This window comes from Choloepus didactylus, chromosome 27 (genome assembly GCF_015220235.1).
Source record: "Choloepus didactylus isolate mChoDid1 chromosome 27, mChoDid1.pri, whole genome shotgun sequence".
In the NCBI taxonomy this organism is placed as follows: Eukaryota; Metazoa; Chordata; class Mammalia; order Pilosa; family Megalonychidae; genus Choloepus; species Choloepus didactylus.
Window position 1 is genome coordinate 16,888,684 of NC_051333.1, and position 265,237 is coordinate 17,153,920.

General features: G+C 37.9%; 3 protein-coding genes and 3 pseudogenes across 21 annotated transcripts; 2 read left to right on the plus strand and 4 right to left on the minus strand.

The window, feature by feature from the left end:
- The first annotated feature begins 7,250 nt into the window (after nucleotides 1-7,250).
- LOC119521664 (zinc finger protein 30 homolog) lies at nucleotides 7,251-210,845 on the plus strand. 17 transcript variants are annotated; one of them, XM_037820196.1, is made up of 7 exons: nucleotides 70,719-71,148; nucleotides 71,584-71,780; nucleotides 71,863-71,930; nucleotides 86,969-87,053; nucleotides 88,894-89,020; nucleotides 89,311-89,409; nucleotides 94,420-98,791. In XM_037820196.1, the coding sequence occupies exons 4-7, from the start codon at nucleotides 87,045-87,047 to the stop codon at nucleotides 96,111-96,113; spliced, it is 1,929 nt and encodes a 642-aa protein (XP_037676124.1). In that variant the 5' UTR covers nucleotides 70,719-71,148; nucleotides 71,584-71,780; nucleotides 71,863-71,930; nucleotides 86,969-87,044; the 3' UTR covers nucleotides 96,114-98,791. The 17 variants fall into 17 exon arrangements, with proteins under 17 accessions (XP_037676135.1, XP_037676134.1, XP_037676124.1 ...); XM_037820198.1 differs by having other exon boundaries at nucleotides 70,719-70,901; XM_037820208.1 differs by lacking the exon at nucleotides 70,719-71,148 and adding an exon at nucleotides 169,546-171,210 and having other exon boundaries at nucleotides 71,167-71,780; nucleotides 94,420-96,100.
- LOC119521181 lies at nucleotides 11,389-12,730 on the plus strand (annotated as a pseudogene).
- LOC119521702 lies at nucleotides 21,041-22,282 on the minus strand (annotated as a pseudogene).
- Nucleotides 148,220-148,740, minus strand: LOC119521703 (40S ribosomal protein S24-like). Its single transcript, XM_037820286.1, has one exon. The coding sequence runs from the start codon at nucleotides 148,723-148,725 to the stop codon at nucleotides 148,333-148,335; it is 393 nt and encodes a 130-aa protein (XP_037676214.1). The 5' UTR covers nucleotides 148,726-148,740; the 3' UTR covers nucleotides 148,220-148,332.
- On the minus strand, nucleotides 193,695-194,598 carry LOC119521700 (annotated as a pseudogene).
- A 16,496-nt stretch (nucleotides 210,846-227,341) lies between the features above and the next one.
- On the minus strand, nucleotides 227,342-255,394 carry LOC119521674 (zinc finger protein 568-like). Of its 3 annotated transcripts, XM_037820221.1 has the most exons (7): nucleotides 255,229-255,394; nucleotides 244,951-245,004; nucleotides 242,027-242,068; nucleotides 236,303-236,429; nucleotides 235,930-236,022; nucleotides 230,703-232,188; nucleotides 227,342-228,147 (listed from the first exon to the last, which is right to left on the minus strand). In XM_037820221.1, the coding sequence occupies exons 2-7, from the start codon at nucleotides 244,963-244,965 to the stop codon at nucleotides 227,937-227,939; spliced, it is 1,974 nt and encodes a 657-aa protein (XP_037676149.1). In that variant the 5' UTR covers nucleotides 244,966-245,004; nucleotides 255,229-255,394; the 3' UTR covers nucleotides 227,342-227,936. The 3 variants fall into 3 exon arrangements, with proteins under 3 accessions (XP_037676149.1, XP_037676151.1, XP_037676150.1); XM_037820223.1 differs by lacking the exon at nucleotides 242,027-242,068; XM_037820222.1 differs by lacking the exon at nucleotides 242,027-242,068 and having other exon boundaries at nucleotides 255,325-255,391.
- Between the last annotated feature and the right edge of the window lie 9,843 nt (nucleotides 255,395-265,237).

The window sequence follows — 265,237 nt, forward strand, 5'->3', positions numbered from 1 at the left end:
CTGTAATGCTCCCTTTAGTATTTCCTGTATAGCAGATATCTTGTTCACAAACTTTCTCATTGTCTGTTTGTCAGAGAATATTTTAAACTCCCCCTCATATTTGAAGGACAGTTTTGCCAGATATAGGATTCTTGGTTAGCAGTTTTTCTCTGTCAGTATTTTAAACATATCACACCACTTTCTTCTTGCCTCCATGGTTTCTACTGAGAAATCCACACATAGTCTTATCAAGCTTCCTTTGTATGCGATGGATCACTTTTCTCTTACTGCTTTCAGGATTCTGTCTTTGTCTTTGACATTAGATAATCTGATTATTAAGTGTCTTGGTGTAGGCCTATTCAGATCTATACTGTTTGGCGTACACTGTGCTTCCTGGATCTGTAATTTTATGTCTTCATAAGAGATGGGAAATTTTCTTTATTTCCTCTATTGCTTCTGCCCCTTTTCCCTTCTGTTCTCCTTCTGGGACACCCATGACACATACATTCACACGTTTCATACTGTCATTGAATTTCTGAGATGTTGCTCATATTTTTCCATTCTTTTCCCTATCTATTGTTTTATGTGTAGGCTTTCAGGTGTCCTGAGTGTTTTCTTCTGCCTCTTGAGATCTACTGTTGCATGTCTCTATTGTGTCTTTCATCTCTTGTGTTGTACCTTTTGTTTCCATAGATTCTGCCAGTTGTTTTTTGAACTTTCAGTTTCTACCTTATATATGCCTAGTGTTTTCTTTATAGCCTTCATCTGCTTTGCCATATCTTCTCTAAACTTTTTGAATTGATTTATCATTAGTTGTTTCAATTCCTGTACCTCAGTTGAAGTGTAAGTGTGTTCCTTTGAATGGGCCATAACTTCATTTTTCTTAGTGTGTGTTGTAGCTTTCTGTTGTCTAGGCATCTTGTTTCTTTGATTAGCCCAATCAGGTTTTCCCAGACCAGAACAGGCTTAGGTCCCAGAAGGAGGAAATATTCAGTAACCAGTTTCCCTGAGTGTGTGTCTTAGAAGATCAACACACCCTGTGAGGCCTCAAGCCACTGTGCTTTTCCTAACCTGCCCAGCAGGTGGCACCTGTCAGCCTGTAGCCCCTGACTGGTGTAAGGAAGTGTGGCCCATGGCTGTTATCCCCCAGGCTCTGGGGTCTGGTTCTGAATGGAAGGCTGGTAGTAGAGCTGGGCACCACCCCTTTCCTCTTAGGGAAGATAACCCCCCTAGGGATATTTAATTTGCATTTAAATAGGTTCTTTGTTTCTCTGACTCTGCTATCTCCACCCTTGTCTGCTTCAGAGTGCTGAGAGCTGAAAATGGCTGAGTCTTTCTCCACTGCAGAGTGCTTGAAGCTGAAAATGCCTGAGGCTTTCTCCACTGAGCTGCTCAGGTTGAGAGAGAGAAAGCCCCCTTTCAGGGTCAGACCATGGCCCCCAGTTTCACCCATTAGCCAGAGACAGCACCTGGTCCTCTGGACTCCCCCTCCCAAGACAGAGAAGTCCCCTGGCCCTTTAAGGTGAGTCATCACTAAAAGCCTCTGTCTGCTTGTTGCGGATTTGCAGCTTGCATTGGCCAGTCCATGTTTGCCAATTAAAACCCCAGTTGGAGCTGGACTGAGGGATATTCGCTTGTTCAGAGAGTGCTGCTCTCTATCACAGTGAGGCTTTGCCATTCGGGCTGCATGGGGGAAGGAGGCTCCCAGCTCAGATCCACAGTTTCTACTCACAGATTCTACTCTGTGATCTCAGGCATTCCTCCCAGTTTAAGTTGATGCACGATGTGTGGACAGTCACGGTTGTCTCCCCAGTAGTTATTCCAGATCATTTACTAGTTGTTCCTGGTTGTTTATTAGTTGATCTGTGGGGACTAACTACCTTCCACTTCTCTCCATGCAGTCATCTTCTTCCCTGTCTCCAGTCCATATCTTCTTGCTTCTTCATGTGCTTTATAATTTTCTGTTGGCCTTGGGGCATGGCTTTTCTTGATAACATTATTTTGGGATATGCAAGATTATTTAAACATTTAGCTACTACTTTGCAGAGCTGCAGCTTACTGGAGTGCCCTTTCCCTTTCTTCCCAGCAGATGGCACACTTGAGCCACCTCTTAACCTCAATCCAGCTTTACCCCAACTTTGCTTGTATGCTGGGAGGGGTCCAAGCCAGGTGGCAATCCAATCAGCACACCTGTTCTCCATGTGCACTTGGGACTGCCTGCCCTGTGGATGAGGCTGGACCCTGAGAAGATCTGAAGGAAGTCCACTTGAGGGCATAGTGGATCTGGTGGTTCCCAGGGCTCTGATTGGACCTCTGAGGCTGTGGGGGTTGTGTGTTTCTCCCTCCATCTCAAATGCAGCACAGTCCCTCTCTGTCATGTGTCCATGAGCCTCCAGGGTTGTGGAGGGGCTCCTGGCACTTCTGTGTGGCTCCCCTGCCTCTCCATGTCTCTCCCATCTGTGCACACCACGGGCTTCCATGGTGGAAGAGTAAACGAGGTCACCACAAATCCACTGAATCCTGAGTTCCCTCACAAGAGTTCCCAGTTGTGGGCTCTTAAGGGTTATCTCCCCAGCCAACTGACTGAGATGGGTGCATGGGGCATGGAAAGCTGCACCCTCCCACACTTGGCAGCTGACTCCAGCCACCAGTCCCCATCAGTGGTCTTGGCCAAACACACACACCACATTCCTTCAGGTGCAAACTCTCCACCTCTCTATCTAAGCCCCTATTATGTGTCCCTGTTTGGCTGGCCATACCCTGCCAACTGCTGTTCTGTGGTGCTTTCTGCCTTTTATCTATTTTTTTCTGTGGAGGAGAAGTTTGCCTTGCCTCTCCTAATCCACCGTCTTCTCTGAAGTCCTCCATGCTACATTTTAAAGCACTACTTCAAAAATTATTTCTAAAACTAAAGAATTCTTTTACTTTCTCTACTGTTTTTTTTTTAAATTAAGTCTGCATAAAAAATGACAGCCATGTTATGCCATGAATCCTATTACTGAGCATCTTGAAAATATATACTTAAGAATTATCTGGATTGAAAACATAAAAATAATGGTACAGTACAAAATTTGTGGGAAGTATCTTAAGCAGTGATGGGAGGAAATTTTATGGTACTAAATACTTACACTGGAAAAAAAGAAAGGTCTCAATTCAATAACATAAGCTCCTACTGGTACAAACTAGAAAAAGATGAGCAGAAAAAAACAAAAACAAGCAGAAGAAAGGAATATTTAGATGTCTTAGTTTCCAGGCTGGTATGACAAATACCATAGAGTGTGTTGCCTTAAACAATTGAAATTTGTTGACAAAATACAGTAGTGTTTTTGCTAAAAACACTTAGAAAACGAGGAATAGAAGGAAATATCCTCAGCATGATAAAGGACATATATTGAAAACCCACAGCTAACATCCTACTTAATGTGAAAGACTAACAGCTTTCCCTCTAAGATTAGGAACAAGACACGGATACTCACTGTCACCATTTTTGTTCAACTATTCAAATTCTTCTTGCCAAAACAGTTAGCAAGAAAAAGAAATAAAAGACACCCAGATTGGAAGGAAAGAAGTAAAACTTTTCCTATTTACAGATGACATGATCCTATTTGCAGAAAATCCTGAAAAATCCACAATTTTGATCCACAATCAAAATTATCCTAGAGCTAATAAATAAATTCAGAAAATGGTGGGATACAAGATCAAAATCATTCCAAATCAGTGTTTCCATACACTAGAAATGAACAATCAGAAGAAGAAAACAAGAAAAAAGTTTCCACTTAGAAGGAAATATATAAATGAAGAATCAAATATGTAGGAATAAATTTAACCAATGATGTAAAGAATTTATACACTGAAAACTACAAACATTATTAAAAGAAATGAAGAAGACCTAAATAAGTGGAAGGACACTCCATGATCATGGATTGGAAGACCCAATTTTGTTAAAATGTCAATTCTACCTAAAGTGATTTACAGATTCAATGCAACAAAAGAAAGATAAATGAGAACTATTCAAAGGACTTTATCATGAAAATAAAATGACAATCTACACAATGAGAGAAAATACCTGGTAACCACATATCTGATAAGGGTATGATATCCAGCATATATAAAGAAGTCCTTCAAGGTAACAACAAAAAGACGAACAACCCAATTAATAGGGGGAAAAAGCTGTAAGTGACCCAAATATCCATTGAGCAGAATATATAAATAAAATTTGGCATGTACACAGAATAGAATACCACTCAACATTTAGAAATTGAACTTAACTATAAATATAAGGATGAATAAATCCAAAATCTAACATAGAGTGAAAAAAGGATCAAGTCACTGAATACTCAGAATTTCTTTTATTCCATTGAAGCTCAAAAAGCATGCAACTCTAAACAACATGTTATCTAAGAATACATTCCTATATGGTACATCTACAAAGGAAGGCAGAGAAATGACTAGAAGTAAATTTAGGATGATGGTTAACTGTATGAAGGAAGAGGAATGTGACTGGGTTGGAGCTAACAGGTGGTTTCAAAGGAACTGATGCTATTCTATTGCTTAACCCAGTTAGTAGTTTCATACGAGTTTATTTCAGTATTTTCATTCATCATATTCTCTTGGGTGTATATGCAATTTTTCAGAATTACTTTTTTAATTAGTAATTAGGCTAAAAAAAAAAACTGAAAATAATGAAACAGTTAGAGAACATATTAGTGAGCTGGAAGTTCAGACCAAGGAATTTTCTCAGAACAGAACCCCCAACATTAAAGCAATGAAAAACTGTAAATAGAAAACTAGAAAATAAAACCTGAAAAAAGAGTCAGAAGAAATGGATAAAAAGCAGAAATTAAGGAACTAGAAAATAAAAGTAATAACTACAAGAACAAAACTGATTTAAGAAATTAAAATAGAATGTGTTGCATCACAGTAAATGCAAAATCTTGTTATTTGGAAAGAGTAAGTGGAGCCTTCTTCAGAAGCAGGGTGAATGGATCATGCACATTTATTTCCCATTTCTCTTCTGCAAACAAATAAAAAACAAAAAAGATGAAAATGAATGCATTCAGTAAACGAATACAAAAAAAATTAGAATGTGAGAACAAAAGAAAATGAGAAGGGGAAGACTGCCATAAATGAGAAGTGTCAAAGAACTCTGGTATCAAAGAGCCTAAAGTGTCAGATATCTATTAGGCAATTTACTGCAGAAAACAAAACAAAACAAAACAAAACAAAACAAAACCCCTGAAAGCCCAAGCACCAAATGAGAGCACCCTGTAGAGAGGTGGATACGGAAACAGGAGATTATTTGAAATTTTATATCAAACTGCTTGTTCTCTCCTTTACTTTTCCTCCCTTTTGTAATCAAATACACTAGACGGGAGGTTTGATCTCTGGATATTTTGATCTCCAGAAGACAGTAGACCTGCACAAAGAAGGATAGGACTATGGTAAGAGCACAGGCAGACTGAGTGAAAAACCACACCTAAGGGTGTGGGCTTTCAGGACTCTTTCCCCATCCTGGCTCCAGACACCAACTACAGACTGGAGCAGCCCTCTAAGGAGAAACTAAAGAGCCAAGAACAGAACTTTGGGAGTTTCCCAGTGAAAAGGCTGGCTCTGATGTCCATGGGTTGAGAAGTTTAAGCCCATGACTGGTGGCAAGGATTATTACTCATTTGAGGAAATATTTTCAAAAGGGAGAGAACAATCCATACATTAAACAAAACATTAAACATTGAAAAAATTGGACACAAAAGACAAAAATAAAACACAAGAAAACTTTAAAACACTACAGTTACCTTCTGAGAGATCAGGGGTTATACTGCATCCATAAATAAATACAGAAAGTTTTGAAGGAAGAAAAATTAGAGAATATAAAGAGCTCTTAGAAAATAAAAATGATGATCAATTAAAAACAAATGGGATTGGAACATAAAGTCAATAAAATTTCCTAAAGTAGATTAAAAAAAAAGGAGAGAAAACGTATTTAGACCCACAACCCATAAAAAGTCCTTCCATCAAATATAAATTCCAGAAAGAAAGAACAAAAAAATCTGAAGTAGAGAAGACTATCAAAGAAAAAAAAAAATCCAAAAAAAATTCTCTGACCTGGAAGGTGCCCACTTAACACGAGGCACAGAAATAATGAAATGTCAGCACATTGGGGATATAGTGGCAATATTTGTGGGTGGGTAGAAAGGGAACACAAGGTTACAAAACAGAAGACAAATGGCATTAGACTTGACAACATGAGCTACTGGAAAACTGTGAAGTGATGCCTTCAGAGACGGCCATAATCATGCAACATTCTCTGTGGCACTGTCGCAGTCTACCATCCAAAGAATCACACACACGCAGGAAACAACCCCACGCACGAAACAACCGCATCTGCGGTCACACATGCACACCTATCCTTCAGCAAAAGCCACAGGGAGCACAAACCCTGTGTCGGACCTTGCTCCGTCGTCTTCACAGGCCGAAAACCCCGGACACCCTGGCTTTTGGGGAAGTAAAATTAAAAACAAATTCTTCTCCCAACCCAGAAAAACCTCTCCAATAAGGCAGAACAGAAAGCAAAACAAATTTATCATTGAATAAGCATTAAACCAGAATGTGTTGCATCACAGGCAATCTTCTAGAGGGAGATTTCTATGTAGCTAAGTGGACACAGCCCATTACAAAGATGTTCTCTAGATAGCTTTATGACCCAGGTAGGTTTGCAGTTTGGTGCCAAGCATCACCTGAAGATATGCTCATCTCCTCCCAAGAAACTGGGGAGATTAGGGCGCCAACTTCCTTGATTCCATCTGGAGAAAACGTTCTTGAGTTATCAAATTTGCAAGGGGCCTATTTAACAAAAGGATTCACATACATGTCAAAGGGACAGAGAAAAGTTACAAGGTTTCTAACGTAAATGCTGAAAGAAAAACGGAGGAATGGGGGAAGACGTTTCCTCCCTTATTTTCAACACGGAAAATTAAGCTTCTTATTTTAATTTGTATTTGCCCTTACACTCCCCAACCCGGGATGCTGGCGCGCACCACCACCCCTCCCTCAGCAGCTGAACCCTGAGGAGCCACGGGGCTCTCCCTTGACCTCGCGCTCATTGGCGCACCCAGGATGGAAACAGTAACTCCCAGGAGACCTGGCGTTTCGGGGCGGGGCGGTGCTCGCGCTTGGCACGGAGCCGAGAACCCACTGAGAAAAGCGGGTGTCTGCAGCTTCTCCGGCTTTGCACTACATTTCCCACAGGGCATTAGGCCTGGGCCATCCTCGACAGCACCGCTGTCTCACACGGTCACCCTCACAGGCTTGATGGACCAGACACCCCGGCACTTCAGGGCCTCCACTTCCCTTCTCGGCCTCCTCCGCCTACCGGCCGCAGATCCCGCCCAACCTGCCCCTGCGAACCCTGAGACGCCGCAGGACTCGCCCCAGGCCTCAGCTCCCCGCGCGCCTGCGCTGTCAGGACCGAGACAGGCCCGCTCCGGAATCCCAGCGCCACAGCCTTGGGGGCGGGGCGGTCCTCGGAGCCGGTGGAGGCCTGAGCCTGGTGAGCCTTCTCGGGTGCGGCTGTTCCATGTCTGGAAGAAACGAGCGTGGGGCGCGCTGGCCGCGGACAGGACCAGGGGTGGAGAGGGGGCGTCCAGGCCGGGGCCGCTCTGCATTTCCCCGGTGTGTCGGCCTGCAGGTCTGAGGCCGGGACGGCGTTTAGCTTGTGCGCCCCTAACTGGTTGCCAGGCCCGTTTGTGGGCGCGGCCTGTCGTGCGATGTGAGAGAGACCCGAGGCCCTGTGCACCTCTGTCCTCGCTTCAGCCACCTGAGCCTGGCTGCAGAAAAATGTCCGAAAGGGAAGTCGGAATTGTAAGGCCAAAATGAAGGTCCCCTAAGAAACGCCGGGACCTAGACTCGGGAGGGCCTCTGGGGGCTGGAAGGACCCGCAGGACAGTCCTGGGGAGAACGCGGTAGGAGACCCCCGGAGTGGGGGTAGGCAGCGGCGGTGGCAGTACCTAAAGCAGCACACCCCGAACTCGGGTGGCCGCGGACCTTCTTCCGCCTCCTCTCGTTTCCCTTTGTGTCTGCAGGTGGTGGTAGTGGGGATCGGGGGGAGTGGAGGGTAGGTTCTGACCGAGTCAAGAAATGCCTGGGGTGTCATGAACCCTGATTTTTCCCTCAGTCCTGCCATCCTTCACAGAAGTCCCCTGAGGAGGTGAAACGAATCGCTGCTGCCCCTCTGAAAACCAGGTTTCGTGTGAGTTTGTGCTGCTTGTTTTCGTGAAACGCATTTGATTTTCAGGACACGGAACCATTTGATTTCCTTTCTTGAAAGGTCCTGCTTAAGAACGATCTATTTATTGATAGGGGCCTTAGACTTTTCCTACCTTAATGACAGGTGACCTAATTATAATTAATTGATTCTCCGTTCTAGTGCCCACTTCGTGCCATTCTGTATTCACTTTTGCTGTGAGCAATTGTACTTCTAAGGATCCTGGTATTATAGAAATGCCCCTGCTGGAGGTTAATGTTTCATGCTTTATTTTTTTTTTTTTAAGTTCAGTTTTATTGAAATATATTCACGTACCATACAATCATCCATGGTCTACAATCAGCTGTTCACAGTATGATCATATAGTTATGCGTTCATCACCACAATCAATTTCTGAACATTTTCCTTACATCGGAAAGAATTAGAACAAGAATAAAAAATAAAAGTGAAAAAAGAACACCCAAACCGTCCCCCCATCCCACCCTATTTGTCATTTAGTTTTTATCCCCATTTTTCTACTCATCCATCCATACACTAGATAAAGGGGATGTGATCCACAAGGTTTTCACAATCACACTGTCACCCCTTGTAATCTACATTATTATATAATCATCTTCAGGAGTCCAGACTTCTGGGTTGGAGTTTGGTATTTTCAGGTATTTGCTTGTAATCATGCTTTATTTTTGATGTGGAGATTTAAGGAGTAGTTTATGATTTAGGTATCTTTAATGATTTCTGGGACGGGAGTGGGGATTTATTTCCTAGGGAATTCCTGAGTGAAAGTTTTTGGTACTAGCCAAATGTGGTTGGAGGTTTGGTGGCATGAGTTTCTTTTGGATGTATCTTCCGATGGACTGAGACAGATGTACTGTATTGTAGTGTAGTGGTTAAGCATTTTGAACCTAGATTAAGAGGGTTTGAATCCTGACTTCATTTACAGGCTGAGGGAACTTGGGCATTCTCTCTGTGCTGCACCTGTAAAATGAGAATTGTAGTGATATCTACCTCACTGGGTTGTTTTGAAGATTACCTGAGCTGATGTCTGTAGAGCTCTTAGAAGGGTGCTTGGCACACAGTGATTAATTCATATTAGCTATTGCTATATTGCTATTAAATGATGATTCTTAGTCATTCTCCATCAGCTTTCTGTATTTCCAAGGGCAGTGAAAATGTTTATTATGATAGATGCTTGCAAGCAGGAAAACAAACCAGATGCTCAAGTGGACCAGAACAGGGATTCTTAGCATTGCTTGTTTTTTTTTTTGTTGTTGTTGTTGCTGTTGTTTTTTTGTTTTGTTTTGTTTTGTTTTTTAATTTTTAGTCAGGTAACATATGTAACACAAAATTTCCTAATTTAACCACTTTCAGGTATAAATTTAGTGATATTCATTACGTTCACTATATGTGCTATCATCACCACCAACCATTACCAAAACCGTTTCATCACCCCACACTGAAACTCTCTACCAATTAAGCATTAACTCCCCATTCTCCCACTCCCACTCCTGCCTTTGGTAACCTGTATTCTAATTTCTGATCCATACATAATTATTTCATATACGTGAGGTCATACAATATTTGTCTGTTTGTGTCTGGCTTATTTCACTCCACAGGATATCTTCAAGGTTCATCCATGCTGTAGCATGCATCAGGACTTCATTCCTTTTTCCATGGCCAAATAATAATCCATTGTGTGTGTGTATATACGCACACACACACACATATATACATTTACCACATTTTGTTTATCCATTCATCTGTTTTTGGACACTTTGGGTTTCTGCCACCTTTTGTCAATTGTGAATAATGTTGCTACTAACATTGGTATGCAAATGTCTGTTTGAATGCCTGCTTTTAATTCTTTGGGGTATATACCTAGAAGTGGGATTGCAGGTCATATGATAATTCTGTTTAACTTTCTGAGGAACGGGCAAACTGTTTTCCCCAGTGGCTGCACCATTTTTACATTCCCACCAGCATTGCAAGAGAATTTCAATTTCTCCATGTCCTTACCAACACTTACTTTTTTTTGTTTTTAAAATAATAGCTATCCTAGTGAATGTGAGGTGGTATCTCATTTTGGTTTTGATTTGCATTCCCCTAATGACCACTGATGTTGAATATCTTTTCATGTGCTTTTTTGGCTATTTGTATATTCCAAGTCTATTTTCTAGCTTACTTTCTTCCCCCAACAATAAGCAGTGACCATCTCTCCCTGGCATCAAATAAGAATTTTACCTTCATTTTTAATGAGTGTTTAGTTTTCTATTGTGTGAATGCACGATAATTTATTTCACCTTGTTGAAGGATATTTAGGTTCTTTCCAGCTTTTTTTGTCCCAGTATAAACACTTTTTATCCACACATCATTTTAATCTTTCAACATCATGCCGTAAGTGTCCACTTCCCCACAAACTTATTAATAAGAGGTATCATTAGTTTTTCAAATCTGCTAATCCATTAACTTAAAATAGCATTTATTTACTTCTTTAATACAAATTTCCTTAATTACTAGTGGGCTTTATCATGTTTTGGTGGGTTGATGGGTTATTTCTACTTCCTAGAGGATTTTTCCTGCTTGATTTTCACAAATTCACTTCTGCCCAGCTTGGGTACCAAGAGAGATGGGGTGGTGAATGAGGCCATGAAGGCAGTATGGGTGATCCTGATTAGGGAAATAGAAGTGGTGAGCTCTGAGGATTCTGGGAATGGTAGTTTAGCCTTGGGGAAGGGATCCTAGTGTGCAAGTGCAGTTTTGCCATGGTAAAGACAGCTAAGCATGGTCTATACAAGTGATTCCAAAGTGGACCAGAAGTATCAGTCTCACCTGTGAACTTATTATAACTGTACATTCTCATGCTCCACCCAAACCTGCTGAATCTCAAGCTCTGGGAGTGGGGCCCAGCAATTTGTGTTTTAACAAACCTTCCAGGTGATTCAGATGCACACTAAAATTTGATTACCAGGCTTTACTTCTCATTAAAATCACATGGGAGAGGTTTTATAAAAACAGGTTGCACTTTATACTAATGAAATCTGAATATATGGGGGGCCATGCGTGGGTAATGGCTCAGATGCTGAGGAACTGGTGCCCACTTGCTGCTGCTTCTTCTGCCTCTTCTGCATGGCCCTGCAGACCCCATCTTGGCTATGATGATCCATGGCTTCCAGGGCAACCATGAGTACTTCTTCTTGGGCCTTAGAAGCCACCAAGACCCACATCATGAAGTCAGGGGTTGTGGAGAAGTTAGCTGATGAATCGCATATGCCATCTCTCTCTGAAATGATGTTTGGGGACAATGTTTTAAGCATCCAGCATGGCTCTGACTTTGGGATTGAGTTCAATGCTACAGATACCTTAAGATGGGTAAATGACTACCAAGGAGTGCTTAAAGTAGGAAAGGAGGATGGAGGGTTGGTGGGTGAAAATTTCAAAAAGACTATTAAACTATATGATTGGACCTCTACAACAGATTATAAGGGACCATAACTTGGAGAATCACTTAAGTTAAAGGTGGTACTTATAATAGATCATATAAGTACAAAGAAATTGAATGCCAGAGAACAGATTAAGTTTTTTGAAGAAGTACTCCTATTTGAGAGTGAGCTTCTTCATCACGGAGTTTTAAGCCTGTTCTGGTTTCCTAATGCTGCTGGAATGCAGAACACCAGAGATGGATTGGCTCTTACAAAGAGGGTTTATTTGGTTACACAGTTACAGTCTTAAGGCCATGAAGTGTCCAAGGTAATGCATTAACAATTGGGTACCTTCACTGGTGTCCAGAAAATCTCTGTTAGCTCAGAAGGCACGTGTCTGGTGTCCACTTGCTCCAAGGTGGTGTTTGAAAATGGCATTCTCCAAAATGTCAGTGTCAACCTCCAGTGGCCATCTTCAAAATGTGTCTCTCAGCTGCAGCTACTCTCTCAGCTCCTGTGCGTTCTTCAGAGTGTCCCTCTTGGCCATAGCAAGCTCGCTCCTTCTGTCTGAGCTTATATAGTGCTCTAGTAAACTAATCAAGGCCCAGCTGAATGGGCAGGGCCACACCTCCATGGAAATTACCCAGTTATCACCTACAATTGGGTGGGTCACATCTCCATGGAAACACTCAATTAAAGAATTACAATCTAATCAACACTATTACACCGACCTCACAAGATTACGTCAAAGATAATGGCATTTTGGGGGACATAATACATTCAAACTGGCACAAAGCCCGAGTGAAAATTAGAGTAATGCCTAGAGGTTTTTCCTGCTGTTGTGGTTTTCTTGAGAATTGATTGGGTGCTTATCGGAATGAATGTCAAGAGACTTTACCATGAGGCCGACAAGACCATATTACCAGAACATACACTGCCAGAAAGCAAAACTGCTTATTTAATATTTATTTCACCTTCCCTCCTCACGAAACCTAATGCAATGTAACAGTATTTACCAATAAAGGAGACCGTTTGTGAGAAGCTAATATTTTCAGAATCAGTCCTAACAGTGTAGACTCATAAGAGAGTATACTGTAGAATAGAGTGTGATGCAACATATCCTCACCATAGAATCTGACTGGAGACTTGGCTATTAGTGGGAGGGCAAGAGAGTATTTTTCTTACATGAATTAATTGCCTTATGTGCAGATTTTCTGTAGCCATTAGGAAAAATTATTTAATAAAAGATTGTGGCAGGCAGATACCATTCAAAGAAAAATCGAATGTTTAGGGGTGAGAGCCAGTCATTTGCATACATTATTTTATTCTGTTATTATTTTTTGATCTATTAAAAAGGAGTATTTTATTTTTTATTTTTACATTTTCTTATTAGAGCAGTTGTAGATGTACAGTTCTATTGTTTTTGTGTGTTTTTTTAAAGTTTTTTATCTGGTAACATTACAATCTGAAATTTTTAACCACTTTCAAGTATATAATTCAGAGGTGTTAATTACAGTCACAATGTTGTGCTACCATCACCACCATTCAATACCAAACTTTTTTCATCACCCCAAACAGAAAGTCTATACTAATTAAGCATTAACCCCCTATCCCCCACCACAACCCTTGCCCCTGGTAACCTGTATTCTAATTTCTAACTCTGTGGATTTGCTTATTCCAAATATTTCATATAAGAGAAATCATACAATATTTGTTATTTTGTATCTGGCTTATTTCACTCAACATGATGTATTCAAGGTTCTTCCATGTTGTAACATGTGCCAGCACATCACTTTTTTTTAAAATTAAATTTAGTTTTATTGAGATATATTCACATATGATACAGTCATCCATGGTATACAATCAACTGTTCGTAGTACCATCATATAGTTGTGCATTCATCATCCCAATCTATTTTTGAACATTTTCCTTACATCAGAAAGGATAAGAATAAGAATAAAAAATAAAAGTAAAAAAGAACACCCAAATCATCCCCCTCATCCCACCCTATTTTTCATTTAGTTTTTGTCCCCATTTTTCTACTCATCCATCCATACACTGGATAAAGGGAGTGCCATCCACAAGGTTTTCACAATCACACTGTCACTCCCTGTAAGCTACATTGTTATACAGTTGTCTTCGAGTCCAGGCTACTGGGTTGGAATTTGATAGTTTCAGGTATTTACTTCTAGCTATTCCAATACATTAAAACCTAAGAAGGTTAATCTATATAGTGCATAAAAATGACAACCAGAGTGACCTCTGACTCCATTTGAAATCACTCAGCCAGTGAAACTTTATTTTGTTGCATTTTGCATCCCCCTTTTGGTCAAGAAGATGTTCTCAATCACACAATGCTGGGTCCAGATTCATCCCTGGAAGTCACATCCTGCATTGCCAGAGAGATTTACACCCCTGGGAGTCAGGTCCCATGTAGCTGGAAGGGCAGTGAGTTCACCTGTGAGTTGGCTTAGCTAGAGCAAGAGGGTCACACCTGAGCAACAAAGAGGTAGTCGGGGAGACTCTTAGGCACCATTATAAGCAGGTTTAGCCTCTCCTTTGCAGTAACGAGCTTCATAAGGAAAAGCCCCAAGACAGACTGCTTATCACACCAAACCGTCAGTCCTCAGTGTTTGCAGCACATCACTTTTTAATGGCTGAACAATACTCCGTTGTATGGACATACCACATTTTCTTTATCAATTCATCTTGATAGACATTTGGATTGCATCCTCCTTTTGTCTACTGTGAATAATTGTGCAGTGAACATTTGTATACAAATTATCTATCTGAGTCCCTTGCTTTCACTTTTGGGTATGTATTCCTAGGAGTAGACTTGCCAGGTTATATGGTAATTCAATATTTAACTTTCTGAGGAACTGCCAAACTGTTTTCCACAGGGGCTGAACCATTTTACATTCCCAACAACAATGTACAAAGGTTCCTACATTTCTGTGTCCTTGCCAGTACTTGTTATTTTCATTTTTTTAAAAAATGAGAGCCATCCTAGTGGGTGTGAAGTGATATCTGCTAGTTTTAATTTGCATTCCTCTAATGGCTAAGGATGTTGAGCATCTTTTCATATACTCATTGGCCATTTGAATAACTTCTTTGGAGAATTATCTATTCAAGTCATTTGCCATTTTTTAATTGGAATGTTTGTCTTTTTGTTGAGTTCTTTATTTATTTTGGTTATCGAACCTTTATCAGATATAATATTTCTAAATATTTTCTCCCATTCTGTAGGCTGTCTTTTCACTTTCTTCATCATGGCCTTTGCACAGAAGTTTTATTTTTTAAAAATAAAAGTCCATTGCTTACTACCAGGTCCTGAAGATGTTTGCTTATGTTTTCTTGTAAGAGTTTTATAGTATTAACTTTTATATTTAGGTTTTGATCCATTTTGAATTAATTTTTGTATCCAGGGAGAGGTAAGGGTCCACGTTCACTCTTTGGCATGTGGATTTCCAGTTGTCCCAGCACCATTCTTACCTTGATTTCCTTTTCAGATTGTTCATTACTTGTAGATAGAAACCCCATTGACTTCCGCATGTTTATCTTGTATCTGCAATTTTGCTGAATTCATTTATTATTTTTGGTAGCTTTCTTATGGATTCTTTGGGATTTTCTATATCTAGAATCATGTCATTCATGAATGGGGATAATTTGAATTTTTCCTTTCCAATTTGGATACCTGTTATTGCTTTCTCTTGCCTGATTGCTCTGGCTAGAACTTGTAGTACAATGTTGAATAACAGTGGTGACAGCAGGCATCCTTGTCTTGTTCCTGATCTTAGGGGGAAAGCTTTCAATCTTCCACCATTGAGTGTGGGTTTTTCCTATATGCCCTTTATCATGTTGAGAAAGTTACTTTCTAGTCTTAGTTTTCTCGGTGTTTTTATCATGAAAGGATACTGGATTTTGTCAAATACTTTACTGTACTAATTGAAATGATAATGTAGTTTTTCTCCTTCATTCTAGTAATGTGCTATCTTGCATTGATTGATTTTCTTACACTGAACCATCCTTCCATTCTTGAAATAAATCCCACTTGGTCATGCTTTATAATCCTTTTAAGATACTGTTGGATTTGGTTTGCTGGTATTTTGTTGAGGATTTTTACATCTATATTCATAAGAGATATTGGTCTGTAATTTTTTTTCTCATGCTCATTTTAATATCAGGATAATAGAGTTAGGAAATAATTCCTTCTTTTCTATTCAATTTCATTGGGCTATATGTCTGTCCTTATGCCAGTACCATCCTGTTGTGGTTACCATGACTTTGTAATGAGTTTTGAGATGGGAAAGTGTGAGTCCTCCAACTTTGTTGTTCTTTTTCAAGAAGTTATCACTCTTCAGGGCCCCTTACCCTTCCATATAAATCTGATGAAAAGGTTGTTGAAATTTTGATTGAAATTGCATTGAATCTGTAAATCGCTTTGGATAGAATTGACATCTTAACAATATTTAGTCTTCAATCCATGAACATGGATTGTCCTTCCATTTATTTAGGTGTTCTTTGATTTCATTTAGCAATGTTTTGTGGTTTTCTCTTGTGCTGGTTTGAAGCTGTTATGGACCCCAGAAGAGCCGTGATCTTTTAATCCAGTCTTGTTGAGTAGAAACTTTTGAGTAGGTTGTTTCCATGGATATGTGACCCCTGCTCATTCAGGGTGGATTTTAAGTAGATCACTGGAGTCCTTTAAGAGAGCTCATGGAGAGAAGGAGCTCATAGAAGCTGTGAGAGACATTTGGAAAGAAACTAAGATATCTAATCCAGAGTTTGCCCCTGGGAGAAGCTAAGAGCTGACACAGACACAGACGTTTGGAGATGTATACAGAAAGACATTCAAAGATACTAAGCTAAGGGATGAAGCCCAGAGTTGGCTCCAGAGAAACTAAGAGAGGACCCCCAGACACAGAGAGAAATGCCCTGGGTGAACAAGCAAGGATGCCCCGGAGCTGAGAGAGAGATGCTAAGAGAGACAGAAGCCCAGAGACATTTTGGAGAAAGCCATTTTGAAACGAGAACCTAGGAGCAAAGGACCAGCAGACGCCAGCCCTGTGCTTTCCCAGCTGACAGAGGTGTTCTAGACACCATCAGCCTTTCTTCAGTGAAGGTATCCCTCTTGTTGATGCCACAGTTTGGACACTTTTATGGCCTTAGAACTGTAAATTTCTAACGGAATAAATCCCCTTTATAAAAGCCAATCCATTTTTGGTATTTTGCATAATGGCAGTTTTAGCAAACCAGAACATCTGTGTACAAAGATTTATTTGTAGATATGTGATTCTTTTAATTGCTATTGTAAATGGAATTTTTTTTCTTGATTTATTCTTCCGATTCTTCATTGCTAGTGCATAGAAACACTACTGACTTTTGGGTGTTGATCTTTTACCCTGCCACTTTGCTGAAATTTGTTGTGTATTTTTCAGGATTTTCCGTATACAGGATTATATCATCTGCAAATAGGAAAAGTTTTATTTCTTCCTTTCCAATTTGGATACCTTTTATTTCTGTTTGTTGCCTAATTGCTCTGGTTAGAACTTCCAGTTCAGTATTGAATGATAGTGGTAACAGTGAGTATCCTTTTCTAACTCATGATCGTAGAGAGAAAGTTTTCTGTCTTTCACCATTAAGTATGATGTTAGTTGTGGGTTTTCCATATATGCCCTTTATATTTTGAGGAAGCTTCCTTCTATTCCTAGTTTTCTTAAATGTTTTTATCAAGAAGGGAGGCTGGATTTTGTCAAATGCCATTTCTCCATCAACTGACATGATCATGTGTTTTTTTTCCCCCTCAATATGTTAATGTGGTTTATTACATTAATTGATTTTCTTATGTTGAACCACCCTTGCATACCAAGGATATATCCCACTTGCAACATGGTATATAATTATTTTAATGTGTTGTTGGATTTGGTTTGCCAGTATTTTGTTGAGGATTTTTGCATTCGTATTCAAAGGAGATTTTGGTCTGTAATTTTCTTTTCTTGTGGTACATTTGGCTTTGCTATGAGAGTGACGTTGGCCTCGAAGAATGAATTATGGAATGTTCCCTCTGCTCCAATTTTTTGGAATAGTTTGAAGAGGATTGGTGTTAACTTTTCTTGCAATCTTGGTCAAGTTCCCCTGTGAAGGTATCTGGTCCTGGGCTTCTTCTTTTTTTTTTTTTTTTTTTTCTGTAGGGATGTTTTTGATTACTGATTCAATCTCTTTACTAGTTATTGGTTTGTTGATGTCTCCTATTGCTTCTTGTATCAATGTAGTTACTTTGAATGTTTCTAGGAATTTGACCTTTTCATCTAGGTTATCTAATTTGTTAGTGTATGGTTGTACCCAGTTTCCTCTTATATTCCTTTCTATTTTATTTGGGTTGGTGGTAATATCTACAATTATATTTCTGATTTGTGTCCTCTCTTTTCTTCTTTGTCGATCTAGCTAAAGGTTTGTCAATTTTATTGGTCTTTTCACAAGACCAGCTTTTGGTTATATTGATTCTCTCTGTTGTTTTCTTTTTATTCTCTATTTTATTTATCTCCTCTCTAATCTTTGTTATATTATTTCCTCTGCTTGCTTTGGGTTTAGTTTGCTTTTCTTTTTCTAGTTCTTCCAGTTTTGAGGGCTCTGATTTGAGATCTCTCTTTTTTCCTTTCCTACTCTTTTTTTTGTTGTTGTTGTTAGCTCTGCATTTGCTTTTTTTTTATGAGAGAAATTGTGGGTTTACAGAACAATCATGCATAAAATACAGCATTCCCATACACCACCCAAGCACTAACACCTTGCATTAAAGTGGTACATTTGTTACAATTGATGGTAACATTTTTATAATTGTACTATTAACTAAAGTCCATTGTTTATATTAGGGTTTCTGGCTGCATTTTACATTTTTCATGGAGTGCACATTAGTGGTAGCATATATCTCTCCTTTTGTTTCTGGCTTATTTCATTCAGCATTATGTCTTCAGGGTTAATCCATGTTGCCATATGTTTCAAGACCTAGTTCCTTCTTATTGCTGCATAGTATTCCATTGTATGTATATACACCACATTTTATTTATCCACTCATCTGTTTAAGGACACTTGGATTGTTTCCATCTCTTGGCAATTGTGAACAATGCCGCTATGAACATCGGTGTGCAAATGTCTGTCCATGTCACTTTCAGATCTTCTGGATATACAGCAAGAACTGAAATTGCTGGATTGTAGGGTAACTTGATATCTAGTTTTCTGAGGAACCACCCAACTGTCTTCTACAGTGGCTGTACCATTGTACAATCCCACCAGCAATGAATAAGAGTTACAGTTTCTCCACATCTTCTCCAGCAGTTGTAGTTTCCTGTTTGTTTAATGGCAGCCATTCTTATTGGTGTGAGATGATATCTCATTGTGGTTTTGCTTCTTATTTCCCTAATAGCTAGTAAAGATGAACATTTTTTCATGTATTTTTTAGCCATTTGTATTTCCTCTTCAGAGAAATGTCTTTTCATATCTTTTGCCCATTTTATAATTGGGCTGTTTATACTATTGTTGAATTGTAGGATTCCTTTATATGTGGAAGATATCAGCCTCTTTTGTGTGTCTCAAAAATATTTTGTTTGATCAGCAGTATCTTTTATTTCTATAAGGTCTGCTGTTTTGTCATTTACTATTTCAAATTCTTCTTTATGCTCTTCTACCGTCTTCTTGATGTTCCTTGTATCCTTAGCCATCACACTGAGGTTGTTTTGGAGATTTGTATATACTCCTTTGATTAATTGCTCCAAGTTCTGTATCTCCTCTGGGTTTTTAATTTGGACTTTCGGGTTGTCCATATCTTTTGGTGTCATCATATGCTTTATATTTTCTATTGTTTTTGGCCTCTTGGCATTTGCTTATCTAGATAGGGTTATTTTAGGATATGCAGGATTAATTGAACATTCATCTGTAATTTGGCAGAGCTAAATCTTGGTGGAGTGCACTTTCCCTGTCCTATCAGCAGATGGTGCCCTGAAGCCACCTCTTACCCTCAAGGCAGTTCTCCCCTAACTTCGTCTGTGCACTGAGCAGGGTCCAGACTGTGTGAAAATCCAATCAGTACACCAGTTTTCCTGTGCACTGGGGACTGGCAGCCCTGTGAGTAGGTGGCATGCCCTGTGCAGTTTGGCAGGGATTCCGCTCCAGGACACAGTGGTCATGGCAGTTCTGGGGCTGCGGGTGGAGTACTCTGGGCTGCCGAGCTGCACATCTCACCTTCCAGCTCAAATGCCCCACAGTCCCTGTCTGTCATGCCCCCGCGAGTCCCTGGTTTTGGAGAGGGGCTCCTGCCACTTTCGTGCAGTGCCTTTGTCTCGGTTATGCACACTGCAGGCTTCCAAGGAGGAAGAGTGGAAGCTGCACAAGGCCACCGAATCCCCAGTTCCCTCAAGGGAGCTCTCAGCACGGGGCTGTGAAGGATTATCTCCCTAGTCAGCTGCTGAGATGGGCCTTAGAAAGCTGCTCTCTGTGCTTGGGGGCCAGTCGTCAGCTTGGCAGCTACAGGGCTGTGAAAGGTTATCTCTCCAGCCAACTGCTAGATGGCTGCACAGGGCGTGGAAAGCTGCCCCCTTCCACACTTGGCTGCCTGCTCCAACTGCCAGTCCCTGGCATGGGGGCTCTTGGTCATGGGTCCTCGAAGGGTTAGCACCCCAGCCAAGTGCTAAGAAGGGTAAATGGGGCATGGAAGGCTGCTCCCCTCTGTGCTTTTCAGCAGCTCCAACTGCCCGTTCCCCGGCAGCATTCCAGGCCAAACACCCACGGGTCCTATCCAGTCTCTTGGCTTCTCCGGCTATATACTCACTATGTGGTGTAGAAGTCCTGCCCTGATGGTGGAACCGTGCAACTGCTGTTCTTGAGCGCTTTTCTGTTCTTTATCTAGTGTTTTTTCACAAAGGAGAATTTTGCTCTTTCTCTCCTAATCCGCTATCTTCCCAGAAGTCTCTCTTTTTCTTTTAATGTAAGCATTTAGAGTTATAAATTTCCCTCTCAGTACTGCCTTTGCTGCATCCCATGAGTTGTGGTATGTTGTATTTTCATTTTCATTTGCCTGAAGATATTTCCTAATTTCCCTTATGATTTCCTCTTTAACCCATTAGTTTTTTTTTCCAGTTTTTATTCACAAAGAAAAAGCTCCAGTCCATCTTTTAATTTTTTTGAAAAATTCCTGACATTACAGAACTAAACTGTCTGTTTCCATGACAAACAGAAAAAAAAATTCATGAGCCAAAACAACAACAACAACAAAAAAAAAACAGGGAGAAGCTTATAAAACTAAATATGGATCTCAGCATTAACAGCTGAACAGAGAAAGGAATTAAAATGTTTTAATTAAAAAATCACGAGGGGATGATAAAGCGTCTAGAAACTGAAAATTTACAAACTATTTAAAACCTGGAATCGCTGACTGTTCAGAAACTAGACAGATGGATCGTGGGTGGTGATGAACAGCAGGAAGGGATTATGGATGAATCTGCATTGTTCTAGCTGCTCCCCATACCACTCGTCTCTGAGGAAAGCCTGACATTGATTAGATATTGAGCCAGGCTAATGCTGGCAGCAGATCCAGTGATGGTAACCTGCCTATCAGTAGATCCTTCCACTGGGTTCGCAATTTTGATCTGTGCCCCAGACATCTGACGGATCTCATTGATTTTGGCGCCTTGACGCCCAATTATCCAGCCAATCAAATCGTTTGGAATGGTGAGTTTATGAGAAGTAGTCTGAGCAGATGCATCCAAACCCCAATAGCCTTTCACCTCTGGAGAGCTGGATTCAATGCCACTGAATCCGGTGTTGCCATGCGTCATGGGAAAATGAGACTGTTGCATCGCCAACTGGTGCAGCTTGGTCAAATCTGGCTGTGGAATGGCATACTGTCCTTGAATGGTATAGGCCTCTAGAGGGGGTCCCTCCAGGTCAGGGTTGAGGCACATGGACGGGGTGGTGTGGGGAAAGCTCGCACTGTCGCTGCCTGTGCTGTACCTGTCCTGACCACCTGCAAAGATGACCAGAGAATTGGACAGCTTGGGCCGGTACGGGATGGTCACGTCCTTCGGGGGGCACTGGGAGAGAGTCTCCAACATGACCACGCAGATCTGTTTGACAGACTCAATGGTGGATTGCAGAATACCAGCAAGTGATGGCCCTCTCAATTGAGTTGGGGAACATATCCCCAGCCACCTGGACCTGAGCCCCTGTACTCTCTCGTATTTCCTTGATCTTGCAACCACCTTTCCCAATTGAGAGAGCCACACTGACCAGCAGGGACCACCAGCCTCAGGGTGACTGGGGGTCTACTGGCAGCTGTGCTTTTGGTCATAGAGCTGCTGATGCCCTCTTCCAGTTTGTCAATGACCATAGCGAAGGCTTTAAAGATGGCGTTAGTGGGTCCAGCCAAAGTGATAATTCTCTCAGGACAGTTCCCTTCTGAGATGTTGATACATGCACCACTCTCCTCGCGCATCTTCTTAACTGATTCTCCTTTCTTTCCGATGATACTGCCAACTTCCTTTCCATGCCTAAGTAGCCGGATGGTGACAGTGACATTTAATCCACCTTCAATCACACCAGTGGCCATGTCGAGCAGTGTTCTCGGGAGCTGGACCTTGAGTGGTCAAGTCTTTGGTCACTGGTGGGGGTGAAAGCCAAAAACTGCAGGCACGAGGCGACTGTGGGGAAAGGGGGAGCGGGCGGGAAGGGGAAGGGTGGGAGGCCGGGGCGGAACAATAGGGGCAGGCGGGAAGGCGATGGGGGCCCCCGCGGGCGGGCGGATGAGGAGGAGGAGGAAGGGGGAAAGAGACCCCGGGGCGGGAGGGCGGGAGAGGGCGTAGGCTGCGGCTGCTCCGGCTGCGGCCTCTGCTGGTCTGGCCCCATTAGTTTTTTTAATAGTGTGTTGTTTAATTTCATATATTTGTGAATTTTCCATTTTTCCTTGTGTCGATTTCTAGCTTCATTCGATTGAGGTTGGAAAAAATACTTTGTATGATTTCAGTATTTTTAATTTATTGCGACTTGTTTTGTGAGCTAAGATATTGTCTCTCCCAGAGAATAACACACATGCTCTAGAGAAGAGACATTCTGCTGCTGTTGGGTGATGGTTTAGAGTGCCATTCAAGTCTTGTATTTCCTTATTGAACTTCTGTCTAGTTTTTCTACCTATTATTGAAGGTGGCATTATAAGTCTCCTACTATTAATGTAGAACTATCAATTTCTCCTTTCAAATCAGTCAGTATTTGCTTCAAATATTTTGGGACTGTACAGTCAGGTTCATATATATTTATAATTTTTATGTCTTTTTGTTGAATTGATCCCTTTGTCAGTATATAATGATCATCTTTGTCCCTCATAACTGTTTTTGACTTATTGTCTGTTTATCTGATATTAGTATGGCTATCCAAGCACTCTTTTGGTTAGTACTTGCATTGTATATATTTTTTCCATCCTTTCACTTTTGACCTACTTATAACTTTGAATTTAAGGTGAATTCTTCTAGACAGTATTTAGTTGGCCATGCTTTTTTATCAACTCTGCCTTTTGATTGGACAGTTTAAGCCATTTACATTTAAAGTAAGCACTGATAATGCAGGGCTTTCTTCTGCCCTTTTGCTATTTTTACTTTGTAAGTCTTAAACTTTTTTTAACACTTAATTCTTCCATTAATGCCTACTTTCATATGTATTCGATTTTTGTGTTGTACCATGTGAAGTTCCTTCTCCTTTCTTTCTGAATGTGTTTTTTATGCATTTTCTTTGCATTTACCATGCGGTTAAAATGTAACATTGCAAATATATAACAATAATATTTGATTTAATACCAACTTATCTTGAATAACATACACATACAGTTTTCCTATACCCTCATTCTCCCCATGTTTTTATTGTTGTTTTAAAAATTATATCTTTGTTGTGTGTCCAGAACCATAGATTTTTCATTTCTTTTTTTGCATTTGCATTTTAGCACCTGTGGGAAGTAAGAGGTGGATTTACATAGAAAAAATATAGTACAATAGCACTGGCATTTATGATTATCCACATGGTTACCTTTACCAGAGGTGTTTCTTTCTTTATGCCTGTTTGAACCACTGTCTACTGTCCTCTGCTTTCAGTCTGAAGAGCTCCCTTTGGCATTGCTTGTAAGGCAGGTCTAGTGGTGATCAGCTCCCTCAGCTTGCATTTATCTGGAGCATCTTAATCCCTCCCTTATTCTTGAAAGAAAGTCTCACCAAATATAAAATTCTTTGTTGGCAATTGCTTTCTTTCAGCACTTAGGTATTTCAACCCACTGCCTTCTTGCCTCCAGGGTTTCTCATGAAAAATTGGCTCTTAATCTAATTCAGACTCACTTGTACATAACATACTGCTTGTCTTTTGCAGCTTTCAGAACTCTCTCCTTGTCTTTTGCATTAGACAGTTTGTTCAATATCTGATAAGGCACAGTTTTTTTCATGTTTATCCTGTTTGGTGTTCTCTAGGTTTCTTAGATGTGCATATTCACGTCTTATGCTAAATCATTATTTCTTTGAAAATTCCTTTTGCCCCTTTCTCTTTCTTCTCCTTCTGAGACTCCCCTAATGTGTATATTTGTACACTTGATGGTGTCACAGGGGTGTATGTGTATATTTGTACACTTGATGGTGTCACAGGGGTGTCTTAGGCTATTTTTCCTGTTTTTAATTGTTTTTTCTTTTTGCTCTTCAGTCTGACTCATTTCAGTTGTCTTGTCTTCAAGTTCACTGATTCTTTCTTCTGCCAGCTCCCATCTATTGTTGTAACCCTCCTGGGCATTTTTCATTTCAGTTATTGTGGACTTCAATTCCAGTGGTCCTATTTGGTTCCCTTCTAAAATTTTTGTCTCTTTATTAAGATTCTCATATTGTTCATACTTTGTTTTCCAGTTATTCTTTACCTCTTTCTCTGTATTTTCTTTCATCTCCTTGAGCAAACTGAAGATCATTTTTTAAAGTCTTTGTCCAGAATGTCCACAATCTGGTCCTCTTCATTGGTGTTTTCTAGATTTTTATCCTCTTCCTTTGCATGGTCTATCATTTCTGGTATGTATTTCTTCTGTTTGAAACCAACTTGCGATATGACAGAGATTTTGTTGAGTGTCAGTCCTCCTATCAGGAAAGTCCACCCAAGATGAATGCAGAATGAAGGTTCCTCTCAGTCTTTCCTGAGCCCCTTTCTTTTCCAGGGCTTGTGCTTGCTAGTGGCTTAGGAGTTTGAATGCCTTTTCTACTTCCCAGGTAACAGACCTTCTCCCTCTCCCTGGTTAAAGCAGGTAAGCCTTTGCTCCAGGCTGTCTGCCTCAGTTGTTTCTTAAACTGCTTTTGTTTTCTTAAGCTGTTTTACCTGGGGGCAAATTCTGGGAATGGGGGCATGCTAGAAAGGCTTTCCCAGTCAGTCTTAAGCCACTGGAATAAGGCCAGGTACTCACAAATGGAGTGCAAGTCAGTCCTAAACTGCCCTGGAGAGGGTGAGGGAGGGGCCTGGAAGGGCCCCAGGAACTTCTTCCATGACTCTCCAAAGCTGTGCTTTTTTAACCTGCCTGGCAGATACAGCTCTTCAACTGTTCTCTGCAGCTCTGAGGAAGGATACTGTCCCTAAATCTCCTCTGCCACCTTTTCTGGGGTGGGTTGAAACAATGAGCTCAGTCAAAGTCGGGGCCCCAGTGACCTGAAGCAGCTAATCAAAAGCCATGATCAGCAATGAGCCCCATGTCCACCCTGGTTCTTGAGGAAGTGGACTTTTATGTCCCTTTCTGGCACCAACAAACTACGCCAGGTGCTAGACCCCACTGTTGCCTGCTGTGAAAGTGTGGCCTTGGTGTCACTAATGCAGAGAGAGCAGTTTACTGGTATTTACTGCAATGTACCAGCTTCTTCCTCCTAAGGTTCCCTGGATGCTGTATGGTGTTCTACTGGACTCTGGAGTTTTGAAATATTTGATTCAGATAGTTCCTGCCTGTTTGATAATTGTTCTCATTGAGGGACTGATTCCTGGAACTTCATACTTCACCATCTTCCCACAATCTCTCTGGACTTTTCTTTGTTGGGAGGTTTTCAAATTACTTATTATAGGTGTAAATACTTGTTATAGGTTAATTGAAAGTTTCCTCTTTTTTTTTCTTTTGCATCAGATTAGGTAATTTGTATATTTCAAGGAATTTGTAGATATCCAGGTTTTCAAATTTTTTGGCCTGTAGTTCATTGAACAGGCTTATAATCCTTTTTACATTTACACCTGATTTTAGTTTCCTGAGTTCTCTGCCTCTTTTTCTTTGTCAATCTGGCTATTGTTCTTTTTAAAAAACCAACTTTTGGTTTTGTTGGTTCTATTGTTTTCAGTTCTTTATTTCATTAACTTTGCTCCAATCTTGACTATTTCTATGCTGTTACTTATTTTTGGTTTAGTTTGCTTTTCTTGTTCTAGTTTATTTAGGTATGAATTTAGGTTATTGATTTGTGATCTCTGCATCCCTTACGTTTTGGTATGTTGTGTTTTGTTTTCAAATCACTCCTGTGATTTCTTCCTTGACCTGTTGGTTGATTAATAGTCTGTTGTTTAATTTCCACTGTTCTGGTTTGCTAAAACTGCCAGAATGCAAAATACCAGAAATGGATTGACTTTTTTCTTTGAAATAATTTCAAACTTACAGGACAGTTGTAATAATAATACAAACTCCATACAGAGAACTCCATCATACCCCACCCCCTCAGATACCAGATCCACCAATACTAACATTTTGCAGCATATGCTGTATATTCTTTTTTTAACTTTATTTATTGTAAAATTAAAAAACAAACAAAAATACATTGCAAACAAAACAAAGCAAAGGATTAAGAAAAACAAATAACCTAAAATAATTACAATGCTTCCAACATGTTCCTACCATAGTCCAAGAAAATTAACAAACTTTAATCAAACAAAGGCATAAAAAAAACCAAATAACTTAAAATAACTACTTTGAAGCTAATTTTTTAATGCAATAGCTTTTTTTTTACTTTATCAAAAAATTAAAAACAAAACAAAACAAAGAAATAAGAAAAACAAATAATCTAAAATAACTTCAGTGCTTCCAACGTGTTCCTACCATACCTAAGAAAATTTGCAAACCATAATCATTCTTGAGCATTCTCATAACATTGAGATTACCCTCAATAGCTTATCTGTTCTTATTAGATTATCGTTCCCCCTTCACTAGTTGCTGTCTATTGCGAGGTCCCCTACATTCTATAGTATAAAATATTTATTTTACATTTTTCCCAGATTTCAGATTAGTGGTAACATACAATATCTCTCTTTTAGTGTCTGGCTTATTTCACTTGGCATTATGTCTTCAAGGTTCATCCATGTTATATTTTTCATGACCTTGTTCCTTCTTTCTGCCGCGTAGTATTCCATTGTGTGTATGTACCACATTTTGTTTACGCATTTGTTGAAGGACATTTGGATTGTTTCCATTTCTTGGCAATTGTGAATAATGTCGCTACAAACATTGGTGTGCAAACATCTGTTCGTATCACTGATTTCAGATCTTCTGGGTTTATAATGAGAAGTGAAATTGCTGGATTGAAGGGCAACTCGATATCTGATTTTCTAAGGCACCACCAGACTATCCTCCAGAGTGGCTGTACCATTATACAGTCCACCAGCAATGAATAAGAGTTCCAATTTCTCCACATCCCTTCCAGCATTTGTAGTTTCCTGTTTGTTTAATGGCAGTCATTCTAATTGGTGTGAGATAATGTCTCATTGTGGTCTTAATTTGCATCTCCCTAATAGCTAGTGAAGATGAATATTTTTCATGTGTTTTTTAGCCATTTGTATTTCCTCTTCAGTGAAATGTCTTTTCATATCTTTTGCTCATTTTATAATTGGGCTGTTTGTACTATTATCATTGAGTTGTAGGATTTCTTTATATATGCAAGATATCAGTCTTTTGTCAGATACATGGTTTCCAAATATTTTTCCCATTAAGATGGCTGCATTTTCACTTTTTTTGACAAATTCCTTTGAGGTACAGAAGCTTTTAATTTTGTGGAGTTACCATTTATCTATTTTTTTCTTCCATTGCTTGTGCTGTGGGTGTAAAGTCTAAGAAGTAACCTCCTAATACAAGGCCTTGAAGATGTTTCCCTACATTATCTTCTAGGAGTTTTATGGTACTGTCTCTTATATTGAAGTCTTTGATCCACCTTGAGTTAATTTTTTGTGAGGTAGGGGTCCTCTTTCATTCTTTTGGATATAGATATCCAGTTCTCCCAGCCTCATATGTTAAAGATACTGTTATGTCCCTGTTTAGTGGATTTGGGAGCCTTATCAAAGATCAGTCAGTCCTAGATCTGGGGGTCTATTTCCAAATTCTCAATTCAATTCCATTGATTGATATGTCTATCTTTGTGCCAATACCATGCTGTTTTGGCTACTGTGGCTTTATAGTAAGCTTCCAAGTCAGGAATTACAAGTCTTCCCACTTTGTTTTTCTTTTTTAGAATGTTTTTAGAAATTCAAGGCATCTTCCCCTTCCAAATAAATTTGATTACTAGCTTTTCCAAGTCTGCAAAGTAGGTTGTTGGAATTTTGATTGGAATTGCATTGAATCTGTAGATGAGTTTGGGTAAAATTGACATCTTAACAACATTTAGCCTTCCTGTCCATGAACACAGAGTATTTTTCCATCTGTTCAGGTCCCCTTCTATTTTGTTTAGTAAAGTTATGTAGTGTTCTATGTATAGGTCTTTTACATCCTTGGTTAAGTTTCTTCCTATGTACTTGATTTTTTTAGTTGCTATTGAGAATGGAATATTTTCTTGAGTGTCTCTTCAGTTAGGTCATTTATAGTGTATAGGAACATTACTAACTTATGTGCATTAATCTTTTATCCCACTACTTTGCTAAATTTATTAGGTCAAGTAGCTGTATCGCCTTTCTCTCAGGATTTTCCAAATGTAAGATCATATCATCTGCATATAATGACTGTTTTACTTCTTCCTTTCCAATTTGTATGCCTTTTATTTCTCTGTCTTGCAGGATCGCTCAGGCTAGCACTTCTAGCACAATGCTGAATAACAGTGGTGACAATGGGCATCCTTGTCAAGTTCCTGATCTTAGAGGGAAGGCTTTCAATCTCTCACCGTTGAGTACTATGCTGACTGTGGGTTTTTCATATATGTCTTTATTATTGGGGAAGTTTCCTTCAATTCCTACCTTTTGAGTGTTTTTATGAAAAAAGTATGCTGGATTTTGTCAAAAGCTTTTTCAGTAGCTATTGAGATGATCATTTGATTTTTATCTTTTGATTTGTTAATGTGTTGTATTACAATGATTTATTTTCTTATGTTAAACCATACTTGCATGCCTGGAATGAACCCCACTTGGTCATGGTGTATGATTTTTTTTAAGTGTCTGGATTCAGTTTGCAAGTCTTCTGTTGAGAATTTTTGCATCTATATTCATGAGGAAGATTGGCCTGTAGTTTTCCTTTCTTGTAGCATCTTTACCTGGTTTTGGTATTAGAGTGATGTTAATGTCATAAAATGAGTTAGTCAGTATTCCATTTTCTTCAGTTTTTTGAAAGAGTTTAAGTAAGACTGATGTCAGTTCTTTTTGGAAAGTTTGGTAGAATTCCCCTGTGAAGCCATCCAGTCCTGGGCATTTATTTGTGGGAAGCTTTTTGATGACTGATTGGATCTCTTTGCTTGTGATTGGTTTGTTGAGGTCTAGTTCTTCTCTCATCAGTCTAGGTTGTTTATGTGTTTCCAGGAAATTGTCCATTTTCTCTATATTATCTAGCTTGTTGGTTGACAGTTGTTCATTGTATCCTCTTACGATTTTTAAAATTTTTTCAGGATCTGCAGTAATGTCACCTCTCTCATTTATTATTTTATCTATTTGGGTTGTCTCTCTTTTTAATTTTGTCAGTCTAGCTAAGGGCTTGTCAATCTTTTTGATCTCAAAGAACCAACTTTTGGTTTTATTTATTCTCTCTCTTGTTTTTTTGTTCTCTGTGTCATCTGTTTCTGCTTTAATCCTTGTTATTTCTTTTCTTCTACTTGGTTTAGGATTAGTTTGCTAATTCTTTGTTGACAGTTTTTTTTTTTTTTTTTTTTTTTTTAAGGACTTTAAATATGTCATCCCACTGTCTCCTGGTCTCCATGGTTTCTGATGAGAAATGTGCTCTTAGTCTCTCTGGGAATACCTTTTCTGCTGCCCTCCCCTTGTCCTTCTGGGACTCCAGTGATGCCTCTGTTGGTGTACTTGATGATGTCCCACAGGTCCCTCAGGCTCTGTTCATTTTTATTTATTTATTTCCTTCTATTCCTCACACTGGATAGTTTAATTGTCTTGTCTTCAGGTTTGCTGATCTTTTCTTCTTCCTGTTCACATCTGCCGTTGAATCCCTCTAGGGAGTTTTTCATTTCATTTATTGTCCTTTGCCACTCCAAAATTTTTGATTGGCTTTTTTTTTAATATTCATTTTATTGAGATATATTCACATACCACGCAGTCATACAAAACAAATTGTACATTCGATTGTTCACAGTACCTTTACATAGTTGTACATTCATCACCTAAATCAATCCCTGACACCTTCATTACCCCACACACACAAAAAACAAGAATAATAATTAAAGTGAAAAAGAGCAATTAAAGTAAAAAAGAACACTGGGTGCCTTTGTCTGTTTGTTTGTTTGTTTCCTTCCCCTATTTTTCTACTCATCCATCCATAAACTAGACAAAGGGGAGTATGGTCCTTATGGCTTTCCCAATCCCATTGTCACCCCTCGTAAGCTACATTTTTATACAGTTGTCTTCAAGATTCATGGGTTCTGGGTTGTAGTTTGATAGTTTTAGGTATCTACCACCAGCTACCCCAATTCATTAGAACCTAAAAAGGGTTGTCTATATTGTGTGTAAGAGTGCCCACCAGAGTGACCTCTCGGCTCCTTTTGGAATCTCTCTGCCACTGAAGTTTATTTCATTTCCATTCACATCCCCTTTTTGGTCAAGAAGATGTTCTCCATCCCGTGAAGCCGGGTCTGCATTCCTCCCCAGGAGTCATATTCCACGTTGGATTGTCTTCTTTTTTATAATTTCTCTTTGTTTAAGCATCATTTTCCTAATATCCTTTAGTTCTTTGTATATGGATTCCTTTAGCACATTGAACATATTTAAGACAGTTGATTTAAGGTCTTTGACTAATAATTCCAAAGTATAGGTGTCCTCAGGGATGGTTTCTGGCAAATTGGTTTGTTTGTGTTTTGCTTTTGTTTTTGTTTTTTTCTGTGAATGGGCCATGCTTTCCTGTTTCTTTGTGTAATTTAAATTTTTTTTTTTTTTTGCACGTGGAGAACTGGACATTCTGAATATTATGTTGTTATAACTCTGGAAGTCAAGTTTTCCCACTTCTCTGGGATTGCTAGGTTTTTTGTTTTCCTTGTTGAGGGCTGGAGCCACGAACTTGTGATGTTTCCAAACTATTTTTGCTCCCAAATAGAGAATAGGAAAAGAGAAAGAAAAATAAAGAAGAAGAAGAAAATGAGGTAATGCTGCATTAAGACTCCCACACTGCTTTTGCCTGAGTGCATTTGAAACAGTGGCCCGCCTCGGTGCCATCCACCCAGCACTCTGAAATAGCTGGTCAGAAGCCGTGATCAGTGATCAGAATACACAGTCCTTGATATTTAAAGACTAGGTCCTTATAGGCCAACCTGGCATCACCAGTACCTGGAGTCTAGGTTGTAGTCCTCATAGCTGCCTGTCACATGGTTGAGGGATGGGGGATGGTAGATGCTACACAGAAGGTAAAATTTACTGATATTGCTGCAGTTTACCAGCCTCTTCATCCAGCTCTTCCCTGGATGCTCTAATATTCAACAGACTCCAGAGTTAAAAACTAACCGATTCATACAATTCCTGCCTGTTGAATAGTTATTTTAGTGGAAAGACCAATTTCTGAAGCTTCCTTCTGTGCTATATTCCTACGATCTCTATTAATCTCTCCCTCATTTTTGTAATATATTCTAGACTGGCATTTATTTTAAGTATTTTAAATATTTCCTCCCACCACCTGCTTACTTCCATGGTTTCTGATGAGAAATTGGTACTTAATCTTATTGGGGCTCCTTTGCACATGATGGCCTTGCTTCTCTCTTGGAGCCTTCAGTATTTTCTCTTTGTATTTGCATGTGACACTTTGTAGTACGTCTGAGTATGGATCTCTTCAAGTTTTTCTTTTTTGGGGTTCACTGGGCTCCTTGATGTGTATATTCTTCCTTTCTTTAAATTTGGGAAGTTTTCTGCTATCATGTCTTTGAATATTCTTTTTGCCTCTTTCTTTCTTCTCCTTCTGGGACTTCCATAATGTGTATATTGATATTCTTGATGTCCCACAGGTATTTTAGGCTTTGTTCAGATTTCTTCATTCTTTTTCTTTTCTGTTTCTTAGCCTAAATAATTTCATTTGTCTTCCCTTTGAGTTCATTGATTCTTTCTTCTGCCAGCTCCAATCTGCTGTTGAAGCTCTTCTAGGGAATGTTTTTTATTTCAGTTATTGTGGTCTTCAATACTAGTATGTGTGTTTGGTTCCTTTTTATAATTTCTGTCTCCTTATTGAGATTCTCACTTCGTCCCTGTCTTTCCTTAGGCTCTTTGAGCACATTTAATATCACTTTTTAAAAGTCTTTGATATATATTGAAATGCTGGCCTTCTTTGTTTACGGTTTCTGATGTTTTATCTGTTCCTTTGGGTGGGCCATCATTTCCTACTTGTTTGTCTTGTAATTCTTTGTTGCACACTATACATTTTAGTGTTTTAATGTGTACTGTGGAATTTAGTCCCTGAGCTGTCCCTTAAATTTGTATCCTGCTTGTGATATGACAGATTTCCTTGAGTGCCAGGAGCTAATAAAAACGAACAAATCAATGCCAAAAAAGCACCTTTCCCAATATTTGCACATTGGTTCTGTGTAGGCTAGTTCTCTTCTTCAGAACTTAGCTTTCTTAACAAGAAGATGAGACCAAGGCAAAAAGTACAGGATGCTGTCTGGCCTTTTTGAGCTTGAGTCTTGTCCTGGGCATGCACCTGTGGCCTTAGGAATTCCCTTTTTCTTTTTTTTTTTATAGGGATCAGAATGCCACCTGTTCTCACTATGAAATAGTTACCTTCCTTCTGGTTGCTCTGTTGTGCATCTTAAAGTTAATAATCCTTTGCCCCATGCTGACTTAAGTTGATTATTTCTTACACTGATATAGTCCTCTGCAAACTGCTTCTGCATACAGGGCCTGTTCTGGGTCAGAAGCCAGAATCAGGTATCCTGGTTCAGTCTTTCAGGCTCCCAGATAGATTACCACAGATATACATGCACCCCAGTGTGTGCATGGGGGTTACTCTGCTTGCTCCAGAACAGGGCCAGGGACCCACACTGAGAGTGCAGACTGACTCCACATTGAGCCAAGGAGAGGAAAGGGGAGGAGCCAGCAAGGGTTCCTTGAGTTTCTCAAGTATTGTTTTCTTGATTCAGCCTCACCCTGTAACTGCAACCCTTTATTTTCTGGAGCTCTGAGGAAGAAGGATCTGCCAAGTGTTGCTAGTTGTTCAAAGATTCTGTGGGGCAACAGAATGCTGTAGTGTCTCAAACTGCCGTCTTAGTTGACTAGAACAGAAAGGAGTGCTACCCATTAGTATAATTTAAAGATCCACATGTAATTCTAATATACAGCTAACTTTGGCAGATTCTTGTCTATTCTGTTTTCTATCTTCAGGTTTGGGGAGGCCAGTCAGATTCCTAAGGCCACCAAGGAAGTTCTGGTTTAGATGTCTGGCTGCTTCTCAGCTGAGAAGGTGGGAATGGAAGGAGCGTCTGCTCAGGGCAGGTCTGGGCAGCCTACTCTCAGGTCCAGATCAGGCTTCTTGGAGTTGGGGACTAACTGGAAATCTTCCTGCTGAAGTATCTGAGCCTGTGCTATACTATAGGAGAGCCTCTGCTCTTTGTCCATTTTTGTATAGCTGATTTCTCTGGTCTGGGGGAAGACATGTTTGTCTGAAGTATCTCTTACCTCTCATAAGTTATGTGTATGTTTGGGGTGATGCATGTTAGAATGGAAAAGTAGAAATAGATTTTTAAACTCATTTGAGGAGCTCTGAGGCAGTTCTGTTCTCATGACTTCATATTGTTTCCTCAGATCTGGCTTCTTGGACTCTGCTTCTTCATTAAAGAACCTTGAAGAAAATTTACCGATTCTTGCAGTTCTGAAATGGCTCATGTAAGTTGGTGTTTCTGTCTATTTGGAAGTCTGTCAATTTATCAAGTTATAGGAACAGTCTCATTTGTTATTCTGAAACTTCCTAAGAGAGCCGCATCCTACAGTTCTCTCTAGTCTCTCCCATTCCAGTGAGGGGCAGAGCCAGTCAACCCAGGTCCCTCCTATGTGCCCTTCTCTTCTCCAACCCACGTCCATGGGTGCACACTGGCCAAATCATTCAGCATCTCCTGTAGGCTCACTCTTTATCTAGAGCAGAGAGGTAGCAGAAATGAAGTCCCTAGAGCGAGGTATTTGATCCAGGACTCTCAGGACTGAAGTACACCTGAAAGTAGCACCTTGCAAAAGAAATATAACACAAGCCACATATGTGATCTTCAGTTTGCAGCCATATTTGAAAAGTATAGACAAATATGCAAGGCATACAGATTATTTGAAATTTGATAATAGTTATGTTAAAAAAATAAAGACAGAAGTGCAATTGATTTTAATATATTTTACTTAATCTAATACAGCCAAAATATTGTCATTTCAACATGTATATCAGTATAAAAATTATTGTGATATTTTACCTTCTTTTATTCTTTCTTAATTCTTTGATATCTGGTGTCTGTATTTTATACTTACAGCTCATCTGAATTTGGACTAGCCACAATTCAAATGCTCAAAAACCACATGTGGTTAAGCTATCATAGTGGACATGGTAGTTTTAGAGAGGTTGTATAACCTAAATCCTAAATATAAAATGATGATTAAGCCAAGGATATCCATGAAATGGGCTATTGTGTAGTAAATTAAAAATAATAAAGTATTTGTTATAACAAGGAAAAAATGCTAATGATGCAACATAATGATGACCTTAAGTTGAAAAGGATTTCTTTAATTGTGTTCAAACTCTACTTTTTAAATATAGAGACTTTATAATTCATTTGGGGGAAAAATTCTATCAATTAACTTTTCTAATCCTCACAGGATTAAATCATATTTATTGAGAATTTCTTCAGGAGCCCAATCGCAAGATGTGCTCTTGTGAACAGTATTCTACTTAATTAGGAAATTCTGATAATTACCTGTAAAAATCTGGAAATATATAAAATTAAGTATCCTATAGTATGTAAGAAGATTTGGCTGTAGCAGGGTGAGCAAACTACAATTCATGAGCCAAATTTAGCTCATGGTCTGTTTTTGTACAGCTTGCAAGCTAAGAATGGTTTTTACATTTTTAAAGAAGAATATATGACAGAGACCACATGTAGCAAGCCCTTTACAAAAAAAGTTTGCTGACCCCTGGTCTACATTAATAGGAATCTTCAAGAACATGTAAATAAATACTCTGCTTCAGTCACATTCCTTTTCTTACTGTCACCTACCCACATCACAGGCTTCTAGGCCCAGCCTATTTGTTTGATATATTCCCCCTTCAAAATATTTTCTTTAACTTTACAAATAATACATGGGGTTGTCATTTCAGGATATGGTGATGTTCAGAGATGTGGCTGTAGACTTTTCTCAGGAAGAGTGGGAATGCCTGGACTCATATCAGAGGAATTTGTACAGGGATGTGATATTAGAGATCTATAGCAACCTGGTATCACTGGGTAAGCTTACCTTTCTCAAATAATTTAGGAATTATTAGGACTGAATCTCAGGGCTGCCTTTCTAGAAATAAATTGAATATCTACTTTGTAGTTTGGGATTAGGCACCTCTGTTAAGTACCTTCATCTTCCCCCATAATTCAATGACCTTTATACCATCCTCTGTCCTTTTCTGTATTTGCCTCTCTTTAAGACAGCTGGATTTTAACTCTTGGACACTAACAGCAAAACCACTGTCAAATCTGGTTTCATACTGCTATAGATGGTCTGTGTTATTTGCTGACCTGCAAATGAGAATAGCAAGACAGGTGTCTGGTGCTATATTAAAAGAGTGTATATGATATATATGATTCTGGGTTGAATCAAGAGTTTGTAAAACTCAAGTGGACATATTCAATTTCCTACAACAGATATTTTATCTTTTAACTGCTTTGTGATTTAAAGTTTAAAATCCCAGAACTTCATATTTAACATTTCCTGGGAAGAAACTAAATATCTTCCTCTTAGCAAGTTGGATTTTAAAAATAGTAAAAATTGTAACCAATAAGCTTATATAGTGCATATTATATAATAGGCACTCATCTAAGCACTTTATGTATATTAAATCAAACCTCACAACAATCCTATGTGGTAGACATTGTTAATCCCTTTTTACAATTGAAAAAGTTGAAAAGAGACATTAAATTATTTGTCCTAGTGACCCAGGTGAAAAAGAGGCAGGTGTTGAAACTAGTGCTCTCAACCATTACTTCCTCCCAAAAGACAGAGCATGTTTGAGTTTACATTAAAGTAAGACCATATCCCTATCTCTCTGTTGTTATTACTTTAGATCCTAAAATGGCTCCAATTTGAATGTTGTACAGTCCTATCACCCTTCTTTGTTCTAAAGGCTTGATTAAGTAAATTCCTTATTTCTTTCTCATGTTCTATTCTTTCAAGCAGGATGTTCCATTTCTAAGCCAGGTGTAATTACCTTATTGGAGCAAGGGAAAGAACCCTGGATGGATATGAAGGATGAGGAAAGAAGATGGATCCTGGGTGAGTGCTAGGCAGTCAGCGATAAGCCGTCATGGTATGGCACAGCCCTGCTGGGCTGGGAGGAGACACACCCCTTAACTGTTCTTGGTGAAAAAAAGACCTGAAACCTGGGAAGAAAACTTGAATCTTCTCAGCCTGAGCCACCAAAGAAATTTCATCCATACTTAACACTTGTTCTTGTTTTCTCCTCTCTCACATTTCCCTCCCATTTCAATGGGGGAAAGCTTTCTTCCCTAATGACAATCTTTTTTGCCTGTATTTTGGATCTAATTCCTTTCTGGCTCATCTTTTGTTTTTCAACTTTTATGTATGCATTTCTTAATTGCACTTTTCTCATGGAGTTTATAGTGTAGTAGGAGAATCATATGGTAAATAAGTAAACAAATAAATTGATTACTAAATATCATGAAGTGATAACAGGAAATAGAATAAGAATATAGAGAATTATGATGAGTGAATGGGGTAATTTAGATAGGGTGGTCAGGTTAGAGGAGCCAGTTTGAAGAGGCTCCATATGGCCAAAGATAAAACCAGTTGAGCACCAATACATGTAACCACAGTGCATTGGAACATATATAATATGCTTAATTCCATAAATTCTTCAATGATTCTAAAAGTAAATCATACACCACTGGAAGATCCTAGGGAACGAACTTATTTAGAAAATGTAAATTTAAAGAAAAAGAAGCATTTTTCCTGCCTTTCCTATATGAACTGTACCAATGGGTAGTAGAGGGAGGAGGGATGTTTCTCTTAGTAAAGGTATTTAGTGAATAAATGAAGAAGGTATGGTAGAATTAGCATATAACTGTTTTAGAACCCATAATGAGTAGACCTAAGCATTGAACATCAGCGCCAATAGCATCACAGAAATGAAGAAAATCAGACATTTATGTTTCTTCTAAAGGAAGAACACACTATCACCTACGAAGTAAATTTGCAGATAAAATTGGTCTTAAATCTGATCAAGCATTAGAGCCAACTACCAGTTTATGGGAAGAAAATAGAGGAGCATGTTCTGCTAGCCCTTGGGAACCCAGTAAGCAAAATTCTGACTATGGGAAACTATAGACCAAAAATAGTTTTTTTCAACAATTAAATGTAAGGGAAATCAAAAGATAGTAGGAGAACATATAGTTGCCAGTTGTACTGTATGGACTTTATTTAGATCAATTTTTTTAAATTTGTTTAAATTTAATGTGTGAGACAGTTGTAAATTTGTAAACTTGTTTTTGATGATATTAAAGAATCACTGTTCATTTTTTTTTAAGTTTGAGTAATAGTATCTTGGTTATATTTTTAAAAAAAAATAGAGATAAGTACTGAAATAATACAAATGAAATGATATGCCATCAGGGATTTGCCTCAGAATAATGTGAGGAGGGGGGATTGAGGTCTCCATAGGCCAGGATTGCCCATGGATTGATGGTTGTTAGGGCTGGTTGATAGATTCATGGAGATTTATTATACTGTTCTGCCTACTTTTGTGTATATTAGAAATTCTCTGTAATTTTTTTTTTTAAGTTACTGGGAGATAAAAGAAAAATGGGAGGTGAGGCAATGATGAAAATAAATACACACAATTTTTGAGGAATTTTTCCAGAAAAGGGAAGGAAACATGGGAACAGGGAATTTAAGATTTGAGGTGTTAGAAGCATGTTTGTAGGCTAAAAGGAATGATTTCAAAGGAAGAAAATTGATGGAGTAAAGAGAAAAGGATAATTTTGTAAGCAATGACCTTCAGTAGTTGGGGGGTGGGGAGTAGGAGCCAATACATGAAGGAAACCATGTCTATGATATAGACACAGACACAGGGATTGGATAATGTGGTGAGGAGGAGAATACATATTTTTCTTGTAATTGCTTCTGATTCCTTGATGAAATAAGCAGTAAGATTATAAGCAGTATATGAGGATTATTCAGTGTTTCATTGGAATTCAGTATGGATTATTCAATATATGGTCATTTTTGATTCTCAGAAATACAATTCTGTGGTCTTAGGGTTTTAACATTTTCAATTCTCTTGATACAGTAACTCTGGTGTTAATTTAACTAGAATGTCCTTGGTCATAAATATTTTGTATCCCATATTGTCTTGTATCAGCAAAAGATAATAAAAGACATAATAACCTCAGGAAACAAAGTAATTTTATGATAAGGTAATTTACTCCTTATTTTCTCTTTCAAGTTGATGCCTGCAAAGGGCAATCACATTTCTCCTTTTATATTGATCTAATAAGATAGGCTAATATTTTGTTTCGCATTAGCACTTGTTCCAGTTTGCTAAAGCTGCCGTTACGCAAAACACCAGAAATGGATTGGCTTTTTTTTTTAAATTTTATTTTGAAATAAATTCAAAGTTACAGGAACAGTTGCAAAAACAATACAAACTCCATACACAGCATACCCTGACCCCCCTCCCCCAATACCCCGATCCATCAACTTTAACATGCTGTCACACCGCCATTTCTTTCTTTCCCTCCCTCCCTCCCTATCATCCATCATCTATTGCTCTGTCTTCTGAACATATGAGAGCAAGCTGCACACATCCTTGAACAAACACTATAATTCACATATACAATTCCCATGAACAAGAACATTCTTTTGTGCAGTCCCATTAAGCACAGCTAAGAAGTTCAAGAAATTCAACATTGATACAAAGCTTACATTCTATATTTCCTTTTTTTTTTTCCTTATGTCCCAACTGTGTCCCTTTGAGCCTCCTGTCCTCCATCCTCAGATCCCATCCAGGATCATCCTTGGCATTCAATTGTCATCTATTTAGACAGTCTTTTTTTTTTTTCTCCCCAACTGTGGAAACATATATATAGCCTAAATCTTCCCATTCCACCCCCTCCCTAGCATTCCATTAGTGGGATTAATCACATTTAGAATGTTGTAATGCTATCACCTTCCCACCATCCATTACTAGAAATTTCCCTTCACCTCAAACAGCAACCCTACACTCATTTCTTAACTCCCCATTGCCCCTTCCCCCACTTCTCATAACCCATACTCTACTTTTCACCTCTATGGTCATATTCTCTGATAATTTCTTTGTGTTTGCTGTGGGGCTTAAATTTAACCTCTTAAATCCATAACAATCTTGGTTTTCTTTGATACCAACTTAACTTCAATAGGACCCATAAACTATGTTTCTATACTCCTCCATTCCCCCGCCTTTATATAGTTCTTGTCAAAAATTACATATTTTACATTGAGTCCAAAACCACTGAGTTGTCATTAGAGTTTATGTATTTTATATTGTGTAGGAAGTAAACAGTGGAGTTACAAATAAAAAATTATTGACTTCTATTTGTATTCCATTGTGGTCAGAGAATGTGCTTTGAATATATTCAGTTGTTGTTTTTTTTAAATTTATTCAGGCTTGTTTTATGTCCCAGCATATGGTCTATTCTGGAGAAAGATCCGTGATCACTAGAGAAAAATGTGTGTCCTGGTGATTTGGGATGTAAGGCTCCATATATGTCTGTTAAAATTCTCTATATCTCTCTCTCCTTTCTTTGTCTGTCGGTAGGGCTCCCTTTAGTATCTGAAGTAGGGCAAGTCTTTTATTGGCAAAATTTCTCAGCATTTGTTTGTCTGTGAAAAATTTAAGCTCTCCCTCAAATTTGAAGGAGAATTTTCCTGGATAAAGTATTCTTGGTTGGAAATTTTTCTCTCTCAGAATTTTAAATATGCCATGCCACTGCCTTCTTGCCTCCATGGTGGCTGCTGAGTAGACACTACTTCGTCTTATGTTGTTTCCTTTGTATGTGATGAATTGCTTTTCTCTTGCTGCTTTCAGAACTTGCTCCTTCTCTTCAGTATTTGGCAGTCTGATCAGAATATGTCTTGGAGTGGGTTTATTTGGATTTATTCTATTTGGAGTTCGCTGGGCATTTATGCTTTGTGTATTTATATTGTGTAGAAGGTTTGGGAAGTTTTCCCCAACAATTTCTTTGAATACTCTTTCTAGACCTTTACCCTTCTCTTCCCCTTCTGGGACACCAATGAGTCTTAAATTTGGATGTTTTATTTTATCTATCATATCCCTGAGATCCATTTTGATTTTTTCGATTTTTTTCTCCATTCTTTCTTTTGTTCTTTCATTTTCTGTTCTGTGGTCCTCTAGGACACTTAGTCATTGTTCATCTTCCTCTAATCTTGTGTTCTGAGTATCCAGAGTCTTTTTAATTTGGCCAACAGTTTCTTTTATTTCCATAAGATCTTGTATTTTTTTATTTAGTCTTGCAATTTCTTCTTTATGCTCTTCTAGGGTCTTCTTCATGTCCTTTATATCCTGTGCCATGCTCTTCTTCATGTCCTTTATATCCTGTGCCATGCTCTCATTCTTTGACTGTAGTCCTTTGATTAATTGCGCCAAGTACTGTGTCTCTTCTGATTGTTTGATTTGGGTGTTTGGAATTGGGTTCTCCATATCATCTGGTTTTAGCAAATGCTTTAAGATTTTCTGTTGTTTTTGGCCTCTTGGCATTTGCTTTGCTTGATAGCTGTGATCTTCCAGGACCGCTGCTGAGGGAAGGCTGTGCTATGTCACAAGAGTGCGCCTTCCCTCAAGGGAAGCCCTGGGCCGCTGGGCCGTGCACTGGCGCTCCCAGCCTGATGCATAAATGGCTCAATGCGGCGTATCAACCCCCCTTTTCGCACAGCTCTGCCTTCCCAACTCCAGGAAAACTAGCTCTGGGTGCACCCAAGACCACTGTCCACGGCCGATATTGTGGCGTGTGCGCGGTGCCATGGGATACACTCCCCGTCAGACTGGGTTTCCTGGCGTGGCTCTGGGCTGCGGGTCCGGCCCCGGGCAGGAGTGTTGCCAGCACGCCAGGAAGCCAGCTGCAAGGGGCGTGGTTTCTTTCTCCTTTTGGCTCTCCCCTCTGTCCCTCTGTCTGCGGGACAATCAGCAGTGGGTGTGGGGAGGGCTATCCTCCACGCCAGACACCGAGGCGTTGGCTATAGCCAGCTCCTGCAGTGCCTCACTGTGCAGTTCTCACTGCCGTATCTGTAGCTGCTCCCGGGTTTTTGTTTTTTTTTAAAAAAGAACTAGTCCATTTCCAAACACCAACCCACAGTTTCCCTACACTGCAGCATGGCCGCGGGACTTTCAGCCGGCTTACTCACTTGTTTCACAATGCAGACTCCCAGTTTCACCAAGTGCACAGTCCCTATGGTTTTAGCAGACCTTGTCCAGCTGGTGCATCGCTGGAAGTGGTGTTCTGGGTCACTTTCTGGTTTTTATCTAGTATTTTTCACGGAGCTGTTTTTTCGCCCTGTCTCACCTAGCCGCCATCTAGGTTCTGGATTGGCTTTTATAAAGGGGATTTATTAGATTACAAATTTTCAGTTCTAAAGCCATAAAAGTGTCCCAACTAAGGCATCAACAAGAGTATACCTTCACCGAAGAATGGCCATTGGCAACCGTAACGCCTCTGTTAGCTGGGAAGGCATGTGACTGGCTTCTACTCATCCTTTGCTCCTGGGTTCTGGTTTCAAAATGGCTTTCTCCGAAATCTCTCTGGGCTTCTGTCTCTCTTAGCTTCTTCAGCTCCTGTGTATCTAAGCATCTGGTGGTCTTCTCTTAGCTTCTCCAGGCCAGACTGTGGGCTTCATCTCTTAACTATCATCTCCAAACATCTTTCTGTCTGGATCTCAAGCGTCTCCAAGCATCTTCAAGCGTCTGAGTTTGTGTCAGCTCTCAGCCACTCCTGGGAGCAAACTCTGGATTACGTATCTTAACTTCTCTCCAAATGTCCTTCTGTCTGCATCTCCCAGCATCTCCAAGCATCTGCGTTTGTGTGGGCTCTCAGCTCTCTTAAGGACTCCAGTGAGCTAATTAAGCTGAATGGGTGGGGTCATACCACCATGGAATGATCTAATCAAAATGTCTCACCTGCAGTTGGGTGGGTCACGTCTCCATGGAAACAACCTAATCAAAAAGTTCCACCCTAATCAAAAGACTAATAAGTCTGCCCCCACAAGATTACATTAAAGAACATGGCTTTTCTGGGGGACATAATGTGTCCAAACTGGCACAGCACTGTTTAATGGAATAAATTCTTTTTCTTCAGTAGAATCCAAACTAGTATTTGATTTATTAAAATTAAACAATTAAATGTTTTACCTGCATGTCTTAAAAGTTAGAACATTAAAATCTCCAACCAGAGGCCAGTCTTTTGAAGTTTGGCCAGACATTTCCTTTCAGGTAGCTCCAACATCATTCTTTCTTGATAAAATCACACATATTATAATGCATAAGCTATTATTTTCAGTTTCAGTTTCCTTAAAGTGGAACAAGAATCTAAAGATATTTTGAAGCAACCTGAGTGCAGAATGCTTGATACTTCTTAATGTTTCCCATCAGTCTTTTACTATTTTCTCACCCCTGCCTACTTTGACAACATAGTAATGTGCCTGAATAGCCAATACTTCCAAGGCTTTCAACCTAGTCTTCATAGAAGTGATTGTCTTTAAACATTATAATTTTATTTGCTTGCAGGGATAAGAGCCAGCATAAATAAATTTGGGAACAAACATGGCTAACTCTTTAGTTACCATACCAGCTCTTCAGAAAGCATACAGCTTAACTGCATATGCTGTAGAGGAGCCTCCCAGATGAGAATGTCCACCATGCCAAGATCTTTTTTTTTTAATCACATCAAGAAATAACTTTATCCAAAGAAATCCAAATGGAAGATACATTTAACATCAATTCATATATTAGTAACATATACTTATTATCAAGTTTGACAGTCATAAAAGCTCAAAATAGTCTATCAGAATTTCAGTCAAACTTATAGCTTACCTTATGCATCACTATCATGACTATCAACCACACATATAAGGAAACTAGGGGAGATTATTTGAAGATGACTTTTCCAAAAATTTACAAAATGAAAAAACAAAGTATGTCAAAAGATAGCAAAAGCAACAATGGGGCCTTGGATTTACTTTGGAAAGTTTGCCTAAGGTACTGCTGAAATGAACAGTTGTGAATCCCTGGTCTGACTTAAAATTTTTAGGCTCTTAACATTTCAATTCTGAATTCTAATCACAAGGTGATGTGACTAGGCTGGTTGGTATGCTATTTTTTCAGAGAATAACTCAGTACAGACATATGTGAGAAATATTACATCTATCCAGGGCACTTGTACTCCAAAGTACATTTGTAATTTACCTGATCATGTAAGATGTGACAGTCAACTTGATTATCTGTTTTCTTTAAATTATTTTGAAAACTCATGGCACTTGAATGACTGGTAGCACAGAGGGACTATTTTAATATAAAAAATATTAAATCAGCATGTGATGAGGTAGAGTGTTGAAACACGGGCATTTTATGGAATGATAATTTAGAAGTTATAAATAGTGTAATTCAAAACTGCAAAAAGGTACCAATTACCTTAATTTGCTATAATTACACTTATTCTGAATAACAGCATCTACTGATGAATCTGATCAATAAAAAATAAGAAAGAAACATTTAAAGACCATGCCAAGATCTTAATCTTGCATGCTACTTAAGTAGAAGAGTCTCAGTTTTATTATGTCCTCACTGGGAATGTGCATGTGTGTTTTGTGTTTTTTTAATGAAAATCTTCAAATTTTATAGGGTAAGTTTTATAACTTGCTGAAATTTGTTTATTAATGAATATGGATATTTTGCCCTAAGTTTTTTTATGCTTGTAGTTATTTAGTGCTTTCTCTCCTCACTTCCTTTACTCTTTCATTGTTAATAATTCTTTTGCCAAATTCTGTGGGCTTTTCTGTAGTGAAATATTAATTTTTTTTTCACTTTTCTTACAAATGTTTTAACCTTTTGTTTTGATTTTGATTGTGAGTTTCCTGTTAGTTTATTGGATTTTAATTTTTAATTTGCAAGTAACTCCTTTGAAATTATTATATCTCATAAGGCTTGTCAGAAATTTATAGCTACCTATTTATTTCTGTTATTATTTAGCTCATTGCTTGGCCATTTTACACATATCATTTATATCTTATTTGTCTTACTGAGGCCCTAAATTGATTCTTTCTAAAAAATTCTTATAAAATTGCTAGTTTTGTATTGCTCCTTGGGTAGAGAGACAGAGACTAAGGGAGAGGGAGAAGCAGAGAGAGGCTACATAGCAATATTTCTATGGCATTTCATAGCAGTATTTTCTATGCCATTTATTTAACTGTCTCTGCTCATACTTTATCCACACAATTTAAATTGTTGTTCTTGTTGTCCTTTTAGTATATCTTTTTTGTTAACTTATTAAAATATACTTACAAAAAATATTCAAATCAATAAGTGAATTGCCATATAGTGGCTATGCACACAGATTCAGAAATAGAGCTTTAACAGAATACCAGAAGCCCCCTCCTGACTTCTTCCAGTCATTCCTCCTCACCAAGGTTAGCCACTATCCTGACTTTTAACACCATAGGTTAGTTTCACCTTTTTTGAACTTTATGAAAATAGAAGCATACAGTAGTATTCTTATGTCTGGCTTTGTTGACTCACCATTATGTTTGTGATATTGATCCATGTTGTGTGTAGTTGTAGATTGTTCTTTCTCATTCCTGGACAGAATTGCATTGTACCAAGATGCCATAGTCATTCTTCTGTTGAGGAACACTTGAGCTCTTTCCATTTGGGTCTATTACAAATAATGTTGCTGTATTATAGTTTTTAAGAACAGCTTTTTCTTTTTTAAAAATATTGAACACATTGCAAAATATTTTAGAAAATAAACAATTGAGAAAAAACATACTTCTTTCATTCAGAATTTTATTAGCCTTTTAATATAGTATAAACCTGTTTTGCCTGAAAAGATCACTAAAATACTTTTTAAGGAAGTCCTTGATGGCATTGGTTGTGATAACTATTAGGGAGGACATGGGGAAGGGTATGCATAAACCAAACAGGTTAAATATTTATAACATAGATGGTGTATAGTTATGTAAATGCAAACAAAGATAAGTAGAGCCTCTCATCTTGATTATGAATGGGTAACAAGGGACAAAGTTCACTCATGTCTACACAGACTAGGAGATGAGCTGCAGTGGAGATATCCACAAGTGAAAATGGAGAGGCAATTGGAAGAATACTCATATATAAACAAATAATTATGTATATATTTGACTGAGATAGCTTCGTTGTGTTTTTTTTCCCCATCTCTATAGAAAGTGAGAAGAGAACACTTAAGTGATATGGTAAGGTTTAAGATTGGAGGCAAGGCAACATACTCAATAATTATTTAACTAATTATTGGAATTTATTGATTAACAGTATGTGCTATGGGTTTGTTATTCAATGATGTGTGAAAAAAATTGTTTCTGCCTCTGGGGAGGTTTGGGACAAGAAAATAAAGGAATGATAAATAGAAAAATTAATGCATATGTAATAACAAAATAGAGAAATGTGTTCAGAAATAAGGAATAACTTACCGGGATAGAAAATAAGGGACATTGTTATGAGTTGAATTGTGTTCCCCAAAAAGATATGTTGAAGTCCTAACCCTCAGTACCTCAGAATATGACTCTGTTTGGAAATAGGATCCTTGCAGATGTAATTAGTTAAGATGAGGTTATCCTGGAGTAGGCTGGGCTCTGAATCTAGTATCACCAGTGTTCTTATATGAAGAGGAGAAGACACAGGGAGAGATTGGAATGATGCATATACAAGCTAAGAATGTCAAGTATTGCCAGCAAACACCAGAAGCTAGAAGAGGCAAGGACGGATTCTTCCCTACAGGTTTAAGAGGGAGCATAGCCCTGCTGAAAGCAATTTTGGACTTGAAGCCTCCAGAATTGTGAGAGAATAATTCGCCCCCCCCCCCCAGTTTTGATACTTTGTTAACAGTAGCCCTAGGAAATTAATAGATCAAGACAGCAGGGAAGGGTTTTGTTTGTTTGTTTTTTTGTTTCGCTTTTAACAAGATATCTGGAGGATGAAAAGGAACACAGCCAGGGAGAGATCCCCAGTCAGAAGATTTTGGGGAGTACTAACAACCTATGAAAAGTTCCAAGAAATGGAGATTGTGATGTGGTCTAGTAGCTGAAAGTAGGCAAGTATGAGAGGGACATAGGGAGCAAAGGGGACTGTGACTTGGGATGGTTATCTTATGGTTAGCAGAAGCCATGTTATTGGTGTTAGTACTTTATTCAGTTAAAAAGAGAAATCATTAAAAAATTTAAGGAGAATTTCTCAAACTTTGACTTGCATCAAAATAATCTGATGTGAAAAATAAAGATGCTGAGTGTCCTGTAGAATGGTCTGGGTATGTGCCTGAGCAAGAAAATTTGTAGTAAGCTCACCAGATAATTCCAGTCCACACCTGTCTTTAAGAATTACTCTTCTAACCTAATCCCTAATCTCCAACCTTATGAATTCATCATTTTCTTTATTCCCCTTAGCTTTTTTTCAAATTACTTGATTGAGTTTTCTAGCACATTTACATCAACTGGGCTTTATTTTCTGGGTTTCTTATTTTCCTTTTATCAAATTTTTTATTTGCTTATATATTTTCTCTAGAGCAGAAAAATATCAGATGTTTTTCTTCTTGTTTCCTTTCAGATTTGGAGTCTAGTTATGACGCTAAGAAGTTACTTCAAGAAAAGGATATTTATGAAATGAATTTATCTCAGTGGGAGATACTGGAAATAATTAAAAGTCATGGTTTAGAAGACTCCTTTTGCAGAAAAGATTGTGAATATAAAAACAAATTTGAGGGACAAGAAGGTCCTCAAGAGGGCTATTTCAGGCAAGTGAAAACCGTTTCTGAGAAAATACCTACTTACAAAAATCGCACATCTCTTGTTCTGTATCAGAGAAGTCATAATAGAGAGAAACCCTATGAATGCGAGGAATGTGGAAAAGCTTTTAGAGTACGCCAACAACTTACTTTCCATCAGAGAATTCATACTGGCGAGAAACCCTATGAATGTAAAGAATGTGGAAAAGCTTTTCGACAGTGTGCACATCTTAGTCGACATCAAAGAATTCATACATCTGACAAACTATATGAATGTAAAAAATGTGATAAGATCTTTTCATGTGGTTCAGACCTTCGAGTACATCAGAGAATCCATGTTGGTGAAAAGCCCTATGAGTGTAAGGAGTGTGGGAAGGCCTTTAGAGTGCGAGGACAACTTAATCTCCATCAAAGGATTCATACTGGTGAAAAACCCTATGAATGTAAAGAATGTGGGAAGACCTTTAGGCAGTATGCACATCTTACTCGACACCAGAGACTTAATATTGCTGAGAAATGCTATGAATGTAAAGAATGTGGGCAGGCTTTCCTGTGTAGTACAGGTCTTAGAGTACATCACAAACTTCATACTGGTGAAAAACCCTATGAGTGTAAGGAATGTGGGAAGGCCTTTAGAGTACGCCAACAACTTACTCTCCATCAGAGAATTCACACTGGTGAAAAACCCTATGATTGTAAGGAATGTGGGAAGACCTTTAGTCGTGGCTACCACCTAACTCTGCATCAGAGAATTCATACTGGTGAGAAACCTTATGAATGTAAGGAGTGCCAGAAGTTCTTTCGTCGTTACTCAGAACTTATTTCACATCAGGGTATTCATATTGGGGAAAAACCCTATGGATGTAAGGAATGTGGGAAAGCCTTTAGACTGTTCTCACAACTTACTCAACATCAGAGTATTCATTTTGGTGAGAAACCTTATAAATGTAAGGAATGTGAGAAGACTTTTAGACTGCTCTCGCAACTTACTCAGCATCAGAGTATTCATACTGGTGAGAAACCATATGACTGTAAGGAATGTGGAAAGGCCTTTAGACTTCATTCTTCTCTTATTCAGCATCAGAGAATTCACTCTGGTGAGAAACCATATAAATGTAAGGAATGTAAGAAGGCATTTAGACAACATTCACACCTTACTTATCATCAGAGAATTCATAATATAATTTAATAACTAAGAAAGTCTTCCATTGTGAATTTTGTTAAGGAGCATTAGAAAATAAATTCTAGAGGAAAGTTTTTGAATGTATTAATCCCTTTTGCTTCATGTTCCCAACTAACTCATATAAGAGGTTTTATTCAAGGAAAAGAATATATTAATTTAATGAATGTACAGAAGTCTTTCATCACCATTCAAACCACATTAAACTTTAGGAAACTCATTCTAGAAAAGAACACTATATTAAAGGACTGACTGTGGAAAAGCTTTTAATCTTAACTATTACTTCTCTATTTTTCCATCTGTGCAGTATGCCTGTGGAGGTTGCCAGGGCATCAACTCATTCTGAAAATTGATAAATAAAATGAAAGAAACATTTAGTTTCCAATTCCTGTGTGAACTATATATCAGGGCAACCAGAAGTTGATGAGGGAAAGTTATTCTTTATTAGAGAATTCCAGCTAATGAATACAGAAAATTACAGAATTAGAAAAATCTCCATTTTTGCAATACATAGTGAAATAAAGGATCTAGGCATGATTCCCAGTGGATGTTAAGACCATTATGTGAAACATTGACAGGAGCTGACAAAATGACAACATTTGAACCCACTGATCAATCTTAACCTCACCAAAAGTAGGACAACAAAACATTATGTGTCTGGTAATGTGATACAATAAGACCTACATAGCTTGTCAAAAATACTGACCTTGACTCTAATTAAGCCTCAAGATCTAACTCTCAGTGTAAAGAAGAATCAGGGAATAAAAGTACAAATTATATGACAGAACAAGAAGCAATTAAATCCAGTATGTGTGTATTTCTACAAGAAAAATGACCAATTCTCAACCAATAACTGGCATTGAAAAAAAGAAACTCCCTTTTGCTCTTTTAAGAGAGACTTCAGCGACGAACCAACCAAACGCAGTGAATGAATGGTTCTTATTTAGATGGTGAATTGAACAAACAAATGTAAAGAAGAAATTTTTATGACAATTGGGAAAATCGGAATATTGACTGAATATTAGATGATATTAAGAAACTAAGTTAAGTTTGTTAATGACCTTGTAGTTATATAAATAATGTCTTCATCAGAAATAAATTCTGACATTTATACACATGAGATAAGATGTTTGAGATTGCCTTACAATGCTCCTGCAGAAAAATAGGATGGATAGTTTAAGTTTGGAAAAATAATGGTAAGCTGAGTCTTGGGTACATGTCTTTTTGTTGTTGTTGCTGATTTCCACTTTAATGTATTTGAAATTTTTCATGATGTTTTTAAAAAGTTAACTATGAAATTATAACCAGTTTGAAGTGAACGATAAAAAAGCCATATCATAGGTGTGGATTTTGCCAAAGGTCTACACATTGGGATATTAAATACACTGTAATGCATTCTGGAAACTACCACTGAGGGTCCAGACTTTGTCTAGTTTTACCCCTCTCTCCACATATGTTATAGTGCCTGAAACAAAGTAGGCACTTCATAATTTTGTTGAAAGAATGAGTAAAAGAAAGCAGGTACTACAAATAAACATGGAAATAAATGGAATAGACCTGCACAAGGGCTTGACTTATAAAGTACGGGTTTCCTAAGTTCACATAGCATATGTTATATCCATGATAATCCATCCATATCTCACATTATCATCACTTAGTTGTACAATCCTCATCACTCTCCATTTAAAATAATTCTCATGACCCAAAACATCTTGTAGCTCGTCAGCCCTTAATTATTTGTCCCTAGTATTTCTGTAATATTAGTATGGTATTCCTATTAATTATAGTCCCTAGTATGTAATGTGTAGATTTTTCTCAGGTACCCTTCTGTTGTCAACTCTGTGCTAGTGTCATACCTTAGAAGTATATCATGCAAGCACCTATCTATATTTGCGGTGCTGATCTGTGGGAAACATGCCTTTAAACAACCCTGTTCATTCCTGTTTGCTTCAATACAGCTCTGATATTTATCCAATTAACAATCATCATCCTTATCCATTACCATACCTTTGAATTCACCATCATTAACATATCTGAACATACTAGATTATCATTCCCCTCACTAGCTACTGTCTATCACTAGGTCCCCAATATTCTTATATTATAGGACATTGATTTTACATTGTTCAGGTAGTACATAGAAGTGGTAACATACAGTATCTCTCCTTTTGTGTCTGTCATGTCACTCTGAATTATATCTTCAAGGTTCATCCGTGTTGCCATGTTTCAAGACCCTGTTGCTTCTTACTGCCGCATAGTATTCCATCGTATGTATATATCACATTTTGTTTATCTTCTCATCTGTTGAAGGACCCTTGGATTGTGTCCATCTCTTGGCAATTGTGAACAATCTGCTCATGAACACTGGTGTACGAATGTCTGTTCGTATCACTGCTTTCAAATCTTCTGGGTATATACTACGAAGTTGAATTGCTGGTTCATATGGTAATTCAATATCTAGTTTTCTGAGAAACCACCAAACTGTCTTCCAGAGTGGCTGTACCATTATATAGTCCCATCAGCAATGAATAAGAGTTCCAATTTCCCCACATCCTCTCCAGCATTTTTAGTTTCTTGTTTGTTTGATGACACCCATTCTTATTGGTGTGAGATGATATCTCATTGCGGTTTTGATTTTGCATCTTTCTAATAGCTAGTGAGGATGAACATTTTTTTCATGTGTTTTTTAGCCATTTGTATTTCCTCTTCAGAGAAATGACTTTTCATAACTTTTACCCATTTTATAATTGGGTTGTTTGTGCTATTGTTGAGTTGTAGGATTTCTTTATATATGCAAGATACTAGTCTCTTATCAGATACATGGTTTCCAAATATTTTCTCCCATTGAATTGGCTTCCTCTTCACCTTTTTGACAAATTCCTTTGAGGTACAGAAGCTTTTGATTTTGAGGAGTTCCCATTTATCTATTTTTTCTTTTCAGTGCTTGTGCTTTGGGTGTAAGATCTAAGAAGCAACTTCCTAATACTAGGTCTTGAAGATGTTTCCCTACATTATCTTGTAGGAGTTTTTTGGTACTGTCTCATATCAAAAAGTGGTCTTTGATACACGTTGATTTAATTTTTTAATAGGGCATGAGGTAGAGATTCTCTTTCATTCTTTCTGTTATGGCTGTCCAGTTCTCCCAGCCCCATTTGTTGAAGAGACTGTTCTGTCCCAATTCAGTGGATTTGGAGGAGTTATCAAAAATCAGTCGAACATATATCAGGGGGACTATTTCCGAACTCTCAGTTCGATTCCATTGATCAATATGTCTTTTTATGCCAATACACGCTGCTTTGTCTACTGTAGCTTTATAGTAGACTTCAGTGTCTGGATGTGTAAGTCCTCCCACTTTGTTCTTCGTTTATGGGACATTTTTGGCAAATTGAGGCCCCTTTCTCTAAATTTGATAACTAGCTTTTCCAAGTCTGCAAAGTAGGTTGTTGGAATTTGGCTTGGGATCGCGTTGAATCTGTAGATCAGTTTGGGTAGAACTGACATCTTAACAGTATTTAGTCTTCCTATCCATGAGCGTGGACTATTTTTCTACCTATTTAGATCCTTTGTTATTTCTTTTAGTAAAATTTTGTAATTTTCTATGTAGAGGTCTTTTATGTCCTTGGTTAAGTTTATTCCTAGGTACTTGGTTTTTGTAGTTGCTATTGTGAATGGAAAAATTTTTCTGATTGCCTCTTCAGTTAGGTCATTACTAGTGTATAGGAACATTACCAACTTAGGTGCATTAGTCTTATATCCTGCTGCTCTGCTGAATTTGTTTATTAGCTCAAGTAGCTTTGTGGTCATATTCTCAGGATTTTTCAAATATATGATCATATCATCTGCAAATAATGACAGTTTTACTTCTTCTTTTCCAATTTGGATATCTTTTATATCTTTATCTTGGCAATTTCTCTGGCTAGAACTTCTAGCACAATGTTGAATAATAGAGGTGACAGTGGGCATCCTGGTCTTGTTCCCAATTTTAGGGGGAAGGGTTTCAGCCTCTCACTGTTGAGTACTATGCTCGCTATGGGATTTTCATCTATGCCGTTTATCATATTGAGGAAATTTCCTTCAATTCCAACCTTTTGAAGTGTTTTTATCATAAAGGGATGTTGAATTTTGTCGAATGCTTTTTCAGCATCTAATGAGATGATCATTTGATTTTTCTCTTTTGATTTGTTAATGTGTTGAATTACATTAATTGATTTTCTTATGCTGAACCACCCTTGCATGCCAGGAATGAACCCCACTTGGTTGTGGTATATAATTGTTTTAATGTGCCTTTGGATTTGATTTGCAAGTATTTTGTTTAGGATTTTTGCATCTATATTCATTAGGGAGATTGGCCTATAGTCTTCCTTTTTTTGTAGTGTCTTTAACTGGTTTTGGTATCAGAGTGATGTTAATTTCATAAAATGTTAGGTTGTGTTCCTTTTTCTTCAATTTTTTGGAAAGAGTTTGAGCAGGAATGGTGTCAATTCTTTTTGGAAAATTTGGTGAAGTTCTCTGTGAAGCCATCTGGCCCTGTGCTTCTATTTGTAGATAGATTTTTTTGATGACTGATTGGATCTCTGCTTGTGATTGGTTTGTTGGGGTCTTCTGTTTCTTCTTGGGTCAGTTTAGGTTGTCCATGTGTTTCCAGGAAATTGTGCATTGTCTCCAAATTGTTTAGCTTGTTGGCATACAGTTGTTCATAGTATCCTCTCATGACTTTTTAAAATGTCTTTGGGATCTGTTGTAATTATCCCCTTCTCATTTCTGATTGTATTTATTTGGGTCTTCTCTCTTTTTTACTTTGTCAGTCTAGCTAAGAGTCTGCCAATCTTGATCTCAAAAAATCAACTTTTGGTTTTATTTATTCTCTCTATTGCGTTTTTGTTCTCTAGCTCATTTATTTATGCTTTAATCTTTGTTATTTCTTTTTGTCTACTTGCTTTAGGGTTAAATTGCTGATCATTCTGTAGCCTCTTCAGTTGTTCAGTTAGGGCTTTAGTTTTAGCTCTTTCTTGCCTTTTGATATATGCTTTTGAGCTACAAACTTCCCTCTCACCACTGCCTTTTCTGCATCCCACAGGTTTTGATGTGTTCTCATTTTCATTCATCTCTAGATATTTACCAATATCTTTTGTAATTTCTTCTTTGACCCACTGGTTGTTTAGGACTGTGTTGTTTAACCTCCATATATTTGTGAAAGATCTGGTTCTTTGGTGGTTGTTGATTTCTAGTTGCATTCCATTGTGGTCAGAGATTGTGCTTTGAATAATTTCAGTCTTTTTAAATTTATTAAGACTTGTGCCCCAGCATGCGATCTATCCTGGAAAATGTTCCATGGGCACTAAAGAAGAATGTATATCCTGGTACTCTGGAATATAACGATCTGTTTATGCCTAGTAAGTCTAATTCATTTATCATATTGTTTAGGCTCTCAATTTCCTTATTGGTCCTCTGTCTAGTTGTCCTATCTAGAGAAGAGAGTGGTGTATTGAAGTCTCCCACTATTATTGTAGACATGTCTATTGTTCCCTTCACTTTAGCCAACGTTTGTCTCATGTATTTTGGGAGCATAAACATTTATAATTATTATTTCTTCTTGGCAAATTATCCCTTTTATTAATATATAGTGTCCTTCTTTATCTCTTATGACACCTTTGCATTTAAAGTCTATTTTGTCCAATATTAATATGGCTACCCCAGCTGTCTTTTGATTGCAGTTTATGTGGAATATTTTTTTCCATCCTTTCACTTTCATTCTCTTTGTGTCACAGGGTCTAAGATGAGCCTCTTACAGCATATCTCTGGGTCATATTTTTCAATGCATTCTACTAGTCTGTATATTTTAATTGGAGAGTTTAATCCATTCACATTCAAAGTTATTACGGTGAACGGAGTTCTTGAACTAGCCATCTTATCCTTTATTTTTAAGTATTAAATCTATTTTTCCCCTCTCTTTTTTTTTCCTTTAAGTTACCGTAACTAATAACTCTTCAGATCTGTGCTCTTCTCCATTCTTTTTTTTTCTCAGCTGGTAGAGCTCCCTTAGTATTTCTCCTTTAGTATTTCTTTCAGGGCAGGTCTCTTGTTGACAAATTCTCTCAGCATTTGTCTGTCTGTGAAAAGTTTAAACTCTGCCTCAATTTTGAAGGAGCGCTTTGCTGGATAAACAATTCTTGGCTGGCAATTTTTCTCTTTCAGAATCTGAAATCTGTCATTCCACTGCCTTCTTGCCTCCATGGTGCTCACTGAGTAGTCAGTACTTAGTCTTACACTGTTTCCCTTGCATGTGTGAATTGCTTCTCTCTTGCTGCTTTCAGAAATCTCACCTTCTCTTCAGCATTTGACAATCTAATAAGTATTTGTCTTGGAATTAGTTTATTTGGATTTATTCTTTTTGGAGTTCATTGGGAATCTTTTAATTTGCATATTTATGTCTTTTAGAAGGGTTGGGAAGTTTTCCCCAACAATTTCTTTGAATGCTCTTCCTAGCTCTCTACTCTTCTGTTCCCCTTCTGGAACACCAATGATTCTTATATTTGTTTGCATCATGTTGTCCATCATTTCCCTGAGATCTATTTCAAATTTTTTGAATTTTTTCACCATTCATTCTTTTGTGCTTTTACTTTCCATCAATCTATCATCAAGGTTGCTAATTCATTCTTCTACTTCTTCAAATCTTGTGCTATGTGTCGCAAGAATTTTTTAATTTGATCAACAGTATCTTTTATTTCCATAAGATCTGCTATTTTTTAAAATTTACTCTTGCAATTTCTTCTCTATGCTCTTCTAGGGTTTTCATTTCCTTTATATACTAAGCCATAATATTAATATTTGCATGCACTTCTTTGATTAATTGCTCCAAATTTTGTGTCTCTTCCAGCTTTTTTTGTTTGTTTTGCTTGTGCATATCTTCTGTATCCTTCAGGTGCTTTGTAATTGTCTGCTGGCTTCGGGGCATTTGCTTGTCTTGATAGTGGTATTTTGGGAACTGCAGGATTAATTAATTATAAATAATTTGGCATGCTGGAGTACAGTTTCCCAAACCTACCAGCAGGTGGTGCGCTCAAGTAGGTCTTCCTGTGCGGTAGGCTGAGTTGATACTGAGTCAGGAACCAATTAGTTTACTCATCTATATTAGTGTGCTCTGGGAAATCCTGGAGCCGCAATGTGGGACCCGAGCAGGTAGGTAGGGAGCCTGAATAATGGCACCCTGCAGGTGAGACATGGGCCCCGCCTGCCAGTTCTCTGCCTGTCCTGTGCCCATGAGTCTCTGGGGTGTGGGAGGGGCTCCCAATGACTGGTATGGTGCTCTCCCTTCCCCACTTCTCGTCACTGTACCACGCCCTTGGGATCCTTGTAGGGAGAGCTATCACAGCCCGCTGTGTTCCCTCACAGGAGCTTCCCACTGTTTGGCTGTGGAGGATCAGCCCCCAGCAAACTGTCAAGGTAGGTGGATAGGAGAGCCATTGCTCACTACCTTGCCTGGCGATGGTTTTGCTACTGCCAGCCTGGGGGGGCGGGGGGCGGGCGGTCCAGAAAGGGAACACACCACATCCCTCCAGCTGCCGTCTCTCCTCTGTGTTTGTCGGGTGTCCCCTCCACATACTGTGGGGGACCCTCTATGGCTGGTCACATCCCCAAACCGTGGTCCCTGGTGTCCTCCAGCTCCTTTCTAGTTGCTCTGATGGGGAAGAAGCCTGTTCTGCCTCACCTACTCTGCCATCTTCCTGGAAGTTCCTTTGTCTTTTATATGCCTTATTTCATTTTTGTCTTTTTACCCTTTCGGTTACCCTTAATAATAGTCTTCATTTCTATACTCTCCTCCAAGCCTCTCCCTCCTGTCTTTTCCTTTCAGCCTGCAGAATTCCTGTTAACATTTCTTGTAGTGTACGTGTCTTGTTAACAAACTTGGTTTCTGTTTACCTGTGAATATATTAAACTCTCATTTTTGAAGAAGAGTTTTGCTAGATAAAGAATTCTTGGCTGGCAGTTTTTCTATTTCAATGCCTTAAATTTATCATATGACTGCCTTCTCACCTCTGTAGCTTCTGATGAGAAATTGGGGCTTAGTTGTATTAAGCATCTCTTGCTGCTTTCCAAATTCTGTTTATTTTTGGCAGTTGACAGTCTGAGTAGTATGTGTCTTGGAATAGGTCTACTCTGATTTATTCTGTTAGGAATATGTTGTACTTCTTACACTTGTATCTTTACTTCTTTCATAAGAGTTGGGAAATTTTCAGCTATTATTTTTTTGAATATTCTCCCTGGCCCCTTTCCTTTTGCTTCTCCTTCCAGGATACCCCAACAGATGTTTGTGCTTCTCCTGTTGTCATTCAGCTCACTGAGACCCTGTTCATTTCCATTCTTTTCTCTGTCTTCTTCTGTCTTTGAGATTTTGGTTGTCCTGTCTTCTAACTCACTGATCCTTTCTTCTGTTTCGTCAAATCTGTTGTATGCCTCTGGTGTATTTTTAATCTCATGTATTGTACATTTCTTTCCCATCAAAATAAAAGTTCTCTTATTTTTCTTTGCATGCTTTTTAATTCTTTATGCTCACCCAGTGTCATCTTAATATCCTTTATCTCTTAGCCATATTTTCCTTCATGTCCTTGAGTTGATTTAGGAGATTTGTTTGAACATCTTTCATTATTTGTTCTAAATTCTGTATCTCCTCTGACTTTTTCATTTGTTTCTTTGTCTAGACAATATCTTCCTGCTTCTTAGTATGGCTTGTTGTTTTTTGCTGATATCTGGGCAACTGCTTATAATGACAGGATTATTTTGAAAGTTGGTTTCTCTCTCGTCTACTATTTTGTTTTTGACTGGGTTTGTGTTAAGTCTCTTTGACACTTGTTTTGTTATCATTTCCCAGCCTACACAGGGTAAGGGACCCAAGTAGGGGGCTCAGATCAGTTTCAAAGGGCTCTGAGTAGAGGATCAGGTAAGCAGATACCCAGGCTGCCCTTTCCTGGCCTGCCCAGCAGATGACACTCTTTGCCAAGAACCCTTTTTGATGGCTCCTCACAGGTGTGCTTTCCTGGTCTTCTCAGCAGGTGCTCTTCAGCAACCTATTCACTTCAACCCTATAAATGCAGAGTATTTTTAGCCCTCTGTGGGCTCTACCTCTCACGTGGGTGCAAATAATGGAATGGCAGCACCTCTCTGGGAGAGGCTAAGGCTGTGGAACCCTGTGGTCTAAATTTGCTGGCCAATAGCTGGATCAGTGCTGGTCCATGCCCCTCTCTTCTTCAGGAGTAGGACTCTTATGGCCCTCCTAGTTGAAAGCAGCATGGCAGGCAGGGATTGGACTGGCCTGAAGCTGCTTCCCTCAATTGTGGGTATATGTGCTGGGAGCCTTGGCTGAGCAAAATACTCCCAGTTTTTCACTGCTGTTTCTCACTCTCTTTGTCCCACTCTTCCTTGGATGCTTCACAATACTCCCCTGGTCTCCAGAGGCCCAGAACTGTTGTTTCAGACAGTTTCTGTCTATATACTAGGTATTTTTGGAACAGGAGTGAACCCTGCCACTCCTCATTTCACCATCTTCCGAAATTGATTTTCAACAATGGTGCAAAGCACATGCAATGGGGGAAAGAACAGATTCTTATGAAGTATGTCCTCCAAAAAGATATATTGTACTCCTAATCCTGTACTTCAAAATGTGACCTTATTTGGAAATAGGGTTGTTACTGATGTAATTAGGCAAGTTACAATGTGGTCATACTGGAGAAGGATGTTCCCTTAATCCAATATGACTGGTGTGCATATAAAAAGTAGAAATTTAGGTACATAAGGAGTGGAGAATGCCATTTGAAAACTGAGGCAGAAAACATGGTGGATTGCCAGCAAGTCAATTTCAGAAGCCTGGAGACAGTCATGGAACAGATTCTTCATTACAGACTTCAAAGGAAGCATGGCTTCGATTTCGGACTTTTAGCATCCAAAACTGTGTGTTCCAGGTTGCAAATGCTGCCAGAATGCAAAATACTAGAAATGGACTGGCTTTTATAAAGGGGGTTTATCTGGTTACAAATTTACAGTCTGAAGGCCATAAAAATGTCCAAATTAAGGCACCAACATGAGTATACCTTCACTGAAGGAAGGCCAATGGCGTCCAGAAAACCTCTGTTAGCTGGGAAGCCACGTGGCTGGCATCTGCTGATCCTGGGTTGTCTTCTAGCTCCTCTCTCAGCTTCTGTGCTTTCTTCAAAATGTTGCTCTTGGGGCATTTTGTCTCTCTTAACTTCTCTGCAGCAAACGCTGGGCTAACATCTCCAAAGTGTCAGCAAAAGTCTGTTACAATGGCTATCTTCAAAATGTCTCTCCTAGCTGCTTTCCAAAATGTCAGTCTCAGCTTCCCTGAGGTCTTTCTGTTTGTGAATTTTTTTATAGAACTCGAGTGATTTAATTAAGACCCATCCTGAATGGGTGGGATAACACCTCTATGGAAATTATCTAATCAAAGGTCTCACCCACAATTGATTGAGTTACATCTCCATGGAAACACTTGATCAAAGGATTCCAACCTAGTCAACACTAATATGTCTGCCCCCAAGATTGCATCAAAGAACATGGTGTTTTGGGGACATAATAGATCCAAACTGGCACACTGTGACACAATGAATTTCTATTGTTTTAAACTACCTGGTGTGGTTCATTTTTATGGTAGGTCTAGGAAACCTAGACACATATCAATAACTACATTAAGTATTAATTGGTCAAAATACACAAATTAACAGGTTGGCAGAATGGGTTAAAAAAACATCCATAAAATATAGGTAGCTTGAAAGGCAATGGATGGAAAACTATATCATATAAAGATTTTTTTAAAAAAAGCAGGAAAGTCTATGTTAATATCAGATAAAGCAGACTTCGGAGCAAAGAAATTACTAGAGGGGGATATTATATAATGAGAAATAATACACCACAAAGACACAGCAATTTCAAATGTGTATTCACCAAACATTGAGAACTGCAAAGAGCTGCAAAATATGTGAAGCAAAAATTGTTAGAAATGAAAGGAAAAAATAGACAAACCTACAATTATAGTTTAAGACTTCAATAATGATCTCTCAACATTTGATGGAACAAGTAGTCACAAAATCATCAAGGATACAGAAAAACTCAACAGCACTATCAGCCAACAGGATGTAATTAACATTTAAGTCAATGCTCCACACAACAACAGCAGAATACACATTCGTTTTAAGTGCCCACAAAATATACCCAAAGATAGAACATATGGGCTGTAAAACAAACTTCCACAAATCAAAAGGCAATAAGTCATATAGAGTTGTGATGGATTGAACTGTGTAGCCCAGTATGCACATGTTCTTGGTCTTCATCCTCACTCAGGTGGGTGTGGACCCATTGTAAATAAGATATTTTCAAGATGTTACTTGTAAGATAGGGCCCAAATGAACCAGGTTGGGTTTTAATCTAGATTATTGGAATTCTTTATTAGCAATGTGAAAGTCAAGAGAGAAGCTATGGGAAGGAGCCAGAAGTTAATGGAACACAGAAGAGAAAGGAGGAGATGCTGCCATGTGCATTACCTTGTTATGGAAAAGCCAGATAACTCCAAGGATTGCCAGTGAACCAGAAGATACCAACCCTGGAGGAAGCAAGCCTTCTAGCTTTTGAAATCATCACCCAGTAAATTCCTGCTGTCAATCCAACCCAATATATGGTATTTGTTTTAGCAACCAGGAAAGGAAAACACATGGTGTGTGCTCTGACCTAAATGAAATCAAACTAGAAATCAAACAGAAAAATAAAAGGAAAGTCAACAGTATACTTCTAAATAATCCATGGAAAGTCTCAGGGAAATAAAAATACATTGAACTCAATGAAAGTGAAAATCCAGCATATCAAAATTTGGTGGACATAGCTAGAGCAGTGATGAGAGGGAAATTTATAGCACTAAATGCATACATTAGAAAAGATAATGTCTTGAATCAGTAATCTAAGGTCCCACTCAAGAATCTAGAAAAGCAAAGCAAAATAAACTGAAAACAAGCAGAAGGAAGGAAATAGTAAAGAGCAGAAATAAATGAAATAGAAAACAGAAAAACAATAGAGAAAAATCAATGAAAAAAAGTAGTTATCTTAGGTTAGTTGTCTTTTTCTTACTCCCTTGTTATGGTCTCTTTGAAATGTTATTTTACTGTATGTTTTTTTTTTTTTTTTAAATTTTTTTTTCCCCATACAGTTGATTAAAAAAAAAAACAAAAAAAAAAAACAAGGAAAAAAATATGTAGAGCCCCCTTGAGGAGCCGGTGGAGAATGCAGGGGTATTGGCCTACCCCACCTCGATGGTTGCTAACATGACCACAGACATAGGGGACTAGTGGTTTGATGGGTTGAGCCCTCTACCATAGGTTTTACCCTTGGGAAGACGGTTGCTGCAAAGGAGAGGCTAGGCCTCCCTATAATTGTGCCTAAGAACCTCCTCCCGAATGCCTCTTTGTTGCTCAGATGTGGCCCTCTCTCTCTGGCTAAGCCACCCTGAAAGGTGAAATCACTGCCCTCCCCCCTACGTGGGATCAGACACCCAGGGGAGTGAATCTCCCTGGCAACATGGAATATGACTCCTGGGGAGGAATGTAGACCTGGCATCGTGGGACGGAGAACATCATCTTCACCAAAAGGGGGATGTGAAAGGAAATGAAATAAGCTTCAGTGGCAGAGAGATTCCAAAAGGAGCCGAGAGGTCACTCTGGTGGGCACTCTTACGCACAATACAGACAACCCTTTTTAGGTTCTAAAGAATTGGGGTAGTTGGTGGTGGATACCTGAAACTATCAAACTACAACCCAGAACCCATGAATCTCGAAGACAATTGTATAAAAATGTAGCTTATGGGGGGTGACAATGGGATTGGGAAAGCCATAAGGACCACATTCCACTTTCTCTAGTTTATGGATGGATGAGTAGAAAAATAGGGGAAGGAAACAAACAAACAAACAGACAAAGGTACCCAGTGTTCTTTTTTACTTCAATTGCTCTTTTTCACTTTAATTATTATTCTTGTTATTTTTGTGTGTGTGCTAATGAAGGTGTCAAGGATTGATTAGGTGATGAATGTACAACTATGTAATGGTATTGTGAACAATCGAATTTATGATTTGTTTTGTATGACTGTGTGGTATGTGAATATATCTCAATAAAATGAAGATTTAAAAAAAATCAATGAAAAAAAAGACTTGTGTTTTTTCTTGGGGGGGGGGGGCTAATAAAATTCACAAAACCCTAGGAGGAAAAAAGAGAAGACACAAATTGCCATATCCACAAGGAAACAGGCTATATAAGCTGCAGTCCTCAAAACGATAATAAGGAAAAACTAGGAACAACTCTACATGCTTAAATTTGCTAACTTAAGTGAAATGGACCAATTCCTCAAAAACCACAAACTACCACTACTCAGCCAATATGAAATAGATAATTTGAATAGCCCTATAATTATTAAGGAAATGAATTTATAATTTAAAACTCCCAAATAGAAGTCTCCAGGACAAGATGGTTTCAATGAAGAATTCTACCAATTTTATACAATCTCTTCCACAAAACAGAAAAAAGAACGCTTTCCAATTCATTTCATGAAACTAGTATTATTTTAACACTAAAACAAGACAAAGGCTATATGAATAAAAAGAAAAAACCACAACAAACATCCCTTATAAATATATTCAAAATGTTACCAAATACTTAACAAAATATTACCAAATAGAATACATAAAAAGAACTATACCACATGACGATGCAATTCTGGTTCAATATTGGAAAATCTAACTAATGTAATTGACTTCACATTAATAGGTTAAATAAGAAAATTATATGATGACATTAATCAATGCAGAAAAAGCATCTGACAAAATGTACCACCCATTTATGATTAGGAACTCAGTATAATAGGAAGACAAGGAAACTTTCTCAACTGGTAATGACCATCTACAAATACCTACAGCAAACATTATACTTAATGGTGAGAGACTGAATGTTTTCCTCCTAAGATTGAGACAAGGCAAGGATGTCCTTTCCCCCCATTCTTACTGAACACATTGCTGGAATTTCCAGCCAGTGCAGAAAGGCAAGAAAAGGAAATAAACAGAATATATACTGAAAAGGAAGAAATAAAAATTTCCCTATTTGTGGATAGCAGGATTGGCTATACAGAAAATCCCAAGAAGTATACAAATATAAAAACTTCTAGAAGTCTGCAGTGTACAAGATAAACATACACAAATCAATTGTATTTCTATATTCCAGTAATGTACATGTGGCCACTGAAATTAAAAATAGAATCTCATTCACCATCACCAAAAAAAAAAAAAAAAAAAAGAAATAAGTGTAAATCTAGCGAAACATGTACAGCACTTATATGCTGAAAACAATACAGCACTGATGAAAGAAATCAAAGATCTACATAAGTGAAGAGAAATACTGAGTTTGTGGATTGGAAGACTCATCTTCACAAGCATGTCAATTCTCCCCAAATTGATATACAAGTTTAATTATGTGCATAAGAGTAACCCTTATGTACACAATGGGGTGCCGTGTACATCCATGTCAGTCTATCAGGTGATAGCATAAGGACTGAACCAGGACACTCTTCTTGGCTCAGCATCTCAGAATTTGCCCTGTGGGTAGAAGCACCTTGTTGACAGCTAAAGTAGTATAAGAAATAAAGTGGCCTGGGGCAAAGAGTTATCAACTTCAAGACACACAATTGAGCACCACAGAGTGTGTGTGTCGGGGGATACTAGTCTATTTCAAAGGGAGTAGAGGGAGAATTTTGAGACCTATAAATGGAGAAATTGCTAAAACCATAAGCTCATGCACAGGAGAAGACCCATACTAAAAAGGCAGAGAGGACCCAACACTTTCACCTGGTGCTGATATTCTTGATGGGAGGGTTAAAGTTAGAAGGAGTGTGCCAGACAAAAAGAGCCAATTTGTAAACACTGGGAAAGATGTTTATTTTGTTGGTTTGTTAGTTTTTGTTATCTCCAGGCAATATAGTAAATCATACAAACTTAAGGAGCACACAACGCAGGGACTAAATTCCAGAGTTAGCACATTAAAATGTACAGTATGCAACAAAAGATTACAAGAAAAACAAAGGACAGATAATGATGGCCCATCCAGATGAATAAAGTAAAACTCGAGAAAGCATCAACAAAGAAAACCAGAACTGGGAGATAAGAGACAAAGACTTGAACAAAATGAAAACCTCAAAAAGAGATAACAAATTATGAAAAAGGAACCCAAAGGAAATTCTTGAGTTGAAGACCACAATAACTGAAATTAAAAAATTCTCTTAATGGTTTCAACAGCGGATTGGAGCTGTCAGAAGAAAGAATAATGAACTTGAAGATGAGACAACTGAAATGAATCAGGCTAAGGAGCAGAAAGAAAAAAGAATGAAGAAAAGCAAACAGAGCTTAAGAGACCTGTGGGGCTTCATCAAGTGTATGCACATGCATTATGGGAGTCCCAGAAGGAGTAAAAAAGAAAACAGCAGAAAGATTATTCAAATAAGTAATGGCAGAAGACTTCCCAAATGTAACAAAAGATATGCATATACACATTCAAAAATCACAATGAACCCCAACAGGATAAACTTGAAGAGAACCATGCCTAGACATGTTATAATCAAACTATTGAAAGCCAAAGATAATGAAAGAATTCTGAAAGCTGCAAGACAAAGGCAAAATGTCAGTTACACAGAGTCCCAGTAAGATTAAGTTCCGATTTCTCATCAGAAACCAAGGAGGCATGAAGGCTGTGTGATGAAATATTTAAACTGCTAGAAGACAATGGTTTCTAACCAAGAATCTTATATCAGGTGAGACTCTCTTTCAAAAATGAGGGAAAGATTAAACATTCCCAGATAAACAAAAGCTGAGGGAGTTCACCACCATTAGACCTGCCCTACAAGAAATGCTAAAGCGAGTTCTTCAGATTGAAAGGAAAGGACACTAGACAGAAGATGAAAGTGGCATAATGAAATAAAGATCTCTGGAAAGGGCAAATACCTGGGTAATTATAAAAGCCAGTACTATTAAATTGTATTTTTGGAATGTAACTCCATTTTTTCTTCTTACAGGTAACAAAATGCAAATGTATAAAAAGCAATGATAAATCTATGGTTTTGATATAAAATGTATAATTTGTAACAAGTGAAAGTAGGACAGAGGGGTTTAGAAACAATGTTTGTGTTTGCTGTTGAAGTTAATTTGGTATCACTCAAATGGGATTGTTACAGATTTAGTATTTTAAATTTAAGCCCCATGATAATGACAAACAAAATACAGGAAAAACACAGAAGGAAATGAGAAAGGATTCAAAATGGTTCCCTACAAAAGACAAAAAAAAAAAAAAAAAAAAAAAAAAAATTGGCATTAATGGAAGAAGTAAGGGACAAAAAAGATAATGGCTTACAAAATCAAACAGCAAGATGGCAGACAATAGTCCTGCATTATTGTAGGATTAAAATAGTATAGTATAGTAGTTACTGTAAATGTAAATAGACCAAACTCTCCAGTCAAAGGGCAGAAATTGGCAGAATGGATAGAAAAGCATGACCCCAGTATATGCTGTATACAAAAGATTCACCTTAAATTCAAAGACACTATTAGGTTAAGTGAAAGGATAGAAAAAATAATCCATACAAATAGTAACCAAGAGAGCTGGGGTAGCACTACTAATAACAGATAAAAATAGACTTTAAGTCAAAAACTGTTATGATGGACAAAGAAGGATACCATATACTGATAAAGGGGTCAATTCAACAGGAATATATAACAATTATAAGTATATATATGCCCAACAGCAGAGCTGCAAAATACATGAAGTAAATATCGACAGATCTGAAGTGAGAAATAGTTCTACATTAATAGTAGGAGACTTCAATTATACCACTTTCAGTAGCAGATAAAATATTTGTACAGATGATCAATAAGGAAATGGGAGACTTGAAAAATAATACAAAGCTTATAGACCAAACAGATATATATTGATCACTTCACACAACCACCTCAGAATACACATTCTTCACTAGTACACATGGATCATTCTCTAGAATAGACCATATTTTAGTCACAAAACAAGACTCTTTGCAGAAACTGAAAAGCCAATCATCAAATTCATATGAAAAGATAGGGGGTCCCCGAATACCCAAAATCATCTTGAAAAGGGAGAATGAAGTTGGATGATGTTTCGCTTTGCTAAAGCTGCCAGAATACAATATACCAGAAATGGGTTGGCTTTTACAATGGGGATTTATTAACTTAAAATTTATAGTTCTAAGGCCGTGATAATGTCAAACAGGACGATACCATCTCTGAAGAAAGGCTGCCAGCATCATGAACACTTCTGGGATATGGGAAGATGCATGGCTGGTGTCTGCTGGTCTTTCTCTTCTATTTGCTTTCAGCTTCTAGCTTCAGTGGCTTCCTCTCTCAGCACCTCTAGAGGCTTTTTCTCTCTATGCTTCTGGGCTTTTTCTGTCTTTTATCTTCTCATAAAGGACTCCAGTAAAAGGATTACGACCCACCTTGAATGGGCTGGGTCACATCTCAGTTGAAATAACCCAACCAACAGGTCTCATCCACAAGAGGTCTGCACCCACAGGGATGGATTAAAAGAAAATGGCCTTTTCTAGAGTACAAAACAGCTCTAAACTATCACAAATGACTAATACTTCCCAATTTTAAAACTTACTACAAAGCTACAGTAATTAATACAGCATGGTACTGGCACAAGGACAGGCATATAGACCAATGGAATCTAATTGAGAATGAGAAATAAACCCTTATGCCTGTGATTTTTACCAACTGATTTCTTACAAGGGTGCCAAGTCCATTCAATAGGGAAAGAATAGTCTCTTCAACAAATATTGCTGGGAATATTCCATATGCAAAAGATTGAAGATGGACTCTATCTCATACCATATACAAAAATTACCTCAAAGTGGAGACTTTACATAAATGCAAGAGTAACAAAAGAAAAAAATAGACAAATGGGGGTCCTCATCAGAATTTAAAACTTGTGAGTATCCAAGGACTTTATTAAGAAAGTGTAAAGATAACTTACAGAATGGGAGAAAAATATTTGGAAACCATATAGCTGGTAAGTGTTTAATAGAATATAAAAAACTCCTGCAACTCAAAAAAAAAAAAAAAAAAAAAAAAAGAATGCAATTTAAAAATGGGCAAAAGGGTTGAACAGATATTTCTCCCAAGGAGATATACAAATGTCCAAATAAGCACATGAAAATATGCTCAACATAATTAGCCATTAGGGAGATGCCAATCAAAGCCACAATGAGATATCATTTCATTCCCACTAACATGGGTACCATTAAAAAATTTGAAAATAACAAGGGTTGGTGGGCATTCGGAGAAATAGGAACCCTCGTACATTGGTGGTGGGAATGCAAAATGATGCTACTGCTGTGGAAAACAGTTTGGCGTTTTTTCCAACAGTTAAACATAGAATTACCATATGATCATAAGTAGTAGGTATTTACCCAAAAGAATTGAAAGCAGGGACTTGAACAGATATTTGCATACCAATGTTCATAGCAGCATTATTCATAATTGTTAAAGATGGAAGTAAATCATGTGTCCATCAACAGATGAATGGATAAACAAATGTGATTTATACTGTTCTGGTTTGCTAATACTGCCATTATGCAAAATACCAGAAATGGATTGGCTTTTATAAAGGGGGTTTATTTGGTTACAAATTTGCAGTCCAAAGGCAATGAAAATGTCCAAATTAAGGCATCAACACGAATATACATTCACTGAAGAAAGGCCGTTGGCATCTGCAAAACCTGGGAAGGCATATGGCTGGTGTCTGCTGATCCCGGGTTTTATTTCAGCTTCTCTCTCAATTCCTGTGCATTCTTGGTTCTTTCTCCCAGGACATTTCTTTCTAAGCACCTGGGGGTCCAGTCTTAGCATATCCTGGGGCAAACTCTGGGCTTCATCTCTTAGCTCAGCATCCTTCTGTCTGCATCTCCAAGCATGTCTAAGCATCAGCATCAGCAAGTGTCTGGGCCTGTGTGGCTCTTTTTAAAGGACTCCAGTAAACTAATCAAGACCCACACTGAATGGGTGGGGCCACAACTCCATGGAAATAATTCGATCAGGGTTAGCACCTGCAGCTGGGTGAGTCCTATCTCCATGGAAACAACCTAATCCAGATATCCCACAAGATTGGATTAAAAGATCATGGCTTTTTCTTGGGGGACATAATATATCCAAACCGGCACATATACATACAATGGAATATTACTCATCTGTAAAAAAGAATGAAGTTGTGATACATGCAACAACATGGATGAGCCATGAAGACATAATGATGAATGAAATAAGCCAGACACAAAAGGACATATATATGATCTTACTTATGTGAAATAATTAGAATATTCAATTTCAGAGTCACAAACTAGAATACAGGTTACCAGGGCCCAGGGTGGGGGTGGAGAAAGGGAAGTTAATGCTTAATTGGTATAAAGTTTCTGATTGGGGTGACAAAAAATTTTGGTAATGGAGGATAATGATTGTAGCACAACATTGTGAATGTAATTAACACCAATGAATATATATTTGAAAGTTGTTAAAATAGTAAATTTCAGGTTGTATATATATTACCAGAATAAACATTAAAAAAAAAAAACTCACCATAGACCTGCACAACACAAAGAGTGAATCGTTACGTAAACTACAGACTATAGTTAATAGTACAATTACAATGTAATTATAACAACATTGTTTCATCAGCTGTATCAAGGGTACCATACCAATTCAAAATATTAAGGAAAACTGTGTGTTTGAGGGGGAATATATGGGAACTCTGTGCTTTCTGCATGATTTTTCAGGAAACCTACAAGTGCTCTAATTTTAAAAAGTCAATGAAGAGAAAAAATCACATTTTGCAATATTGCAAAAATTGAAAAAACTGACAATAACAAATATGCAAGAGTGTATGACCAACTGGAAACCTTTTATATAATTGATAAAAGTGCAAATTGATACAACCATTTTGGAAAACTGGTACTAGCTATAAAGGTAAATATATTGCTTTCTGTAATCTAGCAATTACACCGTTGGGTGCCCAACAGAAATCAATGCTATGTCTATGTGCTTGTTTGAATCTGTTATGTACCCCAGAAAAGCCATGTTCTTTTAATCCAATCTTGTGGGTGCAGACCTATTGTGGGTGGTACCTTTTAATTAGGTTGTTTCCATGGAGATGTAACCCACCTGTGCAAGACAGAAGCCCAGAGACATTTTGGAGAAAACCATGGAAACCAGAAACTAAATTCGGAAGAGGACCAGCAGACTCTGGTCATGTGACTTCACATGTGACAGAGGAACCCTAGAGCCATCAGCCTTTCTTCAGAGAAGGTATTGTCCTGTTGATGCCTTAACTGAGATATTTTCAAGGACTTACAACTGTAAATTTGTGAACTAATAAACCCCCACTGTAAAAGCCAATCCATTTCTGATATACTGCATTTTGGCAGCTTTAGCAAACTGAAACAGTCTACTAAAAGATATTTGTAAGAATGTTCATAACAGCTTTATTATTAAGAGCCAAAAAACTGAAAACCACACAAATGTTTACCAACATAAAGTGAATATATCATGGCAAGGGTTGGAAAACTACAGTTCCCAGGCTAAATACAGACCACCATCTGTTTTTGTCAGGCCCATGAGCTAAGAATGGTTTTACATTTCTAAATAGTTGAAAAAATCAAAAGAGTAATAGTATTTTGTGACACATAAAAATCAGGTGAAATTTCAGTGTCTATAAATAAAGCTTTATGGGAACACAGTCACACTCTGTGGCTGCTTCCATGAGACAAGAGCAGAATCAGGTAGTTATGATAGAGATAATTTGGCCTACAAAGTAACATTTTTACTAGCTGACCCTTTACAGAAAAAGTTTGTCAGCCTGTTAATTATGGTATAGTCACACAATAGAAGACTACACAGCAATGAAAAACAAGGGATTCTTGCTACACATGGTAACAGGAACCCATCTCAGAGTCATAATGTTGAGGGAAACAAGCCAGACACATATGATTACATAGACTGCATTCCTGTGAAGTTCGAGAACAAACAAAACTAATCTATCTTGATAAAGTCCAAATAATGGTCACTTCTGGGTGGAGAATGAGATGGGGATGGGGATCGGGCACAAGGGAGCATTCTAGTGTCTTGGAAAGGTTCTTTATCTTGATCTATGTGTGACTGCCTGTATATGTAAAGATCCATTGAGCTGTATATATAATATTTGGGGGCTTTACAGTATGCAAATTTTGCCTCAATAAAAACACAAAGATTAAGACTGAATTTGCATTCCATATAAAACTCATTCTTCAAATTATTTGCTAGATTGAATTACTTAAGACTCCCCTCTCCCAAATTTTGAAGGCAAATTGATGTTTCAAGGCTGTGCTGTCCATAAAACTAGTCACATAAAGCTGTTTAAACTTAAACTAATTAAAATTAAGGACAATTTAAAATTCAGTTCCTCAGTCAGACTAACTACATTTTAAGTGCTCAATAGCCACATGTAGCCAGGGCTCCAGTACTGTACATTGCAGATATAGAACATGGAATACATTGTTGCAGAAAGTTCAATTGGACAGCACTGCTCCAAAGTGTTAATGACTGTTAACAGCATTTTCCAGGTGAGGAAACTGAAACTTAGAAAAGTCAGTATTACACAGAGCTGCATACAGTCGTGCCCATTGTCACAATACTAAGCTCGCACACTTTTCCCCCCTCATTCACTGCAACAAGTGAACGCTCAGTATATCATTCACTTAACAATTACATAATTTCATAGGAATCTGTTCTAACCTCATAACCATGCAAACAAGCAAAAAAGCGTTCTCTTACAAGTTGTAAGATATTTAATCGCAGACTAAATTTGATTAATTGCAGACATCACCCACAAAGCCATAAATCACACCGTACTCCCCAAGCCCTCTCGTACACAATTGCAAATGTCTCACCCGCTTATGCATTTACAAACTCTCTCACAGTCTCACGCAGTTTGATGCTCATCACAATCACCGGCACGGACAGTCTTCCTCCCTACCTCTTCCCGTAGAGGACACTCGGACACACGCGCGCGCACGCACGCCCGCAGAGTGGCGCAGTAAGCGTCATACTTTCAACACGGTTGTCGCGGTAACTGTGTCCAGTTCAGTGCTCTGGGAGAAACCTGCACGCTACCTCCCGACCTCCCGCAGCGTTTCCAGTCTTGGACTACATTTCCCTGCAGGGATCATGACAAGTGTCAACCTCTGGTGACCTCTCAGTGTGGGATTTTCTGGAACCTCTGGAGAACCACTGGAGTAAAACGAGGTAGGTGGGCTTGGACTGTGGCGGGTTTAGAGCCACACTCCGAACAAGGGAGCCGTCAGAAAGCCGCAAGGGCGAGACCGACTCTGGATCGCAGATTCAGTATTGGACACCGCCGCTGGGTCTAGATTGCGCTGGATCCAGCGGGTTTCTTGCTTTAGACTACATATCCCGGAGGCCACCGCGGCCCTGCGCCACTGCGTTCCCTTACGCCATTACATCTTGGTGCAAGGACCGAGTATGCAGCCAGGTGAGTGGACGGCCTCGCCGGGACCCGCACGCCACAACGGGGTTGGAACACTCACAAAGAAGTCCCGTATATGTGGCTGGGAATACCAGTTTGTCTGCCGGGGCTGGGTGCTGATAGGAATAAGGACCATCCGGGCTCTGAACAACATTCGTCCCAGGCCCCAGCGCTCCCGGCTATTTCCTTACGGAAGTCGGCCTTGCGAAAGCGGATTGGCGGCGTCCTTCTCCGCCGGCAAAATCAGCACCATCACTTTGGTTCCGGGAGGAAGCGAGTGGCGGGCCTGGTGCGAATTGGTTTGTCTTTCGGTGGGGGGAATGTGTGCATGTGCGTTTGTGTGGCCATTTCTGTGCCTGTGTCGTGGGATCGCTTGCTGCTTTCTAACGCTTGTAATCGCAGGGCCTTCCCAATCCTATGTGCTTTTCCCTCATGTGACAGGGACAGCGTCTGGCCTGCTGAGAGTCCCACGATTCCGTCTGCTGTTGTTCCTTCATCTTCCTGCACAGAGAACCAGGCTCTGATAATCACAATTTACACCTGGAAGGATCCTAGGAAAGGGGCGGAAGACCACCATAACAGGATGCCCCATTATGCCTTCAAAGCCTTGTGGAAACGCTGAAGTTCCTCTGGTTGAGGTGGTTGTGAGAGGTAGTCCTAAGTTATTTTGTAGTCTCTGAGAAAGGCTTGAAGTCTTATGATTCTTCTTTCTTTCTTCAGTTTAGCATTTCTTAAAGGAAGTACACAGAAAAAAGAAAAGAATATCACATCTAAAAGACTTGCCTAAAGTAAGTTGCCTAGTGGTAAGTTGCCATATATCTGTATATCTATATATTGCATTTTCTTTATCCAGTCACCTGTTGATTGACACTTGGGTTGTTGCCACCTTTTGGCTTTTGTGAATATTGCTTCTGTGAACACTGGCATATAAGAATCTGTTTTGAGTCCCTGCTTTCAGTTCTTTGGGATGTATACTTAGGAGAGGAATTGTCAGGTCATATAGTATTTTATGTATAACTTTTTGAGGAACTGCCAAACTTCTCCACAACACCTGCACCTTTTTACATTCTTACCAGCAATATACAAGTGTTCCAATTTGTCTACATGCTGGCCAATACTTGCTATTTACCTTTTAAAATTAATAGCCATCCTAGTGGGAGTGAAGTGTTATCACTGTTTTCATTTGCATTTCCCTAATGACTAGTGGTGTTGAGCATCTTTTAATTGGCTTATTGGCCATTTTTATGTATGTTTGGAGAAGTGTCTATTTAAATCCATTGCCCATTTTACAATTGGGTTGTTCACCTTTTTGTTGTTGAGTTTTAGGAGTTCTTTAATATTTTGAATATTAAACCCTTATCAGATAATATGATTTTGAAATATTTTCTCCCATTCTGTAGGCTGTGTTCTCACTTTTTTGAAACATTCTTAAATGCAAAAAAGTTTTGAATTTAGATGAAGTCCAGTTCATCTACTTTTTCTAATATTGCTGATGCTTTTGGTGTCATATCTAGGAATCCATTACTGAAAGCAAGATCTTGAAGATTTTCCCCTGTGTTTTCTTCTAATAGTTTTATGGTTTTAGTGCTTCTATTCTGGTCATTGATCCATTTCTAGGTAATTTTTGTATATAGTGTTAGTTAGTGGTACAGTTTCATTCTTTGGCATGCAAATATCCAGTTTTTCCAGCACCATTTGTTGAAGAGACTAATCACTCTCCTTTGAAGAAACTCGGAACAATTATCAAAAATCAGTTTGCCTTAGAAGTATGGGTTTATTTCTGGACTCTCAATTCTATTCCATTGTTCTGTATATCTACCCTTATTCCAGTATCACTCTGTTTTGATTACTGTAGCTTTCTGAAAAGTTTTGAAATTGGGAAGTGTGAGTCCTCCAATTTTGTTCATTTTCTAGATTGTTTTGGCTATTTGGGGCCCCTTGCAATTCAGTTAAATTCCAGAATTGGCTTCTCCATTTCTGCAAAAAAAATGGCAGTTGGGATTTAGAAGGGATTATGATCAATCTGTAGAAGACTTTGATTAATATTGATATCTTAATTATATGAAGTCTTCCAATCTATGAAAATAGGCTATTAGTCCAGCAGGATTTAATAACTCTTGTAATTGGAAGTCTTCTCAGTTTAATTTCAGTTTGGACTTCCTTACTTAAATAAGGTTGAAAATCTTTTCAAGTGTTTAATGGCCACTGATTTCTTTCTGTGAATTGTCTTTTTTTGTCCATTGTCTGTTTTTAATAGTAATTTCTTACGTTTTGCCTGATTGTCTTATATAAAGCCTTTTTTTAATCTCAGGAAGAGTCACCCTTAGTGATTCCAGTTGCGGGTCTTTCTCAATTTATCATTTGTCTGTGTTTGTGTTCTTTCTCTCCTGCATATTTTCAATGTAGTAAAATTTAAACATTTGTTGTTTTATTGCTGTTTGATTGTAAGACATGTCAGGCTTTTTCCCTTTCAAGTTAAAAAGGAACACAACAACTTTTTTTCTTCTATTGTTTTTATGATTTCATTTTCCTACAGTTTAGGTTTCTTATCCATTTAGAATTTATGTGAATATAATTTTACGATTTCCCAATAATATTTATTAAACAATTTATCTTTTCCCAGAGATCACAGATTCTATTCTGTTTCATTGGTCTGTATGTCTATATATGTGCCAGTAAAATGGTGTTTTAATGGTAGGGATTTTATAGTATTTTTAAAATCTCACCTACTATATTTGGCTGCTTAAAGTTGTGCCACAGCTCACTAATGCTGTTTTATAAAACATTAAAATATTTTTCTGTTTCAAAAACAATAACAACAAAAATCTCTGCTACCTCATTTACAGGCAGTCTGAGCTGATTTTTTTCCCTACAGTCAGAAAGTTATAGATTAGTTTTGTGTGTGTGTATGAACTTTAACCTATATACATAACATTGATAACTTTCGGAGTATGATTTCACAAGTAGAGAGCAAATCTCAAAGAATTTCATGGGTTACAAATCTACAACTTCAGCCATTTCCATTATTGTAAAATACGGCATACATACAGAAAGGTGTCATCTCTTGTTGTACAGCTCAACAAGCAGTCATATAGGTAATTTCAAAAATTGTTATGGGTTTATAGTTCCACAGTTTCAGTTCTTTCCTTGTTATGCAATACAAGTATATACAGAAATGTGAAGAATTTCAAGGAACAATTCAACAAGCAGCTATAGAGCAAATCCCAAAGGATGCTGTAGGCCACAGTTCCATCACGTCATTTACCTCCTTCCACCATTCCAACACCCCAGCATCCAAAAATAATTATATAAAGTTTCAGTATTCATATAACTTTGTTCAATCTGATCTTGTTTGCTGCTACCCCTTCCCCTCACTTAATCTCTTTATCCATCTTCAGAGATGGCTAGGCAGTGAGCATACTAACTTGTTGATATTGAAAGGGGGTGTTGATGGTGTGGGGAAGGGGGCTGCATATGATAGTTGATCTTAAAGAGGCTGTTGCCTCTGGGTTTTAGGACTTGTCAGGTATAGGAACACTCTGGTGGATTTAAGTATCTGAATGATAAAACTTAGTGAGTGCATCTTTTATAGAATCTCAGGTAAGGACCTAGGTATTTGGGGACTTCTTTTGGTATGGGCATGGCTTACTGTGGCCATTTGGGATGTTTAGCTGTAACTTGCATAAGAGAAATCTCCACGATAGCCTCTTAACTCTATTTGGGATCTCTTAGCCACTGTGACCTCAGCTTGTTACATTTCTTTTTTTCCCTGGCTTTGGTCAAGTAGGCATTTTCTATACCTCACTGGCGGTGCTAGGTTCATTCCTTGGAATCATGTCCACGTCACCAGGGAGATTCATTCCCCTGGGAGTCATGTCCCTGGTGGGGGAGGGGGGAGGTTAATGAATTTATTTGCCGAGTTGGGTTTCAGAGAGGGAAAGACCACCTCTAAGGAGCAAAGAGGTTCCTTGGAGGTGCCTGTTAGGCTTAATTATAGGAGGGCTCAGCCTCCTATTTACAACCCTAAATTTCACAAGAGCAAGCCTCAAGTCAAGGGCTTGATTTATTAGGTAGTGGGTTTCTAACTGACTTAATATATATTCTATCCCAAGCTAAATGGTCAGTTTCTTACGTTACTTCTCTTAGTTGTACAATCATCATCACTTTCAACTTTAAACAATTATCATAGCATAATACATCCCAGAGCTCTTATCAGCTAATAATTATTCATCCCTAGTATTAGTGTAGAGTTGGTGTTCCAGTTTGCTACTGCTGCCAGGATGCAAAACATCAGAAGTGGTTAAGCTTTTATAAAAGGGGGTTCATTTGGTTACACAGTTAATAGTCTTAAGGCCATAAAGTGTCCAAGGTAACGCATCAACAGTTGGGTACCTTCACTGGAGGATGGCCAGTGGCATCCAGCAAACCTCTGTTAGCTGGGAAGGCACATGGCTGGCATCTGCTCCAAAGTTCTGGTTTCAAAATGGCTTTCTCCCAGGACGTTCCTCTCTAGGCTGCAGCTTCTCTTTCACTCCTGTCCGTTCTTTAGAGTGTTCCTCTTGGCTGTAGCAAGCTCGCTCTTTCTGTCTGAGCTTATGTTGTGCTCTAGTAAACTAATCAAGGCCCATGCTGAATGGGTGAGGCCACACCTCCATGGAAACCATCCAACCAGAGTTATCATCTACAGTTGAGTGGGGCACATCTCCATGGAAACAACCCAATCCAAACATTCCAACCTAATAAACACCAATAGTCTGCCCCCACAGGACTGCACCAAAGAACATGGCTTTTTCTGGGGGACACAATACGTATAAACTGGCACAGTTGGTAAGATAGTCCTATTAAATAGAGTCATTAATATATAATAGGTAGTTTTTCCATACCACTCTGTTGTTAACCCTCTGCACCAGTGTTATCATGCTAACACTTAACTTAGGTTTGTGGTGCTACTCGATGGGTTACTTGCCTTTAAACAACCATTTACAAACATATTCACCTTCCATGTGTCACTGATGCTTATAATCCCATTAATGAACCATAGTCACTCCTGACCATTCCCATACCATCAAGATCACCCTCTATCACAACTGTACTTATTAGATTATTGTTTCCCCTTCACTAGGTTCTGACTATCTCTTGGTCCCCTATAATCTACATTATAAGACACTTATTTTACATTTTTCGCAGAGTTCACATTAGTGGTAACATACAGTATCTCTTTTTGTGTCTGGCTTATTTCACTCAGCATTATGTCTTTGAGGTTCATCCATGTTGTCCTGTATTTCACAGTCTTGTTCCTTCTTACTGCCATATAGCATTCCATCATGTGTATATACCACATATTGTGTATCCACTCATCTGTTGAAGGAAATTTGAATTGTTTCCATCTCTTGGCAATTGTGAACAAAGCCACTATGAATATTGGCGTGCAAATATCTGTTCTTGTCACTGCTTTCAGATCTTCTGGGTGTATACCAAGAAGTGAAATTGCTGGATCGTAGGGTAATTCGATAGATAGTTTTCTGAGGAGCTGCCAAACTGTCCTCCAGAGTGGCTGAACCATTATACTGTCCCACCAGCAATGAATAAGAGTTCCAATTTCTCCACATCCTCTCCAGCATTTGTAGTTTCCTGTTTATTTAATGGCAGCCATTCTAATTGGTGTGAGATGATATCTCATTGTGGCTTAATTTGCATTTCCCTAATAGCTGGTAAAGAGGAATATTTTTTCATGTATTTTTTAGCCATTTGTATTTCCTCTTCAGAGACTGTCTCTTCATATCTTTTGCCCACTTTATAATTGGGTTGTTTGTGCTATTGTTGTTGAGTTATAGGATTTCTTTTTAAATGCAAGATGCTAGTCTCTTATCAGATACACGGTTTCCAAATATTTTTTCCCATTGATTTGGCTGCCTCTTTACCTTTTTGACAAATTCCTTTGAGGTACAGAAGCTTATGATTTTGAGGAGTTCCCATTTATCTTTTTTCTTTTGTTGCTTGTGCTTTGGGTGTAAGGTCTAAGAAGTAACCACCTAATACTAGGTCTTGAGATGTTTCCTTACGTTATATTCTAGGAATTTTTTAATACTGTTATACTGAGGTCTTTGATCCACTTTGAGTTAATTTTTGTGTAGGGTGTGAGGTAGGGTCCTCTTTCATTCTTTTGGATATGGATATCCAGTTCTCCCATCCCCATTTGTTGATAACTGGCTTTTCCAAGTCTGCAAAGTAGGTTGAAATTTTGATTGGAATTTCCTTGAATCTGTAGATGAGTTTGTGTAGGATTGACATCTTAATGACATTTAGCCTTCCTATCCATTTTTCCATCTCTTTAGGTCTCCTATTTCTTTTAGTAAAGTTATGTAATTTTCTGTGTAGAGAACGTTTACGTTATAAAGTAGTTTTAAGGTAGTCAGGGTGGGAAGGGAATGGGTAGGTTCAGGGGCACAATCAGCAGCTTTGTCAAGTAAAAAGCCATCTTGGTCAATTCCTCCTCTTTTTCAAGGAAAATATCAAGTTTTTCATTGAATAACTTAGTTGGATGGCTTTTGTTTAGATGTTTTTTGTTGGTGAAGGAAAAATTGAGCCATTTATTGAGAACTGGCAAAATGGTCAGCATTTTGGCTTCCCTTTAGCTGATTGTAAGCACTTTGAGGGAAGCATCAGAGTAAACAAAGAACCATCTGTAGATGATAAAAAAAAAAAAAAAAGAAAAAAAAATTTCAAAATGGCTGTAGTTAGAGAGCTAACAAAAATGATGAATTACATCAAGGAAGTTTGATTGTTTTGTGGCTTTTAACAGTTTTTAAGAATAACTGAAATTATGGCCATTAACACTATACTATTGTTGTTTGATATCAGGTAAAGCAATGCTAAGATATATTATAGATTGTGAGAACATTGGAAAATCTCTAGGAATTTTATATAATTTTTTACATATTCACATTAAAACTATTTTATCCATACAAATTTTACCTATGGAAAGTTAAGCATCTCTTCTGATTTGACGGTGCTTTCCATATAACGCCTAACATATTAAATAAACTTAATTATTTTTAGCACCTATTAATACAAGGTAAAAGAACAAATCTTTTGTGTGTGTGTGTTTTTTTTTTTAGGGGCCCTCTGGGAAACCCCAAAGACAGTTTGAAATCAAGAAGATACCATTTAGGATTTGATTTGGGGAAGACAAAATGTTGAAAGTTGTCAGAGGGGTTGAAAATTTGGTTAAATAGGGTATGAATAATTGAGGAACAATACTTGGTTGCTTATTTAACCAAAGTGACAATAATAGATTTTAAGAGTAAATGTCAGTGGTAACATAATTATGAAAACTTAGTTATTTTTTTTAAATGGGGAGACTTGGTTCTCTTAAATAATTAAGGGCATGATAAAGTCAACATGAAGTACAGGAAATTATTCTGCTAAGACACAGAATCTTTACCTTTACCTTTATCTTTAAAGCAGATTATCCAGAAGACTAAGAAAAACTTTTATAACCCTGTATTAAGGGCAAACCAATAATCTAAAAATTTGTCATTTTAACAGAGAAAAACAAATTTAATTTTGCATTAGTATACTATGATATTAAATCTCTTTAAAAAGTACAGACAAACAGCATAATATTCTTCCATTAAGGCAATATATCAAAGCTAAATGTCAATAAGAGGGGGTTATAATGGATGGGTTTGGAATTCTTATTGTTGATATGGTTGTTTTTCTTTTTTATTTTTTGCTATTCTTTTTTTTTTTTTTTTTTTTTTTAAATTTTGTTCCTCCTTTTATTTCCTTGTGGAAGAAATGGAAATGGTCTCATATGGATTGTGGTGGTGAATGCATAACTATGTGATTATACCAGGAGCTATTGATTGTTCACTTAGGATGGATTATATGGTGTGTGAATAAAACTGTTTAAAAAATAAACAGAAAGATACAAGTGCTGGAGAAGATGTAGAGAGAGAGATATACCTATTCAGTGTTGACGGGGAAATAGAATGGTGCAACCCCTCTGGGGGACAGTGTGGTGGTTCCAAGGAGGCTAAGTATAGGGTTGCTGTATGATTCTGCAACTTGGTTTGTGGTATATACTTGTGTTCCAGTTAGCTAATGCTGCCATTTTGCAAAATACCAGAAATGGATTGGCTTTTATAAAGGGGGTTTATTAAGTTACAGATTTACAGTTCTAAGGCCATGAAAGTGTTCAAACTAAGGTACCAACAAGAGGATACCTTCACTGGAGAAAGGCTGATGGCATCCTGAAAACCTCTGTTAGCTGGGAAGGCATGTGGCTGGCACCTTTTGATCCCAGGTTGTGTTCCAGCTCCTCAGTCAGCTTCTGTGCATTCTTGGTTCTTTCTCCCACTGCGTTTCTCTCTAAGTGCCTGAGGGTCCTGTCTTAGCACATCTGGGGCAAACTCTGGGCTTCATCTCTTAACTAACGTCTTTCTGTCTGCATCTCCACACGTCTCCAAGTGTCAGTGTCAGCAAGTGTCTGGGCCTGTGTGGCTCTTTTTAAAGGACTCCAGTAAACTAATCAAGACCCACCCTGAATGGGTAGGGCCACAACTCCATGGAAATAATTCAGTCGGAGCTATCACCTACACTTGGGTGAGTCACATCTCCATGGAAACAATCAAAAGTTTCCATCCTAATCAACACTAATACATCTGCTCCCACAAAATTGCATTAAAGAACATGGCTTTTTCTGGGTGATATATCCAAATTGGCACAATTTGGAAGAACTGAAAGCAGGGAGACAAATAGACATCTGCACATTGATGTTTATGGTGGCATTGTTCACTATTTGCAACAGATATAAGTGGCCTCAGGCTACATTGAAGGGTGAACAGAGAGGAGAACTGTGGTGTATACATACAACAGAATATTGAGCAGCTGCAAGAAGGACTGAAGTCGTGAGGCATGCAACTAGATGAGTGAACCTTGAGTACATTATGGTGAGTGAAATAAGCCAAAAATGAAAGGACAAATATTGTAAGGCCTTACTAATATAAACTAACTGGAATAAACATTACTCCATACAGGTTCTGACAAAGAAGCTGAAAAAGAGATCACACTAAATTAGAAATATGAATGAAATGGACTTGGTTAGGACTAAGGTAAATTAGCATACAGGATAAAGGATGTTATTGACTGTATTTTAGAACTCCAACTTCTGTGTGCAACCACAGGAAAAGAGGATTGTTAGTTACAAATTTATAGGTTCTGTAGCACACTGTGCTGGTTTGGATGTATAATGTCCCCCAAAATGCCATGTCTTTTTGTTGCAGTCTTGTGGGGACCGACGTATGAGTATTGATTAGGTTTGAATCTTTGGATTAGGTTGTTTCCATGGAGATGTTACCCACCCAACTGTGGGTAATATCTTTGATTAGATTATTTCCATGGAGGTGCAGCCCTATCCAGCTTGGGTCATGATTAGTTTTCCTGAACCCTATAAAAGCTCAGACAGAAGGAACTCAGAGCAGTTGCTGCAACATAGAGAGACATTTTAAAGACCGCCGTTGAAAGCCAATATTGGCATTTTGGAGAATGCCATTTTGAAATGCAACCTGGGAGCAAGCAGATGCCAGCCACATGCCTTCCCAGCTAACAGTGTTTTCCAGATGCCAATGGCCTTTCTCCAGTGAAGGTGCCCCTATTGTTGATGCCTTACCTTGGAAAACATTGTGCTAGAAGTGGTACCCAGGGCAATCTGGCAAGACAAAGAAATAAAAGGCATCCAAGTTGGAAAGGAAGAAGTTAAACTGTCATTATTTGCAGATGATATGATCTTATATCTGGAAAACCCTGAGAAATCGATGATACAGCTACTAGAGCTAGTAAATTTAGCAAAGTAATGGGATACAAGATTAATGCATATAAGTCAGTAATGTTTCTATATGCTAGAAATGAAAGAGATACTCAAGAAAAAGATACCAGTTTTCAATAGCAACTAAAAAAATCAAGTAACTAGGAATAAACTTAACCAAAGATGTAAAAGACCTATGCAAACAAAACTGCATAAGTCGACTCAAAGAAATAGAAAGTGATCTTAAAAGATGGAAAAATATTGTGTGTTCATGGATAGGAAGGCTAAATGTCATTAAGATGTCAATTCTACCCAAACTCATCTACAGATTCAATGCAATCCCAATCAAAATTCTAACAACCTACTTTGCCGACTTGGAAAAGCTAGTTATCAAATTTATTTCGAAAGGGAAGATGCCTTGAATTGCTAAAAACACTCTAAAAAAGAAAAACAAAGTGGGAGGACTTAACACTCCCTGACTTTGAAGCTTATTATAAAGCCACAGTAGTCAAAACCGTGTGGTACTGGCACAAAGACAGATATATTGATCAACAGAATCAAATTGAGAATTCAGAGATAGACCCCCAGATTTATGGCTGACTGATCTTTGATAAGGCCCCCAAAGCCACTGAACTGGGACATAACAGTCTTTTCAACAAATGGGGATGGGAGAGTTGGATATTCATGTCCAAAATAATGAAAGAGGACCCCTACCTCACACCCTACACAAAAATTAACTCAAAATGGATCAAAGACCTCAATATAAAAGACAGTACCATAAAACTCCTAGAAGATAATGTAGGGAGACATCTTCAAGACCTTGTATTAGGAGGTCACTTCTAGACCTTACACCCAAAGCACAAGCAACAAAGGAAAAAATAGATAAATGGGAACTCCTCAAACTTAGAAGTTTCTGTACCTCAAAGGAATTTGTCAAAAAGGTGAAGAGGTAGCCAACCCAATGGGAAAAAAATTTTGGAAACCATGTGTGCTAGTTTGCTAATGCTGCCAGAATGCAAAACACCAGAAATGGATTGGCTTTTATAAAAGGGGGTTTATTTGGTTACACAGTTACAGTCTTAAGGCCATAAAATGTCCAAGGTAGCATCAGCAATTGGGTACCTTCACTGGAGGATGGCCAGTGTTTCCAGAAAACCTCTGTTAGCTGGGAAGGCACGTGGCTGGTGTCGGCTCCAAAGTTCTGGTTTCAAAATGGGTTTTTCCCAGGACATTCCTCTGTGGGCTGCAGTTCCTCAACAATGTCACTCTTAGTTGCTCTTGGGGTATTTGTCCTCTCTTAGCTTCTCCAGAGCAAGAGTCTGCTTTCAACGGCTGTTTTCAAACTGTCTCTCATCTGCAGCTCCTGTGCTTTCTTCAAAGTGTCCCTCTTGGCTGTAGCTCCTCTTCAAAATGCCACTCTCAGCTGCACTGAGTTCCTTCTGTGTGTCAGCTCATTTATATGGCCCCAGTGATTTATTTTAGACCACCCCGAATGGGCGGGCCAACACCTCCATGGAAATTATCCAATCAGAGTCATCACCCACAGTTGGGTGGGGCACATCTCCACAGAAACACTCAAAGAATTACAGTCTAATTAACACTGATAGGTCTGCCCACACAAGGTTACATCAAAGATAATGGTGTTTGGAGGGACATAATCCATTCAAACTGGCACACCATGTATCTGACAAAAGACTGATATCTTGCATATATAAAGAAATCCTACAGCTGTATGACAGTAGTACAGACAGCCCAATTATAAAATGGGCAAAAGATATGAAGAGACAGTTCTCTGAAGGGGAAATATAAATGGACAAGAAACATGAAAAAATGTTTAGCGTCACTAGCTATTAGAGAGATGCAAATTAAGACCAAAACGAGACACCGTCTCACACCAATTAAAATGGCTACCATTAAACAAACAGGAAATCACAAATGTTGGAGAGGATGCGGAGAAACTGGAACTCTTATTCATTGTTGGTGGGACTGTATAACGGTTTAGCCACTCTGGAAGTCAGTCTGGCAGTTCCTTAGAAAGCTAGATATAGAGTTACCCTTTGATCCGGCAGTTGCACTTCTTGGTATATACCTGGAAGATCTGAAAGCAGTGACATGAACAGATATATGCACACCAGTGTTCATAGCAGCATTATTCACAATTGCCAAGAGATGGAAACAACCCAAATGTCCTTCAACAGATGAGTGGATAAATAAAATGTGGTATATACACATGATGGAATACTACACGGCAATAAGAAGGAATGATGTTGTGAAACATACGATAACATGGATGAACCTTGAAGATGTAATGCTGAGCAAAATAAGCCAGGCACAAAAAGAGAAATATTATGTGCTACCACTAATCTGAACATTGAAAAATGTAAAATAAATGGTTTATAATATAGAATGTAGGGGACCTAGCTATAGAGAACAATTAGTGAAGGGGGAATGATAATCCAAAAAGAACAGATAAGGTATCATGGGTAAATTTAATGTTCTGGGAGTGCCCAGGAATGACTAAGGTTTGTTTATTTCTGGTGGATATGGTAGGACCAAGTTCACAGAAATGTTACTATATTAGGTTACTTTCTTAGGGTAGAGTAGGAACATGTTGGAAGTAAAGTAGTTAGGTTAGTTGTTTTTTTCTTATTCCCTTGGGATGACTGTTACTGCAAAGGAGAAGGTAGGCCCGCTTATAATTGTGCCTAAGTGTCTCCTCCCGAATGCCTCTTTGTTGCTCAGATGTGGCTCTCTCTCTCTAGATAAGCCAACTTGGCAGGTGAAAGCACCCCCCCCCCCATGTGGGATCTGACACCCAGGGGTGTAAGTCTCCCTGGCAATGTGGACTATGACTCCCGGGGAGGAATCCAGACCTGGCATTGTGGGATGGAGAACATCTTCTTGACTAACGGGGATGTGAAATGAAATAAGTTTCAGTGGCTGAGAGATTCCAAAAGGAGCTGAGAGGTCACTCTGGTGTGCACTCTCATGCACAATATAGACAACCCTTTTTAGGTTCTAATGAATTGGAATAGCTAACTGTAAATACCTGAAACTATCAAACTGCAACCCAGAACCCCTGAATCTTGAAGACAATTGTATAACAATGTAGCTTATGAGAGGTGACAGTGTGATTGGGAATGCCATGTGGATCACACTCCCCTTTGTCTAGTGTATGATGGATGAGTAGAAAAACGGAGGCAAAAAAAATAAAAGAATAAAAAATAAAAGTAAAAAAAGAACACCCAAACCATCCCCCCATCCCACCCTATTTGTCATTTAGTTTTTATCCCCATTTTTCTACTCATTTATCCATACACTAGATAAAGGGAGTATGATCTACAAGGTTTTCACAATCACAGTCACCCCTTGTAATCTACATTATTATATAATCGTCTTCAGGAGTCCAGACTACTGGGTTGGAGTTTGGTAGTTTCAGGTATTTACTTCTAGCTATTCCAATACATTAAAACCTTAGAGTTGTCATCTATATATTGCATAAGAATGTCTACCAGAGTGACCTCTCGACTCCACTTGAAATCTCTCAGCCACTGAAACTTTATTTTGTTTCATTTTGCATCCCCCTTTTGGTCAAGAAGATGTTCTCAATCCCACGATGCTGGGTCCAGATTCATCCCTGGGAGTCATATCCTGCGTTACCAGGGAGATTTACACCCCTGGGAGTCAGGTCCCATGTAGGGGGGAGGGCAGTGCTGAGGTGGCTTAGCTAGAGAGAGAGGGCCATGTCTGAGCAACAAAGAGGTATTCAGGGGGAGACTTTTAGGCACAATTATATGCATAACTTGTTCTTTTTAATTCTTTTATTTATGTTAGTAAATAGTTAAGAGTATGAACTTTACTTGGTATTTGGATTTTTACCATAGATTTTGTTATGTAGTATTTTCATTATCTTTAATTTTCTAAAAATTTTACAGTTTCAGTTCTGTTTTCCAAGTCAAAAGGCCTTTAATACTGTTTACTGACTTCAATTTTTATTGCATTGTGTAAAGTAATTTATGGAAATTACTAAGGTTTTCTTTGTGACCTAATATGGAGTCAGTACATTAGTGGATATTACATGTGTGGTTGAAGAGAAGCTATATTTGCTATTTTTGGCATAAAAATTAGATTTATATCCATAAGATCTATGTCACTGATTATGTTTTTTAGATCTTCTCAAGCCTTTCCTATTTTGGGATACATATAAATTCTGTTTTTGTTTTTGTTTTTTTTTTTCCTTTGCTTGCTTTTGGTTTGTGTGTATTAACTTTGTTGAGGTTTAATTATATATCATAAAATTCACCTGTTTTCTATAATTCAATGATTTTTTTAGTAAATATACAGAATTGTGCCACTTGCAGTTTTATTTGCTTAGTTAACTTTTTAATGAGGGACACAGCAGGACAGACAGAAATGGCTCCTGATTTCCATTGATATAAAAAAGGTGAGAGTGTATAATATATGTGTGAGTACCAAATGAAAGGAATCAAATTCCTAAGATAGATATCTATTGGATAATTTCATTACACCTTTAGGGTTACCTTTTCTACCTAGCTATAAAACTAACACCTTATCAATTTCTGGAGCTTACCCTCTAACATTACTGGGCTCTAAATTATCTACATTTTTATCTGTAATGGATTGGTAATTAGATATACTGTAAAAGCAAAAGTCCATTCTCAAAGTGTCAGATAAGGGTTAATTAAATATTAAGGATCTACTTTTTTCAATCATGCTTCATAGAAACTACTAATTCACAGCAAACTTTTTCTGTACAAGGCCACATAGTAAATATTTTTAACTTTATGGACCATCTGGTCTCTCTACAACTACTCATCTCTGCAGTAGCACACCTCAACCATAGACATGGAGTGAGCATGGTTGTTATTCAAAGCAAATTTTATTTACCAAAACAGGCAGTTTGCCAAAGGGCTATAGTTTGCTTGCTCTAGTATGCTACTTTAATTATCAACAATCACGTTTTTGCTATTTCCAGATTAGGATAATTAATTTGGTTCTCAGGACTGTGTCCCAGTTTCTAGGGACAACTGTTACCCTAAGGCAACTGTGAGAATCTCCCTGGATGAGAACTTAACCTGCTTTCTCCTAACTTTTCTCTTACAATCCTGCCCCAATCATTCCCCCACAACATCAGTTCAGAATTGCCTTCCATCTCCCCAGGGGGTTCTCTAGTGTTTGCTTCCAGTCTTCCATAATCAGTGTTTCCCTCTGTGGTTTCTCCAGGGTAGATTTCGGGGGGGTGGGTCAGCAGCCCAGGCTAATTCCTCATTGTGACAGAATTTAAAATTCACCTATGCCACTTCTAATTTTGAATTTAGGCAACTGACTTAACTTACTTGAGCTTGTTTCCTGGTCTGTTGAAATGGGATTACAGGCTTGTCCTAATAATTAAATATTAACATAAAGACCACATTCTTAGCACTTCTCTAACTCTCATTCTCACACTGCCAGGTAAGAAAATGGTCATGACTGGGAACTAAAGTATGTTGGACTGGATGATTCTGGGAGTCATAGATTGGAAGGAGGCTGTGACTCCATATACCCAGGCATTTGTGTTTTGTTAGAGGCTGTTCTGGGCCTGTTGACCTTGGCATGTCTGTCAGAGTTTCTGTGAGTCTGGCTAGTGTCCATGATATCTGAAAGAAGGCTGTGCTTTGGCCTCTGAAGCCCCTTCCTGGAGGCAAAGGTTGGGAGCAAAGTGCCTCACTTAGTAAGTGGAGTCTGGAGAAAGCTGTGCATCTGAGGACACCCCTGTTCTACTGTGGAGGAAAATATGTCCTGGGTAAGTAGCACCCTCCAAAGTTTTGTTCAGCATCATGGGGATTGAGGAAAGTTCTGGCTTAAAACCTTTCTGCTGTAGCTGATTTCCATTGGATTTGAGTGATGGCTGAGATTTGTCCAAACTCCCTGAAAGAGGGGGAGTAAAGGTAATTCTGAGTTGCTCATTTTGTGGGCTCTGAGGCAAGCCTGATCTCATAGCTTCTTTTTTTCCTCCAGTTCTGACTTCTTAGGACTCTGCACATCTCCAAGAAGGGAACCAGAAAATTGATCAGTACCGACAGTTGTAACAACCATGCCCCACGTGAGTTGCTGTTTGTTCTCTCCTTCTTGAAGTGCAATCATTTTGTTGTACAAAGTGAACCCAGGATTTACTTGTCTCAGAAATTTCTTGCCTTGCCTAGTCCCAAACAGAACTTCTCCCAAATTTCTCCCATTCCAGTGGGTAATAACAACAATGAGCCTCATTCTTTTTTAAGTGTTTTTCACCTCTCCAAAGTGTTTAGATGTTCATTCAGCAGATCATTCTACATTTCCTACATTCACAGTCTTCTGGCTGGAGCCTCAGGGAGTAGTACAACCCACTTGTGTCATGGTTTGATGAAGCAGAGGTGAGTGGTTCAATGGGGCACATGGAAAACCTTGATTTTCTCTTTAAACCTGGGTTTTCCTCTTGAAAGTGATAGCATATGAGACTGAGTTTCCTGTCTCAGTGTGTGGTAAGATTTTCTGTAAGATTTTAAGATATTATGGGAAACCAAGTACTGAGAAAGGAGAAATCTTGTTCCTTATATTAGTTTCCTACTGCTGCTATGACAAATGACCACAGTGGCTTAAAACAACACAAATTTATTATCACATGTTTCTGGAGGTCAGAAGTCTGAAATCACTTCTCACAGGGCTAAAATCAAGGTGTCGGTAGGGCTGTGTTTCTTGTGGAGGCTCTAAAGGAGAATGTTTCCTTGTCTTTTCCAGCTTCTAGAGGCTGCCTGCTTTCCTTGGCTTGTGATCTCCCTCCATTTTCAAAGCCTCATCATTCTGACCTCTGCTTCTGTTGTCACATCTCCTTCTTTGACTCTCTTGCCTCCCTCTGTCATTTAAGGACTTCTGTGATTACGTTAGGCCCACCTGGATAATCTAGGATAATCTTCCCATCTCGGTAGTCTTAATTGCATCACATATACAAAGTCCCTTTTGCCTTGGAAGGTAATATATTAATAGGTTCCAGAGATTAGGATGCAGAACTCTTGCGGAGGGGTGTGTGTGTGTGTGTGTGTGTGCATTATTCCAGCACCACACCTGTCTTGCTCAGGAACCAGTGAAAGAGGATCAGCAGGCAGGTTCACCTTGGAGTTGGCCAGGGCGGGCCACTCCTGAGTAATGTTTTTGTGCATCTGGCCTAGCATCCATTGGCTTGCTGTAGCCTGGAAACACAGAAAGCGAAAGCAGGTAAAAGCTGCCAGTGTATACTCTATTGAGAATTATAGGCTCTTAGAGCTCAAAGACATTAGAGAATTTTCCCAATTTAAATACTCACAAGCAAATCATTAGAGTGATAAAATGGGTATATCATACATCTGTTGTAGGCTTTGTTAAGGCAAGGAAAAATATTCAGTGACATAATATTGTGACATAATGATGAATCTGAGCGTTCAAAAACTAATGTCCAAATTCTATTTTCTAGCCTAGACATTTGGTAAAAGTTGTTTGGAAATAGTCCATCAATTTTGCTTATCTTTTTCTTTAAAGAAGGAGGAGAAGGGATGAAGTCATATTTATTGAGAATTTATTTATTATTTATTGAGTATTTGAAAACTTAATGTGCTGTATGACTGCATGCAATATTTACTTTAATTGGGAAATGGCAACTGCCCTTTTTATTCCTGGATCTTTCTGGGTGATGGAATTGTCCTACTCTTCATAGGAAGTTTTGTCTGTGGCAATAGGAGTGATCAAGGAGTATGTTGATACTATGGCTCAGGCACCCAATTTCCTTCAATGCTTACTAATGTTATAGGTTTTCAGTCACAGCCTGTTGTTTATTGTGTCACCCCCTTCATTCCATGCCCTCTTCCAACTTTTCTCCTGTCACCTCAAAATCATTACCATATATTCATGAATATTGAATGGATTTGTTGTTTCAGTGGTTGGTGACTTTCAGAGATGTAGCCGTAGACTTCTCTCAGGAGGAGTGGGAGTGCCTCAGCTGTGCTCAGAAGGACTTGTACAGAGATGTAATGTTGGAGAACTACAGCCACCTAATCTCACTGGGTAAAATCATTTTACACAGTATTCAGAATTTGTCTCCTACAATTTCTGCTTCCTTCATTGTGCATTTCTGAGTTCTATTCCCTGAGGAAAGGTTTGTGTTTAATAGAGGTAGAAATAACAGCTCTACTCTGTACTGTCTTATTCTCCATTCTTCAGACTTTCACACCTTCAAACTTCCATACTTTCCTCTGTCACTTCCTATCAATGTCTCTCTTCTTTCATGATCAATGTTTGAGATTTGAATCTAATATGCTGATAGTGTGACCATGTTCCATTTCTTTTCTCTTAAGCTGGATGTTCAGTCTCTAAGCCAAATGTCCTCTCCTTATTGGAGCAAGGGAAGGAGCCCTGGATGGTGGTGAAAGCCATGACAAGAAGACAAAGCTCAGGTGAATAAGGCCGGGTCACACAGGGGAGCTGTTGCTGGTAATAATGTAGGAGACCTGTGAGGAGACAGGATTGTTGAGATGTTTGTTTGAAGTTCCTCTCAAAGGCCTGTGGAAAGAAGGCTTAAGAGCAAGAGAGAGCAGGAAGGCTGTATCAATTTGAATTCCCAAAGGAACTTCCCTCCCACTTCCATTTACCACTCTTCCTCTCTCTTACGTTCTCCTTTTGTTTCAGTGGAGAACTACCTTGCTCTCTTTCAAGAACAGTCCTTTTAACTGTTTTTTTTTTTTTTTTGAATTGAGTTTTCCCCATTTGCTCTTTTGTCTTTAAACTTTGGTATGTATCTCTAGCCAGCAAATGTTTATAGAGAGCTTACTGTGTTCTTAGATTAGGATGGTCAGGGATGGCCTCTCAGGGGAGGTAATGTTTAAACTAAGGCCTGAATAAAGGTAGCTGTGCAACAGTCGGGGTAGTGTGGGTTCATGCAGAGGGAACAGAATGTAGAGGCCCTGAAGAGGGACTGAGCTTTCATTTGAGGGTCAGCAAGAAGGTTAGGGTGGCTAGAGTAGGTGACTGAAAGTAGAAATTAGAGATGAGGTCAGAGAAGTAGCCAGAGATCAGATCACTTAGAGCCTCATAGGCCATTGTAAGCAGTGAGATTTTATATTCTAAGTATGATAGAAAGATGTTGGAGGGTTTTATGCAGGTGAGTAAATGATCTTGGTTTAAAGATCACTACCATGTAAGAATGGGGGTAGGAATGGAAGCAGAAAGACCAGTTAGAGGACTAGCTCGGAGTCTGTATTAGAGATAATAGTATCTTGGAATGGGATGTAGATTCTGGTTATATTTTAAAGGTAGAATTAATAGAATTTGTAATGGATTAGAAATAGAAAAAGTGTCATGGTTTGGAAGACTGCAGAAGGAAACCTAGAGTAATTCATTTCACATCCCCATTAGGTATCCATGTTGAGAAGTTTGGTAAGTATTTGGAAACCTGGGGGAGTAGTCAGGACTGAAGAGATAAATAAGGAATTAATCTATGTTAATTAATCTATATTCTATGGGATGGGATGAAATCATGGAAAATGGAGTTGATTTACATGGAGAAGAGGTACAGTCCCAGGACTAAATTGGTAGGGCATTCCAGCATTTAGTTGGGAAGAGGAAAATGATCTAGCAAAAAAAACTGAAAGAGAGTAACCTGTGATCTGGGAAGTAATCAGGAATGCAGTGCACTGGGAGCCAAGTGACAAGTAAAAGTTTGGGAGTGGTTAACTGTGAAAGACGCTGCTGAGAAGTCAAATTAAGACGAAGACTAAGAATTGACTCTTGGATTTGGCAAGATGGTATTGGTGACTCAGACAAAGTAGATTTGGAAATGAGAGGAACAAAACCCTGATTTTGGGGACTTAAAAAGATAGGGGAAGAAATAAACCAACAGTAAAAAATAGAGTGAGACAGTGAGTTAACTCACCAGGTGTTTTGAAGGCCCATTTAAAGAGCTGTGAAAGGTACAAAGATAGTTTTAAAATGCTTTAGAAATTTTTAATAATAGTACCATAATATTTAGGGAAAGAAGTATGATTCAAGTTTTTATATGCAGTATTATTTCAACTGCATAAAAATATGTGGAAAAAAACCTGCATGGAAATATGGCCAGATGTTAATTGTGGACATGAGAGGGAAAGGAAAAAGAAGTATAGACAGGAAGTATGGACACATCTTTGGAAGAGTTTTATCAGGAACAAGTACAGAGAAATGGAATAGGGGCTGCAGGGTAAACCATAGGCTCAAAGGAGAGTTGTTTTGTTTTTGTTTGTTTTCAAAGGAGAGTTTTTAAGATGGAGATAAATGTTGGACAGGTGGTACAGGGGTAAGTAATCTGGAAATATGGGTGGTAGTGATAAGAAAGGATAGTTCAAAACTGAACTTTGTGGAGGAGGGTGGGTGTGGTGGGTGGGGGTGGGGGGAATAGTGCTTCAGGGGAAGCAGTGTGCTCAAGTTTTCAAATGGAGAAGGTGAAGAGAATAATCGGAGGGGAGGGTTGAGGCTATAGATGAATTTACAGAAAGTATACCATGAGTTCCAGAAGGCCTACTGGTCAGAGTACAGTAGGACATTGGTTCAGAATAGGGGATATCTAGACTTGTCATGGGATGAGAGTCCTAGGATGATAAAGGACCCAGGAAGGTGGGGATTCTCAGGGGTATCAGGATATCCAGAGTTGTCAGATATAATGAGATTGGTCCTAGATAGTCTCTTTGGAAAAGGAGTTGATTATTCCTATTATATAGCATTGTCACACTGAAGCTTATGAAAGTTTAGACTTCTCAGGGAAGGCAGTCTTAATAGCAGGATGTGAAGGTCTTATGAACACCCAGAGCTCTGGGGGTCTCCCTTGTAGACCGACAGTAGGTAGATGCTTTAACCAGAAGAGATAAATATAGGTGCTTCACTGCGAGGAGTCTGTGGGATTGGGGAAGGCTTCTCCAAAGCAAAGGTGTGTAAAGTTTCAGGTAAGCCTTGAAAGCAGGTAGGGGGGCCAGAGGTAGAGGGAAAAGCATTTCTGGCAGGGGTAATAGAGTACTGAAGGCTGTAGGAGGATGGAGCTTGGTATATCTGAGATCTTGAAGGAAGTGCTTGTAACTGGAGTCCAGTGAGGAATAGAAGCCAAATATGAGGTTGGAGAGATTCACAGGAGCCAAGATACACGGAGCCTTCTAGGAGTTTTGAAAACAGCTAAGTAGGTGGTAAGCAGCATTTGTTCCATATTTTTTTAAAAATAAAACAGAAGAGAAAATAAAGTATCAGAATACATCATGTATAGCAAAAATGATAACTATTTCATGGCATATTTTTGGTGTGTGTGTGTGTACTCAGTCACAATATAATATGTATTTCTTACTATAAGGTTGCGGTCAAAAGAAGTTTGAAAAATACTGCTGAGGAGTTTGGATTTTATCCCCAAAACATTGGCAAGCCATTGAAGAATCTTAAGCAGGACAGTGACAAAATGTGATTTTTGTGTATTTAATATATCACTCTGACTGCAAGATGCAGATTAGAACAAACGGTCTCATGACATTGGGAAGGTTATGTCATAGCTCAAATGAGATGTGATTTAGTCTTCCCCAGAGTGTTGGCACTGGGGTTAGGGAGAAGGAAACAGATTCAAGAGTCTTGTAGGTAATAGATTCAGCAGGACTTGATGGGGGCAAGAAAAAGATGGTCTCCCCAAAATGACAACTGCTTTTCAGACTCCCATTTTCTTGTCTTCAATCAACATCCCTTTTTACTTCTGAGTACTGTTCTCTCTTACATTCTACAGGCTATATATAGCATTATAGAAGTGCTTTCCTGGGAAAAAAGGGAACATTTGGCCTTGAGTATAAGATACTGTAAAGGAAGACCTGAAAAAAAGAGCGTGAAGGAGAAAAGAAAACACTGTATATATATATATATGCATACTGTGTGCTGAGGATTAGTTATATAATAAAACAAGCATTTTTTTTTTAATACTTGTAGAGCTTGAAGAGTAAAAAGATCAACAGAAATAAATGAATTATAATCCTAGAATTGCAAGAGTTGTAATAAAAATGAGGAATAAGGTAAGATATAGAGAATAAAGACATCAACCCAATTCGGGTTACTGGGGACAGGCTTTCTGACTCGGTAGGGCATTTCAGACAAGAAGGCGTTCGCCATACAGAGAGCATTCCTGGCGGATGGAACAGCATGTGGAAGAATTTGAATGGGGAAAAAATTTGATATGTTTCAGGACTTTAAATGAAACTAAGGGTAGAGCATTGTTTCTGAAGATAGGAATGACTCAAAATGAGATCAGAAAGATAAGCAGGGATTGGATCATGCAGGGTTTGTAGGCCATGAATAGGAATTTGGATTTTATTCTGTGTACAAGGGTAGGCCATTAAAAGATTTAAGCAGTATTCTCAAGCTTTGTTTTATATAAGAAACATCTGGGGAGACTGATGAATGAATGAACATTTGTGTTTTTTAAATTGCTAAATATTTAGTGTCATCAATGTGCAGTAATGGTTCTAGGCACTAGAGATAAAGCAGTGAATGAAACAAAGTCCTTGCTTTGATAAGTTAACATTATGCATGGAAGAGACAGACAATAGGCAGACTTTTCAAATAGTATATCCATTATTGATAGATGCAATATAGGTGCGATAATATATTAGATGTTTTGATAATGTGTTTGAGCAGAAAACTTAAGTGAGGGAACAAGCCATGCAGATATCTGGGAGAAGAACATTTCAGAAATGGAATAGTAAGCACAGAGACGTGTGCTTAGCACATTTGAACAATAAAGAAGCCATTGTGGCTGGAGAAAAATGAATAGGAGAATAATAAGAGATGACAACACAGAAGTGACCAAGGTAAAGCTCATGTAGAATCTTGTGAACCATAGTAACGATTTTGGATTTCATTCTAAAATGGTAAACTGCTAGAACATTTTTAACAGGAGAGTAATGTGATATGAATTACATTTTTAAGGACCCCTCTGACTGCTGTGTGACAAATAGATTGTGGAGGCAGGGATGAAAACAGGGAGACCAGTTAGGAAGTTATCATAGTGAGAGATGGGTACCTTGGTCTAGAGTGATAGTAGTGGAGGTGATCAGATCCTTGATAAATTTTGATGAGAGAGCTGATAAGATTTACTGATAGATTTATATCCTGGCCAAGCATCTGTTTGCTTGTTTGTTACAGGGGAAGAGGAGTGGTGGGAGAAAGTGTTTCTGTTATGTTATGAGCTTCCTTGTTGACTATAATCCACTCCAAAGTTTGAGAACCACTGATTTAAACTATTTTGCTAATTACCTTCCTCCCTGTAAGTTTTCCTCATTCTTTAAAATTGCACAAAATATTTGAGTGCTGTTTAATGGGAATTCTTTTAATTTCATCTATCATTTTTACCTTAAAAGTTTCATTTCTTTTGAAAAAACAAAACAGCAAGAATTTGCTTTCTTGTTGTCTTACAGTCTTGGAATCCAGGTGTGAGTCTAAAAAGTCATCTACAGAAAATGGAATTTATGAAATGGAGTCAGTCCATTGGGAGATAATGGGAAAATCTATCCACCATAACCTTGAGTACAGTGGTCTTGGAGGTAATGTAGAATGCAAAGGTCAGTTTGAGAGTCAGCAGAGAAATCAGGGACGACTTTTCATGCATGTGAAAATTACCTGTGAAGAAAAGGCCACTCAAAACCACTCCACATCCGCTACACTTCAAGACATAATTCCTACCAAGGAAAAATTACATAAATGTAAGGAATGTAAACAAGCCTTCAGCTACCCATCATGCCTTACTCAACATGAGAAAACTCATAATAAAGAAAAATACTCAGAAGTTAAGAAACGCAGGAAGACTTTTAGTAAAGTGCCAAGCTATTTCCAACATCAAAAGATTAAGATTGATGAGAAACCATATGATTGTATGGAATGTGGGAAGGCCTTCAGTCGTAGTTCTGATCTGATTCAGCATCAGAAAATTCATACTAATGAAAAACCCTATCATTGTAAAGTTTGTGGGAAGGCCTTTATTCGTGCCTCACAGCTAACTGAACATCAGAGAGTTCATACAGGAGAGAAACCCTATGAATGTAAGAAATGTGGAAAAGCCTTTAGTTATAGTTCACAATTTACTCTACATCAGAGAATTCATAGTGGTGAAAAACCCTATGAGTGTAAGGAATGTGGAAAGGCCTTTATTCTTGGCTCTCAACTTACTTACCATCAGAGAATTCATAGTGGAGAGAAACCCTATGAGTGTAAGGAATGTGGAAAGGCCTTTATTCTTGGCTCACACCTTACCTATCACCAGAGAGTTCATACTGGTGAAAAGCCTTACAGATGTAAAGAATGTGGGAAGGCTTTTTTATGTGCCTCCCAACTTAATGAACATCAGAGAATTCATACAGGTGAGAAACCCTATGAATGTAAACAGTGTGGGAAGGCCTTTATACGTGGGTCACAACTTACTTACCACTTAAGAGTTCATACAGGTGAGAAACCCTATAAATGTAAAGAATGTGGGAAAGCCTTTATTTGTAATTCTAATCTTATTCAACACCAGAGAATTCATACAGGTGAGAAACCCTACAAATGTAAGGAATGTGGGAAGGCCTTTATGTGTGGCAAACAACTTAGTGAGCATCAGAGAATTCATACAGGTGAGAAACCATTTGAATGTAAAGAATGTGGAAAGGCTTTTATTCGTGGTGCATATCTCACTCAACATCAGAAAATTCATGGTGAGAAACATTATGTATGTAAGGAATGTGGGAAGACCTTTTTTCGTGCCACACAACTTACCTACCATCAGAGAATTCATACAGGTGAAAAACCCTACAAATGTAAGGAATGTGACAAGGCCTTTATTTATGGCTCACAACTTAGTGAACACCAGAGAATTCATAGAGGTGAAAAACCCTATGAATGTAAGCAGTGTGGAAAGGCTTTTATTCGTGGCTCACACCTTACTGAACATCAGAGAACTCATACTGGCGAGAAACCTTATGAATGTAAGGAATGTGGGAAGGCCTTTAGTCGTGGATCAGAACTTACTCTACATCAAAGGATCCATACTGGTGAGAAACCCTATATGTGTGTCCAATGTGGGAAAGACTTTAGACGTCATTCACAACTTACTCAACATCTGAAGCTTCATAATTGAGAAAGACAATGAATGTGATTTAATGTAAGAAAACCTTCACCTGTCTCCAATTGCTCTGGAATATTAGAAAACTCATGATTGACTGTAATGAATGTAGTACAAATTTTGCTTCTGTTCAGAATCAAACCTATTTTTAGGAAGCTTAATGAATGCAGAAATGACTTTTGGAAGCACTTGAATATTTAAAAAAAAAATCTCCATATCCCTTGAATGTAATGCCAATACATATCCTTTATTAAGCACCATCTCCATTTCACCATGTCCTAATTGTGAAATTGGATACATTACTTAACCTGTCAGTTTATTTTTAAATACCGTAATGACATTATAATGATTAAGTGAGTTAATACATGTTTCTCTCTTTGAACAGTATCTAATACCCATTGTTGCTATCATTGCTGTCATCATCATTATTAAAAGCTACTAGAGAAGTCAAATGGTAGGACTGTTTTATGAGTGCAGTAAAATGATGTAAGCATTCTATTACCATCTTTCCCTTTTTGAACACCAGACAATTCATTCTGGAACAGAACTTTTAGAGTGTAATAAAAGTATGATGGCCTACATTCAGGTTCAGACATTTGGCCTCACTAGAAGATTCACACTGGAAAGAAATTCTGTAATAGAAATTATTTTAGGCTCATTGAGCTTTTTTAAAAAATCAAAGAGAGATGATTTTTCTACAACAAATTCCAAAAGCAGAAGTTATGTAGTCCACATTTTGTACTTACTACTTTATGAAAAAAGAATTTATCAACAAAATGATAGCTAAGAAATAGTCACTTTAAAAAAAAATGGTACAGATTATTGTCTCAATTAGGAAATCAAAACCAAATATACCATCTATGGTTATTTCTCATTATCTAAATGTATTCCATTCCTGAAAACTTGTTGAATAATGAATTTATCAGATGACATATTAAAGAACCTATATTCCATTATTTTAAATGGGAATAATAATCTGTTCCCGGCCCATTCAACAACCCTAACTAATTTTTCCAAATATAATTTAAATTCAACTTCAGCTACCTACATTACTTTTATCAAGGATTTATGAATATTGTAAAACATTTTAAATACCATTTAACAGTCAACAGTAGATGTGTTTATGGGCCTTTTGCAATGATTTTGAACAATATAAGGTATGAATTATGTTTTCCTTTCACACTTAAAGTTACTATAATGACTAAACAGTAAAATATGTTAGATACATAATGAATAAACATATAAAAATTGGCAAAATAAAAGAAACTTTTAAATGATGGAAACTTTCCAATTAAAAAGTTGTTGACTCAGATGTGGTGGTCAGAACAGAATGAGTGCCTTTGGTGTTCAGTGGGTCGAGAGTGAGAATGGGCAGGGAAGAAGTAAATGTGTGAGGTTCTTCCATGTCTGGTTCCAAGGATCTGATGGACAGTATTCTCCAAACTAAAGACTTGAATTGACTGGCTATGAACCACATTCAAAGTCATTGACAAATAACTGATATAAAATTTTCTCAAAACAATTCCTAATTTCTCTATATGTAATGCATTCTGCTTTTTTCTATTACATTACTTTAAATAAACACTGTATCCCAGTCATTTGTCATCACAATATAATACTGACCATGATTTCCACTTTGAATAACTCTAGTTTTAGACTCAGTTTTGCAAAACTATAATCCAATTGTAAATTCACCATTTTAAAAACTGCAAAAAAAAGAGATAAGAATGACTAAGAACCATTAGAACTCCATTAATAATCAGTGTAAGCAGTATGATGCCACTGTAGCCATGCATTTTTCGTCTCTGAAATATACTTTGCTCCTATTGGACAAACTGTGCCATCAACGCTCAGTCACTTGTGATTCAGGAGTTAATGTTGTTGCCAAACTTAAGTTTTAAAAATTTAGAGAAAATTTAAATAATCAAATGTAAGTAGACTCTTATGTGCTGTAATAAAAAAAGTCAATAAATAACATGTTTTGCATGTTAATAGCCGTTTGTAGCCAGCTTCTGATAAAATATGTTCAAAAAATAGTAATACCCAAAATGCTACTGGAGAGAGGGTTCTGCTTTACTGTATATGAGGCAGTGGATAACCAAATTCTCTTACTGCCACTGTGAAATACACTGGAAAAAGTCAAATAAAAAGCTTGTGATTCGACTGGCAATAAAGGAAAAAAAATTACGTTTAACCTATTGCTTGCCAGTATTGACCATCAATTCCTTGTCTTCCATAATAATTTTTTTTTTAAATTTGAAGCACACTTTAAGAAGTCCTTTTTAAAGCAAAATGAATGTTAGTGGAAATTTCAGACATTATGATAGCTAATTAAATTGGGGGGCTTCTGTGGTACTTTGTGTTCTTAAATCAGTCACTAAAAAAGAGAAAAATTTCTCTAGCTTGTTTTCACAATTCTTTTTCCCCATTCCTTCATCATTTAGTTCAATCTAATAAGGTTTTTGTTACGAGATTCTGAAATGGGAATGAATAAATATTATTTCAGCACTTACGTTTATTTCATAAATCAAGTTTTCAAAGTTGAAGTTTCCCTTTCAAGATGGTGGAAGATGGGATGTACACTAAGGAAAGAATTATTAATGACGGACAAACAAAAGAAGTTGTGGTTGCAATACCACTTTAATTTCTACTTTTAATTTTTTTTGAGTTGCAGTTTTAAGAACTGTTCTAAATTAAGCACTTTTCTTTATAAGCATATTTTTCTTTTCAAAAGTTACTACATTCCTCTTGCAAAATTACATAATAAAATTTACATAATAAAAATTACAATAAAATTGTAATGATTAAAACAAAAAGTTACTGTCGCTGCCCCATCTACTATTAAAACTTTGGTGATTACCTTCTGATATTTTTTCTATACTCAAGTATCGTCTGCATTTGAGTTTAATACTGATTGTTTTAATGGGATAACTTAATCATTAATCTGTAACTTGTTTTGTTTTTAAACTTTTAATTTAGAAACTTTCAAACATGTAAAGAATGTAGTAAAATTAACAGCCATATACCCATCACCTATTTTTAATAATCCTTTTTTTGCCTTGTTTCATCTTCAGTTTTATGCCAGAATATTTTAAAGCAAAACTATTTCATATCCTTTCTCCCCCTACGTATTTCAGTATGTATCCTGAACAGTTAAGGAATTAATATCCAGTCCATTCTAAAGCTTCTGTGATTATAGTTGGTTTCTTTGAATCAGGATTTAAATGAGGTCTACACATTGCATTTGTGTAGTATATTTCTTATACACCTTCCTTTTCTAAGTGCTGAAACATCATAATAGCAATGACATGACATACAACCCATTCCCCCAAGTTGTCGTCTTTTTTATTTTTCTGCTGCAAATTTATGTGATAAATGTCCTTATACAGTTATTCTTACATGTTGGTGTTTTTACTCCTACAAAATAGATTCCTGTGGATTAGCTTGCTGAGTGAAAGTATTTCAACAGATTATGTCCAATTACATTTGGAAAAATTAATTCACATTATGAATTAATGTTACGAGAGTGCTCATTCTGCATAACATCACTAGCCCCTGACAGATTTAAGGAGGGTGGAAAAAGACTTCCATTGGGACCACAATGGAGAAACAGGTTTGGACAGGGACTGATCCTTGACAAGATAAACAAGTGGGGTGAGCCCTTTGATCACACCAGCTTTCTACCTGGAAGCACATTCTAGAAGAAGGGTAGAGAAAGGTCATCCCAAACAGCACACAAGTCTTACTGTGTTGAGGAGATGGATACAGTGGTGGCTGGAAGTTGCAGAGCAGAGTTCCAGAGAGGAAGAAGCTATGCAGAAAACAGTCCCGAAAAGCAACACCAGCCATCTGGAGTCTGCTGAATATTAACTTATACAAGCATAGGGTGAAATTCCACAAATGCCCAGAGCTAACACAGGGCTAACACAGGACTTGTTAAAATTCTTTTCGTGATGATCACCTAGGGCACTCAGTAGAAACCCCAGAAGGGTCACAAATTAGTAGCAGAGTTAAACTATCTTTATAATGAATTCTCCAGATCTGCTTCAAGGAGCTTTTAAAAGCTTTAAAAGAATCAAGCCAATTTGCAAGTAACTTAACTGCCTGCCAGAAAAAAGTACAACACTTAAAAGAATGTAAAAATATCCACCAATCAACAATGTAAATTTTACAATGTGCAGTATCTGTGTAATGAAGCAGAAAAATGCAACACAAAACCAGGAAAAATCAATCAGTAGGACCAGAATCATATGACAAAGAAAATGAAAATGAAATCGGTGTGCAAGATCATTAAATAAACTATAAAGAATATGCTCCATATTTTGAAGGGTTTCTTTAAAAGCATGAACATGAAACAAATGGAAGATACACAAAGAACCAAATGGAACTTCTAGAAAAGTAAATCAAAATATCTAAAAAGAAAATTTCATTGGAGATTATAAACCATAGAAGATCAGTGAACTTGAAAACATACCAGGAAAAACTATGAAATGAAGCACAGAGGGAAAAAGATTGGGAAACAGCAGAGCCTCATTAACCTGTGGAAAAAAATTTAAAGCATTTATGATGTGTTTAAATGTGAGTCATGGAAGAAGTGGGCAGAGCATGGCAGAAAAAGATTTGAAGAAACAATGACGGGAAATAATCCAAATGTGATGGGGGCTATATAAACACAAATCCAGTCAAGAAGCTCATGGAATCACAAGGAGGGTAAACACAAAGAAAACCAAACTAATCATAAACAAACTCCTGAAGAAACAATGGTAAAAAAAATATCTTGAAAGCAGCTGGGGTGTGGTGGTGGTGGTGAGGGGGGAAGACACATTATATACATAGGAATAAAGATAGTAAGGTGCACAAACTTCTTACCGGAAAATATGCAAGCCAGAATTCAAAGGAATAACATCTTTATAATGATGAAAAAGCCTGTCAACCTGTAATTCTATACTTAGAATAATATCCTTCAATAAGTAAGATGAAACAAATTCTTTTATAAACAAAAGGCAAGAGAATTCATCACCAGCAGACCTACAAAAATATAAAATGAAAGTTTCCAGCTTAAAGAAAAACATCAGAAGTTTGAACCCACACAAAGAGAAGAAAGTGGCAAAATTAGAGTACGTATAACCAACAATTTTTCTCAGCTGCATCAATGTGGCCCAGATTCCAAAAGCAACTGGCTTGGGCCAGGGCAGGCAGTAGATGCATTATCCTCCAAAAGTCAGGGCTGAAGACAGGTTGGTTTGTGGAATCCCTGAGAAACCAGCATGGAAGCTGGCCTCAGTATTGGTCCTCTGGGCAGCAGATTTTTGCCTCACATCAGCCTTTACCAGGATTTAAAGAGCCAGTTCACATTGTTGTTGGTTTCCTTCTTTCTCTTCCTCATGAACTTTAGTCTGGTGAATCCCTGAGACCCAACATGAAATGAGTATACACTGGGACATAAAGATCCAGTGCACCTATTTTGTTTTTTGTTTGGTTTTTGTGGTTGGTTGCTTGATTCCTTTTGTGTGTGCTCTTTGGTCTGATGGATCCTTGAAGTGATGTTGGCATAGATTTCAGCCTTGACAGCAGCAGGTTCCAGCTTCCCACCAGCACAAAGTGACAGACTCAGAGAATCAGTACATCTTTTTCATTTGTGTGTGTGTGTGTGGGGGGGGTGTTCATTGTTAGTGTTTTTTCTTTCTCTCTCACTTTCTCTTTTCTTTCTTTCTTTGTTCTTGGTGCGGTGGAATGAGGAGTGGGAGCAAGATACTTCCAGAGTGGTCACAACAATAATTCTCAGAAAGTCCAGTTCTCCATATAAAATATGAAGTACAAGAAGATAGAAATATAGGGCCCCATCACAGGAAAAAAAAAGAATTCAGTGGAAACTATTTCAGAGGAACCTCTATCTCTGGAATTACTAATTGTTTTGGTTTGCTAATCCTTCTGTTATGCAAAATACCAGAAATGGATTGGCTTTTTTAAAGGAGATTTACATATTTACAGTTCTAAGGCCATAAAAGTGTCCAAATTAAGGCATCAACCGATGATACCTTCACTGAAGGATGGCCGATGGTGTCTGGAAAACCTGTTAGCTGGGAAGGCATGTGGTGGGTGTCTGTTGATCCTGGGTTATGTTCTAGCTCCTCTTGCAGCTCCTGTGTGTTCCTGGTTCTTTCTCCCAAGACATTTCTCTCTAAGCGCCTGGGAGTCCTTTCTTAGCATATCCCAGAGCAAACTCTGGGCTTTATCTTCTAGATAAATGCCTTCTGCTGCATCTCCAAGTATCTAAAGGCCAGTGTCAGCTCTTAGCTTCTCTCCAAAATGTCCCTCTCAGCTGCTTTGAGCACTTTCTGTTTGTGAGCTGTTTTATAGGCCACCAGCGATTAAATCAAGACCCACCCTGAATTGGTGGGGTCCAAATTTCCATTGAATTAATTTAATCAAATGTTTCACCCACAGTTGATTGAATCACATCTCCATGGAAACAATCAAAAGATTCCAACCTTATCAACACTAACATGTCTGCCCCCACAAGATTGCATTAAAGAATATGGCTTTTGGGGAGACATAATATATCCAAACTGGCACACTAATGAAAGATCTCAGGCCAACTGTCTTAAATAGGATCAATAAACTAAAAGAAAACATGGATAAAAACTACAGTAAATTAGGAAAACAATATATGAACAAAATGATAATTTCAAAATTATAATTTATAGAAATTATAAAGAAATTGAAATTCTGGAAATTTTCAGTGCAATAACATGAAAATTTCAATATAGGGGTTCAATTGCAGGTTGGAGGAGGCAGAAGAAAGGGTCAGTGAAAGTAAAGATAAGAAAATCAAAATTGTTTCCTTTGAGGAGCAAAAAGAAAAATAATGAAAAAAATAAATGGGGCCTAAGGAACCTATGGGACACCATCAAGCATAACAACTTACACAACATAGAAGTCCTAGGAGAAGAGAGTGATAAGGGTGCAGAAAAAAAATTTGAAGAAACAATGGCTGAAAACTTCAATCTGGATGAAAGATACAGATATACAAATCCAGGGTTCTCAACAAACACCAAGCAGGATGAATCCAAACATATCTATAATGAGTATTTTGGTTTGCTAAAGCTGCTGGAATGCAATATGCCAGAAATGTGTTGGCTTTTACAATGGGTATTTATTAAATTACAATTTACAGTTCCTAGGCCACGAAAATGTCCAACACAACGCATCGACAGGATTATACCTGGACTCTGAGGACAGGCTATGGCATCCAGGACCCCTCTTGTCACATGGGAAGGCACATGGTCAGTGTCTCCTGGTTCTTCATTCCTGGGTTTCATTTGCTTCCAACTTCTGGTTCCAGTGGCTTCCTCTCTGATCTTCTGTGGGTCCTCTCTTAGCTTTTCTGGGGCTTTTCTCTACAAGCTTCCCTTAATTTCATCTCTCAGCCTCTGTATATGTTTTGTCCTCTTATAAAGTACTCCAGTCAGATGATTAAGTCCCACCTTGAATGGGGTGGGTCACATCAAAATTGAAATAACTTAATCAAAGGTCCCAACTGCAATAGGTCTGGACACACAGGAGTGGGTTAAAAGAACATGGCCTTTTCTGGGGTACTTAACAGCTTCAAACTACCACACTGAGACGCATTATAATCAGATTGTCAAATGCCAAGGATAGAAACAATCTAAAAAACAGCAAGAGAAAAATTATGTCACATATAAGCAATCTTTAATAAGCCTAACATCCAATTTCTCAAAAGGAAACAGGGAAGCCAGAAGGTAGTGGAAGAGCATATTTAAAGTGCTGAAAGGAACAAAAAATAAAAATTGTCTACCTAGAATAATATGCCCAGCAAACTTCCTTCAAAAGGGGGAGAAATTAGAACATTTCTAGACAAACAAAAACTGGGAGTTCAATACCGTTAGAAATGCCTTATAGGAAATGCTGAAAGTTTTCCTTCATGTTGAAATGAAAGGACACTAGATAATAACTGAAGCTGTAAGAAGAAAGAGCTCCAGATAGGTAAATATAAATGCCAGTTTTATTGCATTTTTCACTTGTAACACTCTTTTACTTCTTATATGGTTTAAAATTTAAATGCATATAAAATAAGCATAAATCTTTATTACTAGGGACAGAATACATTGAGAAATAATATGTGACAATAACAACATAAAAGAGAAGGACAGAGAGATATAAGAATAGAATACTATAGGCTATTAAAATCAAGTTGGACTCAACACAAACTAAATGTAATCCCCATTGTAACTGTGCATTAAGTATCTAGAAAATTTACACAAAAGGAAACAAGTTATTTTAAATGGCTCATTAAAAATCATCTCTACAGTGAGGAAAACAACAATGGAGGAAAGGAAGGACCAAAAAAGGTAAAGACATAAAAAACAGTTATCAAAATGGCAGAAGAGAGTCTTGCCTTATCATAAATTACTTTACATTTGAATGAACTAAACACTCCAGCCAATAGGCAGAGATTGGCAGAATAGATAAAGAAACATGACCCAACTATATGCTGTTTACAAGAGACTCATCTTAGATCCAAAGACAAAAAGGTTGAAAGTAAAAGGACAGAAACATACGTTATGCAAATGGTTAAAAAAAAAAGAAGCTGGAGTGGTTATATTAAAATCAGATGAAATAAACTTTGATTCAGAAACCTGTTACGAGACAAAGAAGGGCATTATATTTCAATTAAAATGTCAACACCAGAAGATACAACAATTATAAACATACATGCATCTAACAATGGGCATCACAATGTATAATGCAGAAATAGTTCTACAATAATAATTGGAGTAAGTACACTGAACAAAGGTAACTATGAATACGGTTGAGAAAGAAAGATGGGGAGCATGTGAGATACCACAAGAAAGGAGGAAAGATAACGACTGGGACTGTGTAACTTGGTGAAATCTAGAGTATTCAACAATTGTGATAAAATGTACAAATATGTTCTTTTATGAGGGAGAGCAAGCAAATGTCAACCTTGCAAGGTGTTAAAAGTGGGGAGGCATTGGGGGAGGGATGCAATCAGCATAAACTAGAGACTGTAACTAATAGAATCATTGTATTATGCTTCCTTTAATGTAACAAAGGTGATATACCAAGGTGAATGCAGATAAGAGGGGGGGATAGGGGAGGCATGTTAGACACTTGACATTGGTGGTATTGTCTGATTCTTTATTCTAGTTTGATTTAAGGTTATTTTTCCTTTTGCTGCTTCCTAGCTGTCATTTTTTTTTGTTTCCTCTTTCTTTTGCCTCTCTACCTTCTTTGACTCTCCCTCCTGCCTTGTGGAAGAAATGTAGATGCTCTTGCTTAGTGTGAGCAGAATGTTCAATTAGGATGAACTTAAATGTTTGGAAATGAACAGGGGTGTTGGTAGCAAGATGTGAGAATAACTAACAGCGCCGAATGGTGTGTGAATGAGGTGGAAAGGGGAAGCTCAGAGTCATATATGTCACCAGAAGGAAAGTTGGAGGTCAAAAGATGGAAATGTATAAAACTGAATCCTATGGTGGGCAATGTCCATGATCAACTGTACAAATACTAGAAATCACTTCATGAACCAGAACAAATGTATGACAATACAATTAGAAGTTAATAATAGAGGGGCATATAGGGAAGAACTATATACCTATTACAAACTATATACTACAGTTAGTAGTATTTCAACATTTTTTCATAAACAGTAACAAACGTACTATATCAATACTAGGAGTCAACAATTGAGGTGGGTTGGTTAGGGATAGGGGAGGTTTAGAGTTTCCTTTTCTTTTTTTCTTTTTTCATCTTTCACTTTATTTCTTGTCTGGAGTAATGAAAAGTTTCTAAAAATTTAACAAAAATTAAGTGTGATGGATGCACAGCTGTATGAGGGTACCCAGGGGCAAGTGATTGTACACTTTGGATCTTTGGATAATTGTATGTTATCTGAACAATCTCAATAAAAATGAAAAAAAAAAGAAAAAATAATAATTGGAGACTTCAGTACGTCACTTGCACTAATGGACAGACCATTTAGAAAGATAATCAACAAGGAAACAGGACTTGAACAACACTATAAACAAACTAGTTGTAATTAACCTATATAGAACATTTCACCCAACAAGACCAGAATACACATTCTTTTCAAGTGCATATGGATCATTCTCTGGGATAGATGCCAGAAAATCGCAATGAATGTTAAAATACTGAAATCATACAAAGTATCTCCAAACACATTAGAAAGAAGCTGGAAATCAGCAACAGAAGGAAAACTGGAAAATATAAAAATATGTGGAAATCATACAGCACACACTTAAATGACCAATAGGTTAAATAAGAAAATACAAGGGAAATTAAGAAATACTTAGAGGTACCTTAAAGAATACCTGGATCCCTATCTGAGACTATAAAAGTTTCTCTCACTAAGTTTATTCTTCAGAGACTTAAATCCTCCAGAGAACTCCTATGCCAGCTAAGTCCCCAAACCCAAAGGCCTCTTCAAGTGTATCAACCAGATGCATCCCCTTTTCTCATAAAGTCAGTGCCCCTTTTTAACATGAACCAGTTAGAGTGGTCGCTGCCTAGACATCCCTGTAGATTGGGAAAGTGATTAAAGTAGAGGAAGGGGTAGCAACAGACAAGATGGAATTTAACAATGGATTATGAATATTGTATCTCTATATAATTTTCATAGCTACTACTGTATAAGAATAGCTGGAAGGAAAGAATTGAAATGGTGGAACTGTAACCCATAGGATCCTTTGAAATTTGCTAACTTGGAAAGTTATCACTTCTATGTCTATATGTTATATTCTACAAGAAAAAAATAAGATTAAAAAAAAAGAATACTTAGAGGTGAATGAAAATGAAGACTCAAGACACCAAAACTTGTGGGATTCAGCCAAGGCAGTTCTCAGAGGGAAATTTATAGCCATGAATAACTATATTTAAAAAGAAAAAAAGATCTTATGTTAACAACCTAACTTTATATCTTGAGGAAGCAGAAAAAGAGCAGAGTAAACACAAAGTGAGCAGAGGAAAGGAAATAATTGAGAATAGAGTGGAGATAATGAAATAGAGAATTTTTTAAAACGTGAGTTCTTTGGAAAAAAATCAATAAAATTGATGGACCTTTAATTCCACTCCAAAAAGAGAAAATATAAACATACCTAAAGTCATAAAACAAGATGGTGATATCACTAGTGATCTTCCAGAAATATGAAAGGTTTGTAAGAAAATTCTGTGAACAGTTGTATGCCACCAAACTAATCATAAAGAAATGGAAAAATTCCTGGAAATAAACCATTACCTATATTGACCCAAGAAGAAATAGAAAACATAACAAGTATAGAATTGAATTAAAAATCTTCCACCAAAGAAGATTTCAGGACCAGATGGCTTCACTAATGAATTTTACCAAACATCTAAAGACTTTTGAGTCTTTCTCAAACTCTTCCAAAGAATTCAAGAGGAGAAACACTGCCTAATTCATTGTATGAGGTCAGCATTATTCTGCTACCATAGCCTAAAAAGACAACAATAAAAATTACTGGCCATTTCCCCTTATGAATGTAGATGTAAAAATCCTTAACAAAATAGTTTCAAACTGAATTCAACAACGTATTAAAAAGATTATATATCATGACCAAGTTTGATTTATCCTAAGAATGCAAGGGTGGTTCAACATGTGAAAATAAATCACTGTAATGTATCACATAAGTAGGATAAAGGGGGAAAACATGACTGTTTCAACAGATCAGAAAAGATGTTTGGAGAGGGCAAGCCCATCCTGGCTATTCGAAGGGTTGGTGCCTTTGCCCCCCATGTTTTGGGAGAGCATGACTGCTATCCCACTGCTTGAAGAGGGTGATGCTGATGCTCCAACAGGACAGGAATATAAAATAGGAAGACATAGATTACTCTTAGGCCTTCAAATCTAATGAAATTTGCCCTGCAGGTTTTGTACTTGCTTGGGACCCATAACTTCTTTTTTCCTTCCAGTTTCTCCCTTCTGGAATGGAAATGTCTCTCCTGTGCTTGTCTCACCATTGTATTTTGTAAATAACTTCTTTTCTAGGTTCCATGTTTCCACAGATGGAGAAGAATTATACCCCAAGATGGACCACAACCATGACCGATTTAGATGAGATTTTGGTTTTAGAGTTGTTAGTGAAACGAGTTAAGGCTTTTGGGATGTTGGGATGGGGTGAATATATTTTGGGAAGGACATGGTTTTGGGGTCCAGATGGAGGACTGTTATTGATTGAATCATGTCCCCCACAAAAACATTTTCAAATCCTAACCCCCAGTAACATGGGTGTGAACCCATTTGTAAATATGTTCTTTAAAGATGTTATTTAAGGTGAGGCCAAACTGAATCAAGGTAGGCCGTAATCCAATATGACTGGCATCTAAATAAGCAGGGGGAATTTGAACATAGCAGTGGGAGATAGGAGACAGATGGCCATGTGATGGAGATAGAGATTGAGTTACGGACTTCCAGAAAGCCACCACCACAATGCCACAGATTTCAAAGAATGTATGATCCTGCTGACACTTTGATTTTGAACTTCTAGCCTCCAAAATTGTGAGACAAATTTCTTTTGTTTAAGCCAACCAGTTTGTGGTTCTTTGTTACAGCATAACTGGCAAACTAAGATAAGTACTACTTGGATTTGTTCTTGGAGTCCTTTTACAAAAATGGGCAAATGGAAAGTGGTTAAGGGCTCTGATCTACAAGGAAGATTCTAAGGTCATTTTTATGGCCCATTTCCAATAACTCTGGGAGTGTTCCTGAGGCAAAAACTTGCATCAACCAAAAAGTCAAATCATTCATGCAAAGGGTAGTATGCATTAGGATTTAATATTCTGGGGTATGGAGTTGAACAGGAATAAAGTAGAAGCTATTTCATCATTAGTACTTTCAAGTATGATACAGTGCATAAGAAGTCTTGCTTTGGGTTAGGCTTAGGATTTAATCCTGGCTCATATCTCCTACTTAATAGCCTATATCTTTAGAGTGTGTGCATGTGTGTGCTACTTGACCCTTCTGAGCTCCAGTTTATTTCTTTGTAAAATGGTAATAATATTGACAACAAAGAGCTGTTGTCAAGATTAAAAGTGTCATAGAAAGTCTTCTATTGCAGGTCTATCACATAGTAAACAAAATGAGTACCTTGCGCCAACCTCTGTTCTGATGAGTTAATTGATTCCTTACAATACTATGAGGTAAATTCTCTTATTATACTCATTTTATAATTGAGGAAGTTGAGGTTAAGATCAAGTGTGTTAGGGCTAGGATATAAACTCCAAATTCTGTCTTCAAATCCTATACTCCTAACTGCTGCTTTCAAAAAAACTTAGCTATTAGGTAGTTACCATTCTTGGCTTTTACTTTTATTTCTTTATACATATGGATAGCTATGGGTGATTCTGGGGTAATATATTTCTTATGACAAGGAGTTGACATCTGGGTCTCTTCTTATCTGCAAATTGTTTTGTTTTGTTTTGTTTTGTTTTTTTAACACAGCAGAGAGACCCTGAACCTAATTTGGCTTTTTCCTTTCCTAGACCTTATGTCTGAATAGGCCTGGAAGCAGCGAAGTGACTCAAATGCTTGAAGGAAGTGGTAGATTCTGTATCCACAGATTGCATACATAGATTCTGTTCTAATTGTATCTGTCCCTGGGTCAACTTGTATAACAGTTCAGAGCCAATATTTTACTGTCCTTTGTGTAAAAGACCATCTCTGAAACTGAGTATCATAGTTAGAGATATGATTAAGAAAGTCTCCAAAGTGAGTAGTTTTTATGCAGATTCATTAGGGGATAAACATAGATGTAACAATTTGAGGCTTCTCTTTAACATCTCTATTGAGGTATAATTTACATATCTTAAAATTCATCCATTGTACATGTATAATTCAGTGATTTTTAGTAAAATTATAGAGGTGTGCAATGATCATCACAGTCATTTTAAAACATTTCCTTCATGCCAAATATAAATAATTCAAGAGATAGAGACGAATGAAAATGAGAACACAACATACCAAAACCTATGGGATGCAGCAAAAGCAGTGCTAAGGGGGAAATTTATAGCACTAAACGCATATATTAAAAAGGAAGAAAGAGCCAAAATCAAAGAACTAATGGATCAACTGAAGCTAGAAAATGAACAGCAAACCAATCCTAAACCAAGTAGAAGAAAAGAAATAACAAGGATTAAAGCAGAAATAAATGACATAGAGAACAAAAAAACAATAGAGAGGATAAATATCACCAAAAGTTGGTTCTTTGAGAAGATCAACAAGATTGACAAGCCCCTAGCTAGACTGACAAAATCAAAAAGAGAGAAGACCCATATAAACAAAATAATGAATGAAAAAGGTGACATAACTGGAGATCCTGAAGAAATTAAAAAAATTATAAGAGGATATTATGAACAACTGTATGGCAACAAACTGGATAATGTAGAGAAAATGGACAATTTCCTGGAAACATATGAACAACCTAGACTGACCAGAGAAGAAACAGAAGACCTCAACCAACCCATCACAAGCAAAGAGATCCAATCAGTCATCAAAAATCTTCCCACAAATAAATGCCCAGGGCCAGATGGCTTCACAGGGGAATTCTACCAAACTTTCCAGAAAGAACTTACACCAATCTTACTCAAACTCTTTCAAAACATTGAAGAAAATGGAACACTACCTAACTCATTTTATGAAGCTAACATCAATCTAATACCAAAACCAGGCAAAGATGCTACAAAAAAGGAAAACTACCAGCCAATCTCCCTAATGAATATAGATGCAAAAATCCTCAACAAAATACTTGCAAATCAAATCCAAAGACACATTAAAAAAATCATACACCATGACCAAGTGGGGTTCATTCCAGGCATGCAAGGATGGTTCACCATAAGAAAAACAATCAATGTATTACAACACATTAAAAACTCGAAAGGGAAAAATCAATTGATCATCTCAATAGATGCTGAAAAAGCATTTGACAAAATCCAACATCCCATTTTGATAAAAACACTTCAAAAGGTAGGAATTGAAGGAAACTTCCTCAACATGATAAAGAGCATATATGAAAAACCCACAGCCAGCATAGTACTCAATGGTGAGAGACTGAAAGCCTTCCCTCTAAGATCAGGAACAAGACAAGGATGCCCGCTGTCACCACTGTTATTCAACATTGTGCTGGAAGTGCTAGCCAGGGCAATCCGGCAACACAAAGAAATAAAAGGCATCCAAATTGGAAAAGAAGAAGTAAAACTGTCATTGTTTGCAGATGATATGATCTTATATCTAGAAAACCCTGAGAAATCGACGATACAGCTACTAGAGCTAATAAACAAATTTAGCAAAGTAGCGGGATACAAGATTAATGCACATAAGTCAGTAATGTTTCTATATGCTAGAAATGAACAAACTGAAGAGACACTCAAGAAAAAGATACCATTTTCAATAGCAACTCAAAAAATCAAGTACCTAGGAATCAACTTAACCAAAGATGTAAAAGACCTATACAAAGAAAACTACATAACTCTACTAAAAGAAATAGAAGGGGACCTTAAAAGATGGAAAAATATTCCATGTTCATGGATAGGAAGACTAAATGTCATTAAGATGTCAATTCTACCCAAACTCATCTACAGATTCAATGCAATCCCAATCAAAATTCCAACAACCTACTTTGCAGACTTGGAAAAGCTAGTTATCAAATTAATTTGGAAAGGGAAGATGCCTCGAATTGCTAAAGACACTCTAAAAAAGAAAAACGAAGTGGGAGGACTTACACTCCCTGACTTTGAAGCTTATTATAAAGCCACAGTTGCCAAAACAGCATGGTACTGGCACAAAGATAGACATATAGATCAATGGAATCGAATTGAGAATTCAGAGATAGACCCTCAGATCTATGGCCGACTGATCTTTGATAAGGCCCCCAAAGTCACTGAACTGAGCCATAATGGTCTTTTCAACAAATGGGGCTGGGAGAGTTGGATATCCATATCCAAAAGAATGAAAGAGGACCCCTACCTCACCCCCTACACAAAAATTAACTCAAAATGGACCAAAGATCTCAATATAAAAGAAAGTACCATAAAACTCCTAGAAGACAATGTAGGAAAACATCTTCAAGACCTTGTAGTAGGCGGCCACTTCCTAGACTTTACACCCAAAGCACAAGCAACAAAAGAGAAAATAAATAAATGGGAACTCCTCAAGCTTAGAAGTTTCTGCACCTCAAAGGAATTTCTCAAAAAGGTAAAGAGGCAGCCAACTCAATGGGAAAAAAATTTTGGAAACCATGTATCTGACAAAAGACTGATATCTTGCATATACAAAGAAATCCTACAACTCAATGACAATAGTACAGACAGCCGAATTATAAAATGGGCAAAAGATATGAAAAGACAGTTCTCTGAAGAGGAAATACAAATGGCCAAGAAACACATGAAAAAATGTTCAGCTTCACTAGCTATTAGATGCAAATTAAGACCACAATGAGATACCATCTAACACCGGTTAGGATGGCTGCCATTAAACAAACAGGAAACTACAAATGCTGGAGGGGATGTGGAGAAATTGGAACTCTTATTCATTGTTGGTGGGACTGTATAATGGTTCAGCCACTCTGGAAGTCAGTCTGGCAGTTCCTTAGAAAACTAGATATAGAGCTACCATTCGATCCAGCGATTGCACTTCTCGGTATATACCCGGAAGATCGGAAAGCAGTGACACGAACAGATATCTGCACGCCAATGTTCATAGCAGCATTATTCACAATTGCCAAGAGATGGAAACAACCCAAATGTCCTTCAACAGATGAGTGGATAAATAAAATGTGGTATATACACACGATGGAATACTATGCGGCAGTAAGAAGGAACGATCTGGTGAAACATATGACAACATGGATGAACCTTGAAGACATAATGCTGAGTGAAATAAGCCAGGCACAAAAAGAGAAATATTATATGCTACCACTAATGTGAACTTTGAAAAATGTAAAACAAATGGTTTATAATGTAGAATGTAGGGGAACTAGCAGTAGAGAGCAATTAAGGAAGGGGGAACAATAATCCAAGAAGAACAGATAAGCTATTTAACGTTCTGGGGATGCCCAGAAATGACTATGGTCTGTTCATTTCTGATGGATATAGTAGGAACAAGTTCACAGAAATGTTGCTATATTATGTAACTTTCTTGGGGTAAAGTAGGAACATGTTGGAAGTTAAGCAGTTATCTTAGGTTAGTTGTCTTTTTCTTACCCCCTTGTTATGGTCTCTTTGAAATGTTCTTTTATTGTATGTTTGTTTTCTTTTTAACTTTTTTTTTTCATACAGTTGATTTAAAAAAGAAGGGAAAGTTAAAAAAAAAAAAAAGGAAAAAAAAAAAAGGAAAAAAAAAAAAGATGCAGTGCCCCCTTGAGGAGCCTGTGGAGAATGCAGGGGTATTCGCCTACCCCACCTCCATGGTTGCTAACATGACCACAGACATAGGGGACTGGTGGTTTGATGGGTTGAGCCCTCTACCACAGGTTTTACCCTTGGGAAGACGGTTGCTGCAAAGGAGAGGCTAGGCCTCCCTATGGTTGTGCCTAAGAGCCTCCTCCCGAATGCCTCTTTGTTGCTCAGATGTGGCCCTGTCTCTCTAGCTAAGCCAACTTGAAAGGTGAAATCACTGCCCTCCCCCCTACGTGGGATCAGACACCCAGGGGATGAATCTCCCTGGCAACGTGGAATAAGACTCCTGGGGAGGAATGTAGACCTGGCATCGTGGGACGGAGAACATCTTCTTGACCAAAAGGGGGGTGTGAAAGGAAATGAAATAAGCTTCAGTGGCAGAGAGAATCCAAAAGGAGCCGAGAGGTCACTCTGGTGGGCACTCTTACACACACTTTAGACAACCCTTTTTAGGTTCTAAAGAATTGGGGTAGCTGGTGGTGGATACCTGAAACTATCAAACTACAACCCAGAACCCATGAATCTCGAAGACAGTCGTATAGAAATGTAGCTTATGAGGGGTGACAAGGGGATTGGGAAAGCCATAAGGACCACACTCCACTTTGTCTAGTTTATGGATGGATGAGTAGAAAAATAGGGGAAGGAAACAAACAGACAAAGGTACCCAGTGTTCTTTTTTACTTCAATTGCTCCTTTTCACTCTAATTATTATTCTTGTTTTTCTTGTGAGTGTGCTAATGAAGGTGTCAGGGATTGATTTGGGTGATGAATGTACAACTATGTAATGGTAATGTGAACAATCGAAAATACGATTTGTTTTGTATGACTGCGTGGTATATGAATATATCTCAATAAAATGAAGATTAAAAAAAAAAAAAAAAAAAAAAAAAAAGACATAATGCTGAGCAAAATAAGCCAGGCACAAAAAGAGAGATATTGTATGTTACCACTAATGTGAATTCTGTGAAAAATGTACAATGTTTTATACTGTAGAATGTAGGGGACCTAGAGATACCAATTAGTGGAGGGGGAATGATAATCTAATAAGAACAGATAAACTATGGAGGGTAATCTCAATGTTATGGGAATGCTCAGGAATGATTATGGTTTGTAAACTTTCTTGGATATAGTAAGATCATGTTGGAAGCAATAGAGTTATTTTAGGTTTTTTTTTCTCTTATTCCTTTGTTTTCTTAGGGGTTGTTAATTTTCTTGGGGTATGGTAGGAACATGTTGGAAGCAATGTAGTTATTTTAGATTATTTGTTTTTCTTACTCCTCTGTTTGGACATGGTTTATTAATTTTCTTGGGGTATGGTAGGAACATATTGGAAGCAAAGTAGTTATTTTAGGTTATTTGTTTTCCTTACTCCATTGCTTTGATTGAAATGTTGTGGGGTTTTTTTGGTTGTTGTTTGCCTGTTTATTTTTAATTTTTTGATAAACAAAGTTAAAAAATTGAAAAAAAATCAGTAGAAAAATGGGAGTAAAAACTAAATGACAAATAGGGTGGGATGGGGGGGATGGTTTGGGTATTCTCTTTTCACTTTTATTTTTTATTCTTATTCTGATTCTTTCTGATGTAAGGAAAATGTTCAGAAATAGATTGTAGTGATGAACGCATAACTATATGATCATACTGTGAACAGTTGATTGTATACCATGGATGACTGTATGGTTTGTGAATATATTTCAATAAAACTGAATTAAAAAAAAAAAAGTTAGGAAAAAAAAAAACACTTCCAGTGTGTTTAAATTTAAGTACTTTTGGTTGTCAGCATTTCTTGGAGGAAGAGATGGTCATAAATCAATGCATGGGCAATAACTATTGGGTTAATTCTATGATCTGAAACCTAGAAGGGACAAGACTGGAGGGCTAGTGACAAGGAGATAGAGCTTTTATAAGCACAGAGCATAAGGATATTTGTGTTCAAATGAATACTCATTAAAAGGCATCCATTTTAGAGAAGCTTTGTGGTGGTTTGGAACTATATGTACCCCAGAAAATCAAGTTCTTAAAGCTAATCCATTCCTGTGAGTGTAAACCGATTGTAAGTAAGACATTTTGATAAGGTTACTTCAGTTAAGTGTGGCCCAGAGTGGGTCTTAATCCTCTTACTGGAGTCCTGTATGAGAGAATGAAATTCAGACAAAGGAAGATAAAACCTTGGAAGCAAGAAGCTGAAAGCAATGAAACCCAGAAGAGAAAGGAGAGACTGGCAGATACCATCATGTGCCTTGCCATGTAGCGGAGGAGCCCAGGATCACCGGCAGCCAGACTTTGGGAAGAAAACATCACCTTGATGATGCCTTGATTTGGACATTTTTCTCAGCCTCAAAACTGTAAGCTTTTAGCTAATAAATTTCCATTGTTAAAAGCCAACCCATTTTATGGTATCTGTTTTGAGCAGTTTAGCAAACTAAAGTAGGCTCTAAATAAAGAAATTGACAGAATGACACAAGTCTATGAATGTCAGCCAGTCTCTTTTCCAGGCTCCATCCCCATTTGTTCAGTGCTTTAGTGAGTAGCAGGAATAGAGGTCATACATAGGTCCAATAAGGATTTCCCTTCACTGAAGCTAATTTAGCTATTCTCACTTCTGAGTGCCCAACCTGCAAAAGCTAAAGCAAAGCCTAATGGCATCTTTCTCAGGAGGCCAGAACCTTTGTGCTAGCATATTGATTGCACTGGGAACTTTAATAATGGAGGGGGCCATGATGCCCATAATGGAGGGAAACAGGCAATCAAGATAAGATTTGCCATTACTTAAGTTCACCATTGAGGGACTTACTGAATGACTTATTACCATCATTATAATCCTTTGTAATGGTGCTTCTAAATAAATAACCTTAAAACAAATTAAATTAGGTAATGGCCTCACAACCCATGGGGTCTAATGATGGATCCCACCAACCAAAAATAGCTGGCTTTAATAGAATGGTAAAATAATCAATTGTAGACTTATGGTGCCAATTAACAAAAAACACCTTATGAAGTTTAGGTATTGTACAATGTTACTGTTTCTCTACTAACCAGAAGAGATGGATCTGGAAAACAAAAAAATGGTCCTTTCATTATTACATCTCATTGGGCCAAGCAGCAAACCCTCATACCCAATCACAAATTTTTTTTTGCTTTCTAGTTCCATAAATTGGGACTTTGCTATTTTTAAATTCTTAGTTCCATTGAAGGGAAACTTCCACTAGGGGATAGAATGATTCCAGTAACCTTGTAATTGAATTTGCTACTTTGCATAATTAGGAAAAAGAAGGCAGAAGGTAGTATGTTTGGAATTCAGAGGGATCATCAAAAATGCTTCCAGTATTTCCATGTCTACCAGTAAACATTAATAAATTACTACAGCAAACACAGGCAGGATGAAGAATAATTCAGACTTTTCAGAAATTAAGATCTATGTGTACCCAACTAGTAGAACTCCCAGGTGCAGGTAAGAGTAAAATGTTAATGGTATGGGCATATGAGTGTTGACTGTAATATTCTTTGAGCTTTCCTGTCTGCTTGCAAATTTTAGAATAAAATATTGGACCAAAAAAAAAAAAAGTAGGGGAAATCCAAGCTGAGACGGTATATGTGAGCACAGGGAACATGAAATAGGGATCAGGAGAAAAAACTATTAAATGCCACAGTCTTGTGATGAATTGCAAAAAGGAGAACTATAGCATTCTGCACACTTTCTTCCTGATTTGTAATGTCTTTATGTACATAAACTACTTTTGTCTCTTTCTTGACTCTGACTTATAATAAGTTGTTTTGATGCTGGTTAAAATCAAATTTATAATTGAGGGTAGAATAAGCAAGTGGAAATATGACTATAGAAAAGGAATCACATCCATTAATGACTGACAAAGCTTCACATCTTCACGTTTACTTTTTTGGAAAATAGGGACTATTTAAAAAAAAATTCTAATATTTTGTTATGGAAAATTTAAAACATGCGTTAAATTAGAGAAAACAGAACAAATAATGCATCACACAGCTTTAAGAATTGGGCATTCTTTTTTATTTATTCTCTACTCACCTATTTTTCACTGGAGTAACTAAAAGTAAGTACCATTTTACTCACAAATACTATAATGTATGACTCTGATAAAAGAGAATATTCATTTTGAATGAAACTGCAATTTCCTTATAAGATCCAACCAAAATTAACAAACATCTTTAATATATAATAGCAAACACATTATAATTTTCCATGATTTCCTCACAAATATCTTTTTATGGTTACCTGTTCAAATCTGGACCTAAGAATATTCCACACTTTACATCTGTTAGTTGTTTCTTTCTTTCTTTTTTTTTTTTTTGGTGCTCACATGGTGATTTATTTATCTATTTTTTTTTTTTACAAAACAAATTGTACATTCGATTGTTCACAGTACCATTACATAGTTGTACATTCATCACCAAAATCAATCCCTGACACCTTCATTAGCACACACACAAAAATAACAATAATAATAATTAAAGTGAAAAAGAGCAATTAAAGTAAAAAAGAACACTGGGTGCCTTTGTCTGTTTGTTTGTTTGTTTCCTTCCCCTATTCTTCTACTCATCCATCCATAAACTAGACAAAGGGGAGTGTGGTCCTTATGGCTTTCCCAATCCTATTGTCACCCCTCATAAGCTACATTTTTATACAATTGTCTTCAAGATTCATGGGTTCTGGGTTGTAGTTTGATAGTTTCAGGTATCCACCAGCAGCTACCCCAATTCATTAGAACCTAAAAAGGGTTGTCTATATTGTCCGTAAGAATGCCCACCAGAGTGACCTCTCGGCTCCTTTTGGAATCTCTCTGCCACTGAAATTTATTTCATTTCCATTCACATCCCCCTTTTGGTCAAGAAGATGTTCTCCATCCCACGATGCCAGGTCTACATTCCTCCCCGGGAGTCATATTCCATGTTGCCAGGGAGATTCACTCCCCTGGGTGTCAAATCCCATGTAGAGGGGAGGGCAGTGATTTCACCTTTCAAGTTGGCTTAGCCAGAGAGAGAGGGCCACATCTGAGCAACAAAGAGGCATTCGGGAGGAGGCTCTTAGGCACAATTACAGGGAGGCCTAGCCTCTTCTTTGCCGCAACAGTCTTCCCAAGGGCAAATCCTGTGGTAGAGGGCTCAACCCATCAAACCACCAGTCCCCTATGTCTGTGCGCATGTTAGCAACCATTGCGGTGGGGCAGGCCAATACCCCTGCATTCTCCACCAGCTCCTCAAGGGGGCTCTGCATATTTTTTTCCTTGTTTTTTTTCTTTTTAACTTTTTTTTTTAAATCAACTGTAGGAAAAATAAAAAAAAATTTTAAAAAACATACAATAAAAGAACATTTCAAAGAGACCATAACAAGGGAGTAAGAAAAAGACAACTAACCTAAGCTAACTACTTTACTTCCAACATGTTCTTATTCTGCCCCAAGAAAGTAACCTAATATAGCAACATCTCTGTGAACTTGTTTCTACTATACCCATCAGAAATTAACAGAGCATAGTCATTCCTGGGCATTCCCAGAACGTTAAATTTACCCACGATAGCTTATCTGTTCCTATTGGATTATTGTTCCCCCTTCCTTAATTACTCTCTATCGCTAGTTCCCCTATATTCTACATTATAAACCATTTGTTTTACATTTTTCAAAGTTCACATTAGTGGTAGCATATAATATTTGTCTTTTTATGCCTGGCTTATTTCACTCAGCATCATGTCTTCAAGGTTCATCCACTGTCACTTAAAAAAAAAAAAAAAGGGAAACAAAAGCTGAGGGATTCTGTCACCACTAGACCTGCCCTACAAGTAATATTGAGAGTGCTACAGACTGGAAAAAAAAAAAAAAAAAAAAAAAAGACAGTGAATCAAAGCAGTATGAAGGAAAAAGATCTCCAGTAAAATAACCACATGAGTTATAAATGCCAGGACTATGTTTTGTTTGGTATGTAGTCCCACTTTTTACTTCTTACAAGTTCTAAAATACAAATGCATAAAAAGTAATGATAGATCTAGAGTTATGGATATACAATGTATAAAGAATTAATCTGTAACCAGTACAACAAAAAAGTTGCAGGAATGGAAAGGTATAGGAACAGTGTTTGTATATGCTATTCAAGTTGAGTTGGCACAAAAGAAAATGAAATTATTATAGATTTGTAGCTCTAAATGCTTACATTAAAAAAGATCTCAAATAAGAGAATTAACTTCAAAAAATGGAGGAACTTGAAATAGAAGAGCAAACTAAACACAAAGAGAACAGAACAAAAGAAATAACAGAGATTAGAGCAGAGGTAAAAGAGATAGAGGGGGAAAAAACAATCAACAAAACCAAAAGTTGAATCTTTGAAAAGATCAATAAAATTCACGTAAAAACATTTGCTAAATTGAAAAAGAAAAAAAGAGAAAAGATGCAAATAACTAAGATCAGAAATGAAAGTGGGACACCCAGAAATAAAAGAGGATTATAAGGGGATACTATGAACAATTGGATAACCTAGGTGATATGGACAAATTCCAAGTACACAAACTACCTACAAATTCAAATGAAATAGAAGACGTCAACAGAACACTATCAAGTAAAGAGACTGAATCAGTAATCAAACCTCCCAACAAAGAAACACACAGGATCAGATGGCTTCACTGGTGAATTTTACCAAACATTCAAAGAATTAACACCAATCCTACTCAAACTCTTCCAAAAAACTGAAGAGGAGGGAACATGTCCTAACTCATTCTATGAGGCCAGCATCATGCTAATATCCAAGCCAGCTAAATATACCACAAGAGAAGAAAATTACACATCGAAATCTCTCATGACCGTAGATGCAAAAATCAATACAACACGTGGAAACTGAATCCTCAGGCATCTTAAAAAAATTATATACTGTGATCAAGTAGCATTCATCACAGGTATGCAATGGTAACTCAAAATAAGAAAATCAACTAATATAATAAACCACATTAATAGAATGAAGGAAAAAAAACCCACATGATCATTTCTATTGATGTAAAAAAGGCATGTGACAAAATCTAGCACCCTTCTTATTAAAAACACGTAGAAAACTAAGAATTGAAGGAAACATCATCAACATGATAAAAAGCATATATGAAAGACCAACAACTAACATCATACTCAACTGGTGAAAGGCCAAAATCTTTCTCCCTAAGATGTTGCCCACCATCACCTCTGTTATTCAACATTGAACTGGAAGTTCTAGCCAGAGAAATTATGAAAGAAAAGGAAATAAAAGGCACCCATATTAGAAAGAAAGAAGTAAAACTCTCCCTATTTACAAATGATGTGATCCTAAAATACCCACAACAAAATGACTAGAGCTAAAAACAAATTAAGCAAAGTGGTGAAGTAAAAATCAACATGCAAAAATCAGTAGTCCTTCCTGGGGATAAGCCTGGACCTGCCATTGTGGGACTGAGAAAGCTTTCTTAACCAAAAGGGGGAAGAGAAATGAAACAAAATAAAGTTTCAGTGGCTGAAAGATTTTAAATGGAGTCAAGAGGTCTTTCTGGAGGTTATTCTTATGTGTTAAATAGATAACCCTTTTTAGTTTTTAGCATACTGGAATAGCTAGAAGGAAATACCTGAAACTGTTGAACTGCAACCCAGTAGCCTTGCTTCCTGAGGATGACTGTGTAACTATGTAGCTTACTCGGTGTAATCGTGTGACTGTGAAAACCTTCTGGCTCACACTCCCTTTATCCAGTGTATGGAGAGATGAATAGAAAAATGATTTCAAAAATTAAATGAATAGTAGTGAGTACGGGGGGATGGGATGTTTTAGGTGGTCTTTGTTACTAGTATTTTTATTTTACGTTGTTTTTTGGAATAATGAAAATGTTCAAAAATTGTGGTGATGAATGCACAACTGTAAGATGGTGCTGTGAACAACTGACTGAACACTGTGGATGACTGTATGGAATGTGACTATATCTCAAAAAAATGAATTTTAAAAATCAGTGGTCTTTCTATACATTACCCATGAACAATCTTCAGAGCAAATAAAAAATAAACTCTGAGGGCGGGGCAAGATGGTGGACTGGTGAGCTGTATGCTTTAGTTACTCCTCCAGGGAAGTAGGTAGAAAGCCAGGAACTGCATGGACTGGACACCACAGAGCAATATGACTTTGGGCATACTTCATGCAACACTCATGAAAACGTGGAACTCCTGAGATCAGCGAAATCTGTAAGTTTTTGCGGCCAGGGGACCCGCGCCCCTCCCTGCCAGGCTCACTCCCGTGGGAGGAGGGGCTGTCAGCTCCGGGAAGGAGAAGGGAGAACTGCAGTGGCAGCCCTTATCGGAAACTCATTCTACTGATCCAAACTCCAACCATAGATAGACTGAGACCAGACACCAGAGAATCTGAGAGCAGCCAGCCCAGCAGAGAGGAGACAGGCATAGAAAAAAACAACATGAAAAACTCCAAAATAAAAGCGGAGGATTTTTGGAGTTCTGGTGAACATAGAAAGGGGAAGGGCAGAGCTCAGGCCCTCAGGCTCATATGCAAATCCCGAAGAAAAGCTGATCTCTCTGCCCTGTGGAACTTTCCTTAATGGCCCTAATTGCTTTGTCTCTTAGCATTTCAATAACCCATTAGATCTGTGAGGAGGGCCCTTTTTTTTTTTTTTTAATCCTTTTTTTGTTTTTGTAAAACAATTACTCTAAGAAGCCCAATACAGAAAGCTTCAAAGACTTGCAATTTGGGCAGGTCAAGGCAAGAGCAGAACTAAGAGAGCTCTGAGACAAAAGGCAATAATCCAGTGGCTGAGAAATTTCACTAAACACCACAACTTCCCAAGAAAAGGGGGGTGTCCGCTGACAGCCATCATCCTGGTGGACAGGAAACACTCCTGCCCATCGCCAGCCCCACAGCCCAGAGCTGCCCCACAAAACCCAGTGTGACGGAAGTGCTTCAAATAGCAGGCACACTCCACAAAACTGGGCGTGGACATTAGCCTTCCCTGCAACCTCAGCAGATTGTCCCAGAGTTAGGAAGGTGGAGCAGTGTGAATTAACAAAGCCCCATTCAGCCATCATTTCAGCAGACTGGGAGCCTCCCTACATAGCCCAGCAGACCAGAACGGCCCTGGGGGGACGGCACTCACCTGTGACATAGCACAGTCATCCCTCAACAGAGGACCCGGGGTGCACGGCCTGGAAGAGGGGCCCACTCGCAAGTCTCAGGAGCCATACGCCAATACCAAGGACTTGTGGGTCAGTGGCAAAGACAAACTGTGGCAGGACTGAACTGAAGGATTAGACTATCGCAGCAGCTTGAAAACTCCAGGATCACCAGGGAGATTTGATTGTTAGAGCCACCCCCCCTCCCTGACTGCCCAGAAACACGCCCCATATACAAAGCGGGCAATACCAACTACACACGCAAGCTTGGTACACCAATTGGACCCCACAAGACTCACTCCCCCACTCACCACAAAGGCAAAGCAGGGGAGAACTGGCTTGTGGAGAACAGGTGGCTCGTGGATGCCACCTGCTGGTTAGTTAGAGAAAGTGTACTCCACTAGCTGCAGATCTGATAAATTAGAGATAAGGACTTCAATTGGTCTACACATCCTAAAAGAACCCTATCAAGTTCAGCAAATGCCAAGAGGCCAAAAACAACAGAAAATTCTAAAGCATATGAAAAAAACAGACGATATGGATAACCCAAGCCCAAGCACCCAAATCAAAAGATCAGAAGAGACACAGCACCTGGAGCAGCTACTCAAAGAACTAAAGATGAACAATGAGACCATAGTACAGAATACAAAGGATATCAAGAAGACCTTAGAAGAGCATAAAGAAGACATTGCAAGACTAAATAAAAAAAATAGATGATCTTATGGAAATTAAACAAACTGTTGACCAAATTAAAAAGATTCTGGACACTCATACTACAAGACCAGAGGTAGTTGAACAACGAATCAGTGACCTGGAAGATGACAGAATGGAAAATGAAAGCATAAAAGAAAGAATGGGGAAAAAAATTGAAACGGACCTCAGGGATATGATAGATAATATAAAACGTTCTAATATAAGACTCATTGGTGTTCCAGAAGGGGAAGAAAAGGGTAAAGGTCTAGAAAGAGTATTCAAAGAAATTGTTGGGGAAAACTTCCCAAATCTTCTAAACAACATAAATACACAAATCATAAATGCTCAGCGAACTCCAAATAGAATAAATCCAAATAAACCCACTCCGAGACATATTCTGATCACACTGTCAAACACGGAAGAGAAGGAGCAAGTTCTGAAAGCAGCAAGAGAAAAGCAATTCAACACATACAAAGGAAACAACATAAGACTAAGTAGTGACTACTCAGCAGCCACTATGGAGGCAAGAAGGCAGTGGCATGATATATTTAAAATTCTGAGTTAGAAAAATTTCCAACCAAGAATACTTTATCCAGCAAAGCTCTCCTTCAAATTTGAGGGAGAGCTTAAATTTTTCACAGAGAAACAAATGCTGAGAGAATTCGCTAACAAGAGACCTGCCCTACTGGAGATACTAAAGGGAGCCCTACAGACAGAGAAACAAAGAAAGGACAGAGAGACCTGGAGAAAGGTTCAGTACTAAAGAGATTCGGTATGGGTACAATAAAGGATATTAATAGAGAGGTGAAAAATATATATGACAAACATAAACCAAAGGATAAGATGGCTGATTCAAGAAATGCCTTCACAGTTATAACATTGAATGTAAATGGATTAAACTCCCCAATTAAAAGATACAGAGTCGCAGAATGGATCAAAAAAAATGAACCATCAATATGTTGCACACAAGAGACTCATCTTAGACACAGGGACACAAAGAAATTGAAAGTGAAAGGATGGAAAAAAATATATCATGCAAGCTACAGCCAAAAGAAAGGAGGTGTAGCAATATTAATCTCAGATAAAATAGACTTTAAATGCAGGGATATTTTGAGAGACAAAGAAGGCCACTACATATTAATAAAAGGGGCAATTCAACAAGAAGAAATAACAATCATAAATGTCTATGCACCCAATCAAAATACATGAGAGAAACACTGGCAAAACTAAAGGAAGCAATTGATGTTTCCACAATAATTGTGGGAGACTTCAACACCTCACTCTCTCCTATAGATAGATCAACCAGACAGAGGACCAATAAGGAAATTGAAAACCTAAACAATGTGATAAATAAATTAGATTTAACAGACATATACAGAACATTACATCCCAAATCACCAGGATACACATACTTTTCTAGTGCTCACGGAACTTTCTCCAGAATAGATCATATGCTGGGACATAAAACAAGCCTCAGTAAATTTAAAAAGATTGAAATTATTCAAAGCACATTCTCTGACCACAATGGAATACAATTAGAAGTCAATAACCATCAGAGACTTAGAAAATTCACAAATACCTGGAGGTTAAACAACACACTCCTAAACAATCAGTGGGTTAAAGAAGAAATAGCAAGAGAAATTGCTAAATATATAGAGACGAATGAAAATGAGAACACAACATACCAAAACCTATGGGATGCAGCAAAAGCAGTGCTGAGGGGGAAATTTATAGCACTAAATGCATATATTAAAAAAGGAAGAAAGAGCCAAAATCAAAGAACTAATGGATCAACTGAAGAAGCTAGAAAATGAACAGCAAACCAATCCTAAACCAAGTAGAAGAAAAGAAATAACAAGGATTAAAGCAGAAATAAATGACATAGAGAACAAAAAAACAATAGAGAGGATAAATATCACGAAAAGTTGGTTCTTTGAGAAGATCAACAAGATTGACAAGCCCCTAGCTAGACTGACAAAATCAAAAAGAGAGAAGACCCATATAAACAAAATAATGAATGAAAAAGGTGACATAACTGCAGATCCTGAAGAAATTAAAAAAATTATAAGAGGATACTATGAACAACTGTATGGCAACAAACTGGATAATGCAGAGGAAATGGACAATTTCCTGGAAACATATGAACAACCTAGACTGACCAGAGAAGAAATAGAAGACCTCAACCAACCCATCACAAGCAAAGAGATCCAATCAGTCATCAAAAATCTTCCCACAAATAAATGCCCAGGGCCAGATGGCTTCACAGGGGAATTTTACCAAACTTTCCAGAAAGAACTGACACCAGTCTTACTCAAACTCTTTCAAAACATTGAAGAAAATGGAACACTACCTAACTCATTTTATGAAGCTAACATCAATCTAATACCAAAACCAGGCAAAGATGCTACAAAAAAGGAAAACTACCGGCCAATCTCCCTAATGAATATAGATGCAAAAATCCTCAACAAAATACTTGCAAATCGAATCCAAAGACACATTAAAAAAATCATACACCATGACCAAGTGGGGTTCATTCCAGGCATGCAAGGATGGTTCACCATAAGAAATACAATCAATGTATTACAACACATTAAAAACTCGAAAGGGAAAAATCACAAGACAATAGGAAATAAAGATTTTCATAGATGTAGGAGACAAGCAGTTCAAAGTAGCTCAAACCAAAACTAGTCTGGGAAAGCTTTCTATAGGAGATCATGCTTGAGCTGAACCTTGGAGGGCTAACCAAGGGCTACCAAAGGAGACGGGGCAAGGGGGAAGGATTCCCCGGCAGAGGAAATAACATGTGCAAATCAAGCAGACATCTTTGTATATTCAAGGAGGATAAAGTGGGAGGGAGGGCCAGTGAAAAACAGAAATGGACAAAGCAGGGATCCCATAATGAAAAGCCTTAAATAATAGGCTACAGAGTTTGGGCCTTATTTCAAAAGTGATGATAAATCATTCTGCAATTTTCAGGTAAGGTTAAAAAAATGTTTCTAACTAGAGATAGAAGAAAATTTGTGTGGGAGGCTAGAAGGTAGGTTGATATATTCATTGTGAAGAGTTCGCAAAAATTTAAAGCATGTAGTACGATTTGAGGCTTAGTGGTCTGATGAGGCTTTAAGTGCTTTCTAAGAGTGAATAGCTGGAGAACAGACCATGGACTGAAATATACTTTTGTGTTTGGGAAGGAGAAAGGACTTGACTGTAACTGTTACATTGTTCTTAGGAAGATCTAGTTCCAATCCTGACATTTCTCCTCTGGAAAAAACATGTTCAGAGAAACAAAGGAAAATAAAAGAAAATCCTGACCACTAGGAAATAGAGAAAACTGATAAACCCCAAACTATTTGGAAATATTGCCAAAAACAACTGAAAGAACACAACCTGTGTGGAAAGACATGGTGTGCTTTAGGCCAGACCATGCCTATAACTGATTTGGATGGGATCTTGTACTTACATATTGCTACTGAAATTATTTAAGTTTTTGTGATATTGTGATGTGCTGAATGTATTTTGTATATGGAAAGATCATGTCATTTTGGGGTCCAGGGGATAGAATGTGCTGGTTTGGATGTATTATGGCTCCCAGAACGCCATTATCTTTGATGCAATCTTGTGGGGGCAGATTGATTAATCTTTTTGATTAGGGTGTGACCTTTTGATTGGATATTTCCATGGAGATATGACCCACCCAACTGTGGATGATGACTTTGACTGGATAATTTCCACCGAGGTGTTACCCCACCCTTTCAGGGTGGATCTGAGTTAAATCATTGGAGCCATATAAATGAGGTGACAAACAGAAGGAACTCAGTGCAGGTGTGAGTGACATTTTGGAGAGCAACTGAGAGTGACATTTTGAAAAGGAGCTACATCTAAGAGAGGACAAAATGCCCCAAGAGCAACATTTTGGAGAATACCATTTTGAAATGCAACCTGGGAGCAAGCAGACGCCAGCCACGTGCCTTTCGAGCTAACAGAGGTTTTCCGGATACCAATGGCCACCCTTCAGTGAAGGTACCCTATTGATGCCTTACCTTGGACACTTCATGGCCTTAAGACTGTAACTGTGTAACCAAATAAACCCCCTTTATAAAAGCCAATCCATTTCCAGTATTTTGCATAACGGCAGCATTAGCAAACCAGAACACATGGTGATGCTGCAAAAGAATGAGAAACGTGGAGATTTCAGAATTGTCCAGCAAACATTCACTCCCTTGTGGAGTGCAGCACACCCTCTATGGGTATTTCTGTGAGCAGGAATGATATGAAAAGGATGTGACTGATGGCGGCAGTAGTAAAAGGAGGCTTGGAGATGCCAGGGGACTCAAGGTTGTAAAATACCTTGGTTGTATTCTTTAGTTGCAGCAGCCAGAGAAGACACTGAGGGAATGCAGAACCGACTGTAGGAGTTCTCCTCAACCAGGAAGCTCTGAACAACAAAGGTTAGGTTCTAAACGAGAAAAAAGGCCTGGCTACTCAGAGAGGCCATATTTCAAAGTTGTCTTCTACTGCAGTAACAGAGGAGAGAACCCTGCAGCAGAGAGGCCTAAAAAACTACCCCTGCCGCATTCACCTTTCAGTAAAAATGTACAAATGTCAGCTATTCTAGGAAAATCCATCACATCCAAAAAATAACAGAAAGCTAGAAACACTGCATCCAAAGATATTATATAAAAGTTTGAAAAGAGTGCAAAAATTCTCTTCCACACAAAAAAATTATGTCAGAGACGATGAAAATTATTACCCAACATTCCAATATGAATAAAAAAAAATTAATTTAAGATTCAATTGCAGCTCAGAAGTCAGACTATATGCACAGATGCAAGATCTCAGGAAAGGGCAGGAGGTGATGGATAAACAATGGAGAGGGGTGAAATGGAAGCTAGGAGAATTCAAAAAGAAAAAAGAAACAGGCAAAATCCTTTCAGAAATGAAATTAACTACAAGGAGCACAAGTATGACAAATCCACAGAAAATATATTATGGAATAAATAATACGGAAATTAGTAAACTGAACAAAATGAAACAGATAAAAACAGATGAAAATTATTAGAAAATGACCCAAATCATCAGTACCAAAACATCTCCTAAATTAGAAATCTGGGAAATCAAGATAAAAATATCAAGTTACTTATAAGAAAAAGGAAATACTGTTGTCATTTGATTTCTCCACTGCAAAATTCAGTGCTCCAAAATAGTGGGTGGTTTAGTTTCCTAGATGCTAAAACAAAAAATATACAATGTGCTGGCTTAACAACAGAGGCTAGAGGGCTTGCTTCTTCCCCAGGTCAGTATCTTCCAGCTGGCTGGCATCTGTGGGGTTTTTTGGCTTTTCCATCACATGGCAATGTGCATAGTGGCATTTTCTCCTTTCTCTTCTGGGTTCTGTTGACTTCCAGCTTCTGGATACTCCCCATGGCATCTCTCTCCATCTGACTTTCACTCTGCTTATAAAAGGCTCCAGTAATCTGGATTAAAGCCCAACGTGATTCAATTGTGCCATTCCTTAATGAAGCAATGTCTTGGAGAGATCTCATTTTCAATGGGTACACACACACCAGAAGGCAGACCAAGACCAAAAACATGTCCAAACTGGGGTACTCAATTTAATCCACCACAGCTGTCCTCTGGACCCCAAAGACATGTTCTCACATGCAAAATACATTAATTCCATAACAACATCCCAAAAGCTTTAATCCATTTCAGAACAATGCTAAATCCAAAGTCTCATCAAAATCAGTTATGGGTGTGGTCCATTCCAGGGCAAAATTCCTCTGACTGCAGGATCTATGAAACCTAGAAAACAAGTTATATGCTTCCATCAATGGAAGGACAGGCATAGAATAAACATTCCTATTCTAGAAGGGAAAAAGTGCAAGGAAAATAGAGGCCACAGGTTCCAAACAGTCCAAAACCCAGCAGGGCAAACTCCTTTAGATTTCAAGGTCTGAGAGTCATCTATGGATTCATTTTTTTGTCCTCTGGGGATGGTGGAGTAGCATTGCCACCCCTGCCAAGCACTTGTGCAGTGGCCATGCTCTTCCTGAACAGGGCAGTGTAGGCCCCACCATCTCCAAGTCCTGGAATGGTGGCACTCTCCCTGAGCAACAGGGCACAAGGCCCACCCACACCAAGTGCTGGAGCAGCAGGAGCCAACTTCCCTTTCCATGCATGTGGGCAGGCCCTCTCTCATGTTTAAAAGAGATCTTTTCAGTCCAGACCTTTGTTTCCATGGTTCTGACTTCAAAGTCATTCTTCCTTCAATTAGTTCCTTCTCTGTCCCCCAGGATGGCAGTGGTTCTGCTGATATAAATTTTGCAAAAACTTTGTCAGCTGTGCACCCAGTTCAAGGGGGTCCATCAAACACAAAACTTTTCACAGAGCCTTTCTGGAAAACTGCATTTCCCATCCTGACTTCCTCTGAAATGGCTGACTGGATCCATTTCAGCCACCCCTCTTTAGCAAAGGGTTATCAATTAAACCCTCATCAGAAGCTCTGTTCTCTGGGGACTTACTTCCTGAAAACTCAGGGAAGTCCCTGATAGAACCACTTCTGGCTCTAGTCTCAGAGCACGCTATCTTGGCTTCTCCATCACATAGTAATGCACATGGCAACGTCTTCTTTCTCTTCCAAGTTCCACTGACTTCCAGCTTCTTGTTTCTCCCATGGCTTTTTTCTTGTGCCCAATTTTCTTTACTTAAAAGGACTTCAGCCTGTTGGATTTCGACCCACCCTCATTCAGCATGCGCACACTTTTTAACTAACAGTATCTTAAAAGGTCCTACTTAGAGGTGGATTCAAACCCACAGGTCCAAGGGGGTGGGACCAGAACATGCCTTTTGTGGGTGACATGATTCAATCCCCAACAATGTGCACAGCAATATATATAATTTTACTGAATTTTGATTTTAAAAATTAAGTTAAATATTTATAAAAAATGAGTCAGACAGTGGATTTCTTAAGTATAACTTCTTCATTACATGAGGAAAACATATTCATTGTAGAAAAATGAAAAAGGACAAATAGAAAATGAAGAATATGAAAATGACCCTCCCTAAAAAGTATGGAATAGTTGCAAGGATAACCCAATAGACCAAAGTGGGAAAAACAGAAAATCCAGAAATATATCTGGGCATAGAAGGGCACTTGATTTGTGACAAAGATGACAGTGCAACACAATATAGAAAGGATGGTCTTTTCAATTAATGGTGCTGGGTCAACTTGGATAATTATATGGGAAAACGAATCTTGATGATTCCCTTATAACACATATACAAATAAATTCCAGAAAGTGTGTACAACTACATGTGAATGATTAGATAACAAATATAGAAGAAAATAGAGTAGAATATATTCAAGTCTTTTGGATGGGCAAAGATTTCCTTAATAGGATGCAAAAAGTACAAACTATAAAGGAAAAACAAGATGAATTGGACTACATTTTAAAAAGCAGTTTCTGTTCATCAGAAGAGTGAGTGAAAATGCAAGCCATGGACTGGGAGATGATAGTTTCCATAAACATAGCTGACAAAGGGCACACCTGCAGAATATATGAAGAATTCCTACAAATCAACATTAAAACGTCGCAAAAGCCCTAAAAAAATCTGGCCAAAGACTTGAACAGGCACTTTCCAAAGGAAGCTATCCAATACCCTACAGACATTAAAACAAAGGTGCTTAATGTCATTAGTCATCAGTTAGGAAAATCACAATGCAATTCTACTATGCATCCAACATACTGGCAAAAATTTTAAAGTCTGACAATACCAAGGAGGAACAAATGGAACTTATATAAACTGTTGCTGGGAGTATTTTCTAGTTCACCCATTTTGGAAAACAAACAGTATCTGCTTATACAGATTCACCTACCCTATAATCCAGTAATTCCTTTCCTGGAAATACACTCAGCAAAAACACATATATATGAAAACAAAATAAAAAAGAGCAAGAATGTTCATAGCATGATCACGTGAGCCCAAAGTTGGAAACAACTGAAATGTCCATCAATAGTAGAACAAATCAAGTTGATTTATTCAACCACTGGAATGCTATGAACAAATGAACTATTTCTACACGATACAGATGAATCTCACAAACAAACAGGCCAACACAAAAGGGTACATACATATGATTACATATATATATGTATTCAAAAACAGACAAAACTGATATACGGTGGTTACTTTAGCAGAGATACTAACTGGACAGAAGCACACAAGGGACTTCTGAGGTACAGGTAATGTTTTAATTTTCTTGATCTGGGTGTTCCATTTGCGGTAATCAATTGAGCTGTGCAGTTTTGAGTGTATTGTTTGATTTTGCATCCTGTATACAGTTGTCTGAATATATGAAAAACTTCATTAAAAAGTTTATTTCACAAAATATGGGCAACTATTTACAAGGCAAATGCAAACAAACAAAAAATAAGCAGAGCTATGACCTTTAGCATGTTAAAACACTAACGTCTACAATTCACAATAAACATATTATGAATGTCTGTACTCCAACTGCAACTTTCACAAAGCAGAAGCCACAAGTTATGTAAGAGATAAAAATTCATTGATAATGGAGGATTTTCAAACACGTCTCAATCCAGGACAAATCAACTGGAAAATAAGTAACTAGGCATTGTCCATACACAGGACCACAAAGAAAAATTCATTAAATTCCAAAGTTAAAAAATATCACAATGTAGCAAAACTGGAAATTACAAAATTGAGAAGACCATGCCTCCCCTAAGCCTTCTACTATATCACAGAAGAGGGGGCTTTTGTGCTTGATCTGAAGAACTCAATTCTATCAAGGGTTGAGACTGAAGTCCCTTCATGTCACAAATATCAAGACTACACCACAGCACTGAGACCAAGACACACTACCTGTATTAGTTTCTACTGCTGCTGTAACAAATTACCACAAACTTTGTAGTTTAAAAAACACAAATTTATTATCTTACATTTCTAGAGGTTAGATGTCCAACATAGTTCTCACCGAGCTAAAATCAAGACATTGGCAGGGCTACGTTCCTTCCTGGAGGCACTGGAAGGAATCATTTCCTTGCCTTTTCCAGCTGTTAGGGGCCACCCACATTCCTCAGTTTATGATCCCCTTCTTCTATCTTTAAAGTCAGCAGCATTGCATCTCTCTCTCTGACCATTCTTCTGTGGTCATTACTCCCTCTGCCATTATACTCAGAAGGGAAAGTTTCACTAGTTTTAAGGTCCAAAGTGATTAGATTAGGCTCAATTGGATAATCTCCCCATTTCAAAGTCCTTAAGGTAATCACATCTTCTAAATCCCTTTTTCTTAAAATTTAGTTTTATTGAGATATATTCACATACCATACAATCATCCATGGTGTACAATCAACTGTTCATAGTACCATCATATAGTTGTGCATTCATCACCCCTATCTATTTTTGAACATTTTCCTTAAACCAGAAAGAATCAGAATAAGAATAAAAAATAAAAATAAAAAACAACACCCAAATCATCCCCCCCACCCCACCCTATTTGTCATTTAGTTTTTGTCCCCCTTTTTCTACTCATCCATCCATACATTTGCTAAAGGGAGTGCGATCTACAAGGTTTTCACAACCACACTGTCACCCCTTGTAAGCTACATTGTTATACAATTGTCTTCAAGAGTCAAGGCTGCTGGGTTGGAGTTTGGTAGTTTCAGGTATTTACTTCTAGCTATTCCAATACATTAAAACCTAAAAAATGTTATCTACATAGTGTGTAAGAATGTCCACCAAAGTGACCTCTTGACTCCATCTGAAATCTCTCAGCCACTGAAGCCTTATTTCATTTCATTTTGCATCCCCTTTTCGGTCAAGAAGATGTTCTCAATCCCACGATGCCAGGTCCAGATTCATCCCCGGGAGTGCTATCCTGCATTGCCAGGGAGATTTACACCCCTGGGAGTCAGGTCCCATGTAGGGAAGAGGGCAGTGAGATCACCTGCCAAGGTGGCTTAGTTAGCGAGAGGGCCACATCTGAGCAACAACGAGGCACTCAGGTACAATTATAAGCAGGTTTAGCCTCTCCTTTGCAGTAACAAGCTTCATAGGGGCAAGTCCCAAGACAGAGGGCTCAGCATGTCAAGCCATCAGTCCCCAGTGTTTGTGAGAACATCAGCAACAATCCAGGTGAGGAAGTCCAGCACCTCTGCATCCTCCCCCAGCTCCTCAGTGGGGCCCTGAATATATATTTTTATTCTCCGCCCAAATTACTTTGGAATGTGTTTGCTATTTCACTCTAACCTATACAGACCTACCATATCTCACTTCTTATTCAAAGTTCCATGTAATTGTGTTTGAACAAACCAACTGTAGAAGTTATATTGTTTAGAAAATATAGATCCTACACCAAATAAACATTTCTTCCCTTGGTCTCACATGGAAGTTGAAGTTTTAACACAGAGTTTCAACCTTTACCCTTTGGCCCGATTTGTCCTAGTCTTAACCAGATCTGCTTCATTCATATCTCTAATTGAAGTCTGGGCTTTTTTTCAGCTTTTTTTTTTTTTTTTAACAGTTGCTGTATGTATTAATACTGACATTCATATCTCCCAAGCTCTAGCTCTGAATTTCAGGTGTCACACAGATACCCAGTGTTCCAGAGACCAATCAGGTTATACACCAAGGGATCAACATCTCAGAGTTTGGAGACAGCCATTACAATTCAGGAATAGATTTGACTGCTGTAAGAGCTTACAATCTAGGGACCATTACAATAATCATTTCCCTGTTAGGCTGTGCTCTAAGATTAAATTCTGAGTTTACACACTGTAGTTAGTCCATATCAGTCAGGCATTATAGTGTTTGCCTTGGTTTCTGGTGTACTTCATTCAAAATGCTGTCTACAGGATCCATTCACCTCCTTGTGTGTCTTACAACTTCACTCCTTCTCGTAGTTGCTCAATATTCCATTGCATGCATACACCACAGTTCACCATTCTGTTCCTCAGTCAGTGTACCCATAGGCCACCTCCACCCACTGCAAATCATGAATAACTGCCTTCATAAACACCAGTGTGCAAATGTCCATTCATGTCTCTGCTCTCAGATCTTCCAAATACATACCCCATAATGAGGCTGCAGGACCTTATGGCCCCCACATACTTAGCTTCTTGTGGAACCACCACAATGACCTCCAGAAAGGCTACACCATTCTGCCTCCTCATCAACAGTAAATAGGTACATCCCTCTCTCCATGATTTTTGCATGTAAAGTAACATATTCAAAGGTTTCAGGGATTAGGATTTGTGGGGCCATTATTCTGCCCACCACAACCACCTCTACGGCTTTTATCCTTGGCCTCCTTTGAGGCAGACCTACATCTCCAACACTGTACTGAATCCAAAAAGAGTGTCAGTGTCAGTGTGCTCTGTATCCATGTTTATGTCCATTATAAGAAGCCCCAGACTCTCTAGACACCCTTCATTTCAGGCACTGTATTTTATATCAGTTCCCATCTATCTCCTCTTCTCATCTCTTGCCAACTCTTCAGTTTCCAATATGCCCCTTGGAATTCGTAATTCATTGAAAGCAAAATTCTCTATTACCACTTCTTTGAACAGTCCCTTCACCTTCTAGATCTAACAGAAACCTGGCTCTCTCTCTCCAAAGGACTCTGCAAGCCTCTCAACTTTTTTTCCCCCTACAGCCCAATATATCTGGCTCTGGAGCAGGTGTCCTCCTTACTTCTCTTTATTACTTTCAGACCTTCTTCCCTCCCTCCTCCATAAAACCCCTAGCTTTGAATTTCATGCCATCAGATTATATAACTCACCACCCCTCACTCTTGCTGACATCTACCAAACACAGGTGATTTCCGCTTGTTTTTTGAAAAGTTGAGCTCATGGCACAATAATGTCTGCAACACTTCTACCCTTCTTTAATTCTTGCAATTTCAGTACACCCATACAGATAAACCCAGCTTACTCGTACCAAGACTTTTCTTCCTCATGGCTCATTCCCACCAGCAAACAGAATCCTCACCAGCATACTGACGGGTTATTTCACCCCCACCAGCTGCTGCCCCATTTCTCCGCTCATATTTTACAGAGAAACTCTCGGCACATCTTATCTACACTGTCTTCATTTTATTGAGATATATTCACATACCACGCAGTCATACAAAACAAATCGTACATTCGATTGCTCACGGTACCATTACATAGTTGTACATTCATCACCTAAATCAATCCCTGACACCTTCATTAGCACACACACAAAAATAACAAGAATAACAATTAAAGTGAAAAAGAGCAATTGAAGTAAAAAAGAACACTGGGTACCTTTGTCTGTTTGTCTGTTTGTTTCCTTCCCCTATTTTTCTACTCATCCATCCATAAACTAGACAAAGTGGAGTGTGGTCCTTATGGCTTTCCCAATCCCATTGTCACCCCTCATAAGCTACATTTTTATACAGTTGTCTTCGAGATTCATGGGTTCTGGGTTGTAGTTTGATAGTTTCAGGTATCCACCACCAGCTACCCCAATTCTTTAGAACCTAAAAAGGGTTGTCTAAAGTGTGCGTAAGAGTGCCCACCAGAATGACCTCTCGGCTCCTTTTGGAATCTCTCTGCTACTGAAGCTTATTTCATTTCCTTTCACATCCCCCTTTTGGTCAAGAAGATGTTCTCCGTCCCACGATGACAGGTCTACATTCCTCCCCGGGAGTCATATTCCACGTTGCCAGGGAGATTCACTCCCCTGGGTGTCTGATCCCACGTAGGGGGGAGGGGAGTGATTTCACCTTTCAAGTTGGCTTAGGTAGAGAGAGAGGGCCACATCTGAGCAACAAAGAGGCATTCGGGAGGAGGCTCTTAGGCACAATTATAGGGAGGCCTAACCTCTCCTTTGCAGCAACAGTCTTCCCAAGGGTAAAACCTATGGTAGAGGGCTCAACCCATCAAACCACCAGTCCCCTATGTCTGTGGTCATTTTACATTTTATTTTGAAATAAATTCAAAGTTACAGGAACAGTTGCAAAAACAATACAAACCCCATACACAGAATTCCAGCATTCCCTGACCCCCCCGATACCCCAATCCACTAACTTTAACATGTTGTCACACCGCTATTTCTTTCCCTCCCTCCCTCTTTCCCTATCTATCGTTTATCATCTATTGCTTTGTCTTCTGAACATATGAGAGCTAGCTGCACACATCCTTGAACAAACACTATAATTCACATATACAATTCCCATGAACAAGAACATTCTTTTATGCAATCCCATTAAGCGCAGCTAAGAAGTACAAGAGATTCAACAATGATACAAAGCTTACATTCTGTATTTGCTTTTCCTTATGTCTCAACTGTGTTCCTTTGAGCCTCCTGTCCTCCATCCTCAGATCCCATCCAGGGTCATCCTTGGCATTCAATTGTCATCTATTTAGACTTTTTTTTTTTCCCCCAACTGTGGAAACATATATACAGCCTAAATCTTCCCATTCCACCCCCTCCCTAGCATTCCATTAGTGGGATTAATCACATTTAGAATGTTGTAATGCTATCACCTTCCTACCATCCATTACTAGAAATTTCCCTTCACCTCAAACAGCAACCCTACACTCATTTCTTAACTCCCCATTGCCCCTTCCCCCATTTCTCTTAACCCATACTCTACTTTTCATTTCTATGGTCATATTCTCTGATAATTTCTTTGTGTTTACTGTGGGGCTTAAAATTAACCTCTTAAATCCCTAACAATCTTGTTTTTCTTTGATACCAAATTAATTTCAATAGGACACATAAACTATGTACCTATACTCCTCCATTCCCCCACCTTTATATAGTTCTTGTCAAAAATTACATATTTTACATTGAATTCAAAACCACTGATTTGTCATTAGAGTTTGTGTATTTTATATCATGTAGGCAGTAAATAGTGGAGTTACAATTCAAAAATTATTGACTTCTATTTGTATTCCATTGTGGTCAGAGATTGTGCTTTGAATATGTTCAATTGTTTTTCTTTTTGTAATTTATTGAGGCTTGTTTTATGTCCCAGCATATGGTCCATTCTGGAGAAAGATCTGTGATCACTAGACAAAAACGAGTGTCCTGGTGATTTGGGATGTAAGGTTCTATACATGTCTGTTAAAATTCTCTATATCTCTTTCTCCTTTCTGTTTCTCTGTTAGTATCTGAAGTAGGGCAGGCCTTTTATTGGCAAACTCTCTCAGCATTTGTTTGTCTGTGAAAAATTTAAGCTCTCCCTCAAATTTGAAAGAGAGTTTTGCTGGATAAAGTATGCTTGGTTGGAAATTTTTCTCTTTCAGAGTTTTAAATATGTCATGCCACTGCCTCTCGCCTCCACGGTGGCTGCTGAGTAGTCACAACTTAGTCTTATGTTGTTTCCTTTGTATGTGGTGAATTGCTTTTCACTTGCTTCTTTCAGAACTTGCTCTTTCTCTTCAGTATTTGAGAGTCTGATCAGAATATGTCTTGGAGTGGATTTATTTGGATTTATTCTATTTGGAGTTCGCTGGGCATTTATGCTTTGTGTATTATATTGTGTAGAAGGTTTGGGAAGTTTTCCCCAATAATTTCTTTGAATACTCTTTCTATACCTTTACCCTTCTCTTCCCCTTCTGGGACACCAATGAGTCTTAAATTTGGATGTTTTATTTTATCTATCATATCCCTAAGATGCTTTTCAATTTTTTTCTCCATTCTTTCTTTTGTTCTTTCATTTTCTGTTCTGTGGACCTCTAGGACACCGAGTCATTGTTCAACTTCCTCTAATCTTGTATTATGAGTATCCAGAGTCTTTTTAATTTGGCCAACACTTTCTTCTATTTCCATAAAATCTTCTATTTTTTTATTCGATCTTGCAATTTCTTCTTTATGCTCTTCTAGAGTCTTCTTTATGTCCCTTTTATCCTACTCCATGGTCTTCTTCATGTCTTTTATATCACGTGCCATGTTTTCGTTCCTTGATTGTGACTGTTTGCTTAATTGTGCCAAGTACTGTGTCTCTTCTGATATTTTGATTTGGGTGTTTGGGATCGGGTTCTCCATATCGTCTGGTTTTATCATATGCATTAAGATTTTCTGTTGTTTTTGGCCTCTTGGCATTTGCTTTGCTTGATAGGATTCTTTCAAGTTGTAAAAAAAATACCAATCTAATTTTTCAGAAATACAAGTTGGTGGCGTACACTTTCTCCAACTAACCAGCAGATGGCGTCCGCGAGTCACCTATACCCCTCAAGTCAGTAGTCCTCAACTTTGTCCTTGTGGTGTGTGGGGAAATGATTTTTGTGGGGTTCAGTTGGTGAACTCAGTTTCGGTTTGTTGTTGGAGCTGTCCGCCCTGAACGTAGTGCATGTGTCTGGATGGTCAGGGAGGCAGGGCCGCTTTAATATTCAAACCTCCCAGGTGTTCCCGGAGATTCAAGGCTGTTGTAAGAGTCTAAGCCTTCATTTCAGTTTTGCCCCAGATTTTCTCTGTCACTGACCCACAAACCACCTGTACAGACGTAGTGTCCCTGGGTTTTCTGAGCGGGCACCCCTTCTCAGCTGTGATCTTCCAGGACCTCTGCTGAGGGAAGGCTGTGCTACGTCACTAGTGCACATCATCCCTCAAGGGAAGCTCTGGGCTGCCGGGCTGTGCAGGGGCGCTCTCTGCCTGATGCAAAGATTAGCCTATAATTCTTGACTGGTGTAAGTTCTGAATGAAAGGCAGGTAGTAGAGCTGGGCCCCACTCCTTTCCTCTCAGAGAAGACAGATGTCTTAGGGGGAGGTCATTAGCATTTCAATGGTCTCTCTCTGCTTGTGCCACGCACTGCCTGGGTCACAGAACTGGGAACTGAAAATGGCTGAGGCTTTCTCCACTGAGTTGAAAAAGGAACTGAGCTAGTCCGAGGCTACCCTCCAGGTCTCCAAGGTCAGTTGTCACCCAAAGCCTCTGTCTACTTGTTGGGGATTTGTACCTCGTAGTGAGCAGTTCACACTCGCTAATTAAAACCCCAGTTGGAGCTCAGCTGAGCTATATTTGCTTGCTGGGAGAGAGCTTCTCTCTGGCACCACAGAGAGCTTGGGCTGTGGGGGAGGGGTCTCCCGATTTGGATCTGCAATTCTTACTTACAGGTTTTATGCTGTGATCTCAGGCAATCCTCCCAATTCAGGTTAGTGAATGATGAGTGGATGGTCACGTTTGTCCCCCTGCAGTTATTCCGGATTATTTACTAGTTGTTTCTGCTTTTTTTTCAGTTGTTCCAGGGGGACTACTTAGCTTCCACTCCTCTTTATGCTGCCATCTTGGATCCTCTTCCCAACCCATTTTTTTTTTAAGACAGTTTTGTTCACACACCATACATTCTGTCCTAAGTAAACAATCATTGCTTCCCTGTATAGTCACATATTTATGTATTCAGCACCATCGCCACTATCTATATAAGGACATCTCCATTTCTTCCATAAAGGAGGAGGAAGAGTCAAAGAAGGTAGAGAGACAAAAGAAAAAGAAAAAAGAAAGAGAGAGAGAGAGAGAAAAAAAAAGTGACAGCTAGAAAGCAACAAAAGGAAAGACAGCATTAAACTAAAATAAAGAGTCAGAAAACATCACCAATGCCAGGAGTTCCATACCCTTCCCCTATTCCCCCCCACCATATGCATTTAGCTTTGGTCTATTGCCTTTGTTACATTAAAGGAAGCATAATACAATGTTTCTGTTAATTATAGTCTCTAGTTTGAATTGAGTGTATTTCCCCCCCAATCACACCCTATTTTGAACATCTTGCCATGTTGACATTCATTTGTTCTACCTCATGTAAAAACATATTTGTACGTTTTATTACAATCATTGAGCATCCTAGGTTTCCCTGAGTTATACAGTCCCAGTCTTTATCCTTCCTCTTTCCTTCTGGTGTCCCACATGGCCCTAAACTTCCTCTTTTCAACCATGCTCACAGTCATCTTTATTCAGTGTACTAACATTGTTGTGCTACTACGTCCCAAAATTGTTTTCGAAACCTCTCACTCCTGTCTTTTCCCTTCTGTCTGCAGTGCTTCCTTTAGTGTTTCCTGTAAAGCAGGTATCTTGTTCACAAACTCCATCATTGTCTATTTGTCAGTGAATATTTTAAGCTCTCCCTCATATTTGAAGGACAGTTTTGCCAGATATAGGATTTTTGGTTGATGGTTTTTCTCTTTCAGTATCATAAATTCATCACCCTACTTCCTTCTTGCCTCCATGGTTTCTATTGAGAAATCTGCACATAGTCTTATCAAGCTTCCTTTGTATGTGATGGATCACTTTTCTCTTGCTGCTTTCAGGATTCTCTCTTTATCTTTGACATTTGATAATCTGACTATTAAGTGTCTTGGCATAGGCCTATACAAATCTATTCTGATTGAGGTATGCTGCACTTCTTGGATCTGTAATTTTATGTCTTTCATAAGAGATGGGAAATTTTCATTGATTATTTCCTCTATTATTGCTTCTGCCCCTTTTCCCTTCTTCTTCTGGGACACCAATGACATGTACATTCCTGCATTTCATTTTGTCCTTAAGTTCCCAGAGATATTGCTCATATTTTTCCATTCTTTTCTCTATCTGTTCTTTTGTGTGTTGGCTTTCAGGTGCCTTGCTCTCCAGTTCCTGAGTGTTTTCTTCTGCCTCTTGAGATCTGCTGTTGTACGTTTCCATTGTGTCTTTCATCTGTTGTGTTGTGCCTTTCATTTCCATGGATTCTGCCAGCTGTTTTTTCGAACTTTCAATTTTTACCTTATGTACACCGTGTTTTCATTGTATGCTTCATCTCTTTTGCCATATCTTCCCTAAACTTTTTGAATTGATTTAGTATTAGTTGTTTAAATTCCTGTATCTCAGTTGAAGTCTAAGTTTATTCCTTTGACTGGGCCATAACTTTGGTTTTCTTAGTGTAGGTTGTAGTTTTCTGTTGTCTAGGCATCTGGTTTCCTTGGTTATACCAATCAGGTTTTCCCAGACAAAAACAGGCTCAGGTCTTAGAAGAAGGCAATAGTATCACATCTCTCTGAGGGTGTGTCTTAGAAGATTGGTGCACCCTGTGAGGCCTCAAGTCACTGTGCTTTTCTGCCCAGCAGGTGCAGCCTGTCAGCCTGTTGCTCCTGACTGTGTAAGGAGGTGGGACCTGTGGCTTTTTTCCCTCAGTCTCTGGGGTGTGGTTCTGAATGGAGGGTGGGTAGTAGAGCTAGGCCCCACCTCTTTCCTGTTAGGGAAGATACCCCTCCCCCAGGAGGAGGTCATTAGCATTTGAATAGACTCTGCCTGTGCTATCTCCACCCTTGTCTGGGTCAGAGCGCTGGGAACTGAAAATGGCTGAGGCTTTCTCCACTGAGCCAAAAAAGGGACAGAAAGCCCCCTTCAGGGCCAGTCCACGGCCGCCCTCCAGCTGTCCAAGGTTAGTCATCACCATAAGCCTCTGGCTGCTTGTATTGAGCAGTCCATATTTGTTAATTAAAACCCCAGCTGGAGCTCAGCTGAGCTATATTCACTTGCTGGGAGAGTGCTGCTGTCTAGCACAGTGAGGCTTTGTAATTCAGGCCATGGGGGGAGGGGGCTTCCAGCTTGGATCCACACTTTTTACTTACAGATTTTATGTTGTGATCTTGGGCATTCCTCACAGTTCAGGTTGTTGTATGATAAGTGGACAGTCATGTTTGTCCCCCTGCAGTTATTCCAGATTATTTACTTGTTGTTTCTGGTTGTTTATTAGTTGTTCCAGGGGGACAAATTAGCTTCCACTCCTCTCTATGCCGCCATCTTATTCTGTCTCCCATAATGGTATTTTTAACATTGTAAAAATAATGCCACTGAATTGTATACTCAAAAATGGTTAAAGTGACTAGTTTTATGTCACATATATAATATATATAAATGTTGCCACAATATTAAAAAAAAAAAAGAATACATTGTTGGTATCTCAAGAAGTGTCCACCCCATGTGACCACTTCTAGTCCCCACCTCCGACTCCCACCCCGGGCCCCTAGCTGACCACTAACCTGAGTTTTAGGGTAATATTGTGGCTTATCAGTAATCTATTTTTAAAATTTACATAAATGCAAATTGTAGCTATCTTCTGCATCTTGCTTATTAACTAAACTGCTAAATGGGTTAACTGAAACCCCCATACTAAAGGCCTTGCAGAAGGAAAGGTGTGCCCATGCAGACATAAAACTTATTTACTTCAGTTACTACTGTGAGGTTCCCAGGTGTGATAAATCACCAGGAGGATTCACAGGACTCAGCAGATAGTCCATTAATGGCCATGGAAGAATACAAAGCAAAATCAGAAAGGGAAATGGTGCATGGGGCTAAGCTTCCAAGATTCCTCTTCCAGTGGAGTCCACACACTAAGTGTTTAATTACCCCAGAACTAGTTGTGAGAATATGTGTGAAATGTTGCCAACCACGGAAAGCTCATCAAAAACTTAGTGCCTAGGGTCTACATTGGGGGCTAGTCATACAGGCAGCCTCTGCCTGGCTTGTATGAGGAATCCAGACTCCCAAAGGGAAAGCTCCTGTTTAGCATAAACCATATTGTTTGCATAAAGAGTTTAGGCATAGTGAGCCACTCTTATTAGGGTGATGAGAACACTGGTCATTCATGTGCAAAAAAGAACGTTAATTAAACTTCACAATTTACACAAAAATGAATTCAAAATGTATCACAGACCTAAATGTAAAATATCAAACTATAAAACCTTTTGAAGAAAGGCTTAAATACCTGGAGTTAAACAAAGAATTCTTAGACATGACATCAAAATTAATACATAAAAAAACAAATTGCCCCATTAGACTTCATAAAATGTATGCTCTTCAAAAGACACTGTTAAGAGAAAAGACAAAGCACAGGAGGGGAGAAAATATTTCAAGTCATTTATCAGAAAAAGGGCTTACATCTAGACTATATAGAGAGCTTTAAAAACTCAACAATAAGAAAATAATAATTTAAAAGTGGGCAAAGGACTTAAATGGACATAAAGTGAAAATATAGACACCAGCAAAAAATATTTGTAATACATATTAATATATGAGACAAAGCATGAATTTCCATCATGTATAAAGAGCTCATACATATCAATGAAAAAAACTCCACATTTTTAGAATGTAAATGTATTATTAAAACAAGCAAAGTATGCAGTAAAGAGTTTATGGAGATAGTGATAAACATTTGAAAAGATGTTCAACTTTACTCCTAATGAAATAAAGCCAACAGTATAGTCAAAACTGCAGAAGTTCGCTTGTAGGTTTCTATGGGGTAGCTTGCAGCAAACCAACCTTCTGGCAGGGAAGTAGAAGAAATATAAAATAAAAGTGGAACTTTTTTACTTTGGTTATGTGTTTGTTTTGTTTTGTTCTGTTTTGTTTTTGTCATATAGAAAGGCTTTAAAGAGATTTTGAAACAACCAGGACAATAATAGTCAAGATTTTAGGTTGTTGGGAACTACAAACATTCTGCAATCATTTTTCCTGGAGAATTTAACAATTCTTGGCAGAAGACAAAAGAGAGGGAATCCAGAATGTTGGGTCTTTTTTGCAGTTTTGCAGGCTTAAGGAGACAAAATGAAGGACTTCATGGGCCAAGATCTGTGTGAGAAAGGAGGGTCAGAGAACTGACTCTGACATATGGCTGGTTATTGCCTGAAGACATTTACCCACTTCTGAAACTGAGTGAGTCAGGATGCTAGGAAGCTTAGCTGAAAGTTTCCAAAAGGCAGAGCAGAGTTTTTGGCAGTCTTACTGGGCTAAGGAGACAAAGATTTGAGTTCGACCCTGATAGATGAAGGGACCTGCTGAACACAACAGATTCTTATACCCTAAAGTGCTATCCCCTTGGAGCAAAGGCAAACCAGAAACAAAAAGAACCTCAACAAAAATTTAATGAAGTCTTGACTTAGCTCAGTCACTATATGAATTAAGGTGATCAGCCCCTAAACTATCTGCCAGCAGAAGAAAAAGTGAATCCTTTCTAGAGAAAGATCTGCAGTCTCTACTATTTTTTAGTACACATACACATGTTGTTCTGGTTTGCTAATGCTGCCATTTTGCAAAACATCAGAAATGGGTTGGTTTTTATAAAGCCCCTTTTATAAAGGGGGTTTATTTGGTTACAAAGTTACAGTCTTAAGTCTATAAAGTGTCCAAGGTAAGGCATCAACAATAGGGTACCTTCACTGGAAAAAGGCCATTGGCATCTGGAAAACCTGTTAGCTGGGAAGACACGTGGCTGGCATCTGCTGATCCTGGGTTGTGTTCCAGCTCCTCGCTCAGCTCCTGTGCATTCTTCAAATTGTTGCCCTTGGGGATGTTTTGTCGTCTCTTAGCTTCTCGGGAGCAAACACTGGGCTAGCATCCCAAAAGTGTCAGCAAAAGTCTGCTTTCAGCAGCCAACTGCAAAATGTCTCTCTGAGCTGCTCTGAGTTCCTTCTGTTTGTGAACTCTTTTATAGATCTCCAGTGATTAAAGCAAGACCCACGCTGAATGGGTGGGGTCCATAGCTCCATGGAAATAATTCAATTAAATATTTCACTCACAGCTGACTGAGTCACATCTCCATGGGAACATCAAAGGCTTCCAACCTAATCAACACTATTATGTCTGACCCCACAAGATTACATTAAAGAACATGGCATTTTGGGGGGACGTAATACATCCAACCTGGCACACATGTGTACAGTACTCATACAAAATGTCTAGAATTTAATAAGCTACTAACCTTGCTGATAAAGCAATATATAACAGAAAGCCAAGAGAAAAAACAAATCATAGAAACAGACCAAAAAGTGATCCCAATATTAAAGTAGACAAGGACTTCTTTAAAAAAAGATGAAAAGATGGAGAATTACCCCCAAAGAACTAGAATCTATAAAGCAGAATCAAATTAATGTTCTAAAACCCCAAAATATATACTGACATTAAGGACTTAAGGGGTTTAACGGAAGAATATAGAACAGATCATCGGAGACCTGGAAGAGGGAGCAACAGAAAATACACAAATTGAAGCACAGAGAGAAAAGAAACAGTATTACAGAAAAGAGAGTAAAACACATATGAGATATAGTAAAAATATCTAATGTATGTATAATTGGAGTCCTAAGAGGAAAGAAGAGACAGCAAGGGGAAGAAGCCATGTTTGAAGAGATAATGGCAGAGAATTTCCCACTGAAACCCAGAGAAAAACACACAACCTAGAATTCTATAGCCAGCAAAAATCTCTTTCATACAAAGGAGAAAAAAGACATTTCAGACAGTGAGAATCTACTGCCAATACAACTGCACTAAAAGAAATACTAAATAGAGTTCTTCAAGAGGAAAAAGTTCCCAGATGGAGCAAAAACAAATTCAGGAGGGAATCAAAAGCAACAGAAAGAGTAAATATATAAATAAATAAGAATGAATTTTGACTTTACAAATATAATAATGCCCTCTCAGATTTTAAATGTATTTAGAATTAAAATATGTGGCACCAATAAAGCAAAACAAGAATGGAGTAAATGGAGTTAAAGTAGTCTACAGTCTTAGCTTTATTGTGAAAGTAGTAAAAGCAATAATTTGTTACATTTGAAAATCACAGAAGAATATTGTAATCTCCAGGGTAACCACTAAGAGATTTTTTTAAAGAACATATGACAAATTAAGAGAGGAAAAAAGGAAATCAGTTAATGTAATATACTACATTAACAAATCAAAGGGGAAAAACAACTTGATCATATTGATTGATGAAACAAAGCATTTGACAAAATCCAGCATCCTTTCTTAATAAAAACACTTAGAAAGATAGGAAAAGAGGGAAATTTCATCAACATGATAAAGGGCATATATGAAAAACCCTCAGCTAACATAGTATTCAATGGTGAAAGGCTGAAAGCTTTTCCTCTAAGATCTGGAACAAGATAAGGATGCCCACTGTCACTACTCTTATTCAACATGTGCTAGAAGTTCTAGCTAGAGCAATTAGTCAAGAAAAAGAAATAAAAGGCAACCAACTTAGAAAGGAAGAACTAAAATTTTTAATGTTTGCAGATGACATGATCCTATATTTAGAAAGTCTTCCCCCCAAAAAAACTATGACAAAACTACTAGAGCTAATAAACAAGTTCAGCAAAGTGGTGGGATACAAGATCAACATGCAAAAATCAGTAGTGTTTCTAAGCAATCTGAGGAGATAATCAAGAAAAAATTCCATTCACAATAGCAACTAAAAGAATCAAATATCTAGTAATAAATTTAACCAAATATGTAAAGGACCAATAGAAAACTATAAAAGATTGTTAAAAGAAATCAAAGACCTAAATAAATGGAAAGACATTTCATGTTCATGGGTTGGATGATTAAATATCATTTAGATGTCAATTCTACCCAATTGATTTACAGATTCAGTGCAATCCCATTCAAAATTCTGATGGCTTACTTTGAAGAAATAGGAAAGACAACTGCTAAATTTATTTGGAAAGGATGGAACCCCAAATAGCCAAAACATCTTGAAAAGGAAGAATGAAATTGGATATATCTGACTTCAAAGCATATTACAAAGCTACAGGGGTCAGAAAAGCATAGTACTAGCATAAAGATAGACATATTGATCAATAGAACCGAGTTGAGAGTTCAGAAACAGATTGACAAGGCGGCCAAGTCCACTCAACTGGGACATAACAGTCTCTTTAACAAATGTTGCTTAGAGACCTGGATATCCATATCTAAGAGAATGAAAGAGAACCCCTATCTCATCCCTTATACAAAAATTAACTCAAAATGGATCAAAGACCTAATTGTAGGAGACAGGACCTAAAACTCCTAGAAGATGATATAGAGAAGAATCTTCAAGATCATGTGGTAGGTGATGGTTTTTTAGACTTGACACCCAAAGTATAAGCAATGAAAGAAAAAAAATAGATAAATGAGACCTCCTTAAAATTCAATACATGTGTGCATCAAAGGACTTTGTTAAAAAGGAGAAAAGGCAGCATACTCAATAGGAGAAAATATTTGGAAACCACATATCTGATACAGGTTTAATACCCAGAATATATAAAGAAATCCTACAACTCAAAAATAAAAAGGCTATATACAATATATACAGGTTATATACAACAATAGAAAGATTATAGTACAAACAAAGTAATTTATTCAGAAGTAAGAAGTAATGAAGTCCTAAAGCATGTGACAACATGGATGAACCTTGAGGACATTATGTTGAGTGAAATAATCCAGACTCAAAAGGATGAATATTTGTATGATCTTGCTGAATGGGAAGTTAAGGCTTAAAATGCACAGGTTCCTCCTTGGAGTGATGGAAATGTTTTGGTAATGGATGGCAGTGATGGTAGCACAACATTGTGAATGCAATTAACAGCACTGAAATACATATCTAAAAGTGATTAAAAGGGGAGATGTTAGATTGTGTATATGGTAATACAATAAAAATTTTTAAAAGAATACATGGAACTACACTACACAAACAGTGAACCCTAAGTTAAACCATGGATTTTAATTAATAGGACAACTACAAAAATGTGCTATCATCCATTGTAACAAATGTTTCATACCAATGCAAGGTATTGGTGTTGGGGTGGTGAAAGGGAATCCTGATTTTATGCATGACTATCCTGAAAACCTACAACTTTGTTAATAAAATAAAAATCAGTTAAGAAATATATAGAGATATAGATATCTAGAATCTAACTATTATCACTGTCACTGTTATCACCCTAGAGTAAGGACACCAGGCTCTCTTAGCTGGATTATTCCAATAGCCCCTTAACTAGTTTCCCAGCTTCCTTGTTCTACTCTCCACTCAATACCCAGAGTGATCTCTTTTTTTTTTTTTTTCAAAGTTTTTAGTTTTATTAATCCTCTGGTAAAATCTGCACAATCACGGATCAAGTCATTGAAGAGTCTTTTACTCCTTCTGTTATCCAATCTCCAGCTCACTTTTTGCCAGCACCAACATTGGCCTTTGCAGTCCCCCTGACTTTCTTCATTCTGTTCTTGCGTTCCTTTCGCTGTTTTCTGGAGGTCTTTTTCTTCTCATACAGACCATGTCTTGCAAGTCTGTGTTTGGGTTCATTTTTCTTTGCATAATCCAAGGAGTCATAAATCATGCCAAAGCCAGTTGTCTTGCCACCACCAAAATGGGTTCTGAATCCAAATACAAAGATGACATCTGGTGTAGTCTTGTACATTTTGGCTAGTTTTTCCCGAATTTCTGTCTTAGGTACTGTTGCCTTTCCAGGGTGAAGAATATCGATGACCATTTGTTTCCGCTGAAGTAGTCGGTTGGTCATGAATTTCCTGGTCCGGATGGTTACCGTGTCATTCATGATGGCCGATGATCCTCAAGCAGTCAGAGAGGAAAAGAGCCAGAGTGATCTCTTTTAAATGTAAGTCAGATCACATCACTCCTCTAATCAAAACTCACTATTGCCTCATATCCAAGAAGATACACATACATTATCACCATTTGAAGAAGAAATTAGGTCATTACTGCCATCACACTTGAGAGCAAGAGCAAAATTCTTACAATAGTCTCCAAGGCTTTCCATAATCTGTGCCCTTGTTAGGTCGTATGACTTCATCTACTACTCTCTACCTGTCACACTGGGCTACTTGCTGTTTCTTGCATATACCAGGATTCTACCCACCCATGGCCTTTATATTTGTTGTTTTCTCTGCTTGAAATGCTCTTTACTCAAATATCTTCACATCTCACTGTTCAAATATTTTCTTTTTAATAAGACCTTTCCTAACCATTTCTATCTGAAATTGCAACTTCTTGGCACTCACTATCCCATTTCCAAGGTTTATTTTTCTCTACAGATTGTACCTTTATCTGAAGTACTATATATTTTCATTTATACATCCATTGCCCATCTCCCCCAACTAGACTGTAAACTTACTAAGGACAGAAAATTTTGGCTGTTTTGTCCACTGTTGCTTACCTAGTACCTAGAACAGCACCTGGCATAGATAACAACTAAATGAATATTTGCTGAATGAAGAAATAAACTGCTTGACAGGAACAGGAAACAGGCACTTTCACAGATTTTTGGTGGGAATGGAAATTGGTTCATTCTATCTGAAGAGCAAATACATACACATATTCTCTGGTCCAGCACTCCCTCTTATAACAAATTGTTACAAAGATGTATGTGCACATCTGTGCAGATCTAAATATACAAAGATATTCATTCCAAACTGCATAATTCTGGAAACATCCCCAAAATTCACTAACATGTTACTGGTTAAATAAATCATGACACAGGTCCTATCATAAAATACTATACCACCACTAGAAAGAATAAGAAATATGTATTAATACAGAATTTCCTCTAAGAAATAATAGTGAGTAAAAAAACTGCTCAACAGTTGTTAGTATTGTGAAAAATAAAGGTGAGAAGATATATATACAGATATGTTGGTATAATCAAGAAATAATTTACATAAAAACTGGAAATAGTAGATGCATGTGAAGAAGAGAATTAGAGGGACTTCTTTTTCATCAAAATGTTCAAATTTTAAAAACCAATTTGATGATTCATATTAAAAACATAAAATTTAAAAACAAAATGACAAAAGGAGAGCTAAGAGAAAAGTAGCAAGGATTTTTCAAGCTAGCAACCTCAAGAAATAAACGAAGGCTGCTGAAAGATGATGGCAGGAAGTAAATGACACTGGGAAATGCAGATGTAAAATATAACCCTGAAGCTTTTAATAATGTAAAGACAAAATATTGAATATAATGAAAAGAAGCCTCAGTGTGAAATAATAAAGAGTTTTGAAAGACTGCAGACCTAAGAAGGATTGATTGCATATGTAGGCTATGAATTAGAAGGGGGAATGTGTTTCTCAGGATCTGAGTAAATAAAGGGAGGCCTCTGATAAAGGAAGAAAGATGACTAAAAGACTCACATCAACTGAAACTTAAAAAGAGTAGGGCCTATAAGAAAACCATGAAAAACATTTCAGTGGTGTCAACTGCCTCCGTGTCCCAGTCATATATCTCTGGTTCTAACTCAGACAGAACCTCCTTTTCATTTCTTATATCTACCACCCATGGACTCTCTTCTTATTCCAACTTGAAAATTTCATCTGGTTTGGTGATGCAATTGCCTAATTGTGGGAAAATGCCAAAAAACCTGTATTTTTATTCAAGCACCATCTCAAAACCAAACTGAGCCGGGACCTTTAAAGAACAAAGTAAATAACCTTTCACCTTAAAAGTTAAGCATACACGATCATGTAGCAAAAGCCCTGAGAATATCTGAAACCTATATCTCAAAGCTGAATCCATAAAGGTTCCAGAAATTTCAGAAATGAACAGCACTTTATTTTCAAAATTTGAACTGTATAGAGAAGCTTTCTTTTCCTATTGTGGCTGTGTTGCTCTAGTTCTCCAGCACAGCTTCCTCTGAACGTCTTTTCATTGTGGTTGGTGTTTCTTGTTGAACTAAACACTCACTTGTCTCAACCTTACGAACCAATGTCTCGCAAAGAACAGAGGAGAGCAAATGCCTGGAGGGAGGGTCTTGAATAGAACACAGATACCCACTCCCCAGTGATAAAATATACCCTGTTTTAAAAATCATGCTAATTTGCATTGTATTCCAAAATAAATGTGTTTATATTTATTTATTGTATCAATTACAAATGTTTTTACGCCCCCCCCCCCTTAAAATTGATGCTCCATTAACATCCACCCTTATTATCACCACTTGATGAGGCCAGTTACAGTTACCCATACAGTGACCATATTCAGGTGATTACACATACACACAGATCCATACACAATCTTGTTCCCACTACACATACCCGCACATACATACTCATTACCCTCATCACGCACATACACACCAATCTTACACGCATTCAGCTTCTCATTCACTCAACTACTCCCCCCCACAACCCAGTCACACACGTAGTCTCACCACGGTCTCACATCACTCGTATTCTCTCACATACACGCCTGGGCTCCCGGATTCCTCTCCTAACACTTCCTAGGCTAGTTTAATCCTAGACGCTCAACTCCCACCTTCGGGTTCGCTCTTCTGGCTCCACGCTCCGCGGCAGCCTTCATCAGTAGCGTCTACGCGAACCCAGGGCTAAGCGCAATTCCGAGAAGCCTCCCCGACACAAGTCAGCTTGGTCACAAACGCCCCGCCCCAGCCTCAGCGCCTAGGAGACTCTGCGTACCCTGACCCCGCCCTTCCCGCCACCGGAGAGGTCCTAGACTACATTTCCCAGGAGACCCAGTGGGTTGCAGGTGTGTGACTGCCGCTCAACCGAGCCTCACTCCGGGGCTGGGTTGAGACTCTCAGAAGGCTCGGATGCGCAGGTCAGCTCGAGCAAGCAATGTTGGCTTGGTCAAAGCTCCGCGCCGCAGGCAGTCGGAATGACAGGCCAAAATTTTGGCAGGCCGTCGCTTTCTGGACTACATCTCCCAGAGGCCTCTAGGGATCCCTCCCGCGGGAACTCGACCTTCTCCTGGGGACTGTGCGAGATTTTCGGCTTCGTGTGGCTAGCGGCCTCGGGGCTTTGTTGGTTCTCAACTTGGCCTGTCTGATGCTAGCTGAGCCCGCTGAACTGTAGGAGGCTGAGGTGAGACTGCTGGGAGCTCGGGCTGGGGGCGGGTGGGTTGGGGGTGTGTCGGGGAGCGGACTGAAAAGGGGAGGTTGTGAGAGTGTGTATGTGACTGTGACTGTGTCCCTGCGGTGGGCGTGTGTCTGTGTGACCGTGACTGGCACTCTGAGGGGAGGGTCGGTTGTGCGGTTACGATTATGCGTGTATTATTTTGTGACTACGTGTGGGACTGTGTGTTCGTTGAGGGTGGGGGGCTTTGACTACGGTTGTGATTGTGATTGTGTTTAAGAGCCTGGTGTTTCCTTACTCCTTTTTCCTTTCCCAGTTTTGCTTTGCTTGGATAGAGGCTTCCAGAGAGGAGAGAATGGCAGTGGAATGTCCACAAGGCACCTCTAAGGTAGCGTGGCATTTCCCCTTGTTCCCTGAAATCCCCTGTTCTTTGTAGGACATGATTTGTTTTCCTTTTCTTGAAAATTCTTGCCCATCAGATGACCTAATCCCTGGAATTCCTTCCCTTGAGAAAATGTGATGGCTCCGAAGTGCCCCACTTCCTGTCCCCCACAACATCTGATTTTCACTTACTAATTTGTCAAATGATTTAATATTTTTCTTTATGCTGTCTTTTTATAATAGTGTTTCTTTCTGATTATAAAAGTAAAGCATGACTGTTTAAATTATTTCAAAAGTACAGATATCTCCAATGAAGAAAATTTAAATCCCCAATTAAAACCATTGTTAACTTTTTAATATTTTCTTCCCAGTTTTATGTGCTGTAAAATATTATTTTAAAATATTGCATTCATGTAGTATTTACCATTTTATATGCTACATTTTCAGTTAAAATTGTATTTAATTATTTTACCACATAAATAATATTTGAAACATTTGGAAGCATTTTAATATTTAAAATATTTTAAGATTTGGGAACATTTTTTATAGATGCAGTTTATTTGAAAACCTTTGCCATATTTTTTCCTTTCAAATTAGATACAGAAATGATATAAAACACCATTGTTCAGTTTAACAAATAATTTTGAGGATCAATGTGAGGAGTACCTAGGTCAAGAAACAGAATATAACCCTCACCAAAGAAACCCCCGATATACCCCTCCAAAATCATAAACAAATGTGCTCCTGTGATGATAGCCACTGATGATCATTTCTTTGCCTTTCATTAGAGCTTTAGTACCTGTGCATGAATCCCTAAACCATATAGGTTTAGTTTTTTGTCTGTTTTCTGTCTTTGTATGAGTAGAATCATTCTGTTGTCTTTTTTCATTGCTGTTTATTGCTAACAATACTATTCCATTGTATGGCTATGCCACAATTTATTTATCCATTCTATTCTTGATGGACATTTTACTTGCATCCTGTTTTGGATGCAAGTGAGCAATATGGCTATAAACATTTTGTACACATTCTCTGGTGCACATGTGCTTGCATTTCTTTAGTGTATATAGCTAGCAAATAAATTGCTGTTGGATAGAGTTTGTATATCTTCGGTTTTACTAGACAGTGCCAAACTGTTCTCTAAAGATGCTGTACAAGTTTTTCCTTGTGCCAGCAGTTTATCAAGGCTCTTTGCTCCACATCCATGCCAGCCCTTGACATCGTCATACTTTTAGATTTTTGTCAGTCTAATGGGGGTATAATGATGTCATATTTAATTTATGTTTCCCTTACTATGAATGAATTTGATCACCATTTTTTGGCCATTTGCTTGTCCTCTTTTGTAAAATGCTTGTTCAAATATTTTGCCAATTTTTAATTGGATTGCTTTTCTCTTACTGATTTATACCAGTTCTATGTATCTTTTTTGTAGCAGACATATATATATATATGTGTGTGTGTGTGTGTGTGTGTGTATATATATATAACTTCTGAATATATATAGTATATTAGTCTTTGTTAATTGTATGTGTGGCAAACATTTTCTCCTGCTCTGGCTTGGTTTTTCACTCTTTATGGTGTCTTTTGATGGTAGAAGTTCTGGCTTTCAATGTAATGAAATCTTTTCCTGTGGTTAGTACTCATTAAGAAATTTTCTGCCATCTGGAGGTAAGAATGATTTTCTTCTGTTTTCTTCTAAAAACTTTATCATTTTTGGTTTTAACATTTAGGTCTTTAAGCTACCCAGAATTGATTTCACTGTAGTAGGAATCCAGTTTCATTTTTTCCCCTATATGAATATCCAGTTGCCTCAGTATTATTTACTGGAAAGTTCATCTTTTTTTTCACTGATCAGCAGTGCCAGTTTAGTCAAAAATCAAGTGACACTGTATCCTGTTCCACTGGTCTATTTGTCTCCTTGCAGCAATACCATACTATCTTATTCACTGTAAGTTTGTAATAGTTGGAGCAAGTCCTCTCATCTCCTTTTTCCTCTAGTGTCTTGGCTGTTTGTGTTCCTTTGCATTTCCATATGAAATTTTTAAGTGGCTTGATTCCGCCAAAACTCTTTTGGCATTTTGATTAAGTTGCATTGTATCTATAGTTGTGTAACTAGAAATTTGTAGAATCTTCTAATAAATTAACCTCTCAATTGAGTCAGGTCTTAGTATTTCTCAACAGGGTCTTGCTTGTGTGATGTAAATGGTTCCAGGCAAATAGGAATCATATAATCCATTGTACAGCACTTCCCTTTTGCATTGACTGCCAGGAATCTGAACACTTCAGGTAATGATCAATCTCCTAATTTTTGCCTGGGTTTTTGATACTGAGTACCTATGACCTTCTCTTTCTGTATGACTCTTTAATTTTCTTTTATTCTTAGTCTCCTTAAATACATTTCTGGAAGTGGGGGATATAAAAATTCAGTATAGATTTAGTTACAGATAGAGATATTTATTGTCTAATATTGTTTTAATTTGAATAAAATTCTGGTCCAATCAAGTCTGTTTCTTTTACAGTTCTCCTCAATTTTGTTTTTTTTTCTTAACTGCAACTGCCCTCCACCCCTCACTATGCTCTGCCAAGTAGTTTGTGTCTCCACATCTTTGCCATCTATTCTCATTAACCCTTTAGTTCAAATATTGGCTTCATAAGTAAAAAAAAAAATTCTCAGATTATTTCACCCACACACTCTCTGTAGAACCAGTGGCTTAGACAAGTTGTTTCATTTTCTGGAGCTAAGCACAATAGCTATAAAAAAAACAAAAATCAACATTCTTTTAGCAAGAAAGAAGGGAAGTATGGTTTGGGAGACAACAATATTTGCCACACTTGTGCATTGTTTGGTCATTTTATTGGTGTCTTGGAAGAGAGTAGACCTAAAGCATGTGGTACACACATACCATGTTTAATCAGAGTCTCCATGTTTTTTCAAAGACCAAGCTTTGGATTTTGTGGTTCTTACCTATTTTTTTTAACATTTTTTTATTTTGAAATATAAAAAATGTTTATAGAAAAGTGATAACTTTCAAAGTATGGGTTAAAAAATGGTTGTAGAGCAAATTTCAAAGTATAGTATGGGTTACAGTTCTACAATTTCAGTTATTTCTTTTTATCTATTCTAATATACTAGAGAATAAAAAAATACCTATATAATGATTCAGTAATCATAATCCTTTGTTAAATCCTGTGTTGTCTATTGCTTCCCCTCCCTCTCATCTGATCACTCTCTCAATCTTTGGGGATGTCTGGGCAATGACCATTCTAACTTATTCATATTGAAACTGGGTGTCGACATTATGGGGACAGGAGATGCAGCTGTTTGATGTTCTTGAAGAAACTGGTGCCTCTGTGTTTGGGGACTTATCTGGCATTCTTACCTTTTTTTAAGTTTTGATTTTAATTCTGTTTTATCTTTATCAATTCATTCCTGCTTTTTTTTTTTTAGATTCCTTTGTTGCAATATTGAATTCAAAGCTAGTTTGATTTATTTTCTATTTTAAAGGCATTTAATGCTCTTAATTTTTAATTTTTATTTTATTGGCTATTTTCCCTATATCCAGTTTTTGATATTAGTTTTCTGGTTTTTATTTAATGTCTAGGTAGGTAGTATTTCCGTTTAGTTTCGTATTTAACTGAAGGGTCATTTTGGAATGTGTCTTTTTGGTAACTTTTAAATTGTGATTAAGTTTCAAATTTGAGGAAAGTTACAAGATTAGTACAAAGGATTCTTGTGTACTCTTTACACAGATTAACCAGTTGTTTACATTTTACCTCATTTACTGTATTATTACAGTATGCACTTGTTCTGTCTCATGCTCTCTCTATATATTTACACACACACACAATACGCACTGTTATCTAATCTACTATTATCTAAACCACAGTCCATATTCAAATTTTGTCAGTTCCCAATAATGTTTTTAATAGCTATCCACCCTTCCCTCACTGCCTCTCCCTCCACTGTCCAGGATCCAGTCCAGGATCATATAGTGCATTTATTTATCATGTCTCTTTAGTTTTTTTTAATCTGGGAGAGTTCTTCCCTCTTTCTTCGTCTTTCATGACCTCAACATTTTTGAAGAGTATAGGCCAATTATTTTGAAGATCATCCTTTAATTTGCGTTTGTCTTAAGTTTCATCATACTTCATTAAGATCATAAATTTTAGTGGTGGGAATACCACAAAAGTGATATTATATCCTTCTCAGTACATCATATCCCATTATTGGACATGTTAACTTTGATAATTGGTTAAGGTGGTTTCTATCAAGTTTCCACACTGTAAAGTTAGTAGTTGTCTCTATATAACTAATAAATAATTTGTTGGAGATACTTTGAAACTATGTGAATTACTTATTTGTCATTAAACTTTCACCCACTGATTTTAGTATCCATTGATAATTATTTTCTCTAACCATTACTATGATGTTTTCAAAATGCTGTTTTTTAAAAAGATCTGTATTGTTTTTGTCTATATTAGTTAGCACTGTCCTATAAGGAAGAACTTTCTTTTCTCCCCCAATTATTTATTTGTTATTTATGTCAATACAAAGTCATAGATTTTTACTTTATTCAATGGTTTATTATCTGTTACTAATCACTATTTTGATACTCAAATTGTCCCAGATTTGGCCAGTGGGAGCCCATTCAGTTTGGCTTCTATGTTCTTTTGACTTGTTTCCTTGATTCTTTGAGCTTTTCCTAGAACCAGATCTGTGAAAGGATGACAGCATTCATTCTTTCTCTAATAGTTAAAAACCTGCCTTCCATCCTCAGAATATTTACTAACTTGCTCAATTCTAGAATATACAAAAATAGTTTTAGAATTGATAACCCATGCTATTGTGAAAAGCAAACCTATAAAGTAGAACTCAGTATTTGTTTATAGTTCTCTTTGTCTTTAGACTGAGGGAACATAGTCTAATACTGTGTTCAAAAATTACTTGTATTAGTTTTTGTATTCCTCCACCACCGTCAGTATGGTTATAGTATTCAATTGAAATGCATTCAGGTTTATTTGTTCCTGTTTGTATTCTGTTTGACTGTTTTTGTTTTTTTTTCACTCCATTCTTGTTGATTTGATTTTATAAGTATGTAAAATCATGGTTCCAAAGGTATAATTATACAAAAAGGTACAGTTAGAGCAGTGCCACTCTACTCCTACAACCCATATTTGTGGTGTGTAAGTTATTTCCTCCTGGATCATAGTATGCACCTGTCTTCCTGGAAATTGCTGAGATTTGACCCTAGTTATATGTTTAATGGCATCAGACTGGTTTTGGTGAGTCTTGAGGAGAATATGCATGCCCTTTTAAGGCACTGCCCTGGGTGATATTATCGTAGGGTTTTCAAGCAGAGGAAGGCTAGTCTCTGGATTGCAAGGTACTTCCACTGGTAAGAGAGGCCAACAATGATTTGGGGGTTCAAGATTTTTGGTTTCATCTAGGTCCCAACCAGATGTCCCCATTCCAAATTTCAGCATACCATTCTTTATCAATCAGTGCCTTCACTTTCACACGAAAACTTGAAAAGACTGAAGTCAACTGTGTAATACAGCAACCTGCAATTTTTGCGTTTGATTCAGCAACCTGCAGTTAGCATTGTAATGACAAGAAATGGGAGAGTCTTATAGAAATGTCCAGGAAGTGACTTAAGCTGAGCATTAACAGATGAACTTGTCAGTTTTTGTAAGCACTCAAGTACACTCAAATGAATCAATTCCATACTGCAGTCCTTAAAAGTCATCATAAAAACAAATTGTATAACAATGTAGCTTACAAGGGGTGAGAATGTGAGTGTGAAAGCCTTGTGGATCACACTCCCCTTTATCCAGTGTATGGATGGATGAGTAGAAAAATGGGGGCAAAAAACTAAAGGAAAAATGGGGGGGTGGGTTACAATTTGGGTGTTCTTTTTTTACTCTTTTTTTTTTTTATTTTCACTTTTTCTGGTACAAGGAAAATGTTCAAAAAATAGATCAGGGTGATGAATGAACAACTATATGATGGTGATGTGATCAATTGATTGTATACTTAGGATGCTTGTATGGTGTGTGAATAAATCTTAATAAAAAAAAAAGTCATCATTACCCCCATGACATTAAGTGCAGCAACTACTTGATTCCGAAGGCATGTTGCTTCAGTTGGCACTTTATCACAGTGAACCAGTTTGTGATATTACTGCATGTCATGGATTTCTGGCATTCCAAATCAATCCCATTGGCAAGGAGCTCTGCTCTGTAGTCAAACCAAAGAATTAGTAAATATTTGGCAAACAGTAGAACAGCCTAGGGCAATGAAGATGGTGGTTAAAAAGCATGACAAAACCAACATCAAAATCCCATTTTTGTAGGTCTATCTCCTGAGACAACTTTGGGTATCAATTCTGTTGCCGTTAGGATCCAATCAAGAGACAGAGAACACTCAGTTATTTGAACTGGGAAAGTTTAATATGAAGAATTATGGGAGTGGAGTAACAAAGGATAGGCTAGTAAGAAGTAAAGAGAATTCTAAAGAACATAGTAACGGAAGATATAAGGATTAGTCATTAACCGTAATGGCTGAGATAGAGCATCCAAGAAAGAGGCCATCCTGGGGCTAAGATCCTGACCTGCTTGGAGAGGGCATAGCTGTGGCTCTGTGAATGGCAGAGTAGTTTCTGTGTACAGGACTGGGACTAAGGTAAGGCAAGCAAGGCAACTAGAGTGCAAAATTTAAGGAGGCACTCACCCATAGGTGTTGACCCTGCACTTCCATGACTCTGAAGGAAGTGTGTCAAATTTTGCACCCTAGCTGCCTCACTCTCAAGGAGCCACTTACTCTCAGGATCATGCAAAGTGTAGAGGTGACACCTAAAAATGAGTGTCTCTTTAAATTTTAGGTCTTACGTGCCTTGCTTGCCTAACTCAGTTCCTGTCACTGCTGTGGTGCTGCATTTGCTAGAAATCTGCCCTCTGGAACTTGCTGGAAACCTACCCTCTAGGGACTGGAGAAAGCTGTTTACTGGAAAGGGGCTTATCAGAAGCACTCACTACAAAATTGCCCATGGAAACTACTGGCTGACATTTGCTGCTGGCCACTGTACACTGAAAGAGCCAGGTGTTGGAGAAGGGAAGACCGCTTCTTCCTTCAGTGTTTTCCAAGCATCTTCTACTAACAGAGCTTAATTGTGGTGGCAAAGGAAAAGCACTTTAGTAGCCTAGATCCATTTTCACACTGTCGGCATTAAAGGGTGAATTTGGATTTAGAGGCAATAAATTGATAACAGGCACATTGTGTTCTAAGAATTTTAAGTTAATTTTTTTCAAATTTAAGTCATTTATCTCAGACTGACTTTTAAGTATTATGGGATATAGCGATATAATCATTTTTATGGATATCTGATTGTTCTATTGCCTTTTATTGAAGAGTATATCCTTTTGTCACTATTTTGCAGTGCCATGATTGTGAGATGCTGTTTCCATATATGTGTGGTCATGTTCCTGGCTCTGTTCTGTGCCATAGTTGTTTTTCTCTCTCTGTATCAATGCCCCAGTCAATTAATGAGTATTGTTTTATATTAAGTCTTGTCATCTGATAGAGCAAATCCTTCCAGCTTATTTTTCAGGAGTGTCTTGATCCATTAGGCCTCATAGAAATTTGAGAATCATCTTGTTAAGACCCATGCAAAAACTTGTGATTTTGGTTTCAGTTTCATTGATATATATAATCAGGGGGAAATTGATGTATTTATGTAATCAGTGTTTCTCATTGATAAGGAATAAAATTTCCATTTATGAGTGGTTTACTATCTTCCAATTCATTTTTATAATTCTGTGCACATATTATACATTCCTAAGTACTTTACCTTGATGCTATTTAAAATGTTATTTTTCCAATTTTATTGTTGATATGTAGAGATGCAATGAACCTTTGTTGGTTAATTTCTGACAGTTTTGCCAAATCTCTTACTAAATATAGTAATTTGTTGGAGAATCTTTTGGAAGTTTCCATGTAGGTAATCATAAGGTCTGCAGACATTATCAGCTTTGTTTCATGTTTTTTCCTATGCTTATGTGTTTTTCTTGCTACATTAAGAAGATGCATTTACTGTTATATATTTGGTGTCTTTCTTCCTGTATTTTGTAGAATCCATTCATCAGTATAAGGAAATTTCCTTCTATTCATAGCTTGTTAAATTTTTTTTCTTTTTTTATTATTTATGTTGAATTTTATCAACATAAAATATTTGTTTTTTCTCTAATCTGTTAATATAGTTAATAGATTTTATTAATCTACAATAATATATTTTCTAATGTCAAAGCAAGTTTTTTTTAATTCTTCCGTGATCGATTCACAGTACTTTCTGTAGAAAAATCTTATGAGTTTAATATAGTATCACAAACAAATATAGTTTTTTTAAATCAACATAATTTTACTCACAATCCAGCCAAAGTGTACAATCAGTGGCTCTCAGTAATCACGGATCTGTGCTTACATCACCACAGTCAATTTTAGAACATTTTCATAGCTCCAAAAAGACTAAATCTGTACTCTCGTGATTTCTAGTTACTTGATCATTTAATGAATATAGGCATATTGAATTCCTGGAAACTCATTACATGTAAATGAATGCAGTCTGGAATTCATTAGTTTAAAAGTCACTACAGTACAACTGACATTATGCTCCTTATAACCTCCCTCCATTATTGACACTTAGCTTCAGTGTGATACCTTTGTTACAGTTAATGGAAGAACATTAAGATATTACTGTTAACTATAGTCCGTAGTTTGCATTAGGTGCATTTTTTCCATATATTACCCTATTATTAACACCTTGTTGCTGTGACATACATTTGTTCTAATTCATGGAAGAACATTCTCGTATTTGTACTATTAACCACCTTCATCATTCACAACAGGAATCACTATGTTATACAGTCCTCTAGGTTTCCTTCTAGTGATGTACGCGACACTAAACTTCCCCGTTCAACCACAATCAGACACACAATTCAGCACTGTTATTTACAAACTCGATAATGTGCTACCGTCACCTCTGTCCATTTCCAAACATTTACAGTCAACCTTATTTTAAAATTCTGTATAAATTATGCATCAGTTCCCCATTCTCTATCCTCATTCTGTCTTTTGGTAACTTATATTCTAGATAATAACGCCATGAGTTTGCTCATTATATTTAAACTCCCCTGATCTTCAGAGCCCCGGAACAGTTGATTTGGACAATTTCTCCCTGTCTACTCACTGGTTTTAGGAGAGGAGTGGGCCCTGCAGCTCCCTCCCTGTTCTTCCATTTTCCTGGAAGTCCCCAACATATATAATATAGTTTAACATAATGTCAGTTGTATTGTAGTGACTTTTAAACTAATGAATTCCAGATTGCATTCATTTACATGTAATGAGTTTCCAGGAATTTAATATGCCTATATTCGTTAAATGATCCAGTAACTAGAAATCACAAGAGTACAGATTTAAATCAGTAGTCAAGAAATAAAATTTGAAATATTTTTTACATAATTAGTAGTGAATTTTATATAAGGATTTTCCCACAATGCATGTAATTTCAATATGATATATTTTATGCTTTAATGTTTGTGAACTTGTTTGTTCTGTTTTGCTAGAGCTGCCTTTATGCAAAATACCAGAAATGGATTGGGTTTTAAAAAGGGAATTTATTAGATTACAAATTTACAGTTTTAAGGCCATGAAAGTGTCCAAACTAAGGCATCAGCAAGAGGATACCTTCACTGAAGAAATGCCAATGGCATCCGGAACACCTCTTGTCAGCATATGGCTAGCATCTGTTAGTCCTTTGCTCCCGGGTTGTTTTTCAAAATAGCTCTTTCCAAAATGTCTCTGGACTTCTGTATCTCTTAGCTTTTCTCAGATCCCTACTTGGTTCTCCTGGGGAGAACTCTAAGCATCTGGAGGTCCTCTCTTAGCTTCTCCGGGGCAGGCTATGGGCTTGGTTTAGCACCTCCAAACATCTCTTGGTTTAGCACCTCCAAACATCCTTCTGTCTGTATCTTCCAGCATCTCCAAGCATCTGGGTCTGTATCAGCTCTTAGCTTCTCTTCGGAATGTCTGCCTTAAAGGACTCCAGATCTAATTGAGATCACCCAGAATGGCAGGGTCACACACCTCCGTGGAAATGATCTAATCAAAAGTTCTCACCTGTATTTGGGTGGGTCACTACTCCATGGAACACATTCAGTCAGAAGGTTCCACCCTAATCAAAAGACTAATAAGTCTTCCCCCACAAGATTGCATTAAAGAACATGGCTTTTTTGGGAGACATAATAGATTCAGACCAGCACAATGTTACACTAGTCATTCTTTCTCTTTCTGTGGAATAAATTGGATTTGCTTTCTTCATACATTTGGGATCTTAGATGTAAATATCTCATAGTAGTTTTAGATAAATCACATTTAAACCTCATTTGCTGAAATACGGTAATCAAGATTGGAAGCATATTTTTTATATATATGTATATGATTGAAGTAAAATAAGAGAGGAAGTGTCCATGGAGAAGGCCATGGTTGTTCTGGGACTTGAAAGACCAAAGCAAGTTTTTAAAATATTTTGTACATACAGACCTGTATAAAATATGTAGTATAGTTTAATACTCATTTAATCACCATACAATTTAAGAAATTTAAAATTTCTAGTATCTCAAAAGCCATCTGCCTACCCAAACCAGATTAATCCCTTTCCCTTCCCCACTGAGGTATAACCATAAGCCAGATTTTTATAAAAAAAAATAATAATAAAAATAAAAACTATTCTCCTGCTATTACAAAAAATTCTACCGAATTTGTATGACTCCCTAAACAATGTCTCATAGTTTTGCCTGCTTTAAAGCTTATATAAATTAAGTCATACTGTATGTATTCTTTTTAACTTTTGCTTATTACTGTTTTTTTAATTCATTCATTCTGATGAGTCTAACTGTATCTTCTTTCCCTACTATATGCTGTTTCATTGTATGCCTGTATCACAGTTTATTTATGCAATATGAATTTTGCTTTATGCATTGAGTTCCAGATTTTTGCTCTTAATAACAATTGTTGCTATGAACATTCCAGTATATATTTTTTCTTCAATATGTGCAAGAATTTCACTAGGGTACCTTGCTAGGAGAGGAGTTGCTGAATCATAGGGAATACATCCATGTTCACCTAGATAATGCCAGACTATTCAGAAATAGTCGTATATGTTCCTGCTTCCAGTAGTGTGTGTTCTTATTGCTCCACATCTTTGCCAACAGTTGGAATTGTCAGACTTTTTAACCTATCTCATGGATGTGTAGTGATATCTCATGGTAGTTTTAGCTTGCATTATCTCTCTTGCCAATGAAACTGAGCATCTTTTCAGTTTAGTTTCCTTTGGTTCCTTTTCTCTTGGGTTGTTTAGATTTTTCTTAATGAAGATTTGAAAGGATTCTTTATATTTTGGATACTAATTCTTTGACTGTTGAAGATGTTATAAATATCTTCTTCCATTTTGTGGCTTGATTTTTTACTGTTTAAAATGACTTAGTAATCATGTTTACATTCTTATACAACTTTTTTTCCCATGTAACTAATGCTGTCTTTTGTTGTTGTTGTTAATAAGGTGTAGTGATGTCTGGTCCATATGTCTATCACTAATTCATAACTCAAAATCTGCTGCAAAATAAACCTTTTCACAGTATGTTCAAATATAATCGTGAAACCTGTTGGTTAGAGACATCCCTCCTATAACTCTTCATTGTACTCCTTAACCTGCTTGCTAAAACTTTTGCACAACTGTAATTCTAGAATAGTATTATTTCCCGTACCTTTGAATTCTCTGCCCTTCTCCCTTGTTGAGTTCTTTATTTGTTAGATTTTATGCCTTCCTCTTTCTTGGTTTACTCCCAAGAAGAATGAGTTAGAAGTAAATTTTTGCAGAGTCTAGCTTCACTGAAAAGAACCTTTTCAACCATCATATTAATTGATTATTTGTCAAGCAGAGAATTCTATATTGAAAATTTCCCTGAAAATATTTTCCCTCAGAGTTTTGAAATTATGACTCCTAATTTGTAATATTGAAGTTGAGAACGTCAAAGCCATTTTTATTCCTGGTCCTTTCTTTATGTCCTATTAAGTCGCATCAGAAACTTTTAGGGTGTTCTCTCTATTTCTGGTGTCCAAAATTTTAATATAAATATATCTTAGTGTGAATATTTTAAATTTTTTATGCTAGGTACCAAGTGAACCCTTTAAATGTTGAGATTCTTGCCATACAGAAATTTTCTTGAATGCTATTTTTAAAAACAGGATGTAATTTCAGTTTTTCTTGAAATATTTCAAACCTTCAGAAAAATTGACAGAATATTCCAGCAAGCCTCACATATCCATCACCTTAATTTACCAGTTAACATTTTGCCACATTTGTTTTTTCTCTTGAAATACGTGTGCACAAAATGCACATGCAAAAACACACTCACATTTTTTCTTGAGTCATTTGACAGTAAGTTGCTGATATCTTAACATTTTATCCTGAATACTTTCAGTATGTATCTCCTAAATATACAGATATTTTCGAAATGATGACAATGACATATTAATCCTAAGAAAATTAACATGAATTAATATCTCAACTATTTCATATTCACATATCGCCAGTGATTCCAAAGTATCTTTGTTTTTAGCTGCTTTTTATGTTTTTTTGTTTGCTTGCTTGTTTGATTGAACTAAGATCCAGTCAAAATTCATGTATTGCTTTTGGTTATTGAGTGTCTTTATCTCTTTTAATTTGGAAGAGTCGCTTTTTTTGTTTGTTTGTTTGTTTGCTTGTTTTATATGTCATTGAATTTTAAGGAGAATCCAGGACATTGTCTTGTAGAATCTACCATAGCTTTGATTTGTCTGATGGCTTTCTCATGGAAACAGGAAGCTTAGGTTCAGTTTATTTTTGACAAGAATACTACATAGATAATGTGATTACCTTGTATTGCATCCCATCGGAAGGCACATACCTCCAGGTTGTTCCACTACTGGTGATGCCAAGTTTTATCACTTAAGGTTAAGATGTGAGTGCCAAATCATTCTGGTGGAAAGATATATTTTTCTCTTTATAATTAGGAAATAATCTGTGAAGTGATACTATTGAACCAAGTGAATAGGCTTTTCTGCAACAACTGTTCACATTAATGATCCTTGCTTAAATCTGTTATTATAAAGGTGATTTTTAAATGGTGATTTTAGATTCCTTCATTCTTTTTAGCATCCTGCCTGAAACTTGGTAGGTGCTTAGTTAATGCTTTTAAGTGATCTCCCCTCATTAATGTTGAATTTCACCCCATAATCTTCCAACTTTCATTTCCTACCTTTCATCCTTCTATCTTTTGTACTACTTTTAAGGAAATTTCCTTCAAATGTCTTCTAATGCTTTTTTGATTGTTTATTTTTGGTTTGCTAAAGCTGTAAAAATGCAATAAACCATGAATGGATTGGCTTTTGCAATAGGAATTTATTAGCTTACAAGTTTATAGTTCTAAGACGGTAAAAATATCCAGATTAAGGCATCAACTAGACAATACCTTCTCTCCGACAAAAGGCTGCTGACAACCTGAGGCTCCCCTTTCACTTGGCAAGGCACATGGCTGGTGTCTGCTGGTCCTTCTTTCGCGGGTTTCATTGCTTTCAGCATCTGGCTTCAGTGACTCCCTCTGTATTCTGTGGGCCCTCTCTTAGCTTCTCTGGGGCTGCTTCTGTGAGATTCTCTTAATTTCATCCCTATGTGTTTTATCCTCTTATAAAGAACTCCAGAAAGGAATAAGACCCACCTTGAATGAGGTGGGTCACAGCTCAATTGAAATAACCACCTATAATAGGTCTACACCCACAGGATTGGATTAAATTTAAGAACATGATTTTCTGGGGTATAATAACAGCTTCAAACTACTGCACCATTCTAATGATTTTTTTATTCCCATTTTATATTTTAACTTTCCAAGAATACTTTTCTGTCTCTGTATTATTCCCTTTATATTATCCTATTCTTGTATCACGTGTGAAATTATTTCTCATATCACTCTAAGGATATTAATTTTTGCTTCTGAAGTTTTCCCTTTTTCCCTATATAGTTCCTCTGTCTTGTAAGTTCCTTTGGTTCCATTGCTGAATCTCTTTTATGTTACAGGCTCTCCTCAAATACCTGATGATCTTTGCCTATCTATTTGTATATTAGAGTAGACACCAAGAAGTTGAATTTACTTTATGTATGTCAACTGGTAGACTTTCAAAGGTACCTAGTACTTCTATTTATTACTCTTTTCTGGGTTTCTGCAGCATGAATTACCCTCTACGGGGTATTCCTTACTTTTGGTTTAGGCTCTTCTTTCTTTGGTTTGTTAAGTTAATGATCCTTTATGTTTTTTTTTATGCTTTCTAACTTCAAAAGTTATTTTGCCACTGTTTCTTCGTTAACTCTCCCTAACTTTGTGGGTTTATCCCTTTTTAAAAATCCCTTTTTGTTTCTTCTAATGAGATTTTAGAAGGGGCAAGGACAATTGCATGTGATCCATCTGCCCTGTTTGAAAGAAAGTATATTTTAGAAATTTATTTTTAAGGATAATCAATTTAAAACATTTATTAGCCTTTTCAATATATTTTTATCTTTTTGCATGTGCCGGGGTTCAAGTTGCCTTCTTGAAGCTTGGTTCTATTATATCAGACAGATATTAAGCAAAAATTCAAACAAATAGGAAATTTACAATGCTAGGAGACAGTTACGTAAGCAATCATCACCAAAACAAAACACAATTAAAGAAAAAAAAGAATGGTCTAAGAAATACTGTGGGAGTGTTACATAGTTAAGACTGAGCATTCAGGAAAGATCTTTATTAGGACATCCCATTTAGCAGACACCTGAGGAATGGGCAGAAACTTGCAAAACCAAGAATGGGGGTGACTGGGAGTGGGAGGAACAGTGGGATAACGTTTAAGGCAGTTGAAATCATAGGGGGTTTCTGGGCAGAGGTGGGCAGTTTAGTGCATTTGAAGAACTAAGAAGGCCAGTATAGCCATAGCTTTTTGTTAAGGAAGAAGGGTAGCAGGTTGAAGGAGGCAGGCTGGAACTAGATAACAGGAATTTTTTAAGGTCAAGGGGAGGAGTATGAGTTTTATCTTAAGGGAAGTGGGAAAGAAACCATTGAAGCATTTTGATCAGAGCAGTGCCAGGCTAAATACCACTATGGCTGCTAAGGGTACGCAACTGAAAATGCAGGCAGCTAGAAAAAATGCTGCTTTAGTGTCCAAGTAAGAGACGATCAAGCTTGGAATAGCCATTGATAGTTATTTGGGTTTATTAAAGCTGCTAGAAAGCAGTATATCAGAAATGGATTGGTTTTTACAATGGGGATTTATTAACTTACAATTTACAGTTCTTGAAGGCCATGAAAATGTCCCAATTAAGACATCAACAGGATGATACCTGGACTCTGAGGACAGGCCACTGGCATCCCGGACACCTGTGTCATGGGAAGGCACATGGCATTATCTGCTGGTCCTTCTCTCTTGGGTTTCATTGCTTCCTGCTTCTGACTTCAGTGGCTTCCTCTCAGCTCCTCTGGGGCTTCTCTCTATGAATTTCTCTCGGCTTTTTCTGTCTTTTATCCTTTCATAAAGGGCTCCAGGAAAAGGATTAAGGGCCACCTTGAATGGGGTGGGTCACATCTCAATTAAAGTAACTTAACCAAAAGGTCCACCAACAAAAGGTCTGCCCCCACAGGAATGGATTAATAGAATATGGCCTTCTCTGGGGTACATAACAGCTTCAAACCAGCACAATAGTATAGATGCAAAGAACAATTTCAAAAGATATTTAGTGCCTAGGCTGAACAAGCTTGCGATGTTGAGTGTTGTAGGAAGAGACTGGCACTGGAATGGGTCTTGAGATATTTGTGCAGGGTCTTAAATGATGTCTTTAAATCAATTCCCTTTCCTAGTCTACTTATTTGGGAAATAAGTCTTCCAAAATAATAGTTACCAACTATAGTGTGCTCTATGCAAGTACATAAATACATTACATGTGGTTTCAAAATCATTCAAAAATTATCAAAGCTGGGATTCAAAATACTCATCTATCTGCATCCTTCTTGTAATCTTCCAGTAGTAACATATTACCTCCTATTTTCTTCTCTTCCCTTCTGATTTTAAAACTGCCTTCTCGGTTATAATCTGCTGTGGCCCTTGCTCATTCCCTTCTATTTTTCTCCCAGGGCCAGCCTCAGAATTTTCAGGCATTTCTCTATGCCAAGTGTATAGTTTCTTAACAGAAACTGTATTTCTTACTTACCCTTTGTCTTTCCTATATCCCAGATTTTTTCCTCCCATGTGTAGTTTTTTAATGCTCCCAGCAACTCAAAGAAACATGTATTATAAATATCCTCATTATATACGTATACGACACTAGATTCGTCCTCTAGTTAAATTAGGATGGGGCCAGAACATCTGTATGTTTATCTGGCTCCCCATGTCCACCAGGGATTTTAATCTAAACCCATATTTTGGAATAATTGACAAAATCTGTTTCCTAAATACCTTCTCCACCTTCCAGGATGATTTCTCAATCTACTTTTATTATCAAATTTCCCAATCATATGTGAGAACTATATAAGCTATTCAATTTTTATGGAAATTAATTTTAGTTAGGTCTTCCATATCTATTGTAAAAGTTACATTTCTCCCAGAACAGTGAATGTTTACTTTTATATTTTCTTTCAGACTGTGAATCAAGGTGTGAGATCAAGAAATTATTTCTGAAAAAGGAGATTTATGGAATAGAATCATCCTGATGTGAGATAATGGAAAAACTTACAAAACACAGCATTGAGTGTTCAAGTTTCAGAGGTGATTGGGAATGTAAAAGCCAGTTTGAGAGAAAACAGGGATCTAAGGAAGGACATTTCAGTCAAGTGATATTTACTCCTGAAGACATGCCCACTTTCAGTCAGGAGCCACCTTTAATTCTGCATCAAAGATTTACAAATGAAGAGCAGTCCTGTGAATGTAAAAAATGTGAGCGATCCCTTATAAATGACTTGCAACTCCCTGCACATCAAAGAATTCACATGGGCAAGAAATTCTCTGAATACAAGGAATATGAGAATGCCCTTCATAGGAACTTTTATGTTACCCAGCATCAGAGAATTCATACTGATGAGAAACCCCTTGAATGTAAGGAATGCGGGAAGGATTTTAGTTTTGTGTCAGTCCTTGTTCGACATCAGCGAATTCATACTGGTGAGAAACCTTATGAGTGTAAAGAATGTGGCAAGGCCTTTGGTAGTGGTGCAAACCTTGCTTACCATCAGAGAATTCATACTGGTGAGAAACCTTATGAATGCAAAGAATGCGGGAAGGCCTTTGGTAGTGGCTCAAACCTTACGCACCATCAGAGAATTCATACTGGTGAAAAACCATATGAGTGTAAGGAATGTGGGAAAGCCTTTAGTTTTGGATCAGGCCTTATTCGACATCAGATAATTCACAGTGGTGAAAAGCCTTATGAGTGTAAGGAGTGTGGGAAGTCCTTTAGTTTTGAATCAGCTCTTACTCGGCATCACAGAATTCACACAGGTGAAAAGCCTTATGAATGTATGGATTGTGGGAAGGCCTTTGGCAGTGGTTCAAACCTTACTCAGCATCGGAGGATTCATACTGGTGAGAAACCCTATGAATGTAAAGCATGTGGAATGGCCTTTACTAGTGGCTCAGCTCTTACTAGGCATCAGAGAATTCATACTGGTGAGAAACCGTATGTATGTAATGAATGCGGAAAGGCTTTTAGTTTTGGATCAGCCCTTACTAGACATCAAAGAATTCACACTGGTGAGAAACCTTATGTATGCAAGGATTGTGGGAAGGCTTTTAATAGTGGTTCAGACCTCACTCAACATCAGAGAATTCACACTGGTGAGAAACCCTATGAATGTAAGGAATGTGAGAAAGCGTTTAGAAGTGGTTCAAAACTTATTCAGCATCAGAGAGTGCATACTGGTGAGAAACCCTATGAATGTATGGAATGTGGGAAGGGCTTTGGTAGTGGCTCAGACCTTACCCAACATCAGAGAATTCATACTGGTGAGAAACCCTATGAGTGTAAGGAATGTGGGAAGGCATTTGGTAGTGGCTCAAAACTTATTCAACACCAGTTAATTCATACTGGTGAGAAGCCCTATGAATGTAAGGAATGTGGAAAGGCCTTTAGTAGTGGTTCAGCACTTAATCGACACCAGAAGATACACACTGGTGAGAAACCCTTTGAATGTAAGGAATGTGGGAAGGCCTTTAGCAGTGGCTCGAACCTTAATCAACATCAGAGAATTCATACTGGTGAGAAACCTTATGATTGTAAGGAATGTGGTAAGTCTTTTGGAAGGGGTTCAGATTTTAGGCAACATAAGAAAAGTCATACTGGGAAGAAGCTCTGTAAACGAAAAGTCTATGAATAAGAATTATGCAATGAGGGAGCAACTTTCAATACACAAGATAAGAAATTCACATTGTGAGAGTACCTACAAATGTAATTAAGATACAAAACCTCTACTTAATGCTTCACAGCTTCGTTAGCCTGAGAGAATTCATACAGGGAATAAAAAAAACAATTAAGTAAAATATTTGAAGACCTTTATCTGCATTAATTCCTTCAATAATTTCAGAAAATTTATACCTGTGAATGTTAAAAATGAAAAATGTTGATTGTATTACACTTTTATTTTTAAACTTTGAAAAAATTCTTTTTGGGGTTAACCCTGCAACTTTTATTTTTTCTAGAGTTCTTAACTTTTTATGTATTATACAGCATTACTAATCCAGTTCCAACTTATTTTAAGTTATTTATTGATAAAAAAGTTACCCTTTTTCCCTCCCCAGATTCTCTTCCTAATAACTTTTATACAATAGACCTATCTCTTGTGTTTTTTTTTTTTTTTTTTTTTACTGCCTGTTCGATAATAAGTTATATTTATATTTATATAAAGCTTTGATGTCAGGTCAGTCTTTGTAAAATCTGCATATCTTTGGATGTATCTGTATTTCACCCTGTTTAAGTTATTGTTACTTTTACAATATCCTCTGATACCTGATAGTTCTGTACTTTGTTTTGGAAGATTGTTTTATTATGCTGATTTTATAAAGTTTATACTGTTCTTTTTGGAGAACAATTCCCATTCCCATTAAAATGTAGCCAAGAACAAAAAAAATAGTTATGGTTATCTGTAATCTCACCAATCATAGACAATCACTGTCAGATTTTTGGAGCAGACCGTTTAAGACTATGTCTGTTTTTTTTTTTCTTTTTTACAGAAAATGTAATTATGCTATACTATTAACTAGCCTTTAATATTCTTTGTCTGTAAATATGCCATTACCATTTTATTGACTTTATAGTATTCACCAGTAGTTTGTTAATTTTTGAAGTTTTTGGCAATATAAATAATTACCTTGATCGCCCATTTTGAATGTGAATTTTTCGTTCATTTCAGAAAGAATGTTGGTTATCATCTGCGTGTTAAGATTTATACGATCCAGATATATCTGTGGTCCCCTGTAATCATTATCCCTGACCTCAGTTCCCTCCTTAACATTAACCAACTCATTTATCCTTTCAGATCCTTTTCTGTGTATATATAAATCAATGTGGAAATCCATAATAATTCTTTATGAATTTTATACTTCACCATCACTATATATATATAGTAAAGTGAGTATAATTACAGTAGCTACTTAAGAGGCTTATGTGGATTCTGTAATTGTACATATCACATAATAAATACTTGGTAAATATTAGCTATCATTATCATTATCTTATCAATCTTAATTCTTATTATTTATGTAAAGAGTTTTAGGCATGATTCACACCTAACTCAACATCAATGACATTATATTGGGGAAACACTGGGGTTCAGTCAACATCCATTCCTTATTGAATAAGGGACAATTCATCTTAAAGAAAAAGCATGATATTTTAAAGTGTGAAAAAACAAATGCTGCAAATCAGAACAAAGGGGTAGCCCCTCCAAAAAATGTGAATATTAATTCAGTACCCATTGGTATAACTCTGGTTAAAAATAAAATCAAAACTAAAATTACTTATTTCTTTTGAAATAAACATCAGTGAATAGAGACAACATAGCAAAACCTGTGAAGACCTGCCCAATCTACACAGAATCAAACTAAGCATATAAACAAGGAAGCTCTAAAACTAATAACAGCAAACCCCAAGGATAAAGAAAGGTAAAAAGTAAAGGAAAAATAATTTAAATAGAAAACTGAACAATATGCTAGATTAATAATGAAAACCTGTTCTTTGAAAGAAACAAAAATATTATACCAATTCTGGCCAAAGGAAAAAAAGATAGTGCAGACCATGAATAAGAAAAGAGCATCATTCTAAGCTTAGAGATTTTATCAATTATATGTTCCTATTTAATAATTATTTTGAAACTTAAAATGTGTGCAATTGGCTTTAACTTTTCAGTCTCTATGATCCACATTTATAACTCATAATTTTATTTTTAAACTATGTTATTCCTCTCAAATTGTTTGAAGGAAATTCATTCACTTTGTTGTTCCATAAACCCTGCTCTTGGTTTTCTTTATGCTTTCAACTATTTTTGTTTGCTTTTTCTAGTTTCCAAATTCATATCATTATTAATTTCCTAGTATTTTTGATGTCTTTTTTATATTTTCTTAAATGGAATATAGGTACTTGGTTAACTTATTTTCAATCTCTTTTAAATGGAGAACATTTTTATTAACTTCTAGGTAATTCTCATTTTAATTTTGATTTCCAGTTTGATTCACTGGTTACCTAAGAGTTTTTTCTAAGTTTTCAAAACTTGTGGAACTGTGACCCATGACATTCTTTGAAATTTGCTCTCTAACTACTTGTGATACAGTGAAAGCTATCACTATTATGTATATATGTTAAAGTTCACAATAAAAAAATGGAAGAAAAAAACTTATGAAATAATATTTAACAAATGGAATTATAATTTGTGTGTGTGACCCGTAAGAACATTAAAATGTTAAGGCCGTATGCTATGTGGTAAATTAGAAGTTTTTGTAAATGTTTTTTAGACATAATACTTGAAAGAATATATTCTGTAATACACAAAGTTCTATATATTATGTTCAGCTTATTGGTTACATTATTTACATATTCTCAGGTATTTTGTTTGATTTGTTTTATCCTGAAAAATATGTATAAAATACCAAATTGTATTTTAGTCAAAGTCTCTGGTTAATACAGAAATTTTTACATGATGTTGAATTCTGTCTTTACTATTATAAATACTGAAAGTCTGTTTGGGCTGGTATTGCTTTGCTGTATTGTGTCAGTTTTATGTCAGCTCGCTTAAGGTGGGTGTTTATATACAACATACAGTTGGTGTTTTGTTTTGTTTTTTAAACCTAAATTGACAGTCTCTGTGTTTAATTAGAACATTTCACAAATACACATTTTGTGAAAGCTAATATATTTTAGTCTATTCATGTCATTTTTTATGTGTACTATATGTGACTAATACTATGAGCAGGCCTACTCAATGCCCTCTGAATCACCTAAAAATGCCTTTCTCTACTGCAAAAGACGGAAGGATTACTAAATTTCCCAAACTCCGTTACAGCTCTATCCTTTGTGGCTACTCCTTTTCATGGTCCTTTAATAGTTCCTGTTTATCTCTCTGTACCTAAAAATTGAAGTTTTGAAGACTCAGTCTATGGACCTCTTTTCTGTTTATACTTATTCCCTTGGTGATCTCATCCAAATGCGTTCTCTCTCCTGCACTCCACCCTCACTATATCCTACAGCCTTCCCTACATCTCCAGCTGAACTCATTTTAATTGCAGTAAAATATGTAGATGGTAAAGCTGTAAACTGTAAGTGTAAAACTACACCCGGTTAACTATCACCCAGACTGATACACATTTCCGGCACCCAAGCACTCTCCGTTTTGTCTCTTCCCTTTTAATATCCCACTGCCCAGAAGTAACCACTCTCCTTGCTTATGTCACCATAGATGAGCACTGCATGTCCTGGAACTTCATATAAATGGAGTCATACACTGTACTCTTTTTGAGTCTGGTTTCTTTTGTTCAACATTATGACTGTGAGTCATCCTTACTGTTATATGAAATAATAGATTATTCTTTTTTGTTTGTGTACCATCCCATTGTATGGAAATGTACCTTGATTCATCCATTCTGTTGTTGGTAGACATTTAGGTTGTTTCTAGTTTGAGGCTGTTAGATACAAAGCTCCTATGACATTCTTATACATGTCCTTTGGTAGACATATGTACTCTTTTCTCTTGGCTATATACTTAGGAGTGGAATTACTGAGTCAGAGGGAAGCAAATATTTAGTAAATATTTCCAAATAATTTTCCAAAGTGACTGTACCAGTTTCACTCCCACCAGAAATCTGTGAGTTCCTCTTGCTCTGTGCCCTCTTCACGCTTGGTATTGTACAGCCATTCTGGTGGGTATGTAATAACACTTCAGTTTTAGTTATCATTTCCCTTATGATTAATAATTTTGAATACCTTTCCATATGTTTAGCGATTTTGGTAATCTTTTTTGTACAGTGCCTGTTGAAAGACTTTTCCCCTTTTCTTATTAGGCTGTGCATCTCTTTCTTATTGATTTGTATGATTCTTATAGTGCCAGAAAGAAAACTCTGATCAACAACAAAAAAACCGACAAAGCACAATGATGGAGATTTGTTAAAGGGACACAGGAGCCAATTGAAAGAGCTCTCAGTGACCAAAATTGGAATAATTTGAGGAACAAAATAAATTAATATTGGCCTACAACTTAAAGTATGAAATAAATATCCATGAGTTCATACTGATATTAATAAATGATTGAATAAATAAATAAATGGAGAGACAAATTTCCAATGCAGAAGAATTCCAAATTATTTATTTGTATTCTCTGCCCTCAAGGAAGTAGAATATACTTACCCACTCTTTAAATGTGTCTTTCAAAGAGTACAGTATGGAAAGGAGGGAAAAGGAGTAACTTTACAATGAAGAGACCTGATAATCCTGTGGCTCGGCCAGGTGGTCAAAGTCAACATCAACAGTTATAAATCATTTTGATATTATGTATCCTTGATATCATGTGATAAAAATGGCACTTTATTTCTGTGGTTTTCCTCCCCCAAACCCCAGTCTAGTCATTAGAAAAATATGCAAATAATAATTGAAAAAAATTCTATAAAATACCAGTGGTCAAAGTTATCAAAAACAAGGAAAGTTTAAAAGACCTTCACAGCCAAGAGGAGCCTAAGGAGACATGTTGACTAAATATAATGTGGTATCCTGGATGGGATCCTGGAATAGAAAAGGAAGAAAAAGGTAAAAGGTAAAAACGATATTTGAATAAAGTATGGGCTTTAGTTAATGTATCAATATTGGGTCATTAATTGTAAAAAATGTACCGTACTAATATAAGATGCTAATAGGGGAAACTGAGTGAGGGGTGTATGTGAACCCTCTGTACTCTCTTCATAATTTTTTTGTACATCTAAAATTTCTAAAATAAGAAATGTATTTAGAAAGAGAGAGAGAGAGAATGAAGTTGAGTACTATTCTAAGTAGTTCTTGGGTATCCAGGCAGTCAGATTTACCACGATGAGAGTAATGATTCAGAGAATTACATGCAGTTATTTACATCTATGATATTAGATCCATCACTTACGACAGGAACACACAAACCCCAGACCATCTGCTTCCTTAAATGCTGGATTAAATCTCATATCCTAGACTTAGAATCATGGCACAGCTATTTTTGTTGGGTGTCCTGAACTCTGGATTCAATAACAGGAACTCTAAAGTGATTCTCATGATTTTGTATGAGGTACACTTTAAGTTTCTTTGAAGACTCCAAATCTGAACAAATATTAATAGAAGGAGAATAATGATAGAATTAGATATGGAGAAAAAATAGCAAATTTTATTACATGTAAGTAAAAATTTCTGCATGGTTAAAAAATACCTTAGAAAGATCAAAAGGTATCTTGGGGGAAATTATTGTTAAGACACATGACAAAGCACTAACTGTAACATATAAAGAAGTCTTGTAATCGGTAAAAATGATCAATGACTTAACGGAGAAATAGAAGATATAGTTTATAGAAAAATAAATAGGTAGGCCTTTTAAACATTTGAATAAATGATCAATTTCACTTACAACAGAAATGGAAATAAAACTGCAATGAAATATTTTCCTGTCTCATTGGCAGAAATGAAATTTTTGATAATACTTTTATTAAGAGTATGCATGTTTCTTGCAAAATATCTCCCTTCATCCACCCCCCACCCTGCACCCCCCAACACTCAGTGTTACTACCACAGTATAATGTGAAACCATCAGGCTAAAATCCTCAATGTCTTTGCCCTGTTTATATTATTCTTCACAATCTCCAGTACTCCCAGGCAATCCCTCAACTGAGGGCCCTGATTTAAATAAGGTTTGTACATCCATTTTCTTTTCCCATTTACCAAAACACAACTTCTTTGATCCTCATACCTTGCACTCTGATATTCACAGGTTACTGGAAAAATCTCATTTATTCTCAACTTCCTTTCTGAAATTCCCTTCTAAATATTCAACTTATAGGTCCAAGTGCCTACATGATATCTTACTTTTCCTTGAAAATCTGCTCCTCCCCAGTATTCCCATATTTATATATGGCAAATCCCTCCTTCCATTTGCTCAAGCAAAAGAAATCTGGAGTCATCTTTGACTCCTTTTCCTCTCATACCGTATTCAATCTGGCAGCCAATCCTCAGCCCTATCTTCATAATATATTGAAAGTCTCACCACCTTCACCTAAACTATTCAGGTAAAATCCAAGGTACCCAGAGTTGGTAATTCCCTCACCATCTTTAATGCTTGTAGAGAATTGTTTTTTATTCTTAATTCAGATTTAAATTTGTTTTATGTGGCAGTATTGATCTGGGTAACCTAACTTGATACTACCAAACCAATTAGTTGAGGTTTTGTTTTGTTTTGTTGACTTTATATGTCATCAGTTGTCATAAATATTTATCAACATTTAAAAAATAAGAGTGTTCTATTTGAAGGTATATGATAATTTCACTAGGAAATTTTTAGTTAAAATTCTATTGTTGTTACCCCTGCCTGTAATTCAGGAACTGTTAATATGACAAAATTCAAAACCTGTCTTCAGCAAATTTTCTTCTACTTTAAATAAATGGTTCATATTCTCTCCATCTATTCTTTTCCTGATTATGAAATACCTTTTAGACATATGTTGTATATTCAGGATCCATTTTCTTCATCTTTTTTCTTAAAATTTTCATCTACTTGACTTTTTTTCTGAGTTCTGTGACAATAACTTGAGCCATAATTCAGATGCCTTCTTTAGCATGCTTCAGTAATCATTATGCTATTTACCCTTTTGTGGTTTTCTCCCCCTTTAGGAATCATATTCTTTATCTTCAAAATCTGTGTTCTCTGGTTTCTTTATGAAAGCCTACTCTAAAATAAACACTATGGTATTATGTCAACATGAGAATATGTTTTAGGACTCTATAAAATATTCTGTTTCAGGGTACTTTGTTTATTCTGTTTATTGAGTATTTGTGGTTCAGAATAATCTCTCTTCTCTGGATTAGTGAACCAACTTATGGGTTCTGTGATTTTTCTGTGTCTGCCCATAGCTGTAGAAGAAGGTCTAGTGTGCTCAGTTTTGATAGCTGACAGGGCCTGAGTTGAAATTCTTTGGGTTTTCTCATATAGTTGGATTAATAGCTGAGATATATTTCCTAAATTATGTAAAAGTCACTCTTGAAAATTTTCCCTCCCAGATGAAAAGGAAAAAATAGATTTCTTACAACTTTATCTCCAAATAAAAGTAATCTTAACTCCTTTTATTATAATTACTCTAATTATTATAACTGTCCTAATTGTTTTGACTTAGTACTACCAGAAAAATGTTAAGTAATAATGATAATAATTTAATTATGTTTACCCATTAAGCATTTGACAGGCTATTGAGAACCTGTCTTTTGGTACCTTTTCTAGTATACTTTACCACATAGTATATTGCTTCCCCACAGATACTCTCATGAATGTTGCGACAGGAAACGATCCCATTGTACAAGGGATGAAATTAAGGGTAGTAAGATCATGTAAATATACATATTTTTAACTAAATACTACACTTAGGGAAGGCAAAAGATTTTAATAACACCAATAAGCCAAAACAATATATTTTAATGAATGGAAAAGGCATTAAAATGAGGTTACTGATAATATAAAGCTTAAAACCTGTATCATGTCTAAGAAGGACATCAAGTTTCAAAAATTAAAATATATCAGAAAGAGAATAAAAATTTCATAAAGTAATGAATAAAACTTAATTATAAAATGGTATTCAGCCAATAATATTTGGAAATGATATCTGAAATGGATTTAATATATAAAGAACTCCTGTAACTCAACAACAAAAAGACAACCCAATAAACAATGGGAAAGAATTTGAATAGACATTTCTTCATATATGATATATAAATAACCAATAAGCACATGAAAATATGCTCAATATCATTAGGCATTAGGGAAATGCAAATCAGAATCACAATGAGATGCCACTTTGCACCTACTAGGACAGGTATTATTTAAAAAAAAAAAAACAGAAAATAACAAGTGTGGAGAAGGATATGGAGAAATTGAAATGGTGAAGCTTCTGTGAAAAACAGTTAGGTGGTTCCTCAAAAAGTTAAAGATAATACCATATGACCTAGGTATATACCCAAAAGAATTGAAAACAGGGACTCAAACTGATATTCATAGCAGCACTGTTCCCAAAGCCCAAAAGTTGTAAATAATCTGTATCCATCAACAGGTAAATGGATAAACAAAATGTTGTATATACACATAATTGAATAATTAATCAGACATAAAAGGGAATGAAGTTCTGCTGCTACAACATGGATGAACTTTGAAAACATTATGCTAAGTGAAATAAGCCAGACAGAAGAGGGTAAATATGATTCCACTTATATGCGGTGTGTAGAATTATAAAATGCATAGATACAGAAAGTTTACTAGGGGCTGGGAGAGGGGGAATGGGATGTTATTCCTTAATGGTTAGAGTTTCTGTTTGGGGTGATGAAAAATTTGGTGATGTATGGTGTTGATGTAGCACAACATTACATTAAAAATGTAATTAATGCTACTGAATTGTACACTTAAAAATAGTTCAAATTGGAAATTTTATATTAAACGTATGTATGCACATATTACCACAGTAAAACAAAAATGGTACTCAGCCAAATGATCAGTGATTGTGGGTTTAATAACTTAGGAATACAACCAAGACCAGGTCTTAACCAAGAATCTACTGTTACTTTGTAACTTTGTAACCTTGAATGTTCTGTGTTTGTGAGTGGTGCTGGTGTCTCAGGTATTTTCCCATTTTAGAACATCCATCTGATTGTGTTGTTTTATAATCCAATCCTTTATTTTTGTCTACCTTTTCTTGAATTTATTAATCAAAATTCTTTTAAATTCCTAACTCAAATATTAGTGTTATAGGGACTCGGGCAAGATGGCGGCATAGAGAGGAGTGGAAGCTAAGTAGTCCCCCTGGAACAACTACAAAAAACCAGAAACAACTAGTAAATAATCCAGAATAACTGCGGGGGGACAAACGAGACCATCCACTCATCATACACCAACCTGAATTGGGAGGAATGCCCGAGAACACAGCATAAAATCTGTAAGTAAAACCTGCGGAACCAGGTCGGGAGACCCCCTCCCCCATAGCCCGAGCTGCAAAGCCTCGTGGTGCCAGAGAGAAGCTCTCTCCCAGCAAGCAAATATAGCTCAGCTGAGCTCCAACTGGGGTTTTAAGTAGCGAGTGTGATCTGCTCACTACAGGTATGAATCCCCAAAAAAACAGACAGAGGCTTTGGGTGACAACTGACCTGGGAGAGCCAGAGGGTCACCTTGGACTCGGTCTGAAGGGGACTATCTGTTTCTTTGTCAGCTCAGTGGAGAAAGCCCCAGTCATTTTCAGTTTCCAGGACTGTGACTCCGGGAAGGGTGGAGACAGCACAAGCAGAGAGCAAGACCATTGAAATGCTAATGACCTCCACCTAGGGGGTCTGTCTTCTTTAGGAGGAAAGGGGTGGGGCCCTTTCCATTCAGAACCAGACCCCAGAGCCTGGGGAAACATGGCCATACCTCCTCACATCAGGCAAGAATTATAGGCTAACAGGCATCACCTGCTGGGCAGAAAAGCGCAGTGACCCAAGGCATCACAGGGTGGAGCAATTTTCTAAGACACACCCGCAGGGAAACCAGATACTGAATATTTCTTTCCTCTGGGACCTGAGCTTGTTCTAGTCTGGGAAAACCTGATTCGGATAACCAAGGAAACCATGCTGAGACAACAGAAAATTACAACCTACACTAAGAAAAACAAGGTTATGGCCCAGTCAAAGGAACAAATGTACACTCCAACTGAGATACAGGAATTTAAACAACTAATGCTAAATCAATTCAAAAAGTTTAGAGAAGATATTGCAAAAGAGATAGAGGCTGTAAAGGAAGCACTGGGCATGTATATGGCAGAAATCAAAAGTTCAAAAAAACAACTAGTAGAATCTATGGAAATGAAAGGCACAACACAAGAGATGAAAGACACAATGGAAACATACAACAGCAGATCTCAAGAGGCAGAAGAAAACACTCAGGAACTGGAGAACAAAACACCTGAAAGCTTACATGCAAAGGAGCAGATGGAGAAAAGAATGAAAAAATATGAGCATCGTCTCCAGGAACTCAAGGATGAAACAAAGTACAATAATGTATGTATCATTGGTGTCCCAGAAGAAGAGAAGGGAAAGGGGGCAGAAGCAATAATAGAGGAAATAATTAATGAAAATTTCCCATCTCTTATGAAAGACATAAAATTACAGATCCAAGAAGCGCAGCGTACTCCAAACAAAAGAGATCTGAATAGGCCTACGCCAAGACACTTAATAATCAGATTATCAAATGTCAAAGACAGAGAATCCTGAAAGCAGCAAGAGAAAAGCGATCCATTACATACAAAGGAAGCTTAATAAGACTTTGTGCGGATCTCTCAGCAGAAACCATGGAGGCAAGAAGGAAGTGGTGTGATATATTTAAGATACTGAAAGAGAAAAACCACTAACCAAGAATCCTGTATCCAGCAAAGCTGTCCTTCAAATATGAGGGAGAGCTCAAAATATTTTCTGACAAACAGACAATGAGAGACTTTGTGAACAAGACACCTGCCCTACAGGAAATACTAAAGGGAGCACTACAGGGTGATAGAAGACAGGAGTGTGTGGTTTGGAACACAATTTTGGGAGATGGTAGCACAACAATGTAAGTACACTGAACAAAGGTAACTATGAATACAGTTGAGAGAGGAAGATGGGGAGCATGTGAAACACCACAAGAAAGGAGGAAAGATAAAGACTGGGACTGTGTAACTTGGTGAAATCTAGAGTATTCAACAATTGTAATAAAATGTGCAAATATGTTTTTTTACGAGGGAGAACAAGCAAATGTCAACCTTGCAAGGTGTTAAAAATGGGGAGGCATTGGGGGAGGGATGCAATCAGCATAAACTAGAGACTGTAGCTAATAGAAGCATTGTATTATGCTTCCTTTAATGTAACAAAGGTGATATACCAAGGTGAATGCAGATAAGAGGGGGGGATAGGGGAGGCATGTTAGACACTTGACATTGGTGGTATTGTCTGATTCTTTATTCTACTTTGATTTAAGGTTATTTTTCCTTTTGCTGCTTCCTAGCTGTCATTTCTTTTTCCTCTTTCTTTTTCCTCTCTACCTTCTTTGACTTTCCCTCCTGCCTTGTGGAAGAAATGTAGATGCTCTTATATAGATAGTGGTGAAGGTGGTGAACACATAAATGTATGACCATGCAGAAAACCATCGATTATTTACTTGGGATGGAATGTATGGTGAGTGAACAAAACCATATTAAAAAAAATGGGTTGATGACAAAGCCTCGAGGGCAATATACTGAGTGAAATAAGCCAGACACATTAGGACAATTATTGCAGGGTCTCACTGATAGGAACTAATTACAATATGTAAACCCATAGACATGAAATATAAGGTACCAAGATATAGGACGAGGCTTAAGAATGGGGAGTGGTTGCTTAATATGAGCAGAATGTTCAATTAGGATGAACTTAAATGTTTGGAAATGAACAGGGGTGTTGGTAGCAAGATGTGAGAATAACAGCGCCGAATGGTGTGTGAATGAGGTGGAAAGGGGAAGCTCAGAGTCATATATGTCACCAGAAGGAAAGTTGGAGGTCAAAAGATGGGAATGTATAATACTGAATCCTATGGTGGGCAATGTCCATGATCAACTGTACAAATACTAGAAATCACTTCATGAACCAGAACAAATGTATGACAATACAATTAGAAGTTAATAATAGAGGGGCATATAGGGAAGAACTATATACCTATTACAAACTATATACTACAGTTAGTAGTATTTCAACATTTTTTCATAAACAGTAACAAACGTACTATATCAATACTAGTAGTCAACAATTGAGGGGGGTTGGTTAGGGATAGGGGAGGATTAGAGTTTCCTTTTCTTTTTTTCTTTTTTCATCTTTCACTTTATTTCTTGTCTGGAGTAATGAAAAGTTTCTAAAAATTTAACAAAAATTAAGTGTGATGGATGCACAGCTGTATGAGGGTACCCAGGGGCAAGTGATTGTACACTTTGGATCTTTGGATAATTGTATGGTATCTGAACAATCTCAATAACAATGAAAAAAAATATTAGTGTTATATATAAATCATTTATAGATCTAATTGTCTAGTTTTCTCTTAGATTGTGGTAATTTTCCTATTTTTAACCCATCTTTGGTTAAAAAGATTTTGATTTCTTATTGGGCATTGTAAATAAAAAGTTTTGGAAGCTCTAGACTATGTTACCATCCTACAAAGAAGGTTAAGTATTCTTATGGAAAAGAGTGCTGATAGTTCACCAGTGATGCTGTCAAGACTTGTTAGGGTTAGTCTTTTCCATTTTGCCCTTACTCCTAGGGTTATGGCCCTTATTCTCAGATGAATGCCCAAGGGGTATTTAGCAGACTTCTTCACATTATCAGTGTTTGAATTCTAACCTTTTCATGACATGCTGCTGAAATACCTGCTGTGCCAACTACTTTTCTGTTGGAATTTTTGGAGTATCCTGAGTTTACAAAACATGGGAATTAGCCAGTGATTTGAGGATAATATGTATGCAGATTACTGGACTATTTCTCTGCCATTCTCTCTCCTCCAAGATGTTGTTTTCCTCCCAACTTTGTCAGCCTGAACGCCAACTTCTGCCTCAGGGACTGCCTCAGTTTCATATATATTGTTTAGAATTTTATAAGTCTTTTCCATGGGAGGTTTAAGCTATGGTCTACTCTTTCACATCCAGAACTGGAAGTCCCTACCTTTTCCAATCTTGCCTTTTTACTCTCTTCTGTTAGTATACAGCTTTTATTCTTTGAGATCCCTTTTACAGTAATACTGGAACCTTCTTTCACTGCTTTCTTGTGTTCACTCTTCATTTTTCTGGATCCCTGGGTATTTCTTCATTGGTTTCTTCTTCCATCTTGGTGGAATATAGCCTCCAGTAACATTCTAAGACAGAGTACATAGCAGGTAATTTGAGGGGTTCTATGCTTCTTAGAAATGTCTTCTTTTAACAACAGCTTTATTGAGATATAATTCATATACCATAAAATACATCCTTTTAAGATATATGATTCAGTGGTTTTTAGTAAATTCACAGTTGTACAACCATCACCACTATTTAATTTTCAAACACTTTCATCACCCTAAAAAGAAACCACAAACCTACTAGCCATCACTCCCCATTCAAGCCTCCCCAGAGTTCCTAGCCACCACTTATCTACTTTCTATCACTATGAATTTGCATATTCTAGACATTTACTATAAATGGACCATATAATATATGGGATTTTGTGTTTGGCTTCTTTCACTTAGCATGTTTTCAAGGTTTATCCATGTTGTAATATGTGTTAGTACTTCATTCCCTTGCATTGCCTAATAATGTCCCACTGTATGGAAATACCACATTTGCTTCCATTTTTTTGGTTATTGAGAATAATGCTGTTATGAACATGACAAATTTTTGTATGGTCATGTTTTGAATATTCTTGGGTAGAAATGTCTTTCACAGTCCTCACATTTGAATGAATTTTGGCTGGTTTCTAGACCAAAATTCAACCCACTCATAATATTAATGAATTTCTCAGTTATCTTATTTATTCAGGTGGTATTATTGAGAAGTCAATGCCTTTGTAAATCTTAATTTGACCTGGTATTAATTTACTGTGACTGCCATAAAAAATTACCACAAGCTTGGTGGTTTAAAAGAATAGAAATTTATTCCGTAACTCCAGAGGGCAGACTGAAATCAAGATGTTGGCTGGACCTCACTCCTTCTCTCTAGAGGAGAATCCATTCTTTGCCTCTTCTAGCTTCTACTGGCCATTGACATTCCTTGACTTGTGCCCTCATGACTCCAATTTCTGCTTCCTTGGTCACATTGTCTCCTCTGTCTTCTCCTCTTCTGTCCATCTTAAGTCTTCCTCTTATAAGTTACTTGTCACTGGATTTAGGGCTCACTTAGGTAATCCAGGATGACCTCCTCATCTCAAGATACTTAACTTATTTACATATCCAAAGATCCTTTTTCCAAATAAGGTAGCATTCATGGTTTCCAGGGATTAGGACATAGATACATCTTTTAGGGGTCCACCATTTAACACACTGCAAGCTGATTTTTTTTTCTTCAGGACACTTTAGGATTTTCTCTTTATCCTTGTCATGTAATTTTATTCTTACATTTTATAAGAATGTTATTGAAAGTTCATAAATTATTCCCCTTTTAGGTCTTAATGGAAGAAAGCAAGGCCATGTGGCGCTCATAATATTGAAAATTTACCATATACTGGGCAGTACACTAAATGATTGTGTATGTTATTCATTTAATTGGGAAGCTTGTCTTCACTGAACTTGTACATTCTCAAATCTGGTTGGAAATTGGAAATATTCTTTCATATCCAGTAGGTTTTCTCTACAGGAGACTACATCTGAGGGTATTAAAACCCATTGTTTAGCCATGCTGCTTACTATCCTTTACCCATGCTATAAGTATCCACCCCCAGCCTATTCCTTCTGGTATATTTACCCTCCTGAAAAGTCCTCTTCAACCCCTTGTATTTTTATCTTTTTTTCTCTTTCCATCTTAGTATTCTATATATTTTACATATGTTTATTTTTACAGGGGTCTGTAATGTTCAGGGATGTGTCCATAGACTTCTCTCAGGAGGAGTGGGAATGCTTGGACTCTGGTCAGAAGAATTTATACAGAGATGTTATGATAGAGAACTACAGCAACCTGGTTATAGCAGGTAAGTATTATTATTATTATTTCAGAGACTGCCTCTTGAACATTGCCTTCTTTCTTTATGAATTTCTCAGGTTCTTTGAAGAAGACAGTTTAATCTCAGAAGAATTGCTTAAGCTTTGTAGATCTGGAAATGGGGAACTTCTTTGGGCTAAGACAGAAGCTCCATCTTCCCTACACTATTCTAGACCTTCTAGATTTAAATTCTGGGAAACTCAACATAAATGTCTCATTTCTCTTCTAAGCAGGATTTTCCATTTCTAAGCCAGATATGATCTCCTTTTTGGAGCAAGGGAAAGAGCCCTGGCTGATTGACAGAGCACTGACAAAAGGTCCAGGTGAGTGAAGGATAACTGGTAAGGGCACATTGTAGGAAATGATCAAGCTGAACATACAGGATTCAGCACCTTTGAGATGGTCTCAGGAAGCTCTTCTCAAAGGCCCAAGACCTGTGAAACATGAACTTTCAAAGCATCTCACTCTACCTCCCACCTACCACTGTCCTTGCTTTCTGCCTCTCATTCTTCCCTTCCATTTCAGAGTAAGTGCTCTCTTTCTTCCTCTTCATGACAACCTTCTATATTTTGGATCTTACTCATTCACAGTTTCACATCTTCTTCCCTCTTCAGTCTTTTGTGTCACTCTCCTTTTAAAAAATGTAATATGAGTCTTGAGTAGCCTAAATTTTTTCTCTTTGGTTCAAGTTTATTCATTTATTCACTCTTTCTTTTAAACACTTGTTGATTTTCAAATTTTTAATATACTGTGCTAGATTTTAGAGAGATTACAAAATATATAAGCTATTAAGAATTCACAGTCTAAAAGATGAACCAGAACATGTCCATAAATAAATTCTACAAGGTAGAATTTACCATAAGAGCTGTTCAGATAGGGCACTCAGAAGAAAGGACTAAAGCTGGGAAATGCATTTCATCCATATAGATGTGATAGTTGGAGAGGTGGGAATGAATGCAATCACCTAAGGTAGAGAGTGCTGGTTATAAATGGTTTATACCTACACTGGGAAGGAAGAGATCGTGGTCAAGGTAAGATTAGAGAACCATACAAATGCATTCATGCATTTGTTCAATGCATATTTGTGAGACAGAAATCCATGAGGCTATCTAGTGGTAAAGAATTGCAGGGAGAGGAAACATTAAGTGCAAAGGCCCTGAGGAATGAATATGTTTATCATGTGTGAGGAATCCCAAGGTGCGTAACAGGGCTGGGATAGCGATCAGAGAGGTAGAATTGGAGGGGGTCAGATATGTGGGACCATGTAAGTCCTTGGTAAGAATTTTATTCTGAGTAAAGTGGAAAGTCAGAATGGAATTTTAAGCAGAGGATTGGCATGATAGGAATTATATTTTAAAAGAATTACTCTTAACTGCTTTATAAAAAAGATACATGGGGTAAAGGTGGAAGTAGAGGACCAAGTAAGAGGCTTTTGCAGTAGTCCAATTGGGAGCTGATAGTGACTTATTGACTGTAATGGCAACAGTGGATTTGATAAGTGTTGGATTTGGGATATATATTTCAAAGATAGAGCAAAAAAGTGCTAATAAGGGAAAATGTGGAGTGTGAGAGAAAGATGGAGGCACTTATGCTTTTGGGTAGGATGGAAAAGCTTGTGGCAGGAAAGCATTCCCTTTGAGAACTACAAAAAGAGATGGAAGATGCAGAGGAAATCATTTTGTATATAGAAAAGCCTAAGGAATCCACACACACGAAAAAACCTATTCGAACTAATAAAACAAGTTCAGCAAGGTTACAGGATACAATACAAATATACAAAAATCAGTTGTAAGGTTCAGTCATCAAGATGGGGAGTAATCCTCTACAGGGCTCTGTCCCCCCACAGAAGATTTAAGCAACAAACAACAGCTAGCAGAATCATCTTTTTCAAAGCTCCAGAAAATGGTTAAAGGTTTGCATTAACCAAATCAGAAAAAAAGGCAACTTAAAAGTGATGGGATCTCATGGTGCCCTGGCTGGCCCCTTCCCAATCTTCACACCAGCCAGGCACAGAGCTGGACTGTTCTCCCAGAGTAGATTCCTGATCCCAGTTCTGGAGGGAACAGGGTAATCCTTGTGTACATATTGGGAGCATGTATCTGTGCTAGTTGACTGGTGGCAGCCTGAGGGACTGAACCAGAACACTGCTCACACACTCACTGTCCAGGAACCTACCCTGCATGTAGAAGGTAGCTCTTGGAGATCTCCTACAGAACACTGGGAGAGGAATCTAGTGACTGCATCAGGCATGGGATTGCTGGCTGTGGGACGTACAGTGCAGTGCCTGTGACCATGAGGAAACTGTTTCCCAGAGAAGAGAGGACATTCATATCCATATATGGGGGAATTCCTAGGGCCACATGCACATAAGCAATGTAAGATGCATGTGCAAAATTATTAGGATGGACCCTATATTTAAGTCTCAGGCTATGCTTTAGACTCATTGTATGGATAAGCTATGAAGGAGAAAGGAGAGCACTTGCACAGGTCAATTTGCAAAGACCAGGAAAGGTGTTTTCTTTTTATCCTTCCTTTTCCTTTTTTTATCCTGACTCCTGGCACTCAAGGAAAGCTCTGTCATAATACTAGCTGGATACAAGCTTAAGGTACAGACAACTCAGGGTCTAGATTCCAACGACAACACATTAAAATACCAATATACATACAAAGATAAAGGAAGCAATGACCCAGGCAAAGGAGAAGACTAAGCATTAGAAACCATCAGTGAGGAGGACCATACCTGGGATATATGAAAGACTTATAAAAAGTTGTCCTAAATATGCTCAAAGAACTAGAGGAAAACATGGAGAAAGAACTAAATAAATTAGGAAAACAATATATGAACACAACAAATATTAATAGATATAAATTATGAAAAGGAACCAAACAGAGCTGAGGACCACTGTAAAATAAATTAAAAATTCCTTAGAGGGGTTTAACAGCAGATTGGAGCTGACAGAACAATGAATCAGTAAAGTTGAAGATAAGACGATCGAAATCATTTATAATCTAAGGAACAGAAAAAAAAAAAGTGAACAGAGCCTGAGGAACCCGTGGGACACCACCAAGCATACCAATATATATATATTTGGAGTCCCAGAAGGAGAAGAAAGGAGGAGAGACTATTCAAAGAAATAATGACTAAAACTTCCCAAATTTAACAATATTCATGAATATATACATCCAAGATGGTCAATGAACTCCAAATAGTATAAATCCACATTGACCCACACCAAATCAAATTATAATTAAACTGTTGACTGCCAAAGATAAAGAGAGAATTCTGAAAGCCACAAGACAGAAGCAATGCATCATGTCTGAGGGAGCCATAATAAGATTTTAATAATGCCCATTTCTCATCATAAGCAATGGAAGTAAGAAGATAGTGGGATGATATATTTAAAAGGCTGGAGGTTAAAAAAAAAAGGCCAACCAATAGCTCTATATCAAGCAAAACTGTCTTTCAAAAATGAGGAAGAAATTAAGATATTCCCAGATAAACAAAAGCTGAGGGAGTCCATCACCATTAGACCAGCTCTACAAGAAATGTTAAAGGGAGTTCTTCACATTGAAAGAAGATACGAGATAACAGATGGAGGCTGCATGAAGAATGGGATCTTCAGGTAAGGGTAATGACATAGGTAAATATAAATGCCTGTACTCTTATACTTTTGGTTTGTAACTTGACTTTTTCTTCCTGTAGGATCTAAAAGTCAAATGCATAAAATGTAAAGATAAATAAGTAGTTTGGGATTCATAATGTATAAATATGCATTTGTGACAAGAACTACATAAAGTTGGGAGACAGAAGTATAGAAACATAGTTTGTGTATGTTATTGAAGTGAAGCTCGTATCTAAGCAAACAAGAGTGTTATGGATTTAGGATGTAAATTTAAGCCCCATAGTAACTACAAAGAAAATAAAGAATATGCACCCTCATAGAGACAGAAATTAGAGTACAGATTGCCAGGGTCGGGGGAAAAGGGAATTAATACATAATATGTGGAGGGTTTCTGTTTGAGGATATCAAAAGTTTTGGTAATGGAAGGTGCTGATGGTACTGCAACATTGTAAATATGAGTAATACAATGAATGTTATGCTTGGGAGTGGTTTAGATGAAAAAGTTTACATTGTATATATGTTCCCACAATTGAAAAAATTAAAAAGAGCAAGCAACTAAAGAGATGATGACAATTAAAATACAGTACATGATCCTGGATGGGATGGAATGCTATTTTTTAATCCAGTCTATCTCTGCCTTTTGATTAGAGTATTTAATCCTTTTCTATTTAATGTAATTATTGATAAGGTTAGATTTATGTGTTTTTTTTTTTTAATGAGTACAGGATCTGTTGTTACAGCCCTGTTACATCCCCGTTACTGTTTTTTTTTTAATTTTTTTATTTTGTTGTTTATTTTTTATTTTGTTTCTTTGTTATTCTTGTTAGAGAATTATCAATATTATTTTTTTCAAAGAACCAGCTTTTTGCTTCATTAATTATCTTTTTTTTTGTAGAAATTAGAACTTTATTATAAACATTTCCAGAATATAAACTGATTTTGTATCAGGACTCTTTGATAACTTTTTTTTAAATTAAATTCAGTTTTATTGAAATATAGTCACATACCATACAATCATCCATGGTGTACAATCAAATGTTCACAGTACCATCATATAGTTACACATTGATCACCACAATCTATTTTCGAACATTTTCCTTACAGCAGAAAGAATCAGAATAAGAATAAAAAATAGAAGTAAAAAAGAACACTCAAATCATCTCCCCCATCCCCCACCCTATTTTTCATTTAGTTTTTGTCCCCATTTTTCTACTCATCCATTCATAACACTAGATAAAGGGAGTGCGATCCACAAGGTTTTCACAATCACACTGTCACCCCTTGTAAGCTGCATTGCTATACAGTCATCTTCAGGAGTCCAGACTACTGGGTTGGAGTTTGATATTTTCAGGTATTTACTTCTAGCTATTCCAATACATTAAAACCTATGAGGTGTTATCTATATAGTGCATAAGAATGTCCACCAGAGTGACCTCTTGACTCCATTTGAAATCTCTCAGCCACTGAAACTTCATTTTGTTTCATTTTGCATCCCCCTTTTGGTCAAGAAGATATTCTCAATCCCACGATGCTGGGTCCAGATTCATCCCCAGGAGTCATATCCTGCATTGCCAGGGAGATTTACACCCCTGGGAGTTGGGTCCCACGTAGAGGGGAGGGCAGTGAGTTCACCTGCTGAGGTGGCTCAGTTAGAGAGAGAGAGAGAGGGCCACATCTAAGCAACAAAGAGGGACTCGGGGGAGACTCTTCGGCACAATTATATGCAAGTTTAGCCTCTCCTTTGCAGTAATGAGCTTCATAAGTGCAAGTCCCATGATAGAGGGCTCGGCACATGAAACCACCAGTCCTCAATGTTTGTGACAACATCAGCATCAGTCCAGGTGAGGAAATCCAACACTTCCACATTTTCCCCAGCTCCTCAGGGGGGCCGTACAAATGTGTTTTTATTCTCTGTCCAGATTACCTTGGGATGTGTCACTATGTCACTCTAACCTATACTAACCTACCATATCTCACTTCCTATTCAAAGTTCCATGTAATTGTGGTGTTGGAACAAACTGACTGTAGAGTTATACTGTTCAGAAAATATAGATCCTGCACCAAATAGGATCTATTGGTCTGACATGGAAAGTGAAGTTTTAAAACACAGTCAGTTTCAGCCTTTACTCTTTGGCCTGGTTTGCCCTGGTCTTAACCAGGTCTGCTTCATCCATATCACTAATTGAAGTCTGGGCTCTTTTTCAGCCTTTTTTTTTTTTTTTTTTTTTTTTTTAAGTTGCTGTATGTGCTAATACTGACATTCATATCTGCCGAGCTCTAGCTCTGTGTTTCAGGTGTCACAGAGATACCCAGTTTTCCAGAGACCAATCAGTTTATACACCAAGGGATCAGCATTTCAGAGTTTGGAGATAGCCATTACTATTCAGGAATAGATTTGACTGCTGTAAGAGCTTACAATCTAGGGACCATTACAATAATTGTTCACCTTTTAGACTATGTTCTAAAATTCAATTCTGAGTTTACACATTGTACTTAGTCCATATTGGTGAGGCATTATAGCGTTTGCCTTTGTTTCTGGCGTACTTCACTCAAAATGCTGTGTACAGGATCCATTCACCTCGTTGCGTGTCTCACAGCTTCACTCCTCATAGTTGCTCAATATTCCATTGTATGCATACACCACAGTTCACCATTGTGCCTCCATAAACACCAATGTGCAAATGTCCATTCATGTCTCTGCTCTCAGTGCTTCCAATTACATACCCCATAATGAGGTTGCAGGACCTTATGGCCCCCACATACTTAGCTTTTTGTGGAACCACCACACTGACCTCCAGAAAGGCTACACTATTCTGCCTGCTCATCAACAGTAGATAGGTATATCCCTCTCTCCATGTTTTCTCCAGCACTTTTACTCCTATTTATATTTTTTCCTACAATTTTATAGAGTAATATTCACATACCATACATTTATCCAGTGTACAGTCAGTTGTTCACAGTAACATGATAAAGTTGCACATTTATCACCACAATCAGCACTTGAACATATTGATTACTACAAAAAAAAAGTTGTGTTTTTTTTTTAGTGAATAATAAAAAAGATGATAAAAAGAAAAATAATATATCATACAATACAATGTAATAGTAAGGACAGAAAACAACACCACTACCAAGAATCTCATATCCCTCCCCTATATCCCCCTCATACACACTTAGCTTTGGTATATTGCCTTTTTTACATTTAATGGAAGCATATTACAATGTTACTGTTGACCATAGACCCCAGTTTGTTTTGATTATGTTTTTTTCCCAATACCATCCCTTTTTCAGCATTCTGCATGGTTGATATTCATTTGTTCTCCCACATGTAAAAACATTTTTATATTTGTACATTTAGTAACAGTCATTGGTCACTCCAGTTTTTACCAAGTTATACAGTCCTAGTCTTTCTCATCTATGTTTACCTCTGGTGTCATACATTCTCCTATCCAATCTCTTTCAGATTTACTCACAGACATCTTTGTTCAGTGTACTTACAATACTGTGCTACCATCACACAGTATTATGCTATCTATTTCTGAATCTATACAATCAATCCTGCTAAATATTCTGCAGTCCTTCAGCATCAAATGCCTGATCTCTACCCTCTTTCTATCTCCTGGTAGCCTGTGTTAGCTTTTAATTCTCAAAGTTTGTTTATGAGTGTTTGTTCGTGTTAGTGAGACCATACAGTATCTGTCCTTTTGTTTCTGGCTAACTTCATTCAACATAATGTCCTCAGGGTTCATGCATGTTATTATGTGTTCTGTGTCTTTGTTCTGTCTTACAGCTGCATCTCTTTGATAACTTTTAAAACTATATGTAATCTAAATTTAATACTATAATGTATCTCATTTTCCACTTTGCAACCTAGAATACATACTGCAAGTTAGATCTCACAAAGGAAAGCAATCTAAATTGCCTCATAGAGAAAACCAACAAACAAAAACATCCCAAAACTAAAAGAAATCCAATCAAGAATCGGATTCTGCAAAGCCTGTTAATCTTCCAATTTATAATAAATGACCTTCCAAGGGAAAACAATTCCACTATCATAGCAATTTGATGAATAAAAGAAGAGCACTCTTATTAAGGGAAATTACATTATATGGAAGATAAATGTAGTAATAATGCTTCTAGAAAACTAGGAAGAGTAATTTCCGCATTGGGGAGCACATAGACTGACTACTTTCTGGTCACTTGGCCTTCATTAGAGGTTGAAATACCTGGTCACATAAGAAAATTGATATGAAAATAAACTTCATGAAATTAACTCCCTCAACTACTTTTATAAGTTCAACTTTGGGAGAACCAAATAAATAGCGTCAAAATCCGAGGAGAGACTGGTCTCAAAACATCTCGTCTGTCCTTTCTTGGCATTGTTCCTTTTACATTTACATTCCTCTTTCTTGGAGACTACATTTTGGGTTTGTTTTCTCCTTTTGATTCTTAAGCTTTTCTGTACTGACACTGTTTCCATCTCTACTTTCCTTCTTTGGATGCTCTTGTGTTTACCTAAATCCATTTCCTCATAACTTTTTTCCTCTAATGCTTGGGCTGCTCCTCTGGTTTTTCTGTCTTCCTCCTGGTGCCTCTTTCTCTTCTGATGTGTCTGTTTATGACTGGCTTGATGGGAACTGATACTGTTTTTTAAAGAGAAGTGCTCGTAAACTCCAGATTCTACACCTTAGGAGCCACAATTATATTCTTGCTGCCTAACATTCAGGGGTGCTGGTTTTACTGAGTAGTCCCTGGGGAGTTGACAGTAGCTCAGAGAGTCTGATCTCTGTCTGCTGTCATGAGCTGGTCGCCACTGAGGTAACCGGTTTTCCACTGTTTGTGAAATGTTTTATGATCATCGGTAAGTCTGGACAGTTTCAGATGGGAGTCTTTGCTCAAGCATTCTATATCTGGGTCTGGAGGCAACTTCTTTATACCCATAGGTTTCTAAATAGTCCTCTCTCATCTTTCTGAAACAAGTCTTTGGCTCTAAGCCTCTGGCTTTCTGCATTTTGATACAGTCTTCGAGTTCATCTTGAAAAGAGTCATGTTTTCTTTGAATGCTTCATTAGATTGACAACAAGGGATTCTCCTTATCAGGCTGAGAACTTGGAGAAATCTGATCATATTCACCCATTAAGTGCTAAAATTTTTTTTGAGATGGTGCCATAACTGGGGAGCCAAAAATCATGATGCAGAGATTACAAGATCTATTTTTGTCCAATACTCCACTCCTGTTCAACTCATGTGAAATCCTTTGTGTCAAACTGTAGCACTATACAGCATACATTACAAAGGCATCTATAAAAAGTTCAATCTTTATTCATTCAACATAGTATCTTAAATCAGAATTCATATAGTAACTTGGGCATGGTGATGTGATACTGCCTTTTCTATTAAAAAATCTTCAGTAAGAATGGGTAAATGTTGTCCTTTTGTGACAACCCAAACTTATAACAGCTGGAAAGTTTAAAGTATTTTGAGATTCAAGGTATCTTTCTCTGAGGCAGGGGCGGGTGTCTACAAACTACTTCCCCCCTCCCCGTCAAAGCGAGCCGGGGTGGAGGAGGCGGAGAGGCAGAGACGACCACCGGCGCCGCCAGCGCCTTCGTTGCCCGGCAAGCCGGGAGGGAGGAGGAAGTGGAGACGGAGCTTCTCGAGGGAGAGTTGCCGGGAGACTAGACAGCGTCAGCAACCTGGCGGCCGGGCGCAGAAGTGCGTGTACGTGGGCCTGATGGCCCGGGGCCCTGCCTCCCCTTCCTAATTAACTTTTTTTAAATGCAATTTTATTGAGATATAATCACATAACATACAACCATTCCAAGTGTACAGTCAGTTCACAGTATCGTCATACAGTTGTGCTTTCATCACTACAAACGGAACATTTTCATCACTCCAAAAACTAAAATAAAAATTAAAAAGAACATCCAAACATCCCACTCCCCTTCTCCCCCATTCATTTACTTTTTAAAATATAGTTTAATTGAGATATATTCACACACCCTACAGACTTCCAGTGTACAATCAGTTATTCACAGCACCAGAATCAATTTTTGAACCTTTTCCTTACTCCAAAATAAAAATAAAAGCAAAAAAAAAAACACCTAAATCTTTCCATCCCCTCAGCCCCACTCTATTCTTCATCTAATTTTTGTCCCCATTTTTCCACTCATCTGTCCATATACTGGATAAAGGGAGTGCGAGCCACAAGGTTTTCACAGTCACGTAGTCACACTATGCGATCTACATAGTTATACAATTGTCTTCAAGAATGAAAGTCACTGGGTTGCAATTTGACAGCTTCGGGTATTTCCCTCTAGCCATTCCAACACACTAAAGACTAAAAGGTGATGTCTAACACATAGGAATCCCCTCTAGAGTGACCTCTCGACTTGTTCTAGTTTGCTAATGCTGCCGGAATGCAAAACACCAGAGATGGATTGGCTTTTATAAAAGGGAGTTTATTTGGTTACACAGTTACAGTCTTAAGGCCATAGAGTGTCCAAGGTAACACATCAGCAATTGGGTACCTTCACTGGAGGATGGCCAGTGGTGTCCTGAAAACCTCTGTTAGATGGGAAGGCATGTGGCTGGTGTCTGCTCCAAAGTTCTGGTTTCAAAATGGCTTTCTCCCAGGATGTTCCTTTCTAGGCTGCAGTTCCTCAAGAATGTCACTCTTAGTTGCACTTGGGGTATTTGTCCTCTCTTAGCTTCTCTGGAGCAAGAGTCTGCTTTCAATGACCGTCTTCAAAATGTTTCTCATCTCAGCTCCTGTGCTTTCTTCAGAGTGTCCCTCTTGGCTGTAGCAGTTTGCTCTTTCTGTCTGATCTTATATAGTGCTCTAGTAATTTAATTCAGACCCACCCTGAATGGGTGGGGCCACACCTCTATGGAAATTATCTCATCAGAGTTATCACCCACAGTTGGGTGGGGCACTTCTCCTTGGAAACACTTTAAGGATTACAATCTAACACTGATAGGTCTGCCCACACAAGATTGCATCAAAGATAATGGCGTTTGGGGGGACATAATACATTCAAACTGGCACACGACCCCATTTGAAATCTCTCAGCCACTGGAACCCTACCATGCTTCATCTTTCTTCTTCCTTTTGGTCAAGAAGATCCTCTCAATCTCACAGTGCTGGGTCCAGGCTCATTTCCAGGAGTCATTTCCTGTATTACCATGGGGATTCACACCCCTGGTAGTCATGTCCCACGTAAGGGGAAGGGCAGTGAGTTCACCTGCTGAGTGGGCTTAGAAAGAGGGAGCCACATCTGAGCAACAGAGGCTTTCTGGGGAGGACTCCTAGACACAATTGCAGGTGGGCTCAGCCTCCCCCCACCCACCCACCTGTAGCAACTATCCTCACAGGGGAAGGCCCCCAGACCCAGGGCTTGGCCCACCAAATTGGCAGTCCTCAGTGTTTGGGGGAAACTCAGCAATAGCCCAGATGGGGAAGTCCAACACTTCCTCATTTCTCACTAGCTCCTTGGGGGGGGGGCACAAATACACAAATACTCTGCCCATATTCCTTTGGGATGTGTCAGGATTTCACCTCAGCCTGTACAAGCTTACCAAATCTCACTTCCCATTCACTGCTTCCTGCACCTATGGTGTTCAAACAAACTGCTCCTACAAGTTAGATTATCTAGTGTGCTACAGAAAATATAGATCCTGCACCAGATAAACATCTCCTCCCTTGGTCTCACACATAAGGTATAGCTTTAAAACTCAGTCAGTATTGTCCCTTAACCTTGGGCCTAATTTGCCTTAGTCCCAACCAGATCCTCTTCATTCATATCTCTAATTAAAGTCTGAATTCTTTTTTAGCTCCTTCAACAGTTGCCATATGGGGTAATACTGACATTCATAGCTGCCAAGCTATAGCTCCAAGTCTCATGTGTCACACAGACACCCAAAGTTCCACAGACCAACGAGGTCAAACAAAAGGAGTTCAGCATCTCAGGATTTAGAGATAACCATTACAACTTAGAAATAGGTGTGACTGCTTTAAGAGCTTTCAATCTAGAGACCATTACAATAAGCATTTCTCTGATAAACTGTGCTCTACAATTCAGTCCTCAGAGCTTACACGTTACAGTCAGTCCATACTAGTGAGGCATTACAATGTCCTCTCATTTCTGGCGTGCTTCACTCAAAATGCTGTACTCAAGATCCATTCACCCAGTTGTGTGTCTCATGGTTCATTTCTTCTTGTAGCTGCTCAATTTTCTATTGTATGCATACACCACAGTTCACCATTCTGTTCATCATACAATGTACTCTTAGGCCACCTCTGTCTACCATGAATAGTGATTACTCTCACCATATTTACTGGTGCGTAAATGTCCATTTGTGTCCCCACTCTCCCATCTTCCAAGCATATACCCTATACTGAGGTTGCAGGACCTTGAAACCCCACACAGCTAGCTTCCTGTGGGGCCACCAAACTGTCCTCCAGGTAGGCTACACCACTCTACCTCCCCACCAACAGTGAATACCTACATCTCCCACTCCAAGTTCTCTCTGATACTTGTGTCCTTCTGTTTATTTTTTCCCCTGCCATTTTATAGGGATATATTCAAATACCATAGTCACCCACAGTGCACAATTGTTTTCAGTATCATCATATGGTTGTGCATTTATCTCCACAATTAGCACTTACACATGTTCGTTACTCAAAAAAAAAAAAAATTGAAACAAAAGGATAATAAAAAGGATAAAATGAAAAGTAAAAATAAAATATAGCAATAAGGTCAGTCATCAACAACACCACCAAGAATCCTGTACCCCTCCTCTACACCCCTCCCTCTCAGACATTCAGCTTTGGTACATTGCCCCCATCACATCCAATGGGAGCATACTACAATGTCACTGTTAACCTCAGACTCCAGTTGCATTGATTATACTCTTTCCCCCAATACCCTCCCCTTTTCAACATCCCACATGTTCATTACTCAAAAAAAAAAAAAAAAGAATTGAAACAAAAGAATAATAAAAAGGATAAAAGGAAAAGAAAAAGAAAATACAGCAACAAGGTCAGTAATGAAAAGTAAAAATAAGATGAAATACAGTCACAAAGAAAGAGGAAGAGGTGAAAAAAGTAAAAAGACAAAAGAAAAAGAAAATGGCAACTAAAAAGCCACAAAAGAAAAGGTTAAAATAAAATTAAATACCATAAAAAGTCAGACAACAACACTAATGCCAAGAATCCCATACTCCTCCCTTACAGGCATTTAGCTTTGGTGTATTGCCTTTGTTACAATTAAAGAAAGCATATTGCAATGTTACTGTTAACTCTAGTTGCATTGTGTTTTTCCCCCAATACCACCCTCTTTTTAACACCTTGCAAAGTTGATATTCGTTTGTTCTCCTCAAGCAAAAACATATTTGTACATTTTATCACAATCACTGACCATTCTAGGTTATACTAAGCCACATAGTCCCAGTGTTTATCTTCTATCTTTCCTTCTGGTGTTCTACATTCCCCTAACCTTTCTCTTTCATCCGTAGTCACAGTCATCTTTGTTCAGTGTGCTTACATTTTTGTGCTACCATCTCCCAACATTGTGCTCCAACCCCCTCTCTCTTGTCTTTTCCTATCTGTCTGTAGTGCTCCCTTTACTATTTCCTGTAGAGCAGGTATCTGGTTCACAAACTCTCTCGTTGTCTGAGAATATTTTAAACTCTCCCTCATATTTAAAGGACAGTTTTGTCAGATATAAAATTCTTGGTTGGTGGTTTTTCTCTTTCAGTATCTTAAATATGTCATACCACTGCCTTTTCACCTCCATGGTTTCTACTGAGAAAACTGCACATAGTCTTACTGATCTTCTTTTGTATGTAATGGATCGCTTTTCTCTTCCTGCCTCCAGAATTCTCTCTTTGTCTTTGACATTTGATAATCTGATTATTACGTGTCTTGGCGTAAGTCTATTCAGATCTATTCTGTTTGGAGTTCGCTGTGCTTCTTGGATCTGTAATTTTATGTCTTTCATAAGTGATGGGAAATTTTCAATGACTATTTCCTCATTGCCTCTGCCACTTTTCCTTTCTCTTTGCCTTCTGGGACACCCATGATACGTACTTTCATGTACTTCATGTTGTCACTCAGTTCCCTGAGACATCGCTCATATCTCTCCATTCTTTTCCCATCGGTCTTTTGTGTGTAGGGTTTCAGATGTCCTGTTCTCCAGTTCATGAATCTTTTCTTCTGACTCTTCAAATCTGCTGTATGTCACCATTGTGTCCTTCATCTTTTGTGTTGTGCTTTTCATTCCCATAAGTTCTGCGAATTGTTTTTTCAAACTTTCAGTTTCTTCCTTGTGTTCACCCAGTGTCTTCTTTATATCCTTCATCTCTTCCCTCAACTTACTGAATTGATTTTTGGATTGATTTTTTAATTGATTTAGGAGATTTGTGTGATTAATAATTAGTTGTTTCATTTCCTGTATCTTTAAGTGTAAGTTCGTTCTTTTGACTAGGCCATATCTTCATTTTTTCTAGTGTGATTTTTTGTTCTCTGTTCTTTTCTGGTTTCCTTGAATGCCCCAATCAGATTTTTCCAGACCAGAGGGGTTCAGGTCTCAGGAGGAGACTGTGTGTTCAATATTAGGTTTCCCTGAGGGTGGATCCTAGAAGATTGACAGACTTCCCCATGAGGCCTCTAGACTCTGTGCTTTCCCTATCCAGCCCATCAGGTGGTTCTTGTCAGCCCCAGCTCCCCACCAGTGTAAAGAGGAGTGGTCCCTTTAATTCTCAACCTGACCTGGTGAGGGGCCAAGGGTGTCAGAAGCCAAGCTTAAGTTGTTTCTGGTTTGTTTGTATGTTTTCCCCTGGCCCTAGGGTCTGAATTCTCTGAGGGAGGGCAGCCAACTTGAGCTGGTCCCACCCCCCTTTTCTTAGGGAAAATACACCCACTCTGGAGTTATCTTCTCCATTTGAATTCCTCCTTTGTCTTTCTGGCTCCGTTAACTCCACACTTGCCTGGATCAGCACAGAATTGAAGATGCCTAAGGCTTTCTCTAATGGGCTGCTTAGAATGAGAGAAAAAAAAGGAAAAAGAGCAAAAGCCCCTTTTCAGAGCCAGTCCCCAGCCCCTCAGTTTTCTTGGGGCACAGCTGCTTCCAGTATTCTGAGTTTGGCCTTCTCCAAAAGTCTCTGTTTTTATTTATTTATGTATTTTTCCCCATCAGTCCTGCTTCCTCCCTGCTGGAAGGAATCTGCTTCCCTTCTTGGTCTGTGCTTGTAGCTTGTATTCAGTAGTCTAAGTGTGTTAATTAAAACTGCAGTTGGAGCTTGGTTGAGTTACTTTCCCTGTAACATTTCTTTTTTCCACATGGCAGTGTTTCATCTTGGCCTGCCCTGTCCAAGGGAGGAGGGGCTTCAGCTCTGGGTTTATGGAGCTCTACTTACAATTCTGTGCTGCAGTCTCAGCCACTCTACCCATTCCAGGCTGGTGTAAGATGTGTGTCCATCATGGATGTCTCCCAACAGTTGTTCCAGATTATTTACTAGTTGTTCTTGGTTATTTACTAGCTGCTCTAGAAGACTAACTAAATTCTTCACATGTCTATGCTGCCATCTTGCCTAACTTTTCTTTTCCTATGTTCAATTTTATTGATTTCTGCTCTTCATTACTTTCTTACTTTCACCCTGCCTCCACGTCCTAATTGTCTCTTCTTTTCCTGTGTTCAATTTCACTGATTTCTGCTCATTATTTTCTTACTTCCACTTGCTTTGGGTTTATTTTGCTGTACTTTCTTTTGACTTGAAGTAGGAACTTAGACTAGTGATTTTAGACTTTTCCTCTTTTTGTATGCATTCTAATGCTCGAAATTCCCTCTCAGCACTTCTTATCCTAGAAATTTTGATATGTTTTATTTTTATTTTCATTCTGCCCAATATATTCTTCATTTTCTTTGAATCATCCCTTTTGTCCCAAGTTGCATGTAAGTGTTTTAATTTCCAAGTGTTTGAGGATTTTCCTATAGTTTTCTATTACTGATTTCTAGTTTTGAGTCTATTATGGTCAGAGAATATACTGTGTATGATTTCAGTTCTTTTAAATTTGTTGAGGTTTGTTTTATGATTCAGGGTATGGTCTATGTTGGCCACCATTCCTTGGACCCTTGAGAAGAATATATGGTTTCCTGTTGTTGGGTGAAGTGTTCTAATAGGTCATGTAGGCTGATAGTGTTCAGTTCTTCAGTAGTTTTGCTCATTTCCTGTCTAGTAGTTCTATCAATTGCTGACAGGGAATGTTAAAGTCAACTGTAATTGTGGCTCTGTTTATTTTTCCCTTCTGTTTTGTCAGTTTGCTTCATGTATTTTAAGCTCTATAATTTGGTGCATACACATTTAAGATTGTGTTATCATTTTGGTGGTGTGATCATTTATCATTATTTACAGTCTCTCTTTTGCCCACTAATTTTATTTGCTTTTAATCCTACATTATATGATGTTATTGTAGCCACTCCGTTTTAAAAAGTTAATTCTTTTCAATTCCTTTTTCAATCTTTTCAATCCCTTTTCTTTCAGTCCACCTATATCATTATGTTTGAAGTGAGTTTCTATAATTTTCTTATTGATTGTTCTAGATTAACTGTATACAAATGTAACTTATAACACACTGGCTTTGACATTTTATCACATTATTCACTTTACCAAATGAAGTGTGGAAACCTTATTTCCATTTAGTTTCCTTTTCCCCTCCTACTTTTACAGTATAATTGTCACAAGTATTTCCTCAACATTGAGTGCCACATTAGATACTGTTATAAATTTTCGTCAAACATAAAATATAATTAAAGAAACTCTTGAGGAGAAGGATAGTCTGTTATGTTTACTTCTATTTTTACCCATTTGGTTGTTCTCCTTTCCTTTCTGAAGGTCCAAGCCACCTTCTGTTGTTTTGGTTTGGAGAGCATCCCTTAAGCCATTCTTTAAGGGTAGATCTACTAGGAACAGCTTGTCTCAGTTTTCCATCATTTGAAAATATCCTTATTTCCCCTTCATCCCTGAAGGATAGTTTAGCCTGATGTTGAATTCATGATTGAACTTCTTTCTTTCAGCACTTAGTACATCAAATAAAGATTGGTCTTATATCTGATGGGATCTGAGATCTGATGAATCATGAATCATAGCTTTTATATCTAGGAGAGAAAGTTTTTCCACTTTTTCTTTTTCATGAGTGTGCTGTGTATACTAGAACCTTTTGAACTTTAATATAAGTTTTATAATCACCTTTTCACATTTTGCCATCAATCCTACAGCACCTCAGTTTTACATAATGAAGGCACAAAATATGATTTTTGACATCTTTATTGAGATATAATTCACAAACAATACAATTTGCCTACTTAAAATGTACAGTTCAACTCTGTATTTTTGATTTGTAACTCCACTATTTACTTCCTACATGATCTAAAATACATAAAGTGTAATGATAAATCAGTGGTTTTGGACTCAATGTAAAATATGTAATTTTTGACAAGAACTACATAAAGGTGGGGGAATGGAGGAGTATAGGAATAGTTTATGTGTCCTATTGAAGTTAACTTGGTATCAAAGAAAACAAAATTGTTATAGACTTAGGATGTTAAATTTAAGCCCCACAGTAAGCACAAAGAAAGTATCAGAGAATATGATAATAGAGATGAAAAGTAGAGTATGGGTTATGAGAAGTGGGGGAAGGGGCAATGGGGAGTTAATAAGAACTGAATGTAGGGTTTCTGTTTGGGGTGAAGGGAAATTTCTAGTAATGGATGGTGGGAAGGTGATGGCATTGCAACATTGTGAATGTGATTAATCTCACTAAATGGAATGCTTGGGAGGGGTTGGAATGGGAGGATTTATGCTATGTATATGTTTCCACAAATGAAAAAAAAAAGTCTAAATAGATAATGACAATTAAATGCCATAGGTGATCCTGGATGAGATCTAAGAAGAGAGGAGAAAAGGCTCAAAAGGGCACAATTGGGACATAAGAAAAAATGAAATATAGAATATAGCTCTATATCAATGTTAAATTTCTTTTTTACACTTAATGTGATTACATAAATGAATATTCTTGTCCATAGGAAATGTATACGTGAATTATATTATTTGTTCAAGGATGTGTCCAACTTGCTGTCATATGTTCAGAAGACAGAGCAATAGATGATGGGTGATAGGGAGGGAGGGGGGGAGGGAAAGAAAGAAATGGTAAAGTGATAAAATATTAAAGTTGGTAGATCTGGGTATCAGTGGGGGGGGGATTGGGGTATGCTGGAGTTCTGTGTATGGGGTTTGTATTATTTTTGCAACTGTTCCTGTAAGTTCAAATTTATTTCAAAATAAAAAGTGAAAAAATAAAATAAATAAATAAATAAATAAAATGTACAGTTCAATGCCTGTTAGGATATCTATAGAGTTGTGCATCCACCACCACAATCAATTTTAGAACATTTTTATTACCCCCAAAAGAAATCCTGAACACCTTTGACATCATCCCAAATCTATCCAGGACTCCCAGCCCTAGGCAACCACTAACCTCCTTTCTTTCTCTATAAAATTATGACTTATTGGAGAAACCTGAAAGCGGAGCTAATGAGCTGTCTCCATGTTCTAATCATCCCTTGGTGAGGAGGCGTGCGAGGACATGGTCTTTCAAGCAGAAGTAAAGCTGTCTGAGCTTAGGCACCATCTTCACAGAAGAGCTGAACACCATGTACTGAGATGTGCTCACAGCTCTTCCTCCTTGAGGGAAGGTTGCAACCATGGCCTTTTAGGAAGTAAGGAAAATTTATCTCGATACCTTTTTAAAATTCCTTCTACTGTTCATGGTTGGTATATAGAAATGCAATTATTTCTGTATCAATTTTCATATGTATTAATCTCATGAAATTTTCTTCTAAATATATTACTGTAGGAATGAAGTATCTCTTTTCAGTCATATCATTTCCTTCCTTTTCTTACCTCAGTGTACTGGTGACTGCATCTTCTACAAAGGTTATTAGAAATGATAATAGAAGAGGCCTTCTTCCCTTCTTGTAGATGTCAGAAGGAACAATTTTAACACGCTGCCAGTAAATATGATGTTTTTTCTAAGGTTTTTGTAAATAGATTTCTTATAAAAGTATAATATATATACATAGAAAAGTATAAAAATCATAAGTGCATAACTCAAGTGAAAACACCTATGAACCACCACTTAGATCAATAAATAGAACATTCCAGAAATCCCACAAATTCCTCCAGTTCTCTCACATCTTCTCAAAGGAAATCACAGTTCTAACTTTTAACCCATATATTGTTTTTGCCTGTTTTTGAAAATAATATAAATGGAATTGTATAGTATTTATTCTTTTGTGTCTGGCTTCCTTCATTTAACATTAAGATTTTGAAATTTATCTATGTTTTTCCATGTCACGATAGTTAATTTACTTTCATTGCTGTATGGTTTTCCATTGTAAGAAGTGATAGACACATTTTTGCCTCTTACAGAAATGCTTCTTTGAGCATTTTTTTGTATGTTTTTAAGAAGATATATGTACTCACTTTTGTTGGGAATGAACTTAGGAGTGGCAATACTAGGTCATAGGGTGTGCTGTGTTTAAATTCAGTATAAATTGCCAAATAGTTGCAAAAGTGTTAGTACTAGTTTACATTATTACCAGTGCATGAAAGTTCTGTATCCTCTCAAACTCTCTACAGACAAACTATTAGTTTATAAGTAAAATTTCAAGATCATAAGAGAGTAAGTCAATATATGAAAATCAATTATTTCTCTATACCATTAGCTAGAAAATAACATTTTAAAAAGACAACATGATTATAGCATTTAAAAACATCAAATGTTTAGGAACAAAACTAAAAGAACTTCTGTAGAAAAAGGTGTAGAAAATTAAAGAAAATCTAAATAAAGGGAGTGGTAACCTATGTTTACTGAATGGAGGACTCAATATTGTAATGATGTCAGTTTTTCCCTTGTTGATCTTTAGACATGATGCAATTCCGAGGAAGAAATGTTGGTAGGATTTGTTGAGCAAATTGACACACTGATTCTAAAGTCAGAAGAAAGTGGTCTGTTGCAAGTTTACCAAGGACAATCCTTATGAACGACATACATACAGAAATTTGAGTATTAGACTTATTAGAAAGGTGCAGTAATTAAAACTATGGAATTTGTACAAAAATAAACATATCAATAGATGAAAAGAATGAAGAATAGAAAGAAATGCACACTTTTGCAGTCATTTATTTTATGCTATGTTTAAAGAATAGTATTTGCAATTAATGGGGCTGTACCCATTGGATTGAAAGATACAAAGCTGGAAAGGTTGTGACTATAAAAGTGACTGTCATATTAATCTATGTGAGAGATGATTAAGTCTTGGATTAAGCTATTGAGAGTGGAAAAGGAAATAAAAATTTCAAGAGATATTAGGGAAGTACCTCATTCAAGATTTGCTGACTTATGAGTATTGTAGGAAGATGGGAGTGCTAAAATTAACTTCACATTTTTTAGGCCTGTATCATTCCCTTGAAATCATATTTGATGCCTTTAAACTCCTTCTGTTTCCCATCCTCCTCATTTTTGCTAAGCAGTTCTTCCATGATATTTACTAAGTACTGAGTGCTGAACTTTACGGCAGCTATAGTTCACATACATTACTTCTAGTTCCTAACAAAATTGTATACATGAGTAATGATCATAACCAGAAGTTAAAGCAGTCACTTATTTGTATCATGTAAATCTTCCTATAGCACCTTCCATTTTATTGACTTCTCTACTTTTTGAATTTATAGCTTCCTTTATTTCAGTCTCTGTTACAGCCCTTGCTGAGTCTCTGCCTGTTTTTCCAATGTTAGCCTCTTAAAATTCTCAAGAAAAATGTAAATTTATAAACATATTATATACTTGTCTTAGTTTGGCTACAAATTTCCTTGTTTCACCACTCCTGCCAGACTATATTCAGCCCTATATAATTTCCTCAAGCTATTCCTGTCTGTATTCATCTTTGTTATTCACTTTGGATTATATGATATAATTCTTTGTTACAGAAACCCTGGACCTTCAGTTCCACAATTCCTCCTCCAAGTGCAGCCATTTGATCTCTTCAACAACCCTAAAATCTCATTATCTTTACTGAATTATTCCATAAATATATATGAAACTAGAATCATCTTCTAATATTGGGGTTGTCATGTGGGCATTTGTATATGAAGCTCCCCTGCTTCCCAGATGAACTTTTCTTCTCACCAGTGTTTGGCTTCCATATATCCCTATTCACCTCCCTCACCTATCTGCATGATTATCCTCATACAATTCTTGTCTGTTTCTTAAATTGTGCCGTAATATTTGAAAACTGCATAATCCATTTATTTCATATAGATGTTTACTTCTTTATTTTAGTACTACTATAAAGGCTTTATTTCCCCCAGAATGTAAAAGAAATAATTGTTTAGTTTTCTTTTTTCTTTCAGACTGTGAACCAAGATGTGAGTCCAAGAAAGTAACTCTGAAAACACAATTTTATGACATGGAATCCTCTCAGTGGGAGATAACGGAAGAACTGCCAAAGCATGGACTTGAGTGTTCCACATTCAGAGATGACTGGGAAAATAAAAGTCATATTGAGATGAAACAGGGGTCACAGGAGAGACAGTTCTGTCAATTGACAGTGACCTATCAAGACATGTCAACATTCACTCTGCCTACATCTCTTATCCTAGATCAAAGACTTAATACTGAAGAGATATATCCAGAATGTAAGGAACATGAGAACTCCTTTGGACATGACTTAGGGCATTTAAGTACATATGAAAGAATTCCTGTTGGAAAGAAATTCTATAAATGTAATAAATATGAAGAGGCCTTTAGTAGGGGCCCAAACCAGATGATACGGTTTGATGAGAAGCCCTATGAATGTAAGGATTGTGGTAAGGCTTTTAATTTAAGCTCACAGCTTGTTCAACACATGAGAATTCATATTAGTGGGGAAACTTTTGAATGTAAGAAATGTGGAAAGGCCTCTAATGGTTTAAATGTTATTACATATCAGAGTATGCCTAGTAAGAAACCAAATATATGTAATGAATGTGGGAAGGACTTTTTCATGGGTCCATCTCCTACTAAGCATAAGAGAATTCATATTAATGACAAACCTTATCAGTATAAGCAGTGTGGGGAGTCCTTTAATAGAGGCACAGATCTTGCTCAGCATCAGAGAATTCATACTATTGAGAAGCCTTTTAAATGTAAAGAATGTGCTAGGTCCTTTACCTGTGTCTCAAATCTTACTCACCATCTGAAAATTCATAGCGATGAGAAACCTTATGAATGTAAGGAATGTGGAAAAGCCTTTCAAAGTGGCTCAAATCTTACTCGCCATCAGCAAATTCATACTGGTGAGAAACCCTATGAATGTAAAGAATGTGGAAAAACATTTAGTTCTGGATCAGTCCTTATTAGGCATTGGAGTATTCATACTGGTGAAAAACCTTTTGAATGTGTGGAATGTGGGAAGACATTTGGCTGTGGCTCAGAACTTACTCAACATCAAAGAATTCACACTGGTAAAAACCCTTATGAATGTAAGGAATGTGGGAAAGCCTTTCATAGTGGCTTAAACCTTGCTCGGCATCAGAATATTCATACTGGTGAGAAACCCTATGAATGTAAGGAATGTGGGAAAGCATTCAGAAGTGGCTCAAAACTCATTAAACACCAGTTAATTCATACAGGTGAGAAACCATATGAATGTAAAGAATGTGGAAAGGCCTTTTTCAGAGGCTCAGAACTTACTCAACATGAGAGAGTTCATACTGGTGAGAAGCCATACGAATGTGAAGAATGTGGGAAGGCCTTTATTAGTAGCTCAGCTCTTATTCGGCATCAGAGAATTCATACTGGTGAAAAACCCTATGATTGTAAGGAATGTGGGAAGGCCTTTATTAGTAGCTCAGCACTTAACAGGCATCATAGAATTCATACTGTTGAGTCACTTTATATATGTAATGAATGTGGGAAAGTCTTTAATAAAGGCACAGACTTTACTCGGCATCAAAGAATTCACACTGGTGAGAAACCCTATAAATGTAAGGAATGTGGGAAGGCTTTTAGATTTGGATCCGCACTTATTAGGCATCAGAGTATTCATACTAGTGAGAAACCATATGTATGTAAGGAATGTGGGAAGGCATTTGGAAGTGGCTCAAACCTGAATCGACATCAGACTGTTCATACTGGTGAGAAACCATATGAATGTAAGGAATGCGGGAAGGCATTTGGGAGTGGCTCAGAACTTACTCAACATCAGAGAATTCACACTGGTGAAAAACCATATGGATGTAAGGAATGTGGGAAGGCTTTTGTCAGTGTATCAGCCCTTACACAGCATCACAGAATTCATACCGGTGAAAAACCCTATGATTGTAAGGAATGTGGGAAGGTCTTTGGACGCAGTTCACACCTTACTAGACATTACAGAATTCACAATCGTGACAAACTTAAGGAATGTGGGAAGGTCTTTGGATACAGCAAACACATTACTTTATATCAGAGAACTGATACTGGGGAGAAATCTGTTGAATGTAAAGAATTTGAGAAGGCCTTTGTAACAATGTCAGACTTCACTCAAAATTAAGGAGTTTATGCTGGTAAAAAAGAATTCTTTAAAAAGGGTTCATAGGGTTAAGGTATTTTTGTTTGGCTATATATTTTCTTGACAGAAAGTTTGGTGAGAAACTACAGCAAAGCTGTTAGAGCTAATCAATTAATACAGCAAAGTGGCAGGCTACAAGATCAACACACAAAAATCTGTAGTGTTCTTATACACAAGTAATGTGCAACAAGGAGAAATCAAGAAAAAAATTCCATTTACAATAGCAATCAAAAAAATCAAGTATTTAGGAATACGCTTAACAAAGGACACAAAAGGTCTATACAAAGAAAACTACAAGAAATTGCAAAAAGAAATTGAATTGGACGTAAAAAAATGGAAGGACATACCATGTTCATGGACTGGAAGACTAAATATCGTTAAGATATCATGAGTTATCATGAGTTATCATTAAAAGGCTGGCAGATTATCTCTAAACTTACCTGGATTAACAAATGCCCAGGATACAAGCAATTTTAAGTAATTCACACCTTTATGTATTATTTTCCTTTAGAATTTTGTCTCCTAATTCCTAACAATCATGTTGATATCTATAACATTTTAAAATAGATTTTTAAGGCTATATTATCCAGAAAAGCTATGGCACTGTTATAAAACCTAAAAGTTTAACAATAAATCCTTAATATCAAATATCCAATCACTTCATATTTTCAACTGTCTCATAAATGTCTTTGTTAAAGTAGATTATTTGAATCAGGATTCAAATAAGATATACATGTTGCATTTGATTCTTTCTCCAGCTTTTTTCTTTCCCCTTGCAATTTACTTGTTGAAGAAACTTATTTGTCCTGTTTTGATGATAATGTCCCTCCAGTATTGTTTGTCATGTTATTCTACCTTTGGCATTTCTTTTAAATTAGTAAAGTGTTCTAGATGTAGTCAGATTCAAATATGATTGTTTTTGTCGATTGCAAAAGTCTTTTTATTAACTCAAAGCAATTTTCAATTTCATACAGAAAGTCAACATGGCTTTGCTACCAGAACAATTTGTAAGTCAACAAAAACTTAAGATTGCCCCACATTTGTCCATGCTATCAGACTACAATGATTTGAATAGCTCTGAGTATGGTATTCTTATCAGAATACATAATTTGGTAGTGTAGGTGGATATTAGCACATAACATTAGAGGTCACTTTCATATTCCTTCATATTCTCTTATAACCTCTCCACTTTTTAACTTTGCCATTTCTGTTGCAACCAATCTCCCCGGTGCATGCGTCATGTTCCTTAAGTTGCCTCTCTGCTCCTACCACATTCTGAACATCAACACATTTTTATTCTTGTCCACCCAATCAAAATCAAATGACATTTCTTTGCCTCAGTTCTCCAGCTGCTTTTCTCATAGGTACCTGATTTTTTCTTTTTAGTGAATATCACACTTTGAACATGTAACAGTTGGAGTGCAGAGGACAAATTCTTTAAGTCTTTTGTATCCTGCAAAGAAAATAGGCCTGTTTATATCATCAAAAGAAAGGAAAACAACTGAAGTAAACAACAATGGATGCCATCATCCCTTTGTATATAATTATATTATTTCAACTTCCTCCTCTTAAACTCCACTTCCTTCTTTACCTCCTTCTATCTATTTATAATTTTTCCCTCCATCCATATTTGACATCTCTTTCAGGAATTTGACATATGCAAAACTCTATCTCTATCATTTTTTAATGCAATTTTAGTGATATATCCACATACCATACAATCATCCAAAGTGTACAGTTTTTCACTGTATCAACAAATAGTTGTGTATTCATCACAATTTTTCAACATTTTCATTTCTCCAAAAATAAAAAATAAAAAGTAAAAAAAACAAACAAACACAGAACATTGCATACCTGCCATCACCCCCCCCCCCACCTTTTACTCATTTACTTTTGTTCCCATTTTTCTACTCATCTGTCCATTCACTGGGTAAAGGGAGTATGAGCCACAAGGTTTTCACAATCACTCAGTCACACAGTGAAAGCTATATAGTTATTCAATCATCTTTAAGAATCAAGGCTATTGGATTGCAATTCAACAGTTTCATATTTGTCCTTCTAGCTATTCAAATACACTAAAAACTAAAAAGGAATATCTATACAATGCATAAGAATAACCTCCAGGTTGACCTCTCCATTTTTGAAATCTCTGTCACTGAAACTTTATTTTGTTTAATTTCTCTCCCCCCTCCTGGTTAAGGCTTTTTCACTCCCATGATATTGATGGCTAGATAAGTAGGAAAAATACTCAATATAATTCTTTAGCTGGAAAATGCTCAGCAGAAAAAAAAAAAACAAAACCATTTTTAAAGATTACTTCACTCAAGCAGCCTTGAGTTATTCTAAGCACAAAAAGCCCTTGTTAAAATAACTTGCTGTTATTGTAATCTCAACAACAAAAAAAATTACTCTCTGTTCCCAGCAGAATTCAAGGGATATCACCAAATAGTCTGATATCCAGTGTGTTCTTGAAAAACAAGCCTGAATGAGGGGAGGACTTCAAGATAACAGGAGACTCTGACAAAACAGCCTTTTCTTTTCCATTATTTCACCTTCTGCTTTCTTCTGGATCCTAGCCATTTCTTTGTCTGTTTGGGGTTATAAAGGCCAAACTACTCTTCTCACTCTGAACTGGTCTTGGAAAATTTTTTTTCCTTCAGTTTTTTTTTTTTTTTTTTTTTTTTGATGCATCTTTAATAAACTCACCTTCTCATGGAAGCAAAGAAACTTGTTTGATGCAGGATCAGGTGGGCTTGACTATTTAGGACTGTGTTTTCTGTCAAGTCCAGGCTTATCCCCAGGAGTCATGTCCCACATTGCCAGGGAGATTTATATCCCTGGGAGTCATGTTCTATGTTCAGGGGAGGACAGCATGTTCACCTGCCAAAATGGCTTAGAGAGGCCATATCTGAGCAAAAGAGGTTGTTTGGGGGTGACTGTTATGCACAATTATAAGTAGGCTTGCCTTCTAGTTTGCAGTAACAAGCTTCATAAGGGGAAACCCCAAGATTGAGGGCTCCATCTTCTAAACTTGTAGTCCCCAATGCTTGCAAGAATATCGGGAATTTCCCAGGTGGCGTTTAATATTTCCACATTTTCCCCAGCTTGCAAGGGGGCTTTGCAAATACTGTTTTATTCTCTATCCAAATTTCTCTGGGATGTATTGGGTCTTCAAACCAACATGTACAAACCAACAGCCTACTCAAGTTTCCATGTAACTATGGTATTTGAATAAACTGACCAAGCAAGTTAAATTATATGGTGTGCTACAGAAAATAAAGAGTTTTGCACAAAATAAACATCTTTTCCTTTGGTCTCACAGAGAAGCTGAAGTTTTAAAACACAGTCAATATCATCCTTTACCCTTTAGTCAGATTTATCTTAGTCCAAACCAAGTTCATTTTGTTCATATCCTAATTGAAGTCTGATGTATTTTTTCAGCTTCTTTAACAGCTATTGTATGGGGTGATGCTGACATTCAGAGCTGCTGAACTCTGGTTCTGAGTCTCAGGTGTCACAAGGATACCCGATATTCCAAGGACCAACCAAGTTATGTGGAAAGAGCTCAGCATCTCAGAATTTATAAATGAACATTACAACTCAGGAATTTATGTGACTGCTGTAAGAGCTTACAATCTAGGAATGTTTACAATAAGCATTCTCCTGATAACCTATGCTCTCAGATTCAATTTTCAGAGTTTGCACATTATACTTAGTCCATATTAGTGAGATGTTTGTCTTTTTGTTTCTGTTTTTTCACTCAACATACTTCCTCAAGTTCATTCACCTAGTTGCATGCCTCACAACTTCATTCCTACTTGCAGCCACTCAATATTCCATTGTTTGCATACACCATAGTTCACCAGTCAATGTACCCTTAGGCCACCTCCATCTATTGGAAATCCTGAATACTGCCACCATAAACAACATAGTGCCAATGGCCATTTGTGCCCCTGCTCACAGATCTTCCAAGTATGTATGTATATATTTATGTCAATACCAATTAAAATCCCAGCCAACAGAAATAGAGAAACCAATAAACAAATTTATTTGGAATGGCAACATCCCCCAAATAAACAAATTTATTTGGAATAAACAAATTTATTTGGAATGGCAACATCCCCCAAATAGCCAAAAATATCTTGAGAAAGAGGAATGAAGTGGGAGGTCTCATACTACCTGACTTTAAAGCATATTACAAAGCCTCAGTATTCAAAACAGCATGGTACTGGCATAAAGATACATATACTGACCAATGTAATCGAATTGAGTATTCAGAAATAGACCCTCTCATCTACAATTGATCTTACTTATTTTTATTGAGATTTTTCAGATATCATACAATTATCCAAAGATCCAAAGTGTACAGTCAATTACCCATGGTACCATCATACAGCTCTGCATCCATCACAATTAATTTTTTTCAATTTTTAGAAAATTTTCATTACTCCAGAGAAGAAATTAAAAAAAAAAAAAAAAAAGGAAACTCAATTCTCCCATAAAACCCCTCCATTATTGATTCATAGTTTTGGTATAGTACATTTGTTACTGTTGATGAAAGAATGTTAAAATACTACTAACTAGTATATAGTTTGCAATAGGTATATATATATTTTCCTATATGCCCCTCTATTATCAACTTCTAGTTATAGTGCCATACATTTGTTCTAGTTCACGAGAGAGATTTCTAACATTTGTAGTTAATCACAGACATTGTCCACCACAAGGTTCACTGTTTTATACATTCCCATCTTTTAACCACCAACTTTTTTCTGGTGACATACGTGACTCTGAGCTTACCCTTTCCACCACCTTAACACACCATTCAGCACTGTTATTCTCACAATGTGCTACCATCACCTCTGTCCATTTCCAAATGTTTAAGTTCACCTTAGTTGAACATTCTGCTCATAATAAGCATCTGCTCCCCATTCTTGAGCCTTGTTCAATATCTTGGTACCTTGTATTTCATGTCTGTGAGTTTACATATTATAATTAGTTCATATCAGTGAGACCCTGCAATATTTGCCTTTGTCTGTCTTATTTTACTCAATATAGTGCCCTCAAGGTTTCTTCATCAACCCATTTTTTAAAGATGGTTTTGTACACACACCATACATTCCATCCCAAGTAAACAATCATTGGTTCCCTGTATAGCCATGTATTTATGTATTCAGCACCATTGCCACTATCTATATAAAGACATCTCCATTTCTTGCACAAAAAGGAAGAAGAGTCAAAGAAGGTAGAGGGACAAAAGAAATATAAAAAAGAGACAAAAAACATGACAGCTAGGAAGCAACAAAAGGAAAGATAGCATTAAACTAAAGTAGAATAAAGAGTCAGAAAACATCACCAATGCCAGGAGTCCCATACCCTTCCCCCATGTCCCCCCACCCATATGCATTTAGCTTTAGTATGTTGCCTTTCTTACATTAAAGGAAGCATAATACAATGTTTCTGTTATAGTCTTTAGTTTGCCTTGATTGCCTTTCCCCCTAATCCCACCCTATTTTTAACAACTTCCAATGTTGACATTCATTTGTTCTACCTCATGTAAAAACATATTTATACCTTTTATTACAATCATTGAGCACCCTAGGTTTCACTGAGTTTTACAGTCCCAGTCTTTATCTTTTGTCTTTTGTTCTGGTGTCCCACATGGTCCTAACTTTCCTCTTTCAACCATGCTCACAGTCATCTTTGTTCAGTGTACTTACATTGCTGTGCTACTATCTCCCAAAACTGTTTTCCAAACCTCTCACTCTTGTCTTTTCCTTTCTGTCTGCAGCGCTTCCTTTAGTGTTTCCTGTAGAGCAGGTATTTTGTTCACAAACACTCTCATTGTCTGTTTGTCAGAGAATATTTTAAGCTCTCCCTCATATTTGAAGGATAGTTTTGCCAGATATAGGATTCTTGGTTGGCAGTTTTTCTCTTTCAGTATCTTAAACATATCACCCCACTTCCTTCTTGCCTCCATGGTTTCTACTGAGAAATCTGCACATAGTCTTATCAAGCTTCCTTTGTATGTGATGGATCGCTTCTCTCTTGCTGCTTTCAGGATTCTCTCTTTATCTTTGACATTTGATAATCTGATTATTAAATGTCTTGGCATAAGCCTATTCAGATTTACTCTGGGGTATGCTGCACTTCTTGGATACAGAATTTTATGTTTTTCATAAGAGACAGGAAATTTTCATTGATTACTTCCTCTATTATTGCTTCTGCCTCCTTTCCCTTCTCTTTTCCTTCTGGGACATCAATTACATATACATTCCTACATTTCATTTTGTCTTTAAGTTCCCGGAGACATTGCTCATATTTTTGCATTCTTTTCTCTGTCTGTTTTGTGTGTAGGCTTTCAGGTGCCTTGTTCTCCAGTTCCTGAGTGTTTTCCTCTGCCTCTTGAGATCTGCTGTTGTGTGTTTCCTTTGTGTCTTTCATCTCTTGTGTTGTGCCTTTCATTTCCATGGATTCTGCCAGTTGTTTTTTTTTTTAACTTTTGATTTCTACCTTATGTACGCCCAGTGTTTTCATTATATGTATCTCTTTTGCCATATCTTCCCTAAACTTTTTGAATTGATTGAGTATTAGTTGTTTAAATTCCTATATCTCAGTTGAAGTGTAAGTTTGTTCCTTTGACTGGGCCATAACTTCGTTTTTCTTAGTGTAGGTTGTAATTTTCTGTTGTCTAGGCATCTGGTTTCCTTGGTTACCCCAATCAGGTTTTCCCAGACCAGAATGGGCTCAGGTCTTGGAAGGAGGGAATAGTATCTGGTTTCCCTGAGGGTGTCTTAGAAGATTGGTACACCCTGTGGGGCCTCAAGTCACTGTGATTTTCTGCCCAGCAGGTGGCCCGTCAGCCTGTAGCTTCAGACTGGTGTAAGGAGATGTGGCCCATGGCTGTTTTCACCCAGGCTCTGGGGTCTGATTCTGAATGGAAGGTGGGTAGTAGAGTTTGGCACCACCTTATTCCTCTTAGGGAAGATACACCCCTTAGGGAGAGATCATTTATATTTGAAGTCTCTCTCCCTATGCTCTCTCCACCCTTGTCTGGGTCAGAGCACTGGGAACTGACAATGGGTGAGGCTTTCCCCACTGAACCAACACAGGGACAGAAGCCCCCTTCAGGGCCAGTCCATGGACACCCTCCAGCTCTCCAAGGTCTGTTATCACTAAAAGCCTCTGTCTGCTTGTTGGGGATCCATAGCTCGTATTGAGCAGCCCACGTTTGTTAATCAAAACCCCAGTTGGAGCTCAGCTGAGCTATATTTGCTTGCTCAGAGAGTGCTGCTCTCTAGCACCATGAGGCTTTGCAGTCAGGCCATGGGGGAGGGGGCCCCTGACTTGGATCCACAGTTTTTACTTACAGATTTTATGTTGCGATCTTGGGCATTCCTCCCAATTTGGGTTGGTGTATGCTGAGTGGACAGTCATGTTTGTCGTCCCCCCCCAAGTTATTTCAGAGTTTTTACTAGTTTATCCTGGTTATTAGTTGTTCCAGAGGAACAAACTAGCTTCCACTCCTTCCTATGCCACCATCTTCTTCTGTCCCTTATAACTGATCTTTGATAAGGCATCCAAGCCAGTGTAACTGGGACAGAGCAGACACTTCAATATATGATGTTTGGAGAACTGGATATCCATATCCAAAAGAATGAAAAAGGTCTGCTATCTCACACCTTATACAAAAATGAACTCAAAATGGATCTAAGACCTAAATATCAGAACAAAGACTATAAAAGTTTTAGAAGAAAATGTAGGGAAATATCTTAAAGATCTTGGGAAAAGAGGTGGTTTCTTAGACCTTACACCCAAAGCATGAGCAATGAAAGAAGAGATAAATTGGATCTCCTCAAAATTGAACACTTTTGTGCATTTAAAGGACTTTGTCAAGAAAGTAAAAAGGTAGTCTGCACAATGGAGAAAATATTTGGAAACCACATATCAGATAAGGGTTTAGTATCCAGAATGTATAAAGAGATCTACAACTCAATAGTAAAAATAAACAACCCAATTTAAAAGAGGGCAAAAAACATGGACACTTTTGATGATGAAATACATATGGCTGAAAAACATGAAAAGATGCTCACCTTCATTGGCTATTAAAGAAATGCAAATCAAAACCAAAATGAGATATCATCTCACACCTACTAGAATGACCATTATCAAAAAAAAAAAAGGAGGTGGGGCAAGATGGCAGACTGGTGAGCTGTATGTTTTAGTTACTCCTCCAGGAAAGTAGGTAGAAAGCCAGGAACTGCGTGGACTGGACACCACAGAGCAATCTGACTTTGGGCATACTTCATACAACACTCATGAAAACGTGGAACTGCTGAGATCAGCGAAATCTGTAAGTTTTTGCAGCCAGGGGACCCGCGCCCCTCCCTGCCAGGCTCAGTCCCGTGGGAGGAGGGGCTGTCAGCTCCGGGAAGGAGAAGGGAGAACTGCAGTGGCAGCCCTTATCGGAAACTCATTCTACTAATCCAAACTCCAACCATAGATAGACTGAGACCAGACACCAGAGAATCTGAGAGCAGCCAGCCCAGCAGAGAGGAGACAGGCATAGAAAAAAAAACAACACGAAAAACTCCAAAATAAAAGCGGAGGATTTTTGGAGTTCTGGTGAACATAGAAAGGGGAAGGGCCCTGAGGCGCATATGCAAATCCCGAAGAAAAGCTGATCTCTCTGCCCTGTGGACCTTTCCTTAATGGCTCTGGTTGCTTTGTCTCTTAGCATTTCAATAACCCATTAGATCTCTGAGGAGGGCCCTTTTTTTTTTTTTTTTTTTTAAATCCTTTTTTCTTTTTCTAAAACAATTACTCTAAGAAGCCCAATACAGAAAGCTTCAAAGACTTGCAATTTGGGCAGGTCAAGTCAAGAGCAGAACTAGGAGAGCTCTGAGACAAAACGCAATAATCCAGTGGCTGAGAAAATTCACTAAACACCACAACTTCCCAAGAAAAGGGGGCTGTCCGCTCACAGCCATCATCCTGGTGGACAGGAAACACTCCTGCCCATCGCCAGCCCCATAGCCCAGAACTGCCCCAGACAACCCAGTGTGACGGAAGTGCTTCAAATAACAGGCACACACCACAAAACTGGGCGTGGACATTAGCCTTCCCTGCAACCTCAGCTGATTGTCCCAGAGTTGGGAAGGTAGAGCAGTGTGAATTAACAAAGCCCCATTCAGCCATCATTTCAGCAGACTGGGAGCCTCCCTACACAGCCCAGCAGCCCAGAACCGCCCTGGGGGGACGGCACTCACCTGTGACATAGCACAGTCATCCCTCAACAGAGGACCAGGGGGTGCACGGCCTGGAAGACGGACCCACTCACAAGTCTCAGGAGTCATACGCCAATACCAAGGACTTGTGGGTCAGTGGCAGAGACAAACTGTGGCAGGACTGAACTGAAGGATTAGACTATTGCAGCAGCTTTAAAACTCTAGGATCACCGGGGAGATTTGATTGTTAGAGCCACCCCCCCCTCCCTGACTGCCCAGAAACATGCCCCATATACAGGGCAGGCAACACCAACTACACACGCAAGCTTGGTACACCAATTGGACCCCACAAGACTCACTCCCCCACTCACCAAAAAGGCTAAGCAGGGGAGAACTGGCTTGTGGAGAACAGGTGGCTCGTGGACGCCACCTGCTGGTTAGTTAGAGAAAGTGTACTCCATGAAGCTGTAGATCTGATAAATTAGAGATAAGGACTTCAATTGGTCTACAAATCCTAAAAGAACCCTATCAAGTTCAGCAAATGCCATGAGGCCAAAAACAACAGAAAATTATAAAGCATATGAAAAAACCAGACGATATGGATAACCCAAGCCCAAGCACCCAAATCAAAAGACCAGAAGAGACACAGCACCTAGAGCAGCTACTCAAAGAACTAAAGATGAACAATGAGACCATAGTACGGGAGACAAAGGAAATCAAGAAGACCCTAGAAGAGCATAAAGAAGACATTGCAAGACTAAATAAAAAAATGGATGACCTTATGTAAATTAAAGAAACTGTTGACCAAATTAAAAAGACTCTGGACACTCATAGTACAAGACTAGAGGAAGTTGAACAACGAATCAGTGACCTCGAAGATGACAGAATGGAAAATGAAAGCATAAAAGAAAGAATGGGGAAAAAAATTGAAAAAATCGAAATGGACCTCAGGGATATGATAGATAATATGAAACGTCCAAATATAAGACTCATTGGTGTCCCAGAAGGGGAAGAAAAGCGTAAAGGTCTAGGAAGAGTATTCAAAGAAATTGTTGGGGAAAACTTCCCAAATCTTCTAAACAACATAAATACACAAATCATAAATGCTCAGCGAACCCCAAATAGAATAAATCCAAATAAACCCACTCCAAGACATATACTGATCACACTGTCAAACACAGAAGAGAAGGAGCAAGTTCTGAAAGCAGCAAGAGAAAAGCAATTCACCACATACAAAGGAAACAGCATAAGACTAAGTAGTGACTACTCAGCAGCCACCATGGAGACAAGAAGACAGTGGCACGATATATTTAAAATTCTGAGTGAGAAAAATTTCCAGCCAAGAATACTTTATCCAGCAAAGCTCTCCTTCAAATTTGAGGGAGAGCTTAAATTTTTCACAGACAAACAAATGCTGAGAGAATTTGCTAACAAGAGACCTGCCCTACTGGAGAAACTAAAGGGAGCCCTACAGACAGAGAAACAAAGAAAGGACAGAGAGACTTGGAGAAAGGTTCAGTACTAAAGAGATTCGGTATGGGTACAATAAAGGATATTAATAGACAGAGGGGAAAAATATGACAAACATAAACCAAAGGATAAGATGGCTGATTCAAGAAATGCCTTCACGGTTATAACGTTGAATGTAAATGGATTAAACTCCCCAATTAAAAGATATAGATTGGCAGAATGGATCAAAAAAAATGAACCATCAATATGTTGCATACAAGAGACTCATCTTAGACACAGGGACACAAAGAAACTGAAAGTGAAAGGATGGAAAAAAATATTTCATGCAAGCTACAGCCAAAAGAAAGCAGGTGTAGCAATATTAATCTCAGATAAAATAGACTTCAAATGCAGGGATATTTTGAGAGACAAAGAAGGCCACTACATACTAATAAAAGGGGCAATTCAGCAAGAAGAAATAACAATCGTAAACGTCTATGCACCCAATCAAGGTGCCACAAAATACATGAGAGAAACACTGGCAAAACTAAAGGAAGCAATTGATGTTTCCACAATAATTGTGGGAGACTTCAACACATCACTCTCTCCTATAGATAGATCAACCAGACAGAAGACCAATAAGGAAATTGAAAACCTAAACAATCTGATAAATGAATTAGATTTAACAGACATATACAGGACATTACATCCCAAATCACCAGGATACACATACTTTTCTAGTGCTCATGGAACTTTCTCCAGAATAGATCATATGCTGGGACATAAAACAAGCCTCAATAAATATAAAAAGATTGAAATTATTCGAAGCACATTCTCTGACCACAATGGAATACAATTAGAAGTCAATAAGCATCAGAGACTTAGAAAATTCACAAATACCTGGAGGTTAAACAACACACTCCTAAACAATCAGTGGGTTAAAGAAGAAATAGCAAGAGAAATTGCTAAATATATAGAGACGAATGAAAATGAGAACACAACATATCAAAACCTATGGGATGCAGCAAAAGCAGTGCTAAGGGGGAAATTTATAGCACTAAACGCATATATTAAAAAGGAAGAAAGAGCCAAAATCAAAGAACTAATGGATCAACTGAAGAAGCTAGAAAATGAACAGCAAACCAATCCTAAACCAAGTAGAAGAAAAGAAATAACAAGGATTAAAGCAGAAATAAATGACATAGAGAACAAAAAAACAATAGAGAGGATAAATATCACCAAAAGTTGGTTCTTTGAGAAGATCAACAAGATTGACAAGCCCCTAGGTAGACTGACAAAATCAAAAAGAGAGAAGACCCATATAAACAAAATAATGAATGAAAAAGGTGACATAACTGCAGATCCTGAAGAAATTAAAAAAATTATAAGAGGATACTATGAACAACTGTATGGCAACAAACTGGATAATGTAGAGGAAATGGACAATTTCCTGGAAACATATGAACAACCTAGACTGACCAGAGAAGAAATAGAAGACCTCAACCAACCCATCACAAGCAAAGAGATCCAATCAGTCATCAAAAATCTTCCCACAAATAAATGCCCAGGGCCAGATGGCTTCACAGGGGAATTCTACCAAACTTTCCAGAAAGAACTGACACCAATCTTACTCAAACTCTTTCAAAACATTGAAGAAAATGGAACACTACCTAACTCATTTTATGAAGCTAACATCAATCTAATACCAAAACCAGGCAAAGATGCTACAAAAAAGGAAAACTACCGGCCAATCTCCCTAATGAATATAGATGCAAAAATCCTCAACAAAATACTTGCAAATCGAATCCAAAGACACATTAAAAAAATCATACACCATGACCAAGTGGGGTTCATTCCAGGCATGCAAGGATGGTTCAACATAAGAAAATCAATCAATGTATTACAACACATTAACAAGTCAAAAGGGAAAAATCAATTGATCATCTCAATAGATGCTGAAAAAGCATTTGACAAAATCCAACATCCCTTTTTGATAAAAACACTTCAAAAGGTAGGAATTGAAGGAAATTTCCTCAACATGATAAAGAGCATATATGAAAAACTCACAGCCAGCATAGTACTCAATGGTGAGAGACTGAAAGCCTTCCCTCTAAGATCAGGAACAAGACAAGGATGCCCGCTGTCACCACTGTTATTCAACATTGTGCTGCAAGTGCTAGCCAGGGCAATCCAGCAAGACAAAGAAATAAAAGGCATCCAAATTGGAAAAGAAGAAGTAAAACTGTCATTGTTTGCAGATGATATGCTCTTATATCTAGAAAACCCTGAGAAATCAACGATACAGCTACTAGAGCTAATAAACAAATTTAGCAGAGTAGTGGGATACAAGGTTAATGCACATAAGTCAGTAATGTTTCTATATGCTAGAAATGAACAAACTGAAGAGACACTCAAGAAAAAGATACCATTTTCAATAGCAACTAAAAAAATCAAGTACCTAGGAATAAACTTAACCAAAGATGTAAAAGACCTATACAAAGAAAACTACATAACTCTACTAAAAGAAATAGAAGGGGACCTTAAAAGATGGAAAAATATTCCATGTTCATGGATAGGAAGACTAAATGTCATTAAGATGTCAATTCTACCCAAACTCATCTACGGATTCAATGCAATCCCAATCAAAATTCCAACAACCTACTTTGCAGACTTGGAAAAGCTAGTTATCAAATTTATTTGGAAAGGGAAGATGCCTCGAATTGCTAAAGACACTCTAAAAAAGAAAAACGAAGTGGGAGGACTTACACTCCCTGACTTTGAAGCTTATTATAAAGCCACAGTTGCCAAAACAGCATGGTACAGGCACAAAGATAGACATATAGATCAATGGAATCGAATTGAGAATTCGGAGATAGACCCTCAGATCTATGGCTGACTGATCTTTGATAAGGCCTCCAAAGTCACTGAACTGAGTCATAATGGTCTTTTCAACAAATGGGGCTGGGAGAGTTGGATATCCATATCCAAAAGAATGAAAGAGGACCCCTACCTCACCCCCTACACAAAAATTAACTCAAAATGGACCAAAGATCTCAATATAAAAGAAAGTACCATAAAACTCCTAGAAGATAATGTAGGAAAACATCTTCAAGACCTTGTATTAGGCGGCCACTTCCTAGACTTTACACCCAAAGCACAAGCAACAAAAGAGAAAATAGATAAATGGGAACTCCTCAAGCTTAGAAGTTTCTGCACCTCAAAGGAATTTCTCAAAAAGGTAAAGAGGCAGCCAACTCAATGGGAAAAAATTTTTGGAAACCATGTATATGACAAAAGACTGCTGTCTTGCATATATGAAGAAATCCTACAACTCAATGACAATAGTACAGTCGGCCCAATTATAAAATGGGCAAAAGATATGAAAAGACAGTTCTCTGAAGAGGAAATACAAATGGCCAAGAAACACATGAAAAAATGTTCAGCTTCACTAGCTATTAGAGAGATGCAAATTAAGACCACAATGAGATACCATCTAACACCGGTTAGAATGGCTGCCATTAAACAAACAGGAAACTACAAATGCTGGAGGGGATGTGGAGAAATTGGAACTCTTATTCACTGTTGGTGGGACTGTATAATGGTTCAGCCACTCTGGAAGTCAGTCTGGCAGTTCCTTAGAAAACTAGATATAGAGCTACCATTCGATCCAGCGATTGCACTTCTCGGTATATACCCGGAAGATCGGAAAGCAGTGACACGAACAGATATCTGCACGCCAATGTTCATAGCAGCATTATTCACAATTGCCAAGAGATGGAAACAACCCAAATGTCCTTCAACAGATGAGTGGATAACGATGGAATACTACGCGGCAGTAAGAAGGAATGATCTCGTGAAACATATGACAACATGGATGAACCTTGAAGACATAATGCTGAGCGAAATAAGCCAGGCACAAAAAGAGAAATATTATATGCTACCACTAATGTGAACTTTGAAAAATGTAAAACAAATGGTTTATAATGTAGAATGTAGGGGAACTAGCAATAGAGAGCAATTAAGGAAGGGGGAACAATAATCCAAGAAGAACAGATAAGCTATTTAACGTTCTGGGGATGCCCAGGAATGACTATGGTCTGTTAATTTCGGATGGATATAGTAGGAGCAAGTTCACAGAAATGTTGCTATATTAGGTAACTTTCTTGGGGTAAAGTAGGAACATGTTGGAAGTTAAGCAGTTATCTTAGGTTAGTTGTCTTTTTCTTACTGCCTTGTTATGGTCTCTTTGAAATGTTCTTTTATTGTATGTTTGTTTTCTTTTTAACTTCTTTTTCATACAGTTGATTTAAAAAAGAAGGGAAAGTTAAAAAAAAAAAAAAAAAAAGAAAAACAAGGGAAAAAAAAAAGATGTAGTGCCCCCTTGAGGTGCCTGTGGAGAATGCAGGGGTATTTGCCTACCCCACCTCCATGGTTGCTAACATGACCACAGACATAGGGGACTGGTGGTTTGATGGGTTGAGCCCTCTACCACAGGTTTTACCCTTGGGAAGACGGTTGCTGCAAAGGAGAGGCTAGGCCTCCCTATGGTTGTGCCTAAGAGCCTCCTCCTGAATGCCTCTTTGTTGCTCAGATGTGGCCCTGTCTCTCTAGCTAAGCCAACTTGAAAGGTGAAATCACTGCCCTCCCCCCTACGTGGGATCAGACACCCAGGAGAGTGAATCTCCCCGGCAACGTGGAATATGACTCCCGGGGAGGAATGTAGACCTGGCATCGTGGGATGGAGAACATCTTGACCAAAAGGGGGATGTGAAAGGAAATGAAATAAGCTTCAGTGGCAGAGAGATTCCAAAAGGAGCTGAGAGGTCACTCTGGTGGGCACTCTTATGCACACTTTAGACAACCCTTTTTAGGTTCTAAAGAATTGGGGTAGCTGGTGGTGGATACCTGAAACTATCAAACTACAACCCAGAACCCATGAATCTCGAAGACAGTTGTATAAAAATGTAGCTTATGAGGGGTGACAATGGGATTGGGAAAGCCATAAGGACCACACTCTACTTTGTCTAGTTTATGGATGGATGAGTAGAAAAATAGGGGAAGGAAACAAACAGACAAAGGTACCCAGTGTTCTTTTTTACTTCAATTGCTCTTTTTCACTCTAATTATTATTCTTGTTATTTTTGTGTGTGTGCTAATGAAGATGTCAGGGATTGATTTGGGTAATGAATGTACCACTATGTAATGATACTGTAAACAATCGAAAGTACGATTTGTTTTGTATGACTGCATGGTATGTGAATATATCTCAATAAAATGAAGATTAAAAAAAAATAAAAATAAAAAAAAAGGAAAAAAAAGAAAAAGAAAATTTCAAGTGCTTGAGAGGATGTGGGAAAAGAGGCACACTTATTACTATTGGTGGGAATATAGAATGGTGCCACCACTTTGAAAGGCAGTTTGGCAGTTTCTCAGGAAGCTAAGTATAGAATTGCTGTATGAACCAGCAATCTCATTACTAGGTATATATTTCGAGGAACTGTGTCCTTGTTTTCTAACCTTACCTAAATGTGTAACACACCTCCTGAATGGAAAAAAATATCATAAAATATTGGAATGGTGGATATTTACATCCTAGCAATGTGATGAGGATAAAAAATTTATCGAAATCATTGAACACATAGCTAGCAAGAAGTATATATATTAAAAAATGGTACTCGAATCTAAATTTTAGTAAGCCCTATATGATAAATGCAGAACAAAAGTAAACTGAATTCAGCAAGGCATTCAAACCATACAGACTCCTTATAAACTGCTGTGACTGTAGGATGGAAAGATGCAATAAGGAAAAGACAACTTACATCACAGAACTCTTAGGTCACAAAGACCTATAGTCTGTCCTAGTACAGTAGCTTTCACAGCCTGCCACGTAATAATCCTAAAATTCCAAGCAAGAAAGAACAGTGCTAGGAAGACTTTTATGGCTAAATTGACTCCATGTCATTATTATTGTCCATTCTAGCATTCTCAGAAGACTCCCAACTACAGTATAGGCAAAAAAGACAGCCATAATCTGTATGATTCCTTCCTTGATCCATTCTGATCTATCTCATGTCGAGTGCTTCCTAGCTTTCCTTCTACCATGACACTGCTTGATGTAGAGGTATTTCAGTTTGCCCACCATCCTCTCAAACATTTCTTTCCTATGAGATAACAATGTCCTTACTTCACTCCTCTGGTAGGGAAAGTTATTTCTCTTTCCTCTTACGATCCTTTCTCCACCCTTTTGGAGTGACTCTTCTGGTAGAGAAGAAAGGAATTGGGTACCTCAGTTCAGAGTCAAGTGCTCATGTTCTTTGTTAACATTTCAGAGGAAAAAAGAGAGGCAACAGAGTCTCTCTGGGAATTTTCTTCACTAGACATCTAGGAAGACTTCAGGGTTAAGGTTGGGTTGTAGTTCTTCATTGGTCAGTGCAGGTCTAGTCACAGTTCCAAAGTCTCTTGGGTCTTGGGTAGGACTGGGAGGCCCTCAAATTGCTACAAGGTAATCTGGAAAACCAAATTGTTTTTGGCAAGATAATTTCATAGTGGTTTTCTTTCTTCAGAGAGGATGTGCATAATGTCTGGTTACCCCTTTTTGTCTGATTTTAGTAGGTATTCATAATCAATGCCTAGATTAATTTAAATAGGGGTGCAAAATGAGGATATCTTACTATTTCTTTTAAAAAAATTATTTATTTTATTCACACCATACAGTCCACCCACAGTATGCAATCAATGGCTCTTAGTATAATCAGAGTTGTGCATTCATCATCCCAATTTTATAATTCATTACTCCAAAATGAAAAAGCCCAGAGCCCCTTTACCCCCCTTATTATTGCCAATTAGCATTAATGAGGTACATTTGTTACAATTGAAAGAATATTAAAATATTACCAACAATATGCCATAGTTTGCATTAGGTGTATTTTTCCCATATGCCACCTTATTATTAACACCTTGTAATAGTGATGTACATTTTTATTTCATGTAAGAACATTCCTATATTTGTACTATTAACCATGTTCACTGCCCACAATGGGATTTACTGTTATACAGTCCCATTTTTCATCCTGTACCTTTCCTTCTAGTGACATACAAACCCATAACTTCCCTTTCAACCACAATTACATGCACAATTCAGCACTGTTGATTACAATCATAATGTGCTGTCACCACCTTTATTCATTTGCAAGCATTTACAATCAACCTTATTAAAAATTCTGTGCAAACTAGGCATTATCTTCCCATTCTCTGTGGTCATTGTATCTCCTGGTAATCTATATTCTAGATAATAATTCTGTGAATTTGCTCATTATAATTAGCTCATATTAGTGAGATCATACATTTGCCATTTTGTGTATGGCTTATTTCACTCAACAGATCCTCAAGGTTCATCAATGTTGTCATATGCTTAAAGTCTTCATTTCTTCTTATAGCTGAATAATATTCCATCATATGTATATATCAGATTCTACTTATTCATTCATTGGTTGATGGACAATTGGGTTATTTCCATCTCTTGGCAATTGTAATGCTGCTATGAACATTGGTGTGTAAATATCTGCGTGTGTCCTTGCTTTCAGTTCTTCTGAGTATATACCTAGCAGTGGATATAAAGCCCAAGAAACCACTGCTTACCATAAGATCTTTAATATATTTTCCTGCATTTTCTAGGAGTTTTATGGTCCTGGACCTTATATATAGGTCTTTGATCCATTTTGTTAATTTTTGTATCAGGCATGAGATAAGGGTCTTATTTCATTCTTTGGATATGGATATCCAGATCTCCCAGCACAATTTATTGTAGAGACTTGTTCCTAGTTGAAAGGATTTGGCAGCCTTGTCAAAAATCAATTGACCATAGATGTGAGGGTCTATTTCTGAACTCTGAATTCAATTCTATTGATCACTATCTCTGTCTTTATGCTAGTACCATGCTGTTTTGACTCCAGTAGCTTTTTAATCTTTAAAGTCAGGAATTGTGATACCTCCAACTTCATTCTTCTATTTCAAGATATTCTTGACTTTTTGAGCCTTCTCCTTACAAATAAATTTGATAATTGCACATCTTAACTATATTTAGTCTTGTAATCCGTGAACATGGGATGTCCTTCTGTTTAAGTTTTCTCTGATTTCTTTTAGCCATGTTTTGTAGTTTCCTGAGAACAAGTCCTTTACAACTTTGGTAAAACAAATTTGTAGATATTTGATTCTTTTAGTTACTATTGTAAATGGAATTTTTTTTCTTGAATTCATCTGCAGATTGATGATACTAAGGGAATTCTGTAGGCTGAAAAGACAGAGAGGTTTGGAGAAGAGTGTAGAAATAAGGAATATCAGTTAAGGGTAATGAAAAGGGCAAAAGAGAGACAGAAACAATTTATGACATATTAAATCCAAAGGATAAAATTGTTGAATATTGCCTTTACAGTAGCTACAGTATTTCTTCAATAATTAGCTGGAACAATATTATAAAAAGAAAGCTGCTCTCATAAACTTTCCTGTACATATAAAATAAGTTAGGGCAAATATTTTTTTCCTTTGTTTTGCCTATTTTACTAGCATCCTCTAACAGTGGCCAGTTTTTGTTTCCTTTTGATTTGTTTAATTATGAAATAATGGGACTTCAATACATTTTATATTTTCCAATTCAATGTAGTTATAGTTATAATCCCTATCAATGTTTAAAATACACTCTAGTAGACTAGTGGGTACCTCCTCAAGGTGGCCTTTATATATAGACATATATATTTTTAGTAGTAGTTTTTTGATAGCTTCTTTGCTATCAGGTATGAAAAGATGTCCCAGGCTCATCCTGTATATTTCTTGCCTTAAACCTGGGGTTGTTTTTCCAATATCCCTGATTGATTCCTGTTAGTGAGAAACAGTATTCTAAAGCCATAATCTGTATGCTCAGTACTGTGTGGGGTGCTATTAGGCTAGTCATTTTTTCTATGCATCCATGTGAGCAGAGCTAAGAAATATTTAATGTTCATATGAATACTTCCAATTCAAATTTAGACCTATATGCTTTTTTTTAACTCTTAAAAATCTTACATGTGTATCCATTTTCTCTCATGCTGAAAAGTCTTATCATTGACACTGGGAATAATAGAATATCACATATTAACTTAATTTATCCCATGTTATACATACAACACTCTAAAATAAGATCATCAACATGTATATTATTATTTAAAACAGTTTGAAATAACTGTTTTGGCAGGCTTCTTTTCTGGTAGGCTTTATCCCACAGTTAAATTACTGTGTTTGAAAAATTATTTGGGTTAGTTCTCTTGCATGGTTATGCCACGAATTGTAAATACTGGTTCTTTTTTATTCTTTAAATTTGTTTCCAATTTTAAAGTAAAAGTGTTTTTTATAATTTAATTTTTTATAACTAATGTATTTACATAAAATATTTATATACATCCAAACTTAAAACTACAAAACATTATATTCAAAGAAATCTGACTTCTCTGCTGTCCCTTCCACCCATTCCCTCCCTACCCTATAATTAGGTATTTTCTCTTGTCCTTTTAAAAATGAAAGCAAACAGTTAAAAATATATATCTCCTCTCCTTCCTAACATACATAGACCATAACTATGATACCTCTGTCCACCTTTTTTACACAATTAACAATGTAATCTTAATAGCACTCCATGTTTAATGTAGACATTATTTTTTAAAACTGCTTGTACACTATGATGTGTATATACCATAAATTACTTCAACCAGGCACCTGATGGAAAATTATTTTAAATATTTTACTGTAAAAAATTGTATTTATTAACACCTTGTGCATAACTCTTTTGGTATTTTTGCCTGTGTATTTTGGGGATAAACTCACAGAAGTGGGATTGCTAGATCAAATCCAAAGTTACATGTAATTGTGTAAATTCTGCCACATTCCCTTTATGAATTATGAATTCCCCCTGTATTCATACTAGTGACATATGGGGGTACCAGTCTCCTTACTCCATTTCTAACAGAACTTGAAGTCACATTTAGGAATCTGCTAAAATAAGAGGTGAGCAACAGCATCTTGCTGAGTTTCTTTTCTTGTTTTAACAGATTTATCGAACACTAGGTTTAACTGAGGAATTGCTAAATTATTTTCCAAAACAGGAGCACCGTTTTACATGCCCACCAGATTGTATGAGTTTTCCAATTTTTCCATATATTTTGCTCTCTGTAGTTTTTTTTTGCATTTTTCATATGAGCAAAGTTAAGTATATTTTTATACATTTAAAAGCCATTTACAGTACTTTTCTATGAACTGAAATACTGTGTTTTTAGTTGGCCTGGCCTGTACATGATCTTAACCTTATATTTTATTTCCAATCTATATATCAAGTATTTCTTTTCTTCATATTGTTTCATTGACTACATCATCCAATACTACTGTCAATAAATAACAATGATAGAAGGCATGCATCACCTTGTGCATGACATAAATTTTCATGCTTCTGAGTTACACCATTAAGTACAATGCTTGCCTGTTTTGTTGGTACAGGCTTTCAATTGTACAAATGATTTCTTTCCTCAGTATGAATATCTTTGTGCTTCACAAATTCTGAGTATTTGCTTAAGGCTTTTTCACCTCTGAAGTGTTTTGGTGCAGCATGAATTTCTTTAGTGAGTATATGAGATGTGAATTTCTACTAGTTTTTCTGACACTTAAGGCATTCAAATGGTTTATACTCACTATCAGTTGATTTCTCATGAGATAAGAATTGACTAGAAATAGTCCTACATTCATTACACAGGTTTCTCACCTGTATATGTCCTCACATGTAGAACAAAGGCTGAAGAGAGGCCTTTCCACATACATTAAACTTACAGTTTCTCATCTGCATGACGTTTCAGATGTGCAGTAAGAGATGCTTTTTGAGTAACAGCCTTACCACATTTATTACATTTAAATGGTTTTTCACCTCTGTGACTTCTTTTATGTGTCGTAAGTGCTGAGCTTTGACAGAAGGTTTTTCCACATTCATTACATTCATAGGGTTTCTCTCCTGTGTGACTCCTTATATGTATAGTAAGAGATGAAATTCGAGAAAAGGCTTTCCCACATTCTTTACAATCATATGGTTTTTCTCCAGTATGAATTTTCAGATGCTCAGTGAGGTTTTTCTTATATCTGAATGCTTTTTCACAATTAGGGCATTCATAAGGCTTCTCTGCAGAATGCATTTTTTCATGCTCGGTGAGACCCGATTTATTACTAAAGGCTTTCCCACAATGTCTACATGTATAAGGTTTTTCTCCAGTATGAACTCTTTGGTGTATGATAAGGCTTGACACTTGAATAAAAGATTTTCCACAATCATTACATTCATAAGGTTTTTCACCTGTATGATATCTCTCATGTACAATAAGAGATCCTTTTTGAGAAAAAGCCTTTCCACATACATTACATTCATAAGGTTTTTCACCCGTATGATTTCTTCTATGTGAAGTAAATGTTGAGTATTGAGAGAAAGCTTTTTCACATATATCACATTTATAGGGTTTTTCCCCTGTGTGACTTCTCATGTGTGCACTAATGGATGAAATTCGAGAGAAGGCTTTCCCACATTCTTTACATTCATATGGTTTCTCTCCAGTATGAATTTTCAGATGCACAATGAGGTTTTTCTTGTATCTGTATGCTTTTTCACAATTAGGACATTCATAAGGCTTCTGACCTGTATGAATATTCTCATGCTCAATGAGATTATATTTGCGGCGGAAGGCTTTCCCACATTCCTTACATGCATAGGGTTTTTCTCCTGTGTGGGTTCTATGGTGTCTAATGAGGTTATTCATTTGAATGAAAGCTTTTCCACATTCGTTACATTCATAAGGCTTCTTTCCTGCATGAATTTTCTTATGTGAATTAAGGCATGTCTTCCGGATAAAGACTTTTCCACATTCATAGCATTCATAAAGTTTCTCTGCAGTATGAATTCTCAAATGTCTGATGAGGTCCAACTCCTGAATGAAGCCTTTTCTACACTGAGTACACTTAAAGGGGGCTACCACAATAGAGGATGACATAGGACAACATTTCCCAGACTTATTATATTCATAATGTCTCTTCTCCTGGCCCCCATCCTGATTAGGTAGGTCTAAATTATGTTTCACACTCTTTCCAAAAGAGTCACAGTTATAGAGGTATCTCCTTTTAAAATTAATGTCTGGGGTCAGAGAAGACTTTTTTTCAACATTTTCAAATTCACTGCCATTTTCCTCAGGTAAGGCTTTCTCAAGTATGGTTGCAACTCTTTTCACAAATCCTTCCTGTTCTATCTCCATTGTTTCACCAGCCTCCCAGTCTTTTTCTAAAAAGAAATAAATAACAAAAAATTTCCAGGATTAAATTATTAATAAAATTTTAAAAATAAGCTAATGTGAAGTCAATTCTTTGGTTTCAGGACTTGTATCCCAATATGAAAGTAATCCCATGTGCAAATTTATTAGAGATTACCTGGTTTTCAGAAGGAAACCTCGTTAGGTGATCTAAGAGTTAAAAAACTAACATTTATAAATATAAAGGATCTTGGAATGTTTTTAATGTGACCTTGCACAGTGCAGAAATTAGGGAAATGAGCAGATCAAAAAATGGATTTATAAGATTAAGGGCTAAAATTATAAATGATCAGAAGAATCTATCTAAGATGATTGAGAAAAAGGTAGAGTGATGAGGTGAATTATCAAAAAACAAATCATGTATTAAACATAACAAAGTGAATAACATGCATTTGTTTCTGCAACTTCTCCAAAATTCCACTACAATAAGAGAAGCAATAAAGAAGATATACAAGAACAAGGACAAAAATAAGTTGAAAGTACAGAAGTACATGACCTATGCCACATTTTTCGAACCTGGAAAATTGAAGGAGGACTGTTTATGGACAACAAAGCTGAAAGAGGTGAAATGAAAGTAAGGAAAGATGTCAAAATATTGATTTGTCCCACAAAATAACAAAGCTTCAGAAATGGGTGGAACAAAGTACCACAAAAGGTTAGATGAAGCCTATTGCTAAAAATAGTACATGAAGTAGTTCCAACTCTCACCTTACAGAACTCATAGTTACTATTCCTCCACACTAGGAGATGAAAGTTACGTTTCATGAGTAAAATGTGGGAAAGAGAGGCTCCAGGTAAAGCCTCTAAGAAAGGAAGAAAATCAGGAGAATTAAGTAAAAATTTATATTTTGAATGCTGAGACTCCCCAATCCTCCAGTCCTCCTTGTCATCCCTCAAAATACAGACACCCAGAAATGTCCCAATATGTAAAAGATGGGAGAACTCTTTTCAAGAGAAATTGAATAGACTCAGAGAAAAGAAACAGACATACTGATAATTGCAAACTCCTTCCACCGCATGCCAAAATGCCTGGTCCCTGCCCAGTAACACCACAGTGAACACTCATTAGTTGATAGGGGTCTTGCACAGACACAGAACTCAAACCACTCCTTTGGGCACACTACTTAAAGATAAATTGACAGCCAAGGATTACCAAACATTTGAAAGAAATCTCTAAATTGCTAACAGTAAAAAAAGAAATGAGAGTTGTGTAAGGAAAATAGAAAATGAAGCAAGGCAAGGAGAAAAAGAAAGCTTAAAAACAAGAGTAATCAGTGAGAATGAGGTCTGTAACAAGGCATTGCAGGAAGCTTCAAAATGCCATCCCATCACATAAATCACATAAACATTGAAATCAAGCAGAAACTGTCAGAACTCTGGAAAACAACCAAAGATTTTGTAGTAACCAAGAGAAGACTGAATCCAGAAACTGGCAACTGAAAAAGAACAGAAAATATATTGGCACTTTTACTAGTTCTTACGCCACACCCTCTGTGGTTCAGTGAGGCGGTCTAAAAGATAGCAACCCATGCTCCCAGTACAGGTCACTGGTTTCTGGTTCTGGAGGGAGCAGCATACCTTATCACAAATTATGGTGTATATATGTCTGTTTCAACATTTTTGATGCTTATCTCTGTTTTGCTTATCCCAGGTGGAAAAGTGGCAGGCATGACTGTGAAAAACTGTAAAGGAGGGATCAAGCTCCAACTACTTGGGGTGAAAGATTACAATTGAGTCATGGTATCCAGCAAAATAGGCTGTGGAGAGTTTCTTTGGAAAGGGGGTCAGTAAGGAGCACATGTGTATACAGGGAAATTCAAAAAGGCACAAGCATGCCTCAGGCAAGATGCATGCCCAGAAAAGACTAGCAGATCCTAAGATTTCACTGTGGGTTGATCTCTAAGCTCAGTGCAAGACTGGCTAAACCCTAAAGGAAAGCCCAAGCATTCAGCCAGGCTGCAAAGAATGAGAGAAGTTTTTGTTTTGATAACTTCTGACATTCAACAAAATCTTTATCATATTCACAGGCTGAATAAAAATGAAAGGAATAACAATTGCAGTGACCCCCATGGCAAGGAAAATAGTGCTTCTATAAGAAAATACCACAAACTGGTGGTTCTTTGAGAAAATGAATAAAATTGACAAACCCTTAGCTGCACTGAGAAAGAAAAATAGAGAAGATGCAAATGAATACAATCAGAAATGAGAGGCTGGGCATTACTACTGACCCACAGAAACAGAAAAGATCAAGAGAGGATACTATGAATAACTGTATGTGAACATATTAGACAACTTAGATGAAATGGACAATTTTCTAGATACACACAGAATACCTACACTGACTTGATTAGAAACAGAAGTCCTCAACAAACCAATCACAACTAAAGAGACTGAAACAGTCATCAAAAACCTCCTAACAAATAAAAGCCCAGGACTAGATGGTTTTACAGGTGAATTCTACCAAGCATTCCAAGAAAAATTGAGACCAGTCCTGCTCAAACTCAATCTGTGAACTTCTATATGTATCCTTTTACTATAATAAAGCTATAACCATTAAGTATAGTGGTTTCAGTAAGTTCTGTGACTCATACTAGTGAATTGTTGAACCCAAGGGGAGGGTAGGAACCTCCAAATTTGTACCTAGCTGATCAGAAGTACAAGTGTCCAGGTCCCTAACTTGCAAATGGTACCTAAAGGGTAATTTTGTAGAGGTCTGCCCTTATCCTGTAGAGTCTGTTGTACCTCTGGATGGTTAAGAGTCAGAACTGAACTGAACTGAGTTGAGTTACTGCAGTACTTACAGAAGTGACAGAAGTCATTAAAGGTTTTGAACTTTACATAAAAACTAAATGTCAAAAAGAGATTTTAAAAGACTACAGATCTCTGAAAGACTGAATACATAAGCCAATGACTGTACAAAAGCATGTGGGAGTCAAGAATGAGAGTGCAAGTAAAAGGGAAAACAACCATGAAAAATAGTTGTAATGGAAGTGAGGAGACTTGGCATTCAGAATACAAATAAGAGTATAGATAATTCTCTAATTTGAGTAAAAAGAGAGACCTAATATATAATAAATTTCCATAAGTTTAATCTGTATATCTTGGGAAGTTATACTGTCACACAAAAAGACTACAATCTTTAAGAAAATCACCTTGAAAAACATTTCAGAGGTGCTGTCTTGTCTTGGAGCTATGTACCCTAGGAAAACATGTTTTTAGACTTAATTCATTCTGGTAGGTGTGAAACCATTGTTAATATGACCTTTCGATGAGGTTATTTCTCTAAAGGTGTGGCCCAACAAAATCATGATAGGTCCTAATCTTTGATACTGGAGGCTTTTATAAGCATAATGAAATTCAGACAGCGAGAAAGCCACAGTGAGCAGCCAGAAGCTGCAAGTCAGTGGAATTCAGAAGACAAAGGAGAAGCCAGAGGAGGAAGCCATATGCATTGCCATGTGACAGAAAAGCCAAGGACCAAGGATTACCAGCAGCCAGTCCCAGAATTCCAGTCTTTTAAGACAAAGCATCACCTTGACAACATCTGAATTTTGGGATTCTCCAAGCCTCAAAACTGTGAGATAATAAATTCCCATTGTTTAAGCCATCCTATTGTATGCTATTTATTTTAGCAGCAAGGAAAACACAACAGGTGCCATCCCCTAAGAAACTGTCATGTGAATGTAACATTCACACATGCCTTGCTTCCTCACCTGAATGTCGTCTGAATCTTTCTTCTTTAACAATATATGGCTGTTCTTCGTGCTCTAATTTGAAAATGACATCTGGCTTGATGAGTTGATAGCCTGTTTTACCAGGAAAAAAAATGAATTAATGATAAGGAAAAAGAACCATCCTAGAATTTAGGTCGAGCATGGGGAGTTTCAGGGCTTATGATGAAAGAGGCAGGTTTGGTTTCTGGGCAAGCAAAATGAAGTTTTCTGCAAAGTGCAACAATGGTTGAAGCATATACTATCATGTGAACAAAGGAAATAATCTTTTAATCCCTTAAGACTATTTGTTACAGACATTTAAAGGTCTCTCACAATGAGATGCAGAATTTAGTTTTCACAAAATTATCCTTACCCACTGTTAATAGGTTGTTATAATTCTCCAGCATCACGTCCCTGTACAAATTCCTCTGAGCAGGTTCCAATTGTTGCCATTCCTCCTCAACAAACTCAATAGCCACATCCTTAAATGTTATTGTTGCCTGTAATGACACATTCCTAATGAACTTAGGAGCGATATCTTTAAGGTTGTTATCTTTTGAAAGTATTCAGAGTTCATTCATAAAAAGGTACATAATGAGTGCCCTGTATGTATCTACTTTTATTTATTAGAGAATAAGTCATATAAGATCATATAAGAATACTTTTTCTCAATACCAGTTTATTCATTGCTTTAGCCAATTTATATATTCATCATCTGCTGTGAAAGAGGAGAACTTATATTGGGAAATGATGGAGTAGAATAGATGGCTATGGGAGTCACCAGCAGAGAGTATATGGAAAACAGTTTTGGAAGCAGAAGGAAGTATGGGGAAGATAACGAGTCAGAGTTTGGACATGAAAAATTCAAGGTTTGTGTAAAACCAGGTAAAGACATCCAACAGGTTCTTGGATATGTTCACTGGACACTCAAGTAGGGACTAGGATTGAAATGAGTTATTGACGATGATTACTCTATAACTAGTAGAGGAAGCCATTCTAGTTGGACATGATAACAAATTGAAGTATACAAAATGGGATGGACAGGGAGGTCAACTGGATTTGGTACCATAAGAGAATTTTAGGGACAACCAGCACTTAATAAACAGGTAAAGAAAAAGTATTCATTAATGGGAAATGGTTTATAAGTAGTCAGAGGATTTTAGTTATCACATGAAAAAACAATATGGGAGGCAGGGCAAGATGGCAGAATAGGGAGGTGTGGAATTTAGTTAGTCCTCTATAGCAACTATTAAATAGCCAGGAACAACTACTAAATAGTCTGGAACAACTGTTGGGAGACATCTGTGACCGGACACACATGGCACAGCAGTCTGGAATGGGTGGAAGGGCTGAGATCACAGCATAGAACTGTAAGTAAAGCTCCCCAAGCTATGGAGCAGGCACCCCTTGCCCACTGGCATGGCAGGTTCAGTAGGAATACTTCCCTGTGGAAAAAAGAAGCAGTCTAATAGGAGCAAAGGAAAGTAACTCAACCAAGCTCCAACTGCGGTTGTAATTAAAATTTTGGACTACTGAATACAAGCTTTGAGCACAGATAAACCCAGAGCCAGCAGTAAAGGAACACTGAGGTCTCTCCTGGCAGAGAGAAGGTGAGAGTGATGGAGAAAAAAATAAATAAAAACAGAAGCTTCTAGAGATCGCTGAGCTCAGATTACCAGTAAAATATTGTGTCCCAAGAAAAGGGGCACATAGAACCAGGTACCAAATCCAGTTGACCAGTGAAACTAGGGGGCTGAGGACTGGCTCTGAAAAGGGGATTTCTTCCTTTTTTCTTTTTTGTTTGTCATTCTAATTAGCTCATTAGCGAAAGCCTCAGGCATTTCCAATTGTACAACACTGACCCAATAAAGGTGGAGTCAAGAGAGTCAGTGAGACAAAGGAAGAAATCAAGTGTAGGAGATAATTCCCTAAAGGGAATATCTTCCCTAAGAAAAGGGAGACAGCACCCAGCTCAACTGCCTGACCTCTGTCAGAGAATTCAGACCCCAGGGCCTGGAGGCAGGGGTGGGGGGCAGAAACAACTTAAGCTTGGCTTCTAACACCCTCAGCCCCTGGTCAGGAGAGGGCCTGCTGAGAATTAAAGGCACTGCAGCTCTTTACATCAGTGGGGAGCTGTGGGCTGACAAGTGCCACCTCCTAGGCAGGATAGGAAAAGCACTGGGTCTAGAGGCCTCATGGAAAGTCTGAAAACCTGCTGGGTCTCATCCTCAGGGAAACTTGACGTTGATTGCACCCTCCTCCTGAGACCTGAGCCCATCTGGTCTGGGAAAATCTGATTGGGGTGATCAAGGAAAACAGATGCCTAGACAACAAAAAATTATGAGTCACACTTGGAAAAACAAAGATACGGCCCAGTCAAAGGGACAATTTTACACTTCAAATGAGATACAGGAGTTAAAACAACTAAAGATATTCAAACAAATCTTCTAAATCAAATCAACAAGCTGAAGAAAAATGTGACAAAAGAGATGAAAAATATAAGAAGACACTGGGTGACAATAAAGAAGAAATTGTAAGCTTGAAAAAATGAATGGCAGAACTTATGGGAAGGAGAGGCACAACAGAGGAGATGAAAAACATAATGGAGACATTCAACAGTAGATTTGAAGGGGCAGAAGAAAGGATTCATGAACTGAGGACAGGATATCTGAAATCCTACACACAAAAGAACAGATAGGGAAAAGAATGGAAAAATATGAGCAGCATCACAGGGAACTGAATGACTACATGAGGCGTATGAATATGTGTGTCACGGGTGTCCCAGAAGGAAAAGAGAAGGGAAAGGGACAGAAATAATAATAAAGGAAATAATCACTGAAAATTTCCCATTGCTTATGAAAGATATAAAATTTCAGATCCAAGAAGTGCACTGTACCCCAAACAGAACAGATCTGAATAGACCTACTCCAAGACACTTAATAATCAGATTATCAAATGTCAAAGACAAAGAGAGAATCCTGAAAGCAGCAAGAGAAAAGCGATCCATCACATACAAGGGAGCTCAATAAGACTATATGCAGATTTCTGAGTAGGAGCCATGGAGGCAAGAAGCCAGTGATATGATATATTTAAGATATTGAAGGAGAAAACTGCCAACCAAGAATTCTATATCTGGTAAAACTGTCCTTAAAAATGAGGGACAGTTTAAAATATTTTCTGACAAGCAGACAATGAGAGAGTTTGTGAACAAGATACCTACTCTACAAGAAATACTAAAGGGAGCACTATATGCAGATATTTCCAGGAGAGAGAAGTTTGGAGAAGAGTGTAGAAATGAAGACTATCAGTAAGGGTAAAAAGAGAGAGAGAAAAAATAAAATAAAATAAGATATGACAGAATGTTCAATAGGACTGATTGCATAGATCCAGAAATAGACAGCACAATACTGTGTGATGGTAGAACAATACTTTAAGAACTCTGAACAAAAATGAGTGAGTACAGGTGAAGGAGGAAGGCTAGAGGCATGCATGATACCAGAAAGAAAGATAGAGGGTAAAGACTGGGACCGTATAAATTAGTGAAACCTAGAGTGGTCAATGATGGTTAAGTGTATAACACATGAGGGAGAACAAATGAGTGTCTACATTGCAAGGTGGTGAAAACTGGATGGTGTAGGTGAAAAAATACAATCAATGAAAACTAGAATCTATCGTTAACAGTAATACTGTAATATTCTTCCATTAATTATAACAAAGGCAATACACCAAAGCTGAATATCCATGAGTGGGGAATATAAAGGAGTGATATGGGATTCTTGGTGGTGGTGTTGTACGACCTTTTCATTGTATTTTATTTTTTCTTCTATCTTTATTTCTTTATTTTTTTTCCTCCTCTTCCTCTTTCATTGCTGAAGAAATGGAAATGTCCTCATATAGATTGTGGTGGTAAATGCATAACTATGTGATTATACCAGGAATCATTGTTTATTTAGGATGGATTGTATGCTGTGTGAATAAAATGGTCTAAAAAATAAACAGAGGGATTCAAGTCTGGAGAAAATGTGGAGAAAGGAATGTACCTATTCACTGCTGGTGGGGAAGCAGAATGGTGCAGCCCATCTGGAGGGCAGTGTGGTGGCCATATTGTCCTGCAACCCTGTTATTGGTTGTATGCTTGGAGGAACTGAGAGTGGGGACATGTGTGGACATTGCACACTGGTGTTTGTGGTGGCAGTATTCACGATTTCCAGTGGATGGAGGTGGCCTAAGGGTACATGGACTGATAACCAAATGGTGAACTTCTGTGTATACATACAATGGGATGTTGAGCAGTGGCAAGAAAGATTGAAGTTCCGAGGTACGTAATTAGGTGAATGGACTATGAGGATAGATGGTTGAGTGAAATGAGCCAGAAAAGAAAAGACAAACATTATAATTCCTCACTGTTATGGATCAACAATAATGTGCAAACTCTGACAATTGAATCTGGGAGCATGGGTTATCGGGGGAAGGCTTACATAAAGATTCCTGGATTGTAAGCTCTTATAGCAGTCATGTCTATTCATGACTTGTAACAGTTATTTCTAAATTCTGAGACGCTGAGCTATTTGTGTGTGACCTGGTTGGTCCCTGGAGCTTCAGGTGTCTGTGTGGCACTTGAGACTTGGCGTCAGATTTGGCAGCTGTGAGTGTCAGCATCACCCCATGTAGCACTCTTAAAGAGGTTGAAATGATCAGACTTTGATGGGAGATATGAATGAAATGGACTAGGTTGAGACTGGGGTTGATCAGACTAAAGGGTAAAGGATGATATTAACTGTGTTTTAAAACTTCAGCTTCTGTGTGGGACCAAAGGAAAAGATGTTTATTTGGCGCAAAAAATCTATTATTTCCTGTAGCACACTGTATCACTTAACTTGTATGGTCAGTTTACACAAACACCATAATTACATGGAACGTAGAATAGGGAGTGAGTTGTTGGTTTGCACAGGTCACATGAAGCCCCAATACATCCCAGAGTAATTTGGGCAGAGAATAAAAAGTATTTGCAAAGCCCCTTTGAGGGACTGGGGGAAATGTGGAAATATTAAACTTCTCCAGCTGTAGAATTCCTGATATTCTTGCAAGCATTGGGGAATACCAGTTTAGTAGGCCGAGCTGTCAATCTTGGGACTTCTCCTTACGAAGCTTGTTAGTTCAAAGGAGAGGCTAAGCCTACTTATAATTCTGCCTGAGAGTCATCCCCAGAGAACCTCTTTTGTTGCTCAGATGTGACCTCTATATCTAAGCCAACTCAGCAGGTAAACACACTGCCCTCCCCACTGTGTGAGACATGACTCCCAGGGGTGTAAGCATCCCTGGCATTGTGGGACATGACTCCTGAAGATGAGCCTGGGCCTGGCATCGTAGGACTGAGAAAGACTTCTGAACCAAAAGGGGGAAGAGAAATGAAACAAAATAAAGTTTCAGTGGCTGACAGATTTCAAATGGAGCCAATATGTCATTCTGGAGGTAACTTAGGCAGTATACAGATATCCTTTTTTAGTTTTTAGTTTATTAGAATAGGTAGGAGGAAACATTTGAAACTGTTGAACTGCAATCCAATATCCTTGATTCTTATAGATGATCATATAACGTCCTTTAGAAGAGGATAAAACACTTACAGAAGGAAAAAAAGAGAGAAACACCTAGAGAAGTTTAGAGAAAAAGCCACAGATGGAGAAGCCAAAAGCTGAAGCAACGAAACCTGGGGTAGAAGGACCAGCAGACGTCTCCATGTGTTTTCCTATGTCAGAGGGGCCCAGACTCACTGGTAACAGGTCTTCAGAGAAGACAGTGTCCTGTTCATGCCTTAAATGGGACATTTTCATGAACTTAGAACTGTAAATTGTAAACTAATACACCCTATTGTTAAAAGAAAGTTCATTCCTGGTATGTTGCATTTAGCAAGCTTTACCAATCCAAAACAAACAGTTAATAGTACTAATCAATGCTCTCAACAGCTTACATCATTTCAAAAATCTACCACTGTAGGATTTAGCCTCATTCTGAGGTGAGAAAACTGTGGCACTGACAGCTTCAGTAACTGTCAAGATAGAAGTTGATAGAGCCAGGATTGAAACCTACGTATTCTTACCTCTAAAGTCTGTGCCCTTGACTTCTCCACTATCGGAAGTAGCTAATGGAGACAAATAGACAAAAAAAAAAAAAAAATTTCTGCTTGTTTCTTTATTTTCTTTTGTTTCTTGGTTTTCTCCCCAGGATGTAAACAAAAACTATTTAGAAAATGGTAAAGTTGGGAGCTCCAGGATTCAGTCCATCAATCAAAACAACTATTAATCAGGAAACAATTATTTTCAAAGGCCAGAGGCCATAACGACACTGTACAGCATTCAGGGAACAGTGGGAAGAAGAGCCGGATAAATTATGGTAAACAATTGTAAATTGCTTTCTCCATGAGGCACCTAGCAGTGCCAACCTATAGTTGGTCCTGCCTTGGAGAGCTCACTGGTGACCGAAAGGGACGTAAAAATCCTCTTTCCAAAGAATGTGGTGGGCATGGGCAATCACTGATCACAGCTTGGATTACCAAATTTGGATTGCTGGGTCCCAGCTCTGAGTTCAGCAATTGTTTCAGCATCCCAGAAAGGGGAAGTGGTGGTAGACCTTTTTTTTTTTTTTTAAATCTTCCTTTTATTGAGATATGTTCACATACCACGCAGTCATACAAAACAAACTGTACATTCGATTGTTCACAGTACCATTACATAGTTGTACATTCATCACCTAAATCAATCCCTGACACACACAAAAATAACAAGAATAATAATTAAAGTGAAAAAGAGCAATTAAAGTAAAAAAGAACACTGGGTGCCTTTGTCTGTCTGTTTGTCTGTTTGTTTCCTTCCCCTATTTTTCTACTCATCCATCCATAAACTGGACAAAGGGGAGTGTGGTCCTTATGGCTTTCCCAATCCCATCATCCCCCCTCATAAGCTACATTTTTATACAATTGTCTTCGAGATTCATGGGTTCTGGGTTGTAGTTTGATAGTTTCAAGTATCTACCACCAGCTACCCCAACTCTTTAGAACCTAAAAAGGGTTGTCTGTATTGTGCGTAAGAGTGCCCACCAGAGTGACCTCTCGGCTCCTTTTGGAGTCTCTCTGCCACTGAAGGTGACAGACCTTTAAGGATGCTGCAAATCTGCAGAGCTTGGGTAGGATTAGTTTCCTGAAGGGCTGCTCTGCTGGGCAAAACAGGAAAGCTCAGATTTGGGGAGCCATTGGAGAAGCTCCTGACATCCTTCCTGATCCCCTCCCCAGGAGCATTTGGAGCCAGTCTGCCCACTTCATGGGCCTCTGGCCCAGTTTTAACTGGGAAAACTGACTTGGGAAAGTCCTGCCCAGGGTAAACCTCCTCCCAGAGCTTGTTCTTGGGGAAAAAGCAGCCTGAGATAACAAAGGATGTGTAAAAATCTATAGAGGTGGACGGTCTGGGACAAAGGCCTGCTGGCATCTAATTCCCGGAAGAGAGTGGTCTGTCTCGCAGGAAGCAGATGCGACCAAAAAAACTCCTGTAAATAGGGGAACTCCAAACCAACTGACAAGCAAAGGCCCAGAAAAAGAAAGAGGCCCAGAGAGACAGGGAAAACACTATACACTGTATTCATCTTGGATGACCTTCCAGACAGGAGGGCTGAAGCTCAAGAATGTCTCTGTCTTATCACCAGCTGGTTACAAAACCAGAAATGGACCTCCCCAGGAGTAAATCTCAGAGTTCACCTTTGAAAATATCAAAAGGGACAGTGTGCAAGAAAAGAGTACAAGACAAAGAAACAGAAAATCATAGTCCATCCAAAGAAAGAGGATAAAAATAAAACACCTATATTGAAACTGAAAATGTGGACATCCTGAACAAAGCCTTTAAAAACTATTTAAAAGGTTCAGGAAGATGAAGGAATGCACAGAAAAAGAACTAAAGGATATTAGGAAAACTATGAATGAATAAGAAGAACATCTTTGGAAAAAGATAGAAATTTTTAAAAGGAGCCAAACTGACCTACTGGAGGTGATGATCACAATAAATGATCTGGGAAACAAAACAAACAAACAAACAAACAAAATGCCCAGGAGGGCTTCAACAGCACAAAGTTGCTGGCAGAAGAATCAGTGAACTTGAAAACAAGAAACTTGAAATGAATCAGGATGAGGAGCATAAAAGGAAAAAGAAATAGAAAAGCAAACATGGCTTAAGCCAACTATGGGACACCATCAAGCACACCAGTATATACAGAATGAGAGTTCCAGAAGCAGAATAGTGAAAGAAAGGGGAAGAAGGAATATTCAAAAGGACAAAGACAGACAACTTCTCCAACTTAGGAAAAGACATGAATATGCACATCCAAGAAGCTCAGAGAATACCAAACAGGATAAACATGAAAAAAAAAAAAAAATGCCTCACCATATGTGTTAAAAGCTATGTGTTACATATAAGGGAGTACCAATTAGATTGAGTGCTAATTCCTCAGCAGAAAGCATGGAGTCAGGAAGGCAGTGGACTGAAATACTTAAAAAGTGATGAAGGAAAACAACTGACAGCTAATAATTTTATATCCAGCATGACTCTTCCAAAAATGAGGGACAGTTTAAGACATTCTCAGATAAACAAAAGCTGAGGGAGTTCACCACTACTAGATCTGCCCTAAATGCAATGCTACAAAAATGGCTGGGAGACAGAGAGGTATAAGAAAAATATATGTACATGCTACTGAATTTAAGTTAGTATCAAACCAACTTTATGTTACCCTAAGAAACTGATAAGCTTTTTTCATCAGACAGTGCAAACTATTTAATGAATTAAGTTACTTTGAATTTTTTGTCCTAATGTATTTTTCCCATGAAGGTCAGATTCAGATTTGAAGGTCAATTCTAAATGAATTTATTTTTGTATATTCTAACTGCAATTTTTCCCTGTTCATCATATTGCTGGGATTACTTTAAACTACTTTACTCACATTGCAGAATAAAGTAGTAAAATATATACATCATTTAAAACTCACGTGGGACTTGGTCATTTCTCCTTCTTGGGAGAATACAGTTCTGAGATGGCCAACCTGGGAGATGGGTGAAAAAAAACCCAAAAACATGAGAAAACCAGTTGCTCTAGAAAGGCTAGGCTAGAAATATTCAGGCACATAAATAAACAATTTTAAACACTGTTTTCAAATCAAAAGTATAATTCAAAGAAATGTCCTAACATTAAGATTTTATACTTCTGTTTTTGTTTTGTGTTTGTCTGACTCTACCTATCTATCTCTATCTAAACAATCTCAGTCATAGAAAAGTTGCAAGCATAGTTCAAGAAACTTTTTCCCCTGAACCATTTGAAAATAAATTCCTGACTTAACACACCTGAATAAGTTAATATACTTTCCCACAAACAAGATCATGTCCCTACATAACAAGACAATTACCAATGTCAAGTAATTAGCATTAATATATCTACTTATCAGACCCCATTCAAGTTTCACCAATGGTCCCAATAATGTCCTTTGAGGTACAGAATATGGTTCAGAAGCAGACATTGCACTTAGATATCATGTCTCTTTAATCACCTTTAGCAGAACAGTTTTTCAGACCTGCCCTGATTTTTATAATTTTGACCTTCATAAATGCAATTGCATTGAGATATACTCACACACCATATAACCCATTGAAAGTACACAATCAATGGCACACAGTATCATCATACAGTTGTGCATTCATCACCCCAATCAATTTTAAGCATTTTCATTACTCCAAAATAAAGAAAATATTAAAAATATAAAAAAACTTAAAAAAATAAGAAATAAAAAAGAACACCCAAACCATGCCATACCGCTTTATCCCCCCTATTATTTATATATATTTTTGTTATTATTTTAGTATTAGTAGATGAATACTAAAATAATACACTAGTTAAAGGGAGTGTCAGTCCCTAGGTTTTCACTAGCACATGGTCACAGGATAAAAGCTATAGTTATACGATTATCAAGAATCAAGTCTAATGGATTACTATTCAACATATTCAGATATTTCCTTCTAGCTATTCTAATACATAGAAACTAAAAAGTAATATCTATATAATGTATAGGAATACCTATATAATGCATACGAATAACTTCCAGATTGACCTCTCAACTCTATTTGAGATCTCTCAGCCACTGAAACTTTATTTTGTTTCATTACTTTTCCCCCTTTTGCTTAAGATGGCATTCTCAATCCCATGCTGCCAGGGCCAGGCTCATCCCTCAGCTTTTGTTTTACCTGAGAATGTCTTAAACTCTCCCTCATATTGGGAAGAGTCTCCTTGTTGCCAGGGAGACTTATACCCCAGGGAGTCATGTCCCATGTAGGGGGAGGGTAGTGGGTTTATTTGCAGAGTTGGCTGAGAGGAGGAGGCTGCATCTCAGCAACAAATGAGGTTCTCAGGCATAATTATAAGTAGGCTTAGCTTCTCCTTTGCAAAAATACTTCATAAGGGCAAGCCCCAAGATCAAGGGCTTGACTTAAATTGGGATTCCCTAATGTTTGCAGGAATATCAGGAATTCCCCAAGTGAGGAAGTTTAATATTTTGACATTTTACGCCAGCCCATCAAGGTGACTTCGTAAATACTTTTTTTTCACCCCAAATTACTCTGGCATGCAGTGGAGTATCGTCTTAACTTGTACAGGATAATAAGATCTCACTCCCCATTCTAGATTCCATGCAACCATGTTGTTTAAATAAACTGGCCATATGGGTTATATTAGAAAGCATGCTACAGAAAATATAATTTTGTGTCAAATAAAATGGATAGCACAATACTATCTGACAGGAGCACAATACTGTAAGCATAATGAATGAAGCTGAGTGTGAGTATAGTTGAAAGAGGAATGCTAGGGACATGGATGACACCAGAAGGAAAGACAGAGGATAAAAACTGGGACTGCATAACTTAGCAAAACATAGAGTGGACAATGATGGTGATTAAACATAGAAATATAAAAAAGTTTTTACATGAGGGAGAAGTTAATGTCAACATTGCAAGGTGTCAAAAATGGGATGGTATATGGGGAAAAATACAATCAATGAAAACTAGGGCCTATAGTTAACAATAACATCGTAATGTTCTCCCATTAATTGTAACAAAGGCAACAGAAGGGGGATATAAGGGAGGGGCATGGGACTCGTTGTTGTTGTTTTTCCTTTATAGTTTAATTTTATTTTTGTTCTTCAGTTTTTTCTTTTTTTCTTCCTCTTCTTTTTTTTTCTGGAAGAAATGGAAATGTTCTTATATAGATTGTGGTGGTGAAAGCATAATTCTGTGATTATACTGGAAGCTATTGATTGTTTACTCAGGATGGATTGCATGTTGTGCAAATAAAACAGTTTAAAAAATAAAGTACAAGTGCTGGAGAAGATGTGGAGAGAGACACCTATTCACTGTTGGTAGGGAAATAGAATGGTGCAGGTGTGCTTGGAAGAAGAACTGAAGGCAGGGACACGAACAGACATTTACACACTGGTGCTTATGGCAGTAGTATTCATGATGTGCAATGAATGGAGACAGCCTTGGGGTACATCGACAGGTGAAAGAAAGGGTGAAATATGGTGTGTACACACAATGGAATACTGAATGGCTGCAAGAAGGAATGAAACATGCAACTAGGTGAATGAACCTTGAGGACACTATGTTGAGTGAAATAAGCCAGAAACGAAAGGAGAAATATAATCTGGACACTTTTGATGATTTCAAGCCAGTTCCTGGAGAATGTCCCCCAAATTTGGTTTTCTCTAATGGTTACTCATGATCTGAATACGCTTTTTGGAAGGAATACCATAGAAGTGATTTTGCATTCTTCTCAGGGAAGAAGAATAAGGAGGTACTGATGACATCTTATCCCATTATTGGTGATATTTACTTTGATTAATTAATTATGGTGGTAACTGTCAGGCTTATCCATTGTAAAATTACTCTTTTCCCTTAGTAATTAATTCGGACCTTATGGAGAGGTACTCTCAGAATATGTGAATATCCCTATGCAATCATCAAACTTTCAATTTATTAATTTATATCAGTATTGGACTTGTGATTTGCTATTTCATACAAAGGCTTTTACTATTATTATTATTTTTAATACTTAGTCCCAGATTTGGCAAGTAGGAGCCCCATTCCTCTGGCTTCTATGTGCTTTATTTTTTAAATGCAATTTTATTGAGATATATTCACACACCACAGAAACCATCTGAAGTAACAATCACTGGCTCACAGACAGAAAGGGGCAGAACGAATATTCAAAGAAATAATGGCAGAGAATTTCCCCAACTTAGAAAAAGATGTGAATATGTATATCCATAGAGCCCAGAGAATACTAAACAGGATAAACATTAAGAAAAATTCACCCCATCATATATTGCTCACAGTATCAAATGCACAGGAAAAGGAGAGAGTTCTGGAAGTTGCAAGAGAAAAGCAATGAGTTTATGTACAGGGGAGTTACAATTAGATTGAGTGCTGACTTTACACAGGAACCATGGAAGCAAGAAAGCAGTTGGTTGAAATACTTAATGCGGTGAAGGAAAACAATTGCCAGTCAAGAGTTTTGTATCAGTGAGACTGTCTTCCAAAAATGATGGAGAGGTGCCCTTGAATTGTTTCCTACAGCATAGCCAAGAACTTAGGAAGCTGAATCTGGCAACATATTTTGGCAAGAAGCCAGGAGATGTTTCTCCTCTCCAACTGTCTGGACTGGTGAGTCATGGCTGTTGACAGGGAGGCTTGGCTACATGGTTTCACTTTTTCTGCTTGCTTGGCTCATGGTTATTCTCTCCTACGTCCTCATGGAACTCTGTGTCCCTGGGAATCTAGGGACTCCGATTTGCTCCCCCAGGACATAAACTCGGTCTACTCTGAGTTCTCTGGCTTCCTCCTCGGAGGTGGCAGGAGCCCGTCTCCGTGCCATGCAGATCCAAGGAGCCTCAACGCGGCAGACGACACTGCCCTTGAGACCTGTGGGCCTCTCCCGGTGTCATACAGGAGTCTGATGGGAGTCAGATCAAGTCTCCCCCCTCCCCCTCTCTCTCCTCAGCTCTCTGAGACTCCCCCACACTCTCTCCTTTCCTCCCTTATGGGGACCCAGACCCTTCCTCCTCTGAATCTGTTCCTCTTTTCACCTCTTCAGTAGCAGTCCTCTCCTCTGCATCCATGAGGCTCCTCCTTTTGCCTCTGTCTGGCTTTTGATGCCTTGTGAGACATTCCATCTTTTTTAACGCAGGATTCTGGGCTAAGAATTCTTGCACCAAACAAGGTTTTGTCTTTGATATTCGAAGGAGTCACCTCTGGTTTATGCTGATGGGAACTGTGTACTTTCATTGAGTGTCTCTGCTCCAGGCCTTGATCATTTAGTCTGTACTAAAACCCACTGATGCTGAACATGAAGCTTCCCTTCTTCTAAAGGATGCTTGCTTTTTAACCCTCAGGAAACAGGAAACTTAGAGGACAAAGGTATTCCTGGGAGCACTGTTCTAGACTTCTCTCAGGTGGGGCGAGCACTCCCACCTCAGCAGCACAGATCTAGACATTCCTAGGGAGGAACATACCAGGGACACCTGGTGACACATCTTGGGGACATTGGGCATCTTTACTCCCCATGTTCCCAAGAGATTGGTCCAGCAAAGAGGAAGAACTTCTTGAGAGCACTGTCCTGGAATTTTCCAGGCAAGGCCCAGGAACCCCCTTGGAAGCATAAGTCCAAACATGTCTCAGGAAAGGTGTCCCAGGGACACCTGGCTACTTTACTCCCCATGTTCCAAAGAGGGAGACTCCCAGCTACGATGCATGTCGGGATGCCAAGGGGCCACACTGGTGCTAGTGACGCTCCTCTCTTTCCTTTTCCAGAGAAATAAGGAAATACCAACAATTGACATTAAGCTAGAAGAAGGGGAAGCATAGCCCTCTGTCCTAGTTTGCCAATGCTGCAGAATGCAAAACACCAGAGATGGATAGGCTTTTATAAAACGGGGGTTTATTTCGCTACACAGTTACAGTCTTAAGGCCACAAAGCGTCCAAGGTAACACCTCAGCAATCGGGTACCCTCACCGGAGGATGGCCAATGGCGTCCGGAAAACCTCTGCTAGCTAGGAAGGCAGCTGGCGTCTGCTCCAAAGCTCCGGCCTCAAAACGGCTTTCTCCCAGGACATTCCTCTCCAGCAAGCTTGCTCCTCCTCAAAACGCCACTCACAGCTGCACTCACTTCCCTCTCTCTGAGTCAGCTCATTTATATGTATCTCCACTGATCAAGGCCCACCCCGAATGGGTGGGCCACGCCTCCATGGGAACATCTCATCAGAATCATCTCCCACAGCTGGGTGGGGCACATTCCAAGCAAATCCAACCAGCACCAAAAACGTCTGCCCCACACAAGACCACAAAGATAATGGCATTTGGGGGACACAATACACTCAAACTGGCACACCCTCCAATGGAACTCTCAATTACAATACCATCCTCCAGTCTGTAAAAGACAGGGAAAGTAGTCAGAAATTCCCTATGCCCAGATTATTATGGCTCTCTATCAAGACAATGACCTGAGAAAGACTTGTTGCTTGTGCTACCCAATTTAGAACTACCAGTGAAAGCAGAGTGATCTCAGGAATAGGGACCATATGGTCACACTTTTGCTAGAAGGCATGAGAAAATGTACCACCAAGGCAGTTAATTATAATAAGCTAAGAAAAGTTACTCAGGAGAAAAACTTGGCCCTGTTCCAGGGGAGGCTGGTAGAGGCTTGTAAAAGTATGCCAATGTCAGTCCAGACTCCTGGGAAGGTCAGATTTTGCTAGGCACCCATTTCATCAGCCAGTCTGTCCCTGACATTCGGATACAGCTACAGAAGCTCTCCATGGGCCCACAAACTCCCACAAATGACCTACCAGAAACTGCCTTTTCTGTTTTTATCAGGACAAAGCTGCAGAGAGGCTAAGACAAAGACAGGTAAGCAGGAAACCAAAGAACAGGCTCAACTATTGCAGTCACAGTATAAAGCACCTTGCCCCCTCAACGTCACCCGAATTGTGGACTCAAGCCTCAAGGGCCTTGCTTCCACTGTGGGTCAGAGGGCCACTGGCAGAGAGTGCCAGAAACCTCAAAATCTCAAAACAACCCTCAACCTTGGGACCCACTGGGGCCTTGCCCCAAGTGCCACCAGCCCAAGCACTAGGCAAAGGGCTGCACCATCTCCTGAAGGGGGGCTGGGACAGCCCCTAGAACCCTGCTCATGACAAATGAAAAGGACCAAAGGTGCCCAAAACCACATATGGCTCTGCTGACTTCACATCTGACCATCAACCTTGAGAAGCCTCAGGTGACAATTGACATGGCAGGTAAGATTACCTACCTCCTCTCGGACTTGACTAGTTATGGGAATTAAGGGTAAAGCTAACCTTCAACTCCTCTCCTTTGTAAGCTTGGAGACATTCTAGTGTCCCATCAATTTCTCATTGTCCCTGAATGCCCCACCTCCTTCTAGGGAAGAATCTTCTTTACTCCCTGGGGACCATCTTAAGACTAGTAAACCCAGCTGGCATTTACCCCCTTGTTTGCCCTGAGGCTCCTACTGGATCAAGGCCTCTTGGCATCCCAAAGGAGATCCTTAACAAATAAACCCATCCTTATGGTATGAAGGCATCCTAGGATGAGCCCCCTGAGTAGCCCCTGTCTGCATTCAAGTTCTGAGTCCTAGATCTTAGACAATTTTTTGCATCCCTCTTCACAACTGACTCTCAATACCTATTTGCTTTTAAATGGCAGGGACTTAATGATAAGATTCTCACCCTGCTCACTTAGTACTGCCCCAAGGGTATGGTGACAGTCTCCATATCTTTAAGAGTGCCTTAGCAGCAGGCTTTACTGACTTCCAGCTGCCTCAGAATACAGTCTTGCAATAGGTTAATTTTGTGAACTAACATATTCCTAATATGAAAGTGAATTTTGTTTATTGTAGTCATTGCTAACTGAATGGATATGGAAAGTTATAGAAAGTTTGTGAAAGTTAATTTTGTTTGTAGTCATTGCTGACTACAAGCCTTAGATGGAGGTGGAAAGTTGTGGAAAGTTTGAGAAAGTAAGTTTTATTTGTAGCTGACTACAAGAAATTATAGAAAGTTTATAAAAATGAATTCTGTCAGCCAATGCTGCTCTGTTAAACTGCTCTTAATAGAAAGTTATAAAAGTTTTTCTTAACCATCTGAATACTAAACAAGGATTTTATATCGTATCAGAATAATATATGTTATGTCCTTTATTTCAAAAGACAAGTCTTCGCACTCTTAAAGGAAAACTTAAAAGGGATTTATTCTTTTACCTCATAAAAGTGAGGTGCTAAAATAGTTTAGCATATAAAATATTACAATAATTAAAAGATTATTCTTCTGTTAAGCTAAATTTGTCATATATTTAGAAACTGTTTAAAATTCCTAAGGACTTGACAATATTTTCACTGTCCATGTTCTGTCCTGATATTTACTGATCTATATAATGTTAAACAACAGTATGATGTTGTCAGTCATAGTTTTAATTATTTGTAGAAAAAGTTACAGATCATAAAAACAATCTAATTTAGCTTTATTTGACATGGAACCTAGGATAAGAATAAAATCTTAATCAGAAAATAAAAAAGTATTTGCAAAGTCCCTTAAGCGACTAGAAAAAAATGTGAAGCTATAGTAACTTCCCCATCTGGGGAATTCTTGCTATTCTCTTAAGAAATTAGGGCTCCCAATTTAATAAGACAAGTCCTCGGTCTTCAGACTTTCCTTACAAAACTTATCTCTGTAATGGCAAATCTAACCCCGCTTATAATTAAGCAAAAGTCACCCCAGAGAACATCTTGTTCCTCAAATGTGTTCTCTCTAATCCAAACTCTACAAATAAACTCACTACCTTCCCTGCTACATGTGACATGACTTTCAGCGGTGTAAGTCTCCCTAGCAACACGAGACATGACTCCCAAGATAAGCTTAGCCCTTGCATAGTAGAATTAGTTAACCAAAAATGGGAAATGAAATTTCAGTGGCTAAGAAATTTCAAATAGAGTCACAAAGTCATTCTAGAAGTTTTTCTCATGCAAATTTCAGCAAGATATTGCACACTGCCACAGTATGCCAAGCCCCAACCGTGTTCCTAAAAATTCTAAAGAATACCCTGAATCTTTCTCCTGCTTCTGTTCAGACCATGTATACAATTTCTCACCCAGTTTGTTTCTTCCAGAGTAGAAGCCTTTTCACAACAAACTTCTTGCTAGAGGCTATGCCCCTGTTCCCCACACTCAAACAGCCATCCTGAATAGCATAGACAGAGACTTCTATGGTTCCACAAGTGGGGCCTGCAACCCACCGAGAGCTTGAAACAGCTACAGAAGATGGACCATTGGCCCAAATTCCATTAAGATTAAGGGAGCTAGAAATACCTGAGGAGGAATTTTGAGGCAAGGTTAGAATTAGGGCAGTGGCTGGCTGATGACCGAAGGGCAAATTCAAAGAAGTGGTCTGGCCATAAAGAGAAAGATCTCTGAGAAGAACAGCAATAAACAGCACATGGGGGCCAAGGGAGTAAGTTATCTACAGGGAAGGGTGGTGCCAACTGACCCCACCTGAGTGACTCATCTAAGATCAAGCATCAGGGAAGAAGGGAAAAGGGGAAGGTAGTAAAATAGTTAATAAAAATTAGAACAGGAACAAAAATCTATAAAAGCAGATTGCCCCAATGTTGCAGGGCCTCTCGCCTGTTTCTTTGCGAGAGTGCCCCTATGTCCTTCTTGCATGTGTACTCAAAAAATTTTCTGCCTGCTTGAAAAAAATGAGGGAGAGATTAAGAAATTCTCAGATAAACAAAAGCTGAGTTCGCTACCACTAGACCTGCCCTACAAGCAATGCTATAGAGTTTGTCAGAGTAAAAGGCAAGGCCAATAGACAGTATTTCAAAGCAGCATAAAGTAATAAAGACCTGTGGTAAAGGTAACCATTCAGGTAAATATAAACGTCAGGATTATTGTAGTGTATTGCTTCGTATGTAATTGCACTTCCTACTTCCTACAGGTGCTAAAATGCAACTGTAAAAATCATAATGAAAAAATCTATGGTTTTGGACATACAATGTACAATGACATAAGTGGTAAGAAAAAAAAAAAAACAGGAGCTAGGACAGAGGGGATAGGAAAAGTATATGCATGCTACTGAAGTTAAGTTGGTATCAAACCAAATATGATCGTTCTGTATTTAGGAAGTGAAATTTTACACCCAAGGTAACCACAAGGAAAACAGATGAGAAATATATTGATAGAAATGAGAAGGCATTCAGTTTGTTACAATGCACAAAAGCAAATAAAGATAACAGTAGGCTTTAATGGAAGTGAGGGACAAAATATGTACAAGACTCACAAAGGCTAAATACAAGTGCTAAATAAATAACAAAATGGCAGAAGGAAGGCCTGTATTGCCAACAGTGACTTTAAATGTAAATGGATTAAACACTCCAGACAAAAGGCAATAATTGGCTGAATGGATAACAAAGCATGACCCAACTACTGTATATGTTGTCTGCAAGAGACTAACCTGAAATTCAAAAATACAAGTACATTGAAAGTAAAAGGAAGGCAAAAACTATACCATGTGAGTAATAACCAAAAGAGTGCTCAGGTAGCTATACTAATATCAGACAAAATAGACTTTAAGTCAGAAACACTCATGAGGGACCAAGATGGTCATTATATATACTGACAAAGGGGATAATTCAACAACAAGATGTAACAATTATAAATATTAACTACAAGGGAACGATACCTCATTATAATATAAAAATCATGCCCATCATCATGTTAAGGCAGTCATTTTCTTACATGCGTCCTATGACCAAGTATGTAAGCTATCTGCTCACGCTCAGCAAGTAAGTTATCTCTAACCTCTTCATCTCCAGCCTCTGTACTCATTAACATAAGCCAGCCTGGGACAAAATGCTATAAAACTTTCAAAACCTCTCCAGTCTGGGGAGACAGATCTGAAGCCGCAAGCCTCCTATTCTCCTTACATTGCTCACTGTGATAAAGCTCTTTCTCTCTTTGAATCCCCGGGGTCAGAGACTGGCTAATAAGCATATGGCAGCAGCGTATGCCTGTTCTGGTCCGCAAAACAATAGCATAAAGTCACAAAATTCCATTCCAATGCAACCTCAAAAATAAATCACGGCCCCCAAAGCACACAGCGGTTCGATCGCCAGTACGAAGCGTTCGCCCGTCCCCTCTCCAGCATAGGAAACTTGCCTCTCTCTCCCTTCCCGCTGGCTGGTTCCTCCTCCTTCAGATCACCGCGAGACCCTGGAGCGCACTCACCGCTGCCCGCCTCAACTGACAACTCACCTGAACAGTAACCGCACGACCCCCGCGCACTCAGCGCGGACAGACACTCCCGGAAGTAACCTGCCCGCCGCCGCTGGGGCCAACAGGTTCCGGAAGGCGGGTCCTGGGTAAATGGCTTTGGCCTCCTAGTCTCCTGACTGGCTGACAGTGGCCTTCCTGGCATTGGACTACATTTCCCAGAGGGACGGCGCCCCGAACGCGGCTTCACTTCCGTTCGTTCGCGACATTTGGGACCCTTGCGTAGGAGAAGGCCTCAGCGGAGTAGGCGCTTGGTTCTCCTCCGGCTGGGGTGGTCGACGCAAAACTGCGCTTTTATTGGGTCGCCAGATCCTGGGCCCTGAACTGAGCCCTCTGTGCAAGTGACAGGGCAGAAACACGCGGAAGAACGGGCGCTGAAATTAATGTGTGGCGGCGTCTCGTGTGGTTTCATAGGTGTGGGACAGGTCTCGGTAACTGTGGGCGACCGGGCGTTTTTCAACTGTGGTTTTGTGTGTGAGCGTTTGTGTGAGTTCGGGTTATTTGCGACTCTGTAGGTGTGATAGTACTGCTTGTGATAGTGTGTTTGTGACCGTGCGCTTATCTGCCTGCTTGCTTTTATGTGCTTATCGGACTTTGATTGGGTGTGTACCGCGTGTATGTGGGGATTGCTTGTGACTATGAGGTATGTAACATTGCGGTTGTGAGAGGGTGTTTGCATGTGTTGTTCACAGTGAGGTTGTGTATGTGGCTGGTATCTTGTGTGATTGGCGTTTGCCATGATTTAGAGATGTATGAAAGTGCTGTTATGATAGGATGTTTGTCACCATGTGTTTCCTTGATCTGCTATTTGGATGTGCTTGTCTGATTATCTGATTGTGTGTGTGCCATGTGTATGACTGGAGTTTGCTTGTGCCTGTGTGAAGTGAGTAAAAGTGCCTGTGAGAAAGAGTGTTTGCAGCCATATGTATCACTGACAGTGTGCTTGGATATACTTGTGGGATTGTGTGATTGTATGTATGCCCTGTGTATGATGGGATTTAGTTTGTGACTGGATGGTCTGACAATTTAGCTTTAATTTGATGATTGTGACTCCAGCTGTGTGTGGAAATTTGATTGTGTGTGACTTCATGTGGTCATTTGTATAAGTTTTTATACTGCCATATTATGGGAGTTTAGTGAGGTGCAGAGGTAACGTTTGTTCTGTTATTCCCAGGGATAAGTCTGAGGCTGAGTGTCTGTGGATCATCAGTCTCATGTGGCTTTGTACTCCTCTGAGTACTTCTTCCTGTTTGACCATAGTGGCTACCCCTCCCTCACTTTCCTACCTTCTACCAACTGAGACATGGCCTGTGTTGATTCCTTTCTGCATCCATCTTCAGTTCACACTGGGACTGTAGTTATATGATCGCTGCTGTTTCCCCTTGAAACCTACAAGGGCTTGCATGGGGAGAAATGGCAGGCAGTAGGGAAGTCAGAATTTTGAGCTTCTTAAAGAAGAATAGGAGTTTTTTCCAAGCCACAGACCTGATCTTGAGTTGAGAATTTAAAAATTTATATTACTCTGAAGACAATCCATTTGGAAACGTAACTGGGCCCTGGAGTGGAAATATTTCCTATGAAAATGCTATGCTTGCCAGCCTCTTTCTTCAGAACTCCATTCCAGGGCTTTGTCTCCAGTGGACAGCTTTCAATTCAGAAATATTCTAGCCCAAGGTGTGACCTTGGCCCTTCTTTCAGGTACAGAAACTGCTGGACTGTTCTAGTTTCCTTTGAACTCTCCTTATGTTTAGTAAGGGTTACACTGTGGCGAGCAGGAACACGGTGTGTTCTAATTTAGAGTATGCCCCAAGAAAGACCTAGAATCCTGTAATCCCATTGTCTTTCCCTGAGAGTATTGCCTTGAGGAAAAAAGAATGGTGGTTGCATATGTAGAGGTAAAGATCAAGGTGAATAGAAGTTTCCTCTTTGTTTCCCAAAATGCCTTTATTTTTTAGGAGTAGGATCTTTGTTTTCCTTTTGAAATCTACTAAACCTTCTTGGATGATGGAGGGGCAAGGCAATTTTCTGTAGACTGGGAGCAAGGAAATTGTATAGTTAATTGTGATGGATCTTCCAAATAGGGTTTGAATTGAGGAAGAATGGATTTGAGATCCATGGATTTAAAGGAAAGCTCTATTGTGTTATTTCTGATACAACAGTGTTCTGTTTTTCAACTTCATTGTTAAACTTTTTATTGAAACTTTCCAATATAAATAAAGTATAATGAACATTCATTTGCCCAGCTTTAAAAGTTACCACCTGACAATCTTGTTTGATTTATTGTGTTTAATTCAAAATCTTTTCGCGTTTGCCTTTTGATTTCTTCTTTGACTGTTGTATTATTTAGATGAGTGTTGTTTGGTTGTCAAATATTTTAGGGACCTTCAAAATATTTCAGTATTTAGGGGATCTTTCTGTTACTGATTTCTAATTTCAGTCATCATTTTGAGAGAATACACATTGTATGGCATGAATCCTTTTAAATTTATTGAAATTTATTCTACGATCCAGAATGTGGACTGTGTTAGCGAATATTTTTTATGTCTTTAAATAGAATGTGTATTCTGGTTATTTTTGTGTACAATGTTAGGTCAAGTAGGTAGTATTGGTTTAAATCTTCTATGCCCTTACTGATTTTCTCTCTATTTATTATATCAGTTTAGAGAAAGTATTGAAATCTCTAATGATAATTGTGGATCTGTTTCTCCTTACAGTTTCTATCAGTTTCTGCTTCATGTATTTTGAAGCTCTGTTATTAGGTACATAAGTGTTTTAGATTATATGTCTTCATGGTGAATGGATCACGTTTTCATTATGAAATAATGTTCTTTAACTCTGGCAATATTCTTTGTTCTCTGAACATCTACTTTGCATGGTATTTAATGTAGCCATTCTAGGTACCAAGTGTATTATTTTTTTTTAACTTTGTTAATCAAAAAATTTAAAAAAAAAACAATTAAAAAAATTGCAAACAAAACCAAAGGAAAGGAATAAGAAAAACAACTGTTCTAGTTTGCTAATGCTGCAAAATGCAAAACTCCAGAGATGGTTTGGCTTTTATAAAAAGGGGGTTTATTTGGCTACACAGTTACAGTCTTAAGGCCATAAAGTGTCCAAAGTAACACATCAGTAATCGGGTACCTTCACTGGAGGATGGCCAATGGCGTCCGGAAAACCTCTGTTAGCTGGGAAGGCACGTGGCTGGCGTCTGCTCCAAAGTTCTGGTTTCAATATGGCTTTCTCCCAGGACGTTCCTCTCTAGCAAGCTTGCTCCTCTTCAAAACGTCACTCACAGCTGCACTGAGTTACTTCTCTTTGAGTCAGCTCATTTATATGGCTCCACTGATCAAGGCCCACCCTGAATGTGTGGGGCCATGCCTCCGTGGGAATATCTCCTCAGAGTCATCACCCACAGCTGGGTGGGGCTCATTCCAAGCAAATCTAATCAGCACCAAAACATCTGCTCCACAAGACTACATCAAAGATAATGGCATTTGGGGGACACAATACATTCAAACTGGCACAACAACCTAAAATAACTTACATTGCTTCCAACATGTTCCTACCATACCCGAAGAAAATTAACAAACCATAACCGAACAAAGGAATAAGAAAAACAAATACCCTAAAATAACTACATCACTTCTAACATGTTCCTGCCATACCCCCCCAAAATTAGCAAACCATATTCATTCCTGAGCATTCCCATAACACTAAGATTACCCTCCATAATTTATCTGTTCTTATTAGATTATCGTTCCCCCTCCACTAGTTGCTGTCTATTGCTAGGTCCCCTACATTCTATAATGTAAAACATTTATTTTATATTTTTCACAGAGTTCACATTAGTGGTAATATATAATATCTCTCTTTTTGGCTTATTTCACTCAGCATTATGTCTTCAAGTTTCATCCATGTTGTCATATGTTTCACAACCTTGTTCCTTCTTACTGCTGTGTAGTAGTCCATCATGTGTGTATACTACATTTTTTTTACCCACTCATCTGTTGAAGGACACTTGGATTCTTTCCATGTCTTGGCAATTGTGAATAATGCCTCTATGAATATTGGTGTACAAATATCTGTTTGTGTCACTGCTTTCAGATCTTCTGCATATATACCGAGACGTAAAATTTGTGGATTGAAGGGTAACTTGATGTCTAGTTTTCTAAGGAACTGCCAGACTGTCCTACAGAGTGGCTGTACCATTATACAGTCCCACCAGCAATGAAGAAAGGTTCCAATTTCTCCACATCATTTCCAGCATTTGTACTTCCCTGTTTGTTTAATGGCAGCCATTCTCATTGGTGTGAGATGATACCTCATTGTGGTCTTAATTTGCATCTCCCTAATAGTTAGTGAAGATGAACATTTTTTCATGGTTTTTTGCCATTTGTATTTCCTCTTCAGAGAAATGTCTTTTCATATCTTTTGCCCCTTTTATAATTGGACTGTTTGTACTATTGTCGTTGAGTTGTGGGATTTCTTTAAATATGCAAGATATCAGACTTTTGTCAGACACATGCTTTCCAAGTATTTTTTCCCATTGAGTTGGCTGCCTCTTCACCTTTTTGACAAATTCCTTTGAGGTACAGAACCTTTTAATTTTGAGGAGTTCCCATTTATCTATTTTACCTTTCATTGCTTGTGCTCTGGGTGTAAGGTCTAAGAAGCGACCTCCTAATACAAGGTCTTGAAGATGTTTTCCTGCATCATCTTCTAGGAGTTTTGCAGTACCATCTCTTATACTGAGGTCTTAAATCCACTTTGAGTTAATTTTTTGTGTAGGGTGTGATGTATGGGTCCCCTTTCACACATTTGGATATGGATATCCAGCTCTCCTAGCCCCATTTGTTGAACAGACTGTTATGTCCCAGTTCAGTGGTCTTGGGGGCCTTATCAAAGATCAGTTGGCCATGGATCTGGGGGTCTGTCTCTGAATTCTCAATTGGATTCCACTGATCAATATATATATCTTTGTGCCAGTACCATGCTGTTTTGAATACTATGGCTTTATAATAAGCTTCAAAGTCAGGAAGTGTAAGTCTTCCCACATTGTTTTTCTTTTTTAGAATGTTTTTAGCAATTTGACATATCTTTCCCTTCCAAATAAATTTTATAACTAGCTTTTCCAAATCTGCAAAGTAGGTTTTTGGAATTTTGATCGGAATTGCATGGAATCTGTAGATGAGTTTGGGTAGAATTGACATTGTAACGACATTCAGCCTCCCTATCTGTAAACACGGAATATTTTTCCATCTTTTTAGGTCCTCTTCTATTTCTTTTAGTAAAGTTATGCAATTTTCCATGTATAGGTCTTTTAAATCCTTGGTTAAGTTTATTCCTAGGTACTTGATTTTTTTAGTTGCTATTGAGAATGCAATCTTTTTCTTGAGAGTCTCTTTAGTTAGGTAATTTCTGGTGTATAGGAACATTACTGATTTATGTGCATTAATCTTGTATCCTGCTACTTTGCTAAATTTATTAGCTCAAGTCATCAATTTCTCAGGGTTTTCCAAATATAAGATCATATTATCTGCAAATAATGACAATTTTACTTCTTCCTTTCCAATTTGGATGCCTTTTATTTCTTTGTCTTGCTGGATTTCTCTGGCTAGTATTTATAGCACAATGTTGAATAACAGTGGTGACAGCGGGCATCCTTGTCTTGTTCCTTATCTTAGAGACAAGGCTTTCAGTCTCTTGCCATTGAGTACTATGCTGGCTGTGGGTTTCTCATATATGCCCTTTATCATATTGAGGAAGTTTCCTTCAATTCCTACTTTTCTAAGTGTTTGTATCTGTTCTAGTTTGCTAATGCTACCGGAATGCAAAACACCAGAGATGGATTGGCTTTTATAAAAGGGGGTTTATTTGGTTACACAGTTATAGTCTTAAGGCCATAAAGAGTTCAAAGTAACACATCAGCAATCGGGTACCTTCACTGGAGGGTGGCCAATGGTGTCTGGAAAACCTCTGTTAGCTGGGAAGGCATGTGGCTGGAGTCTGCTCCAAAGTTCTGGTTTCAAAATGGCTTTCTCCCTGGACATTCCTCTCTAGGCTGCAGTTCCTCAAAAATGTCACTCTTAGTTGCTCTTAGGGTGTTTGGACTCTCTTAGCTTCTCCAGAGCAAGAGTCTGCTTTCAACGGCTGTCTTCAAACTGTCTCTCATCTGCAGCTCCTGTGCTTTTCTTTAAAGTGTCCCTCTTGGCTGTAGCTCCTCTTCAAAATGTCACTCTCAGCTGCAATGAGTTCCTTCTTTATGTCAGCTCATTTATATGGCTCCAGGGATTTAATTTAGACCCACCCTGAATGGGCGGGGTAATACCTCCATGGAAATTATCCAATCAGTCATCACCCACAGTTGGGTGTGGCGCATCTCCACGGAAACACTCAAAGAATTACCATCTAATTAATACTGATAGGTCTGCCCACACAAGATTACATCAAAGATAATGGCATTTGGGGGGACATAATACATTCAAACTGGCATATTCCACCCCCTGGACCCCAAAATGACATTATCTTTCCATATACAGAATACATTCATCCCACAACAATATCACAGAAACTTAAGTCATTTCAGTAACAATAGTTAAGTACAAGATCCCATTAAATCAGTTATAGGCATGGTCAGTCCTAAGGCATAATTTCCCTTTAGCTGTGGATCTGTGAACTTAGAACAAGTTATGTGCTTCCAATATACAAAGGAGGGATAGTCATAGGAGAAACATTCCCATTGCCATAAGGAGAAAGAGGAAGGAAAACAAGGTTCACAGGATCAAAACAGTTTGTAAAACCCTCAGGACAAACTTCATTAGATTTCAAAGTCTGAGAGTGATTTACAGAACAATGTTGCATCCTTGGGGCTTGAGATAGTGGGAGTCTAACCCTTCCTAAGGGCCTTTGTGGCAGTCCTTTCCTCTCCAAACATGGGGGTGAATTCTCCAACATATCTACACACTGGGGAGACCACCTTCTTGGCCCCACCCTCCTCAAACATCGGGGCAACACTCAGATTCCCTTCCATCTCCGGGGCACATGCTCAACCCCTTCAGAACAGTGGGGTGGCAGCCAGGCTCTCCCCATTCCCCTGGGAATGTGTTCCACCCTCTTTGAGTCCTGGGGTGGCAAAACTCTCTGGAGCATCGAGGCGGAAGGCCCACCCTCAACCTCTGGGGCAAAGTCACCCTTTCTATGCGTGTGGGCCACTCTGCTCTCCCAGCCTGAGACCTCTTGACTCCAGACCTCAACCTCCATGGCTCTGTCCTTGAAGAAAATTTTCCTTCAATTTGTTCCTTGTCTGTCTCCTCCAGTCCTAACCAGCAGTGGCTCTGTCTGTAAAGAGCTTGCAAAAATTCTGCTAGCTTCACGTGAAGCACACAGGGTCAAAGCTGTCAGACAATAGGACTCTCCACAAATCCTTTCTGCTTAACTCCTTACCCAATCTTGGCTTGTATTGAAATGGTGGCTGGGTTCCATGTTTGGTTACATCCTCACGTTGGGCTGTAGCTTCTGGGGTTTCACCCCCTGGAAGCCCAGGGTTTTTCAGCCCATCAATTTCTGGTTTCTTTGAAACCAAGAGTTCATTTCTCAGCTTATCTCTGTCCTCTCACATTTTACTATAAGCTGCAAGTAAAAGCCAGGCTGCTACTTCTATATTTTGCTTGGAGATCTCATCAGCTAAATATTCCAGGTCATTGCTTTCAAATTCTGCCTTCCATCCAACACCAGGACTCAGTTTTGCCAAATTCTCTGCCACTTTAAAACAAGGATTGCCTTCCTTCCCTTGTGCGACAACATATTCATCATTTTTGCTCAAGGCCTCATCAGAAGTATTTTTAGAGTCCATACTTCCACAAACAGTCTCTTCAAAGCAGTTTAGGCCTTTTCTATCAAGCTCCTCACAATACTTCCAGGATCTTCCCCTTATTCATTTAAAAAGCCGCTACAACATGTTTGATATTTGCAAACTCAGCAGCACTAGCACCCCATTTCTCTGGTACCAAAATCTGTTCTAGTTTGCTAATGTTCCCAGAATGCAAAACACCAGAGATGGATCGGCTTTTATAAAAGGGGTTTATTTGGTTACACAGTTACAGTCTTAAGGCCATAAAGTGTCCAACATAACGTCAGCAATCGGGTACCTTCACTGGAGGATGGCCAATGGTGTCTGGAAAACCTCTGTTAGCTGGGAAGGCATGTGACTGGAGTCTGCTCCAAAATTCTGGTTTCAAAATTGCTTTCTCCCAGGACATTCCTCTCTAGGCTGCAGTTCCTCAAAAATGTCACTCTTAGTTACTCTTGGGGTGTTTGGACTCTCTTAGCTTCTCCAGAGCAAGAGTCTGCTTTCAACGGCTGTCTTCAAACTGTCTCTCATCTGCAGTTACTCTCTCAGCTTCTATGCATTCTTCAAAGTGTCCCTCTTGGCTGTAGCTTCTCTTCAAAATGTTACTCACAGCTGCACTGAGTTCCTTCTGTTTGCCAGCTCATTTATATGGTTCCAGTGATTTAATTTAGAACCACCCTGAATGGGCGGGGTAACACCTCCATGGAAATTTTCCGATGAGTCATTACCCACAGTTGGGTGGGGCGCATCTCCACGGAAACACTGAAAGAACTACCATCTAATTAACACTGATAGGTCTGCCCACACAAGATTACATCAAAGATAATGGCATTTGGGGGGACGTAATACATTCAAACTGGCACAGTATCAAAAAAGGATGCTGGATTTTGTCAAATGCTTTTTCAGCATCTGTTGAGATGATCATTTGATTTCTCCTTTTGATTTGTTAATGTGTTGTATTACATTGATATTCTTATGTTGAACCATCATTGTATGCCTGGAATGAACCTCACTTGGTCATGGGGTATTATTTAATGTGTTTTCTTTGGATTTGATTTGCAAGTATTTTGTTGAGGATTTTTGCATCTATATTCATTAGGGATATTGGCCTGTAGTTTTCCTTTCTTGTAGCATCTTTACCTGGTTTTGGTATTAGAGTGATGTTAGCTTCATAAAATGAGTTAGGTAGTGTTCCATTTTCTTCAATTTTTTGAAAGAGTTTGAGTAAGATTGGTGTCAGTTCTTTTTGGAAAGTTTGGTAAAATTCCCATGTGAAGCCTAGGCATTTATTTGTGGGAAGTTTTTTTGATGACTGATTGGATCTCTTTGCTTGTGATTGGTTTGTTGAGGTCTCTTTCTTCTCTGGTAATGGATCTCTTTGTTTGTGATTGGTTTGTTGAGGTCTCTATTTCTTCTCTGGTCAGTCCAGGTTGTTTATGTGTTTCCAGGAAATTGTCCATTTCCTCTACATTATCTAGTTTTTTGGTGTTCAGTTCATAATATCGTCTTATAATTTTTTAAATTTCTTTGGGATCTGTAGTAATGTCACCTTTCTCGTTTATTATTTTGTTTATTTGGGTCTTCTCTCTCTGATTTTGTCAGTCTAGCTAGGGGCTTGTCAATCTTGTTGATCTTCTCAAAGAACCAACTTTCGATTTTATTTATTTTCTCTATTGTTTTTTTATTCTTGATGTCATTTATTTCTGCTTTAATCCTTATTTCTTTTCTTCTACTTGGTTTAGGATTAGTTTGCTGTTCATTTTCTAGCTTCTTCAGTTGTTCCATTAGTTCTTTGATTTTAGCTCTTTCTTCCTTTTTAATGCATGCATTTAGAGCTATAAATTTCCCCCTCAATACTGCCTTTGCTGCATCCCATAAGTATTGATATGTTGTACTCTTGTTTTCATGTCTCTAGATATTTAGCAGTTTCTCTTGCTATTTCTTCTTTAACCCACTGATTGTTTAGGAGTGTGTTTTTTAACCTCCAGATATTTGTGAATGTTCTAACTCTTTGATGGTTATTGACTTCTAATTGTATTCCATAAA

Coding starts and splice junctions, on each gene's coding strand:
- LOC119521664 (XM_037820208.1), top strand. Junction 89,021..89,310: donor CAGCCACCTAATCTCACTGG/GTAAAATCATTT, acceptor TTTTCTCTTAAG/CTGGATGTTCAGTCTCTAAG. Junction 96,101..169,545: donor CAACTTACTCAACATCTGAA/GCTTCATAATTG, acceptor CCAGCATCAGAG/AATTCATACTGATGAGAAAC.
- LOC119521674 (XM_037820221.1), bottom strand. Junction 236,430..242,026: donor CAAGGGCACAGACTTTAGAG/GTAAGAATACGT, acceptor GTGTCATTACAG/GCAACAATAACATTTAAGGA. Junction 236,023..236,302: donor TAACAACCTATTAACAGTGG/GTAAGGATAATT, acceptor CTGGTAAAACAG/GCTATCAACTCATCAAGCCA.
- LOC119521703 (XM_037820286.1), bottom strand. CDS start 148,725: ATGAATGACACGGTAACCATCCGGACCAGGAAATTCATGACCAACCGA.